The sequence below is a fragment of the Zootoca vivipara genome, chromosome 6, assembly GCF_963506605.1.
Source record: "Zootoca vivipara chromosome 6, rZooViv1.1, whole genome shotgun sequence".
NCBI lineage: Eukaryota > Metazoa > Chordata > Lepidosauria > Squamata > Lacertidae > Zootoca > Zootoca vivipara.
Genome location: NC_083281.1, coordinates 1,192,043 through 1,445,472, shown reverse-complemented (window position 1 = coordinate 1,445,472; position 253,430 = coordinate 1,192,043). Strand labels below are relative to the sequence as shown.

At 48.1% G+C, this 253,430-nt stretch overlaps 12 protein-coding genes across 21 annotated transcripts; 6 read left to right on the top strand and 6 right to left on the bottom strand.

Moving 5' to 3' along the window:
• Positions 1 to 5,980: 5,980 nt before the first annotated feature.
• On the bottom strand, positions 5,981 to 37,914 carry ANKRD24 (ankyrin repeat domain 24). The gene is made up of 19 exons (XM_035116981.1): positions 37,846 to 37,914; positions 31,982 to 32,112; positions 31,434 to 31,522; positions 30,116 to 30,180; positions 29,455 to 29,512; positions 27,839 to 27,909; positions 26,341 to 26,447; positions 25,954 to 26,141; positions 24,837 to 24,865; positions 24,625 to 24,717; positions 21,094 to 21,201; positions 18,712 to 18,750; positions 17,826 to 17,918; positions 16,495 to 16,567; positions 14,574 to 14,695; positions 12,250 to 13,767; positions 11,103 to 11,267; positions 8,324 to 8,389; positions 5,981 to 6,320 (listed from the first exon to the last, which is right to left on the bottom strand). Exons 1-19 carry the CDS (start codon positions 37,912 to 37,914, stop codon positions 6,243 to 6,245), a joined length of 3,162 nt encoding a protein of 1,053 aa, XP_034972872.1. The 3' UTR covers positions 5,981 to 6,242.
• A 6,640-nt stretch (positions 37,915 to 44,554) lies between these two features.
• On the top strand, positions 44,555 to 58,174 carry SIRT6 (sirtuin 6). 3 transcript variants are annotated; one of them, XM_035117011.2, is made up of 8 exons: positions 44,555 to 44,691; positions 46,308 to 46,435; positions 46,614 to 46,796; positions 47,997 to 48,056; positions 48,712 to 48,807; positions 50,198 to 50,278; positions 51,637 to 51,760; positions 57,450 to 58,174. In XM_035117011.2, the coding sequence occupies exons 1-8, from the start codon at positions 44,626 to 44,628 to the stop codon at positions 57,756 to 57,758; spliced, it is 1,047 nt and encodes a 348-aa protein (XP_034972902.1). In that variant the 5' UTR covers positions 44,555 to 44,625; the 3' UTR covers positions 57,759 to 58,174. The 3 variants fall into 3 exon arrangements, with proteins under 3 accessions (XP_034972902.1, XP_034972903.1, XP_034972904.1); XM_035117012.2 differs by lacking the exon at positions 57,450 to 58,174 and adding an exon at positions 52,234 to 57,207; XM_035117013.2 differs by lacking the exons at positions 51,637 to 51,760; positions 57,450 to 58,174 and having other exon boundaries at positions 50,198 to 50,282.
• Positions 58,175 to 70,975: 12,801 nt separating this feature from the next.
• LOC132592243 (vomeronasal type-2 receptor 26-like) lies at positions 70,976 to 71,572 on the bottom strand. The gene has a single exon (XM_060275223.1). It carries the CDS (start codon positions 71,570 to 71,572, stop codon positions 70,976 to 70,978), a length of 597 nt encoding a protein of 198 aa, XP_060131206.1.
• A 16,655-nt stretch (positions 71,573 to 88,227) lies between these two features.
• LOC118085919 (procathepsin L-like) lies at positions 88,228 to 102,643 on the top strand. 2 transcript variants are annotated; one of them, XM_035117014.2, is made up of 8 exons: positions 88,228 to 88,611; positions 89,771 to 89,905; positions 91,139 to 91,261; positions 96,939 to 97,097; positions 99,584 to 99,805; positions 101,667 to 101,826; positions 102,159 to 102,276; positions 102,406 to 102,643. In XM_035117014.2, exons 1-8 carry the CDS (start codon positions 88,459 to 88,461, stop codon positions 102,497 to 102,499), a joined length of 1,164 nt encoding a protein of 387 aa, XP_034972905.2. In that variant the 5' UTR covers positions 88,228 to 88,458; the 3' UTR covers positions 102,500 to 102,643. The 2 variants fall into 2 exon arrangements, with proteins under 2 accessions (XP_034972905.2, XP_060132484.1); XM_060276501.1 differs by lacking the exon at positions 88,228 to 88,611 and adding an exon at positions 88,757 to 88,893.
• A 6,662-nt stretch (positions 102,644 to 109,305) lies between these two features.
• Positions 109,306 to 125,397, top strand: LOC118085920 (procathepsin L-like). Of its 2 annotated transcripts, none has more exons than XM_035117016.2 (8): positions 109,306 to 109,462; positions 110,270 to 110,400; positions 111,401 to 111,526; positions 112,817 to 112,975; positions 113,940 to 114,164; positions 117,223 to 117,382; positions 118,687 to 118,789; positions 121,677 to 125,397. In XM_035117016.2, exons 2-8 carry the CDS (start codon positions 110,272 to 110,274, stop codon positions 121,768 to 121,770), a joined length of 996 nt encoding a protein of 331 aa, XP_034972907.1. In that variant the 5' UTR covers positions 109,306 to 109,462; positions 110,270 to 110,271; the 3' UTR covers positions 121,771 to 125,397. The 2 variants fall into 2 exon arrangements, with proteins under 2 accessions (XP_034972907.1, XP_034972909.1); XM_035117018.2 differs by having other exon boundaries at positions 109,346 to 109,462; positions 110,240 to 110,400.
• Positions 125,398 to 127,010: 1,613 nt separating this feature from the next.
• ELAVL1 (ELAV like RNA binding protein 1) lies at positions 127,011 to 156,277 on the bottom strand. 2 transcript variants are annotated; one of them, XM_035117020.2, is made up of 6 exons: positions 156,211 to 156,277; positions 144,650 to 144,839; positions 143,316 to 143,419; positions 140,410 to 140,563; positions 139,312 to 139,537; positions 127,011 to 132,349 (listed from the first exon to the last, which is right to left on the bottom strand). In XM_035117020.2, the coding sequence occupies exons 2-6, from the start codon at positions 144,819 to 144,821 to the stop codon at positions 132,025 to 132,027; spliced, it is 981 nt and encodes a 326-aa protein (XP_034972911.1). In that variant the 5' UTR covers positions 144,822 to 144,839; positions 156,211 to 156,277; the 3' UTR covers positions 127,011 to 132,024. The 2 variants fall into 2 exon arrangements, with proteins under 2 accessions (XP_034972911.1, XP_034972910.1); XM_035117019.2 differs by lacking the exon at positions 156,211 to 156,277 and adding an exon at positions 151,862 to 152,045.
• Positions 156,278 to 157,728: 1,451 nt separating this feature from the next.
• AP1M1 (adaptor related protein complex 1 subunit mu 1) lies at positions 157,729 to 171,631 on the bottom strand. Its single transcript, XM_060276500.1, has 12 exons — positions 171,365 to 171,631; positions 168,941 to 169,097; positions 167,416 to 167,483; positions 166,178 to 166,308; positions 165,328 to 165,475; positions 164,544 to 164,670; positions 163,408 to 163,550; positions 162,680 to 162,751; positions 162,302 to 162,460; positions 161,335 to 161,460; positions 160,833 to 160,908; positions 157,729 to 159,192 (listed from the first exon to the last, which is right to left on the bottom strand). The coding sequence occupies exons 1-12, from the start codon at positions 171,404 to 171,406 to the stop codon at positions 159,170 to 159,172; spliced, it is 1,272 nt and encodes a 423-aa protein (XP_060132483.1). The 5' UTR covers positions 171,407 to 171,631; the 3' UTR covers positions 157,729 to 159,169.
• Positions 171,632 to 171,906: 275 nt separating this feature from the next.
• On the top strand, positions 171,907 to 183,421 carry RAB8A (RAB8A, member RAS oncogene family). Of its 2 annotated transcripts, XM_035117035.2 has the most exons (8): positions 171,907 to 172,044; positions 174,318 to 174,378; positions 174,774 to 174,834; positions 175,190 to 175,267; positions 178,298 to 178,387; positions 179,809 to 179,874; positions 180,741 to 180,791; positions 182,589 to 183,421. In XM_035117035.2, the coding sequence occupies exons 1-8, from the start codon at positions 171,921 to 171,923 to the stop codon at positions 182,679 to 182,681; spliced, it is 624 nt and encodes a 207-aa protein (XP_034972926.1). In that variant the 5' UTR covers positions 171,907 to 171,920; the 3' UTR covers positions 182,682 to 183,421. The 2 variants fall into 2 exon arrangements, with proteins under 2 accessions (XP_034972926.1, XP_060132490.1); XM_060276507.1 differs by lacking the exon at positions 178,298 to 178,387.
• Positions 183,422 to 185,086: 1,665 nt separating this feature from the next.
• On the bottom strand, positions 185,087 to 187,396 carry TIMM13 (translocase of inner mitochondrial membrane 13). Its single transcript, XM_035117041.2, has 3 exons — positions 187,237 to 187,396; positions 186,382 to 186,450; positions 185,087 to 185,320 (listed from the first exon to the last, which is right to left on the bottom strand). Exons 1-3 carry the CDS (start codon positions 187,345 to 187,347, stop codon positions 185,222 to 185,224), a joined length of 279 nt encoding a protein of 92 aa, XP_034972932.1. The 5' UTR covers positions 187,348 to 187,396; the 3' UTR covers positions 185,087 to 185,221.
• A 254-nt stretch (positions 187,397 to 187,650) lies between these two features.
• On the top strand, positions 187,651 to 193,004 carry FAM32A (family with sequence similarity 32 member A). Its single transcript, XM_035117039.2, has 4 exons — positions 187,651 to 187,801; positions 189,507 to 189,651; positions 190,396 to 190,449; positions 192,613 to 193,004. The coding sequence occupies exons 1-4, from the start codon at positions 187,722 to 187,724 to the stop codon at positions 192,679 to 192,681; spliced, it is 348 nt and encodes a 115-aa protein (XP_034972930.1). The 5' UTR covers positions 187,651 to 187,721; the 3' UTR covers positions 192,682 to 193,004.
• Positions 192,704 to 212,256, bottom strand: TPM4 (tropomyosin 4). 4 transcript variants are annotated; one of them, XM_035117021.2, is made up of 9 exons: positions 212,016 to 212,246; positions 208,595 to 208,720; positions 205,934 to 206,067; positions 204,874 to 204,991; positions 203,194 to 203,264; positions 201,303 to 201,378; positions 199,040 to 199,102; positions 198,869 to 198,938; positions 192,704 to 196,588 (listed from the first exon to the last, which is right to left on the bottom strand). In XM_035117021.2, exons 1-9 carry the CDS (start codon positions 212,127 to 212,129, stop codon positions 196,506 to 196,508), a joined length of 855 nt encoding a protein of 284 aa, XP_034972912.1. In that variant the 5' UTR covers positions 212,130 to 212,246; the 3' UTR covers positions 192,704 to 196,505. The 4 variants fall into 4 exon arrangements, with proteins under 4 accessions (XP_034972912.1, XP_034972914.1, XP_034972913.1 ...); XM_035117022.2 differs by lacking the exon at positions 192,704 to 196,588 and adding an exon at positions 196,833 to 197,862 and having other exon boundaries at positions 212,016 to 212,256; XM_035117023.2 differs by lacking the exons at positions 208,595 to 208,720; positions 212,016 to 212,246 and adding an exon at positions 206,863 to 207,139.
• Positions 212,257 to 243,562: 31,306 nt separating this feature from the next.
• On the top strand, positions 243,563 to 250,647 carry KLF2 (KLF transcription factor 2). Its single transcript, XM_035117010.2, has 3 exons — positions 243,563 to 243,693; positions 243,940 to 244,849; positions 246,395 to 250,647. The coding sequence occupies exons 1-3, from the start codon at positions 243,622 to 243,624 to the stop codon at positions 246,568 to 246,570; spliced, it is 1,158 nt and encodes a 385-aa protein (XP_034972901.2). The 5' UTR covers positions 243,563 to 243,621; the 3' UTR covers positions 246,571 to 250,647.
• The last annotated feature ends 2,783 nt before the right edge of the window (positions 250,648 to 253,430 follow it).

The following is a 253,430-nucleotide window of genomic DNA, read 5'->3' as shown; positions in this document are numbered from 1 at the left end:
ATTATAATATGTTAAATTGTAATGGAGGTGTAATTTTTTTGTAATTTTCTTTTTTATTATTTTTGTGTATTATTGAAATATTTAATAAAATCTTTTTTTATTTTTTTAAAAAAGAAATCATGTCATTATTATCCATTATTTTCTGCTTGGAGCAGAATTAGTGTCGGGCGCACCCTCTCCTCTCCCATCCCACCCGAACAAAAGCAAATCTCCTTTTTCATAACAGGAAGGAACGCAGAGTCTTGGTCAGTTTTTACTTCTGCAGAAACGGAGGCCTCGGTTGAGGAGAAGACATAAATAAAAGGAATCTGGCTTGGGACTAGTAGGCAATATGAATTCAGAGGAGCCCGTGGCGTTCCCACCCAAAGCCAGACCATCTTCCTTTCCCAAGCCGAGAAGCGAGGAGGTCAAGTCTTCTGGGAATTCTCGTTCCTGGCAGGAAAGGGTCTTTGTGACCTCCATTGTTCCCTGTCCAAATTGGGGGCTGGTGTTGCCAGCAGATAAGGGACGCAAAGAGCCCACAGCTTCTTGGAATTCTGACGTTGGAGCGTGATCGATGGCTCCCGTCGACGGATCGCCACCACTTTCCTGGAAGCCGACACAACACACCTAGCCAAGATCACCCTCTGCCAACTTAAGGACCCGTCGAAGAACAAAGCTGGACACTGGGAGATTCAGGACGGACAAGGGGAAAGGCGTCTAGTTATGGAATCCGAGCCCTCCAACATTTATCCGGTGGAAATAGGGACGTCGTATTCCATCCCCTCCAACATTTCTCACATTAAAATAGGGACGTCCTATTCCATCCCCTCCAACGTTTCTCCTATGAAAAGAGGGACGTCCTATTCCATCCCCTCCAAAATTTCTCCCATGAAAACAGGGACGTCCTATTCCATCCTCTCCAACATTTGTCCCCTGAAAATAGGGATGTCATATTCCATCCCCTCCAATGTTTCTCCCAAGAAAATAAAGGTAAATGGACCCCTGACCGTTAGGTCCAGTCATGGACGATTCTGGGGTTGCGGCGCTCATCTCGCTTTACTGGCCAAGGGAGCTGGCGTACAGCTTCCGGGTCATGTTGCCAGCATGACTAAGCTGCTTTTGGCAAACCAGAGCAGCGCACGGAAACGCTGTTTACCTTCCCGCCGGAGCGGTAGCTATTTATCTACTTGCACGGCATGCTTTCAAACTGCTAGGTGGGCAGGAGCTGGGACCGGGAAACGGGAGCTCACCCCATCACAGGGATTCGAACCACTGACCTTCTGATCGGCAGGCCCTAGGCTCTGTAGTTTAACCCACAGCGCCACCCGTATCCATGAAAATAGGGACGTCCTATTCCATCCCCATTTCTCCCATGACATTTCGGGATCAAATCAGAAGATTTCTCCTGATATACACAATTCTGTTTGCAGTTTTGACTTATAGATGCATTTTGGCAAGTGGTTTTTCCTAACTTGATTTTCACTAATACAGTTGCAATTGAAATTATTAAAAAAAAACCCATTGCAAATCAGGCTGATAATCAAAATTTGTAGACTTTCAGCTGTTTGCAAGGAGCAAACTGAAGTTGCGTTTTCTGCTGAATTTGGGGGAACTGCTCAAATCATTTGCTGTGTTGAGCTATTTCAACGGCTTTCATTCAATTTGATCACTGCAAACAGCTGAAAGTCTACAAATTTTGATAATCAACCCTGATTTGCAATGGAGGTGCAATAGTTTCGATTGCAACTCTACGTGCCTTTTTTGCACACTTTCCCATGATTATAGGCATTTTCAGGACATATTTCTTTTTTCGAGAAAAGTGCGCAACAACATTAGAAGTGTGGATTTCGAAGGCTGCCTGCCTTTCCTTTTGCACATTGCTTTGGAAAGCACAAATTAGGTATTTAGGTCTTTAAATGCAGACAGATTCAAATCCTCAGCCCTGCCTAGCACCAAGTTAGACAGGACTGGAAAACTTTATAATTTGCTCCACCCAGTAGCCCTGAGCCTCCACCTAGTGGCTGTCTGGGAGAGGGCATGTAATTGCAGAATTGGAAAGGGACCCCGTTGGGTCATCTAGTCCAACCCGCTGCAATGCAGGAATCTCAATTAGATCATCCATGACAGGTGTCCATTCAACCTCTGCTTAGAAACCTCTAAGGAAGGAGAGTCCGCCTCCTTCCATCCCACCATCGAACAGCTCCGACTGTCAGAAAGCTCTTCCTGATCTTGAGTCGGACTCTCCTTTCCTGCAACTTGAAGCCACGGGTTCAAGTCCTACCCTCTGGAGCAGAAGAAAACAAATATGCTTGCTCTTCCATGGGACAGACCTTGAGATACTGGAAGGTGGCTCTCCTGCGAAATTTGACATCTTTCCGCAGGGCCTGCAAAATAGAGCTGTTCTGCCAGGCCTTTGTTCGGAGTTCAGCCTGACTTATTTTCTCTTTGTATAAGAACAAGCACGAAGGAGGTTCCCAGCCCAAGTATATTAAAGGTAAAGGGACCCCTGACCGTCCAGTTGCGGACGACTCTGGGGTTGTGGCGCTCATCTCGCTTTACTGGCCGAGGGAGCCGGCGTACAGCTTCCAGGTCATGGGGCCAGCATGACTAAGCCACTTTTGGCGAACCAGAGCAGCGCACGGAAACGGCGTATACCTTCCCGCCAGAGCAGTACCTATTTATCTACTTGCACTGCATGCTTTCAAACTGCTAGGTGGGCAGGACCTGGGACCGAGCAACGGGAGCTCACCCCGTTGCAGGGATTCGAACCGCTGACCTTCCGATCGGCAAGCCCTAGGCCAGGCATCCCCAAACTGCGGCCCTCCAGATGTTTTGGGCTACAACTCCCATGATCCCCAGCTAACAGGACCAATGGTCAGGGATGATGGGAATTGTAGTCCAAAACATCTGGAGGGCCGAAGTTTGGGGGTGCCTGCCCTAGGCTCTGTGGTTTAGGCCACAGCGCCACCTGCACCCCTCCTGTTTAGGCCCTATTTAGGAAAGCTTTTAATGTTTGATGTTTATCATGTTTTTAATATTCTATTTTCACTGAAGAAATGTTGAAGGGGATGGAATAGGACCTTCCTGTTTTCATGGGAGAAGTGTTGGAGGGGATGGGATAAGATGTCCCTCTTTTCATGGGAGAAACGCTGGAGAGGATGGAATAGGACGTCCCTATTTTCATGGGGAAAACATTGGAGGGGATGGAATAGGACGTCCCTATTTTCACAGGAGAAACATTGGAGGGGATGGAATAGGACGTCCCTATTTTCACGGGAGAAACGTTGGAGGGGATGGAATAGGACGTCCCTATTTTCATGGGAGAAATGTTGGAGGGGATGGAATAGGATGTCCCTATTTTCATGGGAGAAATGTTGGAGGGGAAGGAATAGGACATCCCTATTTTCATAGGACCCAGGTGGCACTGTGGGTTAAACCACTGAGCCTAGGGCTTGCTGATCAGAAGGTCGGCGGTTCGGATCCCTGTGATGGGGTGAGCTCCTGTTGCTTGGTCCCAGCTCCTGCCAACCTAGCAGTTCAAAAGCACGCCAAAATGCAAGTAGATAAATAGGACCCGCTACAGTGGGAAGGTAAACGGCGTTTCCATACGCTGCTCTGGTTTGCCAGAAGCGGCTTTGTCATGCTGGCCACATGACCTGGAAGCTATACGCCGGCTCCCTTGGCCAATAATGCGAGATGAGCGTGCAACCCCAGAGTCGGTCATGACTGGACCTAATGGTCAGGGGTCCCTTTATCTTTACCTTTTATTTTCATGGGAGAAGCGTTGGAGGGGATGGAATAGGACATCTGACACCTGAAAGGTGTCTCTCCCAAGCCTACCCCGAGCCATCAATGGGGGGGGGGGGTTAAGAAAAAATTTCCCACACCGGGTACCACCTGACCTTGCTACGCCTCTGGGTCTATGACTCATGGTGCAAGGAGAGCGAAGGAGCAAAGATAGGAAGTCAGCATAGAATAGATGCTTTATTGCCATGGGTGGTAATAAGAGACAAGACAGCAACTCCGTGACTTTCTCAAAAGCTCAGGCCGCCCCCTGCCCATGTTCCCCCCATGCTTGTGACCCCGACTTCTGTCCCCCAGCCATGGCCCAAAGGCTAGATATACAGCTGCCCCGCTCCAAATAGGTTTGGACTCCAAACCGAGTTTATTTCTTTGTCATTTAATGCAAAATTTAAAAAAATCTATGAGGGTCTCCAACTATCCCAACTGTTTGAGTGCACAGGAGCAGAGCCAGGAAAGGAGTTGGCAACCTGAGTAGTAACACCGAACCTGTATTTTACTGACTCCGACAATCCGCCCATTAATCATACAGGAAACGAAACGAAACGGAAACTTTGGGGGTTTCCGAAAAGAAAAGAAAAGCTCAAACGCTCTTGTGGTGTCCTGGTTTTTACTTTTTGAAATATAGCAGCCCTACATTCCCGCCCTAGGCTGTGTGAATCGCACAGTTTAAAAGAAAAGGAGGAGGAAGAGGAAGAGAGAAAGAGAGAGAGAGAGAGAGAGGGAGAAAGAAAGAAAGAAAGAAAGAAAGAAAGAAAGAAAGAAAGAAAGAAAGAAAGAAAGAAAGAAAGAAAGAAAGAAAGAAAGAAAGAAAGAGAGAAAGAGAGAAAGAGAGAAAGAAAGAAAGAAAGAAAGAAAGAATTCTGTTTCCAGGAAAGCTCAGCCCTTTCATTTGTACCGTATGCAACTAATCAGTTTCAAATATATTTCCTTGTTTCGTGCACAGTTCCCTTCGCCGTTCCATTTAAACCTCTGGCGTGACCGATCCCGATTTCACTAGTGAGGGAGAGGGCGAAAAGCTACACACGCACACACACACAAACCGCTGGAAATCTTATTTACAGTGCAACGCCAGGTGTGTCTACTCACAAGTAAGCCTCGCTGAATTATTCCATCCCCTCTTTGCCGACCCTGGACAGGTAGGAGGTGCAATATTTCAGCCTCAGTTGCTCTTTCGGCCGCTGAGACTTCAAGAAGGCACCGCTCCTAGGCTTCCTAGCGTGTCTGCTCAGCAATGAGAACTAGTACCTTGCTTTTTAAAAATAAAAACTAAGGGAATTGGGGCTTTTTGTGGCCAAATCATGACATGTTCACAGCCCTGACCTACGCAAGCCAAGATTCCTTCCTTCCTTCCTTTTTCCTTCCTTCTCTTTTTTCTTTCCTTCCCTTTCCTTCCTTCCTTCCTTCTCTTTTTTCTTTTCTTTCCTTCCCTTTCCTTCCTCCCTCCCTCTTCCTTCCTTCCTCTTTCCTTCCTTCCTTCCTCTTTCTTTCTTTCTTTCCTTCCTTCCTTCCTTCCTTCCTTCCTCTTTCCTTCCTTCCTCTTTCTTTCTTTCTTTCTTTCTTTCTTTCTTTCCTTCCTTCCTTCCTTCCTTCCTTCCTTCCTTCCTTCCTTCCTTCCTTCCTTCCTCTTTCCTTCCTTCCTCTTTCTTTCCTTCCTTCCTTCCTTCCTTCCTTCCTTCCTTCCTTCCTTCCTTTCCTTCCTTCCTTCCTTCCTTCCTTCCTTTCCTTCATTCCTTCCTCCCTCCCTCCCTCCCTCCCTCCCTTCCTTCTTTCTTTCCAAACCACTTCCCCTCTTTACTCACTCTGACGTCTTTATCCCATTCCTCCCCACCAAAAAGCCCGTATCTGTCCTCCCCACCACACTTGTATTCTCACAACAACCCTGCGAGGTAGGTGGGATTCAGAGAGAGAGTGTGTGTGACTGCCCCAGTGAGCTATGCGACTGAAAGGCTCATTTGAACCCGGTTTCATCGGCCAGAGGCTCTAACCGCTACACGGCGCTGCTGCCCCTGGTGAGAAACGGCCTCTGCCCAAGCATGCAAGCACCTTTCCCATCTGCAGGATGGGCTATCACAGTGACGCGGCAGGCAGACGTTCAACAGGTGCAAAAACAGAAGGGAGATGCAGTGATGGAGGGCTGGTGGATTTCCGCCTGCCGGAATGGCCCATTTAAAGCCTTTGAAGGGGGTGGGGTGGTGCAAAGTGGGGGGGGGCATCGTCTTCCTGGCAGACGCTTCCCGAGGGTAGAAAAGGCAAAGTCCGTGAGGATAGGATAGGGGTTCAGGAAGACTTTTGAGCAGGCGAGGCAGCTTGCGTTCGAGGGGAAGGGAGTCCGGACGCAGGAGACGGGCTGCCCTGCAGGGCTGGTGGCCAGTTGGAGGGAGGGGAAGGGAGCTCTCCAGGTAGCAGTTCTCCAATACGAAAAAAGTTTGGAGTCAGCGGTCCTCTTTTCCCGAATCTCATCTGCCTTGATCCTGGAGTCTTTGCATCTTCAGAATCTGGAAGAGGATTCTCTGAATGTCTTCATCCATGTGTCCCTGGGGAGAGAGAAACTATTAAAATTATTATTATTATTATTATTATTATTATCATCATCATCATCATTATTATTATTAAAATTATTATTGTTGTTATTTAAATTATTATTTAAAGTTATTATTACTATTATTTACAATTAGTATATTATTATTTAAAGTTATTATTATTTAACATTATTATTATTGTTGTTATTTAAAGTTAGTATTTAAAGTTGTTATTATATAACTATTATTATTATTTAACATTATTGTTGTTATATAAAGTTATTATTTAAAGTTATTATTATTTAACATTATTATTATTGTTATTTAAAGTTATTATTATTTAAAATTATTATTATTACTATTATTTAGAATCATTATTATTATTTAAAATTATTGTTATTGTTATTGTTGTTTTTGTTGTTGTTATTATTTTGCATATAATCTCTACACACAGACACATGCTGGAAATCTTATTTACAGTGCAATTCCAGGTGTGTCTACTCACAAGTAAGCCTCGCTGAATTATTCCCCCCACCTTGCCGACCCCGGACAGGTTAGAGCGGGTGCAATATTTCAGCCTCAGTTGCACTTTCGGCTGCTGAGGCTTCGAGAAAGCACCGCTCCCAGGCTTCCTAGTGTTATCTGCTCGGCAATGAGGACTAGCCCCTTGCTTTTTAAAGCAAAGACAAAAACTGGGGGAGTTAAAATCCTTTGCCCTGTGGCTCAACAACCATTGTGGCGTCATGGTTTTTACTTTTTGAAATATGGCAACCCTACATTCCTACCCTGGGTTGTGTGAATTGCAGTGTTACAAAAAGGAGGGGGGGATTCGGTGTCCAGGAAAGCTCAGGCCTGTGATTTGTGTGCAACTAAAGAAGAAGAGAACAGAGGTCCTGAAATATCTTTGATGGCACCCAGGACATTTCCAAGAGCAACTCAAAGGACTCATACTGATCTCACCGGAATCCCTTGGACCTAGACAGGAGGATCCATCCGTTCCAGAAAACCCTTTCGCCCGTTCAAAGGAGGAAGGAGGATGGATGGCGGTTAACAGATTGAGGTTGAATCCTGACAAGACAGGAGGACTGGTTTTGGGGAGACAGGGGGCGGGCAGGTGTGGAGGACCCCCTAGTTCTGAACGGGGCAACTGTGCCCCCTGAAGGACCAGGTGCGCAGCCTGGGAGTCATTTTGGACTCACAGCTGTCCATGGAGGCGTAGGTCAATTCTGTGTCCAGGGCAGCTGTCTACCAGCTCCATCTGGTATACAGGATGAGACCCTCCCTGCCCGCAGACTGTCTGGCCAGAGTGGTGCATGCTCTGGTTATCTCCCGCTTGGACTACTGCAATGCGCTCTACGTGGGGCTAACTTTGAAGGTGACCCAGAAACTGCAACTAATCCAGAACGCGGCAGCTAGACTGGGGACTGGGAGCGGCCACCGAGACCACATAACACCAGTCCTGAAAGACGTACATTGGCTCCTGGAAGTTTCCAAACACAATTCAAAGTGTTGGTGCTGACCTTTGAAACCCTAAATGGCCTAGTATCCCTGAAGGAGCGTCTCCACCTCCATCGTTCAGCCCAGACACCGATGTCCAGCTCCGAGGGCCTTCTGGCAGTTCCCTCCTTGTGAGAAGTGAGGTTCCAGGGAACCAGGCAGAGGGCCTTCTCGGTGGTGGCACCTGCCCTGTGGAACGCCCTCCCATCAGATATCAATGAAATCAGCAACTATCTTATTTCTAAAAGACATCTGAAGGCAGACCTGTTTAGGGAAGTTTTTAATGTTTAATGCTGTATTGTGTTTTTAATATTCAATTGGTAGCCGCCAAGAGTGGCTGGGGAAACCCAGCCAGATGGGTGGGATATAAATAAATTATTATTATTATTATTATCTGTATGGACAAGGTCTCTCGCCAGGTTGTCCTCCAAGCCTCTGCCCGCCCTCATATACCCAGCCCCAACCCCCACAACCTGGCAGGTAAACTCCAGGTAAACTCACCTGGATCCAGGTAAACTCACCTGGATGGCATAGAGAAGGTGTCCCCTGTACAAAGAAACGATATTGCCATGCCGTCGCTCAGTCTCCTGGAAGCAGAGAGGGGAGACTGTCAGAAGGGCTCGGGAGATGGATCCTATTTGGTTGGCATTTAGAGGCGAAATTCCCTGGTTTCAAACAAGGGAACTACGCCCCCCAAGCCATCGTTGTAAAAATTCTAAGGTCTCAAATATAAAATCAATGTTTGTAGGTGCACAAGGTGAAAACATACACGCATAGGTCCAGGAATGAGCATGTTTTTACATGAGTAGAATGTGCCCTTTTATTTAAGATGCATATCTGGGTTCTTTGTGGGGCGTAGGAATTCGTTCACACACACACACCCAAATATAGTCCGGCCCCCCACAAGGTCTGAGGGACAGTGGACTGGCCCCCTGCTGAAAAAGTTTGCTGACCCCTAGTATAGGACGTCCCTATTTTCACGGGAGAAATGTTGGAAGGGATGGAATAGGACGTCCCTATTTTCATGGGAGAAACGTTGGAGGGGATGGAATAGGATGTCCCTATTTTCATGGGAGAAATGTTGGAGGGTTTGGAATAGGACGTCCCTATTTTCATGGGAGAAATGTTGGAGGGTTTGGAATAGGACGTCCCTATTTTCATGGGAGAAACATTGGAGGGGATGGAATAGGATGTCCCTATTTTCATGGGAGAAACATTGGAGGGGATGGAATAGGATGTCCCTATTTTCATGGGAGAATGTTGGAGGGGATGGAATAGGACGTCCCTATTTTCACAGGAGACATGTTGGGGATGGAATAGGACGTCCCTATTTTCATGGGAGAAATGTTGGAGGGTTTGGAATAGGACATCCCTATTTTCACGGGAGAACTGTTGGAGGTGGATGGAGTTATCTGCCCCCTGAGCTGTCTGAAGGTAGCCCTGTATAGGGAAGTTTTTTTTATTAAAAAAATGTTTCATTTTGTTATGTTTTTTATACAGTGGTACCTCGGTTTATGAACACAATTTGTTCCGGAAGTCTGTTCATAAACTGAAGCGTCCATAAACTGAAGCGAACTTTCCCATTGAAAGGAAAATGGATTAATCCGTTCCAGATGGATCCGCGGCGTTCGTAAACCAAAAATTGGTAAACCGAGGTGTTCATAAACCGAGGTTCCACTGTATATATTGGAAGCCACCCAGAGTGGCTGAGGCAACCCAGTTAGATGTTGTTGGGGGGGAGGGTATAAAGAGTAAAATTATCATTATGGAATGGGATGTCCCTATTTTCATGCAAGAAATGTTGGAGGGCATATTTTTGCGACGTGCGTATGATACTTTGGGGGCTATCTCAGGGCTGGGCAATTTAAAAAGTCTTTAAAAAGACCCTAGCTCTGGGTCTTCACCTCCTTGCAAGAGGGGGGTGGGCGGAAGTCAGTTGAAACAGAAAAATAAATATCTTCCTTGCTTTCACTAGATTCTGCCTCCATCCATTCTTCTGTGACTTAGGGGGCACTGGGGAGCTGGGGTACGAAAGCCGACCCCGAATTTTTCCTATAACAGGAGACAGGGGGTGGCGTGTAACGATATTCTGGGAACGTTAGCGAGAGATGAACTCCGCTTGGCTCGCTCCGTAATTAATCCCGTAAACCCAGATTACTTTCCCCAAACACTGACTCATCATGAAGGAATTAATCTGGATCGGCCAGGATTAATTACAGAGCCAAGCCTTTTGGCAAGAGGTCTGGGGGCTGCGACGCACCCAGTGACATCACAAGCAAGGATCCGCCGCATGGATTACTCAGGCAGGCGGCTGAAGCCCGCCGTGTTCTCGTTAAGACTCCGTGCGCCGAATTTCGGGGAAGGAACTGGTCGTTTTCATGACGGGCTAGCCAGCGGAACTCACTGCCACAAGGCGGTCGAGAATGAATGAATGAATGAATCTTTATTTACGTCGGCCATAGCAATAAATCAGCAATACGATATACGAAGAATAGAAAGAAAAAGTCAATTATATAAATACATTTTAGGGTTTTGAATCAATGGTCAAATAGTGGGTCTTATTCTGATTGCCCCAGCTGCAAACCTTGCCGCCTTTGCTGTCCCCTGCTCCTCTTGATCTGCCCAGAGAAAGGACACTGGGGCAGTGGCTGGGCGACCCAGAATGGACAATAAAAGAGGAGTAATAATCTCATTCCTCAAGTATTTAGCCAGAAGGGCATGCGCCACCGATTCGGGACTGCCGTTTCCACGGGGACGTTTTTCATGTGGAATCTGTTGGAATCGTCCCTCAAGTCCAGCCGAGGGCAAGACATTCAATCTTGCGAGAGTCAAAGCACGTCTATATTTTGGAATTGCTCAGTTATGCAGATTGGGGGCCGGAGAGTCAAAATGGGAAGGTGGAAAATAGTCACGCCATGGGCAAAATCTCCTTATTGTGGCCAAGTTGTTCCGACGCTTGATACCATTTAGGCGCTGACAAATTAGACTGTTTGCTTTGCTAAAACCCAAAGTGAGTAGCTGTTGTGGTGATAAACCACAAGAGTGGAATTTTTGATAGACAACTTTAGTCCAGGCACTTTTGGGATCTTGCAGCACGAGGGATATTAGACCGGGGGGATTTGAGTTTGGGCGAAGCCAAGAGTTAAGCGTCCTGCGCCAGATACGTCATTCTACCGAGAGAAGATTAGCCTCTAGGTGCAATGACAGCTGAGAGCTTAGGTGGTGGGGGGTTTAACCCTGCCTAGGGGGTGACCCCCATCGTCCCCTTCCTCAACAAGCCGGCCCCCATAAGATACTCACGGCCAACTGCTGCTCCAGATCTCGGATTCTGCCCTGAAGAGTGGTCACCTCCTGCCGCGACTCCATCTTGGGTGAGGTTGCTTTGGCTGAAGCCTCGCCCGACAGCTCCGAGAGGTCATTCAGGGCTTCCTTGAGCTTGAAGACTTCCTTGGAAAGTTCCGTGATCTGCAGGGCAGCCAAGAGGCAATTTATTCTCCCGGTGCCCGCCCAATTCGACATTTCCCCCTAATAAAAGAGCATCGCAAAACCAACGGGCTTTAGGTGTTTCCTCCTCCGCCCAAGCCCATTTTCCTTTCGTGCTGTGTCTGCCCCGCCCCCACCGACTGCGAATCCATAAACTGCTGCAAATATTTAGCAAGGGTTTTTGGGTGCAACTTTTTGCTGACTTTGGTATGAAAACTGTGCAAAATTGTGTACAGGATATTTGATTTTTCCGTAGTTATAGCCAAAAGCTGCCGCTGTTAGGTTTTCAAAAGCTGTTGATTTAAACTGTTTTTTTAAATGTTAATTTTGATTTCTGCATTTGTGGGCTAGGGAATTGGTTTCGTTGGGGTGTCTGTGTGTATATTTTTCATTCGATTGTATACATTTGTATACACCAACATTGCTAACTGTTTAAATTATGAACCTTTGTGCTTTTATACTGTCAGTTTGCGCTGCAAACCGCCTGAGGCCGGCAAATTTAACAAATAACAATAATAATTCCAGACAGGAAGTGGGAGAAGCCAGGCTGTCATCGCCTCCCCAACCAAAAAAGGCTCACCTGACACTTTCATTGTGAAACAGGGATGTCCCGGCTTTGAGAATTGGGGGGGGGGGGTGTTGGATGGTGGGTTTTTTAAAAAAATCATTTTATATATATTTCCAAAAATAAAAACAACAATACAAAAAAAATTGACCTACCTCTAGTCCCTTCCTTGATTCTATTGTTTATCAACATACTGCATGCCCATTGTTAAATTTGAAACATATTTAAATTACCTATTATTTGGAATGCTTTGGTTTTGGAACAGACTTCCAGAACTGTATTTGTAAAATTTCAATTTGAAAAACCAACCCAACCAACCAAATAAATAAATATTGGTGGGCTTCTAGAGAAGCCCTCTGATTTTATTTCCCCAACCCAAAGAGATGTTTTTGCCCTCACTTTGCGGTCCTTCTCCTTCACCAGCTTGGCCGAGTCTTCGATGTGCTTGTGCAGCTCTCGGATCCGTTCCGACTCGGCCCGCAGGCCCTGCAGCTGCTTCTCGGCGGCCGCCAGTTGCGCCTCGGCCGCATGCTTCTCGCTTTTCATGAAGAGCGCCTCCCGCTGGACCTGGAAGACCTCCGTGCAAGTGCGCTCGTGCTTGCGCCCCAAATCGGCCAGCTTGGCGCTCAGGGCGTCCGCCTCGCCCTGCAGCCGGGCACGAAGCTCCTCGTGCGCCTCCTTAGAGACGGCTCCCTTGAGCACCACCTCCAACTCCGCCTTGAGCCCCACGGCCTCCTCGTCCTTGGCCTTCAACTCCTGCTCCAGAAGCTTCGACTTGGCCTTCAGCTCCCAGAGGGTGCCCTCCAGCGCCTCCTTGGCCCGGGCGTGCTCAGCGAGGGGCACCGACCCACGCCGGCAGCTCTCCGCCGCCTCCCGCGCTTCCACCAGCTCCTTCAATGTGCCATTGTGGCGCTCCTTCAGCTCCGAGAGGCTCTTTTCCGCCTCGGAGAGGGAGGTCCTCAGCTTGCCCGCCGCGTCCTCCTGCTCCCGCCGAGAGGCCAGCTCCTCCTTGGCAGACCTCAGCTCCTCCGCCAGCGCCTCGCGGCCTTTCCGGAGCTGCTCCGCCTCGGCCTTGGCCGCCTTGCGCTGCCCCTCGAGGGTGTCCAACTGGCTCCGCAGTTTGCCGGCCTCCTCCCTCAGGCTCCGACTCCCTTCCTCTTCCAGCTGGCGGGTCTTCTCTTTCAGCTCCCTCACCTCAGCCTCGGCGGAAGCGCACCTTGCCAGCAGGGCCTCCTTCTCCCTGGAGACCTCATCCAAGGAGGCCTTCCTCTCCTTGTCCTCCTCCACGGAGCAGCCTGCGGCAGCTGCTTCCTCCTGAGCCCTGAGACGTCCCTCCAGATCCTTCATCTTCCGATCTCGCTCCTCGAGGTCCAACCGAGCCTGGTGCAAGGCTATCTTCGTCGTCTCCAGCTCAGTCCGGCAGCTCTCCAGCAGCTCCTTTTCCTCCACAGACAAGATGCCCAGCTCCATCTGTTCCTGAAGGAGCTTCACTTCTGCTAGGGCCGCCTGGTACTTTTCCCGGGTGGTGCTGAGCTCCTTGGCCAGCTCGTCCATCTCCTCCTTCCTGGCTTCCACCTCTGCTCGGCTCCCATCTCCTTCCGTCCCCAAACCGGAGCTTCCCTCCGCCCCCGGCCCACCGCCACCCCGAAGGGCTGGGAAGCTGCTCTTCTCCAGAGCCAGTTTGAGCGCCCGGATTTGCTTCTCGTGGTCGGCCTTCAGCTGCTCGTACGCCTCGGCCGGGATGAGCTTGCAGGACGGCTCGCCAGCTCCGTCGACAGACTTCAGGGCCTCCTGGGCCTCTGTGTGTTGCTCCTTCAAGCGGTCAAACTCGGACCGGAGCGAGTCGTACAGGATGATGGGGATGAAGTCCGCTGAGATGTCGGCGTCGCTCTCATCCTTCTCGTAATTCTCCAGGACCTGCAGGAGATGGGAAGTTAGTAGGCGTGGAGGACTCCCTGGTCCTGAATAGAGTAACTGTGCCCCTGAAGGACCAGCCTGGGAGTCATTTTGGACACACAGCTGTCCATGGAGGCCCAGGGCAATTCTATGTCCAGGGCGGCTGTCTCCCACCTCCATTTGGTATGCAAGCTGAGACCCTCCCTGCCCGCGGACTGTCTGGCCAGAGTGGTGCATGCTCTGGTTATCTCCCACTTGGACTACTGCCATGCGCTCTCTGTGGGGCTACCTTGGAAGGTGACCCGGAAACTGCAACGAATCCAGAACGCGGCAACTAGACTGGGGACTGGGAGTGGCCACCGAGACCACATAAGACCTACATTGGCTCCCAGGATGTTTCTGAGCACAATTCAAAGTGTTGGTGCTGACCTTGAAAGCCCACAACGGCCGCGGCCCAGTAGACCTGAAGGAGCGTCTCCACCCCCATCGTTCAACCCGGACACTGAAGTCCAGATCCGAGGGCCTTCTGGCAGTTCCCTTCCTGCGAGAAGCGAGGTTACAGGGAACCAGGCAGAAGAGGGCCTTCTCGGTGGTGGCGCCCTCCCTGTGGAACCCCCTCCCACCAGATGTCAAAGAAATAAACAGCTATCTGACTTTTAGAAAAAAAACTGAAGGCAGCCCTGTTTAGGGAAGCTTTTTAATGTTTGTAGTTTTATCGTGTTTTTAATATTCTGTTGGGAGCTGCCCAGAGTGGCTGGGGAAACCCAGCCAGATGGGCAGGGTATAACTATGTTGTTGTTGTTGCTGTGAGGGAGCTCTCTGTTTACCTGAATCTTCTCCATCAGCTCCTTGTTCTTCTGGGTCAGGGAATCGACCTGTCCTTGCAAGGACGCCAGGAGTTCCTCAGTGGAGACGCTCAAGCTTTTTTTGGACAGAAGAAGCTCGGCCCCTGTCAAAAGAGCAGCAACTTTAAAGAAAAGTCGACATCCCGTGGCAAGGGAACCAAATCATAAACAAGGGTTCTTGCAGGGCCGGATTTAGATGGAGAGCGGCCCTTGGCTACTCCACTTGTGAGGCCCCTCCGAATCCCCAACCCTCACAACTAGAAGAAAACAGAAGAGAGTTATAGACCAGGCATAGGCAACCTTCGGCCCTCCAGATGTTTTGGACTACAATTCCCTGACCACTGGTCCTGTTAGCTAGGGATCATGGGAGTTGTAGGCCGAAACATCTGGAGGGCCGAAGGTTGCTTGTGCCTGTTATAGACAAAACCGAGTGAAGCCAAGGATGATGGCGGGTATTTAAAATTCTGCAGCTCACAATTTCTCCTCTAAAGGACATTGGAAAATGCCTTTCTTCAAAATTTGTTTCTCTACATTTGTCACCTTCGATGTACAGAATGCTTAGTGCGGACAAGCTCTCTTGAGACATTGTGGCCCTTAGTTCATTTTTAATTCTTTGGAGTCTCGAAAAACTCCTCTCTCCCGAGCCGTTAGTGACCTTGAAACTAAGAAATAGCCGCAAGATTGCTTCCACATTAGGAAAGGCCATCTGATTTTTTTCCCCCTTCTACAGTGGTACCTTGGTTTGCAAATAGTTTGGTTTGCAAACTTTTGGCGGGGGGATTACAACCCATATTTTTGGGACGATGAACAAATTTTGGGGGGAGGCCCCACCGGCAAAAGCGCACCTTGGGTTACAACCTGTTTTGGTTTACGAACGGACCTCCAGAACAGTTTATGGTTATAAACCAAGGTACCACTGTATATCATTTGATCAAGGTCTGTATGAGACAGAGAGGTGGCTTTGTCTCACGTACAGGTTGAAAGTGCCAAAGTTCATCAATAAGTTTCAGGTCAATATCTTCCATCAACAGTTCAACACCTTGCTGAATTTCTTGCTTAGATGCTGTCAGAATAGCAAGAACAGAAAAAAACAATTGTGCAACATCACAGTAGAATCATAGAATCATAGAGTTGGAAGAGACCACAAGGGCCATCCAGTCCAACCCCCTGCCAAGCAGGAAACACCATCAAAGCATTCTTGACATATGCCTGTCAAGCCTCTGCTTAAAGACCTCCAAAGAAGGAGACTCCACCACACTCCCTGGCAGCAAATTCCACTGCTGAACAGCTCTTACTGTCAGGAAGTTCTTCCTAATGTTTAGGTGGAATCTTCTTTCTTGTAGTTTGAATCCGTTGCTCCGTGTCCGCTTCTCTGGAGCAGCAGAAAACAACCTTTCTCCCTCCTCTATATGACATCCTTTCATATATTTGAACATGGCTATCATATCACCCCTTAACCTTCTCTTCTCCAGGCTAAACATACCCAGCTCCCCAAGCCGTTCCTCATAAGGCATTTCTTGCTTAGATGCTGTCAGAATAGCAAGAACAGAAAAACAATTGTGCAACATCACAGTACTTCTTCTTTTTAAATTGGCTTTAAGTGCGTCTAATATAGGAATAAAGGGTTTTATCCTAAACTTATCTCTTGAAGAAAGTATACATAAATCCAGCGCTGGGTCCTTGCAACTCGCTGTGCAACGCATCGCGCTGCAGAGTCCGATTTCGATTAGTCACATTTCACATTTCAAATGAATCCCAATAAATAACAGTAACGCGACAGAACGTAATAGAACATCGCAAACACCTGTTATCTTTGCCAATTCGGCATATTCATATAATATTCAAATAAGGTACTCAAGAGGGGGGGGGAACCGTGATGATTAAATACTAATAACAACCATACCCGGGAATTCGAGGAGGTCTTCCTCTTCGTCTTGCAGGGTTTCGATGCCATAGCTGGTGTTTTCCTTCTCGTTCTGCATGGGGGGGGAAGCAGAAAAATTGGGGTTCAGGCAGCGCCAGATCACTCCCAGCTGTCCATGGAGGAGCAGGTCCATTCTGTCTCCAGGGCGGCTGTCTGCCAGCTCCATCTGGGACGCAGGGTGAGACCCTCCCTGCCCGCGGACTGTCTGGCCAGAGTGGTGCGTGCTCTGGTTATCTCCCACTTGGACTACTGCAATGCGCTCTCCGTCTGGCTACCTTTGACGGTGACCCGGAAACTACAACTAATGCAGAATGCGGCAGCTAGATTGGGGACTGGGAGCGGTCGCTGAGACCACATAACACCGGTCCTGAAAGACCTATATTGGCTCCCAGGACATTTCTGAGCACAAGTCGAAGGGTTGGTGCTGACCTTTAAAGCCCTAAATGGCCTAGTATCCCTGAAGGAGTGTCTCCACCCCCGCCATTCTGCCCGGACACTGAGGTCCACCTCCGAGGGCCTTCTCGTGGTTCCCTCCCTGCGAGAAGCGAGGTTGCAGGGAACCAGGCAGAGGGCCTTCTCGGTGGTGGCTCCCGCCCTGTGGAACACCCTCCCGTCAGATGTCAAGGAAATAAACAACACTCTGACTTTTAGAAGACATCTGAAGGCAGCCCTGTTTAGGGAAGCTTTTAATGTTTGATATTGTATCGTGTTCTTAATATTCTGTTGGGAGCCGGCCAGAGTGGCTGGGGAAACTCAGCCAGATGGGCAGGGTATAAATAATAAATCATTATACAATTAGTAGTAGTAGTAGTAGTAGTAGTAGACCAACGAGGTTCCCTAGCCTGACCAAGACTATCAGGGGTGCTTTCCCCTCTGTAAATCCGGACATCGCGCCTATCCCACCACAGATCTTGGCCCGTAGGGAACAAAGCTCTTCTCGGGGTAAACCCACGAAAATGACGCCCGTTGTTTCCACGAGTTTGCTGTGTATTTCAAACCCAACCGAAACGGGTCCCAATCCACATGGCCTGCGGTACCTCCACAGAGGAGGAGGAGGAGGAGGAGGAGAGGAGTTTGGCTTTGTTATCCCGCTTTATCACTACCCGAAGGAGTCTCAAAGCAGCTAACATTCTCCTTTCCCCTCCTCCCCCACAACAAACACTCTGTGAGGTGAGTGGGGCTGAGAGACTTCAGAGAAGTGTGACTAGACCAAGGTCACCCAGCAGCTGCATGTGGAGGAGCGGAGATCCAAACCCAGTTCCCCAGATTACGAGTCTATCGCTCTTAACCACTACACCACACTGGCTCACAGATGACAGACGGCACCGCAAAGTTTCCAACTCTTTCCGGAGATTTTCCTTTTCCCCTGCTTTCTCCTCCAGCTGCTTCTGAAGCTCCTCCACCTGGTGGGGCACAGAGAGAGAGAGAAATAATAATAATAATAATAATAATAATAATAATAATAATAATAATAATAATTTATTTGTACCTTGCCCATCTGGCTGAGTCTCCCCAGCCACTCTGGGCGGCTCCCAATCGAGTATTAAAACAGTACAGCAATAAATATTAAAAGTTTCCCTAAACAGGGCTGCCTTCAGATGTCTTTTAAAAATAGGATAGCTGCTTAGTTCCACAGGGTGGGTGCCACTACCGAGAAGGCCCTCTGTTGATTCATTCATTTAAACGTTTAAATATCTTGCCTTTCTCCCAAATCAAAATTCATATTTTTTAATTTTTATTAAAGATTTTATTATATTACAAAATAAACTAATAATCAAAAGGAAATACTTTCAAAATTATTTGATTGCTATTACATAGTATTAGTATTCAATGCAAGGTTCTTTGTCTAACACAACGTAAAATATTTCCTTATCTTACAAAACGTGAAGCGATAGAAGCAAAAAGCCGAAAGCAGAGGTTGGAGGGCCATCTGTCCGGGATGCGTTAGCTGAGATTCCCACATTGCAGGGGGTTGGACTAGATGACCGCTGGGGGTCCCATCCAACTCTACGATTCTAGGATCAGCACGGGGGCAATGGGTTCCCTTTTCTAAGAAACGGCATCTTTTAAACTTAAGCATTTCTCCACCCCTCTCCCCGCCATCTCAATTTGCTGTGGTGTTTAATAAATGCGAATTTTTTTTTGGTCCATTTTAAACCATCCTCGAGTATTATCTCGGGCAGTTAATAGGCTCACCTGCTTCTGCAGAGTATGCAAAGACCCATCGTCCAGTTGCTAACGGAGACACAAAAAAAGGGGGAGATGGGCAGGATTAATACAGCCTTGGAAAATACACACACACACACACACACACACATTTATAATGCTATTTTTTCATATGTACAAAGGGACCCTAACCATGTTTACTGTGACATGAGTCCTACTCAATTCAACAGGGTTTTACAGTTAGGTAAGTGGGGTTTCTTGCAGCCGTATAAGGCTGCCTGCCATCTCCCCATCACAGCTTTTGCTGTTATTCGGACGTGCTCTGCACATGCACTGGCTCCCGGTGGGGTACAGGATCAGGTTTAAGATGTTGGTTTTGACCTTTAAAGCCCTATGCGGCTTAGGACCCTCGTACCTACGGGACTGCCTCTCCCGGTATGCCCCTCAGAGGACATTAAGGTCCACAAATAACAATATTCTGGAGATCCCGAGCCATAAGGTGGCTAGATTGGCCTCTACTAGAGCCAGGGCCTTTTCAGTACTGGCCCCGACTTGGTGGAACACTCTTTCAACGGAGACCAGGGCCCTGCGGGATTTGTCATCTTTCTGCAGGGCCCGCGAGACAGAGCTGTTCCGCCTGGCCTTTGGGTTGGATTCAGCCTGACCCCTGTGTTTTCCTCCCTCGTGGTTTTGATTTATGGACTACTTAAAATGAGGCTGCATTTTAAAATTTAATATTGTATTTTAATCTGTATTTGAATTAATTGTTTTCTTTTCTTTTATGTCTTATTGAAATTTTATTGGTGTTAGCCGCTCTGAGCCTGGTTTTGATTGGGGAGGGTGGGGCATAAATAAATTATTATTATTATTATTATTATTATTATTATTATTATTATTATTACCCTCGCTCCCAGCATTCATGTGTAAACGTAAGCTACTTACTCATTATGCACCGGCGTTTAATTGTACTGTTTACTATGGGATCCTAATGGGTTATTGAACATTGCTTTATTTCAGGCATCCCCAAACTTCGGCCCTCCAGATGTTTTGGACGACAATTCCCATCTTCCCCGACCATTGGTCCTGTTAGCTAGGGATCATGGGAATTGTAGGCCAAAACATCTGGAGGGCCGCAGTTTGGGGATGCCTGCTTTATTTGATATGAGCTGTTTATTTCAAAGCAATTGTGACCGTTTTTAATATTGGACCAGATTGTCGCTATTAGCGTTTGACGTTTTATCATTACAGTGGAACCTCGGTTTTCGAACGCCATCCGTTCCGGAAGTCCCAAAATGTCCGAAAACTGAGGATCGAAGGGATGGTCGGCAAGTTCAATGGGGGAAATTGAGAAACACGCCTCGGAAGTCAAACATTCCTCTTCCGAGGCGCGTTCGAAAACGGAAATGTTCCTTTCTGGGTTTTCGGCATTCGGCTTCCGAAACCTTCGGCAGCCGAGATGTTCAAAAACCGAGGTTTGACTATTTTTATATGTGTTGGAAGCCGCCCGGAATGGCTGGGGAAACCCAGCCAGATGGGCAGGGTATAAATTTAAATACAGTGGTACCTTGGTTCTCAAACACCTTGGTTCCCAAACGCCAAAAACCCGGAAGGAAGTGTTCTGGTTTTTGAACGTTTTTCAGAAGCCGAACGTCCAATGGGGCTGTCGGCTATTTCTGGGGCGCCTGCACCAATCAGAAGCCGCGCCTTGGTTTCCGAACACTTTGTAAGTCAAACGGACTTCCGGAACGGATTAAGTTTGGCGCTTTTGTTTTTGCCATTTATTTGGCGTTTTTGTTTTTGAGGCTTTTTCATTTCTTTTTGTGACTGTGTGGAACCCAGTTCAGCTACTGATTGATTGATTGATTGATTGTGTGACTGCGGAAATGAATAAAAGCCCCCCGTCCAAACAATGACCGTCAACAGTGCAGGTAAGAAGAAAATAATAATAATTTTAATTGTTATCATCTACAAAACGGTCTTATTTTATGGGACGGCACATTTTGCTTTCATTTTATGGATCAATGGTCTCGTCAGATAGTAAAATTCATCCAAAGAAGGAAATGGTGTCTGAAGAAGTGTGCATGCACACGAAAGCTCATACCTATGCCAAACTTAGTTGGTCTCTAAGGTGCTACTGGAAGGATTTTTTTATTTAGTAAAATTCATGTTAAGTTGCTGTTTTAAGGGTTGTTTTTGAAAGTCTGGAATGGATTAATCCATTTTGCATGACTTTCTATGGGAAAGAAACACGCCTTGGTTTTGGAACGGTTTTGGAACGGACTTCCGGAACGGATTAAGTTTGGGAACCGAGGTACCACTGTGTGTGTGTGTGTGTGCCGTACAGCTGAGGGACGGCACGGGAGACAGATCCCGGGGTTCACCGGGAGCAAGTTCAACCCTGGATCGCCTCACTTTCAGCTTCGACGTCTCTTGCCGCTGCTCCAAGTTTCGGATCTTTTGCAGGAGCTGAGCTCTCTCCTGACGCAGCCGCACAATTTCCTCGTAGGCCTCTTGGTCCTCCTGGGGGTGGGGATGGGAGAGAGAATAACCCAAAGCTGAGCGACGGGGCGCTGGTCCCCTTCCCCACCTTGAGGGTGTTATAGGAATTCTAAGGTCTTTTATATATATTAAAAAATGTTCATAAATGTACAAGGCAAACGCATACATAAGTGTATAAACCATGTGTCTGCAATGGCACAGGAGAGGAATCCTGAAGCGGTTTTGACTCTCCCAAATTGACCTCAAATATTTCTCTGCAAGGAGGAAGGAGATGGGGAAAGCTTTCCAATGGGCTTTGGACTGTAGGGGCTTAAACCTCCTTTTTCAAATACAGTCTGGCAAGTATCTGTGAAGCTGAGCACACTCTCAATATGCCTAAGAAGAGATTCAGGAACTAAGTATTGACCATCACCAAGGAACGGGCAGGCTACCCAGAAAAGGCAATTGATAAGGTATGATCAGATATCCTGGCAGACAGGAGAGAAGCAACACGCTCCCATTTCTGCTGGAGACCACCTCTTTCTGTGATGTATGTATGATGTTTTGGGGGGTGGTCTTGAGCTCCCTTGGTCAGTAAAGCGAGATGACCGCCGCAACCCCAGAGTCGTCATCGAATGGACCTAATGGTCAGGGGTACCTTTACCTTGAGCTATAGGGGATGCAATTTCCAAAGTCTATATAAGAGCTTGCACACCAATGTTCGGGGGTCCTGTCCTCCCTCCCTGCGTGGGGTAAGCGGGGGACCCTGTTGCAACAGTTTAATAAAGATCAGGCTTACTAGCTGCTTTGCTTCTCAGAATTCTCTGCTTGGCCTCTGTTATTTTTCTCCAACCGATAACGAACCTACATAGGGATTCTATATGGGCTCTTGGGTACCCCATAAGAGAAAAGGAGCAGTTTTTTCTTATAACAAGGGCATCGCCACTAGGAGATCCTCACCGTCGGAACCAGAACAGGATGGTCATTGTGGTGGGTCCGGGCCGGCTTGGCGGTGATGACTCGGTTGCCCCGTTCAGCAGGAGCTGGGTTGTGGTCCGGCGGGTGGGCATCCTAATAATAATAATAATAATAATAATACGGTAATAATAATTTATACCCCACCCATCTGGCTGGGTTTCCCCAGCCACTCTGGGCAGCTCCCAACAGAATATTAAAGGTAAAGGGACCCCTGACCATTAGGTCCAGTTGTGACCGACTCTGGGTTGCAGCGCTCATCTTGCGTTATTGGCCAAGGGAGCCGGCGTACAGCTTCCGGGTCATAGAATCATAGAATCATAGAGTTGGAAGAGACCACAAGGGCCATCCAGTCCAACCCCCTGCCAAGCAGGAAACACCATCAAAGCATTCTTGACATATGCCTGTCAAGCCTCTGCTTAAAGACCTCCAAAGAAGGAGACTCCACCACACTCCTTGGTAGCAAATTCCACTGTCGAATAGCTCTTACTGTCAGGAAGTTCTTCCTAATGTTTAGGTGGAATCGTCTTTCTTGAAGTTTGAATCCATTGCTCCGTGTCCGCTTCTCTGGAGCAGCAGAAAACAACCTTTCTCCCTCCTCCATATGACACCTGTTATGTACTGAGCTGAATCCTAGAACAATAGGATTCAGAATCAGCGGGAGCTACCCAATCCAACTCCAGGTGGAAGTGAATCCGCAACCTGATTGGCCTGCTGGAGCAGCCAATCAGGCGGCTGGCAGAAGTGAATCTGCTACCTGATTGGCCTGTAGGAGCAGCCAATCAGGCTGCAGGCAAAAGTCAATCCACAATATAATTGGCCCACAGGTGTAGCCCTGAAGTAGCCAATCACGCAAGGCCCATTGTGTAAATAATGTATATAAGCAGATGGTTTTGGGAAAAGAGCCATTCGTCTTCTCTTCTCCTCCTTGATGACTATGAGCTGAATAAAGAGCATGAAATTCACTCTTGACTCCGAGTATATCACTCCTTAACCTTCTCTTCTCCAGGCTAAACATACCCAGCTCCCTAAGCCGTTCCTCATAAGGCATCATTTCCAAGCCTTTGACCATTTTGGTTGCCCTCTTCTGGACACGTTCCAGCTTGTCAGTATCCTTCTTGAACTGTGGTGCCCAGAACTGGACACAGTACTCCAGGTGAGGTCTGACCAGAGCAGAATACAGTGGTACTATTACTTCCCTAGATCTAGATGCTATACTCCTATTGATGCAGCCCAGAATCGCATTGGCTTTTTTAGCTGCTGCATCACACTGCTGACTCATGTCAAGTTTGTGGTCTACCAAGACTCCTAGATCCTTTTCACATGTACTGCTCTCAAGCCAGGTGTCTCCCATCCTGTATTTGTGCCTTTCATTTTTTCTGCCCAAGTGTAGTACCTTACATTTCATGTGACCAGCATGACTAAGCCACTTCTGGCGAACCAGAGCAGCACACAGAAACGCTGTTTACCTTCCCACTTGGAGCGATACCTATTTATCTACTTGCACTTTGACGTGCTTTCGAACTGCAGGAGCAGGGACCGAGCTACGGGAGCTCACCCTGTGGCGGGGATATTAGAAATATTAGAATATTAGAAGGATGATAAAACATTAAAAACTTCCCTAAACAATGAACTGGTATATATTTAAACTGAAATTCAGTAAGCAGGACTTATACAGTCGTACCTTGGATCTTGAACGCCTTGGCTCCTGAACAAATTGGCTCCCGGATGATCGAAACCCGGAAGTGAGTGTTCCAGTTTTCAAACGTTCTTTCGGAAGCCGAACGTGCTACGCGGCTTCCGATGGGCTGCGGAAGCTTCCTGCAGCCCATCGGAAGCCAAGCTTTGGAAGCCGAACGTTTGGGAAGTCAAACAGACTTCCGGGATGGATTCCGTTCAACTTCCAAGGTACGGCTGTATAACAGGTCTATTTCCCAAACGCCATACACTAGGATAATAATTAGAAAATCATAATATTCTATAACGCAGCTGTGTCCTGACTAAGTGCAGTTTGGGTCACTGGAAAGAGAAAAAGCATAATTGTTCTGAATAAAAAGAGGGGTATCAGTAAGTAGAGGGAAAATAAGACACAACTGAGCAGGTGGTACAATTAATAATAATAATAATAATAATAATAATAATAAACTGCCACCTGCAACCCTCGGTCCTAAATCAAAAGTGACCCAATTTTACGTGGCTGTTGGCTCAATTTCATGTGGGTGGCAAATATGAAAAATGGGGGGGGGAATCAGGTAGAATCCTAGAATTGTAGACTTGGAACGGACACCCCAGGGGTCATCTAGTCCAACCCCCTGCAATGCAGGAACCTCAGCTGAAGCATCCATGATGATTCGCCCCACCCATTTCCCGCGTGCCACCCTCAACAGAAAAAATGGTTTTCCCCCTCTGCCCTGCACATTTCTTTCCAAGGGGACATACAGCCGGGCCTCATTCTGCATGCCTTGGTTTATTGCCGTTTTTTTCCCCTACCTGGCTGGGGGCACTTCCTGGAGGAGGCGGGGCTTTCCTCTTTCTCGGGCTGCTGTTCTTTCCTTTGGTCAGAGAGTGCCGCGGAGAGGATGTCTGGTTTTTATTTTGAAAAAGAAAGAAATAGATGTAGAAAACGCAAATGAGGCAAGTGAAAAGAATGTGACCTCAGCAACATCGCCCACCATGCAAGGATTGTGGCTTGAAAATGTTACCTGTGAGGATGCGTCGGTTGATTCCTCTTCTGTTGGGAAGTAGGAGGAGAGAGAGAGAGAGAGAGAGAGAGAGAGAGAACACAGATGGAATTCAATTAGATGGTTAGGGAACGAATCACTTGCGAGGTCCAGGGACGTCACCCTGTTAACAACTGAGATGGCTTAGATGCTGTGATACACAGTTACAGACTCACATTTACGTGCATGAAAGGGTTAACCTGAGCCCTGAGCTCAAGTTGCCAAACTGGGTCTGGCTTAGCATGCCCCACCTTTCTCAGTCTTCCCTGCTTCCCGGAACAAGCAAGGAGCCATGCAGCCAGTGGCGGAGCTTCATGCTCTGGCACTGGGGGGGGAGCAGGCGGGGAGGGGCTGGCACACATCCTGGGGGCGTGGCACATCACCTGCAGAGGTGTGGCGCCCAGTGCGGGTGGGGGGGGCAGCTACGATGGTACCCCATCTGGATCGCGCTGCCGGGGATGGTGCGCTCCCCCCGCACTCCTCTTCCTCTACCAGTGCATGCAGCCATGGCTCCCTGCAAGTGAACCAAATCTCTCTAAAAGGAGATTTCACTGCCTGCATCATTGCTAACCCAAATATTATTATTATTATTATTATTATTATTATTATTATTATTATTATTATTTTATACCCCGCCCATCGCCACTCTGGGCGGCCTCCAACAGAAAAATGAAATAAAATAATCTATTAAACATTAAAAGCCTCCCTAAACAGGGCTGCCATATTGCATGACCCCGGGTTTTTTTTTTTGTAGGAAACCAACTACCCCGCCCCCCCTTAAAGTCATTTTGAACCTTTTTCTTCTTTGTTTTATTGCCGGCGAATGGAGACTTGTTTGCTTTGGCATTAGTTCTGGAAACGAGTAAAGCTATTTATATTTGCAAAGCTGAGCATCTGTGATTTATTCTAGCCTAAGCATTTTCACGGGGAGCATTTGTTTAAAGGAAGACGAGGGCGGGTGTAGAGCTAGCCAAGTGTAAACGTGCTTGGAGCCTGTCTCCTCCTTCTGCCTACAGTTCCTCAGGAACGTGCAGACGCAGAGATGGCTTTCGATTCCCATCAGAAAAAGCCCAGTTCAGCGGAGGGAAGGTATCCTTACCGCTGGCCCAGGAGTAGCGCTGGGCAGCTTCCTGCAGGTAGTGCTGGATGAGGGCGTTGCCCACGGCCGCGCCGTAATGTGCCGCGTCGTGACCCGTGGCGTCAACGAGGCCGACCCGCGCCCCGCCGTGGACGAGGACTTCCACCGTCTCCACGCTGCCGTTCTCGCAAGCCACCATCAGGGCTGTTCTGAAGCAAAGACGAGGCCAGTTAAGTGAAGAGGGGCAGCTTTGTTTGGGACAAGCAGCGGGGAGGCGTTGTGGAAAGAGACAGGAACAGCGGAGGGCTTGATCCAGTCTGCTGTCCGGTGCCGCAGGGGGAAATGGAGAGGTGGAGAGGCAAGAGGCAGCCCAATGACACACACACCCCGGCAGAAAAAGGCTCTCACCGTCCACGCTGGTCCCTGGTGTTGACGGCCGCTCCCCGGTGGAGCAGGTACCGGCACAGCTCAGAGTGGCTCATCTTGGCAGCGAGCGTGAGAGGGGTCGCGCCATCCTGCCGCAGGAAAGGAGGTTTGACACAAAGTTAACAGCTAAAACCAGAGAACTTAATGACGACTCTTTCATGGAAACAAAATAAAAAAAACTCCTTCCAGTAGCACCTTAGAGACCAGCTAAGTTTGTCATTTTTTATATGCCTGTTGTCTTTGTCCATGGAGTTTTCTTGGCAGGGATACTGGAGTGGCTTGCCAGTTCCTTCTCCAGGTGGATCACGTTTAGTCAAAACTCTCCACTATGACCTGTCCATCTTGGGTGACCCTGCACGGCATGGCTCATAGCTTCTCTGAGTTGTTCAAGCCCCTTCGCCACGACAAGGCAGTGATCCATGAAGGGAGGCAGTGCAAGACAGGAGTGCCTGGCGTGCTATGGTCCATGGGGTCACGAAGAGTCGGACACGACTAAACAACAACAACAAGTTTGTCATTGGTATGAGCTTTCGTGTGCATGCGCACTTCTTCAGATACACTGAAACAGAAGTCACCAGACTTTTTCCTGTAAGACCAATCAGTTGTTAACAGTCATCCACAGGTTTACCCCACCTATCAGCCAATCCCCCATTCCCACCACCCTTCTGAGTAATACCCCTCCCCACCCTCTCACTATATATAAGGGTCTGGTGACTTCTGTTTCAGTGTATCTGAAGCAGTGTGCATGCACACAAAAGCTCATACCTATGACAAACTTCGGTGGTCTCTAAGGTGCTACTGGAAGGAATTTTTTAAATTTTGTTTCAACTACGGCAGATCAACACGACTACCTACCTGTAACTGTTCCATGGAATAATGGAAGCCTTTTTCCTGGAATGTTTAAATAGCATAATACCAGTGGTACCTTGGTTCTCAAACAACTTGGAACCCAAACACTGCAAACCCGGAAGTAAGTGCTCTGGTTTGCGAACTTTTTTTGAGAGCCAAACATGCTCCGTTTTGAGTGCCACACTTCTGATTTGAGTGTTACACTAAGGTCTGTCTGTCTCTGCTATTTATTTTGTTTTTGCAGCTCTTTTTCATTTTTGTTTTTGTGACTGTGTGCAACCCAGTGTGTGACTGCAGTATATTGTTTATTGCTTTCGTTTTATGGACCGATGGTCTCATTAGATAGTAAAATCCATGCTAAATTGCTGCTTTGGGGTGGTTTTCAAAAGCCTAGAACGGATTAATCCGTTTTGCATTACTTTCTAAGGTAAAGGGCGCCTTGGTTTTGGAACGCTTTGGTTTTGGAACAGACAGAATGGATTAAGTTTGAGAACTGAGGTACCGCTGTATTTGTAAAAACCAAATAAAAATGATTAAAAAGAAAAGAAAACGGTGCGTTCCTGCATCCCTATCCAGCAGCAGGGGAAATAAACACAGAGGGAGGTTTTCGTGAATTTGGATCGGAGGTTACCTTGTCCTTGGTGTTCAAGGGAGCCTTAAAGTCACAAAGGATTTCGAGACAAGAGATGCATCCGTTGACAGCTGCGGGGAAAGAGCAGGGGGAAACAGAGTAAAAGGTAAAGGGACCCCTGACTATTAGGTCCAGTCATGGACGACTCTGGGGTTGCGGTGCTCATCTCGCTTTACTAGCCAAGGGAGCCGGTGTACAGCTTCCAGGTCATGTGGCCAGCATGACAAAGCCGCTTCTGGCGAACCAGAGCAGCGCACGGAAACGCCGTTTACCTTCCCGCCGGAGCGGTACCTATTTATCTACTTGCACTTTGATGTGCTTTCAAACTGCTAGGTTGGCAGGAGCAGAGACCGTACAACGGGAGCTCACCCCGTCGCGGGGATTCAAACCGCCCACCTTCCGATCGGCAAACCCTAAGCTCTGTGGTTTAACCCACAGCGCCACCCCTACTAAGGTGCAAACAAGACGTCTTGCAATTCTTGCAATCGGCAACAGCATGAATTCATCTCATTAAAACCAGGTGTTGGAAATGCAAAGGACTATTCCTTTTCCCCCCTTTTTTTGGTATCTCCCCCCCCCCAATCTTATTGCCTTATTTTTCTGTGTATAACACTCCCCTGTGTATAAGACGCCCCCTATTTTGGGGGACTCAATATTAAGAAAATGGGCAGAGATTGCCCAGAGTTGATGAGCTTTTAGGGGGGAGGATTGCTCAAAGTTGTTGAGCTTTTGGGGGGGGACCATTCCCCCTTCCCCCCTCTGCACTACCCGTGTATAAGACGAGCCCTATTTTTCAACATTACTTTAACGGGGGGGGGGGATACTCGTCTTACACACGGAAAAAATACTGTATTTTCAACGTGGAAATTGCTCAAATTGGTCGTGTGTTATTTTTGAGATTTTATCTATTGCTGTAATTGCTGTAATCGTGTGTGTTTTTACAATAATAATCTATTATTTATACCCCACCCTTCCAACAGAATATTAAAATACAATAATCTATTAAACTTTGAAAGCTTCTCTAAACAGGGCTGCCTTCAGATGTCCTCTAAAAGTCTGGTAGTTGTTTTCCTCTTTGACATCTGATGGGAGGGCGTTCCACAGGGCAGGCGCCACCACCGAGAAGGCCCTCTGCCTGGTTCCCTGTAATCTCGCTTCTTGCAGGGAGGGAACTGCCAGAAGGCCCTCAGGAGATGGACCCTGGTGTCCGGGGTGGAGATGCTCCTTCAGGTATACTGGAGCATTTAGGGCTTTCAAGGTCATCACCAACACTTTGAATTGTGCTTGGAAACGTCCTGGGAGCCAATGTAAGTCTTTCAAGACTGGTAATATATGGGCAGCCACTCCCAGTCACCAGTCTAGCTGCTGCCATGTTGAGCATGGCTTGAACTAGGGAGAGGCTGTACGCAATAAAATTAGGCAGGCAGGCATGTATGTTCTGAGCTTCGGGTTTGCCCCTGTGAGAACAGGATGATGGACAGGCCATTGGTCTGATCCTGCAGGCAGACTCTTCTGATGGTCTTATCTGAATAAACTCCGCTTGATTTTTTCTCTCTAAAAAAACTGATTTTGCTGTTTCGTAAAGGGATGAACATTTGCTGTGGAAATATACTGACCTGCATGGTGGAGAGCCGTCCGTCCGTGGCTGTCGGCCACGTCCACAGGGCAGGATGCCTGAAAGAGAAAGAGAAAGAGAGGGGGAGAAAGAGAGAGGGAGGGAGGGAGGGATAGAAAGAGTGAGGGGGAGAGAGAAAGAGGGGGGGGAGAGAGAGAGAAAGAGAGAAAGAGAGAAAGAGAGAAAGAGAGAGAGAGAGAGAGAGAGAGAGAGAGAGAGAGAGAGAAAGAAAGAAAGAAAGAAAGAAAGAAAGAAAGAAAGAAAGAAAGAAAGAGGGAGGGAGAGAAAAGAGAAAGGGAGAGGGGAGAGAGAGAATGAAAGAGAGAGAGAGAGAAGAGAAAGAAAGAGAAAGAGAGAAAAGAAATAGAAAGAGAAAGAGAGAAAGATGGAAAGAGAGAAAGAGAGAGAAAGAGAATGAATGAGAGAGAGAGTTAAGCAGTGAAAAGGAGCTGAGCCCCCAATACTACGTGCACCTTCCCGGGAAGAAAACGCCACCCCAACACAGTGGGAAGATGCCCAAGGCGGACCCGGCTGTTGCCTTGCCTCTCCTTGCAAAGCCGTCTTGAAAACCCTAACCCACCCAGTTCAGTTTGGGATTCGGCCAAATTCAGTGCACAGCCGTAGTTGAAAGCTGTGCTTGAAGATGCCGGTGCGAGAGTTACCTGCAACAGCTTGCTCACGCACTGCGGGTGTCCATGCTTAGCCGACAGGTGCAACGCTGTGTAGCCTGCGGAGAAGGAAGGAACGTGAGATCGGGGTTCTCCCCCCCCCCCCCGGCACCGACCATTGTCATTATAAGAGGACAAGGGAGGGATTTCACAGTGAGCTCCAGAACCTCTTTCCCCAGAAAAATAGCACTGCGTAAGATGATCACAGAATCTTAACAGTTGGAAGAGAACCGAGGGTCATCCAGCCCAACCCCCTGTAACGATACACGGCTTCAAACCAGACTCGAACCCACAACCCTAAACATATAGGGAGAGGCTGTCCAGGGAAACTGTACCCCTAGCTTTTGCTAAGCAAAATTGCGCTGGCTGACTCTTGAAGGCCAGCGGTGTGGGGCTCGCGGAACTACACGTTTTGATGATGAGAGAAACAATGGAAAGAGTTTTTGTTTGTTTGTTTGTTTGTTTGTTTTTATATATACGCCACCCATCTGGCGAGGTTCCCCCAGCCACTCTGGGTGGCTCCCAACAGAATATTGAAAATATGATAAAACTTCAAACATTGAAAACTTCCCCAAACAGGGCTGCCTTCAGATGTCTTCTAAAAGGCAGGTAGTTGTTTATTTCCTTGACATCTGATGGGAGGGCGTTCCACAGGGCGGGAGCCACCACCGAGAAGGCCCTCTGCCTAGTTCCCTGTAACCTCACTTCTCGCAGGGAGGGAACCGCCAGAAGACCCTCGGAGGTGGACCCCAGCATCCGGGCTGAGCAATGAGGGTGGAGACGCTCCTTCAGGTATACTGGGCCATTTAGGGCTTTCAAGGTCAGCACCAACACTTTGAATTGTGCTCGGAAACGTCCTGGGAGCCAATGCAGGTCTTTCAGAACCAAGATTATTGGTCTCTGCGGCCGCTCCCAGTCCCCAGTCTAGCTGATGCATTCTGGATTAGTTGCAGTTTCCGGGTCACCTTCCAAGGTAGTCCCACGGAGAGCGCATGGCAGTAGTCTAAGTGGGAGATAACCAGAGCATGCACCACTCTGGCCAGACAGTCTGCGGGCATTGAGGGTCTCATCCTGCATACGAGCTGGAGCTGGTAGACAGCCGTCCTGGACACAGAACTGTCCTGCACCTCCATGGACAGCTATGAGTCCAAAATGACCTCCAGGCTACTCACCTGGTCCTTCACAGGCACAGTGACCCCATTCAGGACCAGGGAGTCCCCCACACCCACCCGCCCCCTGTCCCCCCAAAACAGTGCTTCTGTCTTGTCAGGATTCAACCTCAGTAATAACAGGTTTTGCACCATAAACCCACCTGAGCCGTCGGTCGTCATGGCATCCGCTCCATGCGCCAGCATGACTTCCAGGCAATCTGTGTTTCCTTTCGTTGCAGCCAGGTGGAACCTGCGGAACAGACCAATGCTTGATCTGCGATTCCTGCATTGCGAGGGGTTGGACTAGATGACTCAGGAGGGTCCCTTCCGATTCTACAATTCTAGGATTTCCCTGTTAATCTGGGGTTCTCAGGGACGGATGAACCAGTGGTCTAAGCACCCGGCGGATCAAGTTTTTAGAAGCCCCTTTGGCATTGCTTGACAGCAGTGGTTTCCTAGTGGCTAGTGCTTTAGTTTAATTTTAATAAAATGGTTTAGAACTTTGGAACTCCCTGAGATTGATTCTACGACTTTGCAATAGCTCGGTCGGTAGAGCAGGAGACGCTTTGTCTCGGGGTCATGGGTTCGAGACCCATGTCGGGCAAACGTTTCCTGCGTTGCAGGTGGGGTTGGGCCGGATGACCCCACGGGGGCCCCTGACGACGGTGCGATTTCCCGACTCTGCGAAATCCCAGGTATTTGGGCTTACGCCGATTTCCCTTCCGAGTCCAGCTTGGTGGAGACCAGGCTCTTCCGGACGAGGAGGGAGGCGACGCGTTCGGCATCGTTGTATTCCACTGCCTGCAGGAGTTTCTCGTCATTTTTGCTCCAGTCCTGGCTCTGTAAATGCCAAAAAAAAAAAGGAAGAGGAAGAGGGGGGAAAATAGCAAAACGGTCAAGCGCCGTTTGGAGCAACATGCCTAGAATGAGAGGTTTGCGGAACATGCCAAATTTAACAATGGAAAGCGGAGATTGAGAAGAGGCAGATTTTAGGCAGGGCTGGAAACGTTTTGCAGACGATCTAAAGAGTTATTTTAAACATTTAGAAACCGGTTGAAGGGATGGAGGGAAGTCACGAGCTCAGTAGAGCAAAGAATTGTTTATTTGTTTTGTTATTGGCATGCTGAAATATTGTGTTAAAAAAGAAATATATAAAAATCACATTTAAAAAAATAAGTAAACAGGGGGGGCGCAAGGAGGATTCGAACGGAGAACAGCAGTCAAATATGCCTTTGGGAATAAGCAGGAAAGATGCAGGGTGGAATAATTATGTGGTGATATGCAATGCAGTACTATGTGATAATATATAATTATATGATACTCAGCAATATTAGAAAATATGTGGGGAACCAAGCTGTTTGAGGAGCGGTTGAAGGAGCTGGAAATGTTTTTAGCCTGGAAAAGAGGAGACTGAGAGGAGATAGGAGAGCCATCTTCAAATATCTCAAGGGCTGTCCCATGGAGGAGAGAACAAGCTTGTTTCCTTGGGTAGGACTCGAACCCATGGCTTCAAGCGGTAAGGAAGGAGATTCTGACTCAACATCGGGAAGAACTTTCGTAAGTGAGATGGGAGGTGGCAGACTCTCCTTCCTTGGAGGTTTTTAAGCAGAGGTCGGATGGTTGATTTGAGATTCCTGCATTGCAGGGGGTTGGACTGGATGACCCTCGGGGTCCCTTCCAAGGTGGTTTGTGGCCACACACCACCTTGGCAATCCATGTGAAAAGGCCGCCACGCTTTGCAGAATTGCCCGCGGCTCCTCCTGGCCTCCAGATTGCGGATTAATCGCTCATATTCCCTGTAAATCACCTGGTTTCCACGACAACATCGGTTAATCCAAAAGGACCTGGTTTTCAAAGTGACAAGGTCGCTTGACCTCAGCAGCATGGCAAAAGCTTTCCAAGTAGCCTGAGCAGAGGAATCTCTAAATCAGCTCTTCCCCTCCCATGCACACGCACACCCCTGGGCCGTCTCAGGAACAGTTTCTTCTCTAGAGCGATTTTGGCCTTAAATGGAAAGCCTGGACTTTGAAGTCATCTTACTTTACTTGTTATTTTGTATTATATTTACTGTTTTTAATTGGGTTTTTGTAATTTTGGATTATGCGGAATGCTTTATCAGAGTTGATGTAGCAACCGAGTAATTTCGTTGTTCCCGCAAGGGGACAATGACGATAAATATATCTTTGGGGTGCTGAAATGTTCCCTGTGCTGCGCTACAACTCCCAGCACCCGGCACGGCCAAAAATTAGGGATGAAGGCAGCCAGCGTCCAACACCGGGAGGGTGCCTTGTTGGTTGCTGTTGGCTTAGAGCATCCAAGGATACAGCGATTGCCTCGACTAACACAAATGCTTCCTTGCCCCAAGACAGATTTGAGAGTTTTTTTCTACTTCCCTGCTCGGCTCACGCCCTCCAAGTGCCTCTATTTTCTAAGGAGGGTCCCAGATTCACAGAAGCTGTCCCGGTTTCTGATCTGATCCCAGAATGACCCGCTTTTCCTTAGGACGTCCCTATTTTCACGGGAGAAGTTTTGGAGGGGATGGAATAAAAGGTAAAGGGACCCCTGACCATTAGGTCCAGTCGTGACCGACTCTGGGGTTGCGGCGCTCATCTCGTGTTATTGGCCGAGGGAGCCGGCGTCCAGCTTCCAGGTCATGTGGCCAGCATGACTAAGCCACTTCTGGCAAACCAGAGCAGCACACGGAAACGCCGTTTACCTTCCCGCCAGAGTGGTATCTATTTATCTACTTGCCCTTTGACGTGCTTTCGAACTGCTAGGTTGGCAGGAGCTGGGACAGAGCAACAGGAGCTCACCCCGTCGCGGGTATCGAACCGCCAACCTTCTGATCGGCAAGCCCTAGGCTCTGTGGTTTAACCCACAGCGCCACCTGCCTCCCCTCCAAATGTTGGAGGGGATGGAATAGGGGGTCCCTATTAGTCTGCAACTAATCCAGAATGCAGCAGCTAGACTGGTGACTGGGAGCCGCCGCCAAGACCATATAACACTGGTCCTGAAAGACCTACATTGGCTCCCAGTACGTTTCCGAGCACAATTCAAAGGGTTGGTGCTGACCTTGAAAGCCCTAAACGGCCTCAGTCCAGTATACCAGTACCTGGAGGAGCATCTCCACCCCCATCGTTCTGCCCAGACACTGAGGTCCAGCGCTGAGGGCCTTCTGGCGGTTCCCTCCCTGCAAGAAGGGAGGTTACCAGGAGCCAGGCAGAGGACCTTCTCGGTGGCGGCTCCCGCCCTGTGGAACGCCTTCCCATCAGATGTCAAGGAAATGTACAACTACCTAACTTTTAGAAGACATCTGAAGTGGGAAGTTTTTAATCGTGTTTTTAATATTCTGTTGGGAGCCGCCCAGAGTGACTGGAGAAACCCAGCCAGATGGGTGGGGTATAAGCAATAAATTATTATTATTATTATTATTATTATTATTATTATTATTATTATTATTATTTCCCTTTCTCTGTTGATTTATAGGGTGGCGGGGCAGGAGTCAGCGATGTGCGAGAGCTGCACTCTCGATGGCCACCATCCGGCGAGCAGGGGAGTAGCAGGGCTCTCTTGGTGTTGTGTCCTTAAAATATCCTAAGCCAGGGCTTGCAAACTAGGTCAGATGAGAGAATCCAATCAGCCGGTTGGCGAGGAGGCTGGCAGAAGGACACCTGTCGGAGAAGGGAAAACTTAGGACGCCTTGCCTCCCCAAGGAGGTGGAAAATGTTGTACAGTTGGGGGGTGTTGGGGGGTCAGTGCAACGGCAGAGGGAAGATTCCGGCAGGCAGCAAACCCCTTTTGCGGAGCTTTTTGAGAAATGATTCTCTCTTCTCGCGTAGGTCGCACCGGCCGTCTCCTTGCAACGACCACCTTGCGAGGCGGGCCAGTCTTAACGCTTCTCCCCCTAGAGAGAAGCGGGGGGGGGCGGCGGACTGCGCTGTGAAATATGCAGCCAGAACAAGAATACAACCCGGGGCTGTCATGATTCAGGGCATCTGGATAATAATAATAATAATAATAATAATAATAATAATAATAATTTATTTATTATTTATACCCTGCCCATCTGGCTGGCTTTCCCCAGCCACTCTGGGCAGCTTCCAGCAAAATATTAAAATACAGCAATAAAAATGCTGCCGCTGAGATTCCTGCATTGCAGGGGTTGGGCTAGATGACCTTTGGGGTGTCCCTCTCAACTTTACGGTTCTAGTGGGTCCCCAGCCATAGGGCCTCTTTTCCCAGCACACGTCCTCTTTTCCAGGCAGGCGAAATCGGAGACAAATTGCATTAATTTGTTTGGAACAGCTTTTCAAAACATTTTAATAATAATACTAAATCCATGTTATATATGCAAACACACTCAGGGTTTCCAATAGCAGCCAGCGCATAAACAGAAGGGTTTTGTGGGGTTTTTTTGCAGGGTTAGAGTAATTCACCGAATTACACTTTTCAGCCTTTTCCTCTCCCACTTCCACTATTTGACTATTGATTCAAAACCCTAAAATGCATTTTATGCAATTTACTTTTTATTTCCATTCTTTGTATATCATATTGTTCCTTCCTTCCTTCCTTCCTTCCTTCCTTCCTTCCTTCCTTCCTTCCTTCCTTCCTTCCTTCCTTCCTTCCTTTTTCTCTCCCTCTTGCACACCTGTTCCTTTTAAGTCTGGCCTATCTCGCAGGGTTGGAATGAGGATGAAATAAGATAACTCTGCCACATTCATAATAATATGAATTATATTATATGCAAACTAGGATTCCAGAGGAAAATGTGATGTCTGCTTCATCTAGTCGTTTATTTGCCAAAGGGGCATAAGAAGATGATTGGGAGGGTGCGGCTATAAAAAAAAATATGTAGGTAACTATTATTATTATTATTCACAAAATTTCCAGTCCGCTTGAAGATTCAAAAATAATTAAGGAAACCATGTTTGAAGTTTGGGGAGGGGTGCATGACATTCTTTATGTTAGCTAAAAAGGTGGTATCCTGGTTCCCAAACTTGATCCGTTCTGGAAATTCCGTTCCAAAACCAAAAGTGTTCCAAAACCAAGGCGCGCTTTCCCGTAGAAAGTCATGGAAAATGGATTAATCCGTTACAGACTTTTAAAAACAACCCCCAAAACAAGCAATTCAACATGGATTTTACGAGGCCACTGATCCATAAAACAAAAGCAATAAACAATGTACTGCAGTCACGCAATATATCGGTAGCTGAACTAGGCTCTTCCGCACAGTCAGAAAAACAAAACAAAAAAAAAAGAGCCGCAAAAACAGAAACGCAAAACCAATAGCAAAAATATAGAGACTTCAGCGTAACGCTCAAAACGGAAGTGTGGCACTAAAACGGAGCACGTTCGGCTTCCGGAAAAATGTTTGGGTTCCAAGTTGTTTGAGTACCAAGGCGTTTGGGAACCAAGGTACCACTGTATCCGTTTATTTGCCAAAGGGGCATAGGAGGGGGGGTCTGAAAAAATATGTACAATGTAGTAATAATAATAATAATAATAATTCACAAAATTTCCAATCCACTTGGAAATTCAAAGATAGTTAAGGAAACCAGGTTTGAAGGGTTTTTTGGGGGGTGGGGGCGTGCATGAGATTCTTTTATGTTAACTAAAAAGGTATAAGAAACAGCAAACATTGGGAAAAGGAGAAACAGTTTTCCTTCCACAGGATAACTTGACTATAAATGAAATAAGGAGCAATTAATCTGCATTCAAAGGTTTATCTCGGGTGTCTATCCTTGGAAAGGGTGAGGGGTGGAGGTCAGGGATGTTGCAAATGGAGAAAAGAAATGCAGAAAAGGGCACATTATTGAGTTTTTTAAAAATAAGACAGGTGGATTTAATAACGGAGGAGATTTGCTAACATAGGTAGAAGACGGAAACCGCGAGACACGGGTACGAATTCCGGCTCAGCCTTCAGGCTCCCGAAGCTGACCTTTGGGCTGGTCGCCATCTCTCAGCCCTGCAGGGTTGTTGTGAAGCTGTGGGAAGGGAGGGGGGAAGAATATCCCTGGAAGGCAAGGAAAGCTAAAATAGAGCTGTAACGAATTAAATTAAATGAGAGAGGGGGGGGGGAGGGAGAGAATTATACGTCCCCGACTTCCTTGGTGGATGAAAAAATTAGCCAATTGCCCAGTGCAACAAAGAAGGATTTTTTCAGGGAATACTGGGGAAAGGAATATTTATTCAGGGAATACTGCGATAAGAAATAAGGGACAAATTCAACTCTTATCTTCCCTGCAAAAATATATATAAAAAATCACGCAAAAAACACCAGCCCTATTTCTTTCTCTCCCTTGCTAAGGCTCTATAAATGGAGGGGGGGAAACCTTACACAGCACATCTGTGTGTGCCCAGCCCCCACCACCACCGAGCATGTACAGAGTGCATCTCCCTAAAGGCTGGATTCCAACAACCCCCCCCCCCCGCTCCCCAGGCAGCCTCTTTCATCAAAAGGGCAGAGGGGGGACAGTGCAATTGCAAGGGGGAGTCATCGGAGGAGGAGAAAAGGGAGGGAGGGGTACCCAAAAAATGCAGAGTGGGGGGGGGGGAGAGAGAGAAAGAGCCTACCGCGAAGGAGGAGGCAGCGCAGAAGCAAATCTGCTTCATTGTCCCTCCCAGGAAGTACCGAGTAGCCATCCATCCGATCTCAGCCGGGCACCTAGCGCAGGAGGAAGGGACCAGGGATGGAGGATGCAGGAGAAGATGAAGGATGCTGGCTGGCGGTCCTGATGTTGGGATAAGGGGCAAAGCCGGCTTGCAGCAGGAGATCAGAGCCCACAGCAGCAGCAGGAGGAGGAGGAGGAGGAGGTGGAGGAGGAGGGAAGCGTCTCCCCCCAGTGGCTGGAGAAGGCATCCCTCCCCTCCGTCCCTGCAAGGTCCTAAACCCCCACGGCAACCGGAATCCGTTCGAAGGGACCTCGGGGACCAACTAGTCCAGGCATCCCCAAACTCGGCCCTCCATAGAATCGTAGAGTTGGAAGAGACCACAAGGGCCACCCAGTCCAACCCCCTGCCAAGCAGGAAACACCATCAAAGCATTCCAGACATATGCCTGTCAAGCCTCTGCTTAAAGACCTCCAAAGGAGGAGACTCCACCACACTCCTTGGTAGCAAATTCCACTGCCGAACAGCTCTTACTGTCAGGAAGTTCTTCCTAATGTTGAGGTGGAATCTTCTTTCTTGTAGTTTGAATCCATTGCTCCGTGTCCGCTTCTCTGGAGCAGCAGAAAACAACTTTTCCCCCTCCTCTATATGACATCCTTTTATATATTTGAACATGGCTATCATACCCCCCCTTAACCTTCTCTTCTCCAGGCTAAACATACCCAGCTCCCTAAGCCGTTCCTCATAAGGCATTGTTTCCAGGCCTTTGACCATTTTGGTTGCCCTCCTCTGGACACGTTCCAGCTTGTCAGTATCCTTCTTGAACTGTGGTGCCCAGAACTGGACACAGTACTCTAGGTGAGGTCTGACCAGAGCAGAATACAGATGTTTTAGGACTACAACTCCCATCCTCTCTAGCTAACAGGACCAAAGGTCAGGGATGATGGGAATTGTAGTCCCAAAACAGCTGGAGGGCTGAGTTTGGCCACCACTGCTCTAGATCAGGCATGGCCAAACTCAGCCCTCCAGATATTTTGGGACTACAACTCCCATCGTCCCTAGCTAACAGGACCAGCGGTCAGGGATGATGGGAATTGTAGTCGCAAAACATCTGGAGGGCTGAGTTTGGGGGTGCCTGGACTAGTCCGACCCCCGGCGATCTTTTGCCCAAAAGTGGGGCTCGAGCCCATCACACCCTGAGATGGAGAATGACCCCCAAGTCCACTTTGCAAAACCCTGAGCGAACATTTCTCCTTACGTGATGACAACAACAACAACAACAACAACAACAACAACAACAACAACAACAACTCACATCAGACTTCTTAAACCTGGCCTTGAGACTCTTCATCTCAGGTGTGCTCTTGATTTCTGAAACAGACAGATAAGAGATCTTAAGCATGTAGTTCTGGTTACAGGTAGGTAGCCGTGTTGGTCTGGGTCGAAGTAAAATAAAAAAAATTCCTTCAGTAGCTCCCAAGTTAAAACAGTACAACGCATCATCAGAGATCTACAGCCTCTCCTGGACAATGACCGCTCCCTTTCTCAAGCTCTGGGAGGAAGACCTTTCATTGCCTACAGACAGCCACCCAATCTTAAACAACTCCTCACCCACAATAATACAACCACCAGACTTAACATGGACACTGGTACCAGAGCCTGCAATAAACCCAGATGCCAACTTTGCTGCCACATACACCCGGACAACATCATTACTGGCCCCAACAACATCCAACATACCATCTCAGGACTATTTAATTGCTCATCTTCTAACATTGTGTATGCCATCAAATGCCAACAGTGCCCTTCAGCTCTCTATATTGGACAAACAGGCCAAACCCTACGCCAAAGGATAAATGGACATAAATCTGACATCAGGAACCATAAGACTGAAAAACCAGTAGGAGAACACTTCAATCTCCCAGGACATTCTATACAAGATCTCAAAGTAGCTGTCTTACTACAAAAGAATTTCAGAAATTTTACTTAGTTGGTCTTTAAGGTGCTACTGAAGGAATTTTTTTATTAAGCATGTAGGTAATTCTTCAGAAATAAGTACAACGGCCTTCAAGTTAAGCGTGCCCCCTTTGGGACAGAAATAACTTGGCCCCTGTCCTCTGCAAACACCCCGGCTGGATTGCTGCCATGAGCTAGGGGCTGCCCTGGAAAACAACCCAAAACCTCCATCTGCCCCCAAAGGCTTCCTGGCAGGGTTCCATTAAAATCCCATATTTTGATACAGACAAATGGGCTGTATGGGCAGGATATACAGTAAATAATAACCTTATTATTATCATTGGGCCCTGGATATAACGCCCCCCCTTCCCGGCAAACTGGTATTAAAAGGGTCAGAAGAGACCCCCTCGGCTGCTTCAGCTGCCCTCAGAAGCTCAGGGGGGAGAGCAGGGCCTTCTCTGTGGCAGCTCCAGAGGGGATACCACAAGGAAGGACCCGCCTGCCGATCATAGGGTCTGAGGTGGATGGTACTGGGGAAGACGTTCTTTGAGGCATTTGGGTCCCAAGCTATTTAGGGCTTTTATACACTAGGGACTCAGCTGCAAACAAAACATTTAAAATTATTATTATTATTATTTGAATTTATGTGTTGTTAAAGTGCAATATAAACAGCAGCACTAGATGGTGGTGGCGAGCTATGGAAAATCCAATGTCTTTTTCAAAACTTTTTTTCAAAAAAGCAGGTTTTTTAAATATACGGCTATAGATTCCACCTAGGACTATACCTAGCAGAATTGTGATCTCAGCTCCGAGGCCTTTCGTGTTTCACACCCAGGGCCCAGAAGCAGGCAGTTGCTTGGGGGATCCAACCCACTTGGGACGCGAAACCAGGACTCGGTTCTCTGGATACGGCCGGCCCAGCCTGTTCCACATCCCCTAGTGGCCTAATTAGAGGGCATCTAATTAGGGGACAGAGACGAACACCGCACTGCTTTGCAAGTTTATTGGTTTATCCAGGGGAACTCAGCCATGGGATAATGCAACAGCTACAGCGGGCTGGTAATTCCCTGTAACTTCTGAGAGTAAACTCGGGGTAAGCTGGGCTCTAAAAAGAATCTTGCAGAGCTGGAAATGCAACCTCCTGTGAAAATAGGGATGTCCTATTCCTTCCTTTCCAATGTTTCTCCTGTGAAAATAGGGACGTCCTATTTCATCCCCTCCAACATTTCTCCCATGAAAATAAGGACGTCCATTCCATCCCCTCCAACTTTTCTCCTGTGAAAATAGGGACGTCCTATTCCATCCCCTCCAACGTTTCTCCTATGAAAATAGGGACGTCCTATTCCATCCCCTCCAATGTTTCTCCCGTGGAAATAGGGACGTCCTATTCCATCCCCTCCAACGTTTCTCCCGTGAAAATAGGAACGTCCTATTCCATCCCCTCCAACATTTCTCCCGTGAAAATAGGGACGTCCTATTCCATCCCCTCCAACATTTCTCCAGTGAAAATAGGAACGTCCTATTCCATCCCCTCCAACATTTCTCCAGTGAAAATAGGAACGTCCTATTCCATCCCCTCCAACATTTCTCCAATGAAAATAGGAACGTCCTATTCCATCCCCTCCAACATTTCTCCAGTGAAAATAGGAACGTCCTATTCCATCCCCTCCAACATTTCTCCAGTGAAAATAGGAACGTCCTATTCCATCCCCTCCAACATTTCTCCAATGAAAATAGGAACGTCCTATTCCATCCCCTCCAACATTTCTCCAGTGAAAATAGGAACGTCCTATTCCATCCCCTCCAACATTTCTCCAATGAAAATAGGAACGTCCTATTCCATCCCCTCCAACATTTTTCCCGGGAAAATAGGGACCTCCTATTCCATCCCCTCCAATGTTTCTCCCGTGAAAAGAGGGACGTCCATTCCATCCCCTCCAACATTTCTCCTGTGAAAATAGGGACATCCTATTCCATCCCCTCCAACATTTCTCCCATGAAAATAGGGACGTCCTTTTCCATCCCCTCCAACATTTCTCCCCTGAAAATAGGGATGTCCTATTCCATCCCCTCCAACATTTCTCCCCTGAAAATAGGGACGTCCTAAGGAAAAGTGGGTCATTCCAGGATCAGATCAGAAACAGGGACAGCTTCTGTAAATCCAGTACTACTTCCTGGATCCTTGGAGGGTCTGAAGTAGTCAGAGAAAAATTTCCCTCCCTAGCCATCCTCTGAAGCTGGACCATTCAAGATAGTCCAAACGAAAAGACATCTTTACGCGACGCATTGGGTAAACCACGGAACTCGTTGCCACAAGATGCTGTGGTGGCCGATGGCTTCAAACGAGGGTGAGACAAATTCCCAGAGAAGGAAAAGGCTGTCTTCAATTTTATGTTTTCCCCTCCGCTGTCCAAGGCAGAAAATGCCTTTAGATTCCAGTTGTTGGAGGGGAGAGTTGCTGTTGTCCTGCGTGCGAATTTCCCCCTAAAGGTGGACCTCTGCACAGAGAGGATGCTGAGACAGATGGGTCTTGGGCCTGATCCATCTTCAGCACCCTTTTTTGCAAAACTTACGGTAGGTGGTCTCCTGGGTGGGAGGCCCTTTGCCTCAGTCTCTTCCTTCGTATGTTGACGGGCGAGCGCCTTGTGCTCTTTCCACGAAGGCAAGGAAAATAAAACAAGATCAGAGGGATATCCTTACAGGAGCCTGGCTGAAAAGCGGTTTCGACATATCGGGATCCATTTTCGCAGCAGCTGGATGTCGTCCCCGCCAATGAGCGGCGGATCCCAGGGGGAACGGCCTCTCCTGCCAGCGGAATTGAGTTACCACCTTAACAGGTAAAGTTACCATCCCAGCCTAAGCAGGAGCTTAGGAGCAGCCACCTTGCTCCATTAAAAAGGGGAAAGAGGAGGGGGTCGGAAAGGGAAAACAATTCCTTTCAATTGGGGTTTTTAAAAGGCAGGGTTGTCAGCTTTTGGGTAACACAGGGTTCTGAGACATGAAGGTATTGGAACATCTTTTTTTAAACAACATTTTATTAATTTTCCAAAAACAAAAACAACAATACCAAAACAAATAAAACAATGTAACTTGACTTCCCTCTAGTCCCTTCCTCGGTTCTATTATTTATCGACCATACCGCACGTCCATTGTTAAATTTGAAACATATTTAAATGACCTATTATCCATTCATAACCAAATTACAAGTACAGTAGTTTTAAAACCCTGCTAATGTATTGACCTGTGTACAATGCTTCTGTATATATGCAATAAACACCTCCCAATCTTCCTTAAATTTGTTATCGTCTCTTCCTCTTAGTTTCATTGTCAATTTTGCCATTTCAGCATATTCCGTTAGTTTAATTTGCTAATCTTCTTTAGCTGGGACACCTTCTTTTTTCCAATGTTGTGCTAATAAAGTCTGTGTGGCCGTAGTTGCGTACATAAACAAATTCTTTTGTGATTTTGGTAAGTCCACTCCAAGGTATTTGAACATCGAGCAGGAATGGAAGCAGGCAAGACATACTTAGATACCCGCCAACATTTCTCCGAGGGGAAATAGGGACGTGCTGTTCCATACGAACAATAATAAGGATAATTTTATTATTTCTACCCCTTGCCCCAGCCACTCTGGGCGGCTTCCAACATATCTAAAAACGTGATGAAGCATTAAACATTTTGTTTAAAAAAATCATTTCCTATACAGAGCTCATAATTCCATAGCCTCCAACATTTCTCCAATTGAAATAGGGACGTCCTAAGGAAAAGCAGGACATTCTGGGATCAAATCAGAAATCGGGACGGCTTCTGTATATCCAAGGCTGTCGCTGGAAAATAGGGACACTTGGGAGGATCTGTGTGTTATACAGTGGTACCTCAGTTTACAAACACAACTGGTTCCGGAAGTCTGTACTTAAACTGAAGCGTATTTAACCTGAAGCGAACTTTCCCATTGAAAGTAATGGAAAGTGGATTAATCCGTTCCAGACAGGTCCGCGGAGTACTTAAACTGAAAATACTCAAACCGAGCGTACTTAAACCGAGGTATGACTGTACCAAGGAAGCAATCAGCAAATGGGGAGCAAAGGAGAATACTCTTGCCATTGTCGAAATTTCCTGTGAAATTTTCTTTTCACAACACTTGAGTAAGACTGCTGTTCTAACCCCGCTTTGCCTGGGAAAATCAGCCCCATTGAATTCAATGGGTCTTGCTTCTGAGTAGACATGGTTCTCACTGCATCTAAGCTGGCTGTTATTTAATTCTGGTTCATGTTTACAGCGATTAATTCTGCTTTTTAATTGCACGGATTAAAACGATTGAGCAATTAATAACACTAATACGATTTAGCAATTAATAACGTGCATCATGCTGTTGATTTTAAAAAAAAGTCATCCAGGTGGCAGGTAAGCAGAAGAGAACATATTGCAGAATTTAAAAAAAAAACCACTCAAAAGATATCTCACAACGTAACAGAATAAAAAGCTTTTGGACAGTTCTGCAAGAAACAAACGGTGCAGCTACGATGGCGCCCGCTAGATGGCGGCGGCGCTAAAGCAGGAAGCGGCTCCATCCGCCAGGAACAAAGATGGCGCCGCCGGCCTCGCCGCCCTTCCGAAACGAGCAAGAGGGCGTCTCGGAGGAACTGCGCATGCGCAGAAGGATGCTTCCCCGTCTGCAGTCCTCGGACACGCCCTTTCCGCGACGTCATTACCGGAAGCTCCTCAACAAGCGGCGGCGAAACTTTATTGGCAGAGGGGAGGGAGAACAGTCCGCCCGCCGGCGAGGGGATGTCGGCGAACTACGCGGCGGGGCTGTCGCCTTATTCGGACAAGGGCAAGTGCGGCCTCCCGGAGGTGAGCGGCGGCAACGAGGGAAAGGGTTTCCATGGACACCGATGCTCCCCCTCCCCCCGGACTCTGCGCGGGGGGGGAGGGGCGAGGGCGCCTCAGGGGAAAGGCCTTTGAAGGACCCGGATATTGAGGCCGAACGGGAAAGACCCGGATGTTAGGAATTCCATGTTTCCAGTCTGTTTTGCTTTTATGTATTTCACTGCATATTCATTCATTCATTTCATCTGTTCTTTTTGTTTTTTATTTCCATTTATTTTTACTTATTTCTATTCATTCATTTCATTTTTTAGTTTTACTTCCGTTTATTTTATTTTTATTAAATTCATTTAGTTTCATTCATTCTTTTTTTAATTTCCATTTCCGTTTATTTTATTTTTATTTTTATCCATTGATTTCATTTTATCCACATCAAACTGGTTTACAAAGAAAGACAAAATGGTAGAAACCGAGAAAAGGATTCACAACCTTACATTTAAGCATGCAAAAGTTAACGTGCTAAAAGTGGATCAAAAACTACCTCCGCTTCCTAAGCATCTTTTCTAGAATCCGTTTATGTATATAGCAGACATGTCCAACTGGCCGGCCGGGATCGACAGGTAGATCCCCGTGTGATCCTGGTCTATCACGGGATCTTTATTGATCGCTGAGCGACTCTGGGAAATACTCCCCCAAAAAGCTCAACAACTCTGGGCATTCCTTCCCTTTCACCCATCCACCCCACGCACGATTCTGCTCCCTCCAAGGACAATGGGTAGATCACGGCCAGTTTTTCAATACTGGGAGTAGATCGCATTCTCTTGGGAGTTGGGCATGCCTGGTATATAATATTAAGTTCTGTTGTTGTTTAGTCGTGTCCGCCTCTTCGTGACCCCATGGACCAGAGCACGCCAGGCACTCCTGTCTTCCACTGCCTCCCGCAGTTTGGTCAGACTCATGTTAGTAGCTTTGAGAACACTTTCCAACCATCTTGTCCTCTGACGTCCCCTTCTCCTAGTGCCCTCAAGTCTTTTCCAGGGAGTCTTCTCTTTTCATGAGGTGGCCAAAGTATTGGAGCCTCAGCTTCAGGATCTGGCCTTCCAGTGAGCACTCGGGGCTGATTTCCTTCAGAATGGAGAGGTTTGATCTTCTTGCAGTCCATGGGACTCTCAAGAGTCTCCTCCAGCACCATAATTCAAAAGCATCAATTCTTCGGCGATCAGCCTTCTTTATGGTCCAGCTCTCACTTCCATACATCACTACTGGGAAAACCATAGCTTTAACTATACGGACCTTTGTCGGCAAGGTGATGTCTCTGCTTTTTAAGATCCTGTCTAGGTTTGTCATTGCTTTTCTCCCAAGAAGCAGGCGTCTTTTAATTCCGTGACTGCTGTCACCATCTGCAGTGATCAGATGGTGATCTAATTCTATTAAATTAAGTTATATTAAATTCTATTGATGTTTAATTATTCCCCCACCCCCCTGCATTATTAGCTGCCGCTGCTCTTTTCTGTAAGCTTCCTTGTGTCCCTGATGGGGAAAAGTCAGGTTATATAAATAAACAGAGGATAATAATTGCAACTTTCCCAGCTGACCTATACTGCGCTTCCTCTGTTTCTCTCTCTTCCCAACCTCCCATTCAGTTTTTTGACCCTCCGGACGAGCTGGACAGGAAAATCACGCAGCTGGCCCACTTGATCCGAGATGCTTCCAACGTGGTTTTCCACACCGGGGCTGGCATCAGTACGGCTTCAGGAATCCCAGACTTCAGGTGAGCGGAGCGACAGGTACTTGGGACTTGGGAATCCCCTCCACCACCACCCCTCCAAGGCTGCTGACGTGTTAGACAAGCCTTGCCAGACCAGAGCGGTCAGCTCTGGCCCACCTCACCCAGCCCTTGGGTAACAGCCTCTCCGTCCAGTGAAGATTTACTTCTCTTTTTCCCGCAGAGGCCCCAACGGTGTCTGGACCATGGAGGAGCGGGGGCTGTCCCCCAAATTCGACACCACTTTTGAGAATGCACGGCCGTCCTTGACCCACATGGCCCTCTTGGGGCTGCAGAGAGCGGGCGTCCTGCGCTTCCTGGTCAGCCAGAATGTGGACGGTCTCCATGTGCGCTCAGGATTCCCCAGGTAAGGGGATGCCTCCCGTGGCTTTGTGCCATATGCTTTTGTTAAGCTCAGGGATGGACAGCTCGGGTGGTAGAGCATGAGACTGCTGATCTCAGGGTCGTGGGTCCAAGCTATCTGTCCCACCCAGCTGCACGATTCTGCAATTCCACAAACATTTTAAAAAAAGGCAGAAGTAAATTGTTATCTAAAATGTATCATTTTTTATTAGAAGGGTTTACAAAAGATGACGAAAGAAGGGATGATAAAATGGGCAATGGATTTTGGGTACAATATTGGCTACAATATTGAATATGATGCACGGTTGAAACTATGGAATATTCACAGCATGTGTCACCTTAAAAGAAAATGTTATAAAAATGATGTATAGATGGTCCCTAACACCGGTGAAGTTGGGTAAAATGTACAGGATGAGTAATAGATTATGTTGGAAATGTAAAGAGAAAGAAAGGGGTATTCTTCATATGTGGTGGACATGCGAGAAGGTAAAATGTTTTGGGGAAATGATTTATGACGAATTGAAAAAGATGTTTAAATATACCTTTCCCAAAAAGCCAGAAGCACTTTTGCTAGGCTTGATGGGAGAGGAAATAGCAAGGGCAGATCAGAGACTATTTACGTATGCAATGACTGTGGCGAGAACTTTACTAGCCCCAAAGTGGAAAGTACAGGAGTTACCAACGATGGAGGAGTGGGCAAGCGAAGATGATGGACTATGCGTAACTGGCATAGCCGACCTGCGGGATCTGAAACCAGGGCAAGACAAAATCCCAGAGAGATTGGAGTAAATTTATCAACTATATTAATAATAACTGTAGAGGTTTGAAGACACTAGCGGGATTGAAATGAACCCTGCGGTGTGAACTTGATCTATAAGATGGAACTGTGAGATTTAGATTGGGAAAGAAAGCCGAATGGCGGGAGGGAAAGAAGTCACAAGCTCAGCAGAGTGAAGGGAATGAGATGAGTGAATATATGTTGGAATGTATGATGTTTTGTTTAATTGGAAAAGTTAATAAAATATTTTTTTTAAAAAAATCAAAGCCTCGGGTCCAGTCTTGGGTCCTTTTACAGCATCAAGCATACATCATACATACATCACAGAAGGAGGCAATCTCCAGCAGAAATCCTATCTGCCAGGATACCTGACAATGGTCACTGATTGCATTCCGCCTGTCAAAGTTTTCTCCTCCTTTTCCGCAGGGACAAGCTGGCAGAGTTGCACGGGAACATGTTTGTGGAGGAATGCATGAAATGCGGAAAGTAGGTCCCCTCTCTGGCGATGCCTCAGCTTCCTGCGGGTGGTGGCGGCGGCGGCAGCAGCAGGGCCGGGGGGTGGTGGTGGAAGGAACCTCTCCCGGGTGGGTCCCTTTGAGAGATTCTTCCTGGTGGTTCCAGCTGCCTCCGTTGCAAAATTAAATGCGAGGGTGTGGCGCAGCAGGGAAAGGGGAAATCGAAACGACTGAGGTCGGGGGAGGGGAAGGAACAGCCGCCATATTTGGGGCCTCAATGCAGCTGTGGGGAACCTTTTTGCCGCTGCCCAAGAGGCTGCTGAACCGCAACTCCCACAATCCCCAGCCATTGATCATGCTTCCATGCAGGGGGGCCTGATGGGAGTTGTAGTTTGGCGGTGCCTGGAAGGCCACCTCTTGTATCCGAAAGGCAGCTGTCGCCAGCCCGGTGCCCTCCAGATGTTTTGGGAACTGGTAGGACAGTTGCCATCCCAAGCAACTGGCCTGGGAAGGTGGGATGGGGAGCAGGGAAGAAAACCCCCAGACTCGGATGGGCCCTTGCTGCAAGGTCTGAATTGCAGCGGCAAGCAGGGGAACAAAGACGGGAGGGATTCCACTTCTCATGGCATGCTCCTCGCTTGCTCCCAGGAGACCTCCACCCCTCCCTGTGTGTCTTTGTGTTTAAGGCAGTATGTGAGGGACGCCGTGGTGGGGACCATGGGCCTAAAGCCCACCGGCCGGCTGTGCGACGTCTCCAAGCGCAGAGGCCTTCGGTCCTGCAGGTACGTGGTGGGGGAAGGTTTTCCCTCGATGGGCTCAGTCCAGCCAGCGTGGTTAAGAGGGTTGGACCAGGACCTGGGAGATCAGGGTTCGAATCCCCACTCGGCCACGAAGCTCGCTGGGTGTGTGACCAAGGTCACTGTCTCTCAGCCTAAATCAGGCATTTCCAACAGGTAGATCATGATCTACTGGTAGATTGCAGGGTGTTCCTGGTTGCCTTCTGGCCCCTCAGCGATCTCCTTACAAAAAAAGCTAAACAAAAAACCAACTAAAAAAAGCTCCACTGTGAGTAGATCGCAGTCTATCGGGAGTTGGACATCCCTAGCCAAAACCAATTCACAGGGTTGTTGCAAGGATGAAATGTGGAGGGCGGGAGAGAACTTTGTACGCCACCTTGAGACCCTTGGAAGATAAGGGTGGCATATGAATGTAACAAATAAATTTTAAAAGAAAGAAAAGGTGCCGGGGGGTGGGGGATCAAACCACTAAGAGCTGGGAGGCAGGGTACAAAATTGTTTCTGCTTTATACAAATTTAAACTGCCCTTGCTTCAGTCCCCAAATCTTAGGAATCTTGGAAATTGTAGCTTGGAGACGAAGCCAAGAATTCTCAGCTTTTGGTGTGAGTCGGAAGGTGTTTTGTTCTGGTTTTGCTCAGGGTTTCCCTCAAACTTGGGTCTCCAGCTGTTTTCGGACTACAACTCCCATCGTCCCTTAGCTGGCAGGGCTTAGTGGTCAGGGGTGGTGGGCGTTGTAGTCCCCCTAAAAAAAAAAACAACAACTGGAGACCCGTATCAAAATGAAGACACAAGCTGCAAAATTTTAACAGCTCAAGGCAAAATAAAATAAGGTAAAATCACGTCTGCTTGGAAGAGCAGCTCTGGGTGGACTTTTATCTGTCAGAAAGGAAACCCTTCTAACCTAGGAGTGCCCCATCGGTCGACATGGGTGCTAGTCATTGTAAGTTGTATTTTAATAGGGGCGGCACAAAATTTTGACCCCCCCCTTGCGAGTTATACCATGGGGTTGTTATCTAGGAACAGCAGAGCAGCAAGAAAATCTTCAGAACTTGCAGTGAATTATGAGGGCCTTCTGAGCTTGAAGTATTGGAAGCCCCCCCCCCCAAATGTATAATTTGGCAGAATATTTGGAATATTTGATATGTATATGTACAATTTGGAATATTTAATGTGATTGGATTGGGTTGTTAAAGTGGGAAATTTAATAAAAATGATTAAAAAGAAAGAAAAAAGAACTTGCACTGCATTTGTGGGGTATTGCACTTAGCCGAACAATATTAAGCATTTCAAATGAAACCCACAAGTGTCGTGTTTTTTGTTTATCCATCTAAAACTCTTCCCCCCCCCCCACAACCCACTTTTTTCCCTCAAAAGAGGGAAGCTAATGGACACCATCTTGGACTGGGAAGATTCCCTCCCTGATCGGGACCTGAATCTGGCAAGTGAAGCGAGCAGGTAAGGGTCTTCTTCCCCTTTCAGGTGTTTTTTGGATCAGGTCATCTAGCCCAGCCTCTCCTCCTCCTGGAGGGTCAAGCAAGAATTCTAGCATTAGGCAGCTAGGGGGTTGAACTAGATTCCCTTCCAACTCTGCAATGCTGTGGTTCTGCGGGAGAATACATTTTTCTCCTTCCACTTTCAGCGCACCATGCATCATTTTACACGATGCTCTCATCCTGCCTCTTGCCTTATATATCTATCCCAAGTAACCTTTTCCAACTTCACAAAATAATAAGAATAATAATGAGAATAATGAATAACAGGATGAAAGATTTAAAAAAATTATTAAAAGATGATCCAAAAAGAACTCCCTTAAGTCTTTTTTGTCTTAAGACAGTCTTTAAAAGAATCTTTCCCCAATTTTTTTTTAAATAATCCCAGTAGCACATTAAAGACCAGCTAAGTATAAGCTTTCTAGGTATGAGCTTATGTGTGTATACACACTTCTTCAGATACTCTGAAACCTTATTGTTGTTGTTATTATTGTTCTTGTTGTTGTTAATTACTTACACCCCGCCCATCTGACCAGGCCTCCCCTGCCACTCTGGGCGGCTCCCAACACAATATTAAAAACACGATAAAACATCAAACGTTTAAAACTTCCCTAAACAGGGCTGCCTTCAGATGTCTTCTAAAAGTCAGGTAGTTGTTTATTTCCTTGACATCTGGTGAAAGGGTGCCACCACTGAAAAGGCCCTCTGTTTGGTTCCCTGTAACCTCACTTCTTGCAGGGAGAGATCCACCAGAAGACTCTCAGAGCAGGACCTCAGTGTCTGGGGTGGATGATGGGGGTGGAGATGCTCCTTCAAGTCGACTGGGCTGAGGCCACTTAGGGCTTTCAAGGTCAGCACCAACAATTTGAATTGTGCTCAGAGGTTCGCTCTGCACCTGACTGGAAAATCAGAGGACCAGTCAGAGTTTCTTCCTCCTCCTGGGGCAAGGTGTCAGATGGAGGATGAAGTCGTCAGTGACCATTAGCCGTGATGGCTTCACTCTGCGTCTACTTTCACAAACGGGAAGCCCAGATGTTGCTGTTGCCCTCAGATCCTGCTTGTGAGATTCTCTTTGGGGGCTCTGGCTTCCCCTGCGAGAAAAGGGTGCCGGACTAGTTGGCAAGGGAACTCTTGCCGTTACCTAAGGTTGGCCAGCTTCAGCAAACCAGTGACGTGCATCCCAGTTGGGGCTTAGAAAATGCTTGCTGCTTCCCCTCCCCTTCAAAATAAGGAATGCTAGCTGGCATTGGCTTATATTATATTATATTATATTACTTTTATTATATTATATTATATTATTTTATTTTATTTTTGCCCCTGCAGGAGAGCTGATTTGTCCATCACTCTGGGGACATCTATGCAAATCAAGCCCAGCGGAGACCTCCCTCTGTTGACAAAGAAGAAAGGAGGCAAGCTGGTGATTGTGAATCTGCAGCCAACGAAGCACGTGAGTTCAATTTGGGCCCCCACCTCAGGCTCATAGCTGCCAAGTCTCCCGTGTTCCCCGGGAAACCCCCGTTTTTCCAGCTGTTCCCAGCCGGAAAAAAACGGATTTTGGGGGGGGGGGTTCCCCAGTTTACTCTGGCACGACGGCCATTTTGGAACTGGGCGGAGCATGCTCAGAAGCTGCTCCGGCCAGTTCCAAAATGGCGGCAGCACTACTTCCGGCCTGCTACTTCCGGTCCGATCCCTTATTTTTCAGGCAGGAACTTGGCAGGTATGCTCAGGCTCTGCAACCAGCCTTAGAAACTCAAATGCAGCATATCAGCTAGGCACCAAACAGCTCCTTAAACCAAGGTTGCAGTCGCCGAAACAGAATGTCTAGTTGTCACTATTTAAATCATTGAATTTGGTGTTCACGATTTAAATCACTAGTCAGGAAGACTTGATTTAAATATTTTTTTCTTTTCTTTTATACAGAAAGACTCATTCTTGCTGGTATCATCTTAATATTTCCAAACAGAGGAAGGGTTTCAGTTTTTGGAATAATAAATTTCCAGAGTAGTTTTTACAGTTATATCAAAAAATTACTGATTTGGTTATACTATTAGAAATGCATAGACCGAACCTATACACCTCCCATAACCCCCCTGAGAAGGGAATCAAAAAATTCCTAGCAGGACTGACCATGCCTAACTTAACCGACGAGGAACAGGAATTCATGGACAGTCCTATCACCCCTGAGGAAATAGACACGGTCCTCAAAAACTTGAAACCACACAAAGCCCCGGGCCCAGATGGCTTCACAGCAGAATTCTATAAAAAATTCCAAGAACCTCTGATGCCCTACATGACACGCCTATTTAATGACATCATGAAAGGGGGGCCCATTCCCAAAACCTGGACCCACTCCAAAATAGTTTCCATCCCAAAACCATTGAAGGACAAGGACAATCTCAAAGTAGAATCATGCCGCCCGATCTCATTAATAAACCAAGACTACAAGATATTCACAAAAATCCTGGCCAATCGCCTAAAATTTTTCTTAGGCAAGTTAATAGCCCCAGATCAGACCGGCTTTGTCCCTGGTCGCAATATTACAGACCCCATCAGGAAACTACTGAACCTAATCGAACACAACAAGGCAACTAAACTCCCACTGACAATTATGTCCCTAGGCATCCTCAAAGCTTTTGATTGCTTAGAGTGGAAATACCGTATATACTGGCGTATAAGACGACTTCCTGACCCATGAAAATCGTCTCAAAAGTTGGGGGGCCGTCTTAAACGCCGGGTACTAGAATCAGCAGTCTCCGCATATGGTGGGGGGAGCTCAAAAACGGCCGTGGGGCATGGCACAGTTTCCCTAAAGGAGTCCCTGAAGAAGCGCGTGCTCGGGAGAGGGCTGCTCTACGCACGGGCGAACGGCTCCCTCATGGCTTTGACTGGATTAGCGCCTCTTCATCGGCACACAGGGGTGCCTGAAGTGAGGACGATAGCCCGCTCAGCCCAGCCCAGCCGTCCGACAAACAAAAGGGAACAAAAGGGGGGGAGGGAGCAAAAGGGAAAGCTTTCTTGCACTGTCGGCTCCTGCTTTAGAGAGGGAGAGGGAGCTGAGCTGGGTGTGCTCGGCTTGCTAGGGGTTAAAAGGAACTGAGCAGGAGTCCTAGAGAAGATAGCCCGCTCAGCCCAGCCACCCGAAGCCACTTGCAGGAACAAAAGGGAAGGCTTTCCTGCAAGGAAAATGCTGTTGCCTCTCTCCTCTGCAAGTGCTGCCTTCTGGGTGGGTGGAAGGTGCTCTTGCTTTAGAGAGGAAGAGGGGGCTGAGCTGGGTGCGTTCGGCTTGCCCAGCCACCCAGGAAGGCTTTCCTGCAAGGAGAAGGCTCTTGTCTCTCTGCTCTGCTACCTTCTGGGTGGGTGGAAGGAGCACCGAAACGGGGGGGGGGGAAGCGGTGGTGAAAGGGCAGCTCTCCCAGGAAAGGATGTGGAGAAAAGGCCATCAAGTTTCAATGAAACCCAGTTCTCCCCACAGAAGCATAGGAAGTTGCCTTATAGACCACGATATGTCATTGATATACTTATGACATAAGATGATGAACAGGAGGATTTTGAAGGCTTTTAAAGGGAAACTGTCGAATTAAAATTACCATATTGGAATCAAATCTGGTGTTTCTTTAATTTTTATTTGGTGTGCGGTGCGGTGGAAGAGGGGTAGTCTTACACGGCGAATATATACCAAACTGTATATTTTAACTGGAAAAGTTGGGGGGTCGTCTTATACGCCCAGTCGTCTTAAACGCCGGAATATACGGGACCTATTAGCAGTATTAACCAGCATGAACTTTGGCCCCAATTTCCTACAAATCCTCAAACGAATATATTCCCAAGCCTCAGAAAAATGCAGAATTAACAATATGGACTCAAATACCATAGCAATCCAAAGAGGCACAAAACAAGGATGCCCACTATCTCCCTTCCTATTTATTTTGGCTCTAGAGCCCCTAGCAATCCGAATCGGAGCATCCACAGACCTCAAGGGAGTGGAAATAAAAGGCAGGACATATAAATTAGGGCTCTTTGCAGATGACGTAATGGTCACAACATCAGACCCCTTGAACACAGCAATCTCCCTGACCAGAGAACTCGACACATTTGCAACGGTGTCAGGCCTACAAGTAAACTTTGGAAAATCCGAAGCTATGTGCTTCAACACCCCTCCTCACCCCCGAAAAGAACTTACTAATATCACCAAGATAAAACTTTGTCACACCAAGTTCAGATACCATGGGGTACAAATAACCAAAAACCTCCACAATATACCTTCATAATTACAAGCCCCTGTGGCGGCAAATAAACAAAGACCTAAAGAGATGGAACAAAACGAATTTCACTCTCTCGGACAAAATGGCCATGATCAAAAGGGTCACCCTCCCAAAACTAACCTACCTATTCCAAACCCTCCCAATCTGGATCCCCCCAACCCAACTTCGCAGATGGCAGGGAAAATTACACGCTTTTATCTTCTCACATAAAAAACCAAGAATAAGCGCCAAATACCTTCACCTCCCCACCTCAGCAGGAGGATGGGGAGTCCCCAGCATAGATACATATTGCAGAGCCAACCAAACACGCCATATAATCCCATACATACTAGAAGACGAGGCAAAACAATGGATACACCTGGAGAGGGACTCAATCGAAAATACCTGTACCACAGCATACCCATTCCTCCCGAACAAACTAAGGAAAATTCCCATAACAGTAGGTACACACAAACCATGCTCAAAGCATGGAAAGCAGAAACAGGCAAACTATCCCCAACCCCATCCCCACTAACCCCCCTGGCTTACCACCCATTATTCCACCATGCAGCACAAAACCTCCAGATAAAAACCTGGCAAACAAAGGCTTATATCGCCTAGCAGACTGGAAGCCTGGAAGCAAAGGCCTGGAAACAATGCCTTATGAGGAACGGCTTAGGGAGCTGGGTATGTTTAGCCTGGAGAAGAGAAGGTTAAGGGGTGATATGATAGCCATGTTCAAATATATAAAAGGATATCATATAGAGGAGGGAGAAAGGTTGTTTTCTGCTGCTCCAGAGAAGCGGACACGGAGCAATGGATTCAAGCTACAAGAAAGAAGATTCCACCTAAACATTAGGAAGAACTTCCTGACAGTAAGAGCTGTTCGACAGTGGAATTTGCTACCAAGGAGTGTGGTGGAGTCTCCTTCTTTGGAGGTCTTTAAGCAGAGGCTTGACATACATATGTCAAGAATGCTTTGATGGTGTTTCCTGCTTTGCAGGGGGTTGGACTGGATGGCCCTTGTGGTCTCTTCCAACCCTATGATTCTATGATCCTATGACTTTTATAAAAATAACAAACCTCTGTCAACACAGGAAATCCAGGATAAACTAGAAACCACCCAAATACCCTGGTTAGCACAACACCAACTACATGCCCTCTTAAACAATCCAGCAGTAAAATCAGCAGCAACTAGGCCCCTGACAACCTTTGAAAACCTCCTCCTAATGACAAAGGGACACGGCAAAGGGATGGTATCTGCAATATATAAAATACTGCTCCAAAATCCCACGAGTCTCCTAGACACAATCAAAAGACAATGGGAAGACGACATAGGTTACGAGATTAATCCCACTCAATGGACCAGAATGTGGTCTAAACCCCCCTTTAAATCCATATCAACAAAAAGGAAAGACCTCAGTCTGAAACTCACCTACAGGTGGTACCTAACACCAAGAAAACTAGCGCTAATATGCCCAGGAACCTCACCAAAATGCTGGAGAGGGTGCACCTTAACAGGCACATGTTTCCACATGTGGTGGGAGTGCCCCAAAATCCAACTATTCTGGACAACAACCATACGGGAAATAAGTAAAATAACCAAGCAAACATCAGAAATGACCCCAGAATTGGCCTTGCTAAACATCTTCCAAGACAATAATGCCCAAGTACACTACAAAGAACTCATGACCCACTTGCTCTCAGCAGTCAGAACACCATAACCAGACACTGGAAAGACCTGTCAGGAGTAAGCATGGACCAATGGTACCAAATAGTATGGGAAACAGCCCTACTAGAAAAACTAACCAATAAGCTGAAACTGACACGGGGACAAATAGAAGACGACGACTTCACCCCGGTATGGCTCCCCTTTATCACATACGCAGCCCAACAAGACAATGACAAAAATCCACCAACAGCATACAAATCAATATGGCTAACCTGATCCAAAACACCCACCCACCCCACTCACACATGAAACAAAGACCACTACAGCCAACCACAAATGAACAACCATACCCTAGGCCAACCCCAACCTCTCTCACCACCAAAGGAACACAAGGGAACAACAGAGAACCTGCGCAAGCGACGCTGACAACCCCCCCCCCAATATATTAAGTAAAATAAAAAACATCGTCACCTGACCCCCCTATCTCCTTCTATCCCCCTCTTTCTTCCCTATGTCTCAACAAATGAAACTGATTTGTAAAAATGTTACGAGAGGCATTGCATATATTTCTGTAAATCAAGAAAACCTTTAATAAAAAAAGAGAAAAGAAATACATAGACCGGTAATTATGAAATTATGGTGAGGTTTAATAAGTTAACTGTTTATATTTGGACAACTTTTCTGCTGTACTTTATTGGAAGGAGAAAAATAACCATTTCTTTAATAACAATTTAAACAATTTATTTAACTAAAACAATGACGTCATAGCATATGTATCCATGTTTTTTAACTGATGCAGTTAAACAATTTTAAAAAAAATAAAACTTAGACTGAGTTTCAGCACGCATGGAAAACTTAAAACAAATCCTTATTTCCTGACGAATAGCCTTTGACTATAATGTAACTTAAATAGAAAATCTTTAGAAAGATTCACTCCCCCCCCAAAAAAGCATTTTATTTTAAAAATCTGATTTAAATCAAATCCAATTTAAATTTTTAAAAGTCTTGATTTAAAAAATCCAATTTAAATGAAAAAAAATCCAATTTAAATGAAAAAAATCCAAGTTAAAATTTTAAAAATCCAATTTACTGTAAATTTTCAAAAATCCAATTTTGAATTTATTATTTTTTTTAAAAAAAATGATTTTTATCCACCCTGCTTTGTAGGCCGCCTCGGCACTGCCAACCCCCGTTCCCCACCTCTCTCTTTCCCGCCCCTTCAGGACAAGCATGCCGACCTGCGGATCCACGGCTACGTGGACGACGTCATGGCAAAACTCATGAAACACCTCGGCCTGGAGATCCCCGAGTGGACGGGGCCGCGGGTGGTGGAGAAGGCGGAGCTTGCCGAGTCCAAAGCGTCCGCCAAGCCCAGCACGGACTTTAAGTACCTGGCCAAGACGGAGCCCCTCCTCCACCGCATCGGGGAAGACCCGGAGGGCGGCGCCTCTCTGAAACAGGAGCCCTGCACGACTCCGGACAGCGACTGCATCACAGCCAAGCGTTTGAAATTGGAGCCTCTGCCCACCTGATGGGTCCTGTGCGCGCTCGTCTGTGTCGCCTCTGTATGTCTTAGAAGCATTTTTTGTACTTGTCTATAGGACTTCTCGAAAGACCACCCGCCCTTGTTTGTGTCAGAGGTTTTTTCCCTCCCTGGGGAAGTTTGCGGACACACTTGTCTCCTTTTCACAAGACGACTTGTACGCTTCAGGCACGCTCTGTGCCCACAAGATCACCTCTAAGACTTCATTTGTACCTAACGAGGCAGCCACAATTTCCTACTCTGGGTTTTTTCCCTCCACATTCTCCCCTCCTTCCCATGCCGGCGGAGAACTTTCATCCACATACGAACAAACTGCATTTCCTCGTCTCCTTGGATTTGAAGAGGCTGGTTGGGTTGGTTTTGCCCAAGGTCAATAATAATAATAAAGATCAAGCCAGAATCAAACTATGATTTCATCTATACCAGGGGTGGCCAACTCCCAAGATAAAAAAAAATCCTTCGGTAGCACCTTAAAGACCAACTAAGTTTTTATTTTGGTATGAGCTTTCATGTGCATGCACACTTCTTCAGATACACTTGAAACAGAAGAGTCAGACCCTTATGTATATACAGAGGGTGGTGGGGGTGGGTGGGAATGGGTGATGGGCTGGTGGGAGTGGTAAACCTGTAGATGGCTGTTAACGACTGCTGATGACTGCAATTGGTCCTGCAGGGGAAAAGCAAGGGCTGAGGCGCTAAAGAAAGCTTGATCATGCATAATGAGATAAGAATCCTATGTCTTTGTTCATCCCAGGTGGCCACCACCCTCTGTATATACATAAGGGTCTGACTCTTCTGTTTCAAGTGTATCTGAAGAAGTGTGCATGCACACGAAAGCTCATACCAAAATAAAAACTTAGTTGGTCTTTAAGGTGCTACTGAAGGAATTTTTTTATTTTGCTTCGACTCAGACCAACACGGCTACCTACCTATAACTACAACTCCCAAGAGACTGTGATATACTCACAGTTAAAAACTGGCAGTGATCTACCCCCTTTTTGGGGGGGTTCAGGTCTTGTTGAGCTTTTTTGAGGAAGGAGGGACACCCATTGGGGGGGGGTTGGGTCAAAGTTGTTGAGTTTTTTTCAGGGAGAAAGTAAAATGTTGAGCTTTTTTTAGGGGAGCCACAGTTGTTCAGCTTCTTTGGGGGAAGCCAATGATCTACCACAGACGTCCAGTGATCTACGGGTATATCACTATCAACCTAGATTTCTTGTCCTCTAGCTCTTTATTCCTGAACACTAAACAGGACTAAACACATTTTAGGGGAAATTGCTTGCAAGGATGTGTATATTGGTCCAAACGACATGCAAAAAACCCCCATGTTTATTAGGAGAAATTCATACTAAAATGCTGGCAGGTTTTCACGAAGTTAAAAATAAACAAATCACCAAATTGCTGGAGAAATGAATTTGCCGTATTTTTTGCTCCATAACACACCCTTTTTTCCTCCTAAAAAGTAAGAGCAAATGTCAGTGCGTCTTATGGAGCGAATGCATGGTCCCTGGAGCCGAATTGCCCAGGGGCGAAAAGCAGATTGTGCTGGTTGTTGTTGGGGGTTTTTTTTTAGGAAGAGCTAAAGGCTAACAAGAGGGAAAGAGGGTGTGTAAATCAGCTCAACAGCTGATTGCAAGAGATCGGGGAGGGAGATAAGGGATGCTAGCTTCCTTCCTGGCCTGCCCCCTTGCCCCGCCCTCCATTGTTGAATGTTCTGCAAAGGGAGGCTGTTTATTTCCCCAGCACATGTGACTGGCTGATTAGATTATCTGTCTGGAAACTGTAGAAATGGCTCTTTTTCCTTTCCTAAAGAAGCTGCAGAACTGTGAGTTGAACCCCATAAAAACAGGATTTTTTCCCTTTGCAAAGTAAGCTCAACAACTTTGAGCTGATCCTCAAAAATGGAGCTTTCCCCCTTTGCAAAAGAAGCTGCACAACTGTGAGCTGATCCCCCCAAAAACGGGGCTTTCCCCCTCTAAAAAAGTAGGTGCATGTTATGGTCCAGAAAATACGTTAAGTTCGGGGGGAAATGAGCAACTGGGAGAAGCCAAAAGTGGCAAATTGTCCATCTCTAATCCAAAATAAGTTTAACAGGAGTGGAAGAATCAGTGATGATTTCACAGAAGCAATTTCCCTTGAGCTACTGGGTCTGATTCATGAATTTTTGGTCAAGTCAGTGGTTCTTTGAAGCCTTAACTCAAGGTATATTCTTATTCTTCTTATACAATGGCACTCATCTGACTGGGTTGACCCAGCCGCTCTGGGTGCTTGGTGCTCGGAATAAAGTTTATCTGCGTTCCCTTGGCGAGCAAACCCCTTTTGGAATTCTTATTTATTACGATTCTGTCGAAACCGCCTCTCAGCCCAACAAACAAATTGGAATCTGACCAGGTGTGGTTGTGCAAACATGTTTGCACATCCTGCTCAGAGAGCAAGCTCAGGGAGGAAAAGAGCTCTGTGCCGTGGGTCGTCCTTGAGCCTCCCCTCTGCAATTATAGAAGCAGCAGTCATTGCAGCAATTACTTTGCCGAATGATGCCCGGAGGGAGCAAAGGACAGGACCAGTTTTACTTCGCTCTGTGCAACGTTTGCAGCTGGTCTCTCTGCAGCTGGTGCTCCTCCAAAACGCTTCCTTTCCCTGGGTGCAACCGCAAATAGGGAGGGGGGCACTTAACTCTTGGCTTTGCCTAAACTCAGATCCCTCCGGTCTAATATCCCCAGCACTGCAATATTGCCACAAGAGCACCTGGACTAAAATTGTCTATCCAAAACTCCACTCTTGTGGTTTATCCCCACAACAGCTGCTCACTTTGGGTTTTAGTAAAGCAAACAGTCTAATTTGTCGGCGCCTAAATGATATCGCGCGTCAGAACAACTTAGCCACAATAAGGAACTTTTCCCCGTGGCATGACTATTTTCCACCTTCCCATTTCGACTCTCCGGCACCCTATCTGCATAACCTAGCAATTCCAAAATATAAATGCGCTTTGACTCTCGCAAGATTGAATGTCTTGCCCTCGGCTGGACTTGAGGGACGATTCCAACAGATGCCACACGAAAAACGTCCCTGTGGAGATGGCAGTCCCGAATCAGTGGCGCATGCCCTTCTGGCTTGCGCTCTTGATAAAGACTAGAGGAATGAGATTAACCCCCTTCTTTTATTGTCCATTCCGGGTCGCCCAGCCACTGCCCCAGTGTCCTTTCTCTGGGCAGATCAAGAGGAGCAGGGGACGGCAAAGGTGGCAAGGTTTTTAGCTGGGGCAATCGGAATAAGATCCACTATTTGACCATTGATTCAAAACCCTGAAATGTATTTTATACAATTGACTTTATTCTTTGTATATCGTATGGTTTTATTGCTATGGCTGGCGGCTGACGCAAATAAAGATTCAGTCAATTGGGGGGGGGATGAGAATCGGTTTGCAAAGAGGCGTCCAGTTGCGCTCAACATGGTGTGGGTGGGGGCATCATGTATGTGCCAGTTACATTGGGGGGGGGGAGGCCGAGCAAAACAGTGGTTTGCATGCCCGCTAAGGAAAGATAACGCAATAAGCTACGAAACACCTAACAATTGCCTCATTTAGTCAAAATCCAACCGCAACCGTTAATGCAAAATGGATGGGCTTGGTCCGGATTTGCAAAATCTGATAGGCGTTTGCACCCTCCAGCCCCTTGCTGTTCCCTTGCCTCTTAGCCACCCCCATGGTAACCCCAGAGGGACAGTAACACCCACTTCCAGAGTCTCTGAAATAGGCAGTAAGTTTGTCTTCTTGCAGCTGAATCAATCTTGAACCCTCTGGCCGTCATCTTTGCTGTCGTGTCTCCTTAACTCTGAATGGAGCTGAATCTTGGTTGTTCTGGAATGGACGGCGAAGAAGGGTGTGTTTTTCCCCCTCGCCATTCGCAAACATCTAATAAAAATAAGTTTAAAAAGACTCCGTTGGACTGGTCATGTTGTGCGGATGCCTGATGATCGTCCTCCAAAGCAACTCCTCTATTCTGAACTTAGAAATGGAAAGCGTAATGCTGGTGGTCAACAAAAGAGGTTCAAAGACGCTCAAGGCAAACCTTGAAAAAGTAATATAAACACTGACAATTGGGAAACACTGGCCTGCGAGCGCTCCAGCTGGAGAACAGCCTTTACCGAAGGTGTCGTGGGTTTTGAAGACACTCGGACTCGGGACGCAAGGGAGAAACGTGCTAAGAGGAAGGCACGCTTGGCAAACCCTCACCAGGATCAACTCCCGCCCGGAAACCTATGTCCCCGCTGTGGAAGGATGTGTGTATCCAGACACTTACGGACTCGCTGTTAAAACCATGTTTATGGAAGACAATCTTATTCAGCTATGAGGAATCGCCAAAGAAGAAGAAGACTGGCAAAAAAAAACATTCCTGTGACCCTCACTTTCATGGATACCAAACCAGGAAATGTGGCAAGGAACGTTTTGCAGAGAGAAGTAGCAAACACCATTATGTATCCGAGCTGGTAGTGTCTGGCTGGTAACCTCTTCTCCATTCCCAAACCTGAACTTCCATTCCCTAGCGGGAGAGATTGTAGCCGATTGCAATGAAGGTTCAGTCATGTTTTACACTGTCCTGGGGTATAATAATAATATAATAATAATTTATCATTTACCACTCTGGGCAGCTCCCATCAGAATATTAGAAACACGAGAAAACAACAAACATTCAAAACTTCCCTAAACAGGGCTGCCTTCAGATGTCTTCTAAACGTCAGATAGTTGTTTATTTCCTTGACATCTGATGGGAGGGCGTTCCTCAGGGAGGGCGCCACCACCGAGAAGGCCCTCTGCCTGGTTCCCTGTAACTTGGCTGCTTGCAATGAGGGAACCGCCAGAAGGCCCTCGGACCTGGACCTCAGTGTCCGGGCTGAACGATGGGGGTGAAGATGCTCCTTCAGGTATACAATAGAACATTAAACATTAAAAACGTCCCTATACAGGGCTGCCTTCAGATGTCCTCTAAAAGCAAGATAGTTGCTGATTTCCTTGTCATCTGATGGGAGGGCGTTCCACAGGGCGGGCGCCACCACCGAGAAGGCCCTCTGCCTGGTTCCCTGTAACCTTGCTTCTCGCAGGAAATCTTCGCCTCTGCAGCTCTGCTCTTTCTTATTACCTCTAGTCCTGGCAACCTTCACTAAACACCAAGACACCCCAATTGTCAGGGTGTCTCATAAACTCTATCGTGCTGGCCTGTCCCCTCATCCATGTCTTTATCTGTATGGCTGGCGACTTCTCCCCTGTTCCCAAACCGGGACTTCCGTTCTCTGGCCGAAGAGGTTGTAGCGGAATGCAACGAAGGTTCGGCCGCCATGTTTTACACCGTCCTGAGTTACCTGGGTTTCCTGGCCCTCGCCAGCTTCATGGTGGCTTTCCAAGCTAGGAAATTGCCGGATAGTTTCAACGAAGCCAAGTTCATCACCTTCAGCATGCTGGTCTTTTGCAGTGTCTGGGTCTCCTTTGTCCCAACTTACCTGAGCACCAAGGGGAAGTTCATGGTGGCTGTGGAGATCTTCTCCATCTTGGCCTCCGGCGCTGGTCTCCTGGCTTGCGTTTTCTTCCCCAAATGCTACATAATCCTCCTGAGGCCCGATCTCAACAATACAGATAGTCTGAAGAGAAACAAAATAACCAGGGAATTTAGCACATCGAAGTTCTCACTAAATAAATCGCAACTTATCTACATGAAGAGGCCAGTCGAATCCACCGGTTCTAATGTGACCAGCTTTCTTCGCTTTCTGAAAGTCTAATAATAATAATAATAATAATAATAATAATAATAATAATAATAATTTATTATTTATACCCTGCCCATCAGGCCGGGTCCCCCCCCCCCGCCACTCTGGGCGGTTTCCAAGACACATTAAAATACATTAAAATATCACAGATTAAAAACTTCCCTAAACAGAGCTGCCTTTAGGTATTTTCTAAATGTCAGGTAGTTTAGGGAGGCTTTTAATGTTTAATAGATTATTTTATTTCATTTTTCTGTTGTAAGCCGCCCAGAGTGGCTGGGGAAACCCAGCCAGATGGGTGGGGTATTAATAAATTGTTGTTGTTGTTGTTGTTGTTGTTGTTTATCTCTCTGACCTCTGATGGGAGGGCGTTCCACAGGGTGGGTGCCACTACCGAGAAGGCCCTCTGCCTGGTTCCCAGTCTAGAAAGCATTTGTTGAATATTAGTCCTGCTAGACTGGGGACTGGGAGTGGCCGCCGAGACCATATAACCCCGGTCCTGAAAGACCTACATTGGCTCCCAGGATGTTTCTGAGCACAATTCAAAGTGTTGGTGCTGACCTTGAAAGTCCTAAACAGCTTCAGTCCGGTATACCTGAAGGAGCATCTCCACCCCCATCGTTCAGCCCGGACACTTGAAGTCCACCTCCGAGGGCCTTTTGGCGATTCCCTCCCTGCGAGAAATGAGGTTACAGGGAACCAAACAGAGGACCTTTTCAGTGGTGGCACCCGCCCTGTGGATCGCCCTCCCACCAGATGTCAAGGAAATGAACAACTATCTGACTTTAAAAATAAATCTGAAGGCAGCCCTGTTGAGGGAAGTTTTTAATGTTTGAAGTTTTACCTTGTTTTTAATATTCTGTTGGGAGCCGCCCAGAGTGACTGGGGGAACCCAGTCAGATGGGCGGTGTATAAATAATAAATTATTATTATTATAGCCGGATTTATTTGATTTATAAATCTGCATGCTACCTGTTGGGAGACTGCGCAGTGAAAGGAGGGCTGCATAGATGCGCACAAAAGAAATGCAAAAAGAAGAAAAGACTTTCTACCCAGCCACAGTAGGGTAGTGTTTCTTGCTCTGACTGGCAGCACCTTTTATGGCCAGAGAAGAACCACCTGCTACTGATTCTTCTCTCCTGCGAGCGGAGAAAAACATTTCCACTTGCCTCAAGCCACAATAATTGTGCCATTGTTCGTGGTCTGTATTGTTGTTACCCAATTTCGCATCTTCTTATACAGAACAGCTGCCTCATGCTAGGATGCGTTAGACAGACAATCTTCCCTTGTTTTTCTCTATTCAACCACAAAATCAGTGCATCGGATCTTGAACCCCCTTGGCTACTTTCCTGCCTTGCAGCCAGGCATTGCTAACCTGCCGCCCTCTGGGCAGTCTGCGCTACAACTCCCAGCAGTTGCAGCCAGCGCCTGCTTAGTGAAATTCCCAGGGTGGCTTCTAGGTCAGATGTTGCGGAAATGGCAGAACATTTTATCTCTAGGGTAGGGGAGAGCAAATGTGGATTATACAGGTGAAACTCGGGTAATTAGAATATCGTCGGAAAGTGCATTTCTTTCAGTAATGCTGTTCACGGGGTTCAGTAATGCTACTAAGGGTTCTTCAGTTGCGCCCAGGCAGGGACAGAGACAGCCAATAATGACACAGTGGGTTGAATCCAGAGGAAGAATTTAATTCTTAAATTTAAGAGACTCTTGGTGGTCAGCTCCACGACAAGAGTAAAGAAACACAAATTTGCAAAGATTCTTATACACTTCTTTGGGCTCCTTCCCCCTCCTCTGTAAGAGTGCGCACGCAAGGGGGTCATGGGTTACAAATCCATATAAGGAAAATCTGTATCCTGTCCTTCTCATAAACACATGCTGACTCATGCTACCCCGGTAGCATCCTCAAGCAGCCTTGAGTGGGGGGCTTGAGTCCCTGACTGTTCTGTGCGTCAGACTGATAGCGTTAGACAAGGCCAGCCATCCGGCCTTGATAGCAAGCTGGGCATCCTGTTCCTTTTGCTTACATTACACAGAGAGAGGCAAAGAAAAAGCATTTTAAGCAAGCCATCCCAGGGATATGGGGGGGGGCTATGCCATACAATCAGAATTATACAATGCAACTATATGATCAGATTTAGCTCAATAATACAATTGGCAAACCTCTCTCTACAATGCAATTTAAAAGGTGTAACCAATATATGAGATAGATGCATGACATGCAAAGCAGAATATGTCAAGCCTTTATTTGTTGTAATTGTAATTATTTGTCGTTGGGCGGGTCAATTATAAATGGAATGTAATTAATGAAATGTCATAGCGATGTTTATTTTTGTATTATTGTAACTACATGTTTAATTACTGTGGGATTTCCAAAAGAAAGCATTTGTAAAAATTAAAAAGAAAAATAAATAATAATAAATTGCAATACTGAAATAGATGCACTTTTCGACGATATTCTAATTTTTCGAGTTTCACCTGTATCTGCTTCTCATTTTTACAATTCTCCGTATTTTATAACAACGTACATCTGAGAATTCATTGGCACTTTTAGTCAAAAGATTTCTCAATGTGCTCTATTTTTTTTGCAAAGCAATATTGCAGAATGGAATTCATTTTAATTTTCACTAATACGAACATGAACCTGCCTGATTTGCACTTTCCAAAACAATACACAAACCAAACCACAGACTTCTTTAGAAATTCACACATTTCTGAATTTTGCAAAGGAATTTTGTAATAACCTGCAGTTTTGTAAGAGTCTATATTTAAAGTAGATGAAGAAATGAGCTGATTAAGTTAATTTGGATTTGCAGAACATATTAAAAATAAATGTAAAGAACCGCAGAAAGAGGGGGAAGGAAGTTAAATTTTGAAATGTTAAAATGATTGTAAAATAGGTGAAATGTATAAACTTGAAAAGCATAAATAAAATTTAAAGAAGAAGACGAAGACCTCCACTACTCTGTTCGTTCTTTGCCTGCTTTACATCTGACCAGCTAATAGTGTATTCTTCCTGATGCAGGCTGAGAACAGAGACATTGGGATCTAGGCTAACTTCTTTTTCCACCCCAAGACCACACCTGGAAGACTGTGTCTCATTGTGAGCAACATAATTTAAGAGGAGGAAGGTTCTGGAAACCAAGCCTGATGAGGAACAGTTGAAGGAGCTGCGATAAGACATCTTCCGATATCTCAAAGGGAAGAGGGAGCAAGCCTCTTTTCTCCTGCTCCGGAGGGCAGGACTCGAACCCATGGCTTCAAGTGACAAGAAAGGAGAGTCCAACTAAACATCAGGAAGAACTTCCTGACAATAAGAGCTGTTCGGCAGTGGAATTTGCTGCCAAGGAGTGTGGTGGAGTCTCCTTCTTTGGAGGTCTTTAAGCAGAGGCTTGACAGGCATACGTCAAGAATGCTTTGATGGTGTTTCCTCCTTGGCAGGGGGTTGGAGTGGATGGCCCTTGTGGTCTCTTCCAACTCTACGATTCTATGATTCTATGAAAACAATAAATTGTGTTGTGCCTTGTCTAAAGCTAGGCTGACTCTCCTTCCTTGGGGTTGGATGGCCATCTGTCAGGGATGCTTTAGCTAAGATTCCTTCAACGCAGGGGGTTGGACTAGATGACCCTTGAGGTCCCTTCCAACTCTATGATTCTATGAAAAGTCTTGATAAAATCATGCTTCAGATGCTGACGCGTTACCACAAACCCAAGAATTTCTTAACCGGTTTCCAGATAACAAATTTGTATTTTGTAACAGAATCTACTAGCTGTTTCAACATCGCCAGATGTGCACCGATATCACCAGATGCTTATTTCAGATTTGAAAAGGGAGGTATGTGAGCCCATTTTTAATCTGGTGGAAGAATAACAAGGGACAATGTGCTCATTCAAATGAAATTTGTTCCTGTTAGCAGGTGGTAAAGCAAACTTACGCTCTGCTTGGGGCTCCCTTTGAAGGAGACCCGGAAACTGCAACTAATCCGGAATGCGGCAGCTAGACTGGTGACTGGGAGCGGCCGTTGAGACCATATAACACCGGTCCTGAAAGACCTCCATTGGCTCCCAGGATGTTTCCAAGCACAATTCAAAGTGTTGATGTGGACCTTGAAAGCCCTAAACGGCCTCGGCTCAGTAGACCTGAAGGAGCATCTCCACCCCGGACACCGGAGTCCCTCTCCCGAGGGCCTTCTGGCGGTTCCCTCCGTGCAAGAAGTGAGGTTGCAGGGAACAAGGCAGAGGGCCTTCTCGGTGGTGGTGCCAACCCTGTGGAACTCCCTCCCACCAGATGTCAAGGAAATCGACAACTATCCAACTTTGAGAAGACATCTGAAGTCAGCGCTGCATGGGGAAGTTTTGCAGTTTTATTCTGTTTTTAGTATTCTGTTGGGAGCCATCCAGAGTGGCTGGGGAAACCCAGCCAGATGGATGGGGTATAATAATAATAATAATAATAATAATAATAATAATAATAATAATAAGAAGCTGGGTAGCTCCTCTCTGAACTGTGCAGCTTCGCCTGTCTCTCTGCTTCTGGAAAAGCTGGAAGCAGGGAGGGAAAATATTCCCCTTCTCTTCTGTTAGGAACTGATCTTCCTGCAATTGCATTCCCCAATCTTCTGATCCAGATCAAGCCCTGACGAAATCCAGGACTGGGAAGAGGCTTTCTCTACTTCCAGCCTTCTTGGCCAGACCAAACAAAGAGAGCACCAACCATCGAAACAGGTCCCTCTCTGGAATCATGGATGTCACAAACTCCTCTCTTCGTCTACCGATCCCACAAGTGACGGGCAAACATTAATCTATCTAGAAAACACCTGGGATTCCGTTGCCACTGGACACAGTTCCTTCCCTCGCACATTTTTTCTCTACAACATTCCTGCGAGGTAGTTTCGGCAGACAGGTTGTCATTGGATCAAGCTGACTGATGTGTATCTGACATCTATGTGTGCAGGAGATCAAACACAGGAAAAGCTTTCTGGTGTAGAATAGGATGTCCCTATTTTCATGGGAGAACCGTTGGAGGGGATGGAATAGGGCGTCCCTATTTTAAAGGGCGAAACGTTGGAGGGGATGGAATACGACATCCCTATTTTCATGGGAGAAACGTTGGAGGGGATGGAATAGGACGTCCCTATTTTCATGGGAGAAACGTTGGAGGGGATGGAATAGGATGTCCCTCTTTTCATGGGAGAAACCTTGGAGGGGATGGAAGAGGACGTCCCGATTTTCATGGGAGAAATGTTGGAGGGGATGGAATAGGGCGTCCCTATTTTAAAGGGAGAAACGTTGGAGGGGACGGAATAGGGCGTCCCTATTTTAAAGGGAGAAACGTTGGAGGGGATGGAATAGGGTGTCCCTATTTTAAAGGGAGAAACGTTGGAGGGGATGGAATAGGGCGTCCCTATTTTAAAGGGAGAAACGTTGGAGGGGATGGAATAGGGCGTCCCAATTTTAAAGGGAGAAATGTTGGAGGGGATGGAATAGGGCGTCCCTATTTTAAAGGGAGAAACATTGGAGGGGATGGAATAGGACGTCCCTATTTTCATGGGGGAAACGTTGGAGGGATGGAATAGGACGTCCCAATTTTGACAGGAAAAATGTTGGAGGGGATGGAATAGGACGTCCCTCTTTTCATGGGAGAAACGTTGGAGGGGATGGAATAGGACGTCCCTCTTTTCATGGGAGAAATGTTGGAGGGGATGGAATAGGACGTCCTTCTTTTCATGGGAGAAATGTTGGAGGGGATGGAATAGGACGTCCCTCTTTTCATGGGAGAAACGTTGGAGGGGATGGAATAGGACGTCCCTCTTTTCATGGGAGAAATGTTGGAGGGGATGGAATAGGACGTCCCTATTTTCATCAGAGAAATGTTGTAGGGGGGTGCGTATGATATCAGCAAACAATAATACATATTTTTTGCCAAATCCTTTTTATTGATTTTCCAAATTTTACCAAATCAGCCACAGATTAAAACAAATTTAATACAATGCTTCCAGAAATTAGTTTCCCACACTTTGATCTTGAAGTTTGTCCAAGGTTCCCCTATTGTTGCTGCTTTTGTTTTCCTAGTTTCCCACATCTGAAGCACCACAAAGTTGATAAAAAGATGGCCTTTCTCAGCTCTTCAGTCCCCCCCCCAAACAAACTGAATGATTAGGGAGGGAGAAGGAACATTTTGCAAAATGTGGAAATATGTGCCTAGATCTTTTTTCTGCTAGGTTTTTTTGAGACAGAATATATAGCTGTAAATATTAAGGTAAAGGTAAAGGGACCCCTGACCATTAGGTCCAGTCGTGACCGACTCTGGGGTTGCGCGCTCATCTCGCATTATTGGCCGAGGGAGCCGGCGTACAGCTTCCAGGTCATGTGGCCAGCGTGACAAAGCTGCTTCTGGCAAACCAGAGCAGCACATGGAAACACCGTTTACCTTCCCGCTGTAGCGGTTCCTATTTATCTACTTGCATTTTGACGTGCTTTCGAACTGCTAGGTTGGCAGGAGCTGGGACCAAGCAACGGGAGCTCACCCCGTCACAGGGATTCGAACCGCCGACCTTCTGATCAGCAAGCCCTAGGCTCAGTGGTTTAACCACAGCGCCACCTGGGTCCCTATTGTAAATATTAAATGACCACCCTATCTTAACTTTCCCCCTATGTTCTATATTTTATTGATACCGGTACATTCGAAGTAATTTACAATCAAAGGGGGAGCAGAGAAACACCAGAAAACCTTATTTTTATTTTTATTTTTGTATTGAATTGAAATACCACCCTATACCCAGAGGTCTCAGCGTGGTTCACAAGATAAAATCAGAATATAAAACCTCAGAATACATTATCAAAACAACAACAACCCAATAGCCCCCCCACACACATATTAAATTAGCCATTGAATTTGAAATTCAAATAGCAGCAATAGCTTGATCAAGCTCCTCTCAACTCAAATAAAACCACAATGCTAATAAACAACAGAACAATAGTCAGGGGGGGGGGGAGAAACAGGTATAGAATAGAATTTATTTATTTACTGTACAGAATAATCAGGCTGAAGGCTGATCGCCAAAGAATGGATGCTTTTGAATTATGGTGCTGGAGGAGACTCTTGAGAGTCCCATGGACTGCAAGAAGATCAAACCTCTCCATTCTGAAGGAAATCAGCCCTGAGTGCTCACTGGAAGGACGGATCCTGAAGCTGAGGCTCCAAGACCTCATGAGAAGACTCCCTGGAAAAAACCCTGATGTTGGGAAAGATTGATGGCACTAGGAGAAGGGGACAACAGAGGACGAGATGGTTGGACAGTGTCCTCGAAGCTACGAACATGAGTTTGACCAAACTGCGGGAGGCAGAGGAAGACAGGAGTGCCTGGCGTGCTCTGGTCCATGGGGTCACCAAGAGTCGGACACGACTAAATGACTAAACAACAACAGAATAATTTAACTTAAAAATTCTGTTAAATTATCTTACTTTTCTTTTCCTAACTAGATGATCTTTGCTGTTGAGACTTGGCCTCAGGAGAATAATGTAACATTTGGGGAAGAAAACGCAAGCCAGGAGACCAGCGCCGGAGGCCAAGATGGAGAAGATCTCCACAGCCACCATGAACTTCCCCTTGGTGCTCAGGTAAGTTGGGACAAAGGAGACCCAGACACTGCAAAAGACCAGCATGCTGAAGGTGATGAACTTGGCTTCGTTGAAACTATCCGGCAATTTCCTAGCTTGGAAAGCCACCATGAAGCTGGCGAGGGCCAGGAAACCCAGGTAACTCAGGACGGTGTAAAACATGGCGGCCGAACCTTCGTTGCATTCCGCTACAACCTTTCCAGGCGTGGAATGGAAGTCCAGCTGTGGGAACGGAGGAGAGTTCATAAGCCAGATGGCGCAGAGAACGGCTTGGATCAATGGGCAGGCCACCACGATGGAGTTCGCCAGTTGCCTCCGTGAAACGTTTCTCGCTCTGTTTCCTGGGTGGGTGGCCACGAAGGCCAGAACAACCGTGACGGTTTTTGCCAGTACGGAAGAAACGGTGACGGAGAAAACAGTGCCGAAAGTCATTTGCCGGAGAAGACAAATGGTCTTCTTGGGCCGGCCGATGAAGAGGAAGGAGCAGAGGAAGCAGAGCAGGAGGGAGGCAAGGAGGGTGTAGGTGAGGTCTCGGTTGTTGGCTTTGACAATGGGCGTATCGCGTTGTTGGATGAAGATCGCCAGCACTAGGGAGGTTATGAGGAAGAGGAGGAGGGCCAGAGAAGTTAAAACCTTTCCAAGACTATCTTGGTATGAGAGGAAGTTGGTCTTCTTGGAAATGCACTGCTCTTGGTTCTTGTTGGGGTATTGATCTTCGGGGCACGGGGTGCAGTGAGCTGCGTCTGGTACCAAGAAACAGAACGGAGATACTTCACACATGCGATGAAGTTTCCTTTTGTGTTGTTAACCCACTGAGATGGCGTCGTTTATCCAAACGTTTCTGGAAAACTTCTCTCTTTAAATTCACCAGAAACTATTCCCCTTCCCCTCACCCCAGGTTGGAGGATGGATGGCGGCTAACAGATTGAGGTTGAATCCTGACAAGACAGAAAGACTGTTTGTGGGGGCAGGAGGCGGGCAGGTGTGGAGGACCCCCTAGTTCTGAACGGGGCAACTGTGCCCCTGAAGGACCAGGTGCGCAGCCTGGGAGTCATTCTGGACTCACAGCTGTCCATGGAGGCACAGGTCAATTCTGTGTCCAGGGCAGCTGTCTGCCAGCTCCATCTGGTACGCAGGATGAGACCCTCCCTGCCCGCAGACTGTCTCGCCAGAGTGGTGCATGCTCTAGTTATCTCTCGCTTGGACTACTGCAATGCGCTCTATGTGGGGCTACCTTTGAAGGTGACCCGGAAACTACAACTAATCCAGAATGCGCCAGCTGGAATGGTAACTGGGAGTGGCCGCCGAGACCATGTAACACTGATCTTGAAATACCTACATTGGTTCCCAGGATGTTTCTGAGCACAATTCAAAGGGTTGGTGCTGACCTTGAGAGCCCGAAACGGCCTCGTCCCAGAATATCTGAAGGAACATCTCCACCCCCATTGAGGTACAGCTCCAAGGGCCTTCTGGCGGTTCCCTCCCTGTGAGAAGCGAGGTTACAGGCAACCAGGCAGAGGGCCTTCTCGGTAGTGGCACCCGCCCTGTGGAACGCCCTCCCACCAGATGTCAAAGAGAAAAACAACTACCAGACTTTTAGAAGACATCTGAAGGCAGCCCTGTTTAGAGAAGCTTTTAATGTTTAATAGATTATTGTATTTTAATATTCTGTTGGAAGCCTCCCAGAGTGGCTGGGGAAACCCAGCCAGATGGGCTGGGTATAAATTATTATTATTATTATTATTATTATTATTATTATTATTATTATTATTATTATGTCTCTCTCCAAGCCACTCTTGTCTAAACCACTTCTGCGCTTTAATTTGGGTGTCTAAGTTGTACCTACCTGTCTGGTTAGAGAAGGTCCCTTCCGGGCAAGCAACACATTCATAGCAGCAAACCGGCTTCCCCTCTGGAACTTTTCTGCTCTGTCCCGGAGGGCAACTTTCTACACACCTGGAGAATGGGGTCTTCTAAAATGGAAAAAATAATAACAACATTGCTGGATTTTTCTCCGCACGAGATGAACGTTTCTCACTTGCTACTTCGAAGAACTTCCTTCTTGCTGATAACGGGTAGACAACTTGTGGGGTGAGTGAAACATTTTGGTAGGTTATTCGGCTCCACAAAAACAGAAACCCAGATCTATTAATATTAATAATAATATTTTGTATAGTGTCATCTATGCACATAGCTCTGGACAGAACTAAACAATGAATACAATCAATACAATACAAATTAATAATTTTAACATACATCGTTCAGAAGCCATTTCATTACATATCATAAAACCAGCTAGCCAAAACAGCTATTGCAATTCTAGGCTGCATCAACAGAAGTCTAGTGTCCAGATCAAGGGAAGTAATACCGGTAGGTAAAAGTAAAGGGACCCCAGAGTCACGGACGACTCTGGGGTTGCGGCGCTCATCTCGCTTTACTGGCCGAGAGAGCCGGTGTATAGCTTCCAGGTCATAGAATCATAGAGTTGGAAGAGACCACAAGGGCCATCCAGTCCAACCCCCTGCCAAGCAGGAACTAAGCCGCTTCTGGCGAACCAGAAAGAAAAAGAAGTCAACTAAATAAAGGCATTGGTTTGATTCGGCAAAGGATGCTGTTAAATTGTCAAAGGCTTTGGCAGCAATTTTTCAAGTAAGGGGTTCGATAGCGTGAAACCCTCCGCAAGTTGCCATGCTCTTGTCTAGGTTGTCTTCTGTCTGCTCCAACCTAAGAATTGGACATGAATATAGAGTATTCCGATTGTCTGCACCTGGGTGACCCACACGATTGCATCTGGGTTAATGCTGAAGTCCTCTCCCGGAGGTGCGCCAGGATCCAGGCCTCCAACTTTTACTTCAGCCCACGATTCGTTTGGGAAGAAGACGGCATTCAGAATATCATAGGCTGCCCGTCTCTTGTCATGTTCCGTAAAATAGATCTCCTCCCCAGCAGTGTTGTTAAACCGAATCTTCCTCAAAGAGGCCAGCATCTGAAATTAAAGAGATGTGATAGTATTTGTAACGCCTGATAAATTATCTAAGACGTATAAGAAGGTTTCTAATAACCGCTGGAAGTGCAAACAGGTGGGTTTTTTTTTCCATATGTGGTGGACTTGTAGAAAAGTGAGGGTATTTGGGAAAATGATATATGATGAGATTAAAAAAAGATGTTTAAACCGAGTATATAAACAGCAACAACCCACCCTGAAGCTTTTCTTCTAAGGATTACAGGGATAGAAATTCCAAAAAAGATGGTAAAGTTGTTTATGTATATAACTACAGGGGCTAGTATTCTTTATGCTCAGAAAAGGAAGAAGGAAGAAGTTTCCAGTAGAGAAGAATGGATCAACAAAGTTATGGACTATGTTGAATCAACAAAGCTAACATTGGTGTTTTGCTTCTACTTCTTTTTTGAACAATAGAAGCATTTTTTCGGATTATTTGAAGAAATACCACGGCATGAAGAATCCGTGAGCAGGTGTTGAACTATGAGCAACAGAACAATTAAAGATGATTGCGTTACGACTGTGTTTCAAAAAAATAGGGAAGACAGGGTTCGGCAAAGGGGGGGGAGAGATGAGAAAAACATGGAAAATGTGGGAAGTTGATAATATAAAATAATGTGTTTAAAATACGTATTGGAGTTTTTACGAAGAACTTTTGGAAATTTAATAAGAAATGAAATGAAATAGGTTTGGCAAGTTGCGGTTGTGAAACGGGTCTGGAGACTTGCGGTGACGTATTGTGAGACATGCAGATGACACAACCTTGATGGCAGAAAGTGAGGAGGAATTAAAGAACCTTTTAATGCGGGTGAAAGAGGAGAGCGCAAAATATGGTCTGAAGCTCAACATCAAAAAAACCAAGATCATGGCCACTGGTCCCATCACCTCCTGGCAAATAGAAGGGGAAGAAATGGAGGCAGTGAGAGATTTCACTTTCTTGGGCTCCTTGATCACTGCAGATGGTGACAGCAGTCACGAAATTAAAAGACGCCTGCTTCTTGGGAGAAAAGCAATGACAAACCTAGACAGCATCTTAAAAAGCAGAGACATCACTTTGCCGACAAAGGTCCGTATAGTTAAAGCTATGGTTTTCCCAGTAGTGATGTATGGAAGTGAGAGCTGGACCATAAAGAAGGCTGATCGCCGAAGAATTGATGCTTTTGAATTATGGTGCTGGAGGAGACTCTTGAGAGTCCCATGGACTGCAAGAAGATCAAACCTATCCATTCTGAAGGAAATCAGCCCCGAGTGCTCACTGGAAGGACAGATCCTGAAGCTGAGGCTCCAAGACTTTGGCCACCTCATGAGAAGAGAAGACTCCCTGGAAAAGACCCTGATGTTGGGAAAGATGGAGGACACAAGGAGAAGGGGACGACAGAGGATGAGATGGTTGGACAGTGTTCTCGAAGCTACGAACATGAGTTTGACCAAACTGTGGAAGACAAGGAGTGCCTGGCGTGCCCTGTCCATAGGGTCATGAAGAGTCGGACACGACTAAACGACTCAACAACAACAACAACAACATTGTGAGACAACTTTGGGCCTGCCCTCTGTTTTCTTAAAGAGAAAAGATTGCTGTGGGTCGAATTCAAGTGGAGCTCAGAGTGTAGAATGTTGTCCAATTATCCAATTGGGAAACATCAATAAACACAACCTTGTGAGGCAGAAGGATAGCAGAGAAACCGATCTGCCTACGACAACTTTGGCTGTGTTCTAGACACTTGCAAAAACTCCTTGCCCACTACACTTCCGTCACGAATGTCAAGCCTTGTTTCTAAACGCCTAGAAACTTTTCCTCCTGAGTTCAGGTAACAGTCTGTAGCAGCGGAAACTTTCATCTAGCTTTCTGTGCCTCTTCGTGCCTGTGAAAAATAACTCGCGTCGTCTCCTTGTTCATTAAAACAAAGAAGATTTATTAAGGCTAACTCCAGCCGGGGGAGTTCAGGTCCATCTCGGCTGGAAACTGCGACACGAACGGAAGAAACAAACATACAATCCCATATATGACAGAAAGTTTACAACAGTACACATACAGGTCCTGTTTCCTGTTTACATGACACGTCACAGGTACTTCCTGTTTATATGAGAACAGGCCCCGTGATACAGGACGACTGCTGAGCTGTTAACCCCCTCAGCTCACACAGAGATGTGGTCGGGGTGGGGAGGCTGAGCAGCCTTTTTTTAAAAGCCCCATGGCAACTCTGGGCTCTTTGGGACTTCCCTTGACCCTCGTTGACATCTTCTCAGGACTCCAGGGAGGGTCTTCTCATGAGCCAACTCCCCAACTCTCTCTTGCCATTCCCAGTTTCGAACTGGCGCCACATGGGCATGCAGTTGCGTGCGAGTCGATCGTATGGAAGTGGGGAACACACCTGTACTTGGTTCCGTGGAGACATTACCTGCCAAGGCTGGAGATTCAGAAGTCTCTTGTCACCTCTTTTGGATCCGGTTGAATACATGGCATCATGCAATGTGTGGGCCACAGAATAGACAGCATTGTAGATGCTGTAACTGTAGTCCGTCATCTCTGTCGAAAACACAAAGGCTGGGAGATCCTCCGGCTTTTCCTGCCCTGTACAGTTCCGCTGGTTCTTCGAAACGTTTTGGCCTGGTTTTAGAAATTCACAGCCAAATGTCATTTTCCACCAGCCACGGAGAAAGACGTCTTCCGGAGACCGATATGGATCTAAAGCGGAGAGAAATTCGACGAATCCAGGCACTTTTTTCGTGTGGATTTTGAAGGAAATGGCCCCGTGGAAATGTTTTAGATGCTTCAACGTTCTGGAGTAACTCACAGCAGCAAAATCCCACCGGGAGGTCAGGACCCAAACTTTCCCAACTGAGGTCCCCTTGTTTTTTTGCAATTGGGTGATGGGCCCCATTAAATATCTGATGGAATTGGCATCTACAAAGAAAACCACCACCCGAGCCTCACTTTTGTAAACATTTGAAACTTGTTTCGCCCATCGTTTCAAATGCCCCAAAATGACGTTGGTTTCTGGGACAGCCTTTTCCGCAAACGCCATGCAGATGTCGTTTCGGGCGAGGAGCGGCGCCAAAGTCCGGATGAAAATTTCACCGCCGTCATCCTCCGAAGTGATGAGTCCCACCCAATTCCAGCGGAAATGCAGGAATAGTGAGACTAAACCCTTGAACTGAAGGATCTCGTTGGGGTCGATGCGATAGAAGGAAGGAGATGCGAATTCCAGTTTGGATGAGCCATAGCCGAGCTGAAAGAAGGAATGGCTTAATTTTTTTAACATGCAGTTTTGAAGCTCTGCAGTGCCTTCTTTGCTTCCTCCATAATGCTACCATTCCTCTGACTAGAATCATAGAATCCTAGAGTTGGAAGAGACCACAAGGGCCATCCAGTCCAACCCCCTGCCAAGCAGGAAACACCATCAAAGCATTCTTGACATATGCCTGTCAAGCCTCTGCTTAAAGACCTCCAAAGAAGGAGACTCCACCACACTCCTTGGCAGCAAATTCCACTGCCGAACAGCTCTTACTGTCAGGAAGTTCTTCCTAATGTTGAGGTGGAATCTTCTTTCTTGAAGTTTGAATCCATTGTTCCGTGTCCCCTTCTCTGGAGCAGCAGAAAACAATCTTTCTCCCTCCTCCATATTATTATTTACTACTATTATTTGCAGCAATCCTTCTACTCAGCTCGATGGGACCATGCATGCAGTCCCATGAAGATCTCTGCATCTTCTGCTTCAGCCTTTAAGGTAAGCAGGAGATGTTCTCCGTGGGGTCCTACCAGTGAAAATTCCTTATATCGCCACCCCCATCATCATCATCATCATCATCATCATGGGGCTACCTTTGAAGGTGACCCGGAAACTGCAATTAATCCAGAATGCGGCAGCTAGACTGGGGACTGGGAGTGGCCGCCGAGACCACATAACACCGATCTTGAAAGACCTTCATTGGCTCCCAGTACGTTTCTGAGCACAATTCACAGTGTTGGTGCTGACCTTGAAAGCCCTAAACTGCCTCGGTCCAGTATACCTGAAGGAGCGTCTCCTCCCCCATCATTCTGCCCGGACATTGAGGTCCAGCGCCGAGGGTCTTCTGGCGGTTCCCTCGCTACGAGAAGTCAAGTTACAGGGAACCAGGCAGAGGGCCTTCTCGGTAGTGGCACCCACTCTGTGGAATGCCCTCCCACCAGAGGTCAAAGAGAATAACAATTACCAGTCCTTTAGAAGGCATCTTAAGGCAGCCCTGTTTAGGGAAGCTTTTAATGTTTGATGGATTTCTGTATTTTAATGTTTTGTTGGAAGCCGCCCAGAGTGGCTGGGGGAACCTGGCCAGATGGGCGGGGTATAAATAATAAATTATTATTATTATTATTATTATTATTATTATTATTATTATTTATACCCCACCCATCTGGCTGCGTCTCCCCAGCCACTCTGAGTGGCTTCCAGCAAAATATTAAAATACAATAGCTCATCAAACATTAAAAGTTTCCCTAAACAGGGCTGCCTTCAGATGTTTTCTAAAAGTCAGATAATTGTTTATTTCCTTGACATCTGATAGGAGTGTAGGAGTGTGTTCCACAGAGAGGGCGCCACCACCGAGAAGGCCCTCTGCCTGGTTCCCTGTAACCTCGCTTCTTGCAGGGAGGGAACCGCCAGAAGGCCCTCGGGAAGTGAACCCCGGGGTCCGGGGTGGAGATGCTCCTTCAGGGATACTGGGCTGTTTAGGGCTTTTAAGGTCAGCACCAACGTTTTTAATTGTGCCGGGAAACATACTGAGAGCCAGTGTAGGTCTTTCAGGACCAGTGTTCTATGGTCCCAGCGGCCGCTCCCAATCCCCAGTCTAGCTGCCACAATCTGGATTAGTTGCAGTTTCCGAGTCACCTTCAAAGGTAGCCCCATGGAGAGCGCATTGCAGTAGTCCAAGCGGGAGATAACCAGAGCATGGACCAGACTGGTGAGACAGTCTGCGGGCAGGGAGGGTCTCATCCTGCATACCAGATGGAGCTGGGAGACAGCTGCCCTGGGCACAGAATATATCATGGAAATAGGGCCGTGACCCCAGTTGGGAAAACTCCAATCTCAGGATGTGTGCCCATCAAAGCCACTGGGGTCTTTCCACAGCAAATATACATTTATTTTCTCTTGACCCTGGGCAAACCAGCCTTTTTATTAACGTGAGCTGGTCTGCAGCTGCAGACGCTGTTGATGAATTTCCTCTGGAGCTTTGCTGAATGTTAGTGGCTACATTTCCTGGTTTTAATACGAACCACCCTACGATCTATTGACCAAAGATGGCCTGCAAAAAGCCATGTTTGATCAATACATCAACAGTGCAAAGTAGGTGGGGAAGAAGATGTCAATGAACCAAAACGGCTAAAAGTTGTGTATCACACTGAACTCCCTGGTTCTGAAATAAGATTTGGAAATTTGTATTTGTTCCTCTGGAATTCAGGAGAAGTGGGAGGTGGGACAGAGCTAACATGAGGAGCAGTCAAGGAATGCAAGGAAGATTCACACACACACACCCTCCATAATCCTTCCATGACAACCTGTTCAAATCAGCTGAACTCTCCCCCTGTATTTGTATTTCGTATGTTATTTGTATAATCATAGAATTGTAGAGTTGGAAGGGACCCCGAGGGTCATCCAGTCTGACCCCCTGCAATGCAGGAATCTCAGCTAAAGCATCCACGACAGATGGCCATCCAACCTCTGCTTGAAAACCTCCACCACCTCCCAAGGAGGGAGACCGTTCCACTGCCGAACGGCTCTTTACTATTTTTATTATCTGGAGAATTCCTTGCGGTCGTGACCCCCTTTGACAATCCCGTAGAAAAGGTGGCCCACACACACCCTGGAACTGTTTTGCAGAGCATGGGTTTTGTATCCCTGCGTCAAAGGAATCTGGAACCCTGGCCAGTTTCTCTTCTTACCTGTGGGATCTTGAAGGCGCTCAAAATTGACGCCATCTGTCTCGATGTCTTGGAGTCGAGGCTCCCAAGGACGGAGAGCAGGTTGTCCTGCTTGTCACAGCTGTAGTTTGGGACCATTTGTCTCCGCGTGGAGATCAGAGCAAGGCTGGCCTCCGTGGGCTTGTTTGCAAAACTGCTTTCCTGGTAGATACGGAAGCCCAGAGTGACATTGGGTAGAAGCATCAAGTCCTTGTTGAGTTCCTGGATGGCGAAACCCAATGCCAGAATATACTGGTAGTTTTTGGGCACAGGGCTACAACGAGAGGAGTACAATACGATACAATAATCTTTATTGTTATTGTCCCATGCAGAACAACGAAACTGAACATCCACATCAAACTTACACCACCATCAGCATAATTACCCCCTAGAAAAACCTCTAATACCCCTTCTGATTTACCCCCTAAAACTCTGATGCCCCATGGCTGAATACAGACCCTCCCTCACAGACTGCCTTTCGTTGCATTCAAAACCAAAATCGCTCTTGGGTAGAAGCTAGTAAGAGTGCTGAGTGTATTTATGTGTATAATAGGGGTTTAACTTTAAAAAAATAATTATTATTTCCTGTATCATAAAAAGATGAACTTCTGCTTAGAAACTCTGAAAAAGGGACTAATTCGTCTCAGTTACAAAGTAAGTTAAGAAGGACCCCTAACCATTCGGTCCAGTCGCGGACGACTCTGGGGTTGCGGCATTCATCTCGCTTTACTGGCCGAGGGAGCCGGCGTACAGCTTCCAGGTCATGTGGCCAGCATGACTAAGCCGCTTCTGTTGAACCAGAGCAGTGCACGGAAACACTGTTTACCTTCCCGCTGGAGCGGTACCTATTTATCTACTTGCACTTTGACGTGCTTTCGAACTGCTAGGTTGGCAGGAGCATGGACCAAGCGACGGGAGCTCACCCCGTCCGTTGCGGGGATTCAAACCGCCGACCTTCTGATCGGCAAGCCCTAGGCTCTGTGGTTTAACCCACAGCGCCACCCGCGTCCAGATGCAAAGTTATTTCCCCCCCCCAAAAAAAACCCAGAGTCCTTTCTGTTTGGGGATAATTGTGTACAGCTGAAGACGCTGGCAGCATGAAGATAAATTCAACCGTGTGAATAAGTTTTGATGGATGCCACAATGGAATACTGAATATTGTTGTTTTTGTAAAATATGTAAAATGAACCATGGAAAGAGAAGAAGGGAAGTCATTGATATCTTAAGGAGTCCTTTGAATTATAACACAGGAAATTTAATAAAAATTGTATATAAAGGTTATTCTGGAAAAGACCCTGAGGTTGGGAAAGATGGAGGGCACAAGGAGAAGGGGACGAAAGAGGACGAGATGGATGGACAGTGTTCTCGAAGCTACCAACATGAGTCTGACCAAACTGCGGGAGGCAGTGCAAGACAGGAGTGCCTGGCGTGCTCTGGTCCATGGGGTCACAAAGAGTCGGACACGACTAAACGACTAAACAACAACATAAAGCACTTTTTTTAAAAATGCCAATTTCTGCCTCTCCGAGAACTTACATGAAATGGGGAAGGTCCCCTTCTCTGAAATACTGTGTAAAGGACAGCTTTCTGACTAGAGCTCTGAAGAGAGGCAAATTCCCACCGACCATGAGATCACCTGGGCTATAGTAGTCCTCCTGGAGTCGCAGAGGTCTGATGAATAGTCTTCCAATCGCCAGCAGCCCGCAGCTGTCCTGCGGCAACAGCCAACACAAAAACAGCAACCACATCCTCTGCAGCCAAGAAAATATTATCCCTCCAAAAGCAATGGCACTTTTGCAGAACCCGATTTCCGAACCGCCCCATTTCAGCAGGGGTTTCAGATAATAGGATAAACACACCCATCTCAGCACCGCCAGGAAAAGCACGGAAGATTATTATTTGTTTTTAATCGCAGGCATTCCTTATTGCGTTTTTCATTTTCTTTATTATTGGTATTTAGAACCCCCCCCCCCCTGGGGACGAAGAGGAATGGTGACAACTTTAAAGAAAAGAATTAACGCCATCTGCATAATTCTAGGTTCTCGCCACAATTTGGCGAGAAGTGCAGGGGGAAAAACATGTTTTTGTCACTCTTAGGGCAGACACATGCAGGGATTGGGCCGCTGTTGTCAAGTTGTGGTTTTTTTTGGGCGGATGTGAAATGGAACACCTAAATTCAAAATGGCAACCAAAGCAGCTCATAAAAAGTCCCTTAATCCAGAATGAATGGTTTGGAAAAGATTGGGGTATGGTTGTATACAGTGCCGGATTTATGTATAAGCTAATCAAATGATAGTTTAGGGCCCCACTCTCTTGGCCCCCCCCCAAAAAAAAATTAAAGGGGAAAAAACTGGATGTACATTTCCAAAATATAAGTTGAAAAACAAATAAAACCTACATCCAGCGTTTGGTGTTGTGTCAGCTCCAAGGATGTAAGTCATGGGCCCCGCCTACTAGCCTGCTCCCTAAAATATCCCTGGTCTGCTCCTTTCTATATATTTGTTGTTGTTGTTGTTTAGTCGTTTAGTCATGTCCGACTCTTCGTGACCCCATGGACCAGAGCACGCCAGGCACTCCTGTCTTCCACTGCCTCCCGCAGTTTGGTCAAACTCATGTTCGTAGCTTCGAGAACACTGTCCAACCATCTCGTCCTCTGTCGTCCCCTTCTCCTAGTGCCCTCCATCTTTCCCAGCATCAGGGTCTTTTCCAGGGAGTCTTCTCTTCTCATGAGGTGGCCAAAGTATTGGAGCCTCAGCTTCAGGATCTGTCCGTCCAGTGAGCACTCAGGGCTGATTTCCTTCAGAATGGATAGGTTTGATCTTCTTGCAGTCCATGGGACTCTCAAGAGTCTCCTCCAGCACCAGAATTCAGAAGCATCAATTATTTGGCGATCAGCCTTCTTTATGGTCCAGCTCTCACTTCCATACATCACTACTGGGAAAACCATAGCTTTAACTATACGGACCTTTGTCGGCAAGGTGATGTCTCTGCTTTTTAAGATGCTGTCTAGGTTTCTATATATAGAGTGCCTACATTCTGCTATTTATCATTCTTAGTAGTTTGCACCATATATTTACACCTCTTATTATTTCATGTAATGATTAAGCTTGTTATGAATAAAAAATATTTTAAGTTAGAGCTTAATGATCATTTTTAAACTATTAATCTACTTCTTCTTCATTGTATTTCACTATTCATATACTTCTTCTTAATTGTATTTCAGTTCAACCATTACTTTGATAAAATACATGTTTTGCTATGTGCAAATGGCTTTGGATACCTATTAAGTCCTTAAACGACCACCTAGCATAGATTCAACACACAAAAAACAGCAGCAATTTGTTGTTGGCGAAGGACAGCTGGACATAGAAAGGACCCCATGACCTTCAGGAGCTGAGGGCCGCATCAAACCTCAACCCGGCCCTGCTAAGCAGACAGAAACATTAGCAAGATTCCAGTAACACTTGTAAGGTAACAAACACTATGGGCAATATGGATAGATACAACATATAAATTATGAAATAATATGCAGTTGAAAACGTTGACAATAGGACCCATGGAGGGGATGGAGGGGAAGAGTGGAGAGATTCAGAGAAATCTATATACAGCCATACTTCGAGTTACAGCTGCTTCAGGTCATGTGCTTTTGGGTTGCGCACCGTGCCAAACCCAGAAGTCCCGGAACAGGTTACTCCTGGGTTTCGGCGCTCGCGCATGCGCAAAACCACTAAACCACGCTTTGCACATGCGCAGAAGTGCCAAATTGCGACCCATGCATGCGCAGATGCGGTGCTGTGGGTTGCGAACATGCCTCCCGCACGGGTCACTTTCGCAACCCAAGCATCCATTGTATATATGGATAGGTATTTGGCAGGGTTACAACTCGACATTTGTAAAATCAGATAGAATATTCTGTCATTTCCACAACATCTGTCCTGCGATCAACTCTTGGGAATTTCACTAAGCAGGCGCTGGCTGCGATTGCCGGGAGCTGTAGCGCAGAGGGCGCCAGGTTAGCAAGGCAGGAAAGTAGCCGAGGGCTCCGAGATCTGATGCACCGATTTGGGGGTTGAAGAGAGAGAGAAGAGGGGAAGGAACGTCAGTCTACCGCATCCTAGCACGAGGCAGCTGTTTTGTATACACAGATGCGGAGTTGGGTAACGACAAGACAGACCACGAGGACTGACATAATTGTTGTGGCTTGAGGCAAGAGGAAATGAGTTACTCCACTCCGAGGGACTGGCGTGCTTAGCGGAGGGGGGGGGCATTGTTTGGACTCCAGGACACAGTGGTCTGCATCCATCTCCTTCTTGAAATGTGATATCCTGATCTCTGCTGAGTCTACATTGCAGGGTTGTTGTTGCGATCACCCATGGAGGGGCTTGGGGTGCCGTGAGCTCCTTGGGGGAGCTCTGGGCCGAACATGAATGACTAAGTAAAGAAACACAGAAGATGAGGATAAAGAGGGAGATTCAAATGAGGGACGTTCAGCCAGGGCCGTCTTTACCCGGGGGTGCAAGGGGTGTGGGGTACCCGGGCGCTGAATTCTGAAGCCACCTAAGCTCTTCACTATCTACCTGTTATGAAATACAGCGTTACCTTGGGTTACAAACACTTCAGGTTACAGGCGCTTCAGGTTACAAACTCCGCTAACCCAGGAATAGGAATAGAATTGCTTCAAGATGAGAACAGAAATTGTGCTCCGGCGGCACAGTGGCAGCGGGACGTCCCATTAGCTAAAGTGGTGCTTCAGGTTAAGAACAGTTTCAGGTTAAGAACGGACCTCCGGAACGAATTAAGTTCTTAACCAGAGGTACCACTGTAATAAATAATTTTGATCAAGCTAGAAAACAAAATACATATACAGTGGTGCCTCGCTTAACGAATGCCCTGCTTAACGAAATTTCCGCTTAACGAAAGGATTTTTCGAGCGGAGCTTGCCTCGCTAGAAGAATTCGTTTTATGAAAAATTCGTCTAGCGAATCGCGGTTTCCCATAGGAATGCATTGACATTCAATTAATGCGTTCCTATGGGCAAAAAAAAAAATTCAAAAAATTCAATGCATTCCTATGGGATTCGCTAGACGAATTTTTCGCTATAAGAAAAGACCCGTGGAACGAATTAAATTCGTCTAGCGAGGCACCACTGTATACCTAAGTATTACCGAAATGTATACCTACTGTTTCACTAAAGGATTTTCGACTTTGTGCACTTATTTACCAAAGACACGCCACCGTTTGTCATTCACAATGGCGGCGCTTGTCATTCTCTTTATTATACATTTTTATTAGTTTTTACATATATTTTCCAAGCAGAACATCTAATCTCATCTTATACAACATTTTGGCTATTTTTTAGCCTGAGACTTCCATCAACCACGTCTAATGATTTTCAAACCTCATCTCTTAATCTTACATTTGTTATCCTAACTATTCCTTTTAATAGTCCATAACTTAAAATCCATTCTCATAAATCTTTTCTGCAATATTTCATGTAGTTCTCCTTACAAAACTTATTGTAGTCCTACAAGTGTAGTCGTTGGTTACAATTGTCTTTCAGATAACTCTGATATTTACTCCAATCTTTCAAGAATTTCTGGTCCTTCTGGTTTTGAATTCTCCCTGTCACCTTATCCAATTCTGCGTAGTCCATCAATTTCATCTGCCATTCCTCTTTCATCGGTAGTTCTTCCTGCTTCCATATCTGTGCCAATAATACTCTTGCTGCAGTTGTCACATATAAAAACATTTTTTTTAATCTTGTCTATTAATGTCAGTGCCTACAATACCAAGTAAAAATGCTTCTGGTTTTTTTTATATAAATGTATATTTCAACATCTTTTTCATCTCATTATAAATCATTTCCCAGAATCCTTCCAATTTCTTACATTCCCACCACAGATGATAAAAAGTACCTTCCTTTTCCTTACAATTCAAACATTTATTACTTATATTATACATTTTAGCTAATTTCACTGGTGTGATATACCATCTCTACATCATTTTCATTACATTTTCTTTCAAAGCATTGCATGCAGTAAATATTGTTCCTTCTTTCCATAATTTCTCCCAGTCTTTTAGCTTTTCTTGCCATCGTTCCTTTGATGGTATTTCTTCCATCTTCCAATATTGTGCAATCAAGATTCTTGTCGCTGTTGTAGCATACATAAATAATGTCCATTTTTCTTTTGTTAGCTCTTGATTTGAGATACAGTGGTACCTCGGTTTAAGTACACAATCATAGCTGCCAAGTTCCAGCCTGAGAAAAAAGGGACTGGACCGGAAGTAGCAGACCGGAAGTAGCGCTGCCACCATTTTGGAACTGGGCGGAGCATGCTCAGAAGCTACTTTTGATGCTGCTCTGCCCTGTTCCAAAATGGCCACCGCACCAGAAGTTGCGCTGCAGCCATTTTGTAACTGGGCAAAGCAGCATCAAAAGTCGCTTCTGAGCATGCTCCGCCCAGTTCCAAAATGGCCGCCGCGCCAGAATAAACTGGGGGGAAACAAAAAAATCCGTTTTTTCGGCTGGGAACAGCTGGAAAAACGGGGGTTTCCCAGGGAATATGGGAGACTTGGCAGCTATGTACACAATTGGTTCCGGAAGTCTGTACTTAACCTGAAGCGAACTTCCCCATTGAAAGTAATGGAAAGTGGACTAATCCATTCCAGGCGGTTCGCTGAGTACTTAAACTGAAAGTACTCAAACCGAAGTGTACTTAAACCGAGGTATGACTGTACCTAACAAAAAAGGCCTCAGGGTGTTTGACAAAATTCATTTAAAACTATTTTTTCCAATTCATTGTATATCATTTCCCAATATTTTTTTAATGCATTTGCATTCCCACCACATATGTTAAAATGTTCCGCTGGGTGGATCTTATGCACCCCGGCGGCGCTTATGCGAAAGACTACGCCGCTTCCAGCACATGTCCTTTAGGAGTCATTGCTTCAATCTCTGACATCGCCAGCGAAAAGAGGGATCAAGTAGCAGGTGCTTCTTCTCTGCCCTAAAAAGATGCTGCCAGTCAGAGCGGGAAACACTATCCTACTATGGCTGGGTAGAAAGTTGCTTCCTCTTTATGCATTCGTTTTATGTGCCTCTTCTATGCAGCCCTCCTTTCACTGCGTGCGCAGTCTCACATCAGGCAGATTTATAAATCCACTAAATCCAGCTAGCGTACAGGATGCAGAATGCAACGATCAAACTCCTCTCATGAACAAGTTCCTGGGGGAAAATGTTCCTCCTCTGCTGAGAGAGTTGCACAGGCTGCGTGTTTGCTATTGTTCCAAAGTTTAGGATTCTTGCATTAATCCACAGAAATATAACCAACATGGGGCTCAAGTGCCTTCACGACCTGTTTCCTGTGGCTCCACCTCAGATACGGACATCCTGATTTTTTTTTATTAATTATTATTATTATTATTATTATTATTATTATTATTATTATTTACTTAGTTTTCCAATTTAAAGCTTTCCAATCAATTGGATTCCAATCGATTGGAATCAATTGATTCCAATCAATCGATAGCCATGTTCAAATATATAAAAGGATGTCATATAGAGGAGGGAGAAAGGTTGTCTTCTGCTGCTCCAGAGAAGCGGACACGGTTGTAGAATGTTGTCCAATTATCCAATTGGGAAACAACAATAAACACAACCTTGTGAGACAGAAGGATAGCAGAGAGATCGATCTGCCTACGACAACTTTGGCTGTGTTCTAGAAGCGTTGCAAAAACTCCTTGCCCCAGTACACTTCCGTCAAAAATGTCAATTTTCCTTCCCAGTTTAGATAACAGTCCGTAGCAGTGAAAGTCTTGTCCAGACGACACCAAATTGGGAGGGGTGGCTAATACCCCAGATGACAGGATCACACTGCTTTTTAAGATGCTGTCTAGGTTTGTCATTGCTTTTCTCCCAAGAAGCAGGCGTCTTTTAATTTCGTGACTGCTGTCACCATCTGCAGTGATCAAGGAGCCCAAGAAAGTAAAATCTCTCACTGCCTCCATTTCTTCCCCTTCTATTTGCCAGGAGGTGATGGGACCAGTGGCCATGATCTTGGTTTTTTTGATGTTGAGCTTCAGACCATATTTTGCGCTCTCCTCTTTCACCCTGCATGGCATAGCTCATAGCTTCTCTGAGTTATTCAAGCCCCTTCGCCACAACAAGGCATTGATCCATGAAGGGGATGCCTGGTCTAAACAATGCCAATAAAGGCTGAACGAATATTTTGCAAATAACAGCAATGGAAACAATTGAACTGATTTCTGCTCCGCCCCCCAAAAAACGTTTCTTTAGAAAAGTTGTGCAATCTGAGAATTGGGAAAGGTTAAACCAGATCCCGGCACTCACAGTCACGGGTTTTCTGGACTTCTGCAAAATCAATGAGGCAAGAATGTCGCAAGGAATTGTTGCCAGGAAAGGTGTTCAGTGGAGTCTCACCTACAAAAAGAGGACCAGCGATGCTTCTTACTACAGAGAGAAGTGAGACAAGGACAGGCGGACAAGACCCCAAGACACTTTTGGCGGGAAGAGAGGTATGTTGCATGCTTGGAAACTGAAAGCCATACTGGAGAGAGTTTGGGAACACGAAGAAAAAATACTGGTGGGGTATCTGGGATAATAATAATAATAATAATAATAATAATAATAATAATAATAATAATAATAATAATGTTAAAAGATTCTCACCCTTTTGATGTCAGACTCTCCCTGGGTGTGCATTTGGCAAAGACTTAATCTTCCAACATTAGCATTTCTTCAGATATCCGAAGTGGTAAATTTCGGTTCTGTTCACTCAGACACAACCCTTTAAGCAGGTGAATTGGGGCGACCCTGACTTTTGATGTCGGCATTTGAAACGAGGAGCTGAGTTCTGGACGGAGGCGTTCCGATTTAATTATTCAGAATCAGCTATTTCAAAATATGGGTTTGAAAAGAGGCGGAAGGAGTTGCCTCCTGAAATTTAAGCCCCTCCTCCTGCGGAACTCCCTACCACATGATATTTTTATTGACCAACTAAGAAGCAAACAAGCAGATACTGGTAAACAAAGGACATGGTGCATTGATTCAAGGGGGGGGGGGAGGTTATCTGGGATGAGGTTAAAATTGAAATGATCCCCCACACACACACACAAAGAAAAGACTCTCACCCTGTTGCTATCAGACTGTCTCCGGAGTGCGTTTGGCAAAAACTTCATATTAAATATTAGCATTTGTATCCCAAGTGGTGGATTTTGTTTTCATTCACTCAGAAACAACCCTTTAAGCAGGAGAGTGGGGGCTATGCTGACTTTTGACGTGGGCATTTGAAACGACGAACCCAATTCTGCGGCCATTAGTCAGAATCCCATTATTCAGAATCGGCTGTTTCAAAAGAGGGGGTTGAAAAGAGGCAAAATGAATATCGCCCCAGTCTTTTTAGAGAAAGTGTGTGGTCCGCATGCTATGAATGGAAATTGTTAGGTAAGGGAGTGGAAGAAGAATTCCTTCTCCTTAAATGCACAAGCCAACTGTGGAACTCCTTGCCGTAAGAAATTCCAGCGGCCCATTTGCAAAATAAATGAAATTGACGGGGATGATTCTAGAGGAGGCAAACTGGCTTTTGGCTTTTGACTTTTCTCACTGCAAATAACTAGATGAATGGCTCCTACTGGGGAAAAGCAAACATTGAGAGACGATGCTTTGGTCCCCTAGGTAAAGATGCTTCATCTGTCAGTGGCGGCTCTGACCGGGCTGGTCTTCCTGACACCCCTCGTCGCAGCGCAGGATCCTGCCCTCGACAATGCCTGGAATCTCTGGTGCAACACCCATTCCAAAGTATACGCCAAGGTGAGTTTGCTCCCTACTTCTGCGTCGCAACTTATGCAACCTGAACCGTGTTCCCCTGAGCATGTACAGAGTACCATTTTGGGTATCAAATTCGGGTAACTAAGTATTTGCGCCAGATTTGAAATTGCCTTGCCTGCTGAGGTCGAGGCCCATTTAGGGGGGAAGCCTCCAGAGCCCCAAAAGACCCGCTGACTTCAACAAAGCGATCCCTCTGGGATCTATAGGGAGCACAGCCCCTAGGCAGAAAGATGCCCCTTGCAGTAGCCAGAAAGGGGAGCTCAAAGGGAACTCTCCTGCCTTCTAACGCAAGGCGGGCTGGAGGTCGCAAAAAACACCTGTGCATGCTCAGAGGCACTCTCTTCTCCAGGCCTACTGCATCGCAGCACAGCCAAATCCTGGCCATTTCCCGGCGCTCAGTTCCAGTGGCCTTGTGGTGGTGGCTTTCAAACCGGGGGGTGGATGAATGAATGAATGACTGAATGAATCTTTATTTGCGTCAGCCATGTTCTCGTTAAGACTCCGTGCGCCAAATTTCGGGGGAAGGAACTGGTCGTTTTCATGACGGGTTAGCCAGTGGAACTCACTGCCACAAGGCGGCCGAGAATGAATGAATGAATGAATCTTTATTTGCGTTGGCCATAGCAATAAAACAACAATACAATATACAAAGAATAGAAATAAAAAGTTAATTATATAAAATACATTTTAGGGTTTTGAATCAGCAGTCAAATAGTGGATCTTATTCTGATTGCCCCAGCTAAAAACCTTGCCACCTTTGCTGTCACCTGCTCCTCTTGATCTGCCCAGAGAAAGGACACTGGGGCAGTGGCTGGGTGACCCGGAATGGACAACAAAAAAGGGGGGATCATCTCATTCCTCGAGCGAGAAGGGCATGCGCCACCAATTTGGGACTGCCATCTCCACAGGGACATAAGCATTTTTCGTGTGGAATCTGTTGGAATCGCCTTCAAGTCCAACTGAGGGCAAGACATTCAATCTTGCGAGGGTAAAAACACGTCTATATTTTAGAATTGCTCGGTTATGCAGATAGGGTGCCGGAGAGTCAAAATGGGAAGGTGAAAAATAGTCAAAACATGGGCAAAAGTTCCTTATTGTGGCCAGGTTGTTCAGACGCTCGATATCATTTAGGCGCTGACAAATTAGACTTTACTAATGTTTGCTTTACTAAGTCGTATATGATGCACGGCCTTAACAATTTTGGCTTCTCGTCAGGGTGAAGAGGGTCACCGCAGAAGTTTGTGGGAGAGCAACCTGGAAAAGATCGAACAGCACAACCGCGAGGCCGCCCAGGGAAAACACACCTACAGGCTGGCAATGAACCGCTTTGGGGACTGGGTAAGCAAACTCATATCGTGGGAACTGCGGGCGGCTAATTCTCCCTCGGCCCAAACTGGCTGTGCCCAAACTCTGACATTCTGCTTGTCGTCTGCTCCAGCTTGCAATCAGTCGACTTCTAAACATCTCCATTCTCTCAGGGACTATGACGTCCCTTGATCTAGATACTGGACTTCTGTTGATGCAGCCTAGAATAGAGTTAGCTTTTTTTGCTGCTGCTCCTGCATTATTGAGGGACCCAGGTGGCGCTGTGGTTAAACGACTGAGCCTAGGGCTTGCTGATCAGAAGGTCGGCGGTTCGAATCCCTGTGACGGGGTGAGCTCCCATTGCTTGGTCCCAGCTCCTGCCAACCTAGCAGTTCGAAAGCACGTCAAAATGCAAGTAGATAAATAGGAACCGCTACAGCGGAAAGGTAAACGGTGTTTCCATGTGCTGCTCTGGTTTGCCAGAAGCGGCTTTGTCATGCTGGCCACATGACCTGGAAGCTGTACGCCGGCTCCCTCGGCCAATAATGCGAGATGAGTGCCGCAACCCCAGAGTCGGTCACGACTGGACCTAATGGTCAGGGGTCCCTTTACCTTTACCTTTACCTGCATTATTATTATTATTATTATTATTATTATTATTATTATTATTATTATTCCCATCTGGTTGGGTTTCCCCAGCCACTCTGGGCGACTCCCAACAGAATCATAGAATCATAGAGTTGGAAGAGACCACAAGGGCCATCCAGTCCAACCCCCTGCCAAGCCGGAAACACCATCAAAGCATTCTTGACATATGCCTGTCAAGCCTCTGCTTAAAGACCTCCAAAGAAGGAGACTCCACCACACTCCTTGGTAGCAAATTCCACTGCCGAACAGCTCTTACTGTCAGGAAGTTCTTCCTAATGTTGAGGTGGAATCTTCTTTCTTGAAGTTTGAATCCATTGCTCCGTGTCCGCTTCTCTGGAGCAGCAGAAAACAATCTTTCTCCCTCCTCCATATGACATCCTTTCATATATTTGAACATGGCTTATCATATCAACCCTTTTTAGAACACTAAAAACAGAATAAATAAGAACTTCAGGCATTTAAAGCTTCCCTAAACAGGGCTGCCTTCAGATGTCTTCTAAAAGTCAAATAGTTTGTTTATTTCCTTGACATCTGATGGGAGGGCACTCCACAGGGCGGGCGCCACCACCGAGAAGGCCCTCTGCCTGGTTCCCTGCAACCTCACTTCTCGCAGGGAGGAAACCGCCAAAAGGCCCTCAGGAGAGGGACCCCGGTGTCCGGGGCGGAGACGCTCCTTCAGGTATTCTGGGCCTTTGAGGCCATTTAGGGCTTTCAAGGTCAGCACCAACCCTTTGAATTGTGCCCGGAAACGTCCTGGGAGCGTCACACTGTTGGCTCATGTTGAGCTTGTGGTCCACGGAGACTCCCAGATCCTTTATCACACGCCCTGCTAGTTAGCCAGGTGTCCCCCATCTTACATTTGTGCAGAACCTGACATTTGTCCCTATTGAAATTCATTTTGCTAGCTTGCTTCGTTGTGCCGGGTTGCCAAGTCGGGTGACCAATTTGGATGGGTTTGGGTCCCATCAGCTCGGTCTCCTCCAACAATTCCCCCAGAACAATGGGATAGCTCAGTCAGTAGCTCATGAGACTCTTAACCTCAGAGTTGGGGAGAAAGAGTCTTGGACTTTTTGGCTCTATTATTCTATGATGAACACACATTTTTCAGGTTACAGGTAGGTAGCCGTGTTGGTCTGGGTCGAAGTAAAATAAAAAAATTCCTTCAGTAGCACCTTAAAGACCAACTAAGTTTTTATTTTGGTATGAGCTTTCGTGTGCATGCACAATAACACAACCACCAGACTTAACATGGACACTGGTACCAGAGCCTGCAATAAACCCAGATGCCAACTTTGCTGCCACATACACCCAGACAATACCATTACTGGCCCCAACAACATCCAACATACCATCTCAGGACTATTTAATTGCTCATCTTCTAACATTGTGTATGCCATCAAATGCCAACAGTGCCCTTCAGCTCTCTATATTGGACAAACAGGCCAAACCCTACGCCAAAGGATAAATGGACATAAATCTGACATCAGGAACCAGAAGACAGAAAAACCAGTAGGAGAACACTTCAATCTCCCAGGACATTCTATACAAGATCTCAAAGTAGCTGTCTTACTACAAAAGAATTTCAGAAATAGACTGGAAAGAGAAGTTGCTGAATTGCAACTTATCACCAAGCTCAAAACCATGGAGGGACCTGGTTTGAACAGAGATATCGGATTCTTATCTCATTATACATGATAAGCGATCTTCAGCCATCTCAACCCTTGCTTTTTCATGCAAAACCATTTGCAGTCGTTTTCGGTCATCAACAGCTATCAGTCAGTCAATCACCCACTTCCACCACCCTTCTGAGTGATCCCCCCTCCCCTCCCCATCCCCACCCCCTCCCCACCCCTTCTCTACATAAGTGCCTGGGGACTTCTATTTCACTGTATCTGAAGAAGTGTGCATGCACACGAAAGCTCATACCAAAATAAAAACTTAGTTGGTCTTTAAGGTGCTACTGAAGGAATTTTTTTATTTTACACATTTTTCAGGACTTCTGCTGGTTGGGGACTTAGGTAATTGTGTTTCCAGCTGAGCTGGGAATCTGATGACTGAGCGGGAGAACTGCCATGTGGTCAGGATTCGCAGAAATGACTTCCTTCCCCCCCCCCCTTTGGCTGAGCATCAGCAGAACAAAGCAATTAGAGTCCCTTACCAGTTTAAGAGTGTTTAATGGCCTTGGTTCAGTATACCTGAAGGAGCGTCTCCACCTCCATCGTTCTGCCCGGACACTGAGGTCCAGCACCGAGGGCCTTCTGGTGGTTCCCTCGTTGCGAGAAGCCAAGTTGCAGGGAACCAGGCAGAGGGCCTTCTCAGTGGTGGCGCCTGCCCTGTGGAACGACCTCCCATTAGATGTCAAAGAGAAAAACAACCACCAGACTTTTAGAAGACATCTGAAGGCAGCCCTGTTTAGGGAGGCTTTTAATGTTTAATAGATCACTGTGATTTATTTTTCTGTTGGAAGCTGCCCAGAGTGGGCAGGGTATAAATTATTATTATTATTATTATTATTATTATTATTATTATTATTATTATTATGTCAGGATGTCCCACACACGAGTAGAACCTTGGCAGAGACACATGCCTGGCTGGTAGATCGTTTGGGAGCTTCACAAGCTTTCTCCAGCCCCAACATCACAGCGACTGATGCCAGAAGACATCAGCACACTTTGCGCAATCGCGTAACAGAACTCAGTAGCACAATAGTCCCACTTCAGGAACACAGTAAGACAAACATCCTGTCTATGTCACTTCCCATTCCTGTGGAAAGTGAACCCATACACAGTCATGTGATAGACAACAAACCCATGACTGCACACGGGGAATGAATCTCCCACAACCTCCCCCGATTCATGAACTGTGCTGCAGTCATCAGTGTAACTGCAAGAACCATACAGATGTCATGCGCATGGTATACCTCTGTACCACCAGTTCCACCCTTGGAACTACCTGCCACTGGATTAGCCTTGGGCCTTACCATCTGTCACTTCTGACTAGTCTTGGCGTCATAGCCCTTCTGACGCCAACATAATAACCACAGCAGAAGAACAACGCAGCCGTTCTCGGAGTGAAGGCGCTTCCAATTAAGCTTCCCTTTAAAAAATAATAATAATTGCAAAACAGTTTACATAAAACAGCAAAGACCAAAAAAAGAACAGTACATGAATAACAGCTACACACACACACACAATAACAACAAATCTTCTAACTTCACACACACTTTTGACTTATACATATTCTTAGCCTATACACACTTCCTTGCATATCTCTTGCATACCACGAAGATATTTCTAAGTTTCTAGCATTCCTTAATATCCAAGATTCAATCTAAACCTATCAGGAGATCTGCATTTTCACAATACCGTTTGATATATTCTTTAAATATTGTCCATTCTTTACTCACTTTCTGATCTATGTTTCCTCTTATTCTCCCAGCCATTTTTGCAAGTTCCAAGTATTCTATCATCTTCACCTGCCAGTCAAGCTTTGTGGGAATTAAGTCACCTTTCCAGTTTTTTTGCCATTAGGATTCTAGTCGCCATAGTCGCATACACAAAGATGGTTCTGTAAAATTTTTGTATTTGCCTAACAGAAAGGCTTCGGGGGGGGGGGGTTTGTTGGAAGGAGAATTTTAAAATCTTTTAAAGTTCATTGTATATTATATCCCATAATTCTCGTATCCTCACTCAATTAAGCCTCCCTCCTAACTTCCCCCTTCTTGCAACCTGATCTCGCAACCCCTGATCCTTCTGCGTAGCAACCTTATCAGCTCTCCTTGCCCTTGGAGAGAGAGGATGGACACCCCCCAGCGAAGGGGAGTTGGTTATCTCTCTCTCTTCCTGTTCTGCTGCTCCCAGCTATTCCCCACTCAGCTCTGCCCAGCTGCTGTTTTCCAGACTATGTCCCTCTGCAAACCAAGTCTCTAAATCTATACTGCTCCGCTTTTCCTGGGCAGCTTCAGGATCCTGGTCAGGAGCGGGAAAAGTGAGAGCTTCCCACCATTCCTCAGCAGAGCTGTAAACCTCATTCTGGTCTCTGGCCCATGTCATATCTTGCTCACTGTAGCGGGTTGAGGGTTAGGATTGCACCCCGAAACTTCCAATGCAGCCAGACAACATGTCCACTAAGCATACCTGCCAAGTTCCAGCCCAAGAAATAAGGGACAGGACCGGAAGTAGCAGACCGGAAGTAACGCTGGTGCCATTTTGGAACTGGGCGGAGCAAGCTCAGAAGTGACTTTTGATGCTGCTGTGCCAAGTTCCAAAATGGCCGCCGCACCAGAAGTTGCGCTGCAGCCATTTTGGAACTGGGCAGAGCAGCATCAAAAGTCGCTTCTGAGCATAGAATCATAGAAACATAGAGTTGGAAGAGACCACAAGGGCCATCCAGTCCAACCCCCTGCCAAGCAGGAAACACCATCAAAGCATTCCTGACAGGTGGCTGTCAAGCCTCTGCTTAAAGACCTCCAAAGAAGGAGACTCCACCACACTCCTTGGTAGCAAATTCCACTGCCGAACAGCTCTTACTGTCAGGAAGTTCTTCCTAATGTTTAGGTGGAATCTTCTTTCTTGTAGTTTGAATCCATTGCTCCGTGTCCGCTTCTCTGGAACAGCAGAAAACAATCTTTCTCCCTCCTCTATATGACATCCTTTTATATATTTGATATCATATCACCCCTTAACCTTCTCTTCTCCAGGCTAAACATACCCAGCTCCCTAAGCCGTTCCTCATAAGGCATCGTTTCCAGGCCTTTGACCATTTTGGTTGCCCTCTTCTGGACATGTTCCAGCTTGTCAGTATCCTTCTGGAGCATGCGCCACCCAGTTCCAAAATGGCCACCGTGCCAGAATAAACCGGGGAAAACCAAAAAAATCCGTTTTTTCGGCTGGGAACAGCTGGAAAAACGGGGGTTTCCCGGGGAATACGGGAGACTTGGCAGCTATGCCACTAAGGGCTCAACTGGCTCATTGCTTGATGCGTGACACAGGAGGAGTTCTTTGGTGGGGAGGGGGGGCAATTCCTGATGACTTTGCACTGGTGACTTTGGTCTCCTCCCCAGACAGATGAAGAGTTCAAGCAGAAGATGACCGGATTTCGCTTTAACCAGACCAGGCAATGCAATGACAACGCAGCAATCTTCAGAAAACTCTCTGAACGGCAGTCTCCCGATTTTGTGGACTGGCGCACAAAAGGTTATGTGACCCCGGTGAAAGACCAGGTGGGTTGAAGGCCACAGGTGAAGATTCAGGTGTCCAAGTCAGGGGCTTTGCAGTTTGCTACTGTGATGAGAATTGTATTGATTTGCGTGTTTCTAAAATTGGACGGATTGGTTTTCAAAAGTAGAAATGTCTGCAGCTCCCCCCCTCCCTTTATTGGCATGCATATATATCTATTACAGTCGTACCTCGGAAGTCGAACGGAATCCGTTCCAGAAGTCTGTCCGACTTCCAAAACGTTCGGAAACCAAGGTGCGGCTTCCGATTAGCCACAGGGAGCTCCTGCCGCCAATCAGAAGCCGTGTTGGACTTTCGGGTTCCAAAGAAACTTCGCAAACCAGAACACTCACTTCCAGGTTTGTGGCATTCTGCAGCCAAAATATTCGACTTGCAAGGCGTTCGACTTCTGAGGTATGACTGTGTATGTATGTATATATATATATATATATATATATATATATATATATATATATATAATCTTTTTGGCAGAACTTGACAAAATTTGCAGGCAAAGTCTACTTCACCTCTGAACAGCCTAGAATCCCTACAAGGCACCTTACTTCATAATATAATAATAATAAATAAATAAATAAATAACAACAATAAATAATGATGATGATGATGATTTATTTATATCCTTCCCATCTTGCTGGGTTTCCCCAGCCACTCTGGGTGGCTTACAACACATATAAAAACACAACAAAGCATCAAAGATTTTAAAAAACAAAATATCCTATACAAGCAAAAAACAAACCAATAAATGAATAGAAACCGACAACAACAACGAACCGTTTACAGTTATACCCAAATTAAAATAACTGCCAGCCCCAACTAAATATTTATCCAACATCAACCCAGCAAAAACAAAGCAGAGGAACCAAAATTAGAACCATTTAAATCATCTTAGCCAGTGGGGGATTTTTTTAGCTCTGAATAACAAATGACCTGAATAATTACTTCTTCCCAGTGCTTTTTTTTCTGGGGGTACGCAGGGGTACGCACACCCCTAAACATTTTGTGAATCTTTCTGATTTTGTCCGTTTACTGTATTCATTTTCCCCAATGGTGATTTTCCTGAGTCAAAATGAGAGTACCCCTAAACGTTTTTTAAAGGGAAAAAAGCACTGCTTCTTCCTAAGGTTTACTTAGGAATATATATATATATATATATATATATATATATATATATATTGCATTCTGTCTGGCAATCCATCACCATATTGAATGAATGAATGTAATCCTTATTTGCACCAGCCGCCAGCCAAAGCAATAAAACAAACAAAATGCGGCATACAGAGGATAAAGGTTAAAAAAAAGTCAATTATATAAAATACATTTTGGGGGTTTGGATCAATAGTCAAATAATGGATCTTATTCTAATGGCCCCGGCTAAAAACCTTGCCACCTTTGCTGTCCCCTGCTCATCTTTTTGAAGTCGGTGTTCTCCTCCTCCCTTTCCCCATTTTGATCTCTGCACCGGAAAAATTGGGAGCCATCTTTGGTTTTTCTCAAGCGATACACAGACTGTTGTCTTGCCATTCTCTCCCTTTCTGGCAGAACTGAAATTACTGCAAATTTTCTCTGTCCCACCCTGTGTCCCAAACACATCATTGCGCCTAGAGGCTAATCTTCCATTGCTAGAATGACGGATCTGGCGCAGGACGCTTAACTCTTGGCTTCGCCCAAACTCAAATCCCCCCTGGTCTAATATCCCTCATGCTGCAAGATCCCAAAAGTGCCTGGACTAAAGTTGTCTATCAAAAACTCCACTCTTGTGGTATATCCCCACGACAGCTACTCACTTTGGGTTTTAGTAAAGCAAACAGCCTAATCGGTCAGCGCCTAAATGATATTGAGTGTCAGAACGACTTGGCCACAATAAGGAAATTTTGCCCATGGCATGACTATATTCCACCTTCCCATTTCGACCCTATCTGCATAATCTAGCAATTCTAAAATATAGACGTGCTTTGACTCTCACAATATTGAATGTCTTGACTTGAGGGACGATTCCAACAGATGCCACACAAAAAATGTTCCTCTGGAGAGGACAGTCCCGAATCAGTGGCGCATGCCCTTCTGGCTTGCCCTCTTGATAAAGACTTGAGGAATGAGATGATCCCCCCTCTTTTATTGCCCATTCCGGGTCGCCCAGCCACTGCCCCAGTGTCCTTTCTCTGGGCAGATCAAGAGGAGCAGGGGACAGCGAAGGTGGCAAGGTTTTTAGCTGGGGCAATCAGAATAAGGTCTACCATTTGACCATTGATTCAAAGCCCTAAAATGTACTTTATATCACTTACTTTTCATTTCTATTTTTTGTATATCGTATTGTTGTTTTATTGCTATGGCCGATGGCTGACGCAAATAAAGATTCATTTATTCATTCATTCATACTGCCCTCCCCACCCCCTTCTGCAAATGGTGGTATTTCATTTTCAACCACAGCATTTGACACCCAATGACCCATCTCCGGTTTATTTCCCCGCAGGGCCATTGTGGTAGCTGCTGGGCGTTCAGTGCCACGGGAGCTCTGGAAGCGCTGCATTTCAAAAAGACCAAGAGGCTGGTGTCTCTGAGCGAACAAAACCTCGTGGACTGTTCCAGGAACGGGGGCAACGAGGGCTGCCACGGAGGGCTCCCGAGCAACGCCTTTGAATACGTGCAGCAAAATGGCATCAACTCTGAGTGCACCTATCCCTACGAGGCAAAGGTCAATAACACAGGCAAGGCCTGTCCTTTTTGTAATCACGGACGCAAGGTTAAAGGAAACCAGATTTCTTTCGCCTTTCCTTTCTCCTCCCCTTCCTTCCTGTTTTCCTCGTTTCTATCCTAAAGCCACGTCCCCACGAAACTGACCTGCATGCTCACTGTTGAACCGTATACAGTGGAACCTCGGTTTCCAAACGTAACCCGTTCCGGAAGACCGTTTGGCTTCTGAAACCCGAAAACGGAAAACAGAAGCCTCAATACAATAGGGAAACTCAAAACGGAAGCCGCACGGCATGTTCAGCTTCCAGAAAACCGTTTGAAAACCAAAACGTCCGACTTCCGAGACGCTCGCAAACCGAGGTTCCACTGTATGATTATTTTCCAGCCTTCCTCGTTGAGGCGAACTGAAACAGAAACAGGAATCCAATTTGAGCCCAGGCTCTCTTTCTCTCTTGCCTCTCAAAAGCTGACTGACAGCTATCAATCACAGGATGGAAGGGGGGTCTGGTCTAAGGTTCGGGACTTAGCGGGGGTCATAGAATCATAGAATCATAGAGTTGGAAGAGACCACAAGGGCCATCCAGTCCAACCCCGTGCCAAGCAGGAAACACCATCAAAGCATTCTTGACATATGCCTGCCAAGCCTCTGCTTAAAGACCTCCAAAGAAGGAGACTCCACCACACTCCTTGGTAGCAAATTCCACTGCCGAACAGCTCTTACTGTCAGGAAGTTCTTCCTAATGTTTAGGTGGAATCTTCTTTCTTGTAGTTTGAATCCATTGCTCCGTGTCCGCTTCTCTGGAGCAGCAGAAAGACAGAGGGTCTGTCTCCGGACTGCCTTTGGCTCTGGGTGTGCCCATCTCAGCCTGGTTATCCTCTCCGCCAAAGGTTTTATTTACTACACTTAAACTTCTATCTCAGCAAGTAGAGCATGAGACTCTTAGCCCCAGGGCTGTGGGTTCGAGCCTCACATTGGGCAAAATATTCTTTAATATCTATATTTGTATTGGTTTTACAAAATTTTATACCTTTTAACTTTAGCCATTTCAAACATTGAAAGAAAAGGTTCGTTTGAACCTTCGGAGCTCCTTCCCTCCCTCCACGGGTTCCTTATTTAAAATGATATTTGCTACATCTTTTACCATTATCGATCTGTTACATATCCATTGTTATTACAGTATAGTTAATTCCACATTACAAGTGTCATTACATTCCCGCCAATGATTTTAACTGTTTACAGTGGTCTTTTAAGTGAATTAAGAATTTATTCCAGTCTTTTAAGAATACTAGATCTTCCTGGTTTCTGATCTTCCCCGTCAGTTCCGCCATCAGTTTAGTTTTCCATTCTTCTCTTGCTGGTACTTCTCCTCGCTTCCATCTCTGGGCATTCTGGCTGCTATTGTTGCATACATAAAAAGTCTTCTATTCTCTTTTGGGATCTCTTCACCTGTTATTGTACCTAACAAAAAAGCTTCTAGTTTTTTAACAAATGTATTCGTGAATGTTTTCTTTAGTTCATTATATATCATTTCCCAGAAAGCTTTTACCAGTGTACATATGGTAAAAAAGTACCCTTTGCATTTCCAACACAGATTTGAACTCGTTTTGTACATTTTTGCAATTCTACTTGGTGTTAGATACCAACGACACATCATTTTCATATAATTTTCTTTCAATGAACAGCATACCATCAATTTCCTTTCCTCTTTCCAAGATGAAAGTTGGACATTATACCCAAAATCTCTAGCCCAACTCTGTGCCAACTCTGTGATTCCATTATTCTTTCTCTATCTCTCCTGCGCCGTTCAGATAGAGAGCAATTCCCAAAAAGAGTTTAAGCCTTTTTCGTTGTTTATTTGCAGACCGGAACCTGTCGTTTCAACGGATGGGACAGAGCAGCAACATGCAAGGGCCATAGAAAGATTCCACCAGGCAATGAGAAGGTCCTGGAAAAAGTGGTGGCGTTTGTGGGCCCAGTTTCTGTTGGAGTAAACACTTTTGACTTCCAGTTTTACCATGACGGTAAACAGCCCTTTTGGGAAACGATGAGACTGTTGTTCCTGCAATGGAGAAGGGGGGCTGGATCTGGCCCAATCACCTTCTCAATCCAGCCCGCAGACGGTCCGGGAATCAGCGTGTTTTTACATGAGTAGAATGTGTCATTGTATTTCAAATGCATCTCTGGGTTATTTGTGGGGCATAGTAATTTGTTCATTATTTTTTTTCCAAAATATAGTCCGGCCCCCCACATGGTCTGAGAGACGGTGGGCCGGCCCCCTGCTGAAAAAGGTTGGAATAGACGCTTGTTCCACAACGTGCCAGAGCAATGTTCTCTGTTTTTCCTCCTCTGCCAGGAATCTATAATCATTGCCAGTGCGGCGACCATCTAGACCATGCGATGTTGGCCGTTGGCTACGGGTTCGAGAGGCGCGGCGGCCAGAGACTGGTTGACTACTGGATCCTAAAGAACAGGTGAGAAAGAGGAGCTTGACGCTCCCCACAAGGTCTGAGGGACAGTGGACCAGCCCCCTGCTGAAAAAGTTTGCTGACCCCTGCTTAAGAGGCTCTCACCATCTCCCGATTCCTATTTCCCTCCCTCAGCTGGGGCTTGGCTTGGGGTATCCATGGCTACATGAAGATGCAGAAAGGAGTCAACCGCTGCGGGATAGCAGAGCAGGCAAGCTATCCCTTCTAACCAGCCCTCGTCTTTCCTCGTCTTCCGGATCCATGAAGTGCAGAACAGCGAAACCTCAGCATTTCTTGATCCCCTTCCTTCCTTCCTTCCTTCCTTCCTTCCTTCCTTCCTTCCTTCCTCCCTCCCTCCCTCCCTCCCTCCCTCCCTCCCTCCCTCCTCCTCCTCCTTTCCCCATGGCTTCCAGACAGAGCAAAAAATCAAGTTCTCCAATCAAGCTCCATAGGCTGCATGTCAAATTTTCAAATTTGGTACTTTTCAAAACAATAAAAAACCACCTAACCATGTACAGTGGTGCCTCGCTTAACGAATGCCCTGCTTAACGAAATTTCCGCTTAACGAAAGGATTTTTCGAGCGGAGCTTGCCTCGCTAGACGAATGCGTTTTACGAAAAATTTGTCTAGCGAATTGCGGTTTCCCATAGGAATGCATTGAAATTCAATTAATGCGTTCCTATGGGCAAAAAAAAAATTCAATGCATTCCTATGGGATTCGCTAGACGAATTTTTCGCTATAAGAAAAGACCTGTGGAACGAATTAATTTCGTCTAGCGAGGCACCACTGTATTTGGTTCTTTTCAAAACAATAAAAACCACCTAACCACGTATTTGTGCACTTTGAGCGAATGTTTCTTACTTTGTTCCGGTGCTGTCCATGAAATAGGCTCGACTACGAGTCTTGCTGCGAAAATGTATTCAATCGACCTGGGTTTACTAATTTGCTTGCTTGTTACCCAGTAATTTGGTTTGATACATGGCAGTTTAGCGTTCTAATGTATTCTGGATGTGATATCTTCTTGTAAGACCACTATAAACTTTTCTTTTTCTTTATGAGGGCCGGTATAGAAATGGTTTAAATAAACCTGATAATTTTTTTATTTTATTTTTAAAATTAGCATTCTTAAAAAAAAACCAGAAGCATTTTTACTTGGAATCCTGGGCAGAGACATACCATAAAATGTAAAAGAATTTTTCTTGTACGCAACAGCTGCTGCTTGATTGTAAATTGTAATGAATTGGAAGGGGGAGAGGGTTCTGGCAAAACTAGAATGGCAAAATAAATTACTAGAATATGCTGAAATGTTTTCTGCTGCTCTAGAGAAGCGGACACGGAGCAATGGATTCAAACTTCAAGAAAGAAGATTCCACCTAAACATTAGGAAGAACTTCCTGACAGTAAGAGCTGTTTGGCAGTGGAATTTGCTACCAAGGAGTGTGGTGGAGTCTCCTTCTTTGGAGGTCTTTAAGCAGAGGCTTGACAGGCATATGTCAAGAATGCTTTGATGGTGCTTCCTGCTTGGCAGGGGGTTGGACTGGATGGCCCTTGTGGTCTCTTCCAACTCTAGGATTCTATGAAATAGGCTGAGAGGAAACACAAAACAGACCTTTCCTCAAAAACAGGACATGTTTAAGAAATATTTAGAAAGAAAAGTAACCGTGGTGTGGCCTCTATGGTAGTGTTTGAATGACTCCTGTGTAAAATAGTACCAAAAAACAAGGAAAACTGGCACGATAAGTTGTAATGAAGGGAGAGATTTGCCAATTGTGTTATTGAGCTAAATCTGATCATATAGTTTGCATTGTATAATTCTGATTGTATGGCTTAGCCCCCCCATATCCCTAAAATGCTTCTTAAAAGGCTTCCCTGTGCACCAAAGTGGGCCAAAGTGTAATAAAAACATTCAATAGCAAGACAGAATGCCCTGCTAAGCTACCAAGGCCGGATGACTGTCTTGTCTGATGCTAGCAGTCCGACGCAGGCAAGATAGATAGGAATTCAAGCCCCCACTCAAGGCTGAGTGAGGATGCTACCGGGGTAGCATGAGTCAGCATGTGTTTATGCACAGGACCGGACCCAGATCTTCCTTATATGTACTTGTGTTTATGAGAAGGACAGGATACGGATTTTCCTAATATGGATTTGTAACCTGTGACCCCCTTGTGTGTGCACATTTACAGAGGAGGGGGAAAGGAGCCCAAGAAGTGTATAAGAAGCTTTGCAAATTTGTGTTTCTTTACTCTTGTCGTGAAGCTTGATCACCAAGAGTCTCTTAAATTTAAGAATTAAACTCTTTCTCTGAATGGAACTCAACCCCCGGTGTCGTTATTGACTGTCTCTGGCCCTGCCTGGGCGCAACTTAAGGACCCTTTATTAGCAAATAAGGCTACAGTAAGAAAGTGTTAGATAATATAAAAAGATTCAAGTAATAATTATAAGAACATTCGATAACAGAAATGGGAAGTGCACTGGAAATTGATGGGAAGCCTTTTGCAGTTTAGTAAGAATGATGGATGAAAAAGACTGCATAAGATTGAATTAATTTTTATTTGTATATTTACATAAGACCATACACACAAGATGATTATTATTTGTTTGCATAAGATTGTTTTTTGTTACCAACAAATTTCAATAAAGTATTTAAAAAGCAAAAAAAAAAAAATTAAATCAATCCATCAATTCGATGGTTGCTTCTCTTCAGTGTCTCTCGAAACAATCTGGGGAAGTTGACATCCAGCTTTAATTTGGGCCGCGTTGGACCAGGACTTGGGTTCGGATCCCCCGTTGGCCAACAAGATCACTGGGTGTTCTCTGGCCAATTACTCTCTTTTCACATATCTCACAGAAAGCAGCCAGGGCAGCGCCTGGAGGACTGGGATGATAATACCCTCCAGCGGCGTAGCGAGCTGCTCGGTCACCGGGGGCGGCAACCCGCTTGCGCTCCGAAGCGGGTTGCCGGCAGCGGCGCTAGGACCCCGGCACCACAGATCTGGCAGCCCGCTTCGGAGCACGCTTTGCAGGAAGCAAGCTCCAGAGTGGGCTGCCGCTGGCGGCGCTAGGAAATCTAGCCAGGTGGGCAGGGTATAAATATATTATTATTATTATTATTATTATTATTATTATTATTATTATTATTATTATTATCCCTATCTATTCTGCCTTGGTCAGACCACACCTGGGATACTGTGTCCAATTCTGGGCACTACACTTTAGGAAGGATGTTGAGAAGCTGGAAGGTGAGCAGAGGAGGGCGAGCGAGATGGTCAAGGGTCTGGAAACCGAGCCTGATGAGGAACGGTTGAAGGAGCTGGGGATGTTCAGCCTGGAAAAGAGGAGCCTAAGAGGAGATTTATTATTATTATAATTATTAGTACTCCTGCCCTCCCCGACCAAAGGCGGGCTCAGAGCGGCTAACATCATATAAATAAATAAATTCCTTCAGTAGCACCTTAAAGACCAACTTTTTATTTTGGTATGAGCTTTCGTGTGCATGCACACTTCGTCAGATAGATAGTGTATCTGATGAAAGCTCATACCAAAATAAAAACTTAGTTGGTCTTTAAGGTGCTACTGAAGGAATTTTTTTATTTTGCTTCGACTCAGACCAACACGGCTACCTACCTGTAACTAATCATATAAATAAGACAATATGCATAATAGAAGAGATCAATCAATTAAGATACATCCCACAATTACCGGTAATTCAAACATTTAAAATAAAAATTAAGACTGAACAAGTGGCAATCTTCAGGTTAAAATTGGAAGTGGTTAATACTCGCCAAGACCAACTGTTTCCACTGATATTATAAGGACGTATAAGCGGGCTGGGAACCTCCTTCGTGCTTGTTCTTATATACAAAGAGAAAGTAAGTCAGGCTGAACCCGACAAAGGCCTGGCAGAAGAGCGCCGTCTTGCAGGCCCTGCGGAAAGATGTCAAATCTCGCAGGAGAGGCACCTTCCAATATCTCAAGGGGTGCCCCATGGAAGAGCGAGCAAGCTCGTTTTCTGCTGATCCACAGGGTAGGACTCGAACCCGTGGCTTCAAGTGGCAGGGAAGGAGACATTAGCTTTCTGCTCAATTGATACCGATTTAAATGCCTGTCTCCTTCGCACAATAGTATTTTTAGCCATGGCCTCGCCGGAAACATGAAATCCCAGGCGTACCTCACCCCCAAGGCTGGCTGGTTAAAAGTGTGGGAATTAATGTTATCGGAACGGCTGAGCCGCCCCAGTAGGCTTTCCTGAAAAATTGTGCAAGGTGATAATTTTATTGACTTGTGGTTTCCATTTACAGCGATTGCTAACAAAACCAAACAAAAATAACCAAACCGCTTCAACCTTCCGCAATTAATAATTACTTCCTGAAGGACTTGTTGAAGTGAGTGGCACAAACTGGCACGTAGCAGAAATTGCCAATGTGCTCTGGCTTGTAAGTTGAAGGAAACCATGGCACTCTTCTCGGAAAGCAGAATCCAGTTTTTTAGCTGGGGTCCTGGGTGTCAACCCTTTCTTGCTTTCCTTCAATTAGGTTGGGAGAAACGGCTGGTGCTACTCTCAGCGAAGAACCTCACGCCATGAAGCTCCTTGAGGATTACAATTTGTCGATATCTGGATGTGATTCTAAGACATCATAGCAGAGAGCTGCCCAACGTTTCTCCCCTGAAAATAGGGACGTCCTATTCCATCCCCTCCAACGTTTCTCCCCTGAAAATAGGGACGTCCTATTCCATCCTCTCCAACATTTCCCCAATGAAAATAGGGACATCCTATTCCATCCCCCCCCCAACATTTCTCCGGTGAAAATGTTGTTGTTCTTTAGACGTTTAGTCGTGTCCGACTCTTCGTGACCCCATGGACCATAGCACGCCAGGCACTCCTGTCTTGCACTGCCTCCCGTAGTTTGGTCAAACTCATGTTCGTAGCTTCGAGAACACTGTCCAACCATCTTGTCCTCTGTCGTCCCCTTCTCCTTGTGCCCTCAATCTTTCCCAACATCAGGGTCTTTTCCAGGGAGTCTTCTCTTCTCATGAGGTGGCCAAAGTATTGGAGCCTCAGCTTCACGATCTGTCCTTCCAGGGAGCACTCAGGGCTGATTTCCTTAAGAATGGATAGGTTTGATCTTCTTGCAGTCCATGGGACTCTCAAGAGTCTCCTCCAGCACCATAATTCAAAAGCATCAATTCTTCGGCGATCAGCCTTCTTTATGGTCCAGCTCTCACTTCCATACATCACTACTGGGAAAACCATAGCTTTAACTATACGGACCTTTGTCGGCAAGGTGATGTCTCTGCTTTTTAAGATGCTGTCTAGGTTTGTCATTGCTTTTCTCCCAAGAAGCAGGCGTCTTTTAATTTCGTGACTGCTGTCACCATCTGCAGTGATCAAGGAGCCCAAGAAAGTAAAATCTCTCACTGCCTCCATTTCTTCCCCTTCTATTTGCCAGGAGGTGATGGGACCAGTGGCCATGATCTTGGCACAAATAGGGACAAAAAATAGGGACATCATATTCCATACTCTCCAACATTTCTCCTGTGAAAATAGGGACGTCCTATTCCATACTCTCCAACATTTCTCCCGTGAAAACAGGGACATCCTATTCCATACTCTCCAATATTTCTCCCGTGAAAATAGGGATGTCCTATTCCATCCCCTCCAACATTTATCCTGTGAAAATAGGGATGGCCTATTCCATCCTCTCCAACGTTTCCCCCCTGAAAATAGGGATATCCTAAAGAAAAGCAGGACATTCCAGGATCAAATCAGAAACTGGAGCGGCTTCTGCAAATTGGAAAATAGGGACATGGGGAGGCGGGGGTCCGCTGATGGAAGCACAATTTAGCCGGCTGCGGAGGCAGAGCTCATGGGAGTTCTAGCCCGAGACATCAGGCTGGGGGTAAGTCTGCTTCTGTCATGTGCCTATAATGCGGCTGTGAATGCGAGAGGCTGCTCCTTCGCTTGAGAAACGGCTCTCATCACCCCCCATATTCTTCCTTGGTGTTGGCAATCCGAGGCTGAGCTAAACGGTACCATGGACTTTGCTCAAAAAGCACACAGCGTCCCCCCAAAACCCTGGGAACTGTAGTTTGCCCCTTGACAGAGCTGCAATTCCCAGCACCCGTAACAAGGAAGAGTTCCCAGGATGCCTTGGGGGAAGCCACGTGCTTTAAAATTTCATGGCGTGGATTTGACCTACGCTCCAAACAGGAGGAAGTTGAAACCGTCCATTTCTGCATTTGGGGAGAGAAGGGACTTTAAGACGTGGCGGGTCCCCTCTGGGACTGCTAGCCAGTGCCGGATTTATGAATGAGCTAAACAAGCTCTAGCTTAGGGCCCCACTCTCTTGGAGTCCCCCCCCTAAGAATTAAAGGGGGGGAAACTGGATGTACATTCCCAAAATATAAGATAAAAAACAAATAAAATAAAACCAACATACAGCAACCGTGTTTTGTGTTGTGTAGGATCCTATGATGTAAGTCATGGGCCCCACCTGCTAGCCTGCTACCTAAAATATCCCTCGTTTGCTCATTTCTTTATCAATTACTTTGAGAAAATACATATTTTGTTATGTGCAAATGGCTTTAGAAACCAATTAGGTCCATAAATTACCATATAGCATATATTCCACACAAAAAACAGCAACAATTTGTTGTTGACAAAGGACAGCTGGACATATAAAGGGGCCCATTACCTTCAGGAGCTGAGGGCCTCACCAAACCTAAATCTGGACCTGATCAGGACATTTATCATATGTAATTATTCCTAAATTATTCGTAAATCTGATCCAAGTGACGCAGCCGTCATCTGCTCCCACTGGTCACGGTGAAGGCATAGCCTGCCCTACGACAGCCAGACATCTTCTACCCATTTCACAAGGCATTGCTAACAACCTGCAAACTTTGAAACGACTGTAGAAACACAGGATGCAGGGAAAAGAAATTGAGCAAGGTGAGATTTTGGGCCCCCACAAACTCCCGGCTGCAGCTTTTCCCACCAAGTCGTGGCAAAATAAACAGGCACACTCCGTCCTTTGACCTTGAAACGCCACTTCCACTCAGTCCCATTCCCAAGAACTTAAAGTGAATCGGACTCCCTCTCTATAAAAAGGAAGTTCTGGCTTCTTCTGAACCGAGACGGGTTGAGAGGCAGACAAGATCCTAGTCTCTAGATCTTTCGATTCGGGCAAGAAGGTAAGGCTTGGCGGGAAATGTTTTGGGAGAGTGGCTGTGAACATTATTATTCTTATTATTTATTGAATTTAAAAAGGGGTGGCTGCACCGTGCATGGTGGAGACAGGGGAAATAAGACTATTTTAGAGCCAAACTAGGAGGAAGAGCATGGATACTACAGCATGTAATAATAATAATAATAATAATAATAATAATAATAATAATAATTTGTTACTTATACCCTGCCCATCTGGCTGGGTTTCCCCAGCCAATCTGGGCAGCTCCCGACAAAATATTAAAGGTAAAGGTAAAGAGACCCCTCACCATTAGATCCAGTTGAGGACAACTCTGGGGTTGTGGCGCTCCTCTCGCTTTACTGGCTGAGGGAGCTGGTGTACAGCTTCTGGGTCATGTGGCCAGCATGACTAAGCCGCTTCTGGCAAACCAGAGCAGCGCACAGAAACACCGTTTACCTTCCCACCGGAGTGGTACCTATTTATCTACTTGCACTTCATGCTTTTGAACTGCTAGGTTGGCAGGAGCAGGGACCGAGCAACGGGAGCTCAGCCCGTCACGGGGATTCGAACCACTGATCTTCTGATCGGCAAGCCCTAGGCTCTGTGGTTTAACCCACAGCGCCACCCGTGTCCCTAACAGAATATTAAAAACACAATAAAACATCAAACGTTATAAACTTCCCTAAACAGGGCTGTCTTCCCTGAGCGCCACAACCCCCTAGTCGCCTTTCAGGGGGTCATTTACCTTTTTACTCCAGCCCCTTTGACCTTTTTCTTCTAGTGGCAACTGACTAGATTGTCCCCTGTGTAGACATGCATCTGATCTCTTTGGTGGCCCTGACCGGGCTGGTCTTGCTGAGGACCTTTGCTGCAGCGCGGGACCCAGCCCTGGACGAAGCCTGGAGAGATTGGAAGATCACCCACAACAAGGTTTACCGCGAGGTGAGTGTCCAGTCTTCGTACATCAACCCCCAACCCTTCTCCAGCGGCTCGTGAAATTAGGAAATCGTCCGTGTTGCAAATACAGAAAACTCAAGCAACACGCGGCTGATAAGGTTCTAACAAAACATTGACAACATTCTATCGTTTCACAATTCATAAGCAGAAAATATGTAATCCTTCTCCATAAAGTCACAAATAATAGGAGTCAAGTTCCATGAACAGGATTAGAAAGGGAGGTCAGTCCGCATCAAAGAACACTGGGATGAAGGCAAATTGCCTTTCAACAGTCAAAATCCTGCAGGTGTGCTTAAACAGGTGCTCCGAATGTAGAATGTTTTTCTTCCGGATAATGAACTGTTTCAATGAATCTTTGTCAGCTGACAATAATATAAAAGACAGTCCATTACATTCAAATACAATACAGAAATTGAAATGACTGACCTGTATACATACTACTAATGTAAAGGTAAAGGGACCCCTGACCATTAGGTCCAGTCGCGGACGACTCTGGCGTTGCGGCGCTCATCATTGCTTTACTGGCCGAGGGAGCCGGCGTACAGCTTCCGGGTCATGTGGCCAGCATGACTAAGCCGCTTCTGGCGAACCAGAGCAGCACATGGAAACGCCATTTACTTCCTGCCAAAGTATTTATCTACCTGCACTTTGATGTGCTTTCGAACTGCTAGGTTGGCAAGAGCTGGGACCGAGCAACGGGAGCTCACCCCGTCGCGGGGATTTGAACCGCCAACCTTCTGATCGGCAAGCCCTAGGCTTTGTAGTTTAACCCACAGCTCCACCCGCTTCCCTACATACAACTAATAATAAATAATAAACACATACCAAATAAGTTGTCCCTACAGGTACTTCAAATAGCAATGGATCAGCAATCACTTAAGAGTGTAATAAGCTCTTCTGGCCTCAAGGTCCCCTAAGGTCCTTTTTGGGGAAGTTGTGGTCCTGGACTGTGTCCATTATTATTAGCCAAGTGTCTTCCTTGCAGAGGAACTCAGAAGACCACCGGAGAACCATATGGGAGGAGAACTTCCGGATGATTGAAGAACACAACCGCGAAGCTTCCCGGGGGAGACATTCCTATCGGATGGCGATGAACCACTTGGGCGATTTGGTAAGCCGATTCAGAGTCCGGCTCGTATCACGAACTTCAGTGCTACTTAATCCTCTCTTGGTGCCTCAAATCACCAAAGGATTCACGACAGAGGGAGGCGACGTTTGAACTCAGGGTTTGCCAGCTCACTGATCAATTCATGACATCGCAGGTGTGTTGAGCTCAAAAGAGCTGCACCAGGGGGCAGCCCTGTTTGGGGACGTTTTTAACATTTGACGTCTTATTTGTGTTTTCATATGTGCTGGAGACCCAGCCAGATATGTGGGATATAAATACTAAAATTACTACTAATAATAATAGTAATTATTTAGTACCACTCTGGGTGGCTCCCAACAGAATATTAAAAAGACTATAAAACATCAGACATTAAAAACTTCCCTAAACAGGGCTGCCTTCAGATGTCTTCTAAAAGTCAGATAGTTGGTTATTTTCTCGGCATCCGATGGGAGGGCGTTCCACAGGGCGGGAGCCACCACCGAGAAGGCCCTCTGCCTGGTTCCCTGTAACTTCGCTTCTTGCAGTGAGGGAACCGCTAGAAGGCCCTCGGAGCTGGACCTCAATGTCCAGGCTAGACGATGGAGGTGGAGACACTCCTTCCAGTATACTGGGCCGAGGCCGTTTAGGGTTTTCAAGGTCAGCACCAACCCTTTGAATTGTGCTTGGAAACATCCTGGGAGCCAATGTAGGTCTTTCAGGACCGGTGTTATGTGGTCTCAGCAGCCATTCCCAGTCCCCAGTCTAGCTGCCCCATTCTGGATAAGTTGCAGTTTCCGGGTCACCTTCAAAGGTAGCCCCATGATGATGATGATGATGGGGGTGGCGATATAAGGAGAGAGCCCCACTTAGAGCGCATGGCAGTAGTCCAAGCGAGAGATAACTAGAGCATGCACCACTCTGGCCAGACAGTCTGCGGGCAGGGAGGGTTTCATCCTGTGTACCAGATGGAGCTGGGAGACAGCCGCCCTGGACACAGAATTGACCTGCGCCTCCATGGACAGCTGGGAGTCCAAAATGACCCCCAGGCTGTGCACCTGGTCCTTTTGGGGCACAGTGACCCCATTCAGGACCAGGGAGTCCCCCACACCTGCCCACCCTCTGTCCCCCAAAGCAGTACTTCTATCTTGTCAGGATTCAACCCCAATCTGTTAGCCGCCATCCATCCTCCAACCGCCTCCAGGCCCTCACACAGGACATTCACTTTTATTATTATACATATTATTATACATTTTACACTATTATTATTATTATTATTATTATTATTATTATTATTATTATTATTATCCTCCCCAGACTAAAGAAGAGTTCATGGAGAGGCTGAATGGACTCAGCCCTGAACTGCCCAGAGAACATGGCCGGAGAACAACTTTGTTCCAAAAATCCAACAACCCGTCGCTTCCTTCCTCTGTGGACTGGCGCACCAAAGGCTATGTCACCCCAGTTAAAGATCAGGTGAGTGCAGCATCGCCACTTGGGAAGGCTTAAATGACCAAAGCCAGGGATGGGATTCAAAGTTGGCTACAATTATGAGAACTTCCTGACAGTAAGAGCTGTTTGACAGTGGAATTTGCTACCAAGAAGTGTGGTGGAGTCTCCTTCTTTGGAGGTCTTTAAGCAGAGGCTTGACAGCCATCTGTCAGGAATGCTTTGATGGTGTTTCCTGCTTGGCAGGGGGTTGGACTGGATGGCCCTTGTGGTCTCTTCCAAGTCTATGATTCTATGATTCCCTCCGTTGGGGGGGGGGCTGAAAGTAGACGCCATTTCTCCACCTGCCCCCAATGCATCCCATCCACTGCCTGCTTCTAGCCTGCTGTGATTCAACTTGTGCCAAAGAAAATGGTTTTGTCTCACTTCCCATGAGCAGGAGGACAGTATACATTTGTAACAGTGTTTTGCAGAGGGGCATAGTTCAGAAGGCAGAAGCTGGGAAATACTGGATGGGGAACAGCTAGGAGAAGAAACCCTTTTAGAGAGAGGGTTAACAGATTCATCAGGATCAGACTGTGTTTTTACCAGGTTGCCAAATGAAGAACAATATAAGGAATATAATAGGTATTATTGAATATCTGGAAGTAATAAACAAGAAACAAGCTGCCTTAATGTTTATAGATGCTGAAAAGGCCTTTGACGACGTTTCATGGGCTTTTATGAAACAGATGATAGAAAAAATGAATTTTGGGGAATCATTTGGGAGAGAAACAGAAGTGACGTGGGTTAATAGGGATGGAAGGGGGTGTGATCCTTAATTGGGAGCACCTCCATTCCTATGAGATGTGTTCATTGTTCTCTCGCTGTGATTAGTAGAGTTTCGAACTGGTAAGAAGACTCCTTTTCCTTTGCTCTGCTTATCTACTGCCATGGGGGGAGGAAGCTGATTCCCTGAAACCTGACACAAATTGCTTGTCCTTTTTCATAGGGTAGCTGCGGGTCTTGTTGGGCTTTCAGTGCCACCGGAGCCCTGGAAGGTTACCTAGCCCGGACAACTGGCCGGCTGGTCTCGCTGAGCGAACAAAACCTGGTTGACTGCTCCTGGCAGCAGGGCAACCAAGGCTGCAATGGAGGTTGGCCAAGCTGGGCTTTCCAATACGTGCTGGATAACCAGGGACTCGACTCCGAAAAAAGCTACCCCTACGTCGGACAGGTAACCTCCAGACGAAACCTACTATTCTGTGATCCTGTGGCCTGTTTGTCACACTCAACAGAATCTCTTTTCTTTCTCTGTCTTCACTCCTTTGGGGCCAATCAAACTTTAGTTAGGGACAGAGGAGAATGCTTTTATTAAGTTTGAACTTAATACTTAACTTAACCACTTGCAGAAGTAATACAGGACCAGAAACACTGCCATTCTTCAACATTCTCCTTTATTATTAAATTTTTATTCCATTTTCTTTTTCAATCATTACAAATGTCACATATCCATAACATTCATATTACCTTCCCTCTTCCCTCCCCTCCTGGACTTCCCCCAACTTCCACTTCTGAATTCCCCCCCCCCCCAATCACACACTGCAATCTCTAAAAAAATCTCTTAAAAAGCAGAGACATCACCTTGCCGACAAAGGTCCGTATAGTTCAAGCTATGGTTTTCCCAGTAGAGATGTATGGAAGTGAGAGCTGGACTAAGAATTGACTAAACGACTAAACATGACTAAACGACTAAACAACAACAAAATCTCTAAAAAATACATGGCATTATTTCCTTGTTTTCTACATATTTCTTTACTGAAGATGAGTGTTTATTTAAATCCTGCCATCAAGTCAATAGTCTTTCTTTGTTTCTGCAAGTATACAACGAACGGTTCCCATTCTCTTTCAAAGTCACTGTTCTCTTTTTCCCTTAGTCCAGTGGTTCCCAACAGGTGGTCCGCGGACCCCCAGAGGTCCGCGAGCTATGCCAGAGGGGTCCGCAAGATGCTATTAGAATAAAAAATATATTAAATATATTTCGTATGATAACAGATTTTTTGTTTTGGCCGCTTCCTGCATGAGCAGAGTCTAGCGCAAAACTAGAATTAGATAGAGGCAGTAGTTCTGCTGTATGCCGTTAGGTGGTGCTTTACAAACACTACTGTTTTGCAAAGAGGCAGTGCGCGCATTCTACTAACGCTCACCTCCCCAAGATGCTTTGCACGCGTCGGCTTCATTTGTGCGCTACTGCGCAGGTACGCTGTCTTTTCCATTCCCCTCCCTCCTCCCTGGCGCGTGCTGCCTCTTTGCAAAACAGTAGTGTTTGTAAACAAAGCGTTGTTTTTTGCGGAATTAATTAGGAATTAATGGGGGTCCTTGTCACAATAGCGGCTCGATGAGGGGTCCTCAAGAAAATTTTGTTGGGAACCCCTGCCTTAGTCCATCAGTTTTGCCATTTCTGCATAGCTCGTCAGTTTTTCTTGCCATTGTTCTTTAGTTGGTACTTCTCCGGTCTTCCAATTTTGTGCTATCAACATTCTCGCCGCTGTAGTGGCACATATAAATTGCGTCCTCTTCTCTTCCAGTAGATCTTGGCCTAAAATGCCTAACAAGAAAGCTGCTGGTTGTTTAACAAAATGTTATTTTCAACATTTTCTTCAATTCATTGTATATCGCTTCCCAGTACAATTTTACCGATTCTTCAACACTCTCAGTTCCCTAAATATTGCAGCGTGGTCGCCCCCTCAAACGAGTAATGTGCCCGAGGTTGAATGTACTGTGTTAGTATATTGGTGGAAATAGAATATAGAATTTGTACTGTTAAAACGGAAAATGGTCAAACCATTGCAAGAGGTGTTGAAATATTCGAAGGTTGGATAGTTACGATAGGAACGTTCTCGGTGGTGGGGTGCACAATTTTTATTCTTATTTATTTATGATTATTACTTTTTGTCAAAATAATAAAAAATAAATAAATAAGGATTGTATGAAATGTAAATAAATGTATAAAACTATAAATAGAAGGGAGGAGGAGGAGGAGGAGAAATGCAAAATTGCATTACATGAGCGAACATGGCTGTGCAAAAAATGTGAATATTAGGCTAAATTCCATGCAGAAGTGTGTATGTTAGGAGAACTTCACACTAAAGGGTGGCTGAATTTTAATTTTTTAAAAAAAAATGATGAGGAATTGTGAAGAACTTACTAGAAGAGAAATGAGAAGTAGTGAGAAGGCAGAATTGACAAATTTGGCCATTGCTAACTGTTGTTTAAGGACAGAGTCACTCTGTAACCAGCGGAACTCTCCACCACTGTACAAGTGGCTCAGGACTGCCATTTGCCAGCCACCTACGTAGCCTGATGGTGGCTTGACCACATCCAAAGAAACTGGAGTACCCCGTTTGGACGGGAACCTGTTTCTGCCACTACACTACATTCTGACGGGGCGAAACGAGAACTTTTAAGGACAACATTTGTAACCAAACCCGTCTGATTTCTAATGCGCCGTGCGCTGTTCTGTTGCTGAAGTGTTTTCTTAAATAGGCGGGGAGCTTTAAAGAACAATGTATGCCACAGCTGTGGCCAGAATTTTAGTTGCAAAAGGTTGGAAGGGAGAAGACATCCTGCAAAGTAAGTTAAGTGAATACGCAGAGTTGGCGAGATTATCAGCAAGGTTATGAGACGTTACAGATGAAAAATTTACCAGAGAGTGGGATATCTAGAGAGAATTGATGTAAAAGAACATGGTCAAAGTATTAATCCATTGGCAGGCTTTGATTGAACTTCTGTGTGTAAATAAATAAGATAATTTTACAAAAATTTAAAGCATAGCTGCCAAGTTTTCCCTTTTCTCGCGAGGAAGCCTATTCAGCATAAGGGAATTTCCCTTAAAAAAAGGGATAACTTGGCAGCTATGATTTAAAGTAAGTAATGTAACATGGAGAAAATAAAGCTAAGTGCGAACTCAAAAGAATTCAACCTGGGAACACAATGGGAAGATCGGAGGTCATGTTAAATTGAATTGCAAAATTATGTACAAAACAAGTATCAGTTAAGGAATGAATGGCTGTTTATTTTTGCTTTCTCTTTGGCATCTATTGATTATTTCTATTACGCGGCTTTTCAATCAATAAAGCATAGAAAGAAAGAAAGAAAGAAAGAAAGAAAGAAAGAAAGAAAGAAAGAAAGAAAGAAAGAAAGAAAGAAAGAAAGAAAGAAAGAAAGAAAGAAAGAAAGGACGTTCTGCCCTTCCGAATAGAAAATGCAAACAATTGCTTGCTATTTCTTTGCAGGATCTATCTTGTACGTACAAATCTGCAAACCTCGCCGTCAGGATCAACGGCTACGTGGATATTCCGAGTAACGACGAGGCTGCCTTGCAAGAAGCCGTAGCCACTTATGGGCCAGTTACTGTGGCCCTGGACGCCTCCGACTTCCACTTTTACAGCTCAGGTAAATTTATGGAGAAATGCAGCAATGAGTCAGCTCCCTGGGTAGTATTTGAAAAAGTCGTCCATATGGGGAATCTGGAAAGTTGGGGTTGATGATCCACCATAGGAAAATAATGAGAGCTCTGTTAGATCGGCTCATTGCCCCTTCTGGCCCAGCTTCCTGTTCTCACAGTGGCCAAGCTGATGCCCACATCAGTATCCCGAACCCAGGACCTGAGGCCAACAGCCCCACTCCCCAGTTGCGATTCCTAGGAACTGGTTTTTGATGACAGTAGAAGCAGAGGACAGCAGACCCTTCAAGTGTCCCTATTTTCCAGGGACAGTTCCAGATTTAGAGCCATCTGGTTTCTTATTTGACCCCGGAACATCCCACTTTTCCTTAGGATGTCCCTATTTTCACAGGAGAGATGTTGGAGGGGATAGAATAGGACGTCCCTATTTTCATTGGGGAAATGTTGGAGGGGATGGAATAGGACGTCCCTATTTTCACAGGAGAAACGTTGGAGGGGATGGAATAGGACGTCCCTATTTTCATGGGAGAAACGTTGGAGGGGATGGAATAGGACGTCCCTATTTTCATGGGAGAAATGTTGGAGGGGATGGAATAGGACGTCCCTATTTTCATGGGAGAAACATTGGAGGGGATGGAATAGGACGTCCCTATTTTCATGGGAGAAATGTTGGAGGGGATGGAATAGGACGTCCCTATTTTTATGGGAGAAATGTTGGAGGGGATGGAATAGGATGTCCCTATTTTCATGAGAAATATTGGAGGGGATGGAATAGGACGTCCCTATTTTCATGAGAGAAATGTTGGAGGGGATGGAATAGGATGTCCCTATTTTCATTTGGGGAAATGTTGGAGGGGATGGAATAGGATGTCCCTATTTTCATTTGGGGAAATGTTGGAGGGGATGGAATAGGACATCCCTATTTTCATGTTCTCGAAGCTACGAACATGAGTTTGACCAAACTGCGGGAGGCAGTGGAAGACAGGAGTGCCTGGCGTGCTATGGTCCATGGGGTCACGAAGAGTCGGACACGACTAAACGACTAAACAACAACATTTTCATGGGAGAAATGTTGGAGGGGATGGAATAGGACGTCCCTCTTTTCAGGGGAGAAATGTTGGAGGGGATGGAATAGGACGTCCCTATTTTCACGGGAGAAATGTTGGAAGGGATGGAATAGAACGTCCCTATTTTCATCAGAGAAATGTTGGAGGGTATAAGGTTATGCAACACACACCCCGAGCTGAGGAAATAAGTAATGATATGACCTTAAATTTGTTTCCCCTCCATCCAGGAGTCTTCGACTACCCCAGCTGCGGAACATCCTTGAACCACGCCGTCCTGGCCGTCGGCTACGGGACTCAGAATGGGACTCCTTATTGGATCATAAAGAACAGGTAGGGCGGGGAGCCCGGGTGCCAGAAAATGACGTGAAATGCTGTGGCCCTTGGGGGCTTATTGGCCGTTGTCAGGGTGGGTGAAAAGACAGGTGCTTTGCCTAGCAACACGGGGGAAATGGGGTACCTGTCTAAAATCCTGGATCTGCCACTGTAACCAGTCAGAATGGAGAATAGTGAGCTAGACCGGCCAATGCAAGCTTCCTTATATCCATCAGTGCCCAACTGGTGGACGTCTGGCTAGCATCCGAATCTTGTTGGGGGGCGGCGGCAGGACTTGCCTTCATGAAACCAGGGGCCCTGAACTGCAGCGCGTTCCTATTCCCCAAGGGGTGGGTGGTGTTCCTTCGGTTTAGGGAATTATTGGGCGTGCGCAGCTCCCAACAGAATAGTAAAAACATGATATGGCGTGATACAGCCAATGTGATTCAGGGCCATTGGCATTGCAAGAAAGAACGGGGAAAGTTTATAACTTACTACTTAGGAGACCACTGTAAGCAGATGAAAACATTAGCAGGATTTTAATCCCACTTGTAAAGTCCACAAATATTATGGACAATCTGGATCGACACAAAACATAAGACTATGAAATAACTAGCGTCTTCAGCCCGTTAAAAAAACGGGCGCTAGAACGCATGTGAGCGCTGCACGGAGCACCGAATCGAGGAGCCGGTCTGCAGATCAAGGAAGCGGCCTGCCGGGTCAGCACCCAGCAGCGCTGCACAAAGCGCCGGGGGACTGGCAATGGGGAAGGCAGGCAGGCAGGCAGGCAGGCAGGCAGGCAGGCAGGCAGGCAGGCGCTTGCTCTCTTGCCTGCCTGCCTGCATTCCCCACCGCCTGTCACACAAAGATCGGCGGGCGCTGCTTGCCGGGGTTTGTCAACCCCGGCAAACAGTGCCCGCCGATCTTCGGCTCTGTCCCCCGATGCGCTACGGCTCGGGGAAGCAGGCAGGGAGACGCAACAGCCCGCAGCTTCCCGGGCTGTTGCCGTCTCCCTGCCTGCTTCCCCAAACCAAAGCGCGCGGGGGACGGGCTTTTCGCCGTTTGCCTTCCCCGAGCTAAGGGGGAGGCAAACGGCAAAAAGCGCCCGCCACGCCGCAATTCGGCTCCAGGACTGGCTTGGCGGTGGCGGGAAGAAGGGGAGGAATTCCTCCCCTTCTTCTCGCCGCCAAGCCAGTCTGCAGCGGGGGCTTTTCGCCGTTTGCCTTCCCCCCAGGGGGAGGCAAACGGCGAAAAACCCCACCGCGCCATACTTCGGCTCGGGGAGTGGCTTGGCGGCGGCGGGAAAAAGGGGAGCAATTCCTCCCCTTCTTCCCGCCGCCGCCAAGCCAAAGTCGGCTTCCCTCGGCGCCCGCTGCCGCTTCGCCTTCCTCGGGGAAGGCAAGCAGGCGGGCTGTCTGCCTGCTTGCGTTCGCCGAGGAAGCGCCGTCCCATGCCAGCGGTGCGCGGCAAGGCTGCCAAGGGGGGAGAGCTTCGGAGCGGGGGTTGGCGGAGCGGCGGTTGGCAGTTGTCTCTGCTGTCCAATCCCTGTGTCCCTGGGGCACATGCGCATTAGCGCGCAAAACAGGACACACGGAAAACTTGGACGCAGAGACACTTGCACTTTATTATATAGGATATGCAATAGGACCCATGGAGGGGATGGGGGGGTCTTTGGTGCTGTCATTAATTTGCATTCATAAAATCAAATAAAAATGATTTTGCAAAAAAAGAGCCATTGGCATTGCAAGAGAGCTATCCACCCAACTTGCCCTGAGGTGTGAACAGAGACTGGGGGTTTGGGAGGCTGCCAGGGTAACTGGGTGTGAAGTAACCGGAAAAGAGAGTTTTTAGCAGGGTGTGCTGGGGAGGAGGAGGAGGAGGAAGCAAAAAAAGAGCGGGATCCATCTTGGGCAGGATGGCTGAAGGCTGGCTGGGAGAGATGCCTCAGACTCCAGGGCTGCATGACTGAAGGACCATGAAGACTGAAGCTGCTGGGATCTGAACCAAGGATGGCGAAACATGAGAATGAACTCAGGATGGGGGGAAATTAGACTCAGTTTGCACTTTATGAACTTTCCGAGCACAATTCAAAGGGTTGGTGCTGACCTTTAAAGCCCTAAATGGCCTCAAAGGTCCAGTATACCTGAAGGAGCATCTCCACCCCCATCGTTCTGCCCAGACACTGAGGTCCACCTCCGAGGGCCTTCTGACGGTTCCCTCCCTGCGAGAAGCGAGGTTACAGGGAACCAGGCAGAGGGCCTTCTCGGTGGTGGCGCCCACCCTGTGGAACGCCCTCCCACCAGAGGTCAGAGAGAAAAACAACTACCAGACTTTTAGAAGACATCTGAAGGCAGCCCTGTTTAGGGAAGCTTTTAATGTTTAACAGACCATTGTATTTTAATATTTTGTTGGAAGCCGCCCAGAGTGGCTGGGGAAACCCAGCCAGATGGGTGGGGTAATTATTATTATTATTATTATTATTGAGGCAAAACGCAGCCGGTCCTTCAAACTGGGCGCCATCTCTGATTTCTGTCGTCTTGTAATGTCTGCAGAAACGCCCACTCTAGGACGAATCGTACATTAAAATGCATGTGTCAACCATAGTAACAGAGAGATGCAACATGTCGGGAGATTGCTTGCACCAATACGTAGATTAGACCAAATCTCATACAGATAGGTGAACTTTCATGAAGGGTTTCAAAGTAAAAAAAAAAACCAATCACAAATCGCTGCAGAAATGCGGAGAACTGAATTTTAGACTGGAAGGATGTGAAACTGAGAGAAGCAAAACTAACAGGTCGATGCATCCTTCGTCTGACCCCACTTGGGAGTCATCCCACTTCTCCTCTCATTGCTTTCTGAAACGACTTACGAGACTGTCTCCCCCTTTATCTTCCTTTCACAGCTGGGGTCCCGACTGGGGTGAAGGTGGCTACATTCTGCTGAAGAGAGGATCCAATCAATGCGGTGTAGCAGAGGTGGCTAGTTACCCGGTGTAACCAGCTATGGGTCCACAATCGTTCTTTCGGGGAATTTCCATCAATCAGAGCAACAAACCATCAGGAGTGCCGGCCTTCCCCCGGCATCTCTTATCTAGTGCTTACCAAACGGAACAGAAACGACATTTGGAAGTCAAATCATACTGAGCCCCCTCCTTGAAACTTTTAACAATAAAGATTTGAGCATGTGGTTTGGCTGTTTGGAGCGAGTCCTTGCATAAGCGACTGCATTTCCTGGAGGTTGCATTCGGTTTGAACGGGGGTCCCTCAGTTTACCCTCAGGAACACAGCTTCCCCTGAACTACAGTCAAACCTTGGTTGTCGAACGTAATCCGTTCCGGAAGCCCATTCGGCTTCCGAAAAACGTTCGACAACCGAGGCGCGGCCTCCGATTGGTCGCAACAGCTTCCTGCACTCAAGCGGAAGCCTCGTCCGGCATTCGGCATCCGAAAAACATTTGAAAAACGGGGTATTTACTTCTGGCTTTTCGGCATTCAGGAGCCGAAACGTTCGAAAACGGAGCCATTCAGGAGCCGAGGTTTGACTGTACCTCAAGTTCCCCCTCCTTGAGGCAGTGGTGGACTTTGGGCTTCAAAATCTCAGCGGTGCCCTGTGAAAAATCCGCCTTCCATTGTCCATCATTTTTTGCGGTGCCCATGGCACCTTCTTGGCTCGGTGCCCAGTTTGGGCGAACCGGTCCTGGCACCTTGAATGAAGAGAGCACAAGGGCCATCCAGTCCAACCCCCTGCCAAGCAGGAAACACCATCAAAGCATTCTTGACATATGGCTGTCAAGCCTCTGCTTAAAGACCTCCAAAGGAGACTCCACCACACTTCTTGGCAGCAAATTCCACTGCCGAACAGCTCTTACTGTCAGGAAGTTCTTCCTAATGTTTAGGTGGAATCTTCTTTCTTGTAGTTTGAATCCATTGCTCCGTGTCCGCTTCTCTGGAGCAGCAGAAAACTTTTCACCCTCCTCTATATGACATCCTTTTATATATTTGAACATGGCTATCTTATCACTCCATCTTAAGATCACGACGTCATCATTCCCACAAAGCTCCCCCTTCCATAAGTGTCCCAATACCTCCCCACTCCAACCCACCAGACCATTGTCTGTCCCATCAGCTGGTTCCCCACCTGTCCGCACGCACCCCCGTTTCTCTCCCTCTCCCTCGTGTGTCAGGGAGACTTCACTGGATGTGGGGCTCAAGGGCAAGGCAAAAGGACGGCGAGCCTGATTCCTCACCCCCTCTTTCCTACTGCCTCTGTAGATTGGATATTGAGCGAGGAAATGTGCAACCAGCCAGCCAGAATTTGGATCATCTCTCATGGGATGAAGCCATAACAGAAGGGCAGCATTACCCCCAGAAAAAGATTGGGGTCCACATTTTTCTTTATTAGATCCACTTACCTCTGGTGGTCAGGCGGTGTTGGACGTCCAAGATCTGGGGATGTCGACTGTGGGGTGTGTGTGTGTTGCAGCCTACCTGTGGAATGGCCAATGATCGGCTGGACCTAGGAGCAAGGATTCCCCAGGGGTCGGACCAAGCTGGCAAAAACTCATCGCTTTGGTCCGTTCCCGGTGTTGGGTGTAAAATGAGGCCTCCCCCAGCCTCCTTGTGATTTAATTGCTGGCTCTCCCACCGTCCCTTATTCATACATTTTGCCTTCATGCTGGACCTTGCTATGGTCTTCGTGTCAGCCGCCATATTCGGGGCCAGGCAGGATGGTTTTTCCCCCACTTGGAAAATCAGCTCATGGTTTTTGCCTACATCATAGCAATCATCACAACCGCGTGTGGTTATGCATTGGGAAGAAAGGTTTTCATTGCCTTCCACACGACTGGGCACACGGAGCCACTTGTAGTGTGTCGTTGAAATTATTGGGACTGCCGCTTACCCGCCTGAAATTGATAACAAACTTGCCTCTTTCATCCTTTGAGAAATGGGCCTGCTTTTATTTGTTTGGATGAGGGACCAAAATGCAATTCAGTTAATTTTCTGGGAATTGGTATACCGTGATAATTGCCGTTTAGCATTGGGGAATATGTGCAGCTTTGCAGATTTGGGATACAAAAACCTACCTCTTCCTCAAAAAAGAAAAAAAAGTTAGGCTTGTAAGGTGGGGGCAACAGCTAAAACTGGAGCAGGTCTCAAGGGCAGAGCGTTCTCTGCTGGAAAAGGTGTTTTATTTGAAGGGAGAGAAGAGGGAAGTTTCTAGTGTTAGTTGTAGAGCGCTGGCTGCGATTGCCAGTTGCAACGGTACAGAATTTGGCTCGGGAAAAAGATTCAAAAATGAGTATTAAAGGACTTTTTAAAAGAGCAAGGCACTTGCTTTCAGGATAACCTCACCTACCAAGTTATTGAAGGTTGGACTGGTTGTACACGAACTGACGCACAAAGCATTGTACTGTGATCCTCAGTGTGGCACTTTGCAACCCTCTGCCCACCGGTTCCTCCTATGGCATCCGGAAAGGGTTTCGGCAAACCATCTCCTCAAAACTCAACGATGCACGAGTTAGCTCTCCCTACTCAATTCCTCTTTCTGTGGCTCGGCCTCTCCCGCCCTGAACATGCCCCCTTAAAGATGCCCATGTTTCCCTGGGTGCCAGGGCTGGGCAACCCTCCCCTTTCTGAACAGGGGAGGTACAAAAAGCTTCTCTGTGCCGCCATGGCTGAGGTGGGAGCCTTGCTGCCCAATGACTGGGGGGGGGGAACACCTGTATCATTTGGTCTGCTATCTTCCTGCCACACCTGCCCCCCGAAAGGTTGTGGCAACCCCAAGCCCAGTTCTACCTTGGCAGAAACCGCACTTCTCACAAAACTGAAATTCAAACTCCATCTGGACTGCACGTCTACAAGTGTGCTAAGCAGGGGATGTGGAATTGGCTGCAGAATTTGTTTTTCTCTCGAGAGAAAAGAAGAGGTTTGGGGCAGGGGGCAGCAAGCTCAGGGCTAGGCCCCAAAAGCCAGAGGCAGGTTAAGTAAGGTGTGTTTTGTGTTTGCGGCATGTAAAAGGGCTTCAGCAGCCCTGCACTGCTTACCTTTCTTGTGACGACAAGCAGTCTAGGATCTATTTTATACAAAGTCAGAGACGTTATAAAAGCCTGTTCAATGTGTTCAAATTATGCCTGGCAGTAGCTAGTGTCACCATTTTTAAAGACACAAGTATTGGGACACACACACACACACACACACACACACAATCCCAACCAGGGCTGTGTTCACGCTCAAAAATATACTTTGGGGGGTGCAAAAGTACAGGAACAAAAACCCGCAGTTGTTCTGGAATCAGCTGCGAATCCTGCATGCAATTTGGTTAGTTGCAAGCAGGATGACAAGTGCTATGGATTCGGGTTAGAGAGAGAGAGCAGGTGCTCATAGCTTCAGCACTACTCCAGAGGTGTCCAGACTGGAAACTTTCTCGTTTTTTTGTGACATGGGCTTCTCAACATGTGATGGTTGAAGTTTCCTTTTGGGGGTGTCAGACAGGGCCGATCCAAACCATTTCAGCACCTAGAAGAACGGAAGCCCAGCGGATACCCTCCACTAAATAAGAACAGGGTGCAAGGGGGAGCGGTGAGGTATGCTTGTCATTGTGCGAGAACCTCAGGCTTTATTTTATTTTATAAAAAAGAGGTTTGTAGGCCTAATGGCTGCAGAGCTGTAACATCACCGGTGAGGTCTGCTAAAATAAATCAGAATCTAGACAGGTGGGCAAGTAACTTTCAGAAGTTGAGGGTGAAGTTCTGTTGACTTAAAAAAAACAAACCAACAGAATTATGCAAATCCACCTGTCGGAATGCAAAATTCATCTTTCTTTCGCACAGGTTTTTGTTTTCGGCAGATTGCACGCATCTCCCCTCACTCTTGCCCAGCTGCCAAAGGTTTCAACAGGACTTCTAAATAAAGGAATTAATGGTGTTGTGTCATGAACAAATTGCAGAATGTTTCCGCTCCTGGTTCTCGGGGGATGTCGTGTGTGAGAAGCCTAGCTCTAACTTTCCCTGTGACGAGACCCCCCAACTTTAAATGCCCAACCAAGCTAGCAGGAGGCCTTGGGTGTAATTTTCTGAAAACGCCAGGGGCACTTGAAAGACAACGAGGGGAAAATTCAACTGCGGCTTAGACATCTGGATAGCAGCGTCATACTTTATTTAAATTAAACCCATGTTAAAAACAAAGTTAAAATGAAAAAAGTGGTACCTGAAAAATAAATTATTTGATATAAAACAAAATCAATAACTTAAAAACACGCTAAATATACAAAAAAATGTCTTAAGCATATATACTGTACAGTATGGGGGTGGGGTGGGAACCGATTAAAAGCCTTCTGTTTGCACAGGCAGACGACTTTATTAGAAAAAAAAGGAAAAAGAAAGGAAAAAATAAGGTTACACTAGATAAAAGGGAAGCCGAGGGAGAGTGCCATTTACAGCTCATTGAAGTCAATCGCAAAACTGGCGTTAACAGTTGTAGATGGCACCCGCCCTGAACGTACACGGACAATTTCAACTTACGGGCAAAAGGAGAGCTGCTTCTCAACATAAAAGCTCCGAATCTCTTTCCACCGTTCCTTCTTAAAATGACCTTGTGGGGTGGGAAAGTTGCTCAATAGGTTGAAGCGTTTTTTAAAAAAAACCAAAACCAAAAAACAGGGGAAACCAAAACCGTTCTCAGCGAGAATTCTTTTAACCTTCCTTCGGAAACGTTAGCACAAATAAAGCAATGGTGTTTGTTTTGTGTTGTTTTTAAAAAGGAATTGAATCTGGCTGGGTTTTCGTTAGCATTAGATGTAAGTATAGAACCTCCACTCAACAGGGAAAAAGAAAACCAAACCCAAAAAATAAATAAATTAATTAAAAACAGAAACGAAATGGAAATTTTCAGTGAACCTATAAAAGGAAGTTGTCAGTGGGATGGAACAAGGGTCGGCAGCCCGGGCCACTGCGTGTGATGTGGGTTCACACTTTCCTTGCCACACTAATAATAATGCTTCTTTGTTTTTAAATCATGCACTGGGAGAAATAAAGGAGCTCATGTTACTCCGGAAACAGATCGTTTACACTACACAAAAAATGCTACAGATGAAAGACGTGGCAGATAAAAGTGTCATGTACCTGATTTTGGAACTTTTTTTTTTTTTAAAAAAAAGCAAGCAACATTGATCGTGAGCTGTGATTATTTTTTTAAAAAAACCACAACAAAACCTTCTATATTACACCAAGCACCCTTAAAAAAAAAAAGCAGGAACAGGGTTAAGATAATGAAATCCACAAATTTTCATTATGCCTGGGGAGGCGGGGACGAGCACTCCCGCAGCAAATTTCCATATATGCAAAACTTTTCGCTCTTAGTTTTGATCCTTCGGCTTGTGACTTTCCCTTCAGTGGGATTTCTGAAACTGTGGCGGGACCGCGGGTCACTTTAAAGCACTGAAGGAAGCGGTGCAGCTATGTCCTGGCTCAGTGACTCTTGCGGCTGGACGCAGGGGGAGGTAAATCAAGATGAGTTTTCTTATTCAAGAACTCCTCGTCCGCAAGAAGTTGGGAGAGGAAGATGCAATGTATTGGTTTGAGAGTGATGGGCTAACCTATTATGAAACGAAATCACACACAAAACACCCGTAATTTGGCAACATTATAGGGGGAACGTGGAAATCACTGCCTATCGTTCCTCTTGAGTTATGCTTCACGACATGGTTTCAGAAAAACACACAAAGGGCTCGATTCGTTTTCTTTAAGTCAGGGTGGAATGATGGGGTATCCTCAAGGACATTAAAATAAGAGAATTGTGCAAAGCTTAACCCTGAGAGCAGAACAAGCCCTTTGAAGCAACTTGAGATCCCCATCTTCTTAGCCCAACAGTGGGAAACTCTTCAACTGTTAATGTAATAAACCAGGGAAATGTTTGCACTGAATATTTTCGATTTCCCTCAGGGAGGGAGGAAAACTTGGGGCATTTAGTTTGCACCAGTCAGCTTAGGAGTCTTCTACAAAATAGTTGCGGTCTTGTTCCCCAGCCACCAAAAAAAAGAATTGCAATGATACGCAAACCTGTTTTACCTTTTCTTTTCTTTTTTTAAGGGAAACCAAATCTGTCCCTGTACAAATTTGCAATCCTTAAAAAAATAAAGGGGATCCAAGACAGCTGGCCAACCTGAGATTATGTAATAGGCTACCACATGCGGGAAGTATTCCAATTACACAAATGGATTTTCCCTGCCATCTTTGCATTCTGACCCGAGAAAGTGGCGGCTTTTGCCAACTTTGGGGGCGGGGGGGGGAGCCTTTTACTGCTGCAGCTTAAGCCAGCGATTCTGAGAAACGCAGCGGTTCGGGCTCCCTCTACCCAGCTCAGAATGCGCTGGTGGGCTTTGCAGAATTGGGTATGGTACCGGGAGGAAGCTGTGGGGTGACACAGGCTTGCGGGTCTTCGTGGATTAAGAGACTTCTGCGCCCAGGGCTGAGAGCAGCTCTTCCCCAAGAGAGGAGGCATGTAGAAGAAATGAAATTCAATGATTTGCGGTCTTCTCAAGAACAGTCCCTAATCCACTTATTTGACTGCTGTCGATTCAATATTGATTGAGCACACCTGTAGCTCTCGTCGAGATCTGCATGAAGGCAACTCTGGAGGGTTAAGAGGCAAAGCTGCCATATTCGCCCAAGAGGAAACCCCGTCCTAAACTGGGACTCAATGAAGAGCAAGAGGATGCTGTTATTTCAGGATGAGGCAAACACAGATATATTTGGCACCTTTTGCAACTGATTCCATTTCTTGTGTGGGGAGGGGGGGATGCTGTTTTATTGCAACCACCTTTTCATTGGGGGGGAACAATCTAATAAAAATATAGAAAGTAACTGCAGCCATAGAATAGCCATATGCTAGGCGAGTCCAATGCTGTGATTACTTAGGGGCTTTGAGATAACCCTCCTTTTTTGGGCCTACATCTGCTTCGGAAATGGACTTTCAAGGCAGTTCTGCCCTTTCCAGGAGCCCGTCCAAGCATTTCCTGGAAATTTCCTTCTGCTGCAAAACCTGCCAGGATGAACACAGCATAGGAGAATCTGAGTCCTGGGAAGTAGGTTTGGGCAGGTGGCAACCAGGAAAAGACTCCGGGAAGACGCAAAGTGAAGCAGAGAAAAAGTTAGAAATGCAAGGACCACAAGAACCTACAAGATCCAAAACTGAGCTACCAATCAGACTTGCGAGCAGATGCTTCCTGATCGGACCAAAAATTCCATTATCTGAAAGTCAGAGGGGCACAGAGGAGGAACAGAAGCAATTCCTGACAAGCTACGACCACCCAGCATATAAAGTAGAGCGCTTTCCATACGAAGCGGCATTAAAAGGGGAGCAATGAAGGAAGAAACATTAGAGGAGTTCTTAAAAAGAGAAAACAGTGATGCCACAAGGACATTTGCTGCTCAAGACTTCCGGGTGATTTAAGAGGGCTCTGTAAAAGGGGCTCTGAAGAGCTGTCTTTAAATGCTGGCAGACATATCTAAGAGCACAATCCATTGGAAAAGTGTGCCTGGATGCCAACCCCACTGAAATTAAAGGGTGGCTTCCACAAGAGGGTAACTCCAAACTGAATTGTGCCCTCTTAACTCTTGCGAGATCCCCAGGGACTGCGACAAAGAGAGCATTTTACCTAGCGAGAGTCCGCAGCTGGTGCCACACCCTTGATTCCAAACAGCTGGACTGGGCCTGGACAGGGTATCAGGTCAGTTCCCAGTTTACAACCCCAATATCCCCTGTGGGAATGGCAAAGGGACACTGGCAGGAGGAAGAGGAAAGGAGCCTGCTCAGGAAGCAAAGGCTGAACGAATGCTGTCTGTGATCAACTGATATTATAAGACGGGCACACAGCAGAGATGTGGATTGTCTCAGGACTTTTGAGAGGTCCACGGCAACGACGGCAAAACACACCAAGTAAACTAGCAAGGCAGCTTTATAGTTCACGCTGTTCTGTAACTCCATCTTGCTGGATTATTTCCATAGGCCAAAGACTTCTTAGCCAGAGCATTTCCAGAAAGATGCCAGAAATCACAATGAAAACCACCAAGAGGATGGGTAATTAGGGAAGCCGTTATCTAGAGGGTCTGCCGAGTTTGCAAGGGAAGAAGAACATCCTATATGTGCGATGTACATTTGAGACCTCAAGAAAATGGTTAATGAGGTGAGGCACTCTCTCAGAAGACCGTGGAGGTTACTTGATGAAGATACGCAAGCACATCATTTCCTACAAAGAACTTGCCTTTGCATAACAAAGGAACAGATGTACAAGAAATGTCATTGGGTGCACACACAAAAAGCAGGGATGCGACGCATCTTAAGAATACAGAAATCCCCACTCCTGTGAGCAGGCTGGAGCAGCGCTGTTATGAAAGAGGGCCACTCAAAGCCAGGAAAGGGCCCCAAATCTCCCTCAGAATTGCAACTCGCAGGCTTTGCCAGCAAGACCTTTTTCTGATGGTGTGCTAGGGCGCTGCTCCAAGTCCCCCTGGCCAGTCCTCAGTGGGGTGGCTGTAGATGCAGGCAGCCTTGGGGCAGGCTCGAAAAGGAAGGAGACTGGTGGAGCAATGAACGGGCCCATCACCTGGCGTGCACAAGGTGGCTTCTCAAATGTGATATGTGGCAGACTTAAGTCATTCTTAGGACTGGATCGGGGTTCCCTTGGGCAAAATCTTTTTGCTTTTTGCACACTACATCTGCAGGAAAATTATTGTGCCCTTACAAACCCTCGCTATGTCAGAACTGATCGCAAAGGATTCATATATGTAAGCCTTCAAGTCTCCTAACTGGTCGGGTTTATCGTTGTGGTACTTTAGGAACAACAGGTCGTTCCTACTGGGGGAAGGAGCGGCTGTTAATCTTTCATGTCGGACGCTGTGTAATATGGAGTGGGGGTTAAAAATTAAAATAACAAACCAAAACAAAATTCGAGCAAAACCAAATCAAATTTAATTGGTCTTAAATGCAAAAGTAAAAACAAACAAAAACACAAAAAAGCAAAAGAAAATTAACAGAAAACAGAACTCAAAGTTTCAAGGCAGCTGCAGAAAACTCAGGGGATTAATTAAAATCGTATGTCTACCCCCCCCAAATTCATTTATTTTCTCTCTTAAATCTCTACCTTCCAAGTTTTAATGTACTTTTCTGCTGAGAGTTCAAATATGTAAAGCTATTGTCAGAACAAACCCCTATTAAAATAGTGGGGGAAATCATCTAGTACTTATTAGAAGGGATGCCAAAAAAATGACAATGCTCAAATGTTCATTAACAGCTTTATATATATATATATATTTTAAGAAAAAACCTAAGGATGCAAGAATTCGAACTAAAAAAATTATATTTGAAAGGAAGTTAATGTTAGATCGTGCCACATTTATCTGACCAGAACGTAACACAATACGATGTGCTACTTGGAGGCAAGAACTCAAAGGAAGTGACAATGCTGGGCTTGGAGTTTCGTTTTAACTCTGAAATCTTCCCAGAGTTTCTCTGAAACTCTTTGGTCCATTCTTATTGGAAACTGGGCTTTTAAAAGTGGGGGCAGAGACGGGCTAAAAAAGCTGTTCCAATTTGACCCCCCAAAAAATAATGTGCCTATTGATCAACGAGCTTGGTCAATGGCGTTAATAGAACGCTGGCACACTCTCTTATACCAGAGGCTTTCCTTCTGCGGATTAATGATTAACTACGGAGTTACTTGGCAAAACAAACTTTTCCGCTAACTAAAACTTCCACTTTCCAAGCTTTGCCCTCGGCTACCAGGGGCAACATTATGCTGAAGCTTGGCTGAAATGGCCCTGTCCTGGCAGTGAAATCAACAGCTAACCTTTTAAAGGAAAGCAAGCCTGACCGTTTTCAGGGCTGGTTTGGATTCTACTTGGTAACTGTTGATATATGTATGTAAATTTTTTTTGGCTCAGGGACAAGGTCATGAAGCAGAACCATCTAAAATTAAAAACCGATAAAAACAATTGCAGGACTTTTTTTAAAAAAAGAAACAACCCAAAACATTTGAACATGTTGGTGGCATCCCAAGAATATATAAAACCCTTTTATCCCACTTCTCATTTAGACTCAAGACAAAACAACTTTCTTGGTGTGAAAACTGGTGCAAAACAAAAAAGAGAAGAATCGAGTTGTACACTAACGGAAACAAACAAAAAAAAAGGTTTCAAACTTTTTCCGTCACTCGGTTATCTATTCCATACAAAAAAAAGAAAAGCCACGAGCGAAATTATTTGTGGGATTTGTTGGTTTTGAAGGAAACCTGCAAGATTTTGTCCCCCAGCCGGTAGCCGTTAAGACTCGCTATGGCCATGGCGGCTTCTTCATAGTTTGTCATTGTCACAAAGCCAAAGCCTTTGCACTTGTTGGTGTTGAAGTCGCGGATGACTTTGACATTAGTCACCGCGCCAAAGGGGCCAAACATCTGCCAGAGGATTCCCTCATCGGCATCTTGGCCGAGGTTGTAGATGAAGATGCACCATCCCGAAGAGGAGTTTCCTGGGACATTTACACCAGAAAGCCCACTCATGTGATCTACACCCATAGGAGAGAACCTACCAAATAAAAAAGGACATAAAATAGTTCATGTAAACAAAACAACAAAACAAAAAAAGTCAGTTTCAATCAAGTCAAAAAAAAGAAGAAGCTCATCAGGGGAGTTAAAAGGTTAGGAGCGCTGGGGGGGGGGAATTCAGAGCACCTGGGCGCTGCGTTTTTGCAGTAAGGCAGTGTCTCCCTGGGACGCCTTAAAGGCTGTCAAATTTGGTGCGGTGTCAAGTGTTTTGTGGACTAGGCCCTGCTTCATCAGATGCGCTGGGGTTTTTTTTTTTTAAAAAAAAAATGATTTATTTGCTTTTACTTCGGTTTAACCGGTTTACATACAGCCCTTTTAGGGATACAGTGGAACCTCGGTTTTCGAGCGCCTTGGAAGCCCAACGCCAAAAACCCAGAAGTAATTGCTTCTGTTTTCGAACGCACCTCGGAAGTCAAACGGCTTCCGCTGCATGTTTTTAAAATTTCTCAATGGATTTGGCCGACTACTCATTGCTCCTTGGTTTTCGAACGTTTCAGAAGTCAAACGGTCTTCCGGAATGGATTACGTTCCACAACCAAGGCTCCACTGTATAATCATTCATAACTGTGAAACATCAAAACACAGAAGCATCAGTTAAAAACCAGCCTATACACCCCCCCACCCACCCCCAAAATTGAGCAGCAATAATTAATATAAAGACATTGAATAAAAGCAGTACATAAAAAAGCAATGGACTAAAAAGTGGCCTGAAAGAAGAACCTTACGCTTTTTCTAAAAACATCTTCTCTAAAAAGATGGGGTTAGGAGGTGTTGTCCAATCGACCAAGGAATTCCTTCTCTCACACACAGAGCTACATTATGCTAGAAGTGTGAAAGAGACCCACAATCCTGATTGTGAAACCCACAATCCTAGGACTACCCAATGGAAATCCACGATTCAAATTAGGGCCATAGATCTCTTTCGCATTACAGGCATTCAGTTAGCATTGCAGGCTGCCAACATAACCAAGATTTGCTGTTTTATAAATAGGGCGCTTTATTCTTCACCTAAACACCCGTACTTTTGCTTCTGCCCCATGTATTTCATGACTTTTTTGCATCTTGTTACGCATCTGATGAAGCAGCGGCTCTAGTCCACCAAAGCCTGGCCGCAGTAAATTTACTTGTCATCTTAATGATGCCGCGAGTCCCTCTGCTGTGTTTTACTGCAACAGACCGAGGCAGCTGCCCCTCTAGAATTTGCCAGGCTGAAGGCCATCGATCTACCAGGAATGTCTCCTGCGCAGATCCCAGCAAAATGAACCAGAGCGGGCTGGGCACAAGTTGCACTCGAGCTGCTCCCATCCACACCAGCAGGGCTTGCACAGACATTTCTCAGAGACTGTGCCCTGTGCATTGTCAGGCTTACAGTCCCGTCAGCGATGTCAGAGGCTGGTGCGGAGACGCCCTTGGCAAAGGGCTTGGGCCTTGCCCCCTGCGGGACCCCAGTGGTCTGTATCCTTCAGTGGCATTAGGAAAGGGCCCACAAGGAGCACTCAATATTGGGCAAAAGGGCTTTGGGTGGACTTTCTGGCCCCTTCTACACCATACAATTCTACGACTTAGATGTGCCTGTACAAGGATGCCATTGGAGCCAAGTGAGTGTTCAGTAGTCGGGAATGAGGTCGGTGGAGCTGGATGCACAGGGCTCTCATCCTCCTTCCCTAATAACTCTGCCCTACTCGCAACCCCGTTCCCAATAACGTGAAAGGAAACCCTTTGCTGTTAGGGCCTGGCATCTTTCTAGCGCACAGCACAAAGGCCTCTTTCCCCTTTCAGTTCATTCGTGACTTTCTCACCGCTGCTTCTTCTCCCTCCCTCCCTCCCCGTGACCTAGGTTATCTGCAAAGCGACCCCCTGGGCTTGGCCGCCTGAACCTGCAGAGCGTATGATCGCTGTGTGCTTTTCCAAAAACAAAAACAGGTTATTATTTTTAAGACAAAATAATGCATCCTTTATGAAGCAAAACCAAAGGGCACAGCGGCTAGCAACTATTTGGTTGTGGAAGAGGGGGGGCAGTGCTACACACTTTGTTCTTAAGAGGAGCACAGAGAATTGCTTAGCCAAGTGATTATTCAAGGCCCCAGGCCCATACAATATGGCCACCATTTGCCACTAAGGATCAGCTCAGATGATCCTCCAACCCTTAGCCTGGAGGACTGTGACTGAGCCACTGATAGACACGATCCCTTCTCCCCTCCCTTGGGCGGATTCCCTTCCGTTTCCCATCTGGGGTCAGCCACGACACGAGGAGACACTGACGCCGGCAGGCTGTGGTGAGCGCTTCCCCTCTAAACCCAGAAATTGGCACTTTCGGAACGAGGCTCGGGAGGAAAGCTCTAACCACCGCCCCCCAGATTCAGACATCGTGGCAAACACGAGAAAGGGAAGGTTGCGTTTAAAAGCGTTTCGTTCAGGGCCTGCCACGCCATAGCTTGACATATCATCTGGATTGAGCCGCTGGTTCCGACCCTGAGCCAGTTACAGTCAACGTTTAGGGCTGTAGTACTGTCAGAAACATTAACACAGGTTGGTTGGGTTTTTTTCGGGGGATGGGGACCATCACCTTACATGGAAGAGGCTGAGTACAGGCAGATAGAAGAACATGTATTTATTTAACATGTGACAAGAATTCTACGACAAGAATTCTGAAAGATACCCATCTGACTCTACACTTTTGGAGAAATTAAAAAGAAAAACATGCAAGGGATTCACTGAAGAAGCAACTACTAAGAAGGAATTTACAACAAGCATCGTGTGAAAAATGAGTAAGGACTTTAAAAAAAAACAACCAACAAAAAGGACACATAAGCAAGTGAAGTAAGAAATCCAAAAAACCAGAGGAACAGTAAGTTAGGAGGGGGCCATCTTCACAACACAACTAGTGTTTTGTTTTGCTCTCAAAAGTGTGTGTATGCCTAAGTTGTGGTCAATGAGGTTCTCAAAAGGCAACTGCTGTAGATACAAAGGATATAACTAGCTTTCCAGGGAAAAATTATACCCCAAACAGAGCAAGTTATGAATTGAAGTGTTGCTTATTAACTGCTACTATTAAGCCTTTAGGGAAAATGAACTTCGTATTGATTTAAAAAAAAAAATTAAAGTTCTGATTTAGTGGTGCTGGGTGGGACTTAATAGGCAAAGAGGCATGAGAGATCTTGCTAGCTCATTTCCCACTCAACAGAAGGAGTGACTTGTCTGCATTATTATTGATTTGTCCTTTCTGTAAGAAACTCACAGGTTGCAGGACTTGGCCCGTATTACGGGCTTGAACTTTAGTGAACGGGACTTTCTGATGGGTAAAAGCAAATACTCACATTGTGCTCTTAAGGAAGCCTAGCGCCGCTTTAAAGATTCCCATGGCTCCTCAAGAAATCAGTAATCATGAATAAGATTCCCAGGAAGTCCAAGAGTGCCCACATTGAGAGGCACACAAACAGAAACCGGCTCATAGTCAGCCTGTTTGTACTTGCTATCTCGTCACTTTCCTCAACTACTCTGATGTGCAAAGGGGGCTTGACGCAGAAACAGCAACTGCTCTCATTTGTACTTGGATGTGGTTAAATTTTTTTTGGGGGGGGGGAGATGGCCAACACTGCATGCTTCGAACACACTGGGTTTCAGGGTCAATCCCCGCTTTAGTTAACTCAGGTAGCAAGAGTTGGACGTGGTCCCTCTCTGCTACAGCCACTGCCAGTCAGAGTAGAGAGTGCTGGACTAGGTGGCAGCTTCGCCTATCTGCACTCTGGCTTATGCAAGGAGACAGCCAGCTCAAAGTGGAGGATTTGTTTTTTCTCTCCCAAATGAGGCTTCTGATCGATGACAACATAAAGGAGAAACGGAGGGAACTGCAACCCCATTCTGGACTGGAGAACTGCACTGCTACACACTGGGGCTAGCGCAACAGATTTTGCCAAATGAGAAAGTGATAGAAAAACCTTCAAGGGGTATTATGTACGGCAGAGATGACCGTATCAATTATTGTGAAGTTTCAAAGACAATGTAAAAGGTATTGAGCCTTGAGATACAAGATTATATACTCTTTCCACCAGCTACAAGGAATGTTCTATTCAAGGGATTAATTTTGCTTCTTAGATCGACTTAGATCTTTTGGATCAGGAACAGATGCAAATAAAGCACATAGTAAATTGTTCAGCAAGTAAAAAGTAGCAGCTAAATTTATGAAGCTAGTTAGACAGAAAAAATAATATATGTATATATCATCAAAATAGGAAACATTTATCAATAAGGGGAGCTTATCAATCTTTTAATTATGCAACGAGAAGAATGAGTGAAAATTTTATCTGCTATTTAAGAAGTGGAACTTTTCAAACACTATCTTTTTTTTAGAGGCAAGAACACCGATGTGTCGAGAACACTTTAAAAACAAAACCAGTAATCAAATAGATGGCTTTTGTAAGAACTGAATGGGAAATGAAAGTGGAAAAGTGTGAAGAATGGTTTAGGGGGGGGGGGAATACCTATCGAAAAACAAACCACAGTACAAGGGTTGAGTTTGTAGCCTGTTAAAAGTATGTTATTCCCTAGACCTGGCCGGTAAGTTTAAGTTTCAGAAATATCTGAGCAGAATCCCAATTCCTAACACTACACAAGGCAAAAGAAGTTATGCTTCTCCAGCAGCTTCTTTTGGCGCGCAGGGCAAACCCAGCTATTAAAAAGATCTAGGCCTTAGGTTCTCAAGTCGCAAAAGCAACTGCCCAGGGAGGTCTGTGCCATATTAACCTGGCACATTCCATCATTCTGCTGCAGTTAAGTGCGGCTGAAGTAAGAGGGTCAGTTTTAGGCAGAAATACAATGCATGGAGCACAATAATATTATGCATTTCGCTTTGAATTCAACGGAACTTCTTCCCTGGTAGGTGTGCATCAAATGTGAAGCCCAGGCTATGTGAATCTCTCCTTTATTTCTATTTTAAACACACAACTAATATTGGAAAGATGAGAGCTTGGGCGTTAGTAAAGGAATGCCATTATGTGGCATGCCCAATTTGGACTTTTCTTCTAAGTAACTACGCACCGAAGGATTTGGGTTGTAAGCAGGGGGTCGGGAAAGGTTTCATAATTACGTCTGCCTTGCCAGACAAGGGGGTCCTATCTGTCAAAGCAGCAATGTGATCTTTTTTCATGGGGGGGGAGGGGAGGTCTCCATTCTACTTTTAAGTCGCATTCCTGTCTCCAACCTGCTTCCCCCAAAACTAAACATTTACTGATCTAACTTAAGTGCTCAGTATTCCTTCCTTGATTTGGAAGTCTAATATTAATAAAACTTTATTACAAAGGACACGTACACACGATTCCTGGGAAAGTGTCTTAATGGCACATCCTCTCCCCTTTTAGTGCTGTTCCGCATGGTATGAGCATTATAACCTTAACTGCAGAACAAACCATTGCTTTTGCTTTTTCATTGCCAGTCTGCAAAAACTGCCTGCAAACCTGCGGCTTTATTTGGGATGCTAACCCACAGGCAGACATGTGCAAAGTTCGTTTGAGGGTTCTTAAAAGATCACAAGTATTTGTCGCTCTCTTATTAGCCATAAACAGGACTGTCGGGCCAGGCATTTTAGATCTTGGAACCAGAGTTGAGATTACTGCAATCTGGTTTTATTTACAGTAAATTGCCTGCTCCTCCACCCCCAGCCTCACAATATGTTTTGTTTTGTTTTACTTCTATAAACTACCTGGAGCACTATTTTTAGTTAGGAAAGCAGTACCAAGTAGCAGAACAACTCTGGCCTAGCTTGAGAATGTTCCCGAATGAAGCTCTCTTTGCGCAGGTGTGGAACCCATTAAGCGCAGCTGCACAAGGCCATTAAAAAGTTTGTTTGTTTTTTAATGACAAGAAACCTTTTAAGCAAAACAAAAACAACTTGCTTCGGCAATTTTAGACTATGAGAAGGAATAGGTTTTTACATGCTTCAGAATACTGTTTTAGAGGTACTGGAATTGCACCATATGAGAAATAAGTTCCTTACAATCAAGTACCAGAACACCCCATTCTTGCAGAAATTTTTAAAAATGCCATCTTTTTGACACGCTGTTGCGAAGCATCAGATCAGACAGACAAATTTTCAATCTTTATTAACCGGGGTGGGTGGGGGCGGGTAGGACCTGGAAGGTTTTTTTAATCCTCTATTAAATTAAATTCTATTTTTGTGGGGGGGGGAGATAAGAAGAGAGAAATCTGATGGAACAGAAATAAGAAAAGAAATGGACATCAACAATGATTACTGACATAGCGTGGGAATACATATTCATTTGGGGGACAGAAGCACTCAACTGCCATTAATTTTGAAAGATCTTTTTTTTCAGAACTCTCTAACGTTATACAGAATGAACTTTAAAAATAAAAAATCTAATGGAAGAAGTTGGAGGTGCAATTGGGACCAAGCTGATGGGTTCCACGTGAACTGTCAAGAAATATTGGGAAAGAGTTGGTTAAAGTAATAACAGAAATCACTGGATACAAATTTTACATTGAATCCTATCGTGACCCCTCCTTTTGGGATATCCAATATAATGCTACCTACGGCTGATATCAAGGCTTAGCTAGCATGGAATACCCTGGTAATATAATTAGATAAAACACAATAGGATTAGGCTGTATGAAGGTAGGCAACAAGAAGTATTCCAAGAAAAGTGGTCTTTATTGACTAATTATTGGAACAAAAGCTCTTCACATACTGTTAACCCTAATATTTTGGAACGGATTAACATTTATGTCAGTGTTTTACTCCTCTCCCTTTAACTATCTACTGGAAGTGTTTCGCCTGGTGATGAGCAGTAATGATTTTTAAAACAAAAAACAAACAAAACAAAACAAAAACAAAACGAAAAAACCAAGAGAAGCAGAGGAAGAGAGAGAGAGAGAGAGAGAGCAACAGACAGCACAGGTCTCCAATCATGTCAACTCTTCCTAACCTACCTGAATCTCTGAGCCTGGTGATGGACGGGGCCCCCGAACCGCCTGGCCGGGGAGTGGTACAGCTGCGACAGCAGTGCCACATTTTTGTTCTGGTTGGGGTTAGCGGCAAACTTCACCGTGATCGGTTCAGAGGAGCCGGGGGGCTTGTGGCCGTTGAAGTTCGAAATGGCCTCTTCGGCTTCCGAGCGCTTGTCAAATCGGATGAACGCCACCCCTCTGGACAGACCTTTAAACCGAACCGACAAAAACGCAGAGTTAAGGGCGTCTCCTCCGCTCCCCCAAATGCGCCCAGGTTGCCTGGAACAAGGCTGCACAGCAACCGGGGGGGTGGGGGGTGGGAGAGAGAACAATCCAACCTCCACCTGGCTGTCTTTTGCCAGCCGGCAAAGACAATCCAACTGCCCATAAATGTCATGTTCTCTATCAGTAGTCAGTGCTTTTGATGCACTTCTTACAGTATTTTATAACGTGGTTTTAAAATGTTTTTCACCCTGAGCAGTGCATAGGTGCTAGAAGAGTGCTACAGAAATCTCTATACAAACAGAAATGTTAAACATGGCCCACTTGGTGGGCTTTAATGGGAGACACTTGCTTAACTTGACTTTGGCAGAGGCAAGTTCCTAGAGAGAGAGCGCATGTTGTCGTTTAGGATCTTGGAAGGCTCCCAAAACGAACAAGATCAAAGCGCTTGTTGAGCGAGGGTGGAATCGTATTTGGTGAACCACCTAATTTGGACAGGAGTTCAAAAGCTATGCAAAATCGTCTTAAAGAGGTTCATGGTTCAATACGTCCAACGGAGGGATCTCCGAAACAACAAATCTGTTCCAATCATGGAGGTTGTATTTCATGAGAGTCATCACTTAGGGAAATGCTTCCAAGCAGAGTGAATTATTAAGGGGAGCTTACAAGCAGCGTGAATTATTAAGGGGGTGCTGGCCACCTCCACAAACTGTAGCCATACCGCCCTGCTACCTATGGTAGGGGAGGGCAAAAAAGGGGGGGAGTTTCCAAGTGACACATGTGATAGCCACTCTTGCGCAAAAGGAGCCAGTCAAAACTCCAGAGCTTCTAAAACAAAACCATCGCTGCCTTTCACACCTGTAGTTTGGTCAACCAGCACACGCGAGTTGATAATGCGTCCAAACCGTGAAAACATGTCCTCAACATCTTTCTGTGTCATTGTCCGCGGCAGTCCGCTAATGTACAGGTTTGCGTCTTTGATAACCTCAGAGCTTGGGCGGGCATATGAAACCTAAAAGGAAAAGGAAAACCATTGATTGGGCATGTGAATTCATGAAGTGTCCCTCCAGATGTTCTAGAATCAATTCGGATTCCTCCTTTTGCAGTTGCTAACAAGATCATCCCTTCAGTTTGGCCCAACTTCTTCGAGGCAAGAGCAATGCAGTAACAAAATCAGCTGCCCTTTTTGGGGTAGCCATCTGTCCTGCAATAAGGACCTGGCAAGGGAGGTCACTTCCAACAACAGTGGCAGGCAGTATGATGAGGCCATTTCCCCCTCACTTGGCCAGTTGGACATGTTACTGCTGCTTATTGGGAGGGGCAAGGTGGGGCAGCGATGGTGGTTCAACGCAACAAACACATGGGCAGAACCACTCTGCTGCCCCTGCCGGTGGGTCTGCGACTGCAGCAACCTCGCCCCTCTACCTCCTAGTAAGCGCGGAGATCGGGTGAGTGGCACCATCCCACCAAGCTGTTCGAACTTGAGCGTTCAAATTTGGGGCAGTAAGAAAGCAATTTCTGTACGGATGGTATGCGCAGGGCTTCTAACTCTACCACAAAGGTAACCGCAATGGCGTAAATCTGAGCTGTACTGCTGGGGCTGCTTCTATCTTGCATGCCCCCTTACGGTAACCAAATGAGGAAGTTTCCTCTAAGGGACACGAGCAAGAATCGCATGCCCACGGAATTACTCCTCCATACAATACTTGGTGAAGCAACAGACTGAATGCCTGCATAAATATGGGCGTGGGGACATAATGGCACAGAGCTATTCACAAAAAAACATGACCCCTGGGCACACCTCGAAGCACCTTCCTGGGTGTGCCCCTTTGGCCCTGTACACAATTTGTTTCCTATGCAGCTCTTGGAACACACTACTATTCAGAGGCAAGACTACAATGCAGCAATTAAAGTCAGGGTTAGATTTCTCATCTGACAACCTCCTCCCAACGAGGCTTTGGTAAGCCAAGAGAGAGAGCGAAGCTTGGAAGGATACAAGCAGCTCATTCATGGGTGCGCAGCCGCCAGCACGCAGTCACGCGATTCGACTCTCAAAGCAATGACAGCTGTGTTGCTCAGATTGGGAGGCAGGTCAGGCCACCCCCTCACTTATCCCCCCCCCCGCTTCTTCCCTGACCCGTGGCTTGTCCCTTTTGTCTTGTGAGCCATGCAGCTGGTAGAGAGCTAAGCCGGACCGCCGTGCTGCCTTACCGTCTCCCCTTCCACAAAGACGACAGGCGCACGCAACATAGATATCACTTTTAGGGCTACAGGGTTGAGGCCACTAATTGGTTAGATTGGTATATCAGCACTTTAAAATGAATCAAATTCCCCCCCCCCACCATTTAGTCACTGCTTATAAAATTAATGCATGGCAGTGCCATCTTAAAAGAGGCTTTTCCTCATGAGAACGGAAAGATTATACCTGCTATGACACATGCATGTGAATTATTATTCTTATTACTATTATTATTATTATTATTATTATTAGAATTTATATACCACCCTATACCCGCAGGTCTCAGGGTGGTTCACAAGACAAAAGCAGAATGTAAAACCACAAACTACATCAGGGGTCAGGAACCTTTTTCAGCCCTGGGCCAGTCCACTGTCCCTCAGACCTTGTGGGGGGCAGGACTATATTTGGGGGGGGGGGTGGATGAACGAATTCCTATGCCCCACAAATAACCCAGAGATGCATTTTAAATAAAAGGACACATTCTACTCATGTAAAAACACACTGATTCCTGGACTGAGAAGGCAATTGGGCCACATCTGGCCCACGGGCCTTAGGTTGCCTACCCCTGAACTACATAATCAAAATAAAAACAACCACCCCCCAATAATGCATTTTAAAAAGGCATAGGTTGTCAATCAAATCAATGAAAGACCTGGTTAAAGAGGAACGTTTTTGCCTGGCGTCTAAAGGTGTATAATGAAGGCACCAGGCGAACCTCCCCGGGAAGAGCATTCCAAAGACAGGGAGCCACTGCAGAGAAGGCCCTGCTCTCGTGTTGCCACCCTCCAAACCTCTTGAGCAGGGGTAGGCAACCTAAGGCCCGTCGGCCGGATGTGGCCCAATCACCGTCTCAATCCGGCCCATGGAAGGTCTGGGAATCAGCGTGTTTTTACATGAGTCGAATGTGTCCTTTTATTTAAAATGCATCTCTGGGTTATTTGTGGGGCCTGCCTGGTGTTTTTACATGAGTAGAATGTGTGCTTTTATTTAAAATGCATCTCTGGGTTATTTGTGGGGCATAGGAATTCATAAATCCCCCCCCCCAAAAAAATATAGTCTGGCCCACCACATGGTCTGAGGGAAGGTGGACCGGCCCACAGCTCAAAAAGGTTGCTGACCCCTGCTCGAGGAAGAGGCATGCAAAGAAATGCCTCAGAAGATGATCTCAGGGTCCAGGTAGGTTCATATGGAGAGGCAGTCCTTGAGGTATTAGGGTTGTGAACTAAGCTCACTTTTAAATGTCATACAATTATTGGCTGTTTTTCCTGCAACTGACTAATAAATCCGCTCTGCTGGAATTCAGGTTTGCACATTTTTATTGAACACGTATACCCTGCCTCCCTGTCCAATGAGTTCAAGGCTAATGAAACAACAACGTAACACAAAACATTTAAAAAAGATACATTCATGACCATTGTAGAGGGTGGAGGGAAAGAAAGAGGAGAGGGTTGGACTGTCAAAAATAAGCAGCAATTCTAGATGCAGACTGACTCCTGCTAACCACAGCTGGGAAAGTCACTTTTACCTTGATCGTTTTGGACTGGAGTCGCAAGCCATTGAGTGTGTTTATGGCTCTTTCGGCATCTTTCGCTGTGACGTAGTTCACAAAGCCGTAACCCAAGCTGTGACCTACAGGGACAAAGGTTAATTAATTAAACATAGCGTTCTTGAAAGTGGGGAGGTGGCAGAGGAGAATCATTTTGCTTCAGCACCGGTTAAAACGAAGCACTCCTTATCTGTACTAATTAGGGACCTGGTTTAATTTGCATATGAATGGCAAAAAAGCCACATAAAAGACTGTGCTATAGGAGTTTCAGAAAATGAGGACCAGGACCCCAAAAGTTCGCCATTTGGCTTGGAGAGCTGCTCTGTAGGCACGCAGAACCAATTGTGCGGTTCCCTGGATCCTAGACAGGCTTCCTCCGACCTTAGTCACCAGTGTTGCAGCCAACTTAGGGCTTCCCCGACATACACATTTGTACAAAGGGACAAATAAATGCAAATAGCGACAGCAGCATCAGCTCGATAAGATAAGCATGCGTAGAGAATGTTTGTCTGTCCACTTCAGTTCTGTGTTATACAGGCGGGGGCATCCCCCACCCACTTACGTGGGGATTACGTTCCAGGCCCCAGTGTACATAAGTGAAATTGTGTACAGTAGGGAGCACCCCACTTTAATAGGTAGGGTGAGCAGGGAGGGGAGTGACAGTGTGCACAGCCTTTGGAATATGGAGGCTTGGAAGCTGGCAACTCTCCCCCAGCATGCAGAGAGGCAGTAGGACCAGGCGATCATCAGGACGAGGCTGGGCTAGGCAGGTTGACCTTCCTGCACCCCCCCCCCCTGCTCAAACCAGGTCCAGGAGAGGCAGAGCGGGCACCTCATTCCCAAACGAGATATTGGGCCGCTCCAAGTGCACAAAGGCTCCACCCCAAGGCTGCCGAGCCACCCAGGCCATGGCATCAGGTTGCAAGCAGGGGAAAAGGGCAAGGTGGGCAGCCGAGAGCAGCTGCCACTAGAGTATGTCCTCTCTCCACCTCCAGTGCTGCCATGGGCGGGCAGGAGCGTTTGTGCTGCCCCAGCCAGAAAGCAGGCAAGCAGGCGGTCGGAAGGCAAGCCGAGGCGCCTGGAAGGCCCTCCTGCAGTCCCCTCCCCTCCAGCAACTTAAAGGCTTGCTGGTTTCAAAAGTGCCATGGCCCCTTCCCTCACTCACGCAGCAGCCCCAAGCAAGGGAAGCCCCATCTGTTTGTTTATTTATTTCACGGCGACCCGCATCAATGTGGTCGAGCGCAAGTGCGATACGAGTAAGTGCGGGGCAGAGGGAAGTCTGTATTTTGGGACAGGCTAAACGTTATTTTTACCTGCCACTTTGTCTCGAATAAGCTTGGCGGATTCAACTTCCCCAATGCTGCAGAACAGGCTCCGTAATTCATCCTGGGTCATGTTCTGAGGAAGGTAGTTCACAATTAAGTTTGTCCTCCCGATATCGTCCCTGCAGTCTTCAGCCATGTGATCTTCATAACCATTAGACATTTTAATTAGAAAAGAAATCTGACAAAAGGAGAGAAAATACAAATTGTTCAGCTCTGCGGGTTCATGTTAAAAAGAAAGAAAAGACAACCAGGAGGAGGAGAAGCATGCGACTGACCTAGGGTTCGAAATTCCCCAGGAGCCGGGCGTGTTATGCTACTGACGCGGGTCCAATTGCAACTAAGCCTTGGCCCCTAACATCTCCATTGAGCCGGCTGACTCGCGTACCGCCCTCAACCATCACATCAAGGAAAGTGCAGAGCTGAGCACAAACCTGCGTACTGCACATCTGATGGCGCTGCAGCCTTTCCACAAGCCACTAGGGGGGTCTAAAACGGATAAGTGGCGACCATCCATCACCACACCGTCGTCCTCAGCAGGCAAGCCAAGTTGCATCCAAACAGGACCTTTGGTTGGGGGCTTGGCTGCCAAGTGGTGGTATTCAGGACGATCCAAAGTATGGCAATGTGTCACAGTGAATACAAATAATCTGGAATTTCCAGGCTGCCAACAGGCCTGCTAGGCAGTAGAAGCAGCCAGGGGGGGACGGGGGGGGACGGGACGGGACAGCAGCTGCCTTGATTAGGGTCCAGAAATTGTATATTCATGGGGGCGTTAGAGGGTTGATGGAGGACCCTGGATGAGAGACATTAAAGTATTAAAAAGAAGAAGGTGGTTTCTTGGGCTCGTCAACCTAGAAAGCTAGCCCATCTAGGAGAAGAAAAGTGTTGGTCCTCACCCTCCACAGCCTTGCAGGCTAAGGAGGAAACCCTACCCAAATCTGGAGTAGAGACTCTAAGAAGGTTGGATAACTTCTTGCGTGCCTCCTTCTGGCAATTCCTGCAGCCAAGCTACTGCCCAATGCATTGCTCTGCTTTCCTTTGGACCCCATCAATGAGGCCAGGAGGGGGGGGGTCTTGTCATCTGGGCAGTCCAGGACCTCCGCACACACTGCCCAGGCTTACACCATTGGGGGGGGGGTCCCTTCAATGTTTCCAACGCTGCGGATTGACTTCAACCCCGGAGGCACACTCCATTGTCTCTCAAGACAGACGGATGCCGCAAACGACAGAGCAACAGCAACATGGTGGTTTCTGTATGCAAATGTGCAAGGATTTAGGAGTTTTCTTCACCAAGGCTGGTAGTAGCCATAGCACCAAATGAAGGGGAAGTCGCAGAAGGTTGGGGGGCAGCAATTTGCCTGGGAGGAGGGTCAGAGGGAGTGTTTAGTTCCCCAGTCTTCTGCCTACCACGATTAACCATGGCTCCTGCACCAGCTCTATGCTGGGTTTCACATTACCTTCTCCCTTCTTTGAGTTACCAGCCCTGAGAGCTCTCACAGAGCTGTCCTGCATTGGGGCAGCAGTTCTGCCTAAATGCTTCCTTACCAGCTCAATCTCACTTCCAGCTCAAGGAGAGGAACGGGGAGGGGGGGGAATGCTCCACCATGTCGGAGGCAGGCAATTTCCACAGAAAAGTGGCACCCAGGAGAGCCAATTAATCACCCCAGCCGCTTTTGCCCTGAAGTCTCTCTTGAAGCAGGGGTTCAAATCCTAAACTTGCCTTGCTGTTAAGCAGAAAAGTGGGGAGCAGAGAGTATGCCTCACCACCGCTTTTCTTTTTAGCTGGTCAGCAGCACCCCAAGTTCCCAGATGAGTCAGGTTGGACTTGAATGCATTTCCCACAGCAGAGAATGTTATCTGAGTTGTGCCTACAATATTCCTGAGCCAACATCAGTCTGAAGCAGGACCATTATACCTCTACGTTGCTCCTTTTGGCAAAATCAAACCCCCAAAATGTGATATAAAAGGAGGACATGTAAGTACAATGAACATATATAAGCGGTAGCCACTGTTGTGTAACAAACATTTCTCCAAACCCATCAATTACTGTATAACGATGAGATCTCCTGTGATGTTCTCTCTCACTAGGGTTTTTGTTTCTTTCTTTCTTTCCCATGCTTTTGTCTGTTGTTTCTCATACTCTTAGGGACCTTCTCCGTTTTGGTTGTTTCTCTTGGCAAACCGCTTTAATTAGACCCCCCCCCCCCAAGCACAAGCTGCAAAGGAACCAGTCTTGACAGCCCTTGTCTAATAGTATACTCTGATCCTCTGAAAGGAAACGAGGAAGAAAAGAGGTCAGGCCGTCTCAGCTTGTTCAAGCCTTGGGTACCCGATAAGAGCAAACAAATTAAGATTTAAAACAAGAACTTCCTGGCAATGATGTTTTCCAGGTGAACCTGTCAATCTGAGGCATCACTTTTGGAGTCGTTATTTCCTTCTCCATTCAGTCCACATGCACACGCACACTACGGAACCAGGGCTAATTCACATAAATCTCCCAGTGTACAAAAGCTCGTTTCATGCTCAAGGGTGAGAAAGAGGAAGTGAAACTCACTGGAGCCGATGATGGACAAAATGCATGATTAAACAGAAGAGGCCTTTCAGTGAAGAAAACTACTCCACATTAGAAACTTAAAATTCTGCCGCTCACTAATTCTGAATCTGCTGCTTTGGTATTCCTGCTTCTTCCCCTCATCTCAAAATGGAAATACCAATGTATTTTAGGGTATTTAAATTCCTGCATACGCAAAACAGACTGATTATTTGAATAAATATATTATTCCTGTTGCACCTTTCTCAGCTTTAACTATATTTGTCTGTTTCACCGTATTTGCTTCAACTATATTCATACATCCCAAAGAGGAAGCCGCAAATCACCAAAAAGGGGTGGAGAGAGACCCACGTGCGGGGAGACTAGTCAGCAAGTTTCCTGGAAGGCCCTGCGTCAGTTACTCTCTCAGCCTAGGAGAAGCAATGTGGGTGTCCCCTTGATGTTGCTTTGACTCAAACTGCCATGAACCCTGACCACTGACCCTGCTGGCTGCTGGAGCACCTGGTAGTTGTAGAAACCTAGAGGATACTATATTAACTATCCTGTCTTGGCGTAACCCAACTTACAGGACTGCCATGAGGATAAAATGAGAGAGAGTGGAGTGTATTGCTAAACAGTGCAATGCTCTAAACTTCTGTTTTAAATGACTGCTGAAGTTGTTATATATTCATTATTCCTCCCAAACTGGCTTGCATAGTAAAACAACATAAAATACAGTCATTTAAAAATGAAAGATGGATCACTAGGAAGCCGTTTTGAGCACTCCAAAACCCAACATAAATGCTACATACCATTGTTTTTAGTTGGGTGGCTAAGAATTAAGCACATTTTTAGGTTAGCAATACAAATACTGACCTACCTCATAGGGCCCTGTAAGGATTACTGAGATGCACTTTGAACAAAGCTTACCCCTTTATTTCCCCTTTATTTTCCTCATCTTAAGGAATGGTTTCTTAGGATTCAAATGCAACTTGGATTTAATACAGTAAAAGTAATAGTTTAATAGTTTATTATTTATACCCTACCCATCTGGCTGGGTTTCCCCAGCCACTCTGGGCGGCTCCCAACCGAATATTAAAAACACAATACAGCATTAAAAATTAAACGCTTCCCTAAACAGGGCTGCCTTCAGATGTCTTTTAAAAGTAAGATAATTGCTTATTGCCTTGACATTTGACGGGTGGGCGTTCCACAGGGCAGGCGCCACCACCGAGAAGGCCCTCTGCCTGCTTCCCTGTGTAGCTTTGCTTCTCGCAGGGAGGGAACCGCCAGAAGGCCCTCGGCACTGGACCTCCATGTCCGGGCTGGACGATGGGGGTGGAGACGCTCCTTCAGGGATACAGGACCTAGGCCGTTTAGGGCTTTAAAGGTCAGCACCAACACTTTGAATGGTGCTGAGAAATGTACTGGGAGCCAATATATGCCCTATGAAGCTGATGTCTTTCAGGACCCACAATCTAGGCACTATTTGGCGCCAGAAACCCAGGGCCCACTCCCCCAAAAGTTCACTTACCACATTTTCAAGTAAAACATACTAGCATCTAAAGTTATGTGCTACTGTACAAGGCTGTTAAAGCCAGAGTCTAAAGATTCTTAACTGCACCACTGCTGATTTGCAGGGTTAGAATCTCAGATATATAAGCTCGATGTCAAATGGCTCCTTAAGCCAAGGTTACAGTCACCAAACTGGAATGTCTAGTTGCCATTTGTTTGCTGCTCCTGCTCAGGAGCTAATGAAAAAGCATCCTGGCTCCTGAAATTCATTCCCATTGTGTGAAAACGGCCCAGATCCAGGGATTCCCCAGATGGGGGAGATGTCAGGCGCCATCCTGACACCCAGGTATCTTCACTTGGTTACAAGTGGCCAAAAGGCAGGTACAAAAGGCACCAGGCTAATTTCTAACACTGCTGGTTTGCATTCCAAATAACATACTTCCCCATGACAAGAGTGACCCCTTTTCCCTACAGGGAAAACCGCAATGCTGTGCTGCTCCCCTAAGGACTACAAATTTGTGTGTGTGTGTGTGTGTGTGTGTGTACACACACTTGTCTTTTTTATAATATCTACACAGACACACACAAGTCTGTTACTGAAACTGGTTTGCACTGCGACCCTCCCAATGATTTCCCCCCCCCTCTCTCTCTCTCTCTGTATATATAATTCTTCTATAGAACTTGCAAAATGACAAAATATTTACCAGGAGTGATCTACATTCCTGCTTCCCCTCCATGATGCAATGCCAGCTTTCCTTTCAAAACTATCACACCAAGGGCTGTGTGCGATATTCCTGCTCAAGGTAGACCAGGCATCCCCAAACTGCAGCCCTCCAGATGTTTTGGCCTACAACTCCCATGATCCCTAGCTAACAGGAACATTGGTCAGGGAAGATGGGAATTGTAGTTCAAAACATCAGGAGGGCCGAAGTTTGGGGATGCCTGAGGTAGACCCACTGAAATTAAAGGCCGTTAACTCCCACAGCTGTGTTATTTTAATGCATCTACTCAAAGCGGGGATCATTTGGCTGGATGAAACCCCACTACAATAATTGCTATCGCAATTGACTTGCATTGTGTTCAAATTCCTTCCCTGCATGGAAGCAAGTAACTATCTCCCTACACCCCGTATGGAGAAACAGCAAGGCTGGTCTACATTATTATTGTTGTTGTTGTTGTAAATTTGTACCACGACCATCTGACTGGCTTTCCCCAGCCACTCTGGGCAGCTTGTTGTTGTTTAGTCGTTTAGTCATGTCCGACTCTTGGTGACCCCGTGGACCATAGCACGCCAGGCACTCCTGTCTTCCACTGCCTCCCGCAGTTTGGTCAAACTCATGTTCGTAGCTTCGAGAACACTGTCCAACCATCTCGTCCTCTGTCGTCCCCTTCTCCTAGTGCCCTCCATCTTTCCCAACATCAAGGTCTTTTCCAAGGATTCTTCTCTTCTCATGAGGTGGCCAAAGTATTGGAGCCTCAGCTTCACGATCTGTCCTTCCAGGGAGCACTCAGGGCTGATTTCCTTAAGAATTGATAGGTTTGATCTTCTTGCAGTCCATGGGACTCTCAAGAGTCTCCTCCAGCACCAGAATTCAAAAGCATCAATTCTGGGCAGCTTACAACGTATATAAAAGCATTTTAAAAAATGCATTAAAAGGCTTCCCTTTTATATAGTTATTTTATCTCCTTGACATCTGATAAGATGGCATTCCACAGAGTGGGCACCACCATCACGAAGGCCCTCTGCCTGGTTCTCTGTAACTTCACTTCTCACAGTGAGGGAACCGCCAGAAGGCCCACAGACCTGGACCTCAGTGTCTGAGCTGAACCTTGCAAAGCTGTTGTCTGTCAATAATGTGTGTGCGCGCACCTGCAATGTTCAACTATGCACATCTACACAGAAAGGCCTCAAAAAGACCAAGCCTTTAGGTAATACCAAATGATATTCTTACTCAAGACAGACCCTTAATTAAAACTAAAGGACCTTAAACTTCCTCAGATGCATTATTCCAATAGGTCTGCTCCAAGCAGCTGGGACGAAACCCCACTGCTGCTATCACAATTGGCTTGCACCATACTCAAATTCCTTCCCTGTGAGGGAGCAAGTTGCCATCGAATTAATAATAATAATAATAATAATTTATTATTTATACCCCGCCCATCTGGCTGGGTTTCCCCAGCCACTCTGGGTGGCTTCCAACAGAATACTGTGTTAAAATACAAGTCTATTAAACATTAAAAGCTTCTCTAAATAGGGCTGCCTTCCAGGCTGAACGATGGGGGTGGAGACACGTACTGGGACACACACACACGCCCCGCAAAAAATGCAAATCAGGTTTATTATCAAAATTTACAGACTTCCTGCTGTTTGCAAGGAGCGAATCAAACAAAAGCCATTGAAACATCTCCAACACAGCGGAAGCGTCAAGTGGGCTCACCACCACCACCACCACCCCAGCAAAAAAAAAAAAAAATCAGCTGAAAACTCAACTTTGATTTTGCTCGCTGCAGAATTTGATAATAAACCAGATTGGTGTGAGTGGGTGTGAACGATTTCAATCGCCACCATGACTCCCTGCACACACCCAAACTCAGCCGCAAACGCAACTTTGATTTCTTCAGTGCAAATTCTGATAATAAACCTGATTTGCCATTGGTAGTGGTGACGGGGTTTTTATTTGAAGGATCCCGATGCCAGCCGTTGTCTCCCTGCAAAGTCCACCCCCGTTTGTAAAAACAAAAAAACAAAAACAGCGAGGCTGGTCCGCCTTGCCAAAAGCGGCTGGCCGTACACCAGGCCTAAAGATAACGATAGATAGATCGATGATTAGATAGATATAATAATAATGGCTCATCCACCGCTGCGATCATCCTGGATGGCCGCTCTGCCTCCCTTCCCCGCCCGCCCTAACAAAAGACTGCGCTCCCCCCTCCCTCGTGCGTGGTTTCTTTCTCTCTTTTTTGGAAGGGGGGGTGGGAGAGAAAGAGGGGGGAAGTGGCCCACGTTCGCTCGCTGCGGGCCCCGCCCCCCACGCAGGCCCCTCCCCCTGCTGCGTCACCGGCCGGGCAGGCCGCGAGGCAAGCCTGGCCCGCTCTCACTGTCGCCGCGGCCTCCGACCAACCGCCTCTTCCCTCGGCGGCGACGGGGGCCTCACCTGACGTCACGTTGCTGCCGCTGCGGGGGTGGCGGGCGAAGAGCGGGGAAGGAGGGCGGCGGAGAGGAGAGGAGAGGAGAGGCGGTCGACCGACGAAGCTGAGAGTCCCTCCGGCCGCACGACGAGCCGCTCCGCTCCCTCAGTCGGCAGAAGCAGGAGGAGGGGGGAGGAGGCGGGCTCCAGGAACGGCCACGCCCACCCCGCCCGCCGACGCTCATTGGTCGCGACGCGCGCGCCCGACGCGCCCATTGGCCGGCCGCCGCGCCGGTTAAAGGGGCGCTGTGGGTGAGAAAAACGGACGCTCTCCGAGCGACGGCTCGCCTTCGGGCCGGCGCATGCGCGGAAGGCTGCCGTACTCGTCTTCTCCCCCCCCACCTTTTTTTGGGGCGTGGCTGCGTGCTTTTCTTTTTTTTAAACCAGTCACGCGCTCCGAACCTTTTCCGCGGGACCCGCGTTCATACGTTACGTTTGCAGCGGGCGTGAAACCCGGGTGTTTTGGGGGTTGTTTTATCTTTGTGGGTTTTTTTTAAAACACTCCCCACTACCGCTTTTTTCGGCGAAGCGTCAACACGCAAGCATTAAAATGCATTACAAATAATAATAAAACGCGATTACATTTCCTAACAGGCCTAACAGTAATCATCCGGAGCCCACTTTTTTTAAAAAAAATGTGTCCACATGCAAACGCACACGCAACCCTTCCCCTCTGCTTAAGAGAAAAAAAGAAAAATGATTTTCAGTAAATAATAACACAATCATTATTATGTAAATTTGCATACCGCCCTATACCCGCAGTTCTATAGACTATAGAAAAAGATGCCCAAGAGATGGTGGGTGACATGAGAAAGATGAAATCCTTTTAGGAAACTGGCCTTTTCTTAAAGCTTGGCTTGCATTAAATGGTTTGTTTCATCATATTACACACAGGCTGGTATTATTTTCGTACCATCATCATAGCTGAAATTGATACAATTTTGTAAGTCATTAATTTTGCGTTGGTGGCATTTGGGTTTTTTTTTAATCCTTGTAAGCGCAAATAATTTACAAAGTGGCTTCTTTAAAAAAAATTAAAATGAATTAATTGAGTCATATGCACTAGAACCCTGCTCAAATGATCTGAGGCATAATTGAGATATTAGAAGGGAAAGAAATCTGCCTTTCATGGTTAGAAAAGGCTGATTAAAACATTTTACCCCATTTCCTTAAAAAGATATTTATCGCAGGAACACAGGCGTGGCGAAACAGCATAGATAAATAATGTCTGGACAACAAGGATTTTAAAGATAATTATTCGAATGCTTTAAGGCTCTTTAGAAGATCTAAATCTACCAGAGCTGGTTTTAAATCTTTAATAATAATAATACTGGTTCCTCAGCATCCTTGGAAAAAGGGACAAGTGGGGTCCATAGGGTTCTGTCCTGGGCCCGTTGTTGTTCAACATCTTTATAAATTTGCAGACAAAACCAAACCGGGAGGGGGAGCCAACGCTGCAGAAGACAGAATCGGTATTCGAAATGACATTAACAGATTGGAGAACTGGACGCAAAATGAGTTTCCATAGGGCAAGTGGGGTCAGGTTCTGCACTTAGGCAGGAAGAACCAGATGCACAAATATAGGATGGGGGACACCTAGCTAGACAGTGGTAGCCGTAAAATGGATCTGGGGGTCTTGGTGGACCGCAAGCTGAATGTGAGCCCACCGTGTGATGCAGCAGTGAAAAAAGCGAATGCTATTCTAGGCTGCATCCACAGAAGTCTAGTGTCCAAATCAAGGAAAGTACCTCTCTATTCTGCCTTGGACAGACCACACCTGGAATCCTGTGTCCAATTCTGGGCAACATAATTTAAGAAGGATGTCGACAAGCTGGAAGGTGGGTAGAGGAGGGAGACCAAGATGGTCAAGGGTGTGGAAACCAAGCCTGATGAGGAACGGTTGAAGGAGCTGGGGATGTTCAGCCTGGAAAAGAGGAGCCTGAGAGAAGACAGGACAGCCATCTTCCAATATCTGAAGGGTTGTCCCAGGGAAGAGGGAGCAAGCTTGTTTTCCCACTTACTTGGAAGGAAAGCCCATTGAATTCAATGGGACTTCTGAGCAGGCATGGTTAGAACTACAGCCTTCATTTCTTATGTTGAAAGCCGTCCCTGGTGAAAACCATAGTGGTTGTTTCCAAATAATTTTGTATATTTTGTGTACATAAAATTGCTAAAAAGCAACAATCATGAAAATGTGAGCAATAAAGTAAGTGCAGAAAACATAACATAACGTAATATAGCTAACGTAATGCAAGATAACATGGTGGTAATCATGATAAAAGTAATATATATAATTACCCTGGTTTTGGAAGAAGCAAACATTTTGACATAATTTATGTTCAGTAAATTGTAGCACGTGGAAACTCAGGGTGGCTGCAAAACTCAGGAGGGAGTAAATTCCGTTCCATGTTTATTTGTATTAATTAATAATATTTTCCTAATTTGTATTAGTGATAATACACAAGTAGGGATGAGATCTACTGCTTCTAAACAGCCATTTCTTTATATCCTTTGTATCCCTGTAACCATATGATTTTATTGCCGTCGTCAGCCATACAGCCTCGACCAGCTTTTTAAAGGAGATTAATAAGGTTAACACTTTTTTTTTTCAACCAGATCGGTTTTTCAATTAAATCACCTGCCCACAGAGATAACTTGGCTTCCCCCCAAAAGGGCAACACCAAACTGGGGGTCTTCCCTTTGGGGTTGGAGTATTATTGTACTGGTATCAGTTTGTATGATTACATCTCATCTGCATTTTAAATTTTCTCTGATGGTCAGAGTTGTCAGGCCTGAAAACACACATTATCAGGAATCAGGTTTGCTTTGGGAAGGCTGTGTACAAAACAGGCTGTACTCAGAGTACAACCACGGGAATCAATGCACCCAATTTAGTCATGTCGGTCCATTTCAACAGGTCTAGCCGGGAGGAGAGCTAATGACTCCCTGTTTGCGGGATGCCCTCCCCAGGGAGGTTCGCCTGCCACCTTCCTTATACACCTTCAGCCACCAGTTGAAAAACATCCCTCTGCAACCAGCCCTTGGGCTGATGCCCTTTTAAAATGTGCTGTGGAAGAGGGGGTTACAGTGGACGCTCGGGTTGCGAACATGATCCGTGCGGGAGGCACGTTCGCAACCCGCAGCGTTCACAACCCGCAGCGCCGCATCTGCGCACATGAGGGTCGCGATTTGGCACTTCTGCACATGCGCAAAGTGCAATTTAGCACTTCTGCGCATGCGCCGAAACCCAGAAGTAACCCATTCTGGTACTTCCGGGTTCGGCACGGTGTACAATTTGAAGCGTCTGTAACCCGAGGTATGACTGTATTGGGTTGCCCCTGTTTTTTATGTTTATCGTGTCTTTTTATATTTTAATTTTATGTTGTCTTTAATTTTATGAGATCTACAGGTATGGGGGGGGTGTATATTAATAATAGTAATGATGGTGGTGGCGGTGGTGGTTGCAACCTACACTGAACACACAGATAGCTAAGCAGTGGGAACAAAATAAAAAAAATTCCTTCCAGTAGCACCTTAGAGACCAACTACGTTTGTCATTGGTATGAGCTTTCGTGTGCATGCACACTTCTTCAGATACACAGTGCAAAGTGACATCATTGCCATGACATCACGACACGTCTCCCTCTGCTGCCTATTTCAAAATCAACCACGCCTCTGTTTTTGTTTTTATTACGTATTTTGTCCTTTGTATATTTTAATTTCATGTTGTGAACCTCCCTGAGATCTACAGGTATAGGGCGGTATACTACTGCTAATAATAATAATAATAATAATAATAATAACGGATGCAACAGCACCGAACACGCAACTAACTAGGCCGTGCAAAATGACGTCATCGCCGTGACGTCACGACGCACGTTTACCCCCACCCCGCCTATTACAAAATCAACTAGGCCTCCCTATTCGAATTCCATCCCCGCCCCCTTCTATTTTTTCCCGCTGTTGCCATGGCGCTAGAATTCGAACCACGCCCACTTTTAAAGAAACGGCCGCGGGAAGGGAAGGGAAGGGAAGAGCTAGTCACGCGCCTGCGCAGAAAGGGGGGAAGCCTTCGTCCCGCCCTGACAGATATCGCGAGATCACGAACGGTAAAGGGGGCGTGACCCGCTGCTGAAGGACGGAAGGGGGGAAGGGAAGGGAAGAAGCATTAGATAATAATTGAAATGGGATAGAGCGGCGCACACACAGCTTCCGCCGAAGCCACGCCGATAGGAGAGGCGGCGGACGCCGTTAAATATTACCAGGGGTCGAAAACGCGTTTTTAAAAAGCCAATACAAATTAAAATCCTTTCTACCTCAGTGAGGAAAAGACTCGGAGCGGCCCGCCAGCGAGAGTCCTTACACCGGCACTTCCGCTTCCGTTGTGACGTAAGAGGGGAGCAGCGTCGTCATAGAGATGCGCGCAGCTAGAACGGCCGCCGGCCAGGACACGTTGGTTTCCGGAGGAGAAGAGTTACGCAAGCGCAAGAGGATCACATCGCCCCCCCTTTGCATGGAGACTTTCCGGGTTCGCGTTGCTAAAGGTCCTTTCCAAGGGGGATGAATTCCAAGGTTGATTTGGCCTCGTTTTGATCTCCCCATATCCCGTCAAAAGTTTGGGGTTCATGCTCTTCCTAACTCTTGTTATTTTTTATTTTTTTAAAGCTATTCAGGGTACCCCAGCCCATGCAGATTCTGACGCCCATACCGTCCACGTTGCAGCTTTGGCTGCCCTCAATGCACTGCCACCTATTGCACCCTCCGCACAGCAATAATTTCCAGCACCGTTAACAGTTCCCAGGATTCTGGCAGAGCCGCCCGCCCCACCCCCCGGGACAGGCAACACCTGAACTCTGCACCAAGAAATGCGGGGATAGAATAGAATTGCAGAGTTGGAAGGGACCCCCAGGGGTCATCCAGTCCCACCCCCTGCAATGCAGGAATCTCAGCTAAAGCATCCCTGACAGATCATGGCCACCCACCCTCTGCTTTAAAACCTCTTAAGGGGAGTCCACCACTTTCAACCACACGGTCAAACATCTCTGACCCTCGCAAAGTTCTTCCCAATGACGTTGAGTCGGAATCTTCTTCCTTGTCACTCGGAGACACAGGTTCAAGTCCTACCGTCCCGGAGCAGGCGAAAACAAGCTTGTTCCCCTCTTCCGTGTGTCGGCATTTCGAGATGTGTGTCGAGAGGCCAAACTCCCAGCTTAGAGGCCGGTGGGGCCTGCAGACAGGCACGGGAAACAAGTGGATTGCGAAGCCCTGGCTAGGCAGGACCAGAGACCCAGCCGGGGTACAACTCGGCAAGGCAAGAATGGCCACTCTGCGGGACCCCCCTCTGGAAGGCCTGTGATGGCGCTCTCGCTGCCACAGCCAGGTGGGGACAAGTGGGGTGCTGAAAGGTTCTGTCCTGGGCCCAGAGCTTGCTGTTCTAATTTTGAGCATCTCCCGTTACAATTACTATTTCATAAACACAGCTCAAAGAGAGAGAAAACACACACACACACATTCAAAGTGGTTTACTCTCCCACTGTCCCCATGCCCCCTTCCCGGAAGCTGTCGTTTCTCCTTCACTCCATTGGGCTGTGCTTCCAGTGACTGCAGGCAATGGGGATTTCAGGTCCGGGTCGCCAATGAACCCCTGGGTTGCTAATGGGAGTCCCCCATAGGTGTTGCAGCCAAGGAAGGAATTCCCTTCTGCTGGGGGTCCAGGCCGGCTGCCCCCTGCTTTGGACTCTGCATGCCCGCTGCAGAGAGATGCTCTCCTCCCTCATATGCCCAGGCTCCCTGACCCTCCCCCCCCCACACACACACAAAGAGGCAGAGGCCAGTCAGTTTCCAGCCCAAATACTGACCAAGAGAAGCTCAATTTATTTGAAACAGACGTTTCGGCAACAAGTTAACAATGGCCTATTCGGCAGGAACGGTGGTTTGCTTGCCTGGTGGCGTTTCCGACGGCTGGGGGCGAGGAGGGGGCAGCGGTGGTCCCATCTTCAACCTGGCTTCAGCAGGTAACGCTAACCCGGCCCCAAGCGTCACCCCGAGCCAGTCCGTAGCAGAAAACCTTTACATGCAACCACTGAGGAACCCTCGTTTCTGCACCAAGATCCACAATGGGGTGCTAGGCAGCTTTTCCTGTGGCTCCGGCAGGGCCTCTGACACGCTAAAGGAAGGTGAAGAGATCCCAAACTTGGCTTTATTTACTCTTGGGAAAGGCAAACTCGAGCACTGGATTACTGGCACTGCAGGCGTTTCGAGCCAGAGCTCCGGGGAAGGGAAGGAGGCAGAATGAAAGAAAGCTGACATGGGGGTGGGGGGGGTGGAAATATGTGCTTCCTAAACAGCAAAGCCCGACTGGTCACTGAGCAAAGGCAAATTGCTCAGGAGCAGATGGAACTGGGGGGGGGGGAGAGGAAGGAAGAAAAGCATCGACAGCCATCCAATTTTCTACACACACCAAGCCAATCGCTCGCAAGAACTCTGTGCGCCCATTTCTTCTGCTGGGAGACCCGATTGCCGCCTTTTCATTAGCAGCGTCAGACATCGTGGCAAAACATGGCGAGGAAGGTTCGCCCCACCCAAAAATGAGGCTGGTTTTCCAACTGCAGGAACTTTTCTACCACCAAGGAACACCCCATCCCGTGAGCGGCTCGGTCTGGGCAAGGATTTGCCAGCTCAGCTGCCGCTTGTGGAAACTGCAGGAATCGGATGCCTTTCTTCCTTCCCCCTTGGCTCCAGAATTGGTGCCAATTTGCTCAGTCCGCCCGCTTTGAATTCCCTGCCCTCGTGGGAAGGAGAGACAGCGGGTTTTCTGCAAGCGATGAGTCGTTCGGAGCCTCCGTTCTGAATCTGTTGGCAAAACAGGCCTGCGCTAATAAGTGTGGGGACTTTGAGGGGCGTCCGCAGAGGTCAAGCAAGCGTTTCTCTGGCAAGAAGGGCTTGGGCTAATACTCGGAAGCGGTTCCAGAACGGGCTGCAAATGGTGCTTAGGCTTCTGAAGAGCGGAAATAAGACTGGCCAGGCTTTTCCTGAGGTCGGCTCTCTCTCAAGGCAACAGCTAACTCCTAACGTGATTAACACTGAACAAGAGAAACACACACATTCACAAGGTCTGTGCCAAAGGCTGCCGGATTTGGGACTTGGGCTCGGTCCCGCTTCCAGACGGCCAAACCTTCCCCACCCCCCCACCCCGAGGACCACCTTCTGAGCACCAAACGCGTTTCTGAACAGGAAGATGCACTGTTTCCTCAGTCGTGGCTGTTCCGACGGCCCTCACTGCGTCCGGAGTTGATAATCTAGGGGACAGAGAAACAGCAATGGGCGGGAGACGTTTAGAAACTAGGAAAAAGTGTTTTACTGAGAGCAGCAAAGGAGGGAGGGAGGGTAAAAGGTCCATTTTTAAACTGGTGCTGAATCCGAATTGATTTGTTGTTAATTTGTTTAAAAATTTGGAAAGCTGGTCCATGCCAGAGAAGTATGGCAAATTAAAACTGTTGGGCTACGCCGAAATGGCAAAACTGACCGGGAAGTTCAGGAACCGAGAAGACCAAAACTTTAATAATCTATCTTGGAGACCACTGTAAGCAGATGGAAACATTAGCAAGACTGCAGTAACACTTGTGATGCGGCAAGTACCCTGGAGACAATGATGTTATATAGAATACAGATTATTGGAAAAGAAGCGGTAGAAAAGGTTTAATCATAGGACCCCCATGGAGGGAAGGTGGGAAGTCCAGAGATTGGGAGGGATCTGTAAATGTGGGAGTGTGTGGTTGTATTGTTATAATTTTATACTTGTAAAATCAAATAAAAATTATTTCCCCCCAAAAAAATTGGAAAACTGATAAACATTGCAAGAAAAGAAAGATAATTTGGGCAGAGAAGCAACGTTTAGGAAGGGGCAGATTCGCTGAGGCACCACGCTGCGTAACTCCAGGGCAGGAGGCGGGGGGGGGGGAACCTGTCTAGAGCCCTGATTCTAAAGTGACCCACTGAAGTATTGGTGCTGACCTTTAAGCCCTAAACAGTCTCAGCCCAGTAGACCTGAAGGAGCATCTCCACCCCGGACACCGGGGTCCATCTCCTGAGGGCCTTCTGGCGATTCCCTCCCTGCGAGAAGCAAAGTTACAGGGAACCAGGCAGAGGGCCTTCTCGGTAGTGGTGCCGGCCCTGTGGAACGCCCTCCCGTCAGATGTCAAGGAAATCAACAACTATCTGACTTTTAGAAGGCAGCCCTGTTTAGAGAAGTGTTTTATTATTATTATTATTCTTTATTCTTTATACCCCACCCATCTAGCTGGGTTTCCCCAGCCACTCTGGGCGGCTTCCAACCGAATATTAAAAATAGAACAGCATCAAACATTAAAAACTTCCCTAAACAGGGCTGCCTTCAGTTGTCTTCTAAAAGTAAAATAGCTACTTATTGCCTTGACATCTGCTGGGAGGGTGTTCCACAGGGTGGGTGCCCTGTGCCTGGTTCCCTGTAACCTCACTTCTCGCAGTGAGAGAACTGCCAGAAGGCCCTCGGTGCTGGATCTCAGTGTCTGGGCTGAATGGTGGGGGTGGAGACGCTCCTTCAGGTATACTGAACCGAGGCCGTTTAGGGCTTTAAAGGTCAGTACCAACACTTTGAATTGTGCTCGGAAACGTACTTGTTTAATTCTTTTAATATTCAGTTGGGAGCCGCCCAGAGTGGCTGGGGAAACCCAGCCAGATGGGTGGGGTATAAATAAGAAATTATTATTACATTATTATTGTTGAGCCCCTACTCCTGCTGCTTCGCAAGCCCCAGACCCTCCTGTTCCCCACTGCCATTCACACATGCCTTTGCAACACCAACAAGGCAAGCCCTGCCCCAGCCTGTTACCCCTTTCCAGGTGCAAGGAGGGGGAAGAACACGTGCCATGGGCACAGGTCAAGGCGCCTCTCCACCTACCTCCGTTCTGAGTGATGTAGCGGACCCAAGGTAGGGCCTGGTAGCCGCTCTTCTCAATTATCTTCAAGTAGCGTACCTGTGCGAGGAGGGAGAAAAGCAGAGCGAGTCACTTCCTCTCTCCAAATGAACCTACCCGGACCCTGAGATCATCTTCCGAGGCCCTCCTTCGTGTGCCTCCTCCTCGAGAGGTCCGGAGGGTGACAACACAAGAGCAAGGCCTTCTCTGCAGTGGCTCCCTGTTTGTGGAATACTCTCCCCGGGGAAGTTCGCCTGGCGCCTTCATTATACGCCAGGCAAAAACGTTCCTATCAATGGTTGTATAAATTAACAGAACTTTATAGTATTAGCGAACATGACGGCCAAAGTAAGAAACTGCGAGATTGGAGCGATGGCTTGCTTAGTCTGCCCCCACCCACCCCATCTTCACAGTGCTCACCGCCGGGGCGTGTGCACAGCAGCCCCCCACTGTCCCATCCCCCCCCGGCAACGAAGAGCTTATCACCTGGATGCCGGAAGTTGTGAAGTAGGGGATTTCGAACTTAACGCTGATGGGCGGCTTCCCCTCTTTGTCCTCTGCTTCCACGCTGGGGAGCCCAAAGTGAGCTCGCATCAAGTACTCCTTCCCTCCCTGCGGGGAAAGGAAACAAGTCAGGGCTCACACCTCCCTTCCCTGAGTTCTGCTGGGAACCATTTATAAACCCCCTCGGAGAATGGGGAGAGCCAGGCTAGACTAGGAAGGCTGCCTTCTCCTTTTCATCCTGACCCCAAGATCCTCAGCAAATTCCCTGTTCCCAGTCGAGCGAGGCAAACCCGAACGTCCAACGCAGATTCCACAGCTTCCAGTTGGTTGCAGGAGCTCCCAGCAGCCAATCGGAAGCCGTGCCTGGTTTCTTGAACATTTTGGAAGTCGACTTCCGAGGTGCCACAGTCAGGTCCCCAAACCGACTCGATCTCCTCTCTCCACGGTCAGGTTTTTCCCCTCTTTCCAGACACCCCAACAGTGCCAGATTTACGTCTAAGCTAAACAAGCTCTAGCTTAGGGCCCCACTCTCTTGGGGGCCCCCAAAAAAATTAAAGGGGGAAAAACCTGGATGTACATTTCCAAAATTAAGATAAAAAACCAATAAAATAAAACCTACATCCAGCAACTGTGTTTTGTTTTGTGTTGTGTTGTGTAGGCTCCTGTGATGTAAGTCATGGGCCCTGCCTGCTCGCCTGCTCCCTAAAATATCCCTGGTTTGCTCCTTTCTATATCATTCTGCATGGACTGGTTGCAGGGCCACATTTGCAAATGGCTTGATACCTATTGGGTCCACAAATGACCATATTATAGCATATATTCAAAACAGCAGCAATTTGTTGTTGACGAAGGAGAGCTGGACATAGAAAGGGCCCCATTACCTTCAGTAAGTTAGGGCCTCATCAAACCTAAAACCAGCTCTGCACCCCAAAAACCCAGGCGGTCTTACCGGGAAAGACTTGACCGACCAGACGATGGCGCTGTTCTCGGGCACCCACTTCACGCTCCCGACGGTGGTTTTGAACTTTGGCGAATCCGCGTCGTTCGGGACAGGGATGTGGATTTCCACGTTGTTGGCCGTCGACCTGCGCTTGAACTGGCTCTTGGCCTAAGAAAGAGCAGAGCGCAAAGGAGAATCGGAAGTCTCATGTTTTGTCCCGCCCCCCGCATATTACTTTATTAGTTTCGAAAAGGGAAATTGCAATCAACCCAAAAGAACCAAAGAGTATAACAGAATTTACAAAGGGTAAATTAAATTCTTGCAACGTGGAATTTCCATTGTGAGTTCCAGTCACCCCAAAAGAAAGAGAGGGAGGGTCCCACTCACCTTGATCATATACTCTATGCGGCTGTGGGAATGCTTCTCTATGACCGACTCGATCCAGATCAGGGGTTTCACCTGCGGGCGAGGAGAGAAAAGGTGCGTCAGGAGCCTGCTCAGTCAGGATAGGTACCGCGAGTGAAACAGCAGGAAGCCCCCTGAAATGGCGGCTGCGGAGAGGAGGGGTCACTCTCTGGGTTGGCAACCAGGCCAATAATTTGGGAGAGGACTTTGCATGGAAGGTCTAGCATAATGATAACAATAATAATTTATTATTTATACCCCACCCATCTGGTTGGGTTTCCGCAGCCACTCTGGGCGGCTCCCAACAGAATATTAAAAGCACAATAAAACATCAAACATTAAAAGCTTCCATTAAAAAAGGGCTGCCTTCAGATATCTTCTAAAAGTCAGATTATTTATTTCTTTGACATCTGACGGGAGGGCGTTCCACAGGGCGGGCGCCACCACCGAGAAGGCCCTCTGCCTGGTTCCCTGTAACCTCGCTTCTCGCAGGGAAGGAACCGCCAGAAGGCCCTCGGAGCTGGACCTCAGTGGATGGATGGATGATGGGAGTGGAGACGCTCCTTCAGGTCTACTGGGGCCAAATTGTTGTCCCAAAGAAGCTGGAGACCCAAGTTTGGGAAACACCCAAGAAGAAGAAAGCAACAGAAAGGAGCGGGGGAGGCGTAAGGAGGGGGGTTGCTCCTGCCCTTGGATTAACACAGACTCACGTGAGTGTTCAGGCGATAAGACATGAGCTCAAACTCGCCATCGGGTGGGATGAACGAAATAGTCCTGTCGTTTTCAAAGCGAGAGAGACGGACACACTGGTGGAACTTCACATCCTCCAGTTCCACTGATTTGCTTTTGCCTCCTGGTGGGAAAGTAATAATAACAAATAATAATAATAATAATAATAATAATAATAATAATAATAATAATACCTCGCCCATCTGCCTTGGTTTCCCCAGCCACTCTGGGCTGCTCCCAACAAAACATTAAAAACACGATAAAACATCAAAAGTTTCCCTAAACAGGGCTGCTTTCAGATGTCTTCTAAAAGTCAGATCGTTGTTTATTTCCTTGACATTTGATGGGAGGGTGCCACCACCGAGAAGGCCCTCTGCCTGGTTCCCTGCAACCTTGCTTCTCGCAGGGAGGGAACTGCCAAAAGGCCCTTGGGAGATGGAGTGGAGACGCTCCTTCAGGTCGACTGGGCTGAGGCCGTTTAGGGCTTTCAAGGTCAGCACCAACCCTTTGAATTGTGCTCAGAAACGTCCTGGGAGCCAATGTAGAAGCAGAAAACGCAGCTCCCATTGCCCTGCTGAGCACCCTCCGTTTCCAACAAGCCTTTTCGGCAGGAGAGTTTTATCCCTGTCCTTCGCAGAGGGCGTTGGAATGCTTTTTATATACAGAACCACGGTTCAAAAAACAGAACCATGGAATTGCAGGGAACCCGTGCCTGGGCAGCAGGTGAAAACCCAGCAGAGGAAGAGGAACCTCTCTGCGCCAAAGTCGCCGCCCCCGGGGGGCGACATTCTCCAGGGTGAAAGGCAACAGTGACTTCTCCCGTGACCTGCTTTCTTCACTGAGCAGAAGCGAGAAACACGGAGTTCTCCCTCCTAGAAAAAGGAGCAAGCGTCCTGGGGGAGGTTATGGAATGGGGTCCCTTCCCTGCACTCCAGGGCCAGATTCAGGTCTGATGCGGCCCTCAGCTCCTGAAGGTCATGGGGTCCTTTCTATGTCCAGCTGTCCTTTGCCAACTAACCCCTAACCCGACCCAGCTCTCTCCCCGCGAAGGGCGAGTTCCTCAAAGAGGCAAGGAAAGAACCCGAAACATTTTGGGAGCCACCGCAGACATACTCACGGCCAGTGTTGTCGAAGAGGACTTTGTCATTTAAGCCCAGGCGGAGTTCCGGCATCCCGGAGAGGAAGACCCTCATTTTAATGGAGCCCACGATCTCGCTGCGCAGAACGTTCCCATTGGCGCTCACCTGGGGGTGGGAGGGAGGGGGGTCACTGGACGGCGACCGACAAGGCACTGACCAGCCACAGGAGGCCACTTTTTGAGGCCTGCCGGCCGATGGTAACATCTCAGGCAATGACCGAGGGGTATAGACAGATCAAGAGAGTGTGGGGAGGCAAGAACAGACGCAAGGAAGGTCTCCAGCCCCTGCCCCACCCCGCAACACGGAGGTTAAGTGGGCAGCTTCCAGGCCGCCGGATCAGAAGGGTTTCCTCGTCCTTCAACCATCTCACGGTTGACATTATCGAACTTGCCAGCTCAGGCTGCGCAGGAAAAGCATTTCAGTTCCAGAAATTGATCCCAGGCTGTGCAGATAAAATATAGCGGACATAATTCTACAGGGTGGGGCGCTAAGCGTGCGAAAACAGTCCAGACCGCAGGCATCTTCACTTGGTCATCAAGCAGACGATAGTGAAGGTGTCTAATTTTGAACGCTGTTCTTAGAAGGAAGGGAGATTTGGCGAGGGCTGAGGGGGGGCAGTGGGCTCTCTTTCTCTAGTCATCTTTGTGCAGGCCATAGGGGGTGCACGTCCTCCCGGGGGGGGGGGGCTCTTGTAACGCCACCATGCCCTACAAGCCTAAGGCAGCTTCCTCCGAAAGCCTGTAAGCAGAAAAGCGTACTCACCAAGAGGTTGACCGATTCGATGACGTCCAAGAAGACCTCGTTTTTCCGGTACTTGATCCCTTCCGAACGCCAAGACACGGCGTTGGTGACGGTGGCCGGAGGGCGTGGTGCTCCCGTCTCCAGCTTGTGACCTTCTTGGGTTATATACCTTTCCAAACACAAGCAGGAAGTCAAAATGCAAGGCTCTGGACATTTCAGCCCTGGAGACATGCTTAAAACCAGGGGTCAGCAAACTTTTTCAGTGGGGGGCTGGTCCACTGTCCCTCAGACCTTGTGGGGGGCCGGACTATATTTTTTTGGGGGGGGGGATGAACGAATTCCTATGCCCCACAAATAACCCAGAGATGCATTTTAAATAAAAGAACACATTCGACTCATGTAAAAACACCAGGCAGGTCCCACAAATAACCCAGAGATGCATTTTAAATAAAAAGACACATTTTACTCATGTAAAAACACGCTGATTCCCGAACCGTCTGCGGGCTGGATTGAGAAGGCGATTGGGCCGGATCCCGCCCCCGGGCCTTCGTTTGCCTACCCATGCTGAAAACTGACCGATTCCCCACCCAGCCTGCCGGAAAATGACGGAGAGATTTAAGCCTAGTCCAACGAGGCCAGACAGGGCTACACACCACCAATCTCTTCTCCCTCAAACCCCGACTTGTGTCTCTCAACTCAGTCTACAAAGCAGCAGCTCCTGACACTCAGCTCAGACATTTGCAAGTTGGGGAGCCACTGCAGAAAAGGCCCGCCACCCGCCGGTAGCGACTCTCTCCTCTCCTGCCAAGATTTCAGCAGCCAATTTTGAGTCTCTGACTGCTTCTCTCAGCCATTCAGACCAGACACTTACTCTTGTAAAATCTTGCTGTCCGTGGTCTGCGGGTATCCAAAATCCATCAGCTCGTCTAAGAGTTCGTAAATGATCACAAAGTTGTCCCGGATGCTCTCTTCCTCCAGCTCTTTGAAATACTCGGAAAACACCTGAAACGGCCAGGAAAGAGCACGAGGCCCCCCAGGACCAAATGTTAAAGTGGCAGGTAGTAAAGGTAAAGGGACCCCAACCCGTTAGTTCCAGTCGTGGACGACTCTGGGGTTGCAGCGCTCATCTCGCTTTATTGGCCGAGGGAGCCGGCGTACAGCTTCCAGGTCATGTGGCCAGCATGACAAAGCCGCTTATGGCGAACCAGAGCAGCGCACGGAAACGCCGTTTACCTTCCTGCCAGAGTGGTACCTATTTATCTACTTGCACTTTGACGTGCTTTCGAACTGCTAGGATGGCAGGAGTTGGGACCGAGCGACAGGAGCTCACCCTGTTGCAGGTATTCGAACCACCGACCTTCTGATCGGCAAGCCCGAGGCTCAGTGGTTTAGCCCACAGCGCCACCTGCGTCCCTGTGGCAGGTAGTAGGTCTCCTCAAATAAAAAAAAGGTTGTTCACAACCTTTGAAACTGCTAATGCTGGAAAGGTGGGAAACGCATTCGACCACCATCCCCCGATTCCTGCCTCGCTGTTGATTCAATCCTGTACAGTGGTCCCTTGGTTCTCAAACTTAATCCGTTCCGGAAGTGCGTTCCAAAACCAAGGCATGCTTTCCCATAGAAAGTAATGCAAAATGTACGGTATTAATCTGTTCCAGACTTTTAAAAACAACCCCTAAAACAGCAATTGAACATGAATTCCACTATCTAACGAGACCACTAATCCATAAAATGAAAGCAATAAACAATGTACTGCAGTCACACAATCAATCAACCAGTAGTTGAACTGGGTTCCACACAACCACAACAAACAAAACAAAACAATAAGGAGCCGCAAAAAAAGGCAAAATAAATAGCAAAAATGCGTAACACTCAAAACGGAGCATGTCCGGCTTCCGAAATAAGTTCGCCTACTGGAACACCTACTTCCGGGTTTGCAGTGTTTGGGTTCCAAGTTGTTTGAGTACAGAGGTGTTTGAGAACCAAGGGACTACTGTATTAGGCTTCTTCACCCAAGGGCATGACAAAATCGACATGGGGGGAAAATCTCAGGGGCTCAGCATGTCTGACTCGGTACATCTGCAGGAACATCGTAATTGCCACACTCACCTGAACAACCTTGTAGAGGAAGGAAAACACCAGAGAGACACAGGCGTTCTTCTTAGAGGTGGCAACCACTGGGAGGGGGGCTGTGTTGAGGAGCTTGTCGCTTAAAAGGGTGGGGGGAGAGCATCAAGAAACACATTTGCAGGTTTTCAAGTTGCCAATTCTCTGTATTTCTTTTACCAGTACATTTTATTCGCTTTGCTTTGCAAACTTGCCTCCCTGTCGACAAAACGCCACAAGGCTGATAATAATGCTAAACTTAACCGTGTGAAATATACCAGGGATGATGCACAGCAGACTTTTCCTGACACTGACCAGATTTAAACATAGGGGACCAAAAGGGGGAGCAAATCTGAGCAACTCTTCCCCACCCTTCCAGGGAAAGTCTGACTGGGAAAACAGACTTCTCCTCCTTCTCCAATGGGAGGTGCGAGTGACTGGCAAGACAGATATTTAAGTTATTTACTTACAAAATTTAAAAGTAGGTCTTCCAAGGATGTATAAAAGGAACTACTTGCTTCCACCTCCTGAACTGGAGGGTGCTATTTTAAAAAACCTGCTCCCTTTCCCTTATGGGGTATCCAAGAGCCCGTCTAGAGTCCTTGTGGGTTCCCTATTGGGAGGAGAAAATAACAGAGGCGAAGCTGAGTATATTGAGAAGCAAAGCAGCTATAGAAAGACTGATCTTTATTAAAGGTCCCCACTCACCACACACAGGAGGGAGGAGAGAGCCCTGAACATTGGTGTGCAAGCTCTTTATATATACTTTTGAAATTGCCCACCCTGTAGCCCAAGTAAAGGTAAAGGTAAAGGGACCCCTGACCATTAGGTCCAGTCGTGACCGACTCTGGGGTTGCGGCGCTCATCTCGCTTTATTGGCCGAGGGAGCCGGCGTACAGGTTCCAGGTCATGTGGCCAGCATGACTAAGCCGCTTCTGGCGAACCAGAGCAGCACATGGAAACGCCATTTACTTCCCGCCAAAGTGGTACCTATTTATCTACTTGCACTTTGACGTGCTTTCAAACTGCTAGGTTGGCAGGAGCTGGGACCAAGCAACGGGAGCTCTCCCTGTCGCGGGGATTCAAACCGCTGACCTGATCGGCAAGCCCTAGGCTCTGTGGTTTAACCCACATCGCCACCCACGTCCCTGTAGCCCAAGACCACCCCCTGAAACATCATACATACATCACAGAAGGAGGCAGCCTGGTCGTTCTTTTGTGATGGTTAATACTTTAGTTCCCCCAAAACACTCAACAACTCTGCACAATTTCCTTCTGTTTTCTTAAATTTGAGTCCCCCAAAATAGGAGGCGTCTTATACACGGGGTGTGGGGGGTGTTATACACGGAAAAATACGGTATTTTATATTTGGGACCTTAGAATTCTTATAACAAGGGCATGTTGGGAAGGTGGGGGCCACCACTGAGAAGGCCCAACTCCTTCATAGCAACCATCTGCCTTGTATCGTGAAGCGGCCCTCCTCTGCATAAGAACTTGTAAGTGCACATTTTGCTTTGGCAAAGGATACGATATAAGTTGTTGTGTTTGATCCACATAAATCGGACGCCTCCGTGGGCCAGGATAGGAGACAGAGTCCCTTCCTCTTCCTTCTCCATGAGGATCGGCATAAAATGCTCCACTTCTGACATGTCCACATCGCCACGGTAATTTCTGCAGATGAGGACCTGAAATCGGCAGGAGAGTGTGGGGTGTTTTGGGCAGAGAGAGAGAGAGAGAGAGAGAGAAAGAGATAATCTTCAGCAGCTTGAAGAGAAGTCTAAACCATGACGTTGCCACTGTTCGGTCACACCCAGGAATTGTCACCTGCAGCAAAAGCACCGCACCTATGTCCGAGGCCCAGAAAGCTTCCTGCATTCGGAAGGGGCCAGGGCCAGAAATCTGCAGGCTGTGTTGTTCCTTTTGCATAAAAAAGGCAGCCCCTTTCCAGTGACCAGCAGAGCCTTCCCCAGGAAGCTAACTCCCACCTAACTCCCTGGTTGACAATAATAATAAGTATTAATAACAATAATATTAGTACCCCATCCAGCTAACTCCCTGGCCACTAACAATAAGTATTAATATTTATACCCCAGCCAGATGACTCCCTGATCATTAATAATAATAATAATAATAATAATTAGTATTACAGCCACCTAACTCCCTGGTTGCCTTATTATTGTTTTAATTTTTATTATTTTGATATTATTTTATTATTATTTATACCCCAGCCACCCCAGGGCAGCTTCCGACCCCGTATCATCCTAATGTTATTATTTCAACCCACCCATCTGTCAGCCCTTCCCCAGCCACTCTGGGGAACACACACACACACACACACACACACACACACACAAACAAATTCCTTCCAGTAGCACCTTAGAGACAAACTTAGTTGGTCTCTAAGGTGCTACTGGAAGGATTTTTTTTATTTTGTTTCAACTATGGCAGACCAACACAGCTACCTACCTGTAACACACACACACACACACACACACACACACACACACACACACACATATATATATATATATATATATATATCATAGAATCATAGAATCATAGAGTTGGAAGAGACCACAAGGGCCATCCAGTCCAACCCCCTGCCAAGCAGGAAACACCATCAAAGCATTCCTGACAGATGGCTGTCAAGCCTCTGCTTAAAGACCTCCAAAGAAGGAGACTCCACCACACTCCTTGGCAGCAAATCCCACTGCCGAACAGCTCTTACTGTCAGGAAGTTCTTCCTAATGTTTAGGTGGAATCTTCTTTCTTGTAGTTTGAATCCGTTGCTCCGTGTCCGCTTCTCTGGAGCAGCAGAAAACAACCTTTCTCCCTCCTCTATATGACATCCTTTTATATATTTGAACATGGTTATCATATCACCCCTTACCCTTCTCTTCTCCAGGCTAAACATAACCAGCTCCCTAAGCCGTTCCTCATAAGGCATCGTTTCCAGGCCTTTGACCATTTTGGTTGCCCTCTTCTGGACACGTTCCAGCTTATCAGTATCCTTCTTGAACTGTGGTGCCCAGAACTGGACACAGTACTCCAGGTGAGGTCTGACCAGAGCAGAATACAGTGGTACTATTACTTCCCTTGATCTAGATGCTATACTCCTATTGATGCAGCCCAGAATTGCATTGGCTTTTTTAGCTACTGGCTTTCCCAGTAGTGATGTATGGAAGTGAGAGCTGGACCATAAAGAAGGCTGATCGCCGGAGAATGGATGCTTTTGAATTATGGTGCTGGAGGAGACTCTTGAGAGTCCCATGGACTGCAAGAAGATCAAACCTATCCATTCTGAAGGAAATCAGCCCTGAGTGCTCCCTGGAAGGACAGATCGTGAAGCTGAGGCTCCAATACTTTGGCCACCTCATGAGAAGAGAAGACTCCCTGGAAAAGACCTTGATGTTGGGAAAGATTGAGGGCACTAGGAGAAGGGGACGACAGAGGGCGAGATGGTTGGACAGTGTTCTCGAAGCTACGAACATGAGTCTGACCAAACTGCGGGAGGCAGTGGAAGACAGGAGTGCCTGGCGTGCTATGGTCCATGGGGTCACGAAGAGTCGGACATGACTAAACGACTAAACAATTTATACATACACACAGAGAGGTAACCAAACGTCAAGCCTTTCAAACATGACAGGGCTGCCTTCCGAGTCCTGGGCTGGTGGGTTGCTGCTCCTGGCTAGGGAGGCTCCATTCTCTTTTCCTCTGCTCATCCCTTGGGGGGGGCAGGACTCAGGAGGAGGGGGTGGAAGGAGCCGTGGGGGGCTGTGGGGGGAGGGGCAGGGCGCATTGGAGGGCACCCCCCTCCCCGGCCCCCAGGTAAAGCCTACACCCACTCAAGGGAACCCCCCTACTCGGCCCTCTCCCCCCCCCCGCGCTTTCCCGGAAGTCGGCGGCCTGTCAGGCGGAGGCGGGTAGACTGCTCCTGTCCAGAGAGGCTCACCTTCCCTTTGAGGTCCAGCACGTAAACGGCGCTGGCGGACATGGCGAGGGGCGGAGGGGGGGAAGGCCCACAGGCGACCCCTCCCGGGCAACAGCAGCAGCCGGCTTCTCAGAGCCGGCCGCAGCCTCGGCGAGCTCGCAGGCGCCGCTTCCCCGCTTCGGAGCCGGATAGGCCGCACCAAGGACGCGCACGGGCTAGAGCGACGCGGGTTAGGCTAGAGCGGCCCTCTCCCTCTCCCTCTCCCTCTCCCTCTCCCTCTCCCTCTCTCTCGGCGCGCGCGTTATGACGTAGCGGTAAGAGCGGCCCTCTCCCTCGCTCTCTCGGCGCGCGAGTCATGACGTAAGGACCAGAGCGGCCCTCTCCCTCTCTCTGTCGGCCTCGCGTCATGACGTCGGAGCCCACGGCTGTGGCTGACGTGGCACCAATGGGATCCCAGGGCCTTGGCGAGAGGCGGGAGTTCTGTCGGCTTCCTCCAATGGGAGCTCCTCCACCCCGCGGACGGGCAGCCCCGCCGGCCTATCGCGAGCCTCGGCCGCCGCTTCCCGGCCTGAGGAACATGGCGAAGACCTACGACTACCTCTTCAAGCTGCTGCTGATCGGCGACTCCGGGGTGGGGAAGACGTGCGCGCTCTTCCGCTTCAGCGAGGACGCCTTCAACGCCACCTTCATCTCCACCATCGGTGCGCCGGCCGGCTGCCCCCCCTCTCCTCTCCGTCGCCATGGCAACCGCGGAGCGCCCCCTCCCCCTGCAGGCTTACCTCGCGGGGTTGTTGTGAGGACCCGGAAGGGAACCGCCCCGCCAGGGTTTATTTCGGGGGGGAGCCTCCAGCTGACACCCCCCAAAAAATAATAATGCAGCTGACACCCCCCAAATAATAATAATAATGCAGCTGACACCCCCCCAATAATAATAATAATAATAATAATCCGTCCAAATCAATTTAAAATAAAACCTGAGGTTCTTCCTCCTCCCCCCCCAACCTAACAAAAATCCGGGGGGGGAGGAGCAAAAGTTGAGTGTTTTTATTTATTTATTTGGTTTAAAGGGGGAGGGCAGCTGGACTTCTCTCTCCCCTGGCTATGCCCGTGCTTTGTCCGCCCCCCATGAAATATCTGAGTTGTCCAGCACGCCCCCCTCCCAAGTTGACGGGCATGGCCATTCACAGAAAGCCTGCACTCACCTCCCCCCCCCCAGACATAAATGCATGCCATTGCATGAGTCAACCCCCCCCCCCTTGACACCTCGAAAATCCTGGAATGGGGAGCGGAAGTTAAGTGTTTATTATTTATTTATTTGGTTTAGGGGGGGCAGCTGGACTTTCCCCCCTCCCCGACAACGCCCGTGCTTTGCCCCCCCCCCCGACCCCAAAATAAAAGAAAAATTAAGTATTTGAGTTGTCCATGGCGCCCCCCTCCTAAGTGGATGATGGGCATGGCCATTCACAGAAAGCCTCCACACACCACACTCCTCCTCCCCCAGACATAAATCCATGCCATCGCATGAGTCCATTTGACACCCCGAAAATCCTGGGGTGGGGAGCAGAGTTAAAGTTTTTTTTTATTTATTTGGTTTAAGGGAGGGCAGCTAGACTCCCCCCACCCCAACTACACCTGTGCTTCCCCCCTAAAAATAATAATATTTGAGGGGTCCAGGGGACCCCCCCCTCCCAAGTTGATGGACATTGCCATTCAAGTGGGGTGACTCACACGATTGCATGGATTTATGTATTGGGGGAGGTGCAGGCTTTATGTTAGGGCAGAGCTTTTTCCTCCCCAGGGGCTGGGAGGGCGTTAGTTTCATGTCCGGTTTGCTATTATTATTATTATTATTATTATTATTATTATTATTATTTGAATTTGGGAGGCCTCTGGGCGGTTCGCAGAATCAAAACATAAAACTGCAAAATATGTAATCAAAGCAAAGTTCTGCTAGGATAGTTGGGTCGCTGCGCCACAAAAAGGCGCATGTCTGAGAGCTCCGGGTATAGGGCGGTATATGAATTCAAGAAATAAATGAAATGAATAAAACAAATAAAAGTGTGTCGCCAACCGGAAAAGTCCAGGAAGCTCTGGGTTAGGGGGATGAATCGCAAATCAAACAAATTTGTTTGCAAAAACGCGTCAACGCATATTATTTAAGATCTCACGTATTAGAAGGCGTTGAAATGTCGCACGTTATTGCTGAGGAATTTTTGCACACTGCATACAGAGTTGTTTAATTCGTGATTTGTGTTGGGGGAGGGGCATGGGCAGAACCTCGGTTAAGTATTCTTATTGATTTACAGTCGTACATTAGTTTTCAAACATCTTAGTTCCCAAACGTTTTGGCTCTTGAACGTCACAAACGCGGAAGTGACTGTTCCAGTTTGCAAACTATTTTTGGAAGCGAAACGTCCGACGGGGCTTCCGATTGGCCGCAGGAGTTTCCTGCAGCCAATCGGAAGCCGCGCTTTGGTTTTCGAACGTTTTGGAAGTCGAACGGACTTCCGTAACGGATTCCATTTGATTTCCAATGTACGACTGTGCTTGGTTTAGGGAGGGCAGCTGCCCCCCTCCCTTGGCTACGCCCATGTGCGATGGATTGGGTGGGGCGGGGCTTAACTGCTTTCCCTCTTCCCCCAATATTTATTTCAAGTTGGCGCCCCTGGTTGTGAGGATGGCACTGCCGCCAGGGTTAGGGTGTGTTATGGCAGGAACCAGGCAGAGGACTGAAAGTGTGGGACAGAGCTAACAGCCAAGCACAGCAACAGCCTCTGCGGCTGAGATGCAAAGTGCGGGGGGGACGGGACAACTGGGAAACCCCACCTTGGCTTCCCCACCTCCGACGGGAGGAAAATAAATGGAATTCCAGGGGGCAGCAAAAAAGGAGACGGAGAGCTTCATATTAATAATGATCATAATTGTCAGCTGTCAAGTGCCACCTGTTAACTGGCTGGTGGTCTTCTTGGTGCAGGAATCGATTTCAAGATCAGGACGATAGAACTCGATGGCAAGAAGATCAAGCTGCAGATCTGGTAAGGGGGACTCTGGGTTGCGCTTTCGCTAGGTAGCTTCCCTGTCCTCTCTTTTCTCCTGGCAGCCCAGAGAATTATCCTTTGTTGAGAAGGGGGGGTGCGGAGTCCCTGAGACTCCTAGGAAGACGGGGCAGTGCCCCGACACGGGTGGCAAGCCTACAGACAATCCCTGACAAGGCCACTTGCGATGGCAGCTGCTGCATCGGTGAGAGCACAGAACATCCCAAAATGGCACAGCAGCAGCAGCAGCACCCAGACCTCCTGGGCCTCATCCTGCTGCAGCAGGGCTTCTGCCCCGCGTTAAGAGCTTCTCGGCCAGCGTAACTTGAGGGCAAGATGACGGGGCCCCTGCCTGGCTGCTTGTCGTCATTACTCTTCCTGTGCCTTTCCTCCAGGGACACCGCTGGGCAGGAACGCTTCCGGACGATCACGACGGCTTACTACAGAGGAGCCATGGTGGGTGCAGGTCTGACGTGGGTCACTGCTGACCTCCTCTTTTGCCGCTGCCCCTCCATCAATTCTCCCTCCCCCCGCTCTCAAGATGCTGGTGGTGAGTTCCACCTTCGGGTTGAGGACTGAAAACTTCGACTCTAAGCGCACCCTCGTTCTTACCCCATCCCTCTGCATACCCTCATGCGCTGTGCTACTCTTTGCCCCCTAGAGCCGGCTCGGTGCCGAGCCCCTCTTGCTTTCTGTGTCATGTTGGGAACGCCTGGGTTCAAGCTTCTCCCACCTCCAGCCCACAAATCCCTCCGGAATCGAAAAAAAATCAGCTTTTGATTGGTTGCCTCTCCCCGTTTCTGCTCTTTAGGGCATTATGCTGGTGTACGACATCACCAACGAGAAGTCGTTTGAAAACATTCGGAACTGGGTCAGAAACATCGAAGAGGTATGTTCTCCGCTGCTCTATCTCCATAGTCGGAGGCTGTCTGTTTCTGAATACTAGCTGCAGAAGCTGCCGGAGAGGAGATTTGCTTTTGTGGAAGTCGTGGTGTATATCCGTGGACACAAAAGCTGGGTGGAAACAATGTCAGTCAAACCCAGAGGTAGAAAGAGGCCTCTCTCTGCTATTATTATTATTATTATAATTATTATTATTATTATTATTTGAATTTATATAACGTCCTATACCCGGAGGTCTCAGGGTAGTTCACAAAAAAGATCACAATACAGTGGTGCCTCGCTTTACGAATGCCTCGCACAATGAAAAACTCGCTAGACGAAAGAGTTTTGCGTTGCGCGAGGCATTCGTAAGACGACAAAATTTTCTATGACCACCGCTTCGTCTTACGAAGCGCGGCCATAGAAAGCGGCAAAGGAAGATCAGCTGTCAGCGCGGGAAGCTGACAGCTAATCTCCCTTTGCCAGGGAGGGGGACGGAGCCGAAACGCGGCGGTGCGGTGGCTGCCCCTGCCTGTCTTCCCCTTGGCTCGGGGAAGACAGGCGGGGGCAAGCATCGCCTGCTGCGATTTGGCTCCGTCCCCCGCCGCCGCCTCTCGCCTGCCTCCCCCGACACAGAACGCAACTTCCGGAGGTTTCCGAAGTTGCGCTCTGTGCCTGGGGTGTGAGGCGGGGGCGGGGGAAGACCTTCTCCCCCCGCCGCCTCCCGCCTGCCTCCCCCGACACAGAACGCAACTTCAGAGACCTCCGAAGTTGCACTCCGTGCCTGGGGCGGAGGCAGGGGGAGACCCGCACCCTGACACGGAACGCAACTTCGGAGGTTTCGCAACTTCGGAGGCAGGCGAGAGGTGGCGGCAGGAGGAGGTCTTCCCCCGCCTCTCGCCCCGCACCCCAGACACGGAGCGCAACTTCGGAAACCTCCGAAGTTGTGTTCCGTGTCGGGAGAGGCAGGCGAGAGACGGCGGCGGGAGAAGGTCTTTCTTCCCCCCGCCGTCGCCTCTCGCCGCGCACAGCCAGCACGGAGTGCAACTTTGGAGACCTCCGAATTTGCGCTCCGTGTTGGGGGAGGCAGGCAAGGCGGTGTCTGGGAGAAGAGAGCTTCTCCCCCCGCCGCCTTGCACACAGCCGGCATCGGACGGGGCTTCGGAGACCTTCTCCGAAGCCCCGTTGCATGCCGCTGCCAGTCCCCCAGAGCCTAGAGGAACGCATTGATTAAGTTTCAATGCATTCCTATGGGAAACTGGGACTCCGTAGACGAAAAATTCGGTACACGAATTGACCCGTGGAATGAATTAATTTCGTCTAGCGAGGCACCACTGTATATAAAATCAAAATAAAAGCAATAACCCAATAATACACCACCACCCCAAAAGAGCCACATTTTAAAAGGTTATAGAATGTCAACCAGATCCCCCAAAGGCCTGGTTAAAAAGTAACATTTTTGCCTAGGACGTAAAGGTGTATAATGAAGGCACCAGGCAATCTTCCCTGGGGAGTAGCCACTGCAGAGAAGGCCCCGTTCTCATGTTGTCACCCTCCGGACCTCTCAAGGAGGAACACGAAGGAGGGTCTAAGAAGATGATCTCAGGGTCTGTGTAGGTTCATATGGAAAGAGGCGGTCCTGTCGGTACTGCAGTCCTACTAGACCCTTGGAGGTTTTCCTGCGCAGGCAACACCGCCGGGGCCTAGAGGAACAGACTACAAACAGTTCGTAGATCATAGATCAATCGTAGAATTGGGAGGGACCCCCTTGCATTCCGGAATTAATTTCCTTAAACACGCGCTTAAACTTTACTTTCTCCATGTTATCTGACTTACTACAAGTTTTATTTTATAAAATTATCCTATTTACGCACTGAAGCTCAATCAAAACCTGCCAACAGATTGATCTTTTGACAATGTTCTTTTACGTAAAGGTAAAAGGACCCCTGAACATTAGGTCCAGTCGTGACCGATTCTGGGGTTGCGGCACTCATCTCGCGTTATTGGCCGAGGGAGCCGGCGTACAGCTTCCAGGTCATGTGGCCAGCATGACAAAGCTGCTTCTGGCGAACCAGAGCAGCACACGGAAGCACCGTTTATCTACTTGCACTTTGATGTGCTTTCAAACTGCTAGGTTAGCAGGAGCTGGGACCGAGCAACAGCTCACCCCATCGCGGGGATTCGAACCGTTGACCTTCTGATCGGCAAGCCCTAGACTCTGTGGTTTAACCCACAGCGGCACCCGCGTCCCTCTTTTACATAGACTCTGTATATATCCCATTCTCTGATAAATTCTCCATCTGTAACGTCTCTTAGCTTTGTTGATAATCTTGCCAGTTCGGCGTACTCTCTTATTTTATTTTGCCAGTCTGGTTTAGATGGGATATCCTCTCCCTTCCAGCCTTTTGCGACTAGAATTCTGGCAGCGACTGTAACATACATAAAGATTCTCCTGGACTTTTTGGGGATTTCATTACCTGTCATTCCTAGCAGGGGGGATTCAGGTTTTGGGGGGAAGGAGCATTTGAAATGGGCTGCTTCTGTTCTCGGACGCTCAGAGGAGGCTCTCCTCCCCCCCCCCCCCAAGGACTTGTGCTTCTCAGAGGTGCGGTTTCTTGCAGGATGCCCTGTGGGATAGGACTGTTGCCCTCTAGAAGGTAACGAATGGTGAGCCAGCCCTTCTGCTCGCTCGTCCCAGCTGGCAAACCCCTCCCCAAAATGCACCTTGTGGCGACGCTTGCCATGGTCCCTCCTCTGCTGTCGCCGAGTTCTGCAACTAACACGGAACGCTTCTGCTTTGTTCCGAATGAGCGGCATGGCATTGGTTTTTGGTTTTTTTGGAAGTGTTTGAAGTGCAGTGAAATTTCCGGAACTGGCAGGGGAGTTTCATCTGCTAGGAAGGGGCCTCTGAAAGGCCTTTCCCCTCCCGACAGAGCGGGAGGAGAAGCGCCATGTTGGCATCTCAGCCACCAGCTCTGCGTGCCGACCAGGCCGGGTCCCTTTTTCTCACCTCTGCGCTCTCCCCCCCCCCCCGCAGCATGCATCTCCAGATGTGGAAAAAATGATTCTTGGGAACAAGTGCGACATGAACCACAAGCGCCAGGTCTCCCGAGAGCAAGGAGAGAAGGTGAGGGCGGTTTCTGACATCCAGAGATTAGCCGGTCGTGTGTCACGGGACAGGCGGGTGGGATATCGAGGGAGCTGACACCTAGAAAAGTTGGCTGCAGATCAGAGAGAGACAAGGCAATGCCTTGAGGAATCAGAACAGGAATAATAATAATTATTATTTTTATTATTTTTATTTATACCCTGCCCATCTGGCTGGGTTTCCCCAGCCACTCTGGGCGGCTCCCCATGGAATATTAAAAACACGATAAAACATCAAACATAAGAAACTTCCCTAAACAGGGCTGCCTTCAGATGTCTTCTAAAAGTCAGATAGTTGTTTTCCTCTTTGACATCTGATGGGAGGGCGTTCCACAGGGCGGGCGCCACCACCGAGAAGGCCCTCTGCCTGGTTCCCTCTAACCTCGCTTCTCTCAAGGAGGGAACCGCCAAAAGCCCCTCTGCGCTAGACCTCAGTGTCCGGGATGGACGATGGGGATGGAGACGCTCCTTCAGGTCTACTGGGCGGAGGCCGTTGAGGGCTTTCAAGGTCAGCACCCAACCCTTTGAATTGTGCTCGGAAACATCCTGGGAGCCAATGTAGGTCTTTCAGGACCGGTGTTATGTGGTTATATCACCATATGGGTTCTATATAGATGTCAAGGGAGCTGACACATATCACAGTTGTCCGCAGATCAGAGAGAGACAAGGTAACACCATCTAAATATTTCTTAAGAGGCCAGACAGGGTAGGAAATTGAAATAGCTTAAAATCTCAAAGTTTATGCTGTTAATTGAACAAAGTTGATTTGCAACAGTTTTTTTTATTACATACTGTATTGCAAAATGAAATTAAAACTTAAAACAAAACAGGTACACTATCCACGGGGGCTCTGTGCTGAAGCTGCTAAATCTCTCTTTGCTCGTGCCTCCCTGAAACTTCAAAGGCCATCAGCCTCCTGTCCTCAGAATCCCCGTTGCTGCTCACTACTTGGTTTAAAATTATATTATGAAGCCTCTTATATAAAAAGATGTCATATAGAGGAGGGAGAAAGGTTGTTTTCTGCTGCTCCAGAGAAGCTGACACGGGGCAATGGATTCAAACTACAAGAAAGAAGATTCCACCTAAACATTAGGAAGAACTTCCTGACAGTAAGAGCTGTTCGGCAGTGGGATTTGCTGCCAAGGAGTGTGGTGGAGTCTCCTTCTTTGGAGGTCTTTAAGCAGAGGCTTGACAGGCATATGTCAAGAATGCTTTGATGGTGTTTCCTGCTTGGCAGGGGGTTGGACTGGATGGCCCTAGTGGTCTCTTCCAACTCTACGATTCTATGATTCTATGTATGTGGGATTCAGGAATGGGGAAAAAATAGAACTGTGTTTCTCAAGGCACATGCTGGTGCCTGTGTAACTGACCCGAGACCTCTCCTCCTTTTTCCTCATTCAGCTGGCCAGCAGCTTCGGCATCAAGTTCATGGAAACCAGCGCCAAGGCAAACATCAACATAGAGAACGTGAGTGCTGGCCCTCCCTGAGCGACCCCTCTTTCCCGGAAGCCTTTTCATCCAGTCCAAAGGGCAGAAGTCCAAAGGAGGCCGATTCCGGCAGCATCTCTTAAGCCGAAGCCCTTCTTCCAACCCTGATCAGCGCTGCAGCAAATCTGCAAAACGGGGGACCCGCTGCAAAAACAGCTGTCGCGCCCGAGCACATGCCTCCCTCTCCCGGCCCACAATTCTAATTTGCAGGGGTTTGGCGTGCTGCTGCTGCTGCTCTCGCAGGTGACAGGGGACATCGTGCAGCAATCAGTGGTGTGTTTTGACGGGTCACAGGGGCCATTTCAGGGAACACACACCAAAGATCCAATTGCCCCCTCCGCATAACCTCCCTCGAGTCTTTGGCTTTGCATTTTGGCATGAGCGCAGGAGAGCAGCGCGAGCTACGGCTCTCCAGAGGCAGGCCTCATCCGATCACTTACACACACACACACACGTGTGTGTGTGTATGTATGTATATACAGTGGTGCCTCGCTTAACGAATGCCCTGCTTAACGAAATTTCCGCTTAACGAAAGGTTTTTTCTAGCGGAGGTTGCCTCGCTAGACGAATGCGTTTTACAAAAAATTCATCTAGCGAATCGCGGTTTCCCATAGGAATGCATTGAAATTCAATTAATGCGTTCCTATGGGCAAAATTTTTTTTAAAAAAAAATTCAATGCATTCCTATGGGATTCGATGGACGAATTTTTCGTTATAAGAAAAGACCTGTGGAACGAATTAAATTCGTCTAGCGAGGCACCACTGTGTGTGTGTGTGTGTGTGTGTATATATATATATATATATATATGTATATATATATTCTGTTTCTCCATTTTAAATTTCAGGCGTTTTTCACTCTCGCCAGAGACATCAAGGCAAAAATGGACAAGAAACTGGTGAGTCGCCTTGGCTGGAACAGAGATTTATTTGTTGCATTGATACCTCTCCAAGGAGCTCAAGGCTCCCCCTCCTCATTTAATCTGCACAACAACTTTCCGATGCAGGTTAGGTGGAGGGGGAGTGACTACTGGCCCAAGCATGCCTCAGGGCCGAGTGGGAGATTTGAATGCTGGTCTCCCAGGTCCTAGTACGGCACTCTTAACCGCTACTTACCCTACCATGCTTTATAGATTCCTGGGAGTACACCTAGCTAAGATCTATGATTCAGGTAGCTGAATCATCGCAACTCTATGCTTCAGCACAATTTGGCATTTGCAGAAAGACATTCCTGGGGGAAAGCCTTAAAGGGGGGGGGGAATGGTAGTAAGAGATTTCTTCCCAGTGTATCGTGTTGGATAACTAACAGCTTTCCGTATACACTGTGTTACCTTGGTTCTCAAACTTAATCTGTTCCGGGAGTCCGTTCCAAAACCAAGGCGCGCTTTCCCATAAAGTGATGCAATATGAATTAATCCATTCTAAACTTTTAAAAACAACCCCTAAAACAGCACTTGAACATGAATTTTCATATCTAACGAGACCATTGATCCGTAAAATGAAAGCAATAATCAATGTTCTGCAGTCACACAATCAATCAAGCAAGCAATCAGTAGCTGACCTGGATTCCACACAGCCACAAAAAACGCAAAATAGCAAAAACAGACCTCGGCGTAACTCTCAAAACAGAAATGTGGCACTCAAATCGGAAGAGTAACACTCAAGATCGTGAAGCTGAGGCTCCAATACTTTGGCCACCTCATGAGAAGAGAAGACTCCCTGGGAAAGACCCTGATGTTGGGAAAGATGGAGGGCACTAGGAGAAGGGGACGACAGAGGACGAGATGGTTGGACAGTGTTCTCGAAGCTACGAACATGAGTTTGACCAAACTGCGGGAGGCAGTGCAAGATAGGAGTGCCTGGTGTGCTATGGTCCATGGGGTCACGAAGAGTCGGACACGACTAAACGACTAAACAACAACAACAACACTCAAAACGGAGCACATTCGGCTTCTGAAAAAAGTTTGCAAGCCGGAACACTTCCTTCCGGGTTTGCAGTTTTTGGGTTCCGAGTTGTTTTGAGTACCACGGCATTTGAGAACCAAAGTACCACTGTGGGAGTGGGGGGGGGGTGTAACACCCAAACCCTCAAATACATGAAACAGTATTAACTTGTTCAGTGTTGTATAAGAAGCTGGTTGGGTTGAGGAGGACAGGTGGCAATGGATCAGAGTTTTATAATTCACTATTGTATACAGTTAACAGCAGAAGGGTTGCAAGGAGGCTTGTGACGATAATGGTTAATGCCTTTTTGTATTTATGTAAAAAAATGGAGATAGGTTGAATGAGCGACAAGTAAGAAGGAAAACGTATAAATGCTAAGATGTGAAAAACGAATTGTGAAAACCATGAGGCGGGAGGAAGGGAAGTCCCTAAGCTCTTATGAGCAAAAAGTAAAATGGAAGATAAGGCTGTATTGAAATGATTAAAATGGAAGCGTAATAAAAATATTATTTTTAAAAAGTTCTATAATGCGGCAGGAGGGGAGGGGGCGAAATGAGCTTTGAGGCCGCAGCCTTTGGAGTTGCTAGGAGTGCAGAGCGGAGCGCCCTGGTCTGCTGGGTGCGGTTGCCCTGCTCCCTCCCCAGGCCAGAGTTTGACCTGCAGCTCCAGCAGAGTTTGCAGCGGGGGTGGGGGTACAAGTCGTAACCCAAGCCCACCTGAATAACCCTCCTGTGGTCCTTTTACATTCACAGGAAGGCAACAGTCCTCAAGGCAGCAGCCAGGGAGTGAAGATCACCCCCGAGCTACAGAAGAAAACCAGTTTTTTCCGATGCGCCCTCCTCTGAGGGGGAGCAGCCTTACCGCGAGCCTCTGCTCAAGCTCCCTGGGCTGTGCCTCCCTGTGTGCTTGCAGGAGGCTCCTCCTTCCGTTTCCCCTGCCTGGCTCCGACCCCACCAACGCAACCCGCCATGCTGCATTTGCTGGAACGGAACGGAGGAAGGGGCTTCTTTTCACGATGGACTCTTACGCGCTGGAGAAAACACCGCTTTCCCCTCCCGTCACACCTGCCAGACGGAAAACGCGGTGGCGTTTGTGCGGGGAGGGGGTTGCTTTGGGGAGGAAAGATGTGGATCAAGAAATCAGACACGGGGAAGTTTCCTAATGGGTTTCTCTCTCTTTCTCTCTTTCTGTCTCTCGGGTGTGTTTTGGATAACTATATCAAGTCTAGTAGAAAAAAAAGTACGCGGTCAGAATAACTCTCAATGATTTCCTGCTGAATCCCCAAATCTACGAATGGTCAGGGGTGCCACTGGAGCCCCCTAAGACATTTCTATCAGGCTGAATCACACAGCCAGCTTAAAAGCACTGATTTTTGTTTTATTTTTGGTAGCAGATTCCGCCCCCCCACCTTTCCTCGCGTCACTTTGTGGGGGCCACAAAGCTCACCGATCCCTTTCACAAACACACACAGAAAAAAAAAGGCATCTGAAATCTGCTCCTGGTGTGCTCTTGGCGATGATTCTAGACACTCCTGTGATAGAAGTTGCACAATGCCTCGATACACAAATGAATAAATCTATTTTTTTAGAGAAAACAAAGCTTGTGTGAGATGGTGCTTGAGTTCGTGACTGATCTGAATGAGGAGAGCACTTGGGAACATCTGGCAAACCTCTGGTTGCCTTCAATGGGGCCACAGTTGCTGTCTAGGAAGGTCTCCTGGGAAGATGGATTCCCCTGTCCAACATTCCCCAACATCTACCATTATTATTATTATTATTATTATTATTATTATTATTATTATTATTATTAATGGCATGCCCATCTGGCTGCGTTTCCCCAGCCACTCTGAGCGGCTTCCAACAGAATATTAAAAACACCAAACATTAAAAACTTCCCTAAACAGGGCTGCCTTCAGGTGTCTTCTAAAAGTCAGAGAGGAGTTTATTTCCTTGACATCTGATGGGAGGGCACCACCACCGAGAAGACCCTTTGCCTGGTTCCCTCTAACCTCACTTCTCGCAGGGAGGGGAATGCCAGAAGACCGTCTGAGCTGGACCCCGGTGTCCGGGGTGGACGGTGGGGGTGGAGACGCTCCTTCAGGTCTACTGGGCCGAGGCCGTTTAGGGCTTTAAAGGTCAGCACCAACAATTTGAATTGTGCTCACAAACCTAGTCCCCTGGGCCAGATTTAGAAACTACTTTTCAACACACTGCTTTCCTAGTCGCAGGCACCCCCAGTTAATTGGAAAACACCACCCAGGGCTCAGGCTGGCTCCCCCTGCCTTTATCCCACTAGCTAGGCCCCTGTCTGCCCTCAGGAGTGACCATTGATCTGATTATTCAGCAGAAGCACACAAAAAACTAAGGTGGGGAGGGGAGAGGTAAGGAGAATCCTTATACTGAGTTAGACCACTGGCAGAGGGTCTCGGGAATTTCAGAGAGGGAATTTCCTCAGTACTACCTAGAGTTGCCATTTGAGATTGAACCTGGGACCAGTAACAAGTATAGTGTCCCGATCACAAATATAGGATAGGGGACACTGGCTTCCTACCAGGACATGTGAAAAGGATCTGGGGGTCTTGGTGGGCCACAATCTGAATGTGAGCCAACTGTGTGTTGCAGCAGCAGCGGAAAAAGTGAATGCTATTCTAGGCTGCATCAACAGACGTTTAGTGTCCAGATCAAAGGAAGTTATAGTCCCTCTCTATTCTGCCATGATCAGACCACACCTGGGATACTGTGCCCAGTTCTGGGCACCGCAATTTAAGAAGAATATTGACAAGGTGGAAGGTGGGCCAAGGAGGGCGACCGAGATGATCAAAGGGTCTGATGAGGAACGGTTGAAGGAGCTGGGTCTGTTTAGCCTGGGAAAGAGGAGAGGCTGAGAGGAGATACGAGAGCCATCTTCCAATATCTCAAGGGCTGTGACATGGAAGAGGGAATGAGCTTGTTTTCTCCTGTTCTGGAAGGTAGGACTTGAACCCATGGCTTCAAGTTACAAGAAAGGAGATTCCGACTAAAAATTTTCTGACCGGAGGAGCTGTACGACCACGGAACGGAAGGTGGTGGACTCTCCCTCCTTGGAGGTTTCTAAGCAGAGGTCAGGTGGCCATCCGTCACGGATACTTTAGCCGAGATTCCTGCATCGCATGGGGTTGGACTGGATGACCCCTGGGGGTCCCTTCCAACACTACAATTCTGCCGAGCGCCTAGACAATGCAAGGCAAAACAACGAAGGCAGGAGGCGGTGCCACAGGTTTGTCATTTTATTTGCTGCCACCTGGACCAAAATCCTGCCCATTCTAAATTAAACCACCTTGCTGGATGCCCAGCATCCCTCGACCCAAGTCCACGATGGGGCAACTCAGTAACCCCACTGCCACCGATCACATGTTGGCTCTCTCCCTCTGCAGCCGGGAGTTGTAGGCCCTCGAGACGGTGTTCCAGGCATCCATGTACCGGTCCATACACATCGCAACGCATTTCTGAGAAGGGAGAAGAACAGGAAAGGAGAGTCAGGAAAGAGGAACAGGCTGTAAGTCTCCATCAACAGATAGATCTGGGTGTCATCAGCTGAGTAAAGGGGGTGCAATTGGGTTGTTGTTTTTAATTATGTATTTTGTTGTTTGAGATGTTGATTTTATTCTGTGAACCGCCCTGAGACCCCTGGGTATAGGGCGGTATATGAAAGAAAGAAAGAAAGAAAGAAAGAAAGAAAGAAAGAAAGAAAGAAAGAAAGAAAGAAAGAAAGAAAGAAAGAAAGAAAGAAAGAAAGAAAGGGGAGGGGAGGGGAGAAGGGAAGGGAGAAAAAGAAAGAAAGGGAAGACAGAGAGAGAAGGAAGGGAGGGAGAAGGAAGGGAGGAGGGAAGGAAGGGGGAGGGGGGGAGGGAGGGAGGGAGGGAGGGAGGGAGGGAGGGAGGGAGGGAGGGAGGGAGGGAAGGAAGGAAGGAAGGAAGGAAGGAAGGAAGGAAGGGGGGAGGAGGGAAGGAAGGAAGGAAGGAAGGAAGGAAGGAAGGAAGGAAGGAAGGAAGGAAGGAAGGAAGGAAGGAAGGGAGGGAGGGAGGGAGGGAGGGAGGGAGGGGAGGGAAGGAAGGAAGGGAGGGAGGGAGGGAGGGAGGGAGGGAGGGAGGGAGGAAGGAAGGAAGGAAGGAAGGAAGGAAGGAAGGAAGGAAGGAAGGAAGGAAGGAAGGAAGGAAGGAAGGAAGGGGGGAGGAGGGAGGGAGGGAGGGAGGGAGGGAGGGGAGGGGAGGGAAGGAAGGAAGGAAGGAAGGAAGGAAGGAAGGAAGGAAGGGAGGAAGGAAGGGAGGGAGGGAGGGAGGGAGGAAGGGAGGGAGGGAGGGAGGGAGGGAGGGAGGAAGGAAGGGGGGAGGAGGGAGGGAGGGAGGGAGGGAGGGAGGGAAGGAAGGAAGGAAGGAAGGAAGGAAGGAAGGAAGGAAGGAAGGAAGGAAGGAAGGAAGGAAAAGGAAGGAAGGGAAGGAGGGAGGGAGGAGAAGGAGGGAGGGAGGGAAGGAAGGGCAGAGGGAGGAATATAGGCAGCTAGCCTCACCTGCTCGGAGTTGTCAAGAGAGCTCCCGGGTTTCCCAATGCACTTCCGGAAACATTTGTCCGTCATCCTCTGCAAAGGACGGGGAAAGGAAAAGTTTGAATGTAAGAACAGAGACAGGGTTAACAGTGATGGACATTGAGGTCTTAAATTTCGGGGGCGCCCCGTGCGCCGCCAAAACCTGCTCCTCCCCACCTCTCGCCTTCCGTTGGGTGTCCTAGTCGGGGCGCCTGCTGCAGACCCCCCCCCCTGAAATCCGGCGCTCCCCTGCATTGGCGTTTGAAGGTCAAGGAGGGTCCCACTCTATTACTCCAGAAAGGAAAGAAGGCCAGCAGGCTGCGAGGTCGGTCTAGTCTTCCGGGGGGGGGGGGGCAAGCTTGAATTAAATATTGGAGGTGGGAAGAAGCCCTGCCTTGCGCAGTCAATCTTGGTTTTCTTGTAAGCCAAGAAAAGCTTTAATAGAAAATCATTTTTTAAAAAGAATTGGAAGTACTCCATTGTTTGTTTGTATTTTAATATTTTGCTGGAAGCTGCCCAGATGGGCTGGGTATTAATAAATAAGAACAACTTTGATTTCCTTTTTTTAAAAAAAGCTCAAAAACTTTGGCTGGGCCACCCCAACAAAAATTTGAATGGCAATGCCCACCCTCTTTTTGGGAGGGGGATTTGAGACCCCTCAGCGCTCTTATTGGGGCCCCAGAACCCCTCAAATATTTCATGGGGTGGGGGATGCGAAAGGGACCCCCCCGGGCGTTGGTTCCTAGGCCCCGTTTCCTTCCTCCCTTCCTCCCTTCCCCCCTAAGGTAGACTGCTCCTGCCAGGGAGGCTCTCTTTCCCTCTCTTCCCAGCGCCGGTCACCTGCAGCAGCTCCTGCGCGTTGGCCACGGCGATCTGCACTTTGACCTGTTCCATCAGAGCCCCGGGATCCAGGCGACCCCCGGACGCGAAGTCCCCGTTGCCTGACGCCATGACCCGCTCGAGACCCACCGCGGGAAGGAAGAAAAAAACTGCGCATGTGCCGCGCGGCACAGAGGACTACAGCTCCCGGCGAGCACCGCGGCAGCCATGCATGCGCAGTGCGTCTGGAGAGAGACTCTCGGCGCGACAAAAGCGTACTGTATTAGAGTCTCTGCGGCGAGAGAAGCCCGGAAGCCGCTCTAGGGTGTCACTCTCACTTTCCCTCTCCAACGGAAGTCCATGCTCTCTCCAAGGACCGTTACTCATTTGCCCCGGAAGTTCATTCCCGCGGTACGCCACACAACCCATTTGCCCCGGAAGTTTATACCGACACCCGGAAGTGGAGGACGGAGCGGTAGGAAAGAAGGAGGCCGAAGCGAAGGAGGATGTCGTCGGAGTACGAGGCCGTCCAGCGGGGAGCTCTCCGCCTGAAGGGCGGCGTCGGGGTGTCCCCCGCAGGGAAGCGGTGAGGGGGAGAGCGAGACGCCCCGGGATTCTCCTAGAAGGAAGCTTCCGGTCGCGCGGGAGGGACTTCCTGCTGCTTTCCGACGAGCGGGCTATAAGGCACTTAGGACTTATAAAGCGCTTGTGCGCACGCGCGGGGAGGGATGGCGCCCGAGGAGCCTGCGGAACTCCCTGCCACAGGAGGAAAGGGGGGTGGCTGCCAGCCTAGATGGCTTTTAAACAGGCACCCCCAGGCTCGGCATTCCAGATGTTTTGGGACTACAACTCCCATCATCTCTAGCTAACAGGACCAGTGGTCAGGGATGATGGGAGTTGTAGTCCCAAAACACCTGGAGGGCCGAGCCTGGGGGTGCCTGCTTTAAAAGAAGATATAGCTGTTCGTGATTAATTGACATGCTTTATTAAAGTTAAGACAGGGGATATGCAGGACACGGAAAATGTTTTATTTTAAAAAAAATACCAGGGGATAATAATAATAATGATGATGATGATGATGATGCCCTGCCCAATACGTAATAATAATACCCTGCTGGGGAAGCCCAGCCACTCTCTGTGACTTCCAACAAAAGATTAAAAGTACATTAAAACTTCAGTCATTCAAAACTTCCCTAAACAGGGCTGCCTTCAGATATCTTTTAAAAGTCAGATAGTACCCTGTTTCCCTACAAGCCATATAAGCCACATACCCCGAAAATAAGACATAGTGATGCCTGAAAATAAGCGCAGCAGCAATGCCGGAAAATAAGCCATAATGTGTTGTTTTTTGAGGAAAAATAAATATAAGACGGTATCTTATTTTCGGAGAAACACGGTAGTTTATTTGTTTATTGACATCTGATGGGAGGGCGTTCCACAGGGCAGGCGCCACCACTGAGAAGGCCCTCTGCCTCGGGATATGCAGGAGACATGATTTTGAGGAGACATGGGCAGGAGGCGTATTTTATTTTAATTTTCATTTTTACCAGACCTCTTTATTGTAAAGGTTAAAAAGGACATGATTAATACACACTCACTAAACATGGTGAGACGTAAATGAAAGGGGGGGGGAGAGAAACCCGGGGAGATAACAGCCGAGACGTTTACGGAATTTGTACTATTGAAACGGAAAGAGGGGTCAGACCAATGTCACAAGAGGTGTTTTGGGGAGGTTGGATAGTTACAAGGGAATGATCCTGGGGTGGGGCGCACATTTTTTATTATTTATTAGTATTACGTCATCAAATACCGTATTTTTCTGTGTATAACATGCCCCCTATTTGGGGGGGCTCAAAATTAAGAAAATGGGGGGAGATTGCCCCCGTGTATAAGACTACTCCCCCTTTTTAACATTATTTTTAAATTTTTTTTTAAAAAAAACCTAGTCTTATAGACAGAAAAGTACGGTAAAAATAAATGTGTATGTGAGAGAGAAAAGGAAGTAGCTTGCAATTCGATCTGTGCATTTACGTATTAGATACAGTATCAAAAAGAGAGAGGCGACGTTGTAAGAAGTTGGAGAAGCGTTCCCCGGCACAATCTTTTCTTTTATGTCCTACAAATAAAATTACACAGAAAATTTGGGGGGGCATATCTGGGGGACACCACACCGACTGCCCCCCCCCTTGGGAAGGGTTTGGCAGGCCCAGTGCGCCTGTGCTCATACTAATCCTAATAAATAAAATTTTATATACCGCCCTTCAAACGCAGGTCTCTTTTTCTGTTTGCAGGAAGAAAAAGAAAGATAAGGAGAAAAGCAAGATCGTGGACCAGATAGTGAGCAGCAAGATGCAGGAGGAGGAAGAGGAGGAAAAGCGTGCCCTGGACAAGAGGACCCCAGCGCAGCTGGCCTACGAGAAGATGCAGGAGAAGCGGGTGGGTGTTTGCCGGAAGCAGGCGAGGGGGAGCAGTTTCTCTGCACCCCTCGGCTGCTTCACCCAGAAGCAGGTGTTATAAGAAACACCTTGTGGGGTAACGAAGAGCCCGTATAGAGCTCTCTTTCCCTTGTCGGGTAACCAAGAGCCCGTATAGAGTCCTTATGTTGGTTCCCTATCGGTAAGAGAAAATAACAGAGGCCAAGCGGAGAATATTGAGAAGCAAAGCAGCTAGTAAGCTTGATCTTTATTAAACTGTTGCAACAGGGGCCCCCGCTCACCCCATGCAGGAAGGGAGGAAAGGAACCCAGAACATTGGTGTACAAGCTCTTATATAGACTTTTGAAATTGCCTCCGCTGTAGCTCGAGACCACCCCCCAAAACTTCAGGCATACATCACAGAAAGAGGTGGTCCCCAGCAGAAATGGGAGTGTGTTGCTTCTCTCCTGTCTGCCAGGATATCTGATCATACCTTATCAATTCCCTTTTCTGGGTAGCCTGGCCATTCCTTGGAGATGGTCAATACTTAGTTCCTGAATCTCTTCTTGGGCATATTGAGAGTGTTCTCAGCTTAACAGATACTTGCATTTGAAAAGGGAGGTGTAAGCCCCTACAGTCCAAAGCCCATTGGAAAGTTTTGCAGAGAAATATTTGAGGTCTGTCAAAATGGCTTCAGGGGAGGTGGGCCGAGGAAGCCCTTGGAGGAACAAAAGTGACCACTCCTCTTTTTCCCTCTGCCCTGCAGCAAATAGAGAGGATCCTGAAGAAAGCATCCAAAACCCACAAGCAGAGAGTCGAGGTGAGTCGCTGCCCCACGGGAGAGATGCTACCTTGACATGCTTGCTCCGACAGCCAGTGGGGGGGGGAGAGGTTCTGGGAAGGAGAAGGGGCAAGGCAAGAGGTGAGGGATCCTGTAGACAGAGAAGGTCTGTCTCCTTGTTAACACTTACTGCCTCGGGGTCCTTCAGCCGCAATGTGGAACCAGGGACCGTCTGCATGCTGAGCATGGCATCCCTGACCTCAGAGCCCTGTGGCCCCCTCCATGTACAGCTCGAAGAAGAAGAAGAATTTATTTGTATATCTGAAGACGTGTGCATGCACACGAAAGCTCATACCAATGAGAAACTTAGTTGGTCTCTAAGGTGCTACTGGAAGGGATTTTTAAAATAATTTATTACTTATACCTCCCCCATCTGGCCGGGCCTGCCCAGCCACTCTGGGCGGTTCCCAACAGAATATTAAAAACACGATTAAAAACTTCCCAATACAGGGCCGCCTTCACATGTCTTCTAAAAGTTAGATAGTTGTTTATTTCCTTGGCATCTGATGGGAGAGCGTTCCACAGGGCGGGCTGGTTCCCTGAAACCTCACTTCTCGCAGGGAGGGAACTGCCAGAAGGCCCTAAGGAGATGGACCCCCGTGTCCGGAATGGAGACGCTCCTTCAGGGATACTGGGACGAGGCTTGAAGAGAGAGGTGGGGGGGGTTGGGGTTTTCCGCCGGGTTGTCATCCACAAATGTCAGGAGAGAGAATTTCCCCGTCTCCTCCTTCGCCTCAAGGTGGCTGTGCGCCCTTCGTTACAGAGGAAAGTCCTTCTGTTTGGCAGGCTAGGGCCTTGAAGTTAGTGTCTAGCCAGCAGACTGGTAATTACTTGGCCAGTGTCTCCCCCTCTGCAATGTATTTTGTACAGAAGCGGTTTCTAACTTTGCACATTTTGTGAAAATCGGCATCCTCTTCCCCTCCCCCCACGAATCCCGTTCTTATAGCCAGATTTGGGCTGCAAGCGGTGCTCTGAATTGCTGTCAAATCTAACCAGTTTGCTTGCAGAGAAGGGCTCACCCGCCACACACAAGCCGGCATCAGCGATGTGCCCGGAAAGCTATGCTTTCTTGCCGTGGCCAACTGGAACGCGGGGCTAATCTGCCTCCCGTTAGTATTGATCAGGCTTCCCTGAAGTAGGGAGGCATAATGGCCGCTGCGCTCTGGGGAATGAGAGCGAGGTGCCGGGGGAAAGTGAAGTGGACCACAACATATTGTGCAACTCAGCAAGCACAAGAGGGTTCCCCCCCCCCATTGATTATCCCTTGAGGCAGAATTTGGCTGCAGAAAATGGGATTATAGAGTACGGATAATTGGAAGCCCCAAACAAATGGGCATACATGTTTGTGTGTAAAATAAAAAAATTCCTTCAGTAGCACCTTAAAGACCAACTAAGTTTTTATTTTGGTATGAGCTTTCATGTGCATGCACACTTCTTCAGATACACTTGAAACAGAAGTGTCAGACCCTTATATATATGCAGAGGGTGGTGGGGGTGGGTGGGAATGGGTGATGGGCTGATGGGAGTGGTAAACCTGTAGATGGCTGTTAACGACTGCTGATGACTGCAATTAGTCCTGGGGGGGGGAAGCAAGGGCTGAGGCGCTAAAGCAGGGGTCCCCAAACTAAGGCCCGGGGACCAGATGCGGCCCAATCGCCTTCTAAATCTGGCCCCCGGAAGGTCCGGGAACCAGCATGTTTTTACATGAGTGGAATGTGTCCTTTTATTTAAAAGGATCTCTGGGTTATTTGTGGGGCCTGTCTGGTGTTTTTACATGAGTAGTATGTGTCCTTTTATTTAAAATGCGTCTCTAGGTTATTTGTGGGGCATAGGAATTTCATATATATTTTTTCAAAATATAGTACGGCCCCCCACAAGGTCTGAGGGACAGTGGACCGGCCCCCTGCTGAAAATGTTTGCTGACCCCTGCGCTAAAGAAAGCTTTTTGTGTTTGTGTGTGTTGGACTGCCTTGGTCTGTGCCCACTTTGTTCAGAGCCTGCTGAACTGAGCGACAAAACCCACTGATTCTGGTGTATTTTGATAGTTACACAATTAAATGTGGGTTCTAAAATATAATCCGAGATGATTGAAGCCGCTTCGGTTGCCTTGATTTTGCATCTCTCTCCCCTTTCCCTTCCTAGGATTTTAATCGGCACCTGGACACCTTGACAGAGCATTACGACATCCCAAAAGTCAGCTGGACGAAATAAGCCATTTTTGTTTTGCTTCCCCTGCTTCCCAGGCTTGTCTCGTTTTGCTGAAAGGGCACAACTCAGCAGACGGGACCGTTTCTGGGGACCTTGTTCAGCACAACTTTCTGTAACTGGTTCAATTAAACTTGTGTTTTAAAGAAGATTAAACGTCTGGATCTTACACCTTCAAGTAAATGGCCGCTCTTATTTAACTGCCGAAAATCTCCATTGGATGTTTCCGTTATTTTATCATATCATATTTTATCTCCGACTCCAGGTTAAATAAAGGCCAGGAAGGCCATATATAAAATGTTTGGCTTGATCAGGATTCTGTGACTAAATGGTTAATGTATTTTGCTTTATTTACCGCCAGCTCATCTGTTCTCCTCCCGACTGCTGCCCTGCATTTGAGGGCGTTTCCCCTTCTTCCTAGATGAACATAACTAGGGACAGCTGCCAAGACGTATAACGCCTATTTGCATCGTTTTTATTAAACCAACAATCAAAATGCATGGCTCTTTCTCCCCTCAGCACTTGACTCGGAAAGCCCAGCACACGGGGACTCGTTAAACATTTTAAAACCAAAACTGCTCCTGAAGAAAATTTAAAACACAGAAAAACAGCGTCTCTCTCTGTCCAAAGAGGCAAACAAACGTATTTTTGAGCAAAAGGCAAACGGCTCCTTTTACACGAACTTGACCTCGTTGCTGTTCTTAAACGTGGAAGTGACCCACCTTTGGGCAGAGCCAGCTTCAGGTGTGGCTAAGTCAACATCAGCCTTGTCCTGAAACACACAAACTCGCTTGTGTGTTTGAAAAGGACACAGACTAAAGGAAACAGACACAGGGGTCCCTCAATCAATTTTAACACTGTAAAAAAATGAAAATGGGTGCGTACACCAACATTCTGGCTTCTGATACTCGTTAAAGGGCCCCCATCCATGTCTTTCCTTACCACTGTTTCTCAGGCTCAGGTAAAGGTAAAGGGACCCCTGACCGTCTTGTTTTTTGTGTTGTTGTTGTTTGTTGTTGTTATGTATTTTGTGTTTTAATATTGTGATTTATTTGTTTGTCGACTGCCCTGAGACCTGCAGATATAGGGCAATAAACAAATTCAATAATATTAATAGTATTAATAATAATAAAGGTAAAGGGACCCCTGACCATTAGGTCCAGTCGTGACCGACTCTGGGGTTGCAGCACTCATCTCGCTTTACTGGCCGAGGGAGCTGGCGTACAGCTTCCGGGTCATGTGGCCAGGATGACTAAGCCACTTCTGGCGAACCAGAGCAGCACACGGAAACGCCGTTTACCTTCCCGCCAGAGCAGTACCTAGTTATCTACTTGCACTCTGTGCTTTTGAATTGTTAGGTTGGCAGGAGCTGGGACCGAGCAACGGGAGCTCACCTCGTCGCGGGGATTCAAACCGCCAACCTTTTGATCAGCAAGCCCAAGAGTGCTTTAATGCACAGCGCCACCCGCATCCCCTCTCAGCCTCAGATAGCTGCCTCCAAAACAAAGCCAGGTGTGGTTTTATTCTTGTTTAAGCCTTCCAAAAGTCACTGAGGGCCTTGTTGGCACTACAGTGGACACTCGGGTTGCAAACATGATCCGTGCGGGAGGCACGTTTGCAATGCGCAGGTCACAATTCGGCACTTCTGCGCATAGCACCTCTGCCTATGCATGATCACCGAAACCCGGAAGTAACCCGTTCTGGTAATTCCGGGTTCGGCATGGTGCGCAACCCAAAAATGCGCAACCTGAAGCGTCTGTAACCCGAGGTATGTATTCAGTAAGCGGAACCTTGAAAAGGACACAAATCGAGGATCCCTTTCCCCCCCAGGGAGGCTGTGGTAGACGGCAGCTGCAGCAGCATTTATTGCCTGAAGATACCCAGCATTTGGGAATCATTTCTCGAGTCTCTCGTGCTTCCTACGTAAAATACTTTCCACCAGCAGCAATGCCAACCCCGCTGGGTGGAACCACCTTCTGATGAGATCAGCAGAGCCTCTCCTCCCATCTCCCCACCAAAACGCATTTGCCGATGACCTAGAAAGAGTCTGAAATGCCAAAGAAACGTCGTTCCTCTCGTTCTGCAGCTGATCCGGCCGGCCGGATGTCTCCAACTCTCCAGAGTTTCAAAAAAAAACAACAGCAAGCGGTTTGTCATTCCCTTGACCGCTGCGGCTGCTCCCTGTCCAGTTCAGGGAAGGGAACGCCTCTTATTCCAGCACTAAATCTATATTCATTACAGTGCCGGATTTACGTATAAGCTAAACAAGTGATAGCTTAGCGCCCCTCTCTTGGGGGGAATAAAACCTGGATGTACATTTCCAAAATATAAGATAAAAAACAAATAAAATTAAACCTACCTACAGCCACTGTGTTTTGTGTGGTGTAGGCTCCTCGGATTGTAGTCATGGGCCCTGCCTGCTAGCCTGCTCCCTCAAATATCACTGCTCTGCTCCTTTCTATATATAGGGTGCCTACATTCTGCATGGACTGGTTGCATGGCCACATGGGCAAATGGATTAAGATCCCTATTAGGTCCATCAACGACCATTTGGATACATTCAACACAAAGCACAGTGACAATTTGTTGTGGACAAAGGACAGCTGGGCCCCATGATGACCTCATCAAACCTAAATCCGGCCCTGATTCATAGAATCATAGAGTTGGAAGAGACCACAAGGGCCACCCAGTCCAACCCCCTGCCGAGCAGGAAACACCATCAAAGCATTCCCGACAGATGACTGTCAAGCCTCTGCTTAAAGACCTCCAAAGAAGGAGACTCCACCACACTCCTTGGCAGCAAATTCCACTGCCGAACAGCTCTTACTGTCAGGAAGTTCTTTCTAATGTTTAGATTCATTATGTTAACAAATACCCCACAAAGTGGAAATGTGTATTGGGGGGGAAAAGGTTTTATTATTAGATGAAAAGCTTAAAAATAATAATAAAAATGCTATAGCCATGTTAACAGGATACATTTAGCGGGATGGGGTGATTGAATTCATGTTGCCCGTTTCCCTTCCTTCCACCCTCCTTGCAAAATAATAATAATAAATACAGAAGTGCAGAATCCGCCATTTCCCCATCAGAGCACCCTAAGATTGGCCAATGGGAAATGACTCCTGCTTTTTTTCTTCTTTTTTTGGTCTGCTTCTCAAGATGTTCAAGGAGACGAAACACACACACACATACACAAAGAAATAGTATTTTGGCACAGTTCTGTAAACTAGGAAGCCAGTACATCTCGCCTTCCTATGGAATGTGTAAGCTTCCAGTTCTACGAACTTTCTGTAAACGAGGAAGGCGGCGAAAAAAGCCGTCTTCCTGCAGAACGTGCAGGCTTTCTGCATAAACTTTGTGCTTCTGCAAGAGAGTTTCCCGCCCTTTTGCGACTGCAGGCAGCGGGAAAAGCAGCAAACAAAATGCTGCGACTACCGCCAAGAGCTCCGTCTCCCTGTCGCCTCAACTGGGCCCCTGCTCCCCGCACCCCTCGGTTTTGCACAAAACACGTGCGTTTCCAGTATCGAGAGAAGTTAGCACCGTTGGAGCAGCCCTGCGAGAAACGGATGCCTTGGCGCGCAGCTTTCCCGGTTTCGCAACATCCTGCCGCAGAGGATTACTAACAACAACAACAAAAAACTACATTCAGTTGGTGCCCAAAACCTCAATGCTTAAAGGGGGAAGAGAAGGTTGGCATTTTGTGTGATCTAAAAGGTGGGGAAGACGAGAGAGAGAGCAGGAGAGAAGGGGATTCAAAGAGGAAGCCGCTATTTTTCGCAGGATCCTTTCGGCTTCCCGAAGTCCGGATGCTTTTTTTCCCCCGCGCGGGGTTATATGCTGCCGAGCTCGCTGAGGGTTTGATCCAGCGTCCGGTGCAAAGTCAAGTTCTCTTCCTTCGCCTGGGCAACTTTTTCTGATGAGAATGAATGGGAGATAAGTTTCTTTTAAGACGCCCGTTTCAAGGGGTATGTCTGACTAGGACGGCTCTATTCCACCTTCTAGTTGCAGCCGACCAGTTGTGGGTTTTTTTTTATCAAGGCAGCCACCCCTCTGAATAAGCTTTTCCCCAGGCAAGCGCTTTTCTTACGCCTGGTGCATAAGTTTTAATGAAATTGAAGGAAACCAGATGTGCCCCCCCCCGGTTTAATTCCCACCACCATCATCCCGGACAATGGGTTGGATGGAGAAGACTACAGTGGTCCCTCGACTTACAAATTACTCGACATATGTAGGTTTCGACTTACGAACGGGACAAATGGCCGAACGCTTGCGATTTTTTCTACATCTGAACGGAAACCGTTGGCGCCTTTAAATGCTGTTTTTTCGGCTTACGAATTTTTACATGCGGTTTTTTCGACTGACGAATTTTTCTGAATATTTTTTTTCCTATGGAAAACCGCGTTTCGACTTCCGAACTTTTCCGCCTACGAATGTGCATTCGGAACGGATTAAGTTCGTAAGTCGAGGGACCACTGTATTTGTCTCTGGAATCCGTGATCTCCGGCAAGCTACAAAAAAGGGCTGGGCTCAGATAGAAACAAGCCCTCTTTCTTGAGGGTTTGTGGAAATTCGGGTAAAAACCACAGCCACCCTCCCACCCTAAAATATCTAGCGCTGTGGTGTAATATTGAATTTATCTATTAGATTTGTCTACCACCCTTCATCAAAAGGGCAGTTTGCAGAATAAAATACAGGATAAAAACAAGGAAATAATTAAAAGCAGAACAGCAAACTGACATTTCCTGCATCTAGCTTTCAGCTTGGCTAGTTAGTCCATTTGAGGGCTGTTAAATCTTTCTTTTCTGTATTACCGGTAATTGTTTTAAACTATTAACTCAAGCCACCTTAGACCTCAGAAAACCGGCTAATAATAGGGATGCAATTGAGAGGGAGAGACGCCTTTCGTACAGGAAACGGAGAAAATGATTAAGCAGAGAGGAAATACAAGAACTTTAGGTGTTTTTTAATGGAAGCAAGTTTTTACAGAAAAAAAAGAAGACAGGAAAAAAGAGTGGAAAACTTGTGGATAAGGCACACAGAGGCAGCAAGTTCTTAGGCAGGGAAGGAGAGCCGGTAGAGAGATCGCACCGATCGATTTATCTTCCTACAAGGAAGTCATGTCGTTCAAAGCGTGGTCCAGCTCCTCGCTGATTGCTTTGTACTTCAGCTTTTGAGCGTACAGCTCGTCTGCCGGGCAGAGAAACAGAGCGAGAGGAGCAAGTTAGGAGGAAAGACAGAAGGGAGGAAAGGGAACGTTAAAAAAATACACACAGAAGGCTAGAGAAACATTCCAGAGGAGATTTTCAGAAAGATTTCAGCAATAAGAGAGGCATTAGTTTGTCCAGAACACTTCCACCTGCGTTAAAGCCCAGTCATTTTGCAAAAAGGACAATACAGTGGTACCTTGGTTCTCAAACTCCGACAACCCGGAAGTAAGTGTTTCGGTTTTTGAACGATTTTTAGAAGCCGAATGTCCAATGCGGCTGTCGGCTATTGTTTCCGGGGTGCCTGCACCAATCAGAAGCTGCGCCTTGGTTTCCGAACATTTCAGAAGTCGAACGGACTTCCGGAATGGATTCTGTTTGGGGCTTTGGTTTTTGCTCTTTATTTTGAGTTTCCGTTCTTGAGGCCTTTTTGGTTCATTTGTTTTTATGACTGCGTGGAGCCCAGTTCAGCTACTGATTGATTGTGCGACTGCGGAAATGGATAAAAGCCCTCCATCCAAACATCAGTGCAGGGAAGAAGAAGAAAATTTTCCCATTTTTTTCATCTACAATACTGTCTTATTTATTTTATAGTACAGTACATTGATGATTGCTTTCATTTTATGGATCAATGGTCTCGCTAGATAGTAAAATTCATGTTAAGTTGCTGTTTTAGGGGATGTTTTTAAAAGTCTGGAATGGATTAATCCGTTTTGCACTACTTTCTATGGGAAAAGCGCATCTTGGTTTTGGAACGCTTTGGTTTTGGAACGGACTTCCGGAACGGATTAAGTTTGAGAACCAAGGGACTGAAGTGACCCCCAAGACTTCCTGGTCATCATTCTCAGCCTGACCACACAGAGGTGAGAGTCCGGCCACAGCTCAGGGGGCAGATACGGACTTCCTGGGGCTAACCGCAAACATGCAGCGATAGAAACTAACTTGGCAACTTAAATCACACACACACTTCATACGCAACAGCCTCATACCTTCCAGGTCATCGATCGTCTTTTCCAGTTTGGCAACCGTTCTCTCTGCAAACTCGGCGCGCGTTTCAGCCTAGAGACACGGGGCGAGGGGACAAGAAAAGGGGGCCGTGACCACTGAGCAGAGACCCCCCAACCCACCCCAAAACCAACTCAGCCACCCAGGAGCCTAACCTCCTTCAGCTTGTCGGTCAGAAGCTTGATCTCCTCTTCGTACTTGTCCTCCTTTTCAGAGTACTATAAAAACAGGGCGAAAACAGACTCAATTATGCCTAGGAAATCCTGGGCAACAGCTGAAACCGCCGCTGCAAGCCCCCATTCCCTTTCCCTGGCCCACCCTCCTCTCCGAAGTCCATGATGATCTGCTTTCGCAGCAGAGCTCAAAGCCCTCATGGCGGGGAGTGGGGGCTTCTGTTCCACGCAACCCCCCGGCCATAACCGTGAGCCGCCCAGGGCCAAATCCCTAACGCAGCGATGGCCCAACTTGGCCCTCTAGCTGTTTTGGGACTACAACTCCCATCATCGCTAACTAACAGGACCAGTGGTCAGGGATGATGGGAACTGTAGTCCCCAAACATCTGGAGGGCCAAGTTGGGCCATCACTGCCCTAAAAGTCTATATACTGTAAGAGCTTGGACACCACTCTTCTGGGTTCCTCCTCCCTGCCCTAACGTGATGCTCTTGCTCTTGGGATGTAAGCCACTCAAGCAGTCAAGTACAGCATTCCCTGTTTTGCTAGAGCGGTCCTGCAGGGGATGTTGGTCCAACCAGTCAGAACTTCCTGTTACACCTGGCTGGAGCATCTTTCCTTTGCTTGTGACTAGTAGGTGGGCGTGACCTTTCCAGACCTGCTAAAAGGCCAAGTCACACAGCCACCTCCAGGGCCGGCGCATCCATTTAGGCGAACTAGGCAGCTGCCTAGGGCGCCAAAATGGAGGGGGCGCTGGCCAGTCTGCCCGCCACCGCCCCCCGGTGCTGCCTGGGGTCGTGCCTCCACTGCGCCTGTCACCTCCTGAGCGGCTTCAGGCTGCTATCCTGAGGCGCGCGCGTGCCTCCGGAGAACAGATGACAGCCGCAGAGGAGGTGGCCCCAGGCTCGTGCTCCCCACACGAAGCTCCGGGGAGTGTGAGCCTGGGGCCACCTCGCTGCGCCTCTCAGCTGCTTTTTATTTTTATTTTAATTTTTTCTACTTTTTAATTTTTTCTACTTTCCCATTTTTTCTACTTTCTATTTTTATTTTCCCTATTTTTTATTTTTATTTATTTAATTTTTTTATTAATGGGGGGGCAGAAGGTGATCTCGCATAGGGCGCAAAAAACCCTAGCACCGGCCCTGCCTGCCACCTCCCTTCTTTTCCATCCTGCCTGATTCCTGATTCCCCTAGACTGGACTGCCGGCTGCCAGCCAACAAGTTCCCCCAGGATATCTCCCCTATGGGGTAAACCTGTCTGTACATGTTTGCAACTTTAAGCCCAAAGGCTGATCGTGAGCAAAACTACTTTTTGTTACTTATGAATAAGACTGCGGGGTCTTTTATTCTTTTAGGAGGGCTCAAAGGGGCCTCACCAGGAATAACAGAACATATCTCAATCTGGGCAAGCCAGATTAAATTGTTAATAATAATAATATAATAATAATTTATTATTTATACCCTGCCCATCTGGCTGGGCTTCCCCTGCCACTCTGGGCGGCTTCCAACAAAATATTAAAATACAGTGATCCATCAAACATTAAAAACTTCCGTAAACAGGGCTGCCTTCAGATGTCTTCTAAAAGTCTGGTAGTTGTTTTTCTCTTTGACCTCTGGTGGGAGGGCGTTCCACAGGGCGGGCGCCACCACCGAGAAGGCCCTCTGCCTGGTTCCCTGTAACCTCACTTCTCGCAGGGAGGGAACCGCCAGAAGGCCCTCGGCGCTGGACCTCAGTGTTCGGGCAGAATGATGGAGGTGGAGACGCTCCTTCAGGTCTACTGGGCCAAAGCAGTTTCGGGCTTTCAAGGTCAGCACCAACACTTTGAATTGTGCTCGGAAACGTACTGGGAGCCAATGTAGGTCTTTCAAGAGTCTTAAGAGACTCACACGACCCTGCAACCAGTTTTCTGCTGCGTAAGAAGGGGAATGCACTCTGCTAAGTGAATAAACTTGCTAGCGCAACTTAGGAAGGGTAATATTAATCAATATATCCTCTCCTGCCAACCTCGAGATTCCCACACACGCCAGTCACCCCGAGGTGGGCAGCGTCCCGGGGCTGCCTCTTCAAGAGCCAAAACAGGGAAGCATCAAGGATCACGATGCCCCCCAACTTGTCTGCAGGAGGCTGCTCTCCACAAACAAGGTTGGGCTTGAGGGGGGGCTGGGGAGAAGAGACCCCCCCCTTCCCAGCCAGCCCTGCCAAGTCCGCCTCTTCAATCCCAGCCTCTTCCAAGGCTTACTACCAACCTTCTCCGACTGAGCTTCAAGCGACTTGAGGTTGTTGGTGACGTTCTTTAGTTCCTCTTCAAGGTCACCGCATTTCCTGCCAGGGGGCGAAATACAGCCTGGAGGTCAGCGCTTGTCATCCCCCCCCCACTCTCCCAGGTGGGTCTCCCCCCCCCCGCTTTGTTTAACAACACATTCAAAAGCCCCCTTAACTTTAAACCAGGGGTCAGCAACCTTTTTCAGCAGGGGGCCAGTCCACTGTCCCTCAGACCTTGTGGGGGGCCGGATTAGATAGATAGATAGATAGATAGATAGATAGATAGATAGATAGATAGATAGATAGATAGATAGATAGAGATAGAGATAGATAGAGATAGAGATAGAGATAGAGATAGAGATAGAGATAGAGATAGAGATAGAGATAGAGATAGAGATAGATATATTGGGGGGTTTGAATGAATTCCTATGCCCCACAAATAACCCAGAGATGCATTTTAAATAAAAGGACACATTCCACCCATGTAAAAACACCCTGATTCCCGGACTGTCCGTGGGCCGGATTGAGAAGGCGACTGGGCCACATCCGGCCCCCGGGCCTTAGGTTGCCTAAAGGTAAAGGGACCCCTAACCATTAGGTCCGGTTGCGGACGACTCTGGGGTTGCATCGCTCATCTCGCTTTATTGGCGGAGGGAGCCGGCGTACAGCTTCCAGGTCATGTGGCCAGCATGATAAAGCCGCTTCTGGCGAACCAGAGCAGCACACGGAAAAACCGTTTACCTTCCCGCCAGAGTGGTACCTATTTATCTACTTGCACTTTGACGTGCTTTCGAACTGCTAGGTTGGCAGGAGCTGGGACCGAGCAACAGGAGCTCACCCCATCGCAGGGATTCGAACCACCGACCTTCTGATCGGCAAATGTGGTTTAACCCACAGTGCCACAACACCGGATTTAGAAGGCGACTGGGCCACATCCGGCCCACAGGCCTTAGGTTGCCTACCCCGCTTTAAATTCTCTCTGGGAGATGATATATAATTTAAAAAAGTTTAAAATAACCTTTGTATAAAAAAAAACCCCAGAAGCCTTCTTATTAGGAATTATAGGTACAGGACCAGAAAAGAGAGTTTATGTACGCCACAACAGCCGCACGGATGCTAGTAGCCCAGAGATGGAAGGAAGAAATAACCCTGACCAGGGAAGAATGATGGGCTATGCTGAAATGGCAAAATTAACTGGGAAGCTCAGAAACCAAGAAGACAAGAATGGGGAAAGTTTTTAATCTGCTCATGAGACCATTGCAAGCAGGTTAAAACATCAGCAGGATTTTAACCACATTTGTAAAATAATTGAAAATATGGATAATTTGGAGGGATAAAAGCTTGAGTAAGTATTGATATGCAGTTGTAAATATTATTATTAGGGCCCATGGAAGGAATTGGGGGGGGGGAGAGAGTTGGGAAATTCAGAGTTATCTCGATATTTGGATCTTGAGTTGTTCTTTGTTGTACATTTATATTTTTTACAATCCAATAGAAAAATTATTTATATATATATATATATATACTTCAAACACTGCCTTTGGTGGGCGAGCCGACTCCCTTATTTATTGCAGAATCCCAATATTCGCACAAACGAGAGAGTCTCTGGGCTGAAGTGGGGAATTCAGGTCCAGTTGCCACGACCCTGAGCAGAGGTGGGGGCAATCTGTGCCCCCCCCAGACTCTTAATTCCCATTAGCCTCCTGCTCCCCCAATCCCTGGAAACCCCCATGTCCCACTAAAATCGAGGCACCGCCAAAAAAACCCCACCCCACTGAGATCACGCCCAAGTGGGGTACTGAATGGAAACCGCCAGAGAGATCTCTTTCAAAAGCAACCTCGTGGCTCCATTCACATGCACCAAGGGATACTCACAATTCGGAAACCTCCGCCCGTTCTTCTGCTCTTTCCAGTTCTCCCTCCAGAATGACCAGTTTCCGGGCAACCTGCAGGAAGCGTGGCGGATCAGAGAAGGCGAAACCCCAGGAGCCGTGCAGGGCTCCAAAAACAGAGGGGCAGGAAAGACCCAAAAGGAATTTCCTCCCAATGGCAAAGCAGTCGGCTGGAGACAAATCTGAAAGTTTGCAAGGAGCCCATCGGTTTCAGAGGGCGAAATGGGAGAGAAGGAGCCCAGAATTGGAGGGGGCTACCAGTTTATGAAATCGTGGGGGCAGCCTGTAACACACACCATAATAATCCTTGACCTTCCAAGCTGGGGCATGGATAGACCCAGGGCCGGATTGAGGCTTGATGTGGCCCTCAGCTCCTTTATAGGTCCAGCTGTCCTTTGTCAACAACAAATGGTCGCTGTTTTTTTGTGTTGGAAAATGCTAGGTGGTCATTTATGGACCTCATAGGTATCTCAAGCCATTTGCACATAACATATAGGAGCCAACGTAACACAAAAAAACAGTTGCTCTATGTTGGGTTTATTATATTTGGGAAATGTACATCCAGGTGTTTTTTCCCCTTTGAATTTTTTTGGGGGCCCCCAAGAGAGCAGGGCCCTAAGCTATAGCTTGTTTAGCTTATACGTAACTCCGGCACTGGTCATAGACTTCACGTGGCGTGAAAGAAAAGATTTGCAAAACCCAGATAGGAACACAGGAAGCCGCCAAATTGGGGGGGGGGCTTTGACATGCCCCTGGCCTCCAGGCCGGATGCTACCCTCCGAGCTGCAGGAAGTGACCTCACAACTTTATCTCTTGATCTAACGATTGCAGCTTGCTCTGCAAGGAGCAATGCCCAAATCGCAGAGCCAGCGATTTATCTCCCAGTCTCTGCTGTTGCAAAAAAAAATAAAAAAAAAATGCAAAGATTCAGGTTCCGGTGAAGTTATATTTTGCCAGAACCTTCAGATTTGGTATCACTGCTTTCCGTTCATGCAGCTGAGCACTTCCCTGTTTCCATATATCCTCGTTAAAGAGAATCAAATACTGACTTTTAAAGGGGGGAGGGTGTTTGTCAGACTATCACATTGATATTTGTGGGGCTTGAGATTGAAAGGCAGAGAAGGTCTCTGCTGGAATGGCAAATCTTCAGCATAATTACAGCAGACACTTTGCTGAAACGTTCATTGATAAATAATACAATTAAATCTGTTATTTTCTCTCTACTAAAATTTTGATTCCTGCTCTTCAGTTTGGAAACCTTGTTATCATTACGTCTTGGTCTCTTTCTAGGGCTTTCGAATGTTTCCTGTTCTCTTCGTGATTTTGCCTGAACCCAAAAGTGATGTACGCTTTCTGTTTGTTTAAATATGAACAGATTTAGGAACTCGCTTCTAAAACTCCAGAAAAATTTTTTCCCTCTTCATACAAAAATAACCTCACTGAATGAAAAAAAAAATACGAACCCATTTTTGCTTAAGAATTAGTTTCGAAAATGCCTTTAAAAAAATTAACGATTAGCTTTTTTGAACGATTCAGGTTCATTTTGCCTGCGGCAAGGAACTCCAAAGGGGGCGTTTTAGCTGCTGCTAGACGGGTCTGCATTCAAAGCTAGCCCTGCGCAGCCCCCACCACTTCCCCCCCCAGGAGAGCCCCCCCAACTCACCTCTTCATATTTGCGGTCGGCCTCCTCTGCGATGTGCTTGGCTTCCTTCAGCTGCATCTCCTGAATTTCCATTTTCTCCTCGTCCTTCATGGCTCTGTTTTCGATCACCTTCATGCCTCTGGAGACACAAGGGGAGCCATTCTGAACGCCCACCCACCCGTCCTTCCCCACCTGCAACGCTCAAGGCCCTTGGGTCGGCGTTTTGTCTTGTCGGATGAGACCAGATCGAGCCCATGGGTTGGAATAGAGAGACATCTACTTCGGGGTCTACTCATTCCCACAGTCGTGGCTGGGGACAAATCCTAAATTGTGCAAAGGTGGGAGGGAAGACTACCTTGCCCCCCCCCAACTACTCTGCAACCAGGAAGGGCGTCTACCAGCTTCATTTGAGACCCTCCCTGCCCGCAGACTGTCCGGCCAGAGTGGTGCATGCTCCGGTTATCTCCCACTTGGACTACTGCCATGCACTCTCCGTGGGGCTACCTTGGAAGGTGACCCAGAAACTGCCACTAATCCAGAATGCAGCAGCCAGACTGGGGACTGGGAGCGGCCGCCGAGATCATATAACACCGGTCCTGCATTGGCTCCTGGGATGTTTCTGAGCACAATTCAAAGGGTTGGTACTGAACTTGAAAGCCCTAAACAGCCCAGTATACCTGAAGGAGTGTCTCCACCCCCAGCGTCCAGCCCGGACATGGAGGGCCAACTCCCAGGGCCTTCCGGCGGTCCCCTCCCTGCGATAAGTGAGGTTGCAGGGAACCAGGCAGAGGGCCTTCTCGGTAGTGGCCCCTGCCCTGTGGAACTCCCTCCCACCAGATGTCAACTTTTAGAAGATATCTGAAGGCAGCCCCCCCTGTATAGGAAAGTTTTTGATGCTTGGTGTATTATTATGTTTTTGTGTGTGTTGGAAATCGCCCAGAGTGGTGGGGTACAAATAATAAAATTATTATTATTACAGTATTACTATTACTACTACTACTACTTTGGCCAGCCCCAGCTGCTGTGGGGCTACGGATCCTGCCCTGCAAGCCGCTTTCGCCACGTGCAAAGTTGAAGGTACCTCTCGCTTTCGTCAGCCGCCTTTTCCGCTTCCTCCAGCTTCTGCAAAGCGGTAGCGAGACGCTCCTGGGCCCGATCCAATTCCTCTTCCACCAGCTGGATCCTGCGGTTCAGAGCGGCCACCTCCCCTTCTGCCTGTGGGGAAACACAGAGGGGGGAGGCGAGGGGGGGTTGAGCCACTGGGAGTTGGATGATGCAAGGACAAAATCCGGGAACCCCCCTAACCCCACCCACCTTCTCTCTCCAGCTCTGGCTAACTGGGTGCTCCTGAGGCTAGGGGGGGATGGTTTAAGTTTTAGGGTTCCCCCCCCCGTGCCCACATTTCCACCCATGGCCAGTGGGAAATGGCGTCAACGGGTCTCCTGGGGGGGGGCTCTCCCCTTGCTTCCTACCTGGCAGCCCCTGAAAGGCCCGGAAAGAGAAGGAGGAAGACGCCAGGCGAGGACAGGTAGGAGAGAAAAAGCAGCAGGAGGAGGAGAAGAAGCAGGAGAGCAGGATGTGTCCCATCCCTTCGGATCGAGGTCCGGCCCGGGGGTCCCCCCTCCTCCAGGCATCCAGGCGCAGCGGGAAGGAGGCGCAGAAGGAGCCGAGAGGAGGCGCGCGGCCCGGGAGCATCTTGCAGAGGCGTCGGGCGGAGCCTCGACGGCTAAGGCTCTCCCTCCTCCTCATCCTCCGGGCTCCCCCCGGGGGGCGCTCCTCGCCCTTTCCCGGCTCCCGCGCAAGGCGATCCTAAGCGAGGGGAACGGGCGGCGGCGGCAGCGACGGCGCGCCCTTCTCCCCCGACGGGGCGTCCCGGGGCAGCAGGAGCGAGGAGAAAAAGGAGGAGGAGAGCGGAGAGAGAAAGGTTGGAGAGAGGCGCAAAGTGGAGCCAGCCCGGCGGTGGAGTTGCGCCGCGCCCTGCCGGCCGAGGCTCTCCTTCCGACGGCTCACTTTCTCGCGCAGCTCGCGCTCCTGGTCGCGCTGGCGCTGCAGGATCTGGGCGCGGTCCTCGGCCTCGTCGGCCTCCTGCTGCAGCGCTTGGATCTTGCGCTTCACCGCCTCCAGGGAGCCCGTGGCGGCGGCCATCCCGTCGGAACCCGGCGACACACGTGGAGGCGCCAACGGCCAAGGGAGCAGCAGCGACGGCCAAGGGAAGCCAAGGGCGGGCGCGGCTCCTCTCCGGTCCGGTGCGGGGTGGCGAGGGCGCAGCGGCGTCGGGAGGGAGGGAGGAGGGGGAGGGGCCGGGGGAGGGGCCGTGACGTCGGCACCGCTGGCGCATCATGACGTGGCCACCTCTGGGACAACCCCGAGGACAGCCCCCTCGGCGTGACGCGCAAAGCAGCGAGGGCACCTCCGAGGTCCGCTAGCCGGGACGGGGCGGGCAGAGCCGGCTGGGCTGCTGCGCCGGTGCTGCTGCTGCTCCTGCTAAGGGGACAGGGAGCCCCCAGCGATCAGACGGGACCCCCCCTCTGTTTGAGGGAAGCAACCCTGGACGGAGCCCCCCCCCTCTGCTCACCTGGGCCGGCAGGTGTCTCTGCTAAAGGCAACGTAGCTCGCCAGGGGGGATCTAGGGGGAGCAGGGCACCCCAATATTTTCAAGAGGCCCCCCCCAAAAAATAAATAAATTCCGCAGTGCTCCTCCAAAGGGGCTTTGGAAAGCCCTGGGTCCCCAGCCGAGGCGCACTGGTGAAAGGCGCCGTGGCCATGGGCGTAGCCCCCCCCCCCAAAAAAAAATCCTCAAAAGTCATTTGCTGAGATTCTGTCCGTCCGTCCCCCTCTAGAATTCCTCTTTACTAGCCTGAGTTGTTCAAAATATCCTTCCACTCCTCCTAGTTAATTTTGCTGCTGCTCAGATGCCTGGTTCTCCTCTTTAAATTCTTTAAAGCAGGCATCCCCAAACTGTGGCCCTCCAGATGTTTTGGCCTACAACTCCCATGATCCCTAGCTAACAGGACCAGTGGTCCGGGAAGATGGGAATTGTAGTCCAAAACATCTGGAGGGCCAAAGTTTGGGGATGCCTGCTTTAACCATTCCCCAAAGTCTCCCTCCTCTTCTCTTGAATCTTGGATTTCTTAATCCTTGCAGCCAGCATTTTAGCCCATCTTTTATTCCATCTGGCACCCCCTGCTCTCCAAATGTCTTGGCCCAACCAACCTGCCCCCCTCAACATACATTTTATATTTCTTCTTCAGCCCCCATCACGAGCACAGTTGAACTTTTTAAGGGAGGTCGTCCGAAGCTTTTTTAGCTTTCCTTCTTTGGGAAACCGCCCAAAGTTGTTGAGCTTTCTTTGGGAGGGGTACCCAAAGCCACGGTGCCCCTCCCCCCACAGCCCCAGTGCCACCCCATCTCCCCCACCCTACCCAGTCTTCCTACGCTACTGGCACCCATCAGCTATTGCAGCTAGTACACTCCTGTTGCTCAGTCCCAGCTCCTGCCCACCTAGCAGTTCGAAAGCACATCAAAGTGCAAGTAGATAAATAGGTACCACTCTGGCGGGAAGGTAAACAGCGTTTCCGTGCGCTGCTCTGGTTCGCCAGAAGCGGCTTTATCATGCTGGCCACATGACCTTGAAGATGTACGCCGGCTCCCTTGGCCAGTAAAGCGAGATGAGCGCCGCAACCCCAGAGTCATTCGCGGGCCCCTCCCCCAGCCCCAAGTTTGGCATGGTCGGCCTACGTACATCCGTGGCTTTCTTGTCCGCCTGCTCCAGCTTCTCCTGAGCATCCTTGAGGGCTTCAGAGTATTTGTCGAGCTCATCCTCGGTGCCTTTGAGCTTCTTCTGCAGAGTCACCAGCTCATCCTCCACCTGCCCAAAGAGAGGGAGAGATAATATTGTAGATTATTACATACACATCACTTGGGAAGACAGGCGGACAAATGCCGGTGTCCTGGAAGAAGCAAAGATCTCCAGCGTCTAAGCGATGTTTCTTCCACAGCAACTTCTCTGGACTGGTCATGTTGTGCGGACGCCCGATGATCGTCTTCCAAAGCAACGCCTCTATTCCAAACTCAACAAAAGAGGTTCAAAGACTCTCTCAAGGCAAATCTTTAAAAATGCAGTATAAACACCGGCAATTGGGAAGCACTGGCCTGCGAGCGCTGCAGTTGGAGAACAGCCTTGACCAAAAGTGTTGTGGGCTTTGAAGACACTCGAACTCAGGATGCAAGGGAGAAATGTGCTAAGAGGGAGGCACGGTTGGCAAACCCTCACCGGGATCAACTCCTGCCCGGAAACCTATGTCCCCACTGTGGAAGGACGTGTGGATCCAGAATTGGCCTCCACAGTCACTGTTGACTGTCGAAACAAAATAAAAAAATTCCTTCCAGCAGCACCTTAAAGACCAACTAAGTTTTTATTTTGGGATGAGCTTTCGTGTGCATGCAGAAGTCCCCAGGCGCTTATGTAGGGAAAGGGTGGGGAGGGGGTATCACTCAGAAGGGTGGTGGTATCTGAAGAAGTGTGCATGCACACGAAAGCTCATACCAAAATAAAAACTTGGTTGGTCTTTAAGGTGCTGCTGGAAGGAATTTTTTTTATTTTGTTTCGACTACGTCAGACCAACACGGCCACCTACCTGTTAAGACTGTGTTCATGGAAGACAATCTTCCTCGGCTACGAAGCATTGCCAAAGAAGAAAAACATAGGGGGTTGGGTTGCCATATGTCCTATATATCCCAGACACGTCCTCTTTTTCAGGATTAAATTTGGATTTTTTAAAATCTGACAAAATGTCTGGGTTTTTTCGTTTGGTGTTTTTCTTTACAGTAAACCAAGAAAAAATTCCTAGTGCATTTGACTCAGATCTAAGCTGGCCTGCAGCAAGAATTGCCATCCACCAGGAATCTTTTTTTTTTATGTTGCACTCCTTGCTTCCACAGGGGAGAAGGAAACACCAAGAGGAAAAAACCACAACAAGGCAGACTTACCGTACTTTGTTGGGTCAGACAACAGCGTTTTATTTCAATATTAAATTGTGATACACTCTTGCAACCGCTTATGGAAAACTACCCCTTTGCTCCTTGGGCCAAGCAGCCCAAAAATGTATTCCGGAGCTTTATCTCTCTCCCTCTCCCCCACCTTCCCTTATAAATCCATCCTGCTTTCTCAAAGCAACTATTTATATCATTCCAGGCCGGAGCTGAGTGCCAGTTTCCCTGGTTCTGAAGAGCACTCCCCTTATCTTGTGGCTGGCCAGCGATAAAGTTATCAGGCTGTGGGAAAGAACGACCTGTGCTGCCCTTTGCAATGTTCTCTTTTGGGGGGGGGATGGCGGGTGGGGGAGCCTGAGGCTACTTCTCACTCGTCCCCTTCCCCACTCACCTGGCCTTGAGCCAACACCATAATGGCCCCTCTCCTTCTGCAGACCCTCCAAGTGCCCCTATTTTCCAGGGACAGCCCCAGATTTACAGAAGCTGCCCCGGTTTCTGATATGATCCCACTTTTCCTTAGGACGTCCCTATTTTCAGGGTAGAAATGTTGGAGGGGATGGAATAGGACACCCCTATTTTCACGGGAGAAACGTTGGAGGGGATGGAATAGGACACCCCTATTTTCATGGGAGAAACGTTGGAGGGGATGGAAAAGGACGTCCCTATTTTCATGGGAGAAACGTTGGAGGGGATGGAAAAGGACGTCCCTATTTTCATGGGAGAAACGTTGGAGGGATGGAATAGGACGTCCCTATTTTCAGGGGAGAAACGTTGGAGGGGATGGAATAGGACGTCCCTATTTTCATCGGAGAAATTTTTCTCCTCCATTTGACAGGTGCTGCGGTTGCCCAGTGTGTTAATGGGCCGCTCCCCGCTTTGGGTTTGGGGGGCTACGGCCGAGAGACAGCTGAGCCTGGGCCTTTGGTGCCAGCTGGAGTGGCTTAAACTGCCGCTGGGGGAACAGAGGGAGCGGGAGAGAGGAGGCAGCCTGGCCTCACCACCCCTGGGACCCAGAGTTTGCCAGCACCTGATCCCAAAAGGTCAGCCTTAAACCCAGGTAGCGAGCTGTCCGTGCTCTTCCCTGGGTGCCGAGAGCTGCAAATAAATGCCTCTTAATCCTGCCCATCACATCCAGCCATGAGCTCATCTGTCCTTCATGGGAAATATGAGGAAGGGAAGTAGCTAGCCTCCCACCAAGCACTGTTGTTTGGGGAAATTCGTGGGAACCAGTGAGATCGCTGGGCCGCCTCTGCTCTGCTTGTCCAGACTCAAAAAGGATAAAAGCAGCCAGAAGAAGCTATGGAGGGTTCCTGCGGACCAGAATCTGCGTCTTGGAGGAGCGAACAGGCCCCATTTCACCCCAGCAGGGGCTTACCTGACAGTAAGCCCATTAGAAGCTGCTTCTGAAGACACCTATCAGTTTGTGCCTCAGTGGCATGGTCTGTAGAATGGGCATAATTCTGCGGCTGAACCGCCCTGGGGAAAGTTCAGGCAATGGGGGATGGGGAGCATTCTGAGAAGAGCAGGAATCCAAGCCCACCCCCATTGGGGTCCTTTCAACCCTACAATTCTTCCCCCCCCCAAAAAAAACCCGTTGAATTTATATACCTCCCTGCCAGTTCACAGGATAAAACCACAATATAAATCTGCATGCCCTTTATATACACCCCCTAGACAAAATCCCTCAATTACATCCTTGGCTCTCTTCCCAACCGACCTCCCTTGAGCAAATCTCTTATTTCGCCGGCTGGCAAGAATGTCCTTATTATTTTTCACAGGTTGCAAAATTTGCCCCGGCTGCAAGGAAGTTGAGAGCTAGGCACCAAGAGAAGTATCATAAGGGTGTGTGTGAGAGAGAAGTGGAGTGCTTAACATACACAAGAGTGATTTTTTTGCATTTTGGTATGTTTGCTGTTGTCGTCGTTTTAAATCAATTATTTGCATCCTACGCATTGCGGCCGATTGCGGCAGCTTATAGCTTTTTAGCAATAAAGATTCATTCCGTATAAATCTACGGAGCACATAATCAAAATTAAAACAATGCTACCATAGCAGCAGCACGGACGATTAATGCATGTATTAAACCTCCTCATGGGGCAGTTTGATCCCACCTCTCCCCCCACATGGCCCCCCTCACCTGTTGCCCCCTCACCTGTCTTCTGCCCCCTCACCTGTTTGCACTTGTCCTCTGCCGCCTTCTTGTCCGCCTCGGCTTGTTCTGCCCGGTCGATGGCGTTCTCCTTGTCCAGTTTCAACATCTGCATTTTCTTCTTGATGGCCTCCATCTTTGCGGCTGGGGGGTCGGCGTCTTCCGGTGTGAGATTCTGTGGACAGAGTTAGGACAGAGGGCAGGCAGGCAAGCAGGCAGGCGACCGGGGGGCACGGTTTTAAACTCCTGGCTGTGCTGACGTAGCTGCCAGCCCCCCCCCCATGTGTCTCATGCCAGGCAACCCTTTCCAAGCGATAAGAAGGGAGGAATCTCTCCAGCACTCGGCCGGCACCTTATTTGGAGCTCGGCGTCTTTAAAGAAAAGAAAAGCACTTGTTTCCATTTTTAACTTTCCGGCAGAAGTGGGTGCCTGGGCCAGGGACACAAAGCTCCCTCACTGGCACTCTGGGGCAGGCGAGCCAAGACTCGGCCCGACCCATAGGAAAGGATTCAGGACCCTCCCAGCCCCCATAGGTGGGAATGAAGCAAGGAGATATTGCAACCAGTGTGCAGGGCCTTGGCCTCAGCCGAAACACGTGGGCTTCCGAGTGAAATAGCAAGCTCTGCTCAAACGCAGTGAGTTCCCAAGGTTGTAGCAGCAGCAGCAGCTGCAGGGCAGGACTCGAACCCACAGCTTCCAGTTCCGAGAAAGAAGAGATTCCGGCTAAACATCAGGAAGAACTTTTGGTTTGACCGTGAGACGGAAGGTGGCGGACTCTCCTTCCTTGGAGGGTTTTAAGCAGAGGTTGGGTGGCCACCCGTCGGGGATGCTTTAGCCGAGATTCCTGCATTGCAGGGGTTGGACTGGATGACCGCTGGGGGTCCCTTCCAACTCTACGATTCTTGTGATTCATAATTGGAAAGATGGCGGCGACTGCAGCCCAGCAGCAAGCAAAGTGCATGGCAGGAAGCTGGAAACAGAATACTAGGTGACGGAGTATTTTGGAGGCTGCTCTCGCGCTCCCTCGCACAGCGGCCTTTGCATTCCAGCTCAGTGCTGCTTGCTTCTGCTGCTTACATTTATATCCAGATGAAAGCCCAGTAGAAACGGGTCCTCGCCGCTGCAAGCACTTTTAGGCCCCGCGAAAATCATAACTTGTCACAACCAGATCTCTGCCTTTTGTTCCTCCTTGGGGTTGCCTGGCTGAGCCCAACTCTGCAAAAGCCGTCTCCTTTCCGTCTATAGGGAGAAGTCGTCATGTTTGCAAAATTGCTTGCGGAAGCTGAGCCGAGGTCCTGCGGAGGGCCACGCAAAGGGCGCCTTTCGAGCATGTGCAAAGCGCCCTCCTTTCCTTCCTTGTATCTGAGCTCCTGTGAGAATCTGGGCTCACCTTTTCGAAACAGCCTCTTGCAAACCAACTGCTGGGGAAGAGGTTGAGGCTCTGGGAAGCTCTTCCACTTCAGGCCCAGGATTTCTTGGCACTGGGGCGGCTGCCCCGAAGGTAATGGCCCATTTCCCAGATGCTTTGAGAGGGAAGCCCCTCTCCAGGAGAGCCGTTTCTCAGCCCCCAGGCCAGGCAGCCGGAGAAGAGCTCTGGTTCAGAGCCCAGTCGAAACGGGATCCGTCTCCCAGGAAATGGCGAGGCCGCCGGTCCGAGGCCTTTTATGGCGAACTTCGAACAAACATCGAGGGAATTGAGAGAGGAGGCTTTGGGGAAGAGGGGGGTGGGCGGGGGAGGAGGCAGCCGTAGCGGAAAAGCAAAGCAGGGAGACAGCGGAACAGGTGTCTGGCTGGCAACTAGGTAGAAATAAAAGCGGAGACGAGGTTGCAGGCTCATCTGGGCTGCAAAATACTTTTGCGTGTGGTCAGTTTTTATGAAGACTTGGCTACAGAGCTGCAGACATAACATTTTAAGTGTGTTTTGAGTGCATTGTACAAATGGGGCATTAGGTGGCGCTGATGAGTTAATGGCAAATTCCATATACAGTACTGTATATTTTACAATGGTTTTTTAAAAGCATTTTCACAGCGTTTTTAAATATCTGTGTAGATTCAGCTGTAGGTTCCCATTCCAGGGTGGAGGTCTGAACGCAGAGGGGAAGAAAGTGGGTTTTTTCCTTTAGTTTGTGTACAACCGAATATGTTCTTAACTCTTCTTTGTCTTCTTCTTTGGCGATCCCTCGTAACCGAGTAAGATTGTCTTCCATAAACAAGATTTTAACAATGGATCCGTAAGTGACTGTTGAGGCTAATTCTGGATCCACACGTCCTTCCACTGTGGGGACATTGGTTTCCAGGCGGGAGTTGATCCTGGTGTGGATTTGCCAAGTGCGCCTTCCTCTTAGCACATTTCTCCCTTGTGTCCTGAGTTCGAGTGTCTTCAAAGGCCACGACACCTTTGGTAAGGACCATTACACTCATAGAGTGTAGTGGCGTTTGCGGATGAGCCCAGGAAGAAATCTGGGAGGGGGTGGGCTGTTAGTCAGGATGAGTCACGGGGCGTGCCTTGAATTTGATTGACAGGCAATTCTAATTTAACCAACACGTTGCTTTCATTTTCCCCATTCTTGGAAAAGTTTGTGAATTCCCCGCCCGCCTGTATTCAGGGGCCCAGTAGGAATTTTGCCACTTGGCTGATTGGCTGTTGCCATTTGGTTTTTGCCTACTGTCAAGCAATTTGTCACAACTTGTTAGGTTGGCCGTTAGGCTTTGGTTAAATGGTATAGGAGGGGCATGGCTTAAAATGCCTACCCCCCTTATTTGCTCCTTATAGAAGTATTCCGTTAAAGGAATCCTGGGGCTCAGGGACTCTAGTCCATCATCCGGCCATAGGCAAGGATGGTGTGTCCATTACAGAGCCGAGCCTTGGGGAACACTCCTTGGGGGAAGGAGAGTGCAGTGAACCGTACCTCCAATCCCTTGGGGTGTTTACTTGACTTACCAACCACTAGGTAAGTCGGAGCTGGTCCTGACCCAAATGGTCAGATGGAATTGGTCCTGCCCAACCGGGCAGATGGTATGGTCCTTACCCAGTGGTCAGATGGAAATGGTCCTGTCCCTTAGAGTGGACAGAAGGATTAACCAAAGCCTAAGCCAACACTCAGAATTAAAATTGTATTTAAATAAAGTTGTGGCCAAAATAATGCCCCAAAACCAAACCTAAATTATTGTGTCAGTTGTGAGTTATTGGGATTTCTGGTGGGCTTTGTCACGCAAAGGCTGTTCTCCAACTGGAGCACTCGCAGGCCAGTGTTTCCCAGTTGTTGGTGTTTATACTACATTTTTAAAGATTTGCCTTGAGTGAATCTTTGAACCTCTTTTGTTGACCACCAGGCATTACGCTTTCCATTTTTAAGTTTGGAATAGAGGAGTTGCTTTGGAAGACGATCATCAGGCATCCGCACGACATGACCAACCTTACTATATGCTTGTGAAACATGGACCACTTAGCGTATAAACGCCATCTCCAACTCCTCGCTCTTAATTATGATGATGAAGAATGTTGTTGTCGTTGTTGTTGTTATTGATCACCACTTGCCCTTCACCCCAAGACCTCAGGGCATACCCTCCAACATTTCTCCCATGAAAACAGGGACATGCTATTCTATGATGATTAATGGATAATTTTATTATTATACCCCATCCATCCAACTGGGTTGACCCAGACACATACAGTATATAAAAACAAAATTGAACATGAAGAAACTTCTCTTTACACGGCAGCCTTCAGATGTCTTCTAATGGTTGTAAAGTTACTTACCTCCTCCTTATTATTATTGAATAGGACGTCCCTATTTTCAGGGGAGAAACGTTGGAGGGGATAAAATAGGACGTCCCTGGGGTGAGCTCCCGTTGCTCGGTCCCAGCTCCTGCCAACCTAGCAGTTCGAAAGCACGTCAAAATAAAAGTAGATAAATAGGAACCGCTACAGCGGGAAGGTAAACGGCGTTTCCATGTGCTGCTCTGGTTTGCCAGAAGCGGCTTTGTCATGCTGGCCACATGACCTGGAAGCTGTACGCCGGCTCCCTCGGCCAATAATGCGAGATGAGCGCGCAACCCCAGAGTCGGTCATGACTGGACCTAATGGTCAGGGGTCACTTTACCTTTACCTATTTTCACAGGAGAAACGTTGGAGGGGATGGAATAGGACGTCCCTCTTTTCAGGGGAGAAATGTTGGAGGGGATGGAATAATTTTTTAAAAAATAATTCTTTATTATTTAAAATTACAATTTAACAAACACAAACAAACGCAAAAATAAACAATCGCAATGTGAATAAACCGTAGCGAATGCACATTTCTCTTATTACTTTAACTTTACTAGATTTTCTGTCTTAGTACTTCCCGTACTTCCCATTATACAACGTTTTACTTCTTTTATTCCACAGGTTTATATTTTGTATTGTCTTTTCTTTCCTTCTATTTTTTATTCTTATCAGGCTTTATCTTTTGCAAACATCATTCAATTTCTGCTAGCAAAGACTTGTTTGGATATAGTATAATTTTAAGTAACTTTTGTATATAACCCATTCTCTTGATACTTTTTGTGTTGATAAACCTCTTGCTGAATCAGTCAGTTTTGCCAGTTGCAAATATTCCTGCATTGTTGTTGTTGTTAAGTCGTTTAGTCGTGTCCGACTCTTCGTGACCCCATGGACCATAGCACGCCAGGCACTCCTGTCTTGCACTGCCTCCCGCAATTTGGTCAAACTCATGTTCGTAGCTTCGAGAACACTGTCCAACCACCTCGTCCTCTGTCGTCCCCTTCTCCTAGTGCCCTCCATCTTTCCCAACATCAGGGTCTTTTCCAGGGATTCTTCTCTTCTCATGAGGTGGCCAAAGTATTGGAGCCTCAGCTTCACGATCTGTCCTTCCAGGGAGCACTCAGGGCTGATTTCCTTAAGAATGGATAGGTTTGATCTTCTTGCAGTCCATGGGACTCTCAAGAGTATCCTCCAGCACCATAATTCAAAAGCACCATAAGATTGGCAAATTCCTGCATTAGGATTTGCCAATCTGATATTGTTGGTAGGTTTTCGTTTTTCCAGTTTCTTGCCACTAGAATTCTAGCGTCCGTCAATCCATACATTAATAGAGTTCTTATTTTTTTTCTATCTCAGGTGGTAACATACTTAATAGAAACATTTGCGGCCTTTTTTAAAATGTTATTTTAAATAGTTTGTTTAACTCCTCGTAGATGTTATTCCAATACCCTTTAATTTTTTGGCAGTTCCACCACATGTGATAGAATTATAGAATCATAGAATTGTAGAGTTGGAAGAGACCACAAGGGCCATCCAGTCCAACCCCCTGCCAAGCAGGAAACACCATCAAAGCATTCTTGACATATGCCTGTCAAGCCTCTGCTTAAAGACCTCCAAAGAAGGAGACTCCACCACACTCCTTGGCAGCAAATTCCACTGTCGAACAGCTCTTACTGTCAGGAAGTTCTTCCTAATGTTTAGGTGGAATCTTCTTTCTTGTAGCTTGAATCCATTGCTCCGCATCCGCTTCTCTGGAGCAGCAGAAAAGAATATTTCTCCCTCCTCCATATGACATCCTTTCATATATTTGAACATGGCTATCATATCACCCCTTAACCTTCTCTTCTCCAGGCTAAACATACCCAGCTTGATAGTATGTCCCCTCTTCGTTTTTGCACCTCCAGCATCTAGGGCTTACCCACCCCCCCATACATTTTTGCCAGTTTTTTGGCTGTGTTGTGCCAACGATAAATCATTTTCATAATGTTTTCTCGTAGATTATAACACGCTGTAAATTTTATGTCCTCTGCCCATAACCTCTCCCATTGCTCTATCTGGATGTTATAGGCGAAATCTTGAGCCCACTTTATCATGACTGCTTTTGTCTGTTCTTCTTTCATTAATGTATGAAATGGAATGGAATATTTAACTAACTGACCAATTGTGCTGCAGATAGCTCTGTCCTGCACCCCTCCCCCAATAAGTCCTGGCTCCGCCCCGCCCCCGCCCCCCAAAAATTGATGGGCATTCCATTCAAAGGCTGTGTGATCAGTTAGGCATCCTTATCTGTCACACACACACCCAATATTTCTTTCAACCCCTTCATGGCGCCCCATTTCCAGCAAATTGGCAAGCAAAAGAGGCGGGCGAGCTTGGCTTCCCCCGGCCGATCACACCTCACCGGTCCAGGCTTTGGAGAACAGTTATCCAATCCAAGCCGAGTTATTTTCCATTCATATAGTCCCCTCCCCAGCCATTCATAAAGTCCAGCGGGAAAAAAGCTGGCCAGCCAATCACAGCACCGCAGTCAAATTACTTTGTGTTGTGTGTTTTTTGGCGGGTCACGGGGGAGCGGGGGTTGGAGGAGAAATCCAACCGCTGAACAGTTGAACTGTAGAGGGTCACTATGGGTCATCTAGACCAACCCGCTGCAAGGCAAGGCTCTTTTTTTCCCTACGCGGGACTGGAACCCAGCACCCTGACATTAAGCGTCTCATGCTCGAGCTATCAAGGAGGTTTCACCTCCTTGGGCCGAGGGTCTCCCTGAACCTCTTCCATTGCGATCATCCGCCCCAGGCTGGTTCCCTGCAAATAATATAACATCGCGAGGAAAATGCGCAAGGACCAAGCAGAACCACGCGCAAAGATAGGCGCAAAGATGGCGCAAATCCCCAATGGGCCACCAGGGGGCAGCAGACACAACGCAACAAACCGAAGCCAAAGCCAGGTCTGCTCTGCAGCCAGGAGGAATATATTATCCTTAGCGGCTTTTCCTATGTTAAACGCTCTGGTTATCTCCCGCTTGGACTACTGCCATGCGCCTTTGAAGGGGACCCAGAAACTGCAACTAATCCAGAATGCGGCAGTCAGACAGGGGACTGGGAGCGGCCGCCAAGACCACATAACACCGGTCTTGAAAGATCTACATTGGCTCCCAGGATGTTTCCGAGCACAATTCAAAGTGTTGGTGCTGACCGTGAAAGCCCTAAATGGCCCTGTATCCCTGAAGGAGCATCTCCACCCCCATCGTCCAGCCCGGACACTGAGGTCCAGCTCCGAGGGCCTTCTGGCAGTTCCCTCCCTGCGAGAAGTGAGGTTACAGGGAACCAGGCAGGGGGCCTTCTCGGTGGTGGCGCCCGCCCTGTGGAACGCCCTCCCATCAGATGTCAAGGAAATAAGCAACTATTTGACTTTTAGAAGACAGCTGAAGGCAGCCCTGTTTAGGGAAACCTTTTAAGGTGTAATGCAGGCATCCCCAAACTGCGGCCCTCCAGATGTTTTGGCCTACAACTCCCATGATCCCTAGCTAACAGGACCAGTGGTCGGGGAAGATGGGAATTGTAGTCCAAAACATCTGGAGGGCCGAAGTTTGTGGATGCCTGGTGTAATGCTTTATTATGGTTTTACATATGTTGGAAGCCACCCAGTGTCATATGGGCAGCATATAAAGAATATATTATTATTATTAGGCAGAGGGCCTTCTCGGTGGTGGCGCCCGCCCTGTGGAACACCCTCCCACCAGATGTCAACTATACAACTTTTAGAAGACATCTGAAGGCAGCCCTGTATTGGGAAGTTTTTACTGTTTCTTGTTTTATTATGTTTTTATGGAAGTTGGAAGTTGTGCAGAGTGGTTGGGGAAACCGAGTCAGATGGGCAGGGTACTATTATTATTACACAATAAACAGCACATTAGCAAAAGGAGGGATGGACTGGCCCCAACCCAGAAGTTGGAGGGGGGTCAGCCTGCCTGAAGTGCCCCTGTTAAAAGGCGACAAGTCTTCTTACGTCGGCCTCTGAGCATGTTTGGAGTTGGGGAACTGCCCTGAAGGAGGGCACCATCACAGAAGCTTGGCAACTCACCCACTGCATTTGGGGCGGCCGAACCAGCCCTCCCATGATAGCAGAGGGAAGCGGTCAGCTTAGGCAGAAACCTGAAAGTGCTTGGCCATTTTCTACTGTCGTCGGATGGCCATCTGTCATGGGTGCCGCAGCTGAGATTCCTGCCTTACCGGGGGTTCAGCTGGATGACCTTGAGGGGCACCTTCCCTCTCTTCGATTCTGGAGAGCGAGAGTCTTCGGGACGAACCCGAAAACACCCAAACGAGCACCTCTGGATCAAGCCAAAGCTGGTCTAGTCCAGCCTCCTGTTCTCACAGTAGCCAACTAGAAACCAGCCAGCGGGATGCGAGTTCAAGAGCCGCAGCTCTCCCCTCCTGTGTTTTCCAGCAGCATTGCTGCCTCCAATCGGGGACACAGCACTGGTCAACACTGATAGCTGCATTCTCTATGGATTTGTTCAATCCTGCTTTAACGCCACCCATGTCGCAACCTCCCACTCCAGTGGCTGTGAGTTTCGTAGTTTAACTCTGTGCTTTGCACAGGATTTATGTTGGGGGGGAAGGGCCAGGTTTAGGTTTGACGCGGCCCTCAGCTCCTGAAGGTAATGGGGCCCTTTCTATGTCCAGCTGTCCTTTGTCAACAACAAATTGTTGCTGGGTTTTTTTGTGTGTGTGTGTTGAATATATTCTGCCCCTACTGTCCCCCCTGGGCTATGCCAATGTTTCAATGCCTTCCTTTAATATGTCCTGAATCTTCCAGCCCTCGGTTTCATCGAAGGCCCACGAGTTCTGGCATTTGCCCGCCGAGTCGGAACCCCCGTCGAATTAGCTCGCAGGGCTGCCGTTTTGCAAGTTGGTTCTCAAACTTAATCCGTACCGGAAATCCGTTCCAAAACCAAGGCGTGCTTTCCCATAGAAAGTAATGCAAGATGGATTAATCCGTTCCAGACTTTTAAAAACAACCCCAAAGACAGCAATTTAACATGGGTTTTACTATCTAAAGAGACCATTGATCCTTAAAATGAAAGCAATAAACGATGTACTGCAGTCACACAATCAATCCATCCGTAGCTGAACTGGGTTGCACACAGTCACAAAAATGCAAAATAAATAGCAAAAACAGACAGACCTCAGCGTAACTCTTAAAACGGAAGTGTGGCACTCAAATCAGAAGCGTAACACTCAAAACGGAGCACGTTCAGCTTCCGGAAAAAGTTCGCAAACCGGAACACTTGCTTCCGGGTTTGCAGCATTTGGGTTCCAAGGCGTTTGAGAACCGAGGTACGGCTGTATGTCGTAGTTATTTTCCCACATTTATTATGCTGTTTCCGTGATACGCAAATGGCACGAGAAAACTCGGCGTACTTATTTGTATAACATTATTCTTGTTTATAAAACCTAATAATAATAATAATAATAATAATAATAATAATAATAATGGCCACCTCATGAGAAGAGAAGAATCCTTGGAAAAGACCCTGATGTTGGGAAAGATGGAGGGCACTAGGAGAAGGGGACGACAGAGGACGAGATGGTTGGACAGTGTTCTCGAAGCTACGAACATGAGTTTGACCAAACTGCGGGAGGCAGTGCAAGACAGGAGTGCCTGGCGTGCTCTGGTCCGTGGGGTCACGAAGAGTCGGACATGACTAAACGACTAAACAACAATAATAATAATAAACAGAGGAGGAGGACCCAAATAAAGGAGCCTATTGCCCTGGTCTCTCCTTTCAAACCCTGAGCATAGCTGTGATGTTGCTCGGGGGGGGGGCAGGAGAGGGGTTCCCCCAACCCCAAGCCGGCACATTCCAGTTATTCCCTTCCTCCCAAACCCTTTGCCAAAAACAAGGGGAGCCGAGCCTTTTGTGGCAGCGAGTGCCGCAGGCCATGCAATTGTCTGTGCTGCGGGGAGGGGGGGGGCAGCACCCCAATGCCCCTCGCTGGTGCCCTCTGCGCTATCAACAGGAAACATCTTTCTCGGGGCAGGAAGTGGCCCTTTGTCATTGGCCTGGGACGAGGACATGACGGGATTCGGGCAGCCTATCAGGGCGGGGATATTTTTAGGAGCTGTATATAACGCAGCAGCAAAGAGCAAGAGAATTGCAAACAGAAGGGGCTCTGGATTTGGAGAGCTCCCCTGGAAAGGGCTCCAAACACCGCTTGGTTTACTCCGGGGAGATGGTGAAAGGAAGGTCAGCTTCGAGAGCCTCGGCCACACCAAGGAGGCCTCAAACGTGGCTAGTTTCTGGACAGACGGGTTGATCGTAGATTGGCCAAGTTGGAAGGGACCCCGATAGTCATCTAGCCCAACACCCTTGCAATGCAGGAATTATTATTATTATTAGAATCATAGAATCCTTGAATCATAGAGTTGGAAGAGACCACAAGGGCCATCCAGTCCAACCCCCTGCCAAGCAGGAAACACCATCAAAGCATTCCTGACATATGCCTGTCAAGCCTCCGCTTAAAGACCTCCAAACAAGGAGACTCCACCACACTCCTTGGTAGCAAATTCCACTGCCGAACAGCTCTTACTGTCAGGAAGTTCTTCCTAATGTTGAGGTGCAATCTTCTTTCTTGTAGTTTGAATCCATTGCTCCGTCTCCGCTTCTCTGGAGCAGCAGAAAACAACCTTTCTCCTTCCTCTATATGACATCCTTTTATATATTTGAATATGGCTATCATATCACCCTTTAACCTTCTCTTCTCCAGGCTAAACATGCCCAGCTCCCTAAGCCGTTCCTCATAAGGCATCGTTTCCAGGCCTTTGACCATTTTGGTTGCCCTCCTCTGGACACGTTCCAGCTTATCAGTATCCTTCTTGAACTGTGGTGCCCAGAACTGGACACAGTACTCCAGGTGAGGTCTGACCAGAGCAGAATACAGTGGTACTATTACTTCCCTTGATCTAGATGCTATACTCCTATTGATGCAGCCCAGAATTGCATTGGCTTTTTTAGCTGCTGCATCACACTGCTGACTCATGTCAAGTTTGTGGTCTACCAAGACTCCTAGATCCTTTTCACATGTACTGCTCTCAAGCCAGGTGTCTCCCATCCTGTATTTGTGCCTTTCATTATTTTTGCCCAAGTGTAGTACCCTACATTTCTCCTTGTTAAAATTCATCTTGTTTGCTTTGGCCCAGTTGTCTAATCTGTTAAGGTCATTTTGAAGTGTGATCCTGTCCTCTGGGGTATTAGCCACCCCTCCCAATTTGGTGTCGTCTGCAAACTTGCTCAGGATGCCCTCAAGCCCATCATCCAAGTCATTGATAAAGATGTTGAATAACACTGGGCCCAAGACAGAACCCTGTGGCACCCCACTAGTCACTACTCTCCAGGATGAGGAGGAGCCATTGATGAGCACCCTTTGGGTTCGGTCAGTCAGCCAGTTACAAATCCACTGAATGGTAGCATTGTCTAGCCCGCATTTAGTTCCTACCTGCTTTGCCAGTCATACATATGAACAGGATCCGGGGTTTCTTGGTGGGCCACAAGCTTAACACAAGTCAACAGTGTGATGCAGCAGCAAAAAAAGCGAATGCTATTCTAGGCTGCATCCACAGACGTCTAGGGTCCAGATCAAGGGAAGTCATAGTCCCACTCTCTTCTGCCCTGGAATCCTGTGTCCAGTTCTGGGCATCACAATTTAAGAAGGATGTTGACAAGCTGGAAGGTGGGTAGAGGAGGGCGACCTAAACATTAGGAACATTCGGAACATTCCACCTCAACATTAGGAAGAACTTCCTGACAGTAAGAGCTGTTCGGCAGTGGGATTTGCTGCCAAGGAGTGTGGTGGAGTCTCCTTCTTTGGAGGTCTTTAAGCAGAGGCTTGACAGGCATATGTCAAGAATGCTTTGATGGTGTTTCCTGCTTGGCAGGGGGTTGGACTGGATGGCCCTCGTGGTCTCTATGATTCTATGACCAAGATGATCAAGGGGTCTGGAAGCCAAGCCTGATGAGGAACGGTTGAAGGAGCTGGGTTTGTTTAGTCTAGAAAAGAGGAGACTGAGAGGAGATAGGAGAGCCATCTTCAAATATATCATAAGGAAGAGGGAGTAAGCTTGTTTCCTCCTGTTCTGGAGGGTAGGACTCGAACCCATGGCTTCAAGTTACAAGAAAGGAGATTTGGGGGGAGGAAAACACACCAGGAATAACTTTCTGACGGCAAGAGCCATAGGACAGTGGAATGTATTCGTTTGGAAAGGCTCTCTCCTTCATCGGAGGGTTTTATGCAAAGGATGGCTGGCCGTCTGTCATGGATGCTTTGGTTGAGATTCCTGCATTACCGGGGGGGTCAGACTGGATGGCCTTAGGGGACCACCTTCCAACTCTACGACTCTACAAGCTGAATGTTGGACGATTCAGATCAAAGGAAAGTCATCTTCGCAAGGCGCATAGCTAAGCTGCAGGACTCACAGTGGTGCTCACCAGTTTCGATGTCTTTTAAATTATTAGACAAATTTGTGGCTGCTAACCACAAGGGCTGTGTGTGCTCTTGTCTCCAAGGCAGGAACGTAAATGCTTCTGACTGCCAGTTGCTGGAAGACACAGGACATGGTTACGAACTTCATTTTGGGGCATCTTTCTGGCCACTGCAAGAACAAGGATGCAGGATTAGATGGGGGGGCCCTTTGGCTTGAATTCTCTCTCTCTCTCCCTCTCCCTGTGTGTGTGTCTGCCTCCCTCCTTCCCTCTCCTGAAAGAAAAACACACACACCAAGAAATCGCAGGTGCTCTGAAAAAAGGAAAAGCGAAGTGTTTGGAATCAAGCAGCCATGCAGAAATGAAGACAGCCATGCAAATCAGTTGCGAGAATCACCTGCCTGATGCCCTCGGCGCGCTTCCTTTGTGCCGAATTTCCTCTGAGCTTAAAAATAAATTAAAAGAGGCCCAGATTGTGCAACCGCTGTAAGAAGCGCTTCTTCCTCCCAGCAGCCCTCGCTGAAGATGGCGAAAACAGGATAGTCAGGGAGCATTTCAGGGTGACGGACACTGCGCCACCAGATTTGCCGCTTCGTCCGATAATCCTGGAGGCCGGCAAACTTTTGCTCCTGTGCAGGAGAACATCGAGGTCTCTCTTGCACCTAGCTGGGGTCCCAGAAGAAAAGGCAACAGAGGTTCCTTTTGGCTCCAAGCAGGAACATGACTCAGCTCTCCCCTTTAGGAACGAAAGGCTGAATCTGCGTTGCTCACTGAACATATTTTTTTTCTGTCTCTTAGGAGCTGCAGAGAGTGAAATCGTGTCCCTCCGCTCAGAAAAGTTGCAGGCTGAACAGTTGCAGACGAAGATTTTATTTTTATTTATTTCTTTTGCACAGGGCAGGGACGCAAAGAGAGGCAGGCAAACTGCAAACTGGGATCTCAGCTAGTGTGGCAAAATCTGTTCTCCAAGGGTTCTGTGCAAAAGCATTCAGGTCCCACATCAAAAACTTGCTGGCTTTCAAAGAGCGAAATTTCAGAGCGCAAACCTTGGTGTGGTTCTCCCCGCCCCGCATTCGCACCTGATTTTGCAATAAGTGTGGGCAAAGGCTATATAGGGTCTATCGGTGTGTGCTGTGAAATTGGGGAAGGGGGCTGTCCACAGGGGCTTCCGCATTCATGCACAGATCCTGGAGGTTCTCCTTCCTTGGCACAACCTGGGTTTCCCTCGCCCTCGCGGACCCCCCACTTCCTGAGCTGCGCTTCTGCACCCCCGTCCAAACTGCCCACACCGTTCCACCTGGGCACATTTCCTGAAAAGCCAAACCCTTTGCTTTGACCTCGGCAAGCAGGCCAGGGGTTGAGCCACAGTTTTGGTCTGCAGAAGGTCACACCCAGTTGTTGTCTCTCCCATCAGAGAGGTGAGAATTCTTCTATGTGGTTACAGTGAGAGCAACCTCTCTGCCGATTCTCAGAAGAGAAGCCGCCAACAAGATGTGCCTGTTGCTGCAAACACCTTGCAGGGCTGTGTGTGTGTGTGTGTGTGTGTGTGTGTGTGTGTTTCGCTGGGAGAGTTTGGGGCTGCTGTTCGTTTTTGTAAAGAACGAAAAAAACACACAACGCCGCTCCTTTATCTCGGCCTGCAATCTAGATGGGATCGATAAGAGGCCCGTCCGTTGCAAGTTACGGTAAACGAGTGCCACCCAACCTCCCCATGTTCAGCTCTCTCTTTACAGTTGATGGGTGCAGCAAGACATTTTCACACACACACACACACACACAGACAGAGTTTTTTGCATTTTAAGCAAGGCCCTTCCGCACACAAACATACACACACACAGAGCGTTGCATTTTAAGCGCGACTGCACCGCCCGAAAGGTTGCATTGGTTTTGTGCATCTTTAAAAACGAACTACATGCGTGTTTAAGAAACAGATCATAGGCTCATAGAATCCTAGAGTTGGAAGAGACCACAAGGGCCATCCAGTCCAACCCCCTGCCAAGCAGGAAACACCATCAAAGCATTCTTGACATATGCCTGTCAAGCCTCTGCTTCAAGACCTCCAAAGAAGGAGACTCCACCACACTCCTTGTTAGCAAATTCCACTGCCAAACAGCTCTTACTGTCAGGAAGTTCTTCCTAATTTTTTAGGTGGAATCTTCTTTCTTGAAGTTTGAATCCATTGCTCCATGTCCGCTTCTCTGGAGCAGCAGAAAACAACCTTTCTCCCTCCTCCATATGACATCCTTTCATATATTTGAACAAATCAAACACATTGCCCAATGACCATTGCTGGGGAGGTAGATAAAACGAAGCCCTGGTTCTTCTGCTTCTGAGACAAATCAAAGGTGGGGGGGGGGCTGACAGCTCTTCCAGACTTTGCAGACAGGGAGATGGAGATGGAGAAGAGCTCCTGTGTTTTTCAGGCCAGCGGAACTGATTGGCAACGGGTTAAGAGGAAAGACGAAGGGAAGATTTGTTTTCAGGGCCTCAAAGGCCCAGTAGACCTGAAGGAGCATCTCCACCTCGGACACCGGGGTCCATCTCCTGAGGGCCTTCTGGCAGTTCCCTCCCTGCGAGAAGTGAGGTTAGAGGGAACCAGGCAGAGGGCCTTCTCGGTGGTGGCGCCCACCCTCCCACCAGATGTCAAGGAAATAAACAACTATCTGACTTTTAGAAGACATCTGAAGGCAGCCCTGTTTAGGGAAGTTTTTAATGTTGGAAGTTTTATTCTGTTTTATTCTGTTTTTATTCTGTTGGGAGCCGCCCAGAGTGGCTGGGGAAACCTAGCCAGATGGGTGGGGTATAAATATTATTATTATTATTATTATTATTATTATTATTATTATTCGGCGCACTAGCAAGCTGTGGGGTTTGTCGTCACGAGATTTAAGTGGCAACAGGTGGCACGCAGCTGCCAGGAGGGAAGAAAGGGATCGCCGTCCCTCTCAGGCTGAATCTACACATAAAGGTATAAGGTAAAGGGACCCCTGACCATTAAGTCCAGTCGGCACCGACTCTGGGGTTGCGGCGCTCATCTCACTTCACTGGCCGAGGGAGCAGGCATACAGCTTCCAGGTCATGTGGTTAGCATGACTAAGCCTCTTCTGGCAAAACCAGAGCAGTGCATGGAAACGCCGGTTACTTTCCCGCCAGAGTGGCTCCTATTTATCTAATTGCGCTTTGACGTGCTTTCGAACTGCTAGGTTGGCAGGAGCTGGGACCGAGCAACGGGAGCTCACCCCGTCGCGGGGATTTGAACCGCCGACCTTCTGATCAACAAGCCCTAGGCTCTGTGGTTTAACCCATAGCGCCACCCGTGTCCCGAATCTACACATACTGTACTGTTTATTTTAAAAAAAACACTGTGAAAAAACATTTGGAAATATATACCCACTCAATTATGTTTTTATATCTGTTGGAAGCTGCCCAGAGTGGCGGGGGCAACCCAGTCAGATGGGTGGCGTATAAATAGTAAAATTATCATTATGGCTATGGTTAAAGCTATGGTTTTCCCAGTAGTGATGTATGGAAGTGAGAGCTGGACCATAAAGAAGGCTGATCGCCGAAGAATTGATGCTTTTGAATTTTGGTGCTGGAGGAGACTCTTGAGAGTCCCATGGACTGCAAGAAGATCAAACCTCTCCATTCTGAAGGAAGTCAGCCCTTAGTGCTCACTGGAAGGACAGATCCTGAAGCTGAGGCTCCAAGACTTTGGCCACCTCATGAGAAGAGAAGAATCCTTGGAAAAGACCTTGATGTTGGGAAAGATTGAGGGCACTAGGAGAAGGGGACGTCAGAGGACAAGATGGTTGGACAGTGTTCTCGAAGCTACGAACATGAGTTTGACCAAACTGCGGGAGGCAGTGCAAGACAGGAGTGCCTGGCGTGCTCTGGTCCATGGGGTCACGAAGAGTCGGACACGACTAAACGACTCAACAACAACAAATCATTATGGAACGGGGCATCCCTCTTTTCATGGGAGAAGCATTGGAGGGGATGGAATAGGATGGCATCCATCTCTCTGAGAAGACAATGACAGAATGCAGGCTGTTGGGCTGTTGCAGCAGCAGCGCTAGGAAATATTATTTATTTTTTTAAAAAATAGGATCCAAAATGTGCAGCTGAACCCGAGAGAAACCCTTCTGCTCTGGAACAAAGTTGTCTCCTCCCTCCGGCCGCAGAAAACGAAAACCCCAGAAAGACCCGAGCGAAGAAAAACAAGTTGGAAAGAGCCGAGCGGCTTTGCGTCGTCTTTTTTTGGCACGTGGCTCCAGTTTCAAAACCACTCAAGAGATTGGCTACGAAACCTGCGGCTCTCCACAGCCATCTGAGGTTTACTGATCGACTGTTATGCTAATAACAAGCCTTTAGAAAGATAAACCACCGAGAAAGATAGAGTGAGTGAGTGAGAGAGAGAGGGATACACCTCCAAGCCCTGCCAGAGCTCGGTTAGGAAGAGTCTGAGCTATAACTGGCAGCTGCCAACTGTAAAAACTTGCATGCAAGGCTGCTAGGTTTCTGAACCTGGGCCTGGAAGGGGCACTGGCGCGCTCACCCTGCGAGGCGGCCTTGCCAGCGATGCTCTGGCGCAGGAGCAAATTCAAGCACACACAAACCACAGAGGGCTTTCTCACGCGCAGTGCCAGCTCACCTCTTTTCGTGCCCTCGTTGCCGTTCTCTCTCTCTCTGTGGCACAGGGGGCAAAGCTGGCATTTCCTCCCTGCAAAGGCGCAGCACGGGGACCTCGTAGCTGTGAGGCCTGCCCCGGATCCGGGGTGAAGCTTGCAAGGCACATCTCCTCACCGAAACCCCTGCGGGGCGATTCTCAGGCATTCCCTGTCTCTTTCCCCAGCCCCTTGGTTGCCATGCGACGCCCGGGAAAGACATCATCTTCATCATTTCATTATTTAGACCCCACCCACATCTGACTGGGTTCCCCCAGCCCCTCTGGGCGGCTTCCAACGCATGCAAAAACAGAACAAAACATCAAACATTGAAAGCTTCCCTAAACAGGGCTGCCTTCAGATGTCTTCTAAAAGTCAAAGAGCTGTTTATTTCCTTGACATCTGGCACCACCACCGAGAAAGCCCTCTGCCTGGTTCTCTGTAACCTTGCTTCTCGCAGGGAGGGAGCTGCCAGAAGGCCCTCAGAGCTGGAGCTCGGATGCGGGTGGAGACACTCCTTCAGGTATCCTGACAAGACAGAAGTACTGTTTGTGGGGGACAGGAGGCGGGCAGGTGTGGAGGATACCCTGGTTCTGAATGGGGTAACTGTGCCCCTGAAGGACCAGGTGTGCAGCCTGGGAGTCATTTTGGACTCACAGCTGTCCATGGAGGCGCAGGTCAATTCTGTGTCCAGGGCAGCTGTCTAGCAGCTCCATCTGGTACGCAGGATGAGATCCTCCCTGCTTGCAGACTGTCTCGCCAGAGTGGTGCATGCTCTGGTTATCTCCCGCTTGGACTACTGCAATGCGCTCTACGTGGGGCTACCTTTGAAGGTGACTCGGAAACTACAACTAATCCAGAATGCGGCAGCTAGACTGGTGACTGGGAGCGGCTGCCGAGACCACATAACACCGGTCTTGAAAGACCTGCATTGGCTCCCAGTACGTTTCCGAGCACAGTTCAAAGTGTTGGTACTGACCTTTAAAGCCCTAAATGGCCTCGGTCCAGTATACCTAAAGGAGCGTCTCCACCCCCATCGTTCTGCCCGGACACTGAGGTCCAGCTCCGAGGGCCTTCTGGCGGTTCACTCGTTGCGAGAAGCCAAGTTGCAGGGAACTAGGCAGAGGGCCTTCTCGGTGGTGGTGCCTGCCCTGTGGAACGCCCTCCCAGCAGATGTCAAAGAGGAAAACAACTACCAGACTTTTAGAAGACATCTGAAGGCAGCCCTGTTCAGGGAGGCTTTTAATGTATAATAGATTATTGTGTTTTATTTTTCTGTTGGAAGCCGCCCAGAGTGGCTGCGGAAACCCAGCCAGATGGGCGGGGTATAAATAATAATAAATTATTATTATTATTATTATTATTATTATTATTATTATTATTAAGGTATACTGGGCCGATAGTATGCTGGGGACATTAAAAAAACTGCTGCATATCAAGTCAGGCTGTCGACACTGCTAGCAGCAGTGGCTCAGGGAAGGGTCTCTTCTGTAAGAACAATTATCAATCCATTAATCAACTGAATAATTTCTACACCGCCCTATACAGGGCACTTTACAATGTAACTAGTGCGCAGACTTGTTTTTCCTCCTCCCTCCCCAAACCCTTTTCCTCTTGTGCCCTGTATCTTAACTGGGGCGGAAAGATTTGGGGAAGGAGGAGCCAAAATTTGCTAGGCTTTGAAGAGCCCCTGATGTACCCCCCTCCAAGTCTGGTGATCCTGAGAGAGAAGGGTCAAATGTTGCTGGCCTTGTGGCAGATTAATTTTTTGGATTCTCCAACGAGGAGAGCACTCCAAGCATTCCTTGCGCTCATTCCTCCTCTCCCTTTTTTGCCTTTGCCTGTGGGAGGTTTCAGTGCAAAACTGAAAATGTAGAAACCCGGTGAACAATAGCTGGTACCTCTTCTGCCCTGCAATCATGCCATGGCTGTGCCAGTTGGCTCCTGAAACAACTCACGTTAAAATAAGCTTGTGTTTTTGGCTGCCCAGAGCTGCTCTTTTCCACCAGGTTTTCTAGAACAGCTTCTCGGCTGCGCCAGGGAAACTTGCAAAATATACAAGAGATTCCTCCTGCTGCACAAATCAACAGGAACGCCCCAAATCTGCTCCCAGCTAAGCGCTCTTTCATTTTCCAAAATATGCAGGGCAGTGGGCCCACATACCAGCCGCTGCGGTTGAGGAGAGGGGAGTAAGAGAAGCCGAGAGGGGCTTTGCTTCCGCTTTGGGGAGGGGAAACCTTGAGTCTCTCGATGGCATTGCTGGGCCCATGAAGCCCAGACCCTCCAAGTGTCCCTGTTTTCCAGAGATTTGCAGAAGCTGTTTTCCCTTAGGGCACCCCTATTTTCATGGGAGAAATGTTGGAGGGGATGGAATAGGATGTCCCTATTTTCATCAGAGAAACGTTGGAGGGGGTGGACAGGACCTGAGGGCATCCTGAGCAAGTTTGCAGATGACACCAAATTGGGAGGGGTGGCTAACACCCCAGAGGACAGGATCACACTTCAGAATGACCTTAACAGATTAGAGAACTGGGCCAAAGCAAACAAGATGAATTTTAACAAGGAGAAATGTAAGGTGCTACACTTGGGCAAAAATAATGAAAGGCACAAATACAGGATGGGAGACACCTGGCTTGAGAGCAGTACATGTGAAAAGGACCTAGGAGTCTTGGTAGACCACAGACTTGACATGAGTCAGCAGTGTGATGCAGCAGCTCAAAAAGCCAATGCAATTCTGGGCTGCATCAAGAAGAGTATAGCATCTAGATCAAGGGAAGTAATAGTACCACTGTATTCTGCTCTGGTCAGACCTCACCTGGAGTACTGTGTCCAGTTCTGGGCACCACAGTTCAAGAAGGATACCGTACTGACAAGCTTGAACGTGTCCAGAAGAGGGCAACCAAAATGGTCAAAGGCCTGGAAACGATGCCTTATGAGGAACGGCTTAGGGAGCTGGGTATGTTTAGCCTGGAGAAGAGAAGGTTAAGGGGTGATATAATAGCCATGTTCAAATATATAAAAGGACGTCATATAGAGGAGGGAGAAAGATTGTTTTCTGCTGCTCCAGAGAAGCGGACACGGAGCAAAGGATTCAAACTACAAGAAAGAAGATTCCACCTAAACATTAGGAAGAACTTCCTGACAGTAAGAGCTGTTTGACAGTGGGATTTGCTGCCAAGGAGTGCGGTGGAGTCTCCTCCTTTGGAGGCCTTGAAGCAGAGGCTTGACAGGCACATGTCAAGAATGCTTTGATGGTGTTTCCTGCTTGGCAGGGGGTTGGACTGGATGGCCCTTGTGGTCTCTTCCAACTCTATGATTCTATGACTTCCCTATTTTCATCAAAGAAACGTTGGAGGGTCTGCTCCTGCCAGCCCGAGTCTGAAGCTCTGGCCTAAGCATGGCAGGGGCTGGAGGGAGCTAGATCCCAGCCCTCTTCGTGCCTCTGCCTCGCGTTCGGATCACAACAAGAGCCCAGCCTGCCAGATTCCACTCGTAAAGATTGCCTGCCAAGCAAAGCAAAAGCAGCCTTTGCTCGGCAATGTTAAAATAATCACTGCGCGCAGCAAAGCAAAATATTATGCCCATTAAGTCTGGGACGAGCATGTCCCCCCCCTCTCCCAGCACAGCCAAAAAATCTCTCTTCTCCCTGCCCTGGCCCTCCTCCTCTCCTGTTTTGGTTGCAGAAGCCCCCCTGGAGGAAGATGAGAGACCCTTTAGGGAACCAGCCGTTGACCCAGCTGGCATTGCCCATGCCCATGTCCAAAAATAGAGCCACCTGCCCCACAAGTCCCTCTGTAATTCTCTTTCCAAATAAAAGGACAAACTATTTCTGGCAAGGCCCTCCTCTATCCTCTTTTCCCTAACCCGGTTTTTGTGGTTTGTAGCTGGAGTCTGTCATTGTGGGAGCCTGGAAGCCCAGGAGCCCCTCAGCCTCCTTGCAAGTCAATAGCACCTGCAAGCACTTAGTTTTGGCCAGAGGAGGTTGGGCGCAGGTTGGGCTGAGACGGCATGGGGGGAGCAGCGCAGGCCGGCTCTGTTTTTGCAAGCTCCGGGCTGACGATGCCTTGATTTCACTTGGCCTCTTTCCCCATCCAAAGGCTTTGATGTCCGCTGGACCTCGAGGGTGGAAAGAGAGAAGGAATCGTTTCTGCCACCTCGGACCCTGCCATAGTTTGTCCACAATGCAGGCTGGTCCCTAGCCAGCCTCCTCCGAGTCAGCTCTCTGCAGAGAGCTCTTGGCTTAAGAGCAAAAGCAGTAATATCCTAGAATCATAAAGTTGGAAGGGACCACAAGGGATGTCAAGGCCAAGCCGTCCCGGTTTCAGATTTGATCCTGGAACGTCCCACTTTTCCTTAGTACGTCCCTATTTTCATGGGAGAATCATTGGAGGGGATGGAATAGGACGTCCCTATTTTTACTGGAGAAATGTTGGAGGGGATGGAATAGGACGTCCCTATTTTCAGAGGAAAAATGTTGGAGGGGATGGAATAGGACATCCCTATTTTCAGAGGAGAAATGTTGGAGGGGATGGAATAGGACGTCCCTATTTTCATGGGAGAAACGTTGGAGGGGATGGAATAGAACGTCCCTATTTTCACGGGAGAAATGTTGGAGGGGATGGAATAGGACGTCCCTCTTTCCACAGGAGAAACGTTGGAGGGGATGGAATAGGACGTCCCTATTTTCATGGGAGAAATGTTGGAGGGGATGGAATAGAACGTCCCTATTTTCACGGGAGAAACGTTGGAGGGGATGGAATAGGACGTCCCTATTTTCACGGGAGAAACATTGGAGGGGATGGAATAGGACGTCCCTATTTTCATGGGAGAAATGTTGGAGGGGATGGAATAGGATGTCCCTATTTTCACGGGAGAAACGTTGGAGGGGATGGAATAGGACGTGTCTCTTTTCACGGGAGAAATGTTGGAAAGTCCAAAGTTACGCGACCCCTGAGCCAAACAACTATACAACCTTTAAAATTCATCTGAAGGCAGCCCTGTATAGGGAAGTTGTTTTATTTTTTAAAAACAGTTACTGTTTTCTTACGTTTTTATATACGTTGGAAGCTGGAAACCCAAGTCAGATGGGGCAGGGCATCAATCTAATTAATTGTTATTATTATTATTGCTACTAATACTATGGAATGAGACGTCCCTCTTTTCATTGGAGAAAGGCTGGCAGGTATGTGCCCGGCCCCCGTGAGCACGGAAAGGAATCTGAGGTCAGAAGGCGTGGGGAGCCAGCCAGCTCCCCCCTTTCCCCTCGTCTTCAATAGGGCCTTTTTCCCCCAAACAAGAGCCTGTCGGTCCGGGATCCTGCAAGCCTTTGCTGTGGTCCAGCCTCTCGCTTGAGCGCTGCGGCCTGCCTTGCTTGTCTCCCTGGCTGCCCTCCAAAGCTTTCAAAGGATTTCTGTTTTCGGGCTGGAGGAGGGTGCCAGGTTTTTTTTTCCACCAGCCCCCAGTTGTTGTGCTTCGGGGCCGCGTGTTCGCAGGAAGGGGAGCCAAGCAGGGCTTCCTGAACGAACGCCTGGGAGAGGAAACGAAGGCATCATCAGCAAAGGGGAGGCAGGCGGTTAAAAATAACTTGGGTATATAAAGGCTGCCGAGGATCCCCCTTCTCTCTCTCTCGCAGCCAGTCTTTGCTGCAGCAGCAACGGCCTCCGGGCTGCTGTGGACTCCTGGAAAGGGCCTTGTGGGCAGCTGAGGCCGGCCTGCCTCAGTTTCCCCTCCGGGGAGAGGGCAACAAAATGCTCCCTCCGGCCCTGAAGGCATACACACACCCCATAACCCGTCACCCACTTTCCCCGCCTCCTGTCCATTGGGAGAGAGGCGTCCCAGGGACGGATTTACGTATAAGCTAATCAAGCGATAGCTTAGGGCCCCACTCTCTTGGGGGCCCCCAAAAAATTTAAAGGAAAAAACCTTAATGTACATTTCCAAAATATAAGATAAAAAGCAAATAGAATAAAACCTACATCCAGCAACCGTGTTTTTGTGTTGTGTGGACTCCTAGGATGTAAGCCTGCTCCCTAAAATATGCTTGGTTTGCTCCTTTCTATATATAGGGTGCCTACATTCTGCTATTTATAATTATTAGTAGTTTGCATCACATAGAATCATAGAATCGTAGAGTTGGAAGAGAGCACAAGGGCCATCCAGTCCAACCCCCTGCCAAGCAGGAAACACCATCAAAGCATTCCTGACATATGCCTGTCAAGCCTCTGCTTAAAGACCTCCAAAGAAGGAGACTCCACCACACTCCTTGGTAGAAAATTCCACTGCCGAACAGCTCTTACTGTCAGAACATATATACACCTCTTATTATTTCATGTTATAGCAAGTTTCTAGAGACTAGATCAGGCATCCCCAAACTTCGGCCCTCCAGATGTTTTGGACTACAATTCCCATCATCCCTGACCACTGGTCCTGTTAGCTAGGGATCATGGGAGTTGTAGGCCAAAACATCTGGAGGGCCGCAGTTTGGGGATGCCTGGACTAGATGATGAGTTTTTGTCAATGGTGTTTCCGAAGGAACTTTTGTTCTTGCCCAGTGCCAATGTGTTTGCATTATTTCAAGTTAGAGCTTCATCATTCCTTCGCTACGTATTTATATACGTATTTATATACTTCTTCTTAATTGTATTTCAGTTCAACAAGGACTTTGATAAAATACGTACTGGTATTTTGTGATGTGCAAATGGCTTGAGATCCCTATTAGGTCCATCAATTACCATATAGCATATATTCAACACAAAAAAAGCAGCCATTTGTTGTTGACAAAGGACAGCTGGACATAGAAAGGGCCCCATTATCTTCAGGAGCTGAGGGCCGCATCAAACCTCAACCCGGCCCTGCCCTCGACCCATCAGCCACTTTCCCTGCCTCCTGTCCATTGGGAGAGAGGTGTCCCGGGGGACCTTAACACCGCAGTTGATCGTGGAATCGTCGGGTTGTGAGGGGGTTACCAAAGGCCATCTAGCCCACCCCCTGCAACGTGGGAGCCCCAGTCAAACCCTGCTTAAAAACCTCAAGAGAAGTTTGGCCCATTAAGCTACGCCGAAATGGCAAAACTGAACGGAAGGCTCAGGAACCAAGAAGACAAAAAGCCTTCGAGAAAGAACGGGGAACGTTTATTTAGGACAGACGTCCTCAAACTGCGGCCCTCCAGATGTTTTTGGCCTACAACTCCCATGATGCCTAGCTAGCAGGACCAGTGGTCAGGGATGGGGGGGTCAGTTCCCCCCCCACACACATTTGCATGGCCTGGATTCACAGCCCTGCCTCTGGGTGCTGGGAGGGGAGTGGAGCCCAAACAGAAACCCAGAGGAAGAGGCTCTGAGATGGGAGGGTTATGGGCTGGTTATCCTTGCCACACCTTTGACCTTTCCCCACACAAACCAGCGGCAGGTTTTACCCTCCAAGCAGCCCATCCAGTTTGTGATAGAGTGCACCTGCTTTCCGCAAAAGCGCTCGTTGCATTTTGAAAGACAAGAGTGCCCCTGGGCATAGACAGAGTCCGTTTTGCCTGTGAGATAACCGAAAGGCGGTTATGCTCGGTGGAGGGAGAATGACGAGATGGACGCAGTCTTGACGAGGTTTTGAGGCCTATAATTTGTTGTTGTTGTTGTTGTTAAAATTTGTCTCAGGGCAGTTACCACATAAAATCACAAGGAGACCCCCCCAAAGGTGGCCAAAGGCTTCTCTCTCTCTCTCATTCTCCCTCTGTGTGATGTCGGATCCCTCCAAGGGCCCCTATATTCCAGGGATGCCGTCCCGGTTTCTGATTTGATCCTAGATTGTCCCACTTTTCCTTAGAGAAACGTTGGAGGGGATGGAATAAGACGTCCCTATTTCCATGGGAGAAACGTTGGAGGGGATGGAATAGGACGTCCCTATTTCCATGGGAGAAACGTTGGAGGGGATGGAATAGGACGTCCCTATTTCCATGGGAGAAACGTTGGAGGGGATGGAATAGGACGTCCCTATTTCCATGGGAGAAACGTTGGAGGGGATGGAGTTATCTGTATCTATAGGGAAGTTCTATAGGGAAGTTTTTTTAAAAAAAATGTTCAATGTTCCATTCTGTTTTTCTATATGTCGGAGGCTGCCCACAGTGGCCCAGGGCAACCCAATCAGATGGTATATAAATAGTAAAAATGATCGTTATGGAGCGGGACATCGCTATATTCATCGGAGAAATGTCGGAGGCCCTGCGATGTGGTCATCAGCCTCCTTCCTCCTCTTGCCCCCAGCCAGCCTCTGAATCACACTTCCACGAATTCAAGTCGGGAACAGGACGGCCGCGGCAGGTGCTGCCAGCAAAAGCGGGTCCCTGACTCAGCTGCCGTGGACGCTCTTCCGCACAGAACGATCCCAGCATCGCAAGGGCGAACGGGGCAAGCTCTCCCTCGACCCGGAGAGCACTCTGCACGTGCTCAGAGGGGCCCACTTTTCGGACTCTGCCCTCAAAAAACCCGGTGCCAATGCTGTTGCCGGCAGGGGGGGAACACCCTTTGCCTCGGCACGGACTATGGGGTCTGCTTGGCATAGGACCGACTCTTTCCTTTGGGATTTAGTTCCTCGGATTAACAACACCGGTCTGCCATTTTTGATAGCCAAGCTTTCTAGGGCATCCCATAATACTAGGCTCTCGGGCAGGCAGCGGATTTAGGATTTGAGCACGAGAGAGAGCAAACCTTTATCTTTCATTCATCCAGCCTTTATTGGGCATAATTTAGACAATGAAATCATAAAAGAGAAAGAAATAATTTTTAAAAATGTTAAACCTATCCAGACTCAATAGCCACTGTTAAATGAAATTAAGGAGTTTTAAATTGGACTTTATAAAATCTCAGCTAAATGTCCTGCACAGGGGTGCTATCTCTGACGGGCCATTTTCAATGAGGGGTGCTAGGCACATCTTTCCTTTCCTTTGATGGGGTTCCCGCTTTACACCAGCAGTCTGAATGTAGCCCTTTGTTTTCTTTTGGGGGGGGGGTTGTGTGTGTGTGTATGTAAAGTATCTCCTATAAATCGCTACACTGAATCTGGAACGTCGTGGTTTTGTCCTTTTTGTATCCGTTATAGAAAAATGTAAAAAAAGTAAAAAAAAGTACAAAATTACAAGCGCACAGAATAAGACACGCAAAAAGAAGAAGGGGAAACAATAAACAGTACCCACGTAGAAAACAAAACAGAACAACAACAAAAAGATACTGTGTACATTATTGGAAAAGCATTGGGGGGGGGGACTTCATGCTTTGAATAACTCTTGCAATGTTACAAAGACTTTGGAAAGGACTAAAATATGCAGTTGAAGAAGCCATGGAGGGGAAGAGGGAAGTCGTAAGATTCGAAAGAACCTTGTTTTATATTCCGGCGGTGGACAGATGTTAGTTGGCTTATGTGATGAGCGTGAGTCTGTTTACGACAACCCCCCCTCCCAAAAAAAGCTCAACAACTCTGGGCAATCTCCCCCCATTTTTGTAATTTGGGAGTGTCTTCTACATGGGGGGCATGTATGTTATACTCGAATAAATACGTTAAGTTGCCATTCTTCTTTCGTTGGGACCTCCTCGTTCATTTTCCATCCGCAGGCCACATACATAAATAACCTTTTATGACACCTGGGAATTTTCGTCTGAATTATCCCCAACAAAAAGGACTCTGTGATTTTGGGGAGGGGGGGAGGAAGTACATTAAAAAAAAAACACCAATTCACGATGGATTATTTCCCAATAATCTTTTACCCTTTTACAGCTCCACCACATGTGAAAGAATGTTCCCTCGACTTCATTGCATCTATGGGTCCCTTTCAACTCTAGAATTCTTCGATTCTGTGGTTCTTTGGGACTGGCTGCCAGAAAATGGCATCATTTAGAGTCATGCCAGGGACACGACACAAAGCTGGGTTGGAGGATGGCGGCTAACAGATTGAGGTTGAATCCTGACAAGGCAGAAGTACTGGTCCTGAATGGGGTCACTGTGCCCCTGAAGGACTAGGTGCGCAGCCTGGGGGTTATTTGGACTCCATGGAGGTGCAGGTCCATTCTGTGTCCAGGACAGCTGTCTACCAGCTCCTTCTGGTACGCAGGTTGAGACCCTCCCTGCCTGCAGACTGTCTGGCCAGAGTGGTGCATGCTCTGGTTATCTCCCGCTTGGACTACTGCCATGCACTCTATGTGGGGCTACCTTGGAAGGTGACCCGGAAACTGCAACGAATCCAGAACGCGGCAACTGGACTGGGGACTGGGAAGGAGACCATATAACACCGGTCCTGAAAAACCTGCATTGGCTCCCGGTACGTTTCCGAGCACAATTCAAAGCGTCGGTGCTGACCTTTAAAGCCCTAAATGGCTTTGGCCCAGTAGACCTGAAGCAGCGTCTCCACCCCCATCGTTCAACCCGGACACTGAGGTCCAGCTCTGATGGTCTTCTGGCGGTTCCCTCCCTTTGAGAAGTGAGGTTACAGGGAACCAGGCACAGGGCCTTCTCGGTGGTGGCACCCGCCCTGTGGATTGCCCTCCCGTCAGATGTCAAGGAAATAAACAAGTACCTGACTTTTAGAACACAACTGAAGGCAGCCCTGTATGGGGAAGTTTTGAATGTTTGATGTTTTATCGTGTTTTGAATATTTTATTGGGAGCCACCAGGAGTGGCTGAGGAAACCCAGCCAGATGGGTGAGGTATAAGTAATAATTTATTATTATTATTATTATTATTATTATTAGTCAGCGCAGCCCTACCAAGGCTGGGAGTCACCGGTTGTCCCCCTAGATTGCGCATGGCAAGGATCACCATATTTTGCCCGTAGCCATGAAGAGGGGAGGCTGCACAAAACACGCTCTCCTTCCCAAAAAAGGGCTGGTGCGTCACGTAAAGACACCCCCAGACGCTTGCCTTCTTCTTGCGCCCAGGAGGGGCGTTGTTGACTAGGTTTCCTTGGTGAAGGGAAGAGTTTTCCACCAACAGCAGTGACTGAGAAGAAGAGGGATTGCACAAGTGTGACATCGCAAAGGCATGACTCACGTGGGGGTTGCCGGTTAAGGAGGGAGAACCCTCTCCTCCTCCTCCTCCTCCTCCACCACCACCACCACCTCTCTCTGAACTCTGGAAGACAAAAACCTCTGAAGGCTCCATCACAGCTTTGAAGCGCTTTGCAGCAAAGTTCGGCTGTCAGGGGCTGAGAGAGGCCTGTCTTCTCCTCCTCTCTGAGTAATGCGCAGCCCATTCTTCCACTTCACTGAGATGAACAGGCACTCACAGGGGGTGAGCCCAGGGGCAAGACAAGCACATATGTAGCAAAAAAAAACCAAAACTACACCAGAATAATATTGCAACAGCCCAAAAGAGGAGAGAACGCGCCAGATTCATCACCAGCCCCCTATCTGCCCCCTCCAATATAGAGATAGGGGTAGAAAGAGAAAGAGAGAGAAAATAAATAAATAAATAAATATACCCCGCCCATCTGGCTGGGTTTCCCCAGCCACTCTGGGCGGCTTCCAACAGAAAATTAAAATACAATAATCTATTAAACATTAAAAGCTTCCCTAAACAGGGCTATCTTCAGATGTTTTCTAAAAGTCTGGGAGATGTTTTCCTCTTTGACATCTGATGGGAGGGCGTTCCACAGGGCGGGTGCCACCACCGAGAAGGCCCTCTGCCTAGTTCCCTGCAACTTGGCTTCTCGCAGGGAGAGAACCGCCAGAAGGCCCTTAGAGCTGGACCCCAGTGTCCAGGCAGAACGATGGAGGTGGAGACGCTCCTTCAGGTATACCGGGATACCGAGATAGAGATAGAGATTATAGAGATTAGAGATTAGAGATTAGAGATAGAGATATTACAGAGCTCTGTATATTACCTGTCCCCTGAAAGGGCAGCGGGAGGGAAGGGGGCGACAGGCTCACCATAGCAGGGCAGGGAAGCTCCTTTGGGGCAAAGCGACCAGGGAATTAAAGTCCAGGTAAGGCCGTATTTAAACAGGCCAGAGCAAAGTCAAAATCTAAGAAAACGTGGTGCGTGTTTTTTAAGCTTATGTTACTGGGAAGCGGTGAGACGGGATGGTTTTCTGAAATGCATTAACAACAACAACTTATTACTTATACCCCCGCCCACCTGACCGGGCCTCCCCAGCCACTCTGGGCGGCTCCCAATAAAATATTAGAAACATAATAAAACATCAAACATAAAAGAAACTTCCCTAAACAGGGCTGCCTTCAGATGCCTTCAGATGTCTTCTAAAAGTCAGATACTTTTTTTATCTCGCTGACATCTGATGGGAGGGCATTCCACAGGGTAGGTGCCAACAACCGAGAAGGCCCTCTGTCTGGTTCCCTGTAACCTCACTTCACGCAGGGAGGGAACCACCAGAATGCCCTCGGGAGATGGACCCTGGTGTCCGGGGTGGAGACGCTCCTTCAGGGATACAGGGCTGTTTATGGCTTTCAAGGTCAGCACCAACCCTTTGAATGGTGCTCGGAAATGTACTAAACGTATAAAGTATTAATAAAAAAACAGAGTGGAAAAGAGAGTATTGGTGCACTGCTGACCTTTAAAGCCCTAAATGGCCCAGAATCCCTGAAGGAGGGTCTCTATCCCCATCGCTCTGCCCGGACACTGAGGTCCATCTCCGAGGGCCTTCTGGTGGTTCCCTCCCTGCAAGAAGCGAGGTTACAGGGAACCAGGCAGAGGGCCTTCTCGGTGGTGGCGCCCTCCCTGTGGAATGACCTCCTGTCAGATGTCAAGGAGATCAACAACTACAGTAGTGGCACCTCCGTTTACGAACTTAATCCATTCCTGAATCCCGTTCTTAAACCAAATCCGTTCTTAAACCGAGGCGCGCTTTCCCTAATGAGGCCTCCTGCTGCCGGTGCCCTTCCACCATTCAACTTCCGTTCGTAGAGCAAGGTAAAGTTTGCAAACCGGAACACTACTTCCGGTTTTGCAGAGTTTGTAAACCGAATACAGTGGTGCCTCGCTAGACGAATGCCCTGTAAGACGAATTTTTCGCTTAACAAAGAGATTTTTCAAGCGGAGGTTGCCTCGCAAGACGAATTCGTTTTGTGAAAAATTCATCTAGCGAATCGTTATTTCCCATAGGAATGCACTGAAATTCAATTAATGCGTTCCTATGGGGGGGGAATCAATACATTCCTATGGGATTCGCTAGACGAATTTTTCGCAAAATGAATTGACTTACAGAACGAATTAAATTCGTCTAGCGAGGCACCACTGTAGTTTGTTAACAGGGCTGTTCGTAACCCGAGGTACCACGGTAGATGGCTTTTAGAAGACAGCCCTGTATGGCTCTTTGACCTTTATCGTGTTTTTCATATTCTGTTGGAAACTGCCCAGTGTGGCTGGGACAACGCAGACAGATGGGTGGCAGATAAATAAATCGTTGTTGTTGTGGTTGACCATACAAGCTTCTTGCTTGTATGTTGCTCTCAGTTCCAGCCTGTAATTGGAGTCTAATACCTCTGGACAACACTGCAGGGCTGTTGTTAACCACTGAAGAGTGTGAACTGCACTGCAGGGCTGTTGTTCTAAGCCAGGCATCCCCAAACTACGGCCCTCCAGATGTTTTGGCCTACAACTCCCATGATCCCTAGCTAACAGGACCAGTGGTCAGGGATGATAGGAATTGTAGTCCAGAACATCTGGGGGGCCAAAGTTTGGGGATGCCTGTTCTAAGCTGTCACCTCCCAGCCCCAGGCCCTTCTGAACCTGGGGGTGCTTCCAGACAGGGTTTGTGGGGGGGGGTGTCGCTTCACCCTCTCATCCAGCATTTCCTCTGGGGCTCATATTATTGTCCCCATGGAATCTGGGAGGACTTTTCCATGGAAAATCCAATAGCAGTTTTTCCAGATGAGGAGGACTGTCTGTCAACTAGATTAGCACCTATAGGGTCATTGGGCTCCCACCCCCTGGAAAGGAATACATCAGGATGGTTTTGAATTGTTTTCGTTTATGGAATTGTTTTCTATAAGGCGTGCCATTCTTGTTGAAGTGTTGTTGTTTTTTTGTTGCTTAATTGCTGAGCGATGTTTCATACGAAACGGAAGAAAATTAAGAAATGCAAAAATAAATAGCTGTATGAGAGAGAGGTTTTCGTGTCAATGGCTGTGAAAAAAATGGCCTTGCAAGAGCAGCATTCATCCCATAATAATCCCTCTGCTTAAAAACAAAACAAAACACCACGCTGTTTTCTTGCTCTCTGTACACCCGGAAAGGCACCCTGCACATGCTCAGAGGCACCAGCAATCCGCGCGGTCAGCGGGGAAACAGGGTTAGCAGCGCGATCTTTGTCGCTCCGCATCCATCGATCCAAAATAAAGCTGGCTAAGCGAGGGATTCCCCGAGCATGTGCAGAGCGCCCGGGGGGCTGTGGAGCCCTGCAGCCGAGCAGGGGAGGTCCGAAGCCCGAGGAGGAGGAGGAGGCTCGGCCTCCCTCTCTGCGCGCTGCTGCTGCTGCTGCTGCTTCTCCTGGGCTGCCCGCCTTCCTTTTATAGCGGGGCTAAATTTAGGCCGGCCCGGGGCCGGGCCAAGCGGCAGTTCCAGCCCCCTCCAAGCAGCAGCAACAGCGGCAGCGCCGGGTCCCTCCGCCGCCTGCCTTCCCGGGACGCGCTTCCTGCGCCTCCGCCATTGGCCTGCGCGCTCGACGGCGCGGCTTAAAAGGAAGGCGCCGGGCAGCCCACATCCCAAAGCGTCCGAGATCATGGCGCTCCTCTCCGCGCCTAGCCTGCCCTCCTTCGCCTCCTTCTGCAGGGACAGCCGCCCGGCCCACCAAGTAAGTAGCTCGCTCGCCCACCCGGCCCTCTGCACATGCTCGGGGGCCCCGCGCTGGGCATTCGGGCACTGAAAAGAGGGGCTCTGGGGACGGGGGGCTCTGGGGATGCTGCAAGAACTTCTCCAGGGGTTGGGAAGGGGGTGGGCGCGCCCAGGCGGCTCCGCTGCTGCTTTTCTCCGACGGGGCGGGCGGGATCCGGCATCCGCTCGCCAATCGCTCACGGGTCCGTTTCTCCTCTTCTTGCAGCGCTGGAGCTGCGGGCTGCCCGCGGAGAAGCTACTCTGCGGCGGAGACCTCTGCTGCCCTCCCGGGCCGGGCCTGGACGGGCTATGCCCGCCGTCGAAGGACGACGACGACCTCAATCACGTCCTGGACTTGATTCTCTCCATGGGCAGCGGCGCAGACGGAGGGCCTTTCGGCCCCGAGAGCGGCGCGCCCCGCGGGGATTACGGCGCCGGACGGGAGCCCTTCTACGAGCTGAGCCCTTCGCCTGACGGCTGCGGCGGCGGCTACGAGCCGATGGAGCGGGGCAGCCCTCCGCCCTACGGCGCTGCCTTCCTGCCCGAACTGGATGCTGCCCCCTATGCGCCTTTCCCGGGGGGCGCCGCCAGCTTCATCCAGGGCCGCTTCTTCGTCACGTCGGCGTTCGCGGAGGGGCCCAAGCCGGAGATGTCGTGGCCACAACCCTGCGCGCAGATCAAGCAGGAGGGCGCTAGCCCCACGCCCTGCATGCTGGCTGCCTCTCCGCCGCTCCCGGGGGCAGAGACCCCTCCGCTCAGCCCCGACGACCTCTTGGCAGCAGCCGCCGCCGTCGAGTGCCAAGCCCCTCTCGGGCGCCACGCGCAGCCCCCCTACCCGGCGCCCTTCGCCCACCCTCTCCACTACCACCAGCACACATCGCAGCAGCAGCAGCAGCAGCAGAGCGCGCCGCCCGCCTTCGGCTTCTTCGACGACAGCCTGCCTTGCCCGGCCTCTGCCCCGAGAGGGCTCCTCACGCCTCCCTCGTCGCCGCTGGAGCTGCTGGAAGCCAAACCCAAGCGCGGCCGCCGCTCCTGGCCGCGCAAACGGACTGCTACCCATACCTGCACATACGCCGGCTGCGGAAAGACTTACACCAAAAGCTCCCACCTGAAGGCTCACCTGCGCACCCATACAGGTAACCGCAGGCCTGCGCGCGCCAGGTGGCGCTGGGGACCCCGCAGCCACTGCTGCCACTCATTGTAGTCCAGAGAGAGTCCAACTGCCCCCTCGCCCCCACCTGAAGGACTGGACAGGCCACCTAGCAACTCTCCCCCCCAAAAAACCCCATCTTTATTGGTTTTCTTTTTCTTTTTTAACAAATCAGTGAAACAAATTCAAACAAATTTAACAGGCGATTTCCTCCCCCTCTCCCGCCTGCTGTGGCAACTGGCAAGCGCTGGATCGGGGTGTCAATTTGAAGTTTAAAAGGGGGGAGGTTTCCAGGTAAGCCCCGCCTCACATAATTTGAATGGCAACGCCCATTATTATTGTTTGGGGGGGCTCTAATATTTTATGGGGGGGGCACCTCGGCCCCTATGCGCTGGATCCTTTCCAATTGCATTTCGTTATTGCTGCTTTTGCTTCTAACCTATTGCATTCCGATGCGAACTCCGCAGAATCATTAAAAAAACGCAAAGTTGAGCAAGCAATAAATAATACAATTGAAAGCCAGTGCAAATATTGAGGGGCGCAGGGTAGAGTTTGTGGACCACCACCGCAGTTCGGGAGCCCCTGATGGAGACGAAGCTGAGCTGCAGGGGTGTGTGTGTGGAAAAAGCAGGGTTTTTTCCTGCGTCCGTTAAGTCTTCCAAAACACCAGAGAGAAAAAAAAGAGGCTTTCTGTAGTTTAGCCCCCGTTCTCTGAAAATCTGGCAGGCGGGCGTTGGCTGTTGCTAAACCACCGTCGATGCCACCACTGAAATTATCTAACCCGAGAGCCGTGGGCTCTCCAAATTGGTGACCCACCTCGCCTTGAGGCATTGGGGGGGGGGAATCGGTGCCCTTGCCGCTGCTGGTCGTCTAGGTATGTGACCATTGGTCATGCTGGCTGATGGGCGTTGAGAATGCAGGAACAACATCCATTTGCCCAGCAGGAAACCCAGGCGTGAAATTGCGCACAGTGGCTCATGCGAGCCTGGCAACATTTAAGGTGGGGCGGGGGGGGCGCAGCTGTTCCCAAGAGGTGCTGCCAAGTGACAGAGGCAGGCTGTGTATTAGGCGGAACTGGGTGTCAGGTGGGCGGGGTATAAACATCATCATCATCATTATTAATTATCCGCACACAAAGGGCTCTTCTAAGGGCGTCTCCAAGCTCAGAGACGCGTGTCCCCAACTTGGATCTCCGGCTGTTTTTCCCCCCCGGACTACAACTCCCATCATCCGTAGCTAGCAAGACCAGCGATCAGGGATGATGGGAATTGTAGTCCGGGGGGGAAAACCCAAGTTTGGGGAGCGCTGGGTTCAAATCAAATCCCCCCCCACTCAGCTTCGAAGCTCACTGGGTGACCTGGGGCCACTGCCTCTCTACCTAACCTTGTTGTGGGGGATCAAATGCTAGAATCGTGGAGTTGCGAGGGAACCCCAAAGGCCATCCAGTCCAACCCCCCCTCTGATTGCATTTCTATCCCAGGTATTCCTCCAATCAACCGACACTTAACCTGCTTCCTTTTTTCCTCCACAGGCGAGAAGCCCTACCATTGCAACTGGGACGGCTGCGGCTGGAAGTTTGCGCGTTCCGACGAGCTCACGCGCCACTACCGCAAACACACCGGGCACCGGCCCTTCCAGTGCCACCTCTGCGACCGCGCCTTCTCCCGCTCCGACCACCTGGCGCTGCACATGAAGAGGCACATGTAGAGAGAGAGGGAGAGGGAGAGGGACTCTCCAGGACTTAGTCGGGATCTTGTAGCTGGTACTACGTCCGCCTGCGCCTGGGATGACGAGCGGGGAGGGAAAGGCATGAATTGGCCCTTGTGGTAGCGAGCAGGAGACAGGGGGGCTGCGGCTAGCGCCTCTCTCCAGGAGGCTGCGCGAAAACCTGACAGGCTGCTCTCTGCCCCCAACCCCGGGAGGGAGAATATGGGACTGGACTTATAGGTCTCTTGAGCAGGAGACGAAAGGGCCGACCGGGTGTAAATAGTGGATCTGCGGCCGCCCAGAAGATCAGCTGGAACGGAAGGCTTGGCTTGAGGATCGCGCAGAGGCAGGAGACGCCTCGCGCTAAACGCTCCCAGCTGCCTTAACCTACACTAGAGCTCCTAACGAGGCTTGAGGCTTCTTGTGAAGAAACGACCTTTTTTATATAAAAAAAGAAAGAAAAGAAAATATATATGTATAAATAATGTTAATAGTTTTATACACAAGTGTTGGGAGGATACAAGCGAAAGACGAAATGGGCACGTTTATTGCCCATGTCCACTTTTTTTTAAATGAAAACTTTTTATAAAATATATCTATTAAAGATTTTTTTTCTAAAATAAGCCTGATTCTTTCATCTAAAAATCTTTTTGGCCTGGAGGGGATGGGGGAAGGCAGGTGCAAGCCCCGGGCGCGAAAAGATGGTTGTTTCTGTTGTGATTTCTTGGCCCATAACCTTACCTACCCCCTCCCAGCTCCCCAAAAATCCTATGCCTGCCCCCCCCCCCGCCCTCAGCGCGTAAGAAATAGACCCAGGCACGGACCGCAGCAGGGCAAATGCTTTGCAACAGAAACGGCTCTCTAGTTCAAAAGCAATCCAAGGCTATAATCTGAGTCTCATTTTTAGTTCACTCGACAGCTATTTCGGGAGCGCCCTGAAATCTCTTCCAGATGCTGCGGCAGATGTGCCCGCGGCCGAGCTCTGTGGGCAAGCTGGTTTTGCGCGTGTGTGGGTATTTTTAATGTGAAACGTAAACACGGCATGTCAGTAATTGCAGAGTCCTTTTTTGAAGGGGGGGATGCAGGACTGCTGCTGCTGTTCCCCAAAAGCTTGGGGGGTGTGTGGATGGAGACGTTGGAACAGGGCACGTTAGTTTCTTCGCTAACTAGAGCTTTAAATGCGCCCGCTTGCGGTGCGTACAAACTGCGTGAGAGAGGCGCATCTTCCTCCACGCGCCTGAGGGTCATTCTCTGACCCTCTCTATCGCATCTCTGCAAATTAACCCCCGCCATTTCCCTTCCAGGGGAGGTATCTGAACACTTTGCGATTGCTGGGCTCGCAATTTCCACAGCCCCATTAAGAACAAAACAAAAACGGGGTGAAGCGGCGGGGCTGCACAGATTTTTGCAAAAACAACCGCCACCAAACCCTTTTTGCAAGAAACCAACGTCTCCTCCCGCAAAGCAAACCGCGCAGAAGCAGAGCGAGGTTGCAGTTCGTTGCTGCTTCTCGTGGGTGGGGGAGGAGGAGAGGGGAAATGGGTGTGTGCAAAAGTCCGGCTCAGCGCAGGATTGTGCCCAGGTGCTCACACAAAGCCGCTTACCCAATACAGCTTATTGAGAGAGTCAGCAAACTAAGGCAGTTTGGAGAGAGAATTCAGCTCCCTCCGTCACCAAAACACACACACGCACACCACTTTTTCGACTATTAAGAGCAAGCGCAGGCTTGGGTTTAGGAAATGAGTTATAGTTTAAAACCACCTGACGCGCCCCAGGTTGTGGGAGGTGGAATAAAATTGATCCTACTGCAAACTGGAACGGGCTCTTCTTGCAAGTGCGCAGAGAGCATCACGGGCTGCGGGTTTCCCGAAGAGGGTCGCAGCCATTGACAGCCTTGAATTTATCCGATTCTCCTTTTCAGTTTGGGGCAGGAAATGCCACAGGGCACCCCCTTCCTTGCGCCTGCCTTCGGATGGCCGGCGGCGTTTCTAAGTATTCTCAAGAGGAATAAAAACTTCTAAACTCGCGCCTTTACGCACGCTGTTCTTTCAAACTCTTCCAAGTCTCCCCCCTCCTTCAGGGAGTCGCTCCGGACTCTCGACATTTCTAGACCTCCTCCAGGACCCTCCGCAAAGGGTTAGGGCCCCCTCTGGAAGCGCAGTGGCACGCATTCCGCACAGCCAGCAGGCCGCCCACAAATTCTTCCCTGGTGAGCCCAGGAAGGTGAGACATTCAAGGGTTAACCGGGCAGCGCAGAGAAAGGAAAACAGGCTCTCGCTATTTGCGTGGAGTGGGGGGGGGTCGGCTGTTGTTCACACAAAAAAGTTTGCCCGAATTAGCTCTCCCCGCAATGAGAGACCGCTTTGCAGAAAATGACTGGCAAGTTATTTAAAGCCCGTTGCCGAAATAAGCAAGGAAAAAGCGAAACACTGTCATTTCTGGAAAGGGGGCAGGAGGGCAGGGACAGGCCTGCAAAGTTGGCCAGGAGGAGGCGGAGGAAGAGGAGGAGATGGCTGTTTGGAGAGCCTTGGAGGAAGCAGCCCCGCGGCTCCAGATTCTGCAGAAAGCCGGGTTGCACAACCTCGTTGCAGATGGAGAGCGGGCGCAGGAAGCGCGGCGGCAATGATACGCTCCGATTGTTGTTGCAAAGGCTTCAGCCGTATCCGGCTCTCGTCCCGACCACAGCGCACAGGTTCACCAGCAAGCCGAGAGCCCAAACCCCAAATGGGCAGGCTGGGGGGTGGAGGGGGGCGGCGACTCAGAGACCGGGAGACTTGGGGGACACACACACACATACACAATCATTTGCCCGCCCGCCTTCTTCAAATGCCATTGGCTTCAATATGTGTCCTCGACCTCTGGCAAGGTGGTCTCACCTCTCTGGGACAGAATTGTAGAGTCGGAAAAGACCCCATAGCATCTAGTCCAACCCCCTGCAATGCAGCTGCCCCATATATGAGGATCAAACCTGAAACCTTGGCGGGTTCTCAGCAAAACGCTCCAACCAACTGCTTTAGCCGAGATTCCTGCGTTCTTCTTCTTCTTCGGCTATGCTTCTTAGCTGAGTAAGGTTGTCTTCCATGAACACGGTCTTAACATTGAGTCCGTCAGTGACTCTGGAGGCCAATTCTGGATCCACACGTCCTTCCACAGTGGGGACATTGGTTTCCGGGTGGGAGTTGATCCCAGTGAGGGTTTGCCAAGCGTCCCTTCCTCTTAGCACGTTTCTCCCTTGCGTCCTGAGTTCGAGTGTCTTCAAAGTCCATGACAACTTTGGTCAAGGCTGTTCTCCAACTGGAGCGCTCGCAGACCAGTGTTTCCCAGTTGTTGGTGTTTATATTACCTTTTTTTAAAGATTTGCCTTGAGAGAGTCTTTGAACCTCTTCTGTTAACCATCAGCATTACGCTTTCCATTTTTAAGTTCGGAATAGAGGAGTTGCTTTGGAAGACGATCATCAGGCACCTGCCCAACATTCCTGCATTGTAGGGGGTTGGACTGGATGACCCCTAGGGATCCCTTCCAACTATGTCATTTGGTGATTCCATAAGCGCCCACGTAACTCAGCTGTTTACAACCCTAGGGGTTCCCCCAATGGCTTCCTCCCTGCCCTCATGGCTGCCCAAACCTCACCATGAATGTGTTTGGAAAACGCAGTAGGGGCCGCTGATGTACAATGGAGTCAAGTGGGGTGGTGGCAGCCCCCAATGCTTCCCGCAAAGTTCCCACCAGCCTCTTTCCCCCAGAGCTTGTGTAGCTAGAGATGGGGAACAGGGAGCTCCTCTGAAGCCAGCCTCCCCCCACTTGTGGGCAACTGGAAAAGAGCCAGGAAAGCCAGTGGGGCAGAGGTCAAGGGGTCTAGGTCACCCCCAGAGGAGGAGCAGGTGGGGGGGGAAGGTGTGTCTCTGCATGGAGGACCCTCTTCCATGCCCCCCTCCCCATAACAGAGGAGGAGAGGAGAGACTTTGTCTGTAGCAACAGAGGAACCTGGAACTGCCGGGAGGAAGACCCCAAACATATGAGGGCAGAAACACAAGCAGGTCTGACTCACTCAGCTCCCCACCCCCCAAAAAAGAAGGGAGAGAGAGAGAGGGAGAGAGAGCCATCCCAGAGTCTTGGGTGCTCCAAAATAAGTAACCTTTTCATTTATTATATTAAACAATAACATTTCTCTTATATTAAACAATAAAACACAGAGCATGGGTTAAAATTCAAACACCCCCCTCCCTCCCCGCAAACCTTCTCTCCTCCCCGCTGCCCCCCCCCACCGCCCCACTCCCCGCCCCCTTTGCTATAGGGTAATTCCAAGAGCATAGATACAGTCATGTACATGTCTGGATACACAATGCATAATCAGCCGATCTCCTGGGGGGTGGGGAAGAGGGGGGGGCAGCATGGCCGAGGTCCAAAGGATGTGCCGGGGTGGGGTGGGGCTTCTTGGTTCCCCTTGCAGCAGCAGCAGCAGCAAACACACACATCTCCCCCCCCCAAACCCCTCCCCCACTGTTCCAAATCCCTCTGCCCCCTTGGAGAGACCCCCTAAGCTCAAATGGACTGGCCTTCCTGGTGCCCGAAGACTGGGAGGGGGCACAGCTGCCCCCCAAAAAAACATTTCTAGAGAGAGAAGCAGTGAAGGGAGGAGAGGAAATGAAAGAGAATGATTTCTCTCCCCGCCCCCCAAAAATATAAAGAGACATTGTCCCCTAACCTTGTTTAAAAAGGAAACTCTGCAAACAAGAGACCTCACAGATCCATTTGAGCCAATGGGTCTACTCTTAAGTAGGACTTGGAAGGAGCTGAGAAGAGTTCCTTTGGGTGCCTGGCGGGGGGGGGGGAGAGAAGAATGACAGCAGCCGATTTGCGTCCCACAAGAAACAGTGTGGGGGGGGACAGGGACGGCGCAAATATTAAGAGCCACAAGATGAGTGCCTTGGGGTGGGGGTGGGGTGGGGGGGTCGAGAGTGTGGAAAACACTGATGGCAAAACACAAGGGGAGAGAAACTGGGAAGGGGAGGGGGCGTCTCTTACTGGATCGGACACAAGCTCCCCCCCCACCCTCACAAAGCACCCCCCCCAGCAAACTACAGTTCCCAGCTGGTAAGAGGGGTGGATTGTGGCACTTTTTGCCCCTTGCACTTTTGCCCCGTGTCTCCCCCCCCCTGCAAGACAGAGAAAGGCCTGCCTGGGTTTGGCCGCCCTCTCCCCCACAAGCGGCAGCCTTGCCCATCCCTCCCCCTCCCCAGGGGGCTCAGAGTAGTTTTGGGGTGCTACCGGGGAGGCGCCAAGAGCCCCACGCTCCCCCCCCGGGTCAACCGAAAACCGTGGCCGATTCTGCCAACAGGAAAGGAAACCGAAGAACTCTCTCTCTCGCTCTCATTCGCACACAAACACACAGAGAAATGGGTGCAGGATTCAGAGCCCACCCCCGGGGGAGCCCTGTGTGCCTGCACACATTATTTCTTGCACCCCAAAATGCCACACTTAAGAAGCGAATGGCATCTATCTGTGCCAACAGCCCCCCTATATTTGAGAAGCAAGAATTTGCAGCAAGAAGGAGAGAGAGAGAGAGAGAGAGAGAGAGAGAGAGAGAGAGAGAGAGAGAGAGAGAGAGAGAGAGAGAGAGAGAGAGAGAGAGAGAGAAACAGACTTTTTTTTATTTCTTGTTTGGCAGAACCTTGAGATTCTAACCACAAAAATCGCTCTTTCATTTCCAGATCTTAGGGACTAAATATATATATACACACACAAACACACAAGAGCGACACACGAGGCCGGTGGGATTACATTTTACAGCGGGCAACGCTCAGAGACTTCGGGACGTTCACCCCCAGATATATATAAAATCTCCTATATATATCTACATATCTCTATATCACAAGGGGGTGGTTCACGTCCCGGAGGGTAGGGGGCTGCTGAGGAGATGGCAGATGGGGGACAATATACATGGGGGTGGCGGCAAAAATTAAAAATACAAGACATTGTAATAGATCTAGAGGCTGCGTCGGCAAGTTCCCCCAGCTTCTCAGCCTGCAAGATGGAGGCGGATGGGGACCCCCAAAGGAAGGCGCGTTATCTGGTCCTCCCTGGGGGGTGGGAGGGATAGAGGGGGTCTCCTTTGGGTCCTCCTCCTCCTCCGTTAGCAGGCCAAAGAAGAACCGGCCGAGGACCTGACTCTCTCCAGAAGCCTCGGCGCCCCAGAATTTGTCCTGTTCTTTTGGAGCTAAGCGGCTGACCCCCCCCCACAAAGGGGGCTGGTGTTTCTGGGTGCTTCTGTGGGCCAAGGGGACCCCCCCGCCCATGGGGCGGACCCCCAGAGGGAAGGACGGAGCCAGTCTCGGTCCCTGCAGCCAGAGGGCGCCTCGGAGAGGGGGTGGGAGGGCGAGAGAAGCCCCCACCCCACCCCATCGTGGGTGGGGAAGGGGGATGGGGAGCCCTCAGCCCCCCTCCCCAGGGCAAAGGCACCAGGATCAAGAGACCCCTGGAGAAGATGGAAGGAGGGCCGGGCCTTCTGGAAGGAGGCTAGGAGGCAGAAGCTGCTCTGGGGAGGGCAAGGCAAGGGGGCAGAATTTCGGGGGTCCCTTCTCTGCACAGAGGCTGGGACGTTGGGGGTTGTCCTGGCCTGGGGGAGAGGGAACCCCTTACAGTGGGAGGAGGAGCCGTCTCACGGGGCGCACAAGGCCCCCCACAAGAGGCCAGGGGCTGCTCGGACCCTGACCCACACGTCCAAAGCAAACCCGCTTGCAGCCCCGCATTTGCCACCCGGCTCTGGAACGGAGACACCCCTCTTGCCCGGGGCTCAGAAGACACCGCTTGGCCCCCGAGCTGCTTTTCTCGAGACTTTCCAGGATGTTTTTCAGGCAAA

Coding starts and splice junctions, on each gene's coding strand:
- ANKRD24 (XM_035116981.1), bottom strand. CDS start 37,914: ATGGCTACTCGGTACTTCCTGGGAGGGACAATGAAGCAGATTTGCTTC. Junction 32,113..37,845: donor GCGCTGCCTCCTCCTTCGCG/GTAGGCTCTTTC, acceptor TGGCATTTACAG/AGCCAGGACTGGAGCAAAAA. Junction 26,142..26,340: donor ACCAGGGACCAGCGTGGACG/GTGAGAGCCTTT, acceptor TCTTTGCTTCAG/AACAGCCCTGATGGTGGCTT.
- SIRT6 (XM_035117011.2), top strand. CDS start 44,626: ATGTCGGCGAACTACGCGGCGGGGCTGTCGCCTTATTCGGACAAGGGC. Junction 44,692..46,307: donor GCAAGTGCGGCCTCCCGGAG/GTGAGCGGCGGC, acceptor CCTCCCATTCAG/TTTTTTGACCCTCCGGACGA. Junction 50,279..51,636: donor CTGGCAAGTGAAGCGAGCAG/GTAAGGGTCTTC, acceptor TTGCCCCTGCAG/GAGAGCTGATTTGTCCATCA.
- LOC132592243 (XM_060275223.1), bottom strand. CDS start 71,572: ATGACTTTCGGCACTGTTTTCTCCGTCACCGTTTCTTCCGTACTGGCA.
- LOC118085919 (XM_035117014.2), top strand. CDS start 88,459: ATGAGGCAAGAATGTCGCAAGGAATTGTTGCCAGGAAAGGTGTTCAGT. Junction 89,906..91,138: donor ATTCCAAAGTATACGCCAAG/GTGAGTTTGCTC, acceptor GCTTCTCGTCAG/GGTGAAGAGGGTCACCGCAG. Junction 101,827..102,158: donor CTTCCAGTTTTACCATGACG/GTAAACAGCCCT, acceptor CTCCTCTGCCAG/GAATCTATAATCATTGCCAG.
- LOC118085920 (XM_035117016.2), top strand. CDS start 110,272: ATGCATCTGATCTCTTTGGTGGCCCTGACCGGGCTGGTCTTGCTGAGG. Junction 112,976..113,939: donor TCACCCCAGTTAAAGATCAG/GTGAGTGCAGCA, acceptor CCTTTTTCATAG/GGTAGCTGCGGGTCTTGTTG. Junction 118,790..121,676: donor TATTGGATCATAAAGAACAG/GTAGGGCGGGGA, acceptor TTCCTTTCACAG/CTGGGGTCCCGACTGGGGTG.
- ELAVL1 (XM_035117020.2), bottom strand. CDS start 144,821: ATGTCTAATGGTTATGAAGATCACATGGCTGAAGACTGCAGGGACGAT. Junction 143,420..144,649: donor TATTCGAGACAAAGTGGCAG/GTAAAAATAACG, acceptor TTGTCCCTGTAG/GTCACAGCTTGGGTTACGGC. Junction 132,350..139,311: donor CACCAGGCTCAGAGATTCAG/GTAGGTTAGGAA, acceptor TTTATTTGGTAG/GTTCTCTCCTATGGGTGTAG.
- AP1M1 (XM_060276500.1), bottom strand. CDS start 171,406: ATGTCCGCCAGCGCCGTTTACGTGCTGGACCTCAAAGGGAAG. Junction 169,098..171,364: donor TGCTGGACCTCAAAGGGAAG/GTGAGCCTCTCT, acceptor TGCCGATTTCAG/GTCCTCATCTGCAGAAATTA. Junction 161,461..162,301: donor GGTCGGTCAAGTCTTTCCCG/GTAAGACCGCCT, acceptor CTTTCCCCGCAG/GGAGGGAAGGAGTACTTGAT.
- RAB8A (XM_035117035.2), top strand. CDS start 171,921: ATGGCGAAGACCTACGACTACCTCTTCAAGCTGCTGCTGATCGGCGAC. Junction 178,388..179,808: donor CCCGAGAGCAAGGAGAGAAG/GTGAGGGCGGTT, acceptor TTCCTCATTCAG/CTGGCCAGCAGCTTCGGCAT. Junction 179,875..180,740: donor CAAACATCAACATAGAGAAC/GTGAGTGCTGGC, acceptor TTTAAATTTCAG/GCGTTTTTCACTCTCGCCAG.
- TIMM13 (XM_035117041.2), bottom strand. CDS start 187,347: ATGGCGTCAGGCAACGGGGACTTCGCGTCCGGGGGTCGCCTGGATCCC. Junction 186,451..187,236: donor ACGCGCAGGAGCTGCTGCAG/GTGACCGGCGCT, acceptor CGTCCTTTGCAG/AGGATGACGGACAAATGTTT. Junction 185,321..186,381: donor CTCTTGACAACTCCGAGCAG/GTGAGGCTAGCT, acceptor CTCCCTTCTCAG/AAATGCGTTGCGATGTGTAT.
- FAM32A (XM_035117039.2), top strand. CDS start 187,722: ATGTCGTCGGAGTACGAGGCCGTCCAGCGGGGAGCTCTCCGCCTGAAG. Junction 187,802..189,506: donor GTGTCCCCCGCAGGGAAGCG/GTGAGGGGGAGA, acceptor TTCTGTTTGCAG/GAAGAAAAAGAAAGATAAGG. Junction 189,652..190,395: donor AGAAGATGCAGGAGAAGCGG/GTGGGTGTTTGC, acceptor TCTGCCCTGCAG/CAAATAGAGAGGATCCTGAA.
- TPM4 (XM_035117022.2), bottom strand. CDS start 212,129: ATGGAGGCCATCAAGAAGAAAATGCAGATGTTGAAACTGGACAAGGAG. Junction 204,992..205,933: donor GCGGCTGACGAAAGCGAGAG/GTACCTTCAACT, acceptor TTGTGTCTCCAG/AGGCATGAAGGTGATCGAAA. Junction 199,103..201,302: donor TTGAAGCTCAGTCGGAGAAG/GTTGGTAGTAAG, acceptor CTGTTTTTATAG/TACTCTGAAAAGGAGGACAA.
- KLF2 (XM_035117010.2), top strand. CDS start 243,622: ATGGCGCTCCTCTCCGCGCCTAGCCTGCCCTCCTTCGCCTCCTTCTGC. Junction 243,694..243,939: donor ACAGCCGCCCGGCCCACCAA/GTAAGTAGCTCG, acceptor CTCTTCTTGCAG/CGCTGGAGCTGCGGGCTGCC. Junction 244,850..246,394: donor TCACCTGCGCACCCATACAG/GTAACCGCAGGC, acceptor TTTCCTCCACAG/GCGAGAAGCCCTACCATTGC.